This window comes from Herpailurus yagouaroundi, unplaced genomic scaffold (assembly GCF_014898765.1).
Source record: "Herpailurus yagouaroundi ecotype Mexico unplaced genomic scaffold, PumYag 199, whole genome shotgun sequence".
Classification (NCBI taxonomy): Eukaryota; Metazoa; Chordata; class Mammalia; order Carnivora; family Felidae; genus Herpailurus; species Herpailurus yagouaroundi.
In genome coordinates, this window is record NW_024412430.1 from 8,076,808 (window position 1) to 8,303,850 (window position 227,043).

Below are 227,043 nucleotides of genomic sequence, written 5' to 3' on the forward strand. Positions count from 1 at the left end.
CGGGGCAGCTGGAAGAATGAATGTCCTCAGTGTAAATTAGCATATTTATGCCCTCCTACAAAGAACTTCTGCCTGGGTTCCCATGTAGAAAGTAAAAACAAGTGAGTATTTTGTGTGCACATATATTCTAAAAGGCTCTTCGTTCAGCAACCTAAAATGTTCAGATTAACATTTTTTTCAGATTCAGATTTTATAAAAATAATTATTTATCGGGGCGCCTGGGTGGCGCAGTCGGTTGAGCGTCCGACTTCAGCCAGGTCACGATCTCGCGGTCCGTGAGTTCGAGCCCCGCGTCAGGCTCTGGGCTGATGGCTCAGAGCCTGGAGCCTGTTTCTGATTCTGTGTCTCCCTCTCTCTCTGCCCCTCCCCCGTTCATGCTCTGTCTCTCTCTGTCCCAAAAATAAATAAACGTTGGAAAAAAAAATTTTTTTTTAAATAATTATTTATCGTCTTACATCAACAGATACCTCAGTAACACTGTTGTTAGGACATGTAACAGCTGCCACAATGTATGAACAAACGCAATTCTTTGGCTTCTCAGACCCGAAATAATCCGAACTCCAACTGCAAGAATTTCTTGGGATTCTGTGAGCCTATAAGATTTGCAATCTGGACCACCTCGTAGTATTTGGGACCTCATTTTACTTTGAAATCCGGAGAAGTCAAAGGCATAGGGAGAACTAAAAGATCTTTGGGCGTTGAGAAGAAAAAAATATCCAAATACGGAGGAGAATCGCATTTCCCCAAAACCAGACAATGTCTACATTTTTAAAAGATGTGTTTAAAACTACGCACAAATAAATTAATAGGCGGACAAGTTAATATTGTAATGGCAACCCACCAGAACATTTTAAAATGTAAAACAAAGAGGGCCGATCCCAGAGCAAGATAAAAGCCAGAAGCAAGTTTAAATATTTGAAAATTAAATCTTCATTGTATAAATAAGACATTACAGGATTAAACAGAAAATATCTGTTTTATATTGGCTTGCCCTGAGCCTCTAGACACTATTTGTATTTCTTTTCTTCCGATTTATAAAGCTATGCTGGCAATAATTCTTAAAACCTTGAAAAGTTAGAGGGTATTTTCTTAGCCTATGCGCTACAGAAAATATAAGGAATTTTATCATGAAGAATTCAGTTCTGCGATCATTAATGTGCTATCATTGTCCCCAGTATCCACGTGGTAGAAAGTGTTTTCTGTTCCAGGAATGCCAAATGATGTCACAGACGTTGGAACCACTGTTCCGGTAGAGACAGGGTCAGGGATACGATACAAATGTCCGAATGTCTGCCCACCTCCTTTCCTCCCCGCACCCCGCCCCTGCCCATTTTCTATGATCCATGCTTCTGGATTCCAGTATAATAGCCAAGGGGAAATGGGGGAAAGTATTTTTTCTTAATTTTTTTGTGGCCAATTGAAAATAGAACCAACTCAAAGTAGGGAATTTTAGCCTCACATACTCGGAGGCAGTGATGAATTAGAAGACCCCCTTCCCTGGGTAATGCATGATTTTTTTGAGTCACATTTCACTTGGACCTTTAGAAGTGTACACATACCATCTACTGAAAGCTTTTTTTTCCTGTTTCTTTTCTTTTCTTCTTTCTTTCTTTCTTGCTCTCTTTCTTGCTTGCTTGCTTTCTAGTGTATCAAATAACCAGGTTATATTTTGACATGAAGCAGAAGTTCCCAACTGGAATTTCACTCGTTGATTTATCTTGGGATTTTTTTTTTTTAAATTTATTTTATATATTCTCTGGAGATGCATTTGAGCCTTATCATTTTGATGGTAAAAGAATATACTGGAACGAATTGGAGATGGTGGCTGTTCTCCCTCGATATCAAAATGCGGTGACTGCTGGAAGGGCAGGGAAGCTTATTCTTACAGCACGCGGGGACTGTGGTATTCTGGAAGATGCTATCCTGAGTCAAGACACAAATGAGAGAGAAACAGCTCAATTATCACTCTGGCATTCTGTGGAAGGGTAAAGACGGCCACAAACTTCTTAGTTGGGCTTAAGATTGCAACACAGAATGGGGTGCCTGGATGGCTCAGTTGGTTAAGGGTCTGAATCTTGATCTCGGCTCAGGTCATGATCTCACAGTTCCCGAGTTCGAGCTCTGCACTGATAGTGCGGAGCCTTCTTGGGATTGTCTCTCCTCCTTCTCCTTCTTTCTCTCTCTCTCTCTCTCTCTCTCTCTGCCCCTCCCCCACTTACTCTCTCTGGCAAAATAAATACAGTTAAAAATAAAAAAAGAGATTGCCCTACATTATGTCTCTAAATGGGCCCTTGGATTCTGAGCAGTGGGTTTATCCCAGGGAAAAATAGTCACATCTGTCAACACTTATTTTGGCATTATCCTAATTCCAAAATCCCTAGAAAGTTAACTTTCTTTCCAAATGAAATATCTACGGCAAAGGTATAGCAATGCTTTTCACATGTTTATTTTAGTGCCATGTGCTCCCTAGCCTTTTGTTTTATTTAGAAAAATGGAAATCTCTGGGGGGCACCTGGGCAGTGCAGTTGGTTAAGAGTTGGAGTCTTGATCTCGACTCAGGTCCTGATCTCACCGTTCATGAGTCGGAGCCCCCCATCGGGCTCTGCACTGATGGCACAGGGCCCACCTGGGTTTCTGTCTCTCCTTCTCTCTGCCCCTCTGCCGCTTGTGCTCTCTCCCTTTCAAAATAAATGAATAAAATGTTTTAAAAAAGATAGAAAATGGACATCTCTGAGTTTTATAGAAATGTTCACAGGAGGCTGACATAGTGTTTTCCAGGAGTGGATTTCACCGGATTTTAAAAGTTTAGTTTGTTTGTTTTTTGTCAAGTCACTTATTTAAAGATTCATCAAGCCTAGGGGTGCCTGGGTGGCTCAGTCAGTTAAGCTCCCGACTCTTGGTTTCAACTCAGGTCATGATCTCATGGCTCATGGGTTCAAGTCCCATATCGGGTTTCATGCTGACAGGGCGGAGCCTGCTTGGAATTCTTTCTCCCTCTCCTTCTCTCTGCCCCTCCCCTACTTGCTCATCTCTCAAAATAAATAAATAAATAAGACTTTAAAAAATAATAAATATTCATCATGCCTAGAGAAATATTACCAAATATAAGAACACAAAACAGTTTCCTTCAACTTATTATTTTAAAATAACCTCACTTTTGGAAGTGTTGCTATAGCAGTTCAAAGAACTCTCATGTATCTTTTATTCGCTGATTTCTAATATTTTCCCTCATTCACTTTATCATTCCAATTCTCTGGATAGATTCACTTTTTTCTTGAGGGAAGCATTGGAGAATAACTCTTGGATATCAGGTCCTTTTGCCCCCAAATGCTTCAATATCTTTTTCTAGGAACAAGCTCATTCACAAAAGCCACGGAGTAATGACCTAATTCAGGACATTTAACATTGACAAAATATTAGTATCCAATATACAATCCACATACTATTTTCTCAAGTTGCCCCTATTGTCCTTGATGGCATTTTTTTTCTGCCTGTGGTCCAAAACTTGATCCAGGACCACGAATTGCATTTGGTTTTCATGCTTTTCTTTCGTCTTACTCTTCCTTACTGATGGTGGTGTAACATGTAAACACATCTGATATTCTGCCAGGTTGGCTAATGTCTTGGCCTGGAGAGAAACCTAGGAAACACACAAAACTCACAGAGTTAGCTAAATTAAGAGAAGCCAGAAAAGAGCATTAAATAGTTTTAAAGAATAAATACTTCATTTCTAGATTGATTATTGATTGCCATCCTTCATGATAAAACTGAGAAGGATTCTATACATACAGGCTGACAAACAGGCTGACAATTCTGAAGAAAAGTTGTGTTCCCTTGAGGACGCTAGTCCCTACTTCTTACATGCATTATTGCAATACTGCCCGTTTTCATTTCATTCCCTAGATTATTTGAATATTTTCCCATAATAACAGGTTGTCTGCGTTCTGATGACATCTAGGGAGGCACCATAATTGTACTTGGTTACAAATCCCTTGGTGACTTAGAAACATCTTAAATGACTTTACTCTCAAAGTACGGTTGTGGTAGGAAGATCTTGATCTTTGGAGTCAAAGAGACGCTAAATTCTGGTTCTACCACTCACGAGTGGTATTAGTTTAGGTCAATTATTAAGCCCTTCCCATTTAGCCATCATTCAACAGGTAATGGTGGCTGTTGATATTTAGGAAGCAATATAATATTGTACATAAGCCCATGGGCGCCTGGAGTCCAGCAATCTGGTTTCCAATGCCTGTTCAGCACCCACTGGCCTTGGGATTTGGAAAAAAATAACCAACCTTTCTAAATTTCAGGTTTTTGTTTTTGCTTTTTAATCTGTAAGGAGGAATTAATACTGTACTTATCTAACTGAGTTATTCTATTAAAAGAAATAATGTTTGTAAAATGCTTAGTAAGCTTCGTAACATATAACAAATAATACATGTTACTGATCTACTGATGAAGATTCTGGAATTAACAATAACAATATCGGGGCACCTTGGTGGCTCAGTCGGTTGGGCATCCAGCTTCGGTTGAGGTCATGATCTCACGACCAGTGAGATCGAGCCCCGCGTTGGGCTCTGTGCTGTCAGTTCAGAGCCTGGAGCCTGCTTCAGATTCTGTGTCTCCCTCTTGCTCTGCCTTTCTCCTGCTCATGCTCTGTATCTATTTCTCAAGAATAAACATTTTAAAAATTTAAAAAGTTAATAACAATATCAACAAAGATAATAAAGTTTCTTTAGACACTATAGGAAGTATCTTTCTCTTGACCTTCACTCTGGTCTCTTGACTCTGGTTTCCTGTGTCCTAGCTATTAGGCTACCTTCAGTTAGGGCCATATAATTATGATTTGCCCATCCCTCCCCACCATCTTTTTTAAAAAATATCATTCCTTCAGACACAGGTGAAAATTATCAAAGAAAGAGCAGAGTGGAGGACAATGTGAGCAAAAAACTTGGCTTAGAATCGAAGTTAGAAACTTAAATACATTTAGTACCAAAGTGGGGCTAGTTCTAATTAAATGAACCCAACTGCCTTTCACCCCTGAGTTGCCAGTCATAATGATTAATCCGTAAGCTAATAGTCAGGGACAGCGGGACTAAGAGAACAACAAACTGAAGAGGCTGGTTTCAAATGCAGCACAGGAGCCTACAATGACATTGGTCATCCGGTGATTGATTCAGAGACTCAGCCCACATGCATTCAGTGAGGATTAGTGGACTTAAAAGCACATGGCTTAGCATTTGTGTTCAATGTTCAGTCACCTTGCATTCATGCGACCACAAAATGTCAGAGCTAGAAAAGAACTTAGCGTCCTTCTAACCCAATAGCTTCATTTCACAGAGGCATGCAGAAATCAAGTGATGCTTGAAGCATCACTAAATTACCAGTGGCAGGGTTTAGCTAATAACCCCTATATTCTAACTCCTAGTTCTATGCCACTGCCTGTGTCCCATGCGGTATCGTAGATGCTTACATTGATACTTAATTAAATATGTAACATGCAGTGCTGTATTTTATTTATTATTTTTATTCCTTTTGTCTAAAAAAAGTAATGCTGCATTTTGTTTGCATGTATTTTATTTATTGGAATTTACTCCTTTTGTCTACAAAGGGAAAAACCTCCAAGTGATAGTTTTTTTTTTTTTAATAAGCCCTCAACCACTTGCAAAGCAGAGTGTCTTGATAGAGTTACAAAGATTAAAATCCATTAAATGCGCTAACTTCGTAACTTATCAGAAGTCTACTGTGTACAAAATATTGTGTATTGAAAAAAAAAAGGATGAATATCAAGTCCTTGTCCTGTGCAAACACAATTTTAGGTGCCTTAAACAGGTTATTTGTTTCATATAAAAATGAAAAATCCTGCTCGTACAGTGCTTCCATCTAGTAGAGGAGATGAGAAATATACACGAAATCATGAAAAGAAAAGATCAAATGTACGAAGTGCCGTAAGATGGGTAGCAACAAAATCTGCAATTGTTTGCGGGAAGGAAAATGGTCAGTTTCTGGAGTGACTTTCACGAAGTAGGCAGCACGTGGCCCAACCCGACACAGAGCAGCAGACCCTGAACACGAGCAAATAAAGCAAGGAGCATGTTCTATCCTGGAAATGAAAAGTAATAGTGGAAAAGCCCCACTTTATATGGTGAACGGTGAACTTACATGGCCCTGGTGGGTGGAGAAGAAAAGCTGGACAGGCAGTTTGGGGCAAGATCATGGAAAACTTGAATTCCAAGTTAAGCCATAAAAATTTAACAAGGAGAACTCTTAAAATCAACAGCAAATACATTGCTGTGGGATTTTTCTTTTTTTTTAAGTGGATTTTTTTCAATTAAGCTCTTAATTTTTTAATCATTATAGATTCACATGTAGTTGTAAGAAATAATAAAAAGAGATGCGGGGGCGCCTGGGTGGCTCAGTCAGTTGAGCATCCGACTTCAAGATCTCACAGTTTTGTGGGTTCGAGCCCCACATCGGGTTCACTGCTGTCAGGGCAGAGCCTGCTTCAGATCTTCTGTTCCCTTCTCTCTTTGCCCCTCCCCTGCTTATGCTCGCCCTCTCTGAAAAATAAATAAACATTTTAAAAAATGGAGATCCTATGTGCCCTTTATCCAGTTTCCCCCAATGGTAACATCTTGCAAAACTATAGTACAATATCACAACAGAACATTGATGTCTTCGCAGACAAGATACGGAACCTTTCCATCATCACATGGATTCCTCAAGTTGCTCTTTTATGGTCATACCCTGTCTCTGCCACCTTTCTCCTTCTTTAACACCTGGCCATCTGTCCTCCATTTTTATAATTTTGTCATTTCATGAATCACACAGTATGTAACCTTTTTTCTCAGTATAATTCTATGGAGATTCATCCAAGTTATTGTGTGTGGTAAATTATAATATATGGCTGCATTTTTACCACTTGTTTGTTTGTTTTTTTTAAGTTTATTTATTTATTTTGAGACAGGATGAGGGGCAGAGAGACAGAGAGAGAATCCCTAGCAGGCTCCACACCCCTACGCAATCTCACAACAGTGAGATCATGACCTGAGCCAAAACCAAGAGTTGGAGGCTCAACTGACTGAGCCACGCAGGTGCCCCTGCATTTTACTACTTGTAATGAGAAGCGTCTTGCCAGATCCTAAGATAGATACCTCTAGAGAGACATTCACTATTTTTTTCTTTAATAACTTCTCAACTGAGTGGAATTGTCTTATCATATTCCAACCAAGTATGAGTGTAGGATAACAATGAAAGGGTAGGTAAGTAGGAGGAGGATCTGTTGGCAGAAACAGAGAATGTTCCATTTCCTCACTTCCAGAAAGTGTAACCGAATCTCCTCTGAAGTTCTGAGTTAGATTTGAGAAAATAGAAGAAACAATCCTTTCAGCATCAGTGTTAGATGCTCAACAAAGGCTTGAGGGTACGGTGCAGGGCACCATGGGAGAAAGGGTGCTTCATAGTCTTAGACAACCAGGTCAGTAGATTTTCTACACTATGTGTCTTCTTCATTCATTTCCATTCGTGAGTACTCCCCAGAAAGCTCGAGGTAGAAAGCATGTAATTTCTCCCTCAGGAGCTTTTGACATACTGCCAAACAGACTGGTTTCCTCCTGCTTCTCCCCCCCTCCAGAAGTTAGATTGTCTCCACATGAACCTGGATTGTTCCCTACTCTTCCAACTGCTAAATCCGGCTATGACTACGGTGACACTCAGAAGTACTTGTGACCCTCCCTGCAGAGTGGAAGGTGCAGCCGCCCCAGAATACCATGAAATACCATGGGATATCACCCAACACCAGAGAACAGCACACAGACCAGCAGCACCCCTCTCTGACCACTTAGTTCACTCCAGCCACTATTGTAGGCGCACTCAATGAGTCATCTCATCACCTCTTCTCAACAACTACATTAGACCAGAACTACTTTCCTGAACTTGTGGGCGAAGAAACTGAGGCGCAGAAAATTCAGATTACATGTCGAGTAAGTAGCAGCATGAGAATTCAAAGCCAGGCAGTCTAACTACATAGCCCTCCTCATTCTTAACCAATAAACTGTAATAACTGGGCATCAACGCACAGTCAGGCAAAACCAAACTATAGAGTATAATTAGCAAAACTTAATTTTTTTTCCTTTTGCCTTAAATGTTGCATGAAAAGTCATTGAGACTTTTCAGATTTCAAGTATATTTTATTTTTCCTCCTCTTTTTGACCTTTAAGTCCAGATGTCCCAGACTTCTCTGTTAGATTCTTCTTGACTTCTGCTGTCAAAAAGATCCATAGGCTGGGAGGTCTTGGTGGCAGTTAACCCCCAAAGACACAGCTGCTGGAGAAGTCCCTCCATGTCTCTTTCATGCTCATTTTCACGAAGGAGCACACAAGGGAAGCCGTCATCTCAGGCATTAAAATGTTCCCCAGCTCCATGATGCTCAAAACACTGGCATCCACAACTCCAGTGCCCAAGGTCTTCTTCAGCCAAGGGAATTGATTGTCATACTTCTGTAACATCTCAAGACCTTTAAGCTGCTCTCAGCCGATGTTCAAAGATAGAAGGATTTTATTAGGGCTCATCCCCTCCAGTAACCAAGGGAGTGCTAGTTTTCGGTCAAATCAAGTCTGAAGGGAAAGGATGGAGGAAGATGTATTTACTTTTAAGAATTTTTAAAGAGCAAAGTGAGGGTTCAGGGGAAAATCAGGGTAAGATTTGTAGAAGTAAGGAATGAAAGTACAAGGGGATTGGAGTCACAGGTGCTGAAGGGGAAAGAACAACTGTATTTTCTTATAGCGTTGACTTTGGCGATGCTTTTTCATGGCTTCAGTCAATGGTCACCTTAACCCAGAAGCCTCCCTACTGCACGCTTGTCTCCCACTCGTCTAGTTATTTGGCTCTCCTATGTACTCCCCAAGATGCTCGGTCGATCTCTCACCTGGAAGTTATTGGTCCAAACTGTCACCCTCTGCTTACCTGTTTGCTTTACTCACCGGATGGAAAAGTTGCAACCTGAGATTGGATGCTTTGCTTTTATTTTACATTTTGAGATCCAGTATCGTGCTTTACCATGTATTAGAAGTTCAAATAAAAGTAACAGAGTGAATTTGTGCTCCAATACCCTGGTCCTTTGCAAGCTCTGTTTACACTTCCAAAAAATGGTCTCATATATAAATCATATATGTTGGATTTGCCACGACCCTCGTTTTGGCCATTGGCTCTTCCCACTCCTCTATGTCTGGGAATGATGGAAAGGGTATGGAACCCAGTGATGAAGAAAAAGAGACTAAGAGAGAGAGCCAGAGCTGCCCGCCATTGCATGGTCTGCAGCTAGAGAAGAACAAGCTAAGAAGATCAGAAATCTGCCCTTCTTCACCCAGGCAGGCACAGCGATCCTTACAAGAAATGCTATAGAGATCTTGCACAAGAGAGGGAACTCGAACATCACACAGACTTGCTTCAAAAGAGCCAGCTCCCGACTCTGATGTGAGTAACTGAGCCCCTTTGGGTGGAATAACCGTTCTAGGTTTTACTCTCTTCATCTCCTCAGTGAAACGGGGACATAACAGTGAAAACTCTGGAGGGTTGGAAGAATCCACGTAAGTAACTAACTTAGCCTGATTCTCGGCTCACAGCCCCTGGTTCGTAAAGGTTAGCTGGGAAATCATTAACTATGAAATTATTCACGACAGCTGACATTTTTACTGCATTTTATATGGTAATTGCCCACACTTTATTCTATTTGATCCTTGTGGTGTCTCGTGAAGTGATCTGGGAAGGTACGGTTATCCCACTGGATATATAAGAAATCCCAGCTTCTAAGAGATTTACCGACTTGCTCGGGTTCACACAGGTAAGGCATAATGGCACAAAGATTATGCTGAGATCTTCTGATTTCATTACTCCAGGCTCCTAGACAGTGCCCTTACGTCAATAATTGTTCTTTCTCTCACCATACTTTTAAACTCAGAGCCTGCTGGAGAAGCAGCTATGGCAAAGGACAGTAGCTCAGTACTGGGGAAAGAGTCAAAGGGAGGAAGGAAGGTGGCGCATGGAGGCAGTGTGGCATTTCTCCTTCACTTTGCCAATGAATGTCTAAAGAGAGCTGCATGTGGTTAGCTCTGCATAGGGAAGGGATGCATGTATGGGATACAGCGCTCAGTGTTCCTGGGATGACGACACCGTAACATGACTTCCTCAGGGATGCTCTGTTTCCTTCCAAAACTCTGACCTCCTAACTCTTACTTGTTTCCTTACCATTTCTAAATAGTAAGTAGAGCATAGGGCAGGGTGGGTGGGGACAGTGTAAGAATAGAGGCTGTCTGTACCTCCATCCAGAAGAGATCCCTCTCTATTTGGGGCTTGAGAATTTGATCACCAATCCCTTCGTGTCTAAAAGACGGACAAAAGCTTCAAAAGAAGGTCTGAATGGTGATGGAGGTGGAGCAATATGGAAATTTCTGGATCTGTCATCCAAGTAAATATTAGAAGCAAAATGGCCATTATTAAAGAGCCAAAAAACCTCCCCCAAACAGGACTTGCAACATCAAGCATTCTAAAAGGCAAAAGCCCTGAACCTTGCCAATCCTGGACCTTTGCATAACTGAAACTGAGAAGTCTGTCACAGCCTCTCCTCGGACAGAAAGGGTTGAGGGTAGATGAAAATGTTTAGCTACAACCTGCCCTTGGGATAATTGCACGTTCCAAACGACATCGAACAAAAAGGCAGTCTCGACTTTATTGGCATGAAGGGCTATTAGGTTGTCAAGAATCCTGTGATCTCAAACTGCAAGAATAGGCAGAAAATGACTATGCAGAGGATATTAAAGGATTGCAGGATATTCTCTCCACTGTTGCATTATCATTTTTTTTCTCTCCAATCATTTTGAGTTACTTTCTGGAGAGGAAAAACCAGGTAGGATTTTCCCATAAGGCAGACGATGCAATTTGAAGAAAAAGAATGGCTTTGCTAGGCTTATAAATATCCCATCTGATCTTCTCCTGGTTTATACGCTTTTTTAGAATCAAGGAAATGGGGGCAGCTCTGACATGATTATACCCAGCAGGTAAAAGAGAAGCACTGAAATTCCATTTCTGTAAGTCATCCACATTGCAATGAACTTTCCAGGGTTCTTCTAGCTGTGACAGATTGTTCGCTGTAGATTTGAGGAGGAAGTCAGCATCGAACGACTGCAAAGTCAAAATCAGCCCTCTAGAAACAGACAAAATCATTCTATACCTGCCACGGGGCTATAAGGGAGAAGGAATCACGTATACATTTAGCCCAGACCTATCATTATATAGATGAAGATACTGAGGGTCCTAGAGGTAAAGTGAGATGGTCACTATCACACAGCTACTTAGTGGCAGCTTTACAACTAGAATCTAGGATTGCTGATTTGTCGCCTGGGATCTTTCCCAGCAGCTCGCAACTTACAATTTTCTAAACAAAAAAATGTTTGCTATTTGCACCTTGAGTTGGGAAGTGACTTGAGAGTTGCTGCCATACATATTGGTGGTGGTTGTTTTGTTGTACCAACTTAGTACGTGTTTGGGGAGCCAGCTTTACTCCATTCTCACTTCATATGGTTTGGGAAAGTTGGAACCCGTGCATGTTCTCTAACTGCTGGGATGGGCATTAATTCCCATCCGGTTGACTCTGAGTGAATTCTGATCTTCCTGGGTTTGTAGTCCCATCCCAGTGACCTGCTTAATTTGCATTCTATTGAGGGTGACAGCCTACCATATGTGGAACGGTCTTGCTCTTTTAGTATAATAGCCTCGCAGTTCAGTTTTGATAAGAGGTTATCATTCTGGGGCTCAACAGGATGGAGGTTTGTTTTAAAGTGACAGCCTGCTTCTCGCGCATTCGTTCTGGTTTGTGCAAACTGTGCCACGTGGCCTGCTTGATGGAACGGGGCAGAGGTGTTTTGCAGCAAGGCAAAGGGTGAATGGCCAGCTTTGGGGAGCTCTGCCTGCTCCTTCCAGCTCTGACCAGAACATCTCCTGTATTAGTTACAGACTCTGCTTCAACAACAGATTTTTAGTTGAAAATGGGATACAGAGGGTCCCCTGTGTGGCTCAGTCAGTTGAGTGTCTGACTCTTGATTTCCACTCTGGTCATGATCCCGTGGGGGATCGCGGGGTGGAGCCCCACGTCAGGACCTGGTCATCCCAGGGTTCCAGAGGCACATTGAACATGTTGGACTCTGAAAAGCTGTCAGGGTCACTAAAAGCAACTTGTGGCATTATTTAGTGACTGTAACGCCAAGCCGGTGTTTCTCACATCCACCAATAGATTATGGTGTTTTAAAATTTCCCATTTCTTGCAAAAAAATAAACAAAAAAAGGATAGGTCCCGTAAGAAAGGTAACAAATGGTTTCATACCACTGCAAAATTAGGAGGGAGAAAGAAAGAAAGAAAGAAAGAAAGAAAGAAAGAAAGAAAGAAAGAATCCAGAGGAGAGGTACCTGTAATCAATAATGCCTAACCCCCTGGGCCCCTGATGAATTCCAATCTCCCGCTGGGAGGAAAACAATATTCCATCCTCTTCCTTGAGATGTACCCAAGTATGACATAAAATTCCCAAATGGAGTCCATCCTAAGGCACGGGCCAGTGAGCCAATAAAGCTTCCTTTTAACTTGTATCTTTGCCCTTGAAAACAAGACAAAAGCTGGCTAATTCTCATTCTGTCTCTTTTTCTTTCCCTGTCTCTTCCCCCATCCCCCCCCCATACTCATAACCAAATGAGATATTCCCATATTATATACCTACCATTTCCTCTCTCTTGAGCTGCCACCATACTTTTGATAGAAACCATTTTTCAATGTTTGGGAAGCTTCAACTCTGCATTAAAAAAGAGACAGGGCAGAAGGTGACAGCAATGACCACAATTTATTTTTTGTTGTTGCATGTCCTAGAAAAGAAACTCATCATTCTGGGATAATTCAATACTTTGAAGAACAGCCCGGAAACACAAGTAAGAGGCCTCAGTGCTCTTCTAGGCAATGTAGCTACAAAAACTATGGGGTCCAACTCTACTTTGGAAGAGAGCTCTAAATGCATCTCACTATTTTGGAATATGTGCAAAGGATCTTAAAATGTCTCTTCCTGGATTCCATGTTCTGTTCTGTTTTGTTTCCTTCCTGTTGTTCTTGGGGAGTATGGATACGGGAGACGGCATCAGCAAAAAGGGCAAGGCAGAGAATTATTTCTTTTCTTGAGTTTTCTTTTTGCCACTGAAATAAAAATATAATAACCATGATAGTTATTGTGTATTAAATTCTGCTATGCACATCATGGTTTCATTTAAGCCTTGAAGTTCATGCCAAGAAACAGTTGTCTCTATTGTATTGATGAAGGCTGTAGCTGGGGAGGTAGGGATGAGAATTTGCCCAAAGTCATAGGATGTCCTCGTTGCTAAGAACCTGTGTCCTGAACGAAGCATTTCGCACAGACTATTTTGTGAAATCTTCACAAGACCCCTGGAATAAATGTATGATTATCAACAGTTTTGTAACTTGTCAAAGTAACAGGCTAAGTGGTAAGTTCAGAGCAAAATTAAAACCTGGATCTTTCTAACTCTAAAACAAATGTGCTCTGACTATACCATAAACATTCTCATATCTCGTCAAAACAAATGGCCTGAGTTTTAGTTATACATGGTTATACATGGTGACCATGCATAGCCAACGATAATAGATTTAGCTTTTTATGGACTTCCTGAAAAGCATTTTTTCCAACATCCTTCAGCAAGCATTTGTTGAGGCGTCTGGGCCAGGCGTTGGGCTGGATGATGGAAGCATGGCCATGATAGACTTGCCCCAACACTTGCCCCCAAGGAGTTCGGAGTCTAAGAGAGTGGGGAATGAAGATGGGGGAAGAAGAAGAAGAGAGTGAATTAGAGCACACCACACAAAGTCACACCCTTATACAACACAAACTCAGTGAAACGGAGACCCAGTAAACTCTAAAGTACAGTTTTCAGCCATGGCACCATTGCCATTTGGGGCTGGATAGGTCTTTCCTGTAGGGAGTGCCCTGTGCGTTGTGGGATGTTTAGCGGCACCTCTGAATTCTACCCACTAAATGCCAGTAACACTTTCCTTCCTCAGATTTGACAACCAAAAATGCTTCCTGGGGATGGGAGGTAGGGTAGCCCCCAGTTCAGAATCATGGACCTGGAGGTACACCATGGCAGAGATAAGCAATGAAACAAAATTGCAGGTTGTTAATAATGCTGTCTGATTTTTTTAATTTTTCTTAATTTTTTTTAGCATTTCATTTTTTGATGAGACAGACAGAGAGAAAGAGAGAGAGAGAGAGCATGAGCAGGGGAGGGGCAGAGACAGAGGGAGACACAGCATCTAAAGCAGGCTCCAGGCTCTGAGTGGTCAGCACAGAGCCCTATGCGGGGCTCGAACCCACGAACATGAGATCATGACCTGAGCCGGACCCTCAACCAACTGAGCCACCCAGGTGGCCCTGTCTGATTTTTAAGTAAGGGCTTGTTACATGCCAAGTACTTTAGAAACCTGCTATCATCCCACCCTGACAATAACCTTTTGATGTGTATAAATCATATTGATGACCCTTTTATAGGACTAAGGCACCAAGAACTCAAGTAACTGACCCTATCAGCTATGCAGTAGTTTCAGGTAGAGCTAAGATTTGAGTCCTGGCCTGTCATCTTAATCCATGCACTGACATATGAACAACATTTTTAAGTCTTGCTGGTTCTCTCATGTTCTTTACATGTCCACAGACTAAACCTAAAACTGTCAACATAAGAGAATGCATATTTATAGGTTTACCCACTTCTTTTGTGGGTATTCTATCTTGTCCACCTCGGACCTAATTAATCTAGTTAATTCTAGATGATTCAGTTATGGGAATAATGCCCATAGGCCATATATCTAGGAAAAATATGGGCTTTAATTCTGAAGAGTGGAATAAGTTTCATATCTTGGTTTATCTTTTGGCCATCCAACCACTAACTGTGGAAATAATCAAATACTATTGGCTGAGGCTAAATGTTTCTAGATATTTTCATTGGAATGAGTTAACAGAAGGCAAAAAAAAAAAAAAAAAAAGACCTGGATACCTTCTCTCCCTTAAATAAATACCTACAAAGGATCTCCTGGATTACTAGAAAGTTTTCATTTAAATTTCCAATTCTATCATTCCAGCAATACAAGTAAATTTGCATTAGTTATGTTTTCTAGGTATTTCTCGGAGAATTCTAAGTGGAATATTTCCTTTATGGACAGAGTTTTCTTTTTTTTTTTTTTAATGTTTATTTATTTTTGAGAGAGAAACAGAGTGTGACCAGGGGAGGGGCAGAGAGAGAGGGAGACACAGAGTCTGAAGCAGGCTCCAGGCTCTGAGCTGTCAGCACAGAGTCCGACCCGGGGCTCAAACCCACACAACGTGAGATCATGACCTGAGCTGAAGTTGGTCACCCAACGGACTGAGCCACCCAGGCGCCCCTAGAGTTTTCAAATAGTCCATTTGCTAGGCTTACATAGCTAAGCGAGAACAGTGATCATTTTATACTCATTCATTTACTCCAGTAGACTTTTAGGATCTGCTTCCTGTTCTTCAATTTTTTGTGTGTGCATCTGTGGTCTATTAATATGTATCCCAAATCCAGTAACTATAAGAACATCAACACAGGCATCAGAATTGTTACTGGAGCTTTATTAAATCAGTGCACTAATTGTGGACTGTTATCTGTGAAATCAGGACCTGGGGACAATAAGGCCACCGGTAACATTGTGACCCAGGGTGGCTAAAGCGCTGATTCACAATTAGCTGCTGCACTGTGGCTAAGGATTAGGGAGAATTAGAACTGTATGTCAGATCTCTGACACTCAAGTCTACACCCTGGACACAGTGGCACCAGATGCGTGTCAGGCAGTGTGTGGGGACGTTCGACGACTTGATTTAAAAGAAAAATCATCTGTAGATAGGACGTTGTTTATTTGCCCGGCTCAGATTTGACTTTGTGCCGTTTTGGTGGAAAGAAAGAGAACCAGATCTGCTAGTGTATGTAATAAATCTCCCCCAAGAGGCAGGGAGTTTGGCCAACTGAAAATGTGAAGCGAGTTATTTGCATACACTTTAAGATTACTTTAGGAACAAGCATTGGAAAACCTTGTGTCCATCACAAATTGATGATTTCTACCTTCAGGTACTACATAAAACAAGTATAAAATAAAAAAAACAGTCTGAGTAGAATAGCACTGTGTATATTTCAAAGGTTTTCACAACAAAGGTTTTTCACTAATTTTGACAAGATTTCCACCACTCACCACAAATATGTATGCCCCTTATTAAAATAATAAGGTACTTAAGTAATAAGACTTCTGCCTATGTATATACATAGAAAATAATTGGATTCTCATTCACACACTTGTAACTGAGCAAATTTGCTTCTTCACTCTAATTGGGCCGTGAGTCATCTTTTTAAGTGCATACTTAAATGCCACTTAAAGAATTTTTTCCCATAACCTCATAACTGTAATTAAGTCCCCATGTTACACTGTCTCTTAAAAGCCACACATTTTATGCGGAGCATTTATAGTGATTTACAATTTTATATGCATGTTTGTTTAATATCTCTCTTCCCTATTAATGTCTTATCTACCCCTGTATCTCAAGTCCCTAGCACCATAGCAGAGACTTTGCATATTCATGAATGAATAATGAATAAATGAGAAGCAGACATAAGAGTGAGTATGTGTTCCCTTAAAGAAGCAAAGAGCAGCCCCCGGTAAGCCTTTGCTCTATTTTGTTTCTCTTCCAGAAATGTCTGTGATATTTCTTCTTGTATATTTATAATAAAATTCTCTTTTCTTGAGCCAGCTGGAATGAGTCTCCATTCCTTGGAACGGAAGAGTCCTAAGTCATAGCTAGAGAATGGGGCACATTGACAGAATTGTCAAAGTGACTATAATAATAACAAGGTAACGTTCTAGCAGGAAACATCAGAGGAAAGCAAGAGTCCCCTTGGTATTGTTTATCCTTGCTTGGTCCAATCTGAAACTGAAACTCCCAACCAATTTGCTTCTTAAATTTAACCCTTTAAAACTGGCCTCTGACTCCACCTGGTGGAGATTCAGAAACCTGTGGAAATAAACCAATCCAAATGAGAATAAAAAGGCACCAGACTTTTTTCATTTCTCAAAGAAGAAAAGACACATACTGAAAAAGTAAAATAGATGACCTTCTGGAACGTTTTCACCCATTCAGAGTCCCTGACAACAAGTAGGCTTGCTGTTCTCGGCTCAGTTCAGAGGGTCTAGGGATCTGCATGTTCCATTTTCACAGATTCTTGCCCCAAGCTTCTGGGATCCTTTCTACCAATGGGAAGTACAGGCAGGAGTCTTGCAGGCTGGAGTGGGGAGACGGGATTTGCTTCCTGTTCTGGATTCTGTTGGCACTTTCCAGCAGCAAGAGAGCAGCCAACACTCCATCATCATCCGATGGAACTTCTCGCATCCGCAGCAATGGTAGGTACCATCGCATGCTGGCCAGTAGCCCCTCAGCTGCCTCAGTATGGGTTTGGGTGGTGCTTTATTTCTGGTTTCAGCACTGGCCCAGACAGACCCCTTCTCCAGGATCTTGGACTTTGATGGCCCATAGCCTCCAAATATTCCTTCAGGTAGAGGGTTTGTTGCCACAGAGCTATCTGAGTATAACCAATTCCCTGTATTTGATTCCTCTGTTTGAAAACCTAGAGTGGATTTTGACCCACTTCTGCCTCGAGGCCTGAATATCCTGATTCAGATCAATTTCACAAAATGAATTAAAAATTAAAAGTTGGGGCACCTGGGTGGCTCAGTTGGTTTAGTGTCTGACTTCGGCTCAGGTCATGATCTCACAGTTCATGGATTCGAGCCCTGCGTGCGGCTCTGTGCTGAGAGCTCAGAGCCTAGATCCTGCTTCAGATTCTGTGTCTCCCTCTCTCTCTGGCCCTCCGCTGCTTATGCTCTGTCTCTCTCTCCCAAAAGTGAATGAACACTTTAAAAAATGATGTAATTAGACAAGAAAAATAAATAAAAGACATCCAAATTGGAAAGGAAGAAGTGAAATTATCTCTGTTCACAGACAACTTGATCTTATATGACTCATAAAACTTTATACAGCTTTAGTTCATAGTAAAGAACTGATGATTCCATAGACACACACACACACACACACACACACACACACACACACACACCTGTTAGAAGTAATAAATGAATCGAGCAAAGTAGCAGTATACAAAATCAACACACAAAAATGAGTTGAACTTCTATACATTAACAATGAACAATCTCCATAGAAAATTAAGAAAGCAATTCCATTTACAGTAGCATCAAGAAGGATAAACTCGGGGCGCCTGGGTGGCGCAGTCGGTTGAGCGTCCGACTTCAGCCAGGTCACGATCTCACGGTCCGTGAGTTCGAGCCCCGCGTCGGGCTCTGGGCTGATGGCTCAGAGCCTGGAGCCTGTTTCCGATTCTGTGTCTCCCTCTCTCTCTGCCCCTCCCCCGTTCATGCTCTGTCTCTCTCTGTCCCAAAAATAAATAAAAAACATTGAAAAAAGAAGGATAAACTCCTTCAGGAGGTTAATTTAATGTGCTTTTCTACTCCCACCACTGAGCTGTATCCAGCATCTAACTTTTGGTCTTTAATACTCTGGTGGACTGAAGGGACACAGGATCCTTTGGAGGAGAGCTCTATCCAAGCCCTAGAGAAAAAAAGACAAAAGTCTATGTGGATCTGGATTATACTGTTTTTGCCAAACATCTACTCCTTATAATAAATCTACTCCTTACAATAAATTTAAAATTCCTGCTGTTAAAAAACGTGTTTCTCACCATTTCTATACTTGAAATTTGGTTCCTTCCACACTCCCTCATTAATTTCATTCCAGAAGTTTACACCCCTGATGATTTTCCCAGTAATCATGACACCCTCATCAAAATATATGTAAATTTCCAGTGATGCCAAAAAACCCTCAAAATGAGAGGACTATCAATCAGTATTTGTCCATTTTCAAGCATACATTATTCTTGCAAAAGTATCAAGTTTCAAAAACAGATAATTTCATAAAATATATGGTCTCAAGGTCTCATGATCTAACAAGGGAGATTGATCATTAGAAAGGACTTATCCTAAGCGTTGCATCACTTTGAATGCAACTTTGGGTCCTGCAACTCAACAAAGAATCAACTGCTCTAGAATGTAAACCCTGGACCTTGGCAAGTCAGAGAGAGTATTCATTTGCTTTAGGGTTTGAAAATATTATCACCACCTCCCGGTAAAATTACTGCAAATTTTGGAAAAGTAAACACATAAGAGCAAAAATAAGAATGTAAATATGTAATGAAACCATTAATTAATGCAGATAAATGCTTTCATTGTTTTCTTTACAGCTCCAGTTGACCTTTGAACAAAGGCAGAGGTTAGAGGCTCCAATCCTCCCCTCCACCCTTATAGCACAGTAAAAAATTCTGGTATAACTTTGAGTCCTGAAAAACTTAACTACTACTATCCTGTTAACTGGAAGGCTTACTGATAACATACAGCCAAGTAACTCATATTTTGTATGTTGTATGTATTATATACTGTATTCCTATAATAAAGTCAGCTACAGGAAAGAAAATCATAAGGGAGAGAAAAATACATTTATACTATAAAAAATCCACGTATAAATGGACCTGCACAGTTCAAACGCATGTTATTCAAGGGTCAGCTATATTTGAATTTTACTCTAGTATTTGTAACTGGTGTGATATTATGTCCACGTTTTAACTGCTCCTTAAGTTGCTAAAGGCATTTAAGAGATTTTCATGTCTTATGTTTTGATTTTAATTAAACATTTAGAAGAGTAAAGTGAAATAGGTTCCTAATTGTTTAAATATTTGAGATACTCTAACTTTAACTTTAAAAGTTTTGATGGATTTGCTTTATAAGTAGTACAGAAATATTTAGAAAGTTTGTGGTCACTCAATGTTTAAGTGAGTGTTAATAACAGAGAGGTTTTGAGTTTAGTGAATTAAGCATTAAACAAAGTAAAAAAAGTATGTGTTTTCCATTGTGGAATTAAAGGATCTATCAATGTATTTGACATTCTGTGTAAATTGCCACACACTGATAGAGGTATGTATTATTCGTTGGGGTCGGGGGAGGGATCTGTCAAGTCACTGGTCTCTTCCTCCTCCAACGCCACAGATACCAGAACCAGGAGCCCAGCAGGCCATAGCTTCAGCTTTATTTGGCTTTTAATATAGCCATGTCTTTTAAACTGTATACTTTTTGTCCTTTACCCATCACTGGCGTATATTTGAAGCCGACTGCAGTCATGATGATCTAGGGCCATCTTAACTGAAAATCTCTCCTAATGGGTTTTTAAAATTGAACTGGAAATACATTTTTCAGATATCTGTATCTCCTATTTAGTTACAAACTTCTTTAGGCTTTATTCTTCTTTGTATCTGTAGACACATAGAAAAACATTCAATAAATATATTTGAAGAAATTACGAAAATAGTAATATTTTGTGAATACTAGAAATGCTGGAGAGGACAGATAATATGGCTCATATATTATTGATGGGCAAGTAAATCAGTCCACCTCTCTGGAACTGATGTCTGCAATGTCTTATAAACATGTTCATAGGTTTTGACTACACTTATAGGAATCTGGCCTTAGGTAATAATGAAAAGGAGGCAAAACAATACAAAAAATATTTGGAAACAAAGTGTATATCCACCCATAGGGACTTGGTTAAATGAATTACAGTTCACTCACTGGATGGAAAATTAACCCTCCCTTAAAATATGTGTTGAGTATCATATAGTAATATGAAAGATTATTTGTGGCATAAGCTTATTTTAAAGGCAGCATTTAAAGCAATTATGACAACATTATGAAACATATGGATTAAAAACTGGACGAAAATAACATCAAAATTGTAACAGTGTTAATTCCATCTCTCTTCCATTTCTCAAATTATGTAAAACGTGGTTTTGTAAATTGCCTTGCCTTCTGTCCTTAAATTTGCATCAGAATTAGATGCAGTTTTAAAATTGTTACTTCCTCCAACTATATATTTAGTTGCAAGAATCAAACAGAATATGCATTTTGGAAAATGTGATGTTTCATCCAGGAACAAATTCTACTTTCAACTTTTAGCTTAGAGTAAGCATGAATTTAATTTCAGGGACCCTATTACTTTTAATATATCATATCTCTACAAGTTTTGTGTACACGGTTAATGTAAGTAAATGTTGCAACAGCTTTTGGAAAAATGAGGAGGAAGGGAAAAGAAACATGGAGTTGAGATTACAACAAAATAAGGCTCAGACAGATTTAAAAATGATGGTAAACATCCCAGTCTATGACCGCCACCCACACGAGAGTGAGGCCATCTTGAATCTTCCACCCCACTTAGCTTCCGATCTTTCAGATCATCACTACATTTGAAATCATGCAGGAGTTTCTCTCTGGAGGAGAGTACTTGTCGTATGCCATAGTGTTGAATGTTCTTTTATGATCTTGATAATGGAGATCATCTGGCACAGAGTCAACAGTCCTGGCAGCTCTGAGATTCTCCCCAATGAGCTCAGCAATCCAGGAAACTTCATACCCCCTGGAGCTCCATGCCTTCTTCGGTTGGAGGTGGTGGGGAACACATCTCCAGAGACTTAATTTCCTCCAGGATTCCTGTTGCTTTAAATAGACAGGGCAATTGAATGTTATCCTGCATAAATACACCAAGGGAGTCTGTTAAAAATGTAGAGTTCAGGGTCCACTCAGCAGGGACGAAGATTGAAAAGATAAAAAAGATAGAGATTAGAAATTTGTATATTTAACGAGCATTTAATAACCACTCCCATCCTTACCAGTGAATCCACTGAAGATGGTATGTATGTCCTATTTATTGGTAAATAGTGTCTTACACATTTCTCAGAGTAGTCTCATGCTATACATTGGTTATGAAACTGTTTCCAATTCAGAGGCCTTCCCTAAACTCATCCAGAGATGGTCAGACTGGGTTGGCTTCCCTCAGCCTTCCCTGACCTTCAGCAGCTTCTGAATCCACGTAAGCCGCATCCTATTGACTTGGTCACGAAAGCTTTGGGAATTTGTGCTGGGCTCTCTCGTGGTCTGTGTGAAAAATTTTAGTTCCTCTTTTTGAGAAATATATGATAACGAATCTGTTGACCAATATACCAAACATCTCTTCAAATTCACACTAGTGGAGTGATGAGTCATGGGTCAGGATACGCTTGACATCTCAACTTAAGAATGGGTTCATTTGAATCTCGGGCTTCATTTCTAAGCGGAGGCCCTGTTGCCTTGGAAGAAGAAAAGATGGCAGCTCAAGATATGACACCACTGTTTACACTTCCATTCCTTTTTTTTTTTTTTTTTAACCTTTATATCCCCTGAGTGCTAAATCAATGCTCACTCACCTGAAATAAATCTGGCTACTGGTAACCGGTACTGGTATCCTGGTACTGTTGTTTCAGATTCCCAGAAGTTCTTCTTCTCACCACCTACTTTTCTGGCTCATATTCACCCCTATCACTGGATTATCCCTGAAAAAAAAAAAACCAAACTCACCACATGTCATCATCAGCCTCATCGTCGTCGTCGTGGTCATCGTCGCCATCAACATCAAATGTTTATTAAACACATACTAAGTGACAGGTATTTTTCTGAGCACTGTAGCTTTCATTGAGTTACATTTCAGTTTCCCATTCTTATGAGGTCTGTATATTACCCCTAATCTGTAGGTAAGGAACTTCCATAGTGGCTTTTTCCCTTTCATTCCTACTTCTACAATCTACAGTGAAAACCCCCTCAAAGGAATCCCATATAGTTGCAGCCTGGGGCCTTTTGGTTAGTCCTTTTTCTGAAATAGAGTCAATCTTCTGCTTGTTCATGTCACACATCCTTGAAAAATGTGTAAGACTGTTGAGTGCGTATGTTGTAAGGAAGATTCTCCTCTCCGAAAAATAAAATATGCTAAAAGTATTCAGTCAAGATACACACACACACACACACACACACACAGTATTTTTCCCCTCAGTGGGTTTCCAATGGGTAGCATGTCTTTGTGCATCACGCATGTGAGAGTCAAAGAAAGTTTCTGACTGGCTGAGCCTAAGTCACATGCAGGCTCTGTGGCTGTATCAGAATAGAGATAGATGTGGCCCCTTTGGCTTCCACAGGGGAGACATTACTCCAAACAGAAGTTAACCTCCCCAGTGGCACTGCAATGGCTCATTTTATGTGTCAACCTGACTGGATATTCTGGGTATATCTATGAGGATTTTTTGGGTGAGGTTGTGTTTAAATGTTAGACTGAGGAAAGCAGATTTCCCTCCTTGAGGTGGGTGGGACTCATCCAATCAAGTGAAGGCTTGAACAGAACAAGCCTTCTATTTGAACGTACTATTTGAACGTAATGGGAACTAATGACTGCCTTGAGCTGGAATGTTGGTAACTCTGGCTCTGCCTGGATTCCTAGCCTACCAGCTTCTGGACAGGATCTATACCAACAGATCTTCTGGTGCGCAAGCCCGACTCAGATCGTAAAGGCATCATGGCCTTTCCTGGGTCCCCAGCTTGCTGACAGCAGATCCTGGGGCTTATCAGCCTCCATCATCATGTGAGCCAATTCACACACACACACACACACACACACACACACACGCACACAACTTATCGGTCCTTTTCTGTTTCCCCGGAGAACCTGATTAATACAGGAAGTCAGCCAAAAAGTGTCAAATCTTCACTACAACAGAGTCTTCCACCATTTTGAACATGTTCTTAAATCTATTCTTTTCTTTCTCATCTACACACCTCATCGAAGTGCTAGACGTAGATCGGGGTTTATCATTTAAGTATCTTTTAGAGAAGTCCGTTTTTATTTCCGTGGTATTGTTGCTTGTTCCTCTTTCATTTTCCCATTTGTCACTTTTTAGTAAAATAAGATTTGAAAATGTCATCGTTTTTATCCAATTGTCTGATACCAGCATTGCCTGAGTTAAACTAAAATGCTGGGTTGCAGACGGCAGTACAAATTGATAGCTTGCGGTGCTCATTTTTCAACCGTATGAAATTTCACTGGGAACATGCTAGTCAAGGACTTCTGGTGCCCCGTGTCCCTTCCCATGAGGGATTTAATTCATTCCTCCTTCCCCTCCGCTACGAAGCAAGACTGATGGAAAATGCTTTGGTGGGGGAGGGTCTTAGAGGGAGACTTTTCTCATTCTCACTCATTCTGCTCCTTTACCTGTAAAGTGTTCACTATACAAATTAAAGCAGAATAAGAAAGAAACGGGCATTCTAGAAAGCATTAGGATTGAAGCCACATTGACTATTCTAACCCTCACATGGTCCTGGGGAGGGCAGCTGTGAGCAGTGAACAGATTTGAAGCCAGATCTGCTCATGACGTGAAAGTTGTCTCTAATCACGCAGCCAGTCATTTCAACGGCACGGTATAATGAAATATGGCATTTAGTCAGAAAGTACTGATTAATCTATCAAAGCAGTTATTGCAATGAGAACGGTTCGTTTTAATAAAGATTAAAAAAATAGAATCAAACCACTGCTCCTCAAATTACTTAGTGCCCAGGCACAGGTTATAGGAACAGCTCAATATAGCACCATTTTTCCCTAAAGCAGGGGGGACTCCCACATCTCCTTCATTTCCAATACCACATTTACAAAGAGCATCTACTTATCTCTTTACTGAAGGAGTCAGTTTAGAAATGGCATTGCTAAACTGTCATTTCAAGACATTGTAATGGTTGCACTTTCTCACATCAAACCCACAGAGATGACAGAAAACACATTTTAAAGGATATTCAGCCACGCTGAAAAAATAAAAAGGAGACATCTCTTATAATAGATAAGAAATTGTGAGAAATTCTGGAAATACAAGAGCCCAACAGGTTGGATTTATAAGGAAACTCATAGCGCAAGAAAAGTGTGAGAAATTTCCCGCGGAAAAGGCGGGAACAGCACCCAGAGTATCTTGCACTGCAGTGTCAGTGTGGACATTCTTGCCCAGGATGTCATCGGAAGTCATGTTTTTCAGAATCTCAAGAAAGCTCAGTTGAGGAATTAAGGTGGTGGGGGGGGGGGACTCTAATTCTTCTGCAAGCTAATAATCAACGTGGAGGAATTACTGGTTGTAAGGAATTCACTGGTATCTAGTAGAAAGCAAGACATCTGAAGGACTGAAGTTTGGGACTAACCTTTCCAGAAACCTGAACGGGAATACGGAGGAGAGAAGCAGGAATGATTTAATCCAGTATTGCCGTAGCTCTTGTCATGTATAAACGAGTGTTCATGGTCCAGTCTGCTAACAGTTATTCTTGTCAATGAAATAGGTACCGATAAGTTTATCTCATGGCATATTTTAAACAAATCCAATGAGTGGTGTGTCAAAAAATAAAAAGTTTGGAAAACAGAAGATGTCCTGAAATTAGCAACTTCAATCAGTGATTCTGAACAGTCCTGTGAACTTCCTAGGAGATCTTACTGTCATGCATTCATATACTGCCCAATGACATTTTCTGGCATTTTGAGGGTCTGAATAGTTGCTCTAGGCTACAGTTCTTTGTAAATGCCTTAAAAGAGGAAATGCAAGGAAAAGAAGATGTAAATATTATTGAAGGATTATCCCTTGGGAAATCAGAAATTGACCTAATATCTGAATGAGCAAAAGCATATTGATTTCAACAAAAACTCGACATTGTTTAAAAAGGAAATAAACTTATATGAAGCAATGTGTATCCTAATACCCAACTTAAAGATGCCTACGGGGTACTTGGGTGGCTCAGCTGGCTGAACATCCAGCTCTTGATTTCAGCCCAGGTCATATTCTCATGGTTTGTGGGATCGAGCCCCACATCAGGCTCGTGCTGACAGTATGGAGACTGCATGGGATTCTCTGTCTCCCAATCTCTCTGTCCCTCCCCCACTCATGTTTGCTCTCTGTCTCTCTCAAAATAAATAAACTTTAAAAAGAAAAAAAAATTCTTTTGGATGAGTGAACAAACACCGATGCAGAATAAAAGCGATCTTCGTTGCAAAACAGATCACGGTTATCAACGTGTTTTTTTTTTTAATTCAAGGATGTTAACTTTTAAACATTAAATACATGTAGTATGTGGTAATCTTTACATTTTAAATAATTTTTATTTGACATTTGTTTCGGTTTCATGTTCCAGTCTCCCAATGCTAGTCATTAATTCGTAAACTTTCTTCATGCTAAAGATCATGGAAAGTAAAATATTAGCAATCTAGCTAGAATTTTCTTTCAAAAAGCTTAAAAAACTGCCTTGAAAGCTGTGAGCTGTGTCACAGTTTGAATTGTAGGAATGTCAACTCAGCAAGGTTCATCCACATCAAATGTCTGTTGCAACTCCTAGCCGGTCTGAAGTTCCACGTGCCAGACCCTGCATGGAGTGCTTCGTGGACTTTAATTCAACTTCTCGCAAAGCCTCATGGGGGAAGTGTTGTTATTCTCCAGGCTTTACAGGGAAGGACAATAAGGCTAAAGGACAGTATGTCTTTCCCCAGGCCGCTCACCTGGTTAACAAGGGGGCAGATGCCACCCGAACGTTGGACCCTGGAGCTCACGCTCTTCACCAAGGCTCCATGGCCCCCCTCCTCCACGTGGCATGGGCACCCTCGAGCTGGGACAGTGACAAGATTTGGCCTCTAGCCTTCAAAAGCCAGACTCTAATGGGGTAAATAGATGCATAAATAAGTAGCTGTAATGATGAGGAGAAGGAAGAGGAGGAAGTAAGGGAAAGGAAAGGGAAAGAGAAGGAGGAGAAGAAGGAGAAAAGGAAGTTATAGATGCTAAGATGAAGCCATGAAACCTGTGCTGTACCAACCTGTCTAACCTAGCAGGGGGAGACTCGCCCGGTTCCAATGCCATTAACCCTGCTGGCACAGCCTCTCCCTCTCCACTGCCTCAACTGCACGACGAGGAGAACTTTCACACAACCTCCCGGTCTAGTGTGAGGCCTGCCCGAGTGAACCCCTGTGTGGTGCTCAGAGCCTGTGTTAGAACTTCTTACCCTCAGGGAAGACGAGGTTAGTAAAGCGGACCGAGAAGGTCTGGAGAGATTTCTCAGAGAGCTTTCGATTCCAACTAAGCCTGGAAACAAGAGGCATTTGCAAAAACAAAAACACAAAATGGCCGCGGTCTAGGTGGGCCAACAAAGCACCTTCCGGACAGCAGGAACAACCAGGAGACAAAACCACACACAGGCTACATCTCAGCTCAGGGTGTGGTGTGCGAATGGACGTGTCAGGAGAGGGAGCTTGACAGAGATGCCGAGAAGCCTGAAGGGACTGAAGCCGGAAACCTAGGAAACAGCTAGATTCTAAGCTGGAGAGGTGTCTTTATGTACCTCAGCCTAGAGGGACTAAATGTAAGTTTTCCTTTGCCTAAATGAAAACCTATTTCTGGTCTCTCAGAGAATCCTGGGTTGTTGTTTGTTTGTTTTTAATTTAAAATTTGAATTATGAGCCGATAGGCCCCCAAAGCTCTGTACCCTTCCTGCTCCTTTACCTCTGCCTGGAGCACATAGCGTCGCTCAAAAAGGAAAAAAAAAACCAAACAAACCCTGAATTAATTTGGAAAACAAAAACTATACAGCGTAAAATAAAAATAAAAATAAAAATAGATCGATAACGCTGTCAGGCTGGCTCTTAGCGGAGTTTGTTTGCTGCCTGATTTTACAGTTATTGAAACAATTCTTAACAAAACCAAGCCGCATAAACAATCTCAGCAGGAAGAGGTAGCCGGAGACGTCACAGGATGAAAATTTCTGCCACTGCATTAATTAGCGTTACCTTCCAGTGAAACTTTAAAAAAAAAAAAAAAAGTTTGAGCTCCCCCTTGTGGTGGTACATTTTGAGAGCTGAACCCAAATCCTGGGGGTTTTTTGACCCTGAGGGCCCTTGGACAGCATCCTGCTGACAGATGGAGTGTGCCTGTGTGTGTGTCTATATTGTTTTGTGCTAATTGTTAACATTTAAACTATTTTGGTTCTCTCTCTCTCCCCCTCCCCCTGCTCTATCGCTCTCAAAATAAATAAATAAACATTTAAAAATGTGTTTCTATTTTTTTTTTAAAGGGAGCGCCTGAGTGGCTCAGTCGGTTAAGTGTCCTACACTTGGTCGGCTCAGGTCATGATCTCATGGTATGTGAGTTCAAGCCCCACACTGTGCTCCAAGCCGAGGGCCCCGCGCGGAGCTTGCTTGCGATTCGCTCTCTCCTCTCTTTCTGCCCCGCCTCTCTCAAAATAAATAAATAAACATTAAAAAAAATGATTTTAAAATAATTTGGTATGTGACATAAAAATTCAAGTTTCTGGCTTCTCTTTAAATATCAAACGATCTGGGGGCACCCGGGTGGCTCAGTTGGTTAAGCATCCGACTTTGGCTCAGGTCATGAGTTGGAGCCCCACATTGGGCTCATTGCTGACAGCCCAGAGCCTGGAGCCTGCTTCACATTTTGTGTCTCCTCTCTCTGTCCCTCCCCTGCTTGCAATATGTCTCTCTCTCTCTCTCACAAAAAGAAATAAACATTTAAAATTTTTTTTAAAAAATCAGAAAATCTGAGAGCCCTGGTTCTGCAATAATTAGCTAAACTGAGTAGTGAAGGCTCCCTAAAGATAGGACAGTTCTTTACATTTTCTCATATACCACTAGACAAGCTCATTCATTGTGTTATTTTCTTGGCCTCTGTCGGCGGCTGGGTTTGTGGTCCCTGATAAAGCTGGAAGTGCGAAACAAAAAGGCGCCAATGTCCTTGGAAGAGCACAAAACACGGACTAAAGGGTTCTTCTATTTCTCAGCTTTGTCACTTCCTGGCTGGGTGACTTTGGGGAAAAACAGTCCCTATCTTTAAACCTCTGCATTCTCACGGTTTCTTGTACTCATCCAATCCTGCTGGGCTTTCTTTTTTAACTAAAGAGAATAAAACTTACAGTATGTAACCGAGGTATGGCTTATACCCTGCAACACTATTTTTTTTTAATTTTTTTTTCAACGTTTTTTTAAATTTATTTTTGGGACAGAGAGAGACAGAGCATGAACGGGCGAGGGGCAGAGAGAGAGGGAGACACAGAATCGGAAACAGGCTCCAGGCTCTGAGCCATCAGCCCAGAGCCTGACGCGGGGCTCGAACTCACAGACCGCGAGATCGTGACCTGGCTGAAGTCGGACGCTTAACCGACTGCGCCACCCAGGCGCCCCTGCAACACTATTTTTTAAAGAAATATTTATTTCTCTAAAACAAACAAACGATGGTTAAGCCTCCAACTGTCTAGTTCTCTGTAATTTAAACTCTTTTTGTGACATCCCTCCCACTCCCCAAGAGGGAGTAAGTAATCAAAACAGACAAGGAAGTGCCCTCTGGGTGTCCTTTCTTATCAGCTTTCTCTAACTATGGTGTCACCGTCCCTGACATGCTTCCCCAATGACCTTGCTAAAGCGGCCCTCCGTCTCCTCCATCACAGTGACCTCTTTTTACCTTTCTCTTGGTCATTATCAGGGGCAGAAGTTGCTTTTTTTTTTTTTTTTTATTTTCAGTTTACTCATGTGTTTATTCAGCGTGTTTATTTGTTTTTGTAATGGTTATTGTCTGTATTGTCTTCATGGAAACATCTCTTGTGTTCACTGATGGGTTCTGGAGCCTCCTACAGTGCCTGACGCTAATTGTCCCGCAAATATTTATGCAATTTATATGGCAGTTTTACAACCTATACTGAAGGCTCGTTGGTTCTGTATATCCTCACGGAGGATAGATTAGAAAGGAGGGAGATTAGAAAAGGGGGAAGGAGGGCCATGGAAGTCCAGATGATGTTATTAAGGAAGACAGAGAGCAATCAAGGAGGTAACGATTCACTTTGCTGGGTTGTGTGCTAGCAGGGGGGAAGCAGTTCTCAGAAGTCAGTATGACCCTGAACGTGAACCCCATGAACCCAAAAGCCAAAAGGATTCATTGGATTCATCAAGGAATAGTTGGTGTCACTTATGAGTCACAGATTTGTGACATTTATGTTTCATAATTTCTAACTATAAAGTAGGTTTAAGAATAAAATAATTAGGAACACTGGGAAGAAAACTGACATCTTGATCCTTCTGTCCTTGATCTCTTTTATTAATTTTTCAGTTTATCACAGATCCACATGCATATTAACAACAGTAAGAAGACAGTCAACACCCATGTGAAAAACGTGGTTAAGAAAAGTTAACCACAAAAGCTATTGTAAAGTAATAATTTGATTTTTTTTTTTAATTCATAGGCTCAGGAAATAGTACGAATACGAGTTAGTATTCAATCTCATCATTGCCTCAAGAATATTATCCCTGGGTCAAAGAGAAGGGAGCTCTGGGATCCCATTTATATGCCACTGGTTTTTAAGCCACAGAAAAGGCGATACAAAATTGTCAAGGTGCATGTCTGTCAACACTTTCTTCCTCCGTCTTCACAGACCCCTGCACCTCCAGACAATCTAGGCAATAACACCGTGAACCAGCTGCCTTCTCTTTGACCTGGCATGTCATTGCTTTCAAGAAACTCTGATTTTTATTCTATATTATTTTATTTTAGTAATTTCTACACCCAACACGGGGCTCAAACTCACGACTCTGAGATCAAGAGTCGCACGTTCTTCTGACTGAGCCAGCCAGACGCCCCAGGAAACTTTGATTTTTAAAAGATTATTATCGCTGCTTAACTAAAAAACTTCCCTGAGCGTTACCAGCCTTAAGTCCAAAGGAGGTATTTATTAACATTAAGATCCCAAATGTATTGCACCCATGTCTCAGTACCTACGCACTGGTACCCTGCAAAGTGCCACCTGTTTATGTGTGTTGGTCCACAGTTTATGAATTGATCTCTCAGGCTCATTCATTATGAAGCTTGCGTTGTACTCTCATTTTGCACCTCCAGTCCCTCAAACGAATATCTGAGAAGTGCCTGTCATGGATGTCTGTCGTGGGGACACCAGAACCCTTTCAAGAGGGCCATCTCCCGTGCTCCCCAAGCTGTCAGTTGATGGCAGAACCACAGTGGTGTCATGCTCCATTCATAGGGGCGCAGAATGTCTCTCTTCCCTTCTCTGTGTTAGATTTTATTCCCTGGCCACAAGTAAGCATCACATGTAGCCCACTGTCCAGAGTCCCCCTCCACCAAGGTACTCCATCAGGCTCTGTGTCCAGTGGACTCTAATCCATTCCTATTCCCCTTCCCCACTTCCTCAAAGGCAGCATCCCCCACCCCCAGTGCAAATCAGCTGCTGAAATTAGATGGGCGGAAGCCACCAGCCCTAACAGTTTATCGTCAATTTCCTAGCACATCTGAAACCCAGCTCTGCGAACGATGCACTGGAAACCTTCACAAAGTCTTATTTCATAAACACAGTTTGGAGAGCAGCGCTCAACTGTCCAACAGAAAGGGAAAGCAGCCACAAATGTAAGCCACGTGTCACTTAAAACGTCTTAGCAGCCACACTAAAGAAAGGACAAAGAAACAAGTGCAAGTAATTTTAGTAATTCAGTTCACTTAGTCGAAAATACACAAAATGGTATCTTTCCCACTCTCAAAGTGAAAAAGCAATATTAATGAGATATTTTTACAGTAGCTTTTTCATACAGCCTTCCAAATCAGGGTGAATTTTATGTCGCTAACACATTTCAAGTGCCAAACATGTTGCAAGGGCTCCGTAGTCCCACGTGGCTGGTGCCTACCTGACACAGCGGGTCTGGTTTAGAGCACAGGAAGGAATCTGAGAAATCACGCGTGCAACCCCCTTATCTTGCCAATGAGACCGGGGGGGGCTGCACCCTTCCCAACAAGTCAGGCAGCTAATCAGTAGCAGAGGCAGGACTAGAACACAGGGCCCCTAATGCTCAGTCACATGCATGTTTATTCATTGAATGCTGCTTACATTTGTTAAGCCACTCTGCTACTACCACACACCCTTCTAAAAAATACTAAGGATGTTCCAAAAAAACTGAGCTTTTTTTTTTTTTCTTTTTTCTGTTTTTTCAAAGTAGCCTCAATGCCCAAGGTGGAGCTTGAACTCAAGACCCTAAGACTCAGTTGCATGCTCTACTGACTGAGCCAACCAGGCACCCCCAGACAGTCGTTCTTTCTTATTGGGTCTGTGAAAGATTAGGTTTTCCCGACCAAGCAAAACCTTCTTTGCAATTGGTTTCTGACTAATAGCTCTCTGAAGCAGATCAATTTAAAATCATCCTAATTTTTTAAACTAAAACATGACTGATGTCTTCAAAGCAAAATATTTGATTGACAAGAAATGGAGACTTATGGGTGATATTTATCCAGTTGTTCACTGCGTGCTCCATGCCAAACGGTGCCAGGCGGCTTTCAGCATCATCACCATCTCATGCAATCCCGATAGCAATTTGAATGGAGACAATTATAATCCACTTTAAAGGTGACATAAATGAAAGTTAGTGACAGTCAGTAGTTAGCCTGGGTCAAAAAGCTAATAATGAACATCAGAAAATCACATGGCCGGTGAACAGTGCTTTTCATCGGAAACAGAACTTGAACTCAAACCTTGGCCTCAACTCTCAGGTCAGCACTGTTTACCAGTCATCCCACTCCTGCCCACTGCACTCCATTCAGCCCCCAGTTAGTAGCCTGTTGAGTTGACATATATGGAGCCTTTTCTGTGATACAAAGGTTGAGTATTTCCACTGGATCTTATTACTTCACTAGGGATAAGCATTTCCCATGAAATCGACTCATTCCATGTTCCATTGAAGTCAGTTGTTCCAACCAATGAATGGTTCCTTCTGCAGCAGGGTAATTTTCATCTGCTGATGGGCCATGCCATCGTCATTTATGCAACTTTGAACTCCACTGCAAATGTATTTGTCAATTCCGAGGTCTATGTCCTAAGCACCTTGCCCTTCAGACCTTCTAATCTATCTCTTTTCCAGAGGTATCTTCACATCATGCATAACAATACTGCATTCACAAAATTTCTTTTAATTAATGTTGTTCAGTTTGACCTGCCTTAGCACACACAGGATTATTTCTCAAAACGTGTATTGAAGCCATTTCCCCACTTACTCCTATTATCAAATCTGTGCTATATTCACACGGGAAAAAAGTTTGATCCCCAAAAGAAAAAAAAAGCATTTTAAGATTTTAACATTCAACTCAGTCACGCTCTCTGTTCGTGTTGACTCACGGTCCTTATTTAAACCATTTATATAATCCTTGCAAAATGCTAACCATGCCCATAGGGCCTTACACTCTAAATTATAAGCACATCAGATTGCTAATTCCATGGCTGGATTATATGATACAGCAAGTAAGCAGGTGTTTAGAGAATCAGCAAAGCAGGATTTTTTTTTTCTTTTTCTTTTTTTTAGAAAGGAGCATCTGACTTCAGCATCCATGTAGTTTAGTATTTTAAGACTAATCTTGTTTTTGTTTAAAATTAGATGTTGGGGATCACCATAATATTTTCAGTGTTCCACCCCTATAAGAACTATGATCAGGCTCTGGATAAATCTTATTTCAGTAGTGTTCTCGATTACTTCACAGAGCTGATATGTATAGTCAAGCAGAAAAAGTAGTTGTAGGATAACTACAAATATTTAGAATTCCACGATAACAAGCATGACAACCGTGTCTATTCCTGAAGGCTAGCTGCAGGCCAGGCCCAGTGCTATATTCTATAAAGGTTCTATCTCTTTTAACCCCAAATAGACACTTTATGGAGCAGGGCTCTTATTAGCTCAATTTTTATTTTTTTTTTTATTTAAAACCAAAATTTTTTAATGTTTGTTTATTTTTGAGAGAGAGAGAGAGAGAGAGAGAGAGACACCAAGCAGGGGAGGGGCAGAGACAGAGGGAGACAGAATTCAAATCAGGCTCCAGGCTCTGAGCTGTCAGCAGGCTCGAACTCACGAACTGTGAGATCATGACCTGCGCCAAAGTTGGCTCAGCTTAACTGACTGAGCCACCCAGGCACCCCAGCCCCATTTTTAGAAATGAGAAACATGAGGTTTTGAACAATTTCCTTAAGGTCACGTGACATATTTTATAGCCATTAAAAAAGGTCTCGAAGTTATTTCATGGCATGGGAAAATGTTAAATCAGGAAGTAAGATAAAACTAAATATATCTCATGATCCAAAATCTTTTATTAAGCCTGTGTGTCTGTGTGTGCGAATTTGAGGGAAGGAAAGTACACCAAAATATTAAACAGCAATTTTGCTGGGTGGTAGAATTACAGGGTTCTTTCACTTGTTTTATTTTATTCAAACTGTTTAAATTTGCTGTAGCGAATATGTACCTCTATTGTAAGTTTTTAAATAACCATAAGGATTGATATGAAAACTTCCTGGTATGTGTGAAAAAGATGTGTGTTGTACAATATCTAAGTTCCCAGAAAAGGTCAAGTCTTCCTTATATATGTTTTTCCATTACTCATAGTTACCAAGTAACCAAGACTGATCCTGGAAAAGACAGCTGGACCATCCAAGGCCAAGTATCAAAGCAATCCATTACAAGAGAAGTCAGAAAAATAAATCTAATAAAAGGGCTTGAGAACTGTCACCACCATACAATGGTATTTCCTTCTTGCAGGAAGTAAACACAAAAAGAGGCCATGACTATAGTTCATTTAAAAAAATACATGGTTGGGGCGCCTGGGTGGCTCAGTCGGTTGGGCGGCCGACTTCGGCTCAGGTCATGATCTCGCGGTCTGTGAGTTCGAGCCCCGCGTCGGGCTCTGTGCTGACAGCTCGGAGCCTGGAGCCTGTTTCAGATTCTGTATCTCCCTCTCTCTGACCCTCCCCCGTTCATGCTCTGTCTCTCTCTATCTCAAAAATAAGTAAAAGTTAAAAAATTAAAAAAAAAATACATGGTTAAGTCTCAGTGTCTCTCTCTTCCAAAAAACGAAGTGCATACCTGCATTGAGAACTGGGAACATTTGCCAAACCCATTCTTAAGTCTCTTGTTTTTGAGGCCTGCTTACATCTTCTTTTGGGATATATTTCTTCATGAATAAATTGTGGAGATGCTTTTACCCTTGTATACCAAACAAGGCAAAAGAAAGTTATAACTGGGCATTATATTTTTTGACTCAAGGAAGGAAATAAAAGTCATCAGACACCTATCTCCTTGGTTTCCCTCTTTTGAAACACTCTCTTGGTTTTCCCCCAAAGAACAAAGCCTAAACTGTTTTTTTTGCCTTCCACTCACTAAGCATGTGATGCCAATTCTGCATTCCAGGGTTATTTGTCCATCAAAAAATCCTAGTTGTGGATGAAGGCTGGAAAAGGTGAGAATAACATCTGGATTTTGCTCGGCATTGCACTTGACAGAGAATAAGAGAGAGTAAAACTCTTTTCCAATTTCTGATAGTGTATTGTAATAGCTGCCTCACTGTGAAGAAAGGGACACTATTGCCTTGAATGGAAAGGTATCATTGATTTTCCTCAATCTTAAAACAGTTTCATAAGTTCTAGTATCATTCTAGAAGATTCTGGAAGCCAAGAAGATCAATATGGCAGGTGGTACAAAACAGTGGGAGAAAATATAGAGAGTAGGTGATACTTGGGGTACATTACGTTTAATAAACATTTGACACACAGTATGTGATAAATGTTTATCAAGTGGATGAAGATGTGCTGGCTTCATCGTGGTTCCTAACGATCACACGCCCGGTGTGGTCCCAGCATGTATGATAAGCCCACTTCCCCACAATCTACCCATACTCTTTTAGGAAGGGGCTGGTAAAGCAAAGTGGAATATTTCAAGTTCCAGTAAAGTCTACTAGGTTAAAGGCAGGGCTCCAGCCCTGAAGTGTTAAACAGAGAAGTTGACCCGAAACCTCTTCCTGTTAACTCATCCACTGAGGAGTGAAGATAGCAAAGGCTGACCCCCTGTGGCAACGAGGGGAACTATACCCCGCCATAGAACATTTTGAGTCACCAAATAATATTTGCAAACCCTGGCTAGCTCTGGCTCTGGTACTTGTAGGGATCCATCAGAATAAGAAAACATAGTTCAGGTCAAAGTATTGTTAACACGAGCCCCTAGGTATGGTTTACACTATGTGCTACTCTCAGAAGCCAAAGGAGATAAGTCAAAGAATGTGTCGAAATGCAGTTTTTCAGTTTTCAAATGAATGGCGAAGCTCTGCAGAAAAGCAAATTTAGTTTTCACATACATTGGTCAGAATTTGTTCTTTATTCCTCTTAGAAAAAAAATAAAAGGTGCAGTCTGGTTGGTTGGTTGGTTAGGTTTGCCTTCTCAAATTTTTCCTATAGTTTTGATCATTATATAGAGAAACAATGATAGAGAACTAAATCATAGCAATCAGAACCTTCCCAGTACAAGGCTAGTCTCCAAATTGTCCTCAAACAGCTTTGGAAATGGCACTCACCGTTTCAGATGCTTGTTCATGTAGTAAGTACTATGGAAATATTTTTGCCAGCTCTCTGGAGACGAAAAGGGTTAAATTTTCTAAAAATGCTTAGCTTAAATCAGAGGAGTATTTAGGTGCAATCAAAATCCAACTTAATTTTCAATGTATACAAAGATTGGAATTTAGAATGTCATGTCTGAATTCTTTCTTATACCCTGAGCGTTTGTCCCCAAAGCACATTGTTTGAAGAGGTACAAACTTTCCGTTATAAAATATGTAAGTGATGGAGATACAATACACAGCATAGGGAATATAGTCAATAATATTGTAATAACTTTGTATGGGGACAGATGGCAACTCGAGTAAAAAAAAAAAAGTGCATTGCCTACCTTGCCTTTAGGACATGAAGTCCTTGGGTGACAGTTTGTCAGCTTTCATCACTTCTCTTATGAAGTAGATCAAGAAAAAGGGAGTGTCATCCACATTGTAAATTTGGCAACACATGTACACCAATTCTCTAATCTTATTACTACACAGTACAAAATGATCCAAGTAGAAATAAGCACTAACTTTATTTACTCATCTGCATTATAATCGAATGAGGCAAGAAACCCTGCATCGCAACAGATAATTCCATTTCTTCCATCATAATAACACTTTTCATGCAGATAACACAAGTTTTTGCTTCACAGTGTGACTGCTGCAAGTTAAATTGATTCAATTTAATTAATAAGCATATGCTCAGTGCCTACCTGTGCACAGCACTATCCTAGGCATACAAAAGAGTTAAAAGATATGATCCCTGCTCATAGGGAGCTTACAATCTGGATAGGAAAGACGATGCATGCATACAGGAGACAGTAAAGTACTGTTAAAAAAGCACAGGAAAACCTATATAAATAATAGACTCTGAAATAAAGCCAGTAGGGTCCAAGGAAACCTCTCAAGTTTGGGAATGGAGGCTAATCGGGAAAAGTGGACCAGAGGAAGGAAATCTTGAATTTGTGTCATGGCAGTGATGGGCACACGGATTGGCAGAGGAACAGGGCATCCTTTTATGGCCAGAAGAGTGAAAAGAAGGAAGAACTCACGGACAGGGTAATAAAAACCAGCAAGTCAATTGCAGAGAATGACAGGCAAATTGGCTCAGCTCTGGAAAAGGACATTGTGGGTTCGCATATGTAACTGAAGTCACACAACAAGGCTGGCTGAGGGCATTGATTGGTGCTATTCAAAGTTTAATCAGATGATAACGCTTAAACACATCTATAAACTAAAGCCCCCTGTGGAAGTGTGTGTTTTCCTAACCTTAACAAGAAAGCAAAGACAAATTATGGAATATTAGAATCTAAACTCAGGAAATGTGATCCTTGGAGGTCATGATTAAGCTGTGATGGAGTTGTAATCATGTAGAATGCCTTTTTTTTTTTTTTTTTTAAACTCATAAAGAGGTGGGTTGTCTAAGATGAGAGACTTTCAATCCAATGCTAATCAGGCCCCTACTTCCCTTAGGATTTTTCTTTTAAAAAGCCCATTCCTTTTCCTACTGAATCCAGCAGCTAATAAAAAATCTTGGGTGTATAGTCATGGGGGCCCTAGATGGGGAGATGGAAAAAAAAATGGAAAAACAAGATGTTGGTTTCAAAATGCGAGTTAATGAATAATTACAGTGACTACTTGATAAAGATATTTCTTAACTTTGAGGGTAAAAAGAGGTGAAGTATTTCTGTTCCCAGGCAAAGAAAACTAAGGCAGAAGGAGGGTATAAGATGAAAGTCCATATACCCAAAATTTTTCTTTAATTAACCCAACAGGTAAACCAGTAACCTGTATTGTTGAATCACATCCACTTTTAAATTCCATTAGTTAGAAGAAAAGCCAGGGAAATAAGTCAGGGGAAAAGTTGGTGGTGGGGGAACAAATCCCCGAGTTTGGAACAAGGTGGAGATCCTTCTTGCTGAACTGAGACTGGTGACGCCTTGATTGACCAGCATGACCTTGACAATACATCAGGGTTAGAAGAGGGGAACGGCAACTTCACAATGCTTGTGTTCTTGCCCTTTTCAGAAGTGGCTGGTTTTGAACAGCAAGGTGAAGAGTCCTTCTGGGCCCCCAGCATACCTGGGAACGCTACTGGCCACCAGCAGCTGCAGCTGTTCAAAAGAGAGAGAGAGAGAGAAAAGATGAAGGAGCAACAAATCAAAATTTAACTTTCAGGGGCACCTGGGTTGCTTAGTCAGTTGGGCATTAGTTCAACTTTGGCTCAGCTCATGATCTCGGGTTTCGTGAGTTCAAGCCCCACATAGGACTCTCTGCGGTCAGTATGGAGTCTGCTTCAGATCCTCTGTCCCTCTCTCTCTCTGCCCCTTTCCTGCACATGCTTTCTTTCTCAAACATAAATAAACATTTTCTAAAAAATTAGCTTTCAGTGTGCTTAATGTTCCGAATGAGGTGGTCTGAAATCTGTATCTTCCAAATGTGCTCCAGGTCGCCATAATATTTAGCATTTTTACCTACAAAATATTTCTATATTTCTTACTCTACAAGGGAGTGAAAGTTCTGCTCTTTTTATATTTAGCACTGTTTTTATAATTAATATAAAAATTTATTCTTTTTAAATTTTTCAAATAAAAGAGTTCCTTATTGGCCAGTAGAAATTTGGTAGGCCTTTCCTCAATGACTGTTATATAATAAAGTTCTGTATTAAGTTCTGAGAAAACAACTATGAATAAGATAGTCTCTGCTTTTGCAAAGGTTGTATATGTTTTTAAGTAAAAATTATGGGAAAATATCAAATAAATAGCATGCTATACTATTATATCTTTAAAGCAATGAAGATAAAAACTAGCCTTACCTAGAATTCAGATCTTAAAAGTCAGAACTTTTGGCTCACCATTCTTTTTTTGTAAGATACTTAAAAAAAAAAATGTTTCTTTATTTTTGAGAGAGAGAGATAGAGCATGTGAGAGTCAGGGGTGGGGAGCAGAGAAGGTGGGGGCAAAGGATCCAAAGTAGGCCCTGCGCTCACAGCAGCAAGCCCAACATGGGGCTCAAACTCACAAACCATGAGATCGTGACCTGAGCTGAAGTCGGATGCTTAACCAACTGAGCCACCCAGGTGCCCCTTCATTCACCATTCTAAACACGAATTTGATAATGTTAAGTTATAGTCACAATCTATAGCAAACACAAGAACAGCACAGATATGTGTGACATACGTGCTTCAAACTAAAAGATGCCCAGAAGGTCTCACGTCAGCTTTAAGAACACACGTAAACTGATAGCGAGAGAATGGAAAGAGATATTCTGTGCAAGTGGAAACCAGAAGGAGGCACAGCTATACTTATTTCAGACAAAATACATTTTAAGCCAACGCAGTAGTAACAAGAGACAAAGAAGGTCATTATATAATGATTAAAGAAGACACAAATAAATGGAGAGAAATTTCATGTTAATGGATTAGAATTGATTTTGTGAAAATGTCCCTACCACCCAAAGCAATCTACAGGCTCAGTGCAATCCTTCTCAAAGTTCCAAAGACATTTTCAAAGAAATAGACAAAAAAAAAAAAAAAAAAAAAAAAAAAAAAAAAAAAAAAAAAAAAAATTCTTATATTCGATGGAACCACAAAAAGATCCCTAGTGGCCAAAGCAATCTTGAGAAAGAACAAGGCTGGGACATCATGCATCCTGATTTCAAACTATATTACAAAGTTGTAGTAATTAAACAGTATGGCATTGGCACTAAAATAGACAACAAGATCACTAGAACAGAGTAACAAGAAATAAACACATGCATATGTGGTCAGTTAGTTTTTCACCAAGTACCAAGGATATACAATGAAGAATGAATATTCTTTTCAATAAATGGTGCTGGGAAAACTGGATATCCACATGCAAAAGAATGAAACTGAACCCCTATCTTACAACACACACAAAAGTTAATGCATGATGATTAAAGACTTGAATGTAAGACCCTAAACCATAAAACTCCTAGAAGGAAACCTAGGAAAAAGCCTCCTTGCCCTTGGTCTTGGCAATGATTTTTGTACTTGACACCAAAAACAAAGGCAGCAAATGCAAAAATAAACATTAAACTAAAAAGCTTCCGCACAGCAAAGGAAATCATCAATAAAACGAACAGACAACCTATGGAATGGGAGAACGTATCTGCAAACCACATATTTGAGAAGGGGTTAAAATCCAAAATAGACAAGGAAGTCATACCATTGAACAACATCAAAACCAAATAACCTAATTTAAAATGAGCAAAGGATCTGAATAGACATTTATTCAAAGAAGACTTATCAATGACCAGTATCTGTATAGTACATGAAAAGATGCTCGACATCACTCCCAGGAAAATGCAAAACCAAACCACGATGATTAGGGTATCTACTATCAAAAAGGCAAAGGACAGCCAATGCTGGTGAGGATGCGGAGAGAAGGGAACCCTTGTGCACTGCTGGTGGGAATGTAAACTGGTACAGCCAGCATGGAAAACAGTATGAAAGTTCCTCAAGAGATTAAAAATAGAACTATCATATGATCCAGCAATCCCACTTCTGGATATATCCAAAAGAAATGAAATCATTAATTTGTATTCCCATGTTCATTGCAGCATGGAAGGATGGAAACCACATGAGTCTATCTATAGAGGAATGGATAAAGAAAACGTGATATAGATATATATAGATAGATTGATAGAGATATAGAATTATAAAATATTTTTCAACCTATAAAAGAAGGAAATCTTGCCGTTTACAACAATGTGGATAAACCTGAAAGGCATTATGCTAAGTGAAATAAACTAGACAGAGGAAGGCAAACAGTACATGGTGTCACTTACATGTGGAATAAAAAAAAAAAAAGGCAAACTCATGAAAACAGAGAGCAGAATGGTAACCCAGGAGCTTCGGGGTGGGGGAAATAGAGTTTGGTAATAGAGTACAAATTTTCAGTTTAAGATGAAGAAGTCTGAGGATGTAATGCATCACATGTTGAACTATAGTTGATGATACCGCATTGTATACATCGCAATTTGCTGAGACAGTAGAACTTAAGGGCTCACACACACACACATACACACACACAAAGGTAAATATGTGAGGTCATGGATGTGTTAATGAACTCAGTGGTGGGAGCTCTTCATAATGTATGTGCATGTCAAATCGTCGCATCGTACACTTTAAAGGTTTTACAATTTGTCACAGCTGAAAAAAAATGCTAATGCAATAAAAAAAAACCAAGTAGCTTTACGGTGGAAAAACCATCTAAGACAAATGTAATTTAAGGACATAGCACTGGAAATTGTTACATCCTCTCCTGTTGCCATAAAGGTCAGCTGACACGGAGGGAGAGCAGTGTTGAAAGAACCATAAAGAAATGGGGCTCAGCCCTGCTCACTTCTAAACTTGGGATAAAACGTGGTCTCAGGCCATCCACACCACTCTCCTATTCATTTGTGTGGACTAATGAAGTTTTTTTCTACTTAAACCAATTCGGACTGACTTATAGTACTTACAAGGGGGGAAAGCCCTAGTAATATAAAGACTTTTAAAGTTAAGAATGAGGGAAAAGTTTGAAAAAATGTTCCCTGAGGTTCTTAGACATTACTTTCCCATGTGGAATGCAGAACGTATTGGGAATTTTGGCAAATAAGGGTATGCCTTATTTTAATGGTTTACAACTTAAGAAGGTTATAAAAAAGAGAGATTAATGAATTAGAAAAGGCTCCGGGAAATCAACACTGGTGAGCTCAGAAGAGCCTAGTGATATCTTCCTGGTGTATCCATCTATGTATAAAAACGGCCCCAGGGGGCAGAACTTCTGCATTTGTGTCTGCTATTTGTACATGACTATGTGGATGTTGTCTTTTTCTTCTGTCAATTTGCAAAGTCACCTGTCTATTACTATCGCTAAGTTTCCATTTTTCAAGTTTTCTTTCTCTTGCCTTTCCTCCACTGGAAAAGCTGAGAGGGTCTCAAAAGGTGAACAGTAAAAATTGTGGAATGACTCACTCAGGGCAGTAATGGTATACTACATCAAATGCCCACTTGGAAAGAAAAAAAAGGAGGAACACTTTATCCATAGCGGGGAGATTTTGCAATCACAAACATTTCTCCAACCTGCTCGGGCAGCCGCCATTTTCTTGTTGCGCATTTTGTTCTCCAAAGCTTGCTACACAATACAAAAAGGAGAGAAGGACGTGAGACTTCCCGGTGTTTCCTACTACTTGACATTAATAAAGATGATACTTTTATAAAATAAATTGTATCCTACCTGTTTCATCTTCTTCTTTAGATCCAGATTTGCTGCCTTCTGGCCCTTGGCAGTAGCATTGAGATAATAGATGGTCAAACTACATTTTAAAAAATAGTAAAATATATGGTAGTTTTCAGTTCGAGATTCTTCTGAAATTTACATTCACTAAATCATAGAATGTAGATAAAAGACTGAAGTACACAGAAGTAAAAAAAAAAAAAAATGCACTCGGAACATGGTTAGTAGAGCTGGACCTGGGAAGGTGGGACTCAAGGGTTCTCTTCCACAGCATCACTCTGCCTACCATACCTCGCTGCCTAATTGTATCTTCTTGGAAATGTATTAACATCAGTTTAAACTATAATTAAAAGTAACATTTCAAATTGATGCCAAGGGCATCCAAGAGAATGGAAAATCTACGGAAGCTTAGGGAATATGTGGAATAAAAAAGAAATTGACTTTCTGCCTTAAATTCCCTTCTTTGGCTTTCACAACAAAGAATATAATCCTCATAAGTCATAGTCAATTAACATAGACATTTTTTCCATAGGATGTATTGTTTGCATTTCTCCCTTCTTTGAAACGAAAATGTTTTATAAAGGAATATCCTTGGCTTTTAACCGACATTTACATTTCTAGAAAGAGCAAATTCCAGCCAAACATTTGTGTAAAAATAAATATGTTCATCTTCACTTAAAGCAAAATAAACAAACAAAATGCATTAAAAAAAAGGTAACTGGCATTGCTCTTTGTTGCAAATAACTGGATACTAAACACATTTCCTCTACTCCCCAACCATGCCAGATTATACCCTTTATGAGCCATCTGGTGCTAGCAACACAATTATTGATATTGTTTAGCTGGGTTTGTTTATCTTTTATATGAGTGATGGGAATTTGAATGAAATTACATACACGAAAGCATTTGGCATATACTATTTGATATGAAGTAGGTGCTCAATATGTGTGTGTGTGTGTGTGTGTGTGTGTGTGTGTGTGTGTGATAAAGAGTTTTTTAGAAAAGTGCCTGGATTTGGAGGGGGAACGCAAAAGACCTCACAAGTCATTTGCAGTTCTGGAATTCTCTCTTTATATGCCACTTTTTCTGTCTTGTGATGCACCTTAAATAAATACTCTTCATAAATCATTTTCTGGTCTCCAAAAGGAATGAACCTGGCTGCAGAGAACCTGAATTCTACTCAGTTATCCCAAAATCACCCAAGCTGATTTACTATGAGCCACTGGGGAAATTCAAAATGTTTGTAACATGTAACATTCTCTAATTAAAGGTAATAAAGAGCCAGGCCAATTGTGTGAGCCCCATAAACTAGAAGATGACATCTCAGGATTTGAAAAATCAAATCAGCAATAAACTGAAATTGGGTTTTAAATCAGAACCTCAGAACTACAATCAACCTTGCAGGACATCTATTTGACCTTGTATCCTGCCAACTTTCTTCTGCACAGTCTGTATGAGGGGTTGGCAAACCATAATCTCCAGGGTAAAACGGACTCCCAGCCTGTTTTGCATGGCCCATGAACTAAGACGGCTTTTACATTTTTAAATGGTTAGGTAAGTGCTTCCAGAATATCCTCAATTTTTCCTTTTGACCCATACAACCTAACATATCTACTATTTTGCCCTTTTAGAAAAAATGTGCTGACCCTGAGTGTAGACCATCCCTGACAAGTGGCTTCTAGCCTTTCTGTCTATTCCCACTCATTCCAAACTCACTGTTTGGTGCTTCAAATGGTTAGGGGAAATAATAGATGGAAAATAAGACATGAGCTTGCATTGACTTATCAGCCACTTGATTTGGGGCATATCTTCCATGTGATAGCAATAATATGATTAATGAGGCTAACCTTTTAAGATTATCGTGGAAATGCAATGATTAATATACGGGTAGTGCCTGGACATGGGCCATACTAGTTCCTCTTCCACACTCTTGGGACAACTTAGTCAACCTTCAACCACTGGCATCAGAACAATGTTGCTCCTCAGTTTAGAAATAAATCTGTCTCTTACTAAGGTAAGACTATACTCATAAAATCTGACATGAACTTTGATCTGTTTTTTTTTTTTTTTTTTAATACAAGATCTCATTTATACCACTAAGGGGCTTTGACTTTTAAAAACCACTTAATAACTTAACATCGTCCCACAAGCCACTGTATTACGAAAACTTGGAAAATAAAAATCACTTCAAGGGCCATCTGTTGAAACAGGTGGCTTCCAGCAGGTCATTTTCTTTCTTTTTTTTTAATGTTTATTTATTTTTGAGAGAAAGAGACACAGAGAGAGAGAGACAGAGTGTGAGCAGAGGAGGGGAAGAAAAAGAGGGAGACACAGAATCCGAAGCAGGTTCCAACCTCTTGAGCAGTTAGCACAGAGCTTGATATGGGGCTTGAACCCACAAATGCGAGATCATGACCTGAGCCAAAGTCGGATGCTTAACCGACTGAGCCACCCAGGTGCCCCCAACCAGATCATTTTCTAACATATCTGCACCAGAGATTCACCATCAGATTCTGAATGCCACCAAATGATCAAGGTTCTCTAATATACAAAAGTAATCTGTTTTACTGTTTAATTATTCCCATGGGCTTTCCTTCAAAAAAGGTGTCATAGTATAAAACGGGAGGTAAAGGTTGGATTTACTGTCAGAGTCTTACTATTACCATTTTGCTATAGTCCTACCAGGTGAAAATCATCTTGTCCCTCTAAATTGGTGCCTTAATAAAATTGAAGATGAAACCTGTCTTCTCTGACATGACTCATGACCATGATCATCACAAAGTAGATGGTAACAACTTGGCCCAGAACCCAGCTCATTTATTTCAAATCATTGGGATTTCTCTCCCTGAGCTTTCTTAGTTTTACCTTTTAAGAAACAAATCCTGTGCATCAGCTTTATTTCTAAAGTGTTTCTGAGGGTGGTTTCATACTTGCCCTCCTCGACTGCGAGCAGTGACAGTACCAGACTTTCTATTTAGGAGGGCCTCAGGGGTTGAAAGGAAGGACCAGGGTGCTTTTCCTGGCTCTTCAATAGCAAATATATTTTTTTTTCCTTAGAATGTAAGTTTATCTCTGTGCTGGTCAAGAGTCAGAAGCCAATGAAAGTTACAAGGGAACAAAACCCCCCTCCCAAATTCTCCTTTGGATATCACCTCTGACTTTTGAAGGGACAGACTAAGCGACCTTTCCAAGACCCTTCTGGGCCTCTGATTTTATTATCATGGACCCACACTTACTGATAGCCTTTGAGGAACAAGGACATGATGGTTTTTAAGACCCCTTAAACCTTTAGCCCTAAAATGCAGCCTATAGGGTCCCCAAAGGGAATGTTAACTTAGAGACTCATCATTTCTGTGTGTTCACAGCCATCTGCTTTATGGGACAAGAGCTGGGGGCCAGGAGATCGGGGGAGCTCCATGTGCTGATTAGATTTAGCATTTCGCATTTATGTTTCCCTTGCTTTAGCTGTTTACTGATAATTATTTTGGTTACTTGGGAACAAATCTTATAATCCTAGGCAGGCAAAGACAGATGCAGATGGCTGGGAATTACATTCAATGGGATCAGAATATGGCTCATGAATTTCAGACTCTCACCACCATGTAATCAGCACTGAATTTGCTGAGGTTACAGCACAACCCTTAGAGAGCATGAGAAAGCTAAGAAAGCTGGAAATTAAAAGGAGCCAGGAAAGACATCACAGAGTCTCTTCCTATGAGAGGGGAAGCACCTACGCCATAACCAAAACGACAGCGATAACCAGTCCGGGGTTAGAGAGCTGTCTCAAGATCTTTGCCATCCAGCTTGGGAAATCGTGCTCCAGTGTTTCTCCAATGACTTCGAACATCCTATTTTTGCCACTGAAAAACAAAAAGGGGGGGAGAGGGTGGAGGAGAGAAGCTCATTTATAACATATGTAAAAGCCATGGTTAGAGCAAGAAAACTAGACATCTTTCTCAAACACCACTTAAGTACTCTTTCAGATTGGGAACCTAATGTTTAGCTACAACTCCTGGCACTTCGACCTGTTACTATCAACATATGGGTCAGACATGAGAACTGGTATGCCAACGTAAACACGCAGTCGAGCAGTTAGGAAATTAACCACAGCATTGGGAGAAGTCTGGTTTTGTTTTGTTTTTTTCTTAAGCTGTATCCCTAAGATTTTGATTGAAATATATTTTATAAACAACTCGCAAGTCTACCCCTTAGCCAGCTGTCCTTGTTGGAGAACATTCCCTTTGGGCTGCATAAAGAGTGCACTTAATTGTTGAATTAGCCTTGGAAATAAACATACAGAATAGCTTAACAGAATCAAGTCCACAAATAATCCGGTATCTCTCCCCATGCAAGAGCTGCTATCTCATTTTCCACAGAGCTCTTTCATCAGAGTTATTAACAGGTAATCACACTGAAGGGTGAGTCCTTTCTCTCATTGTCTTTCTTGTGGACAGGCCCTAATGACCGCCAGCTCAGTCTTACGGCTAAGAACAGACCATGCGAAGAGAAGGAAAGAAGCCTAAAGGGCCAAAGTCCTTAATGGATTTGTTCTCAACCCATTGAGGTAAGAATCAGCCCCTACAAACTAGAGAAATGAAGGCAGGATGTCTGTCTTATCTTAATATGTAATAGAATTATTAAGTAATACCCATCATGTCAAGTTATTTTTTCTGTATACGCATATTGATTCTACCATGAAAAGCTGTAATTTTCAGAGCAGAGATTAGGTTATTTACCACCAAGTTCTTCATATCATCAGAATAAAGGCTGGTATAACACTTAATATTTTTGTTTCACTATCGTTTATTGATCTTCATACACTCTCAACTACTAAACAAACATGACTCACAAGTTCCAGATGAGATTTTTTTTTTTTTTTTTTTTTTTGCCTCTGGCCTCACTATAATAAAGTCTTTCAAAACACTGAGAGTAATTCCAGATATGTGGTCAAGGGGTTGCTGGACTGCCGAGGTGTTAAGTTTTGCTTCACAAATTACAGATCTGCACCCGGCAAGACCTGTGATATATTAAGGGGGAATGGAGTTTAGAGATAATTCAAGATTATATTGATTTATTTCTCTAGGGTTTCTTTGTCGCCATCCATTCTACCTGGCCATACTTTCTTCCCAGCCATAGGGGATACAGCGAGAGTAAGAAGGTAAGCAAAGATGAGAGAAGGCAAGACATTCTGCTCCCCAGCTTCTTGGTCTGAAGCTGATGGACGTGGTTAGAATAGGGGAACTGGAATTTTACCAAATGTTCCCCTCCCATAAAGGTCTTCTCTGCATTCAGTGTGTCCCAAAGTCGAAGTCATTGGCATCTCTGGGGATTCTCCTCTTTCCAGGTCTGGTGTTCTTACTAAGAGTCCAGATCTCTTATGTACAAGCTAAAGAAGCTTCTACTAATCCCTGGTAATCCTTTTATCTGACAGTTAGCCAAAGCGTGCCATGTTTTTTCTGGTCTGCTGTGACTCTACAGTCAAATGAAATGATAATGAACTTAAGCTTCTATGGGTGTGGCCCCACCCACCCTGGCTTAGAATAGTCTATAAGCAGACCTGTCTTCCCAGTGGACTGAAAGCTTCCCAGGACCAGAATCAGTGTCCAATTTGCTCCCACATCTCCTCTAATGCTTAGTGTCCAAAAAATAGCCATTATTCATTCATTACTTCAAGTTACTGGCCAACACTCTACTGTGCTTAGACTCACAGACATAAAAATACCTTTTTTTTTAAAAAATATTTTTAAAAGTTCATTTATTTTGAGAGAGATAGAAAGTGAGTGGGGGAGGGGACAGAGAGAGAGAGAGAGAGAGAGAGAGAGAGAGAAAACCCCAAGCAAGCTCTGCACTGTTAGTGCGGAGCCCAATGTGGGGCTCGAACTCACGAACCATGAGATCATGACATGAGCTGAATTTGGACACTTAACTGACTGAGCCACCCAGGTGCCCCCAGACATGAAAATATTCTATCCCCAACCTCTGAAAGTCAGCCACACTATTAAAAAAATAAACACATAAGGTATAATGGCAAATAAGTAACACAACGGCAGTGTCGCAATTTAAAACAAAAAAATATATATAAAAGTGTCACAATATAATATAAATCTGCACTTACTGTTTGATCTCAGTTATTTTAAAAAACTGCATAAAAAGAAAACCAGAATACAAAATTCCAAAATGTTGAAATGTGGAGGGTTGTTATTTCAGGTCTTTGGAGCCTTTGAAAAGTGTTTATTTTCAAGGAGAAACATTTTTATAATTTCCAGGTTTTCTGGGAGAAACACATAATAAGGCCTTTTCAGTGAGATGAAAATACATAAAAATATAATTACCATAATGCTAGCAGGGAGGTATGTGAGAACCCAGAGAATTATAAATTGTTCAGAATTATTAGCGAGAGGTTGGGGGAGACGCATCATGTCAGCAAATGTGGTGGAAGAAATTAGAATTTTCTTCATCTGGGTACAAAATAAATGGTTTTAAAATTGTTGAACTGTTTAAGGTGAATCCACTTAATAGCCTATTGGAATAATTTTCTGACAAATTCACCCTCCCAAATCAGGTCAAGCAAGAATACCTCATCAAATTCCTTACAGAATTCCTTTTTTTTTTCTTTTTTTAAGTTTTATGAGAGAGAGAGAGAGAGAGAGAGAGAGGGCAAGAGCAGGGAGAGGTGGAGAAAGAGAGAATCTTAAACCAGATGCAGATGACCAATCAGGAGTTGGACACTCAATGGACTGAGCCATCCATGCGCCCCACAGAATGGGTCTTCTAAGGTATTGTAGCCACTTTACCTGCGAACATACCTGTCCCTGGGAGTGATTAACCATCACTGTGCTATTGGGTGGGTGTGGCCATCCATTAACCTACCGCAAATGCAAGTTCGCTGCCCACCCAGGTGCCAAGTAGAGTCAGACACTCTTCCGGAGGCAGGCTGACAAAACCATCCCAAACTCAGGATCCTTGAGAATGCCAAGCCATGAAGATCCTAATTCATGCTTTCTCACCTCATTTTTAGGGCAGAGCAACCCTTTCAAACTTCTAAATCTAAACAAATAAATGAAGTATACATTCTTTTGCTCCAAAATGAGTAAACTGACAGGAGAAATAGACTAGTTAAATAAGATAGAGACACCCCTTTCCTGACATGCTACTGAAAATTATTTAAATTTTCTTGATCTCAAAACAGTGATATATGTACGGTAATTTTGCCTAAGTCTGCCAATCAGAGAACACTTGGTTAAAATCAGCTACTATGCCTTAGATACAGGCTCTTCTTTTTTTTTTTTTTTTTAATTAAAATCATAGCAACTCTATGTGATATAAAGAGAGGCAGAAGAATTAGGCTCAAAAAGCTAAAACTGTGTGGCCATTGTGCCTGTCTAGCTCAATGATATTTTTCACAGGAACGCCCCCTGTGTAACCACCATCCAGCTCCATGTGGACATTGGGTTTCCCTCCCGTTGATACATTTTTTGAGAAGCATCGACTTCCAGTTAGAAAGTCAAAAGCACATCTAAAACCCATCCCAGATATTTAGTTGTGTGGGTAATTTGCAATTAAGTAAAGTCTTTGAATGGCTTAACTGTTGAACTTTGTACCCAGAGATTCATTAGGGATTTACGAAGACCAAGCTCTTCTTCAAGACTGCAATTTCATATTTAGTCTCCAGATGTCACTGTCTGCATTATTTATTTCAGCCCAGAGTTTGGGGGGGGGGGGGGGTGGGGGGTTGGATTTTGTCAGCATCAGCTTCCTGAGTATGACAGAACTCCAGTGGTTTTTGCCCTATCAGCTGGCTTAACATTTTCTTTCTTTTGTTTTGTTATTTTTTTCCCCCCAGGAAAGCAATAATAATAACTCAGCCTATTATTAGAGTGAAATGCCTCTTTCATACTTAGGTCTGTGGGCAACGAAACTTTTGACTTTAATTTAATAACTTGCGTCTGACAGCACGACGGGGATATTACATGTGGCCATTGTTGCCTCACGCTCGTCATTCACGTGGCTTTTCACATTCACATTTCTTTCATTTGAAAAGGAGAAATAACTCAAATGCATGCTGAGCAGTGACTCAACAGGCAGAGATTCTTGCGGTTGCAGAGAGGAACTTGTGGTAGATTCATTTTTAGGGCCCCATTTAGGGAATGAAATCTCAATTCCCCTGATCCCGGCGACTGGCTTTCTTGATAAGTGTCACCATCAGAACTCTGTCATAGAGAACTGGCGAAAAGGACGTTTCAGCTTGGATCAGAGAGACCTCTTGACTCTTTATTACTGACTTGAGCGATCTGTCCATGTTTGGGGAGAATATATAGGAGCGAATGTCACCCTCAATTGTTTTGCCACCAGGTAGCATTTTGGATTGTGAATTGTGTGACCCACTTTATAGTCACAGTTATCGAATGATGATCCCATTTCCTAGGTAGCTCGTGGAATAATCTATTTTTAATTAATTATTATCTATTTGACGTGACGTAGCACGTCAAAATTCCTTCCGACTTTTGGACACGCTGGCCCGGCACCAAGAAAACTGACACATCCCAACTATCGTAATCTGAACACGCTCTTTGCCATCCCCTTTGAGCTCAGATTTATCATCCATATTTACCCAGGTAGAGCCTGGCGCACTCAAATCCTTTTCCCTTTTGTGATTCTCAAATAAGAAACCAATGCAACTTGCCTAAGAATCTCCATGTTACCTAATGAGCCTGGATGCTCAAAGAATCTCATTTCTACAGGCCAAAATGCCATTGTTTGGAGAAAAAAAAAAAAGCTTGTTAAGAGTGACCATTCCTATCTCCACGCCTGGAATAAAACGACACCCGGATGGAATTTCAAAGGCAAGAACCTGAAGGGGCCACAATCAAAAGATGGCGGGAGGGATACGATCATGTACAGGACAGGCATGGTGGACAGGAAGAGAATGAGCAATAGCATGCCCAGGTAGAAATTATTCGATCTGGAAGCTTTGAAGACCCTGGCCTCGGGAACGTTGCAACACATCACGGCCCAGCACTGGAAGTACATGGATGTGTGGAGTCGAAGGATATTGATGCCTGGGAGGCTGGGGGCGAAGAAGGAGCCCATCCTGGAAAGAAAAAACATGGCTCTGCTCACTTCAAGTCGTCTCTTCGTAACAAAGTCACACGGCACCTTGCTTATCTCACTTCATGTTTATTTGCCAAAGGGAGAAAATGCAGTGCCGCTTTCAAGCACACAAACTCTTTTCATAAATAAACTTGCCTAGTCAATTTCCGTCTTTGATGCACATTTTACCATCTTTCCCTTTACCACAGGGATTGCACACATGATTCTCTCACGGCAATTATGCTGTCCGTTAACTATATCTGTTAGCATTAATCAATTCAAACTACACCAGAGAATATGTTACATATATTTACTTCTCTCTTCTACTTCTAAAATAAACTTGATTTCCCTTAACACTCAAATCATCAATTAATAAATCTAAAAATCTAACCTCTTTCTACTGTTACCCTTAAAACCACTCATTCTATTCAAATAAACTACACATCTGGATTAATTACCTTTCTTGTGGGCTAATTAATTTTTGCTTAATGGAAGAGAAAAAATAAAATGAATTTTTCTTTTGCTGATGGTTTTCTCTATTAGCTATGTAGCTACTATGGTGCTTTAGAGCAGATGTATGTATGCCCAGTAATAGACTGTGTTTTGTTGATAATCTATAGGAAGCTTTATGTGTTTGAGATGAAAATGCAACACATCCATTTAATTTAATTTAATTTCATTTAATTTAATTTAATTTAACTTAATCTGTTTACTTCCTTACACTTCTGTTTGTCCTGGAAATCCACCACTTTGTATATCTGGCTTTTAAAAACTATTTTTAAATGCCACTTTTAAAAAGGAAGTAGTTAGGTGAGGTCACTTTTACTTGATGGCTTAGTTGGTTATTTTCAACAAAATAAATTTCAGTTTTCTTTGATGAGAAAATCCATTAGCATCATCAAACAGTATTAATAGCAATGTATTGGTCCAAAACCAAAAAGAGGATACATGTGCACTTATTTCAGAAGTATAACCAGAGTCACATCTTTTCAACTGTCCCAGCTATGATAAAGCCCTCAGTAGCTCTAGTTAGGGCCAGCAGTTTAGATTTCCTACGTATGTAGAGAGGCTGTTTCAACCAATCCAATGTGAATTTGGTATATTATGTTGGAGGGGGGCAAGGGGTGAGTTAGATGAAGAAATTCATTTCTGCTATTTCTATAATTGAAATGCTGCAAACCAGCGTGAAGCTATTTCATTTAAAAGTGGAATCTTCCCCAAATCTGGATTTTCTTGTTGATAGGATTTGATACCACAGATCTGAATGACATTTGAACATAACGAGTGGACCAGACATTCTGAAGAAAGATAAACTATTTTTTTTTTAATGGTACGGGCTTCAGGCAATGATCTACCCATGCAGGTTCATCAATCGTAACCCATGTGCCACTGCGGTGTGGGATGTCAATAGTGGGTGTGCCTGTGGGGGCCTGGGGGTACGAATTAAAAAGAGTAAGAAGATAGACTTTGGAACAACATGGGGTATCTTTGTTACAGGATAGCCAGAGAGAACCCGGAGCCTCAAAAATGTGAGCAAGTGAGTGACAGTCTCAGGTAAGGGGCAACAATTACATAGCAGGGCACTGTATTCTCAAATGCCAACATTAGTCATGTTAGATGCTTGTGAATGATTATGTGTCTTCCCTTCTAAAGCCGGGCTTGGCCATACGATTTGTTTTGCCCAAGGAAATGGAAATCAAAATGAGGTGTCTCACTACTGGATAGAAACGTTGAAAGCCCTGTGTGGATTTTTTTCTCATCTCTCTGCTACCCTATCTAGTGTTGTTCCAGATGGACTCAATTTGGCCGGTCTAGGACTCTAGAGTGAGAGTAACTCAAAAGAGCAGATCCCTCTACCAACCCACATTGAACATGCAGAGTACATAAGAAGAAAACTTTTCCCTTTGTAAACCACTAAGCTTTGGGGGGGGAGGGGGTGGTGTTTAGCTGCTATACAACCTAGTTTACCCTCAGACACAATTCTGTATATAATTTAATACCTAGACTTACCTAAAGCCACACATATTTGTACATATATATATACATATATATATATGCATCATTCGTCTGTATACGTATATATGCACACACCTAGGTACATGCACCTATAAACCTCAGATTTTCAAAATAAATATCAAATGGGCACTCTGAACAAACAGGTTCAAGAACCATAACCTAGAAAAACAGATCCTGGCACAGTGATAGCTGAACCCTAATGCTCAAACTGTCTTTGCCGGTGACTCACTAATCAGCTCGGCTCACTAAGTCCCTTACCCACACTTGATCCTGTCATCTGTCAGTTCAAGATCCTTGTAATACCTTAGCCTTATAAAGTGCTTTTCTTCCAAGAAGATCAAAGCGAATGAAAGCTTCTTTCATTGAGCTCTCCTTATTACTCCAGTGACATGGTACATGTCAGGTAAATTATTCACATCTGATCAACCAAGAAAATGAGGTAGCAGACAGGCACAAAGGTAGAAGAGGTACACAAAGAGACAGTGTTGGAGCCATGTCCACACCCATCTTCTGTCTCACTGTTTTCTGCTGCCCCTACACCCTGTTCTGATAGAGATATGACGTGTGTTTGTCGTTTTAAAATACGATGACGAAACCCTGTGCTATCCATTTTAAAATGAAGTGCGTGATATAAAAGTGTACTGATCATGTCAGCCAATTACATGCCAAAATGGATTTTACCTTTAAAGTTGGACTTTAATAACATCCACTAATTAGAAACCCCTAAAGCTGTACCTGAATGTCTACAGTCACAAACCAACAGACGTGAGTGCAAACGTCCCATAGTCTTTTGTTTCTGTGTGACCAAGCTCCAGTATCAGTTCCTTGTGCCTCATAAGATGGTAGCTTACCATGTGTGAGTCCCCTTGTGTGGGGGAGCCTACCACACTTGGAATACACACTCCTCACCCCTTGCCCACCAACCACATCCTCCCTCCTTTACCAACTTTCTGGGAGTTAGGAAAAAGACCATCTGTCCAAAGGGTTGACCTGAAAGTAAGCAATAGCTCTTTTGCTTCTGTGACTCCGGGGTGTAATTATCTCTGTACGCTCAAAAAAACACCATCACATTCTAATGTCCTCTTCAGACCAACAAGAAGCAAGGCTTGACCACTATCTAAAGGAGGAATACACAGAAAGGGATAGTGGAGAGATTTTGGTAATGGGTCTGCCCATGAGAGAATGGGGGAAGGGTTTTGGATATTTAAGAACTTCAACATGAACCATAGTGGACTAAATAGTTGCAAAATTATAAGCGAAACGAATCAGGACAGCCATTTCAACGGCTTTTCTGATCATGAAAATGAATTTCTAGGCCAGTCTGTTGTCTTTGCTACGAAAGAACAAGAAACAGACATGTAGCATGTGTCTGCACAAATGGCATCCACCAGGCCTGAGGGATTTGTGGCACTCTGTGTAGAAGCCAGGGAGTTTTAAAACTGATACAAGGTGATGGTTTCTCATTGTTCCAGTAGCGAAGTTAGCTATTTTCTGCTGTGACAGCAGAATCCCCTCCAGAAAATGAAAGATCCAGAACTGCTAGAAGCTTTTCCCTTTACCCTCCCTGTTGGTGGTCATATGTTGGACCAACTTGACTTTCCTCCTTGCTTAGAGAATGAAAGATGCGTTTCACTCTTTAATGACTCTCTGGGCACATGAGCCATAACTTGCAAAATTTAGAAAGCGAGAGGGCAGGAATTAGATTTTTAAACATACCTGATAATGGAAAAGATCATCTTTTTATAGCCTTTTCTTCATATGTATTGACCTAGTGAGGCACAGGAATTAGACAGACCCCAGGGCAGGATGATGGGGTCCTTGATTATGGTCTTTATATCACTAAAGCAAGATAATTTTAACATTTGCAGAGAGGTGCAGTCTTGCAAAGGTTTAACAGCTCAATGCAGCTATGGTTGAAGGATTTAAGTGCTATATAAAGCTTGTGCAAAATTTGAGCCAAGTTACTAGGACTAGTACATAGGACAATGGCGTGGTCAGTGGCACGGTGTTATATTAAACAAGTGTCATAAGATAAAGATGCTCAATTGTAGCTTGTGGGTTGGGTGTTCTTAGTTAAAAGTGACAGATTTCCAAGACACATGGTCCCTAGATGAATCGCATGCCATGAACCAATTTTTAAACTCAAAAACAGTTTCTACTATATCGGCTCATCTTAACCTGTCAAGGTTTACAGTGAGAATGCTTTCATTTAATAAAAGATATGACAATCCTTTGTACATCAAAAGACATAATTCTGATGTGTAAATGGCCTGTGAAACAAGTTACGAAACAGTGATTGTATTTTTAGCTTGAACTTCCTAAAACAGAAGTTACATCTCCAGTAGTCCAGTTACCTAAAACTACTGGATTTGGTAAGATATTTTTTTCAAAAGCAACAACAAGTTGTATTCTAAACATACTCGATAATGACAGAATAAAATCAGTTTTTCAGAAGGGCCTGACATTAATTTATTTCATACTTAACATGTGGCTATGGGACCATTAATGTTTCACCGGTAGACCCTAGTGTCACAGGATATAAAAGTATAAAAAAGCTTTCAAAGAAGCTACAAAGCGGAAATACACTCCCAGTATTTGATAAAGGAATGCTCTGCAAAACAGGCAGATGTCTTTGAGGATGAAGAGTTAAGATATAAACATAAATATAAATAAATAGAAATATAATATAAATGTAATATAAATATAAATATGAATATAAATACAAATATAAGTATAATATAAATGTAAATGTAAGTATAATACAAATATAAATATGAATATAAATACAAATATAAATATAATATTAATATAATATAAAATAAACATAATATAATATAAATATAATGTAAATATAATGTAAATATAAATACAAATATAAACAAGATTTTCCTATCCACTTTGCAAAGGCAACAGTTGAGTTAGACCCAGACTGGGGACCTCTCTGACACCAGGCTACAATGCATTATGCAATAATGTTCTTTGCGGCTTTTCTGTAAGTTGTAAACAGTCCAATAGCAGACCTACCAGATCATGCCTTGGTTGAAGATCAGAGCAAGGACATTGCCGCTGATGTCAAATTCAGTGTATGAAGGCTACAGAAGACACAGACATTTGCTGGATTAACATATCAAATGGTGCAAACTGAAAAACCCGAGTGGTACATGTTTCTGCATAGGTATGCTTCCATGCAGCAATAATCACGGAATAATCAATCTAATAAACGAGTAGTGCTAAATAAAATAATGCAGCACCCTTTTTAACAAAGTAAGGCTCATTTTCTAAAGCAGTCATTCAAAATGTTGTGAAAGTGTGGACCACTGGGCTCTCACGCATGGCCCGCTGTAAAAATTGGAGCAACCTTCTGGGAAAAGTTTGACAATGTGTATTAAAAACTTGAGAAAATCTCAGTCTCTTTGGCCCTGTGAGTATACCTCTGGGAATGTGAGTTAACAAATCGAGCTTAAATGCTGACAAAGTGTAACAAGCAGAGATAACACCATCTAAATATCCAATAATGACTCTCTGGGCACATGAGCCAGAACTTGGAAAATTTAGAAAGTGAGAGGGCAGGAATTAAATTTTTAAACATACCTCATAATGGAAAAGATAACCTTTTTATAGCCTTTTCTTCATATGTATTGGTTAAGTAAATACAGTATATCTATACTGTGATATACAGTGCACATAATCAAGGTCACCGTTTGAAGAATGCTTACTTACGCAAAAGAAAACTAGGATTTGATGTTAAGCAACAAATATATAAAATTATGCATTCATTATTTTTACCAACTGAATATGAAATTATGCATAAGGAAAAGACTTGAAAATGCCCAACAAATTACCAGGTGTTATATAGGTGGGGGATGTATCATGACTTTCATTTTCTTCCTTAAGTTTGCATACTTTAAAACACCGTAAAACCTTGGTTTGCGAGCATAATTTGTTCTGGAAACGTGCTTGTAATCCAAAGGACTCATATATCAAAGCGAGTTTCAAGAACCATTGGCTCACTTGTGATCATGTGACATTCAGCATCACTTACTACTTGCATTGCAAGGCATCCTTGACTATCAAGTAAAGATTTATTAGAAATGCTTGCTCGTCTTGTGGGACACTTGCAGAATAAGCTACTCGCAATCCAATGTTTCACTGTATTTTTCAAAAAAATGTGGATTTCCTTTACAATAAAATGAATATAGAGAGACACAATTAAAGTTTAAGAAGTTGTTCAACTCAATATCCAGTGTTTGTCTCCTAGATGCCACCCTGCTTAGGGTACAGCATCAGGCTGTTTTTTTTGTGCAGAAGGCCCACCAATAGGAACTGAGGTGGGCATCTGTCCTAGGGTGGCCTGTCGAAAGGCTTTCTGGTAACACATCAGGCATCCTAGAAAGAAAGCGTCTATCAATGGGAGTAATGCTAATTAGCAACAGCAATGAAACTGGCTCCTACTTGAGCTGGGCTAGAGAACAATCAGTCAGGAAACTAACCAGTGACAAGAGAAAGAAAAGCGAAATTGTGAACTGAGAGCACCAAGAAGACCATGAAAGAGAGACCAAATGGGAAGCAGGTCCTTAATCCTGTCCCAGATCCTGGCATCTGCAGAGGTGGCTTCAGACCCCCTGTATCTTCATCAAAACTCCCTGCCGACACACATACACACGCAGCCCACACACACGCATGCTCACGCCCACACACATGCACACGCAAGCGTCACTCTTCTTTTCAAACCCAAGAACCCCTCCTAAAAATATCTGTAAGAAGACGGGAGAGTTGTCTGGTTTGGAACCCCAACAGAACGATCACAGCTTTTGAATGCCTTGCCTCGAGAGTTCTTGAATCCAGGCCCCAATTTCATCAGGAGCGCTTTGCTCTGGACCACCTTTCCCTTTGCCTGAAGCCTTGTGAGCTCACAGAACACATTTGACAAATGCTCAGCTGGGTGGCCTGTGCCATCTGTGGCCTTGGAACGGCTCTTGTCCATGTCAGTTTAAGAACCAAACCTTCATCTTTGACCTCTTTAGAATAATGCCATGATTTAGCCCACCAAGCTATGTAAAATTTAAAAAATTCAACCCTTTAGAAGTGTATTTTCTTTACTCTCACAAATATATAAGCCTCTTAAAGCCCATTTGAGATATTTTTACAACTAGGTAACTATAAAAACATAAAGGACACATTGGGAGCCTTTGTTCGCATACTGTGTGTGCAGCAGGGTCAGCCAGAGGAATACAACCTTTGATGCACAAATTGACCTGATGCGAAAGATGGGTAGAGGGCGTCCCTACTGTACCAAGGGTTTGGGGTCCACACACTTGTCTGAGTATTAGACCTTGCCCTGCCACTTCCTAGCTGCATGAGCTGGGCCCATTGCGTATCTCGTCAGGCCTCAGTTTCCTCACAGATAAACTGGTGCGAAAAACTAGGTCAGTGGTTGTCACACTGTGGACCAGAAGCCCAATCTGGACCACTGTCTGTTTTTGTAAACAGATAGTTATTAGAAGACAGCGGCCTTCGTTCGTTTATGTATTGCCTGTGGCTGCTGGACACGAAAACAGGAGAGCTCAACAGTCCCCACCGAGACCATATCGCCTGCTGAAAGCAAAAGTGTTTTCTACGCTCCACGCACAGTACTTGCTAAACAGTGCCCCAATTCTCTACGGACATAAGCCGGATGCTTTAGCATTTAACTCAGTTCTGACACTGACTGTCCCGAGCTAGTGCTGACCCCACAGGTTAAGGGCACAGTCCCACAAGAATGCCCCACTGCAGACACCAATCACAAGTTCACATTGTCGCCTATGCCGAGTGACTGGCTCTAAGTCAGAGGATCCTACATCTCCCTCCTCAAGTTTGATAATTTGCTAGAACGGCTCACAGAACTACAGAAAACAGTTGATTTGCTCGGCTACTGTTTATTATTAAATATGGCAGGAATAGACAGATGGAGGAGGTGCACATGCATAGGGCAAGGTATGAGGAAAAGGGCACGAATGTCCTTTCCAAGCACACCACCCTCCCAGCACCTCAACGTGTTCAGCGACCTGCTAGCTCTCTGAACCCCACAGGTCAGGGAGTTTTATGGAGACTTCATCAGTAAGCATGATCAATCATTAACTCACTCACCAGTCCCTCTCCCCTCCCTGGAGGAAGGGGGAGATAGGGCTGAAAGTTTCAAGCTTCTAATCGTGGTTCGGCCTTTCTGTTGACCAGTCCCCATCCTGAAGCTATCTAGGAGCCACCAAGCATTGTCTCATTGGAACAAGCAATGTTCTCGTCACCCAGGTAATCCCAAAGAATTTGGGATTCTGTATCAGGAACCAGCGTCAAAGACCAAATATTGGAATAAAAGATGATCCTAGCACCTGTACCGCTTAGGAAATTACAAAGGTTTTAGGAGCTCTGCCTGGGAGCTGGAGCTGGAGACCAAAATATATATTTCTTATTTTATCACAATATCACACCTGCAGAAGTGAGAACACTTACCATCCAGCCCTTTACTTTACAGGGAAAGTCTGCCAACTTCTGAACTAGATCATTTCTAAGATCCTTTTCTAATCTAAAATCTGTAATGGGTTGAAAAATTAGATGCAGTTATTAAAGAATTGCTTCTCTGTAAACATCTTAGAAATGCACTTGAATACTATATGAGTTCAACTCAGAAAATCTCACTCCAAAAAAAAAAACCAAGACAAAAGTAAGGAGGCAAACACACATGTGCGTACACACACACACACACACACACACACACTCACACGCTATAAAATTCAATGCTCATTCTTTTAGAAATGGATTTAATGAAAACCTGAGATGATATTGTATTTTAAAGTTTTAAAAGCAATACTTTAATAACACAAGCATAAATCAGTTTGCAATACGTTTGCTTAATCGCCTCTAAAACATAAATAGCTTGAAGGTAAATGATGCTTGGGAAAAAATAGGTTTTCCTGAAAACTGAGAAATGAACTGATTCAAATGGGATGCATATAACAAAATCACTAAGGGCTGCTCATCCCTGATAAGACTTTTAGGGGCCAGCAAAAGCAGATCCCATTTGGATTTAGGCTGAGGTCTGTAACAGTCAAGGGATTGGAAATTATCTTGTTTTATTTCTGGACCTTTGTGGCAGGCGGGAGTCCGTCATCTGCCCACAACGAAGACAGATGGTTGTCACTGGACTGAAAAGCCATGAAAACTCATCCTCTGTCTGCAAGCTTAGTTATTTGAGACAGATCATTAACCTATGGATATTGTGGAATATCTCAGAGAGAATTCTGTCATTGCAATGTCCTGTCTGACATACAAATCTCACTTGCCCACAGCTGAAATCACTCTGGGTCAATGGTTCTCAAAACTATTGTGGTCCCCAGACCAGAAGCAGCAGTATTACCTGGGAGTTTGTTAGAAAAGTAAATTTTGGGAGTGCCTGCGTGGTTCAGTCAGTTAGGCGTCGAACTTCGGCTCAGGTCATGATCTCACAGTGTGTGGGTTCAAGTCTCGTGTTGGGCTTTATGCTGACAGCTCAGAGCCTGAAGCCTGTTTCAGGCTCCCTCTCTCTGCCCCTCCCCCACTTGCGTGAGTGCTCTCTCAATAAATAAATAAATAAATAAATAAATAAATAAACAAACAAACAAATAAATAAATAAATTTTAAAAAAGAAAATGAAAACTAAATTCTCCGGGACCTGTCCCAGATCAGAAATGCTGTGTTTTCACCTGCCTTCGGGGGATTCTGGTGTCTCCTCAAATATAAGAACCACTGATGTAGGACAAATCCTAGCCTCGTCTACTAGGGTGACTCAGAAAACTCGGGGCTTTGTAGTTCAACCCTCATTGTCTGCACAAATACTGTCCAATGTTCAAGTGGAACTTCACATCCAGAATGTACTGTCCCTTTTCCCATGTTGTCAACCCTTCATGGGATACTCAAGACTTCTTACTGACTCCTTAGCATGGCATCTTCCTGGACTGTTAAATAATACCTCATTCCCAGCTGGAGAACATCAGTTTATTTCTAATCGGAGCCTGACACAGAGCTCGACACAGGGCTTGATCTCACAACAGTGAAATCGTGACCTGAGCTGAAATCAAGAGTTAGATGCTTAACCAACCGAGCCACCCAGATGCCCCTCTTTCTAATTGTACATCACAGGCTTTCTTGTTAACTCCGTTCTATTGCAGGTGAACTGTCTAATCTTGGGAGTGCTTTGAGTTACCCATGTCATAGATTGGCTCATGAATTCATCATGACTTGACAGAGTCCTTGAAATTTCTAGGGTTGAGCGTTACAGTGAAAATTTAACATGACAGAAATCTGGTTGATGGCTTTGACGCTGATTCAACTGAGTTTGAGTCCTAGTTCCACCAATGATTAGGGATATGTCTTTGAGCAAATTATTAAACATCCTCTAAGGCTTATTTACTGTAAAGTCGGGGAAAAAAGGAGCTACCTCATAGCATTGCTGGTATGAATACATGCAATAATATGTGTAAAGTATTTTCTAGAAGTTCTGACATATAATAAGAACTACATAAGATATACTATACTATGGAGTCCACTTTTATGATCTGTCAAACATATGCCTCTCATTTATTAATAATCTTGAACCCCTTCATCAGATCTCAGGGAAACCTCTTATATTTTCCATTTATGTAAATTTAACAAGGACCACCTCAAAAATGTAACTTGAAACAAGATGCTGACATTTCATTTGATTGACCATGTTCTAATACCACGCTGTGTATTCAGTTCTATTTCTTCTTGCATACCTGTTACCTTTTTTATTGATGAATAGCAAAGGTAATGTCAACACAAGCTAAACTGAAAGTAAAGGGATTCTGTGTTGAACTGTTGCAGGAAACCCAAAGAGTTTACGTGAGGCTTTAGGGCAGTTGTGCCGAACCTGGGGGGCTAAAATCCCTCCTGGGAGAAACCATTCCACGTCCTATGAGTCAGTGAACACTTCAGAACATTGAAAATGGCCTGCTCTGCTTGGAGAAGCCTTGGAAAACATTAACTTACATTACGTGCTCTAACAGCCTACCATTAGCCAGTAATTTTCGCAGCTCAGCTCATCTTTATAGGTTTGTTGTGATAATACTTCGGCCATAAATTTATAACTGGAGAACCATATAGGGTTGCCTTTCATTCAAGTTACTCTGATAAGACCAGTATATACCATTCAGCATATTTAACATAATGGCTGTGTCCTGCCCTCGTTTATTCCCTGGCGGCCACACAAGCCTAGGCAACTCACTTCGATTCATAAGCTCTCAATTTTCAGGTGTGAAATAAAGGATGTATGACTGATTGTGTCAACATTCCACCAGACATTAACATTCTGTGGCTCTCTGGAGCTGAGGCGGAAGTCCACAGAGTTTAGTCGTTACAGAAGCTGTTGTAATAAAAGTGACCGAAAGTTTGTGCTGAGAATGGAGCCTGTTTAAGATTCTCTTTCTCTCCCTCTGCCCCTCTCCCCAGCTCGGATGCTGTCTCTCTCGCTCTCTCTCAAATTAAAAAAAAAAAAAAAAAAACGATAATAATTTTTTTTTAAATAGAATAAATAAAAGTGAATGAATTTTTTAAATTCTACATTCTCTAGGACTGGGTAATTCAACGTAGAGAAATTTCTCTTAAGGAAACAATCTGTGCCTACCATTATAATTTATCTGTGAGCATATTTATCTACATGCCTATAAATAAACGTAACCATAATATTTATTTTATTTTTTTTTAATTTTTTTTTTCAACGTTTTTATTTATTTTTGGGACAGAGAGAGACAGAGCATGAACAGGGGAGGGGCAGAGAGAGAGGGAGACACAGAATCAGAAACAGGCTCCAGGCTCCGAGCCATCAGCCCAGAGCCCGACGCAGGGCTCGAACTCACGGTCCACGAGATCGTGACCTGGCTGAAGCCGGACGCTTAACCGACTGCGCCACCCAGGCGCCCCCATAATATTTATTACCATAACTAAAAATTAGATAAAGTTTAACTGACACCCAATAAAAATTTAATCAATGTTGGGCCCTGTCTTACGTTGGTCCCTCCACTGAGAACCCTTGCTTCCACTGGACCTTTGAAATTCTGAGGCTTTCTCAAGACCAGCTCAAGGCCCTCTTTCTACAACACGCCTTTGCATTTCTGATCTCTCTCTGTCCCTCTTCCTCTCTTTTTCTTCTTTCTCCCTCTCTTTCTGTTTCTCTCTTTCCTTTCCTCCCTCTCTCCCTTTCTCCCTCCCTCCATCCACCCCCCAAAGTCATGCAACCATTGGTTTCTTCTGTGGAATTTATATTTTCTGCTCTGTACTAATAACAAGAACTTGTGGGATCAAAGGGCAGTAAAGAGTGTGCGGGCCGGGGGATGCAAATTCCATCTGCCGCCAGGCAGTGGCTTCTCACTGCAGCCAATTTCTGCCGTGTGGGAATGTGGATCTAATGTTGCCAGCCCTCCCAATATGTCACGAAAAGCAAGAAATCCATATTTTTTTAAATATAAAACTTCCAGTTGTAAAACATGAGCTCATTAAAAAATAAATAAATAAATAAAAACCAAACCAACAAACAAAAACACTCTGTAGACAAGAGAAAAATACATATATCGGAAAGCTGAATCGAGGCATCTAGCCCAAGTGTGCAACCTCTCCTTAAGCTTACATCTTCTACATCTCTGTACCCCATCACCCAGCACAGAGGTTTGCTCATACCGATTTGCACCTGGTAAGCACTCAACCGTGTACCCTCTCTACGTGATGGGCCAATGATAGTAGGATCCACATCGAAGATCCACCATCCACCCTTTACTGTTTAAAACTTGTTTTGATATTGGGCTTCTTTCTAAAGAGCCTTCCAAAAGTAACAGGGGAACAAAGTCTCTGTGACCTAAGACAGGAACTCGTCTTTTTTCCTGTACTTTGTACTAACCCAAGAGCACCATCAGCACTCAATAAATAATAAATTACAGTCATTTAATTACAGCTTTTATGCATCCAGGTCATGTTTTATTGACTTCATATTTGAAGCAAAATTTTCTAGCACTTAAGAAGAAAGCAGTAAGGGATAAAAGGCAAGCATAAGCCAAGCAATGGCCTAAGAAAAGAATGGCAATTTTTACGTCAGCCTCAGAAGAGCTGAATCAGACAGGGAAAATAGAAATGAAACCAAGCCAGCTGAATACCTCATAGCAGGGAATGGGAAAACAATACAACAGCATCCTGGATCCATAGCATTACCTCACTGGAGTTCACCAAAGAGCATTACCTAACCACTTCTGGCCCGTCCCAGAGGCACTTTCAGTGAGGGTGGCAGAGATGACCTAATCCTCAAAGGTACAATCTCAAAGTCAGAGAGCCACGCTGAGGATCCAGGCTGGTGTCTTGGAAACCGTTCTGAGGATAGGATTGGTCCGGAGACTAGAGGGCATGGGACTGAGGAGAGGGCGGCAGAAAAGGAGACCCCTCCTCCAGCAAGGGGAGAAACAGCATTGGCTCCGCAATACGAAGCCAGAACTGACCCCATGGGCACGTCCCTGGAAGCAGGCAGAATTCTGTCAATTGGTGGCGTTGCCTTGATGGTGTTAGAAAGCAGAGGTTCGACACTGAAGCAGACGGTCAACATATAATGCCTGCCATGCGACAAGCATGGTTCTAAGCCGAGAGGTCAAAGCTTCTGTTTTTACAGGGCTTTCATTCAAACTGTGAGAGATAGATTATAAGGTTGTTTTTAAAAGGAAATGTCAGATAGTTATACATCCTATGAAGAAAATTAAGCAGGGTGTTGAGACAGAGTGCCTGGTAAGCTCTGTTAGATGGGAAGGTCAGAGAACAGCTCAAAGGAGGTGACATAGTAGCTGAGTCCTTAATGACAAGAAGGCATCAACCGCACCAAATTCTAGGAATCTGCACCCTACAGGGAAAAACAGCTAGAGCAAATGCGAGGATCATCTTGTGTTTGAGCATAAGAGAGAATTCCAAAGTGTACGGACTTTGTAAAGCAAGAACAAAATTGGTAGAAGACGAGCTCAGAGAGAAATAAGAAACAGATCCCATAAGGTATCGAAGGCCTTGGAAAGGGATTTGGAATCCATTTTAAGTACTTATAAGCCATTGGAGGATTTAAAGCAAGTGATTACAGTCAACCCTTCAGGTCACTTCCCAAGATGACTGTTACACTTGCAAAAGAGGGACAGCGGTCACCTGACAAGGTGGTAGACCAAGAGTGATGTGTGCCCTGCTGCTGCCCTTGAACTTTGCGGGGGGCACCTGGGGCTTAGCGTAGAGGGTGAGCTGGGGAGGGAGTCAGAGAAACTTGCACTGTTGTTGTGGGGCAGGAAATCATCTTGCCAGAGTTCAGAGCTCAAGTTCACCACTCGCCAAAGCTCTATCAGCACCCTGGGCCTTCCTTGAAACTTCCACATCTCCTTGCTCGTGTCTCTGCTGAGCTCTCATTACCCTGCGAGCTTTATGAAATTAGCACCATATTTGCTGAATTCTTTTATCCCTCAATACACTGCACAGTAACTGTCCAGGACTCTGTTTCGTAGAAACAAAGGAATTAACAGAATGTGCAGTTGATACGCCCATCTTGCCCTGCTTCTAGAAATGTCGGCAAGCTTCAAGGGGAGGGGGCTGCCTATGGGTCCCAGATCGATTGAGTTCACCACATTCACGGAAAGGTTGAGCTCCGCTGCTTTAGCCATCCCGGGCTAATTTTACCAGAATGTCCAAAATCATGACACTCCTGTCTGAAACCCTTCTGAATCAGAACTGTATTCCCTGGTCTTCATTATTAATGTCTTACAGGTGGCCCCACCTTCTAAAGTCTTTTTCTTGCATTGTGTGTGCAAATGATAATCCACAAAGGAATAATCTGATAAGAGAAAAGTGAATATCATACTTACATATCCATATTCCAAATCCCAGCACCAACAGTAATTGCAAAACCTCACAAAACATGCCCTGAGAAAGTCCCCAACGAGGATTGTGACATAAGTGGTCAGAACATCAGAAACGGTCAGCCGCACAAATTCCTGTTGGGATATTAGCCAGATTAAAACAAGCATTTCTCCTTTCAAATGGCCCTAGTGTCGACATCAGGTTTGTTCTGCTTCTGCATAGTATTAGCTTAGAAACCACAATGAATAGTTAAAAAAAAAAAAAAAAAAAAAAAAAAGGCCTATCTAGCAAGTGAAGACTATTTCACCCTTATTTTCTTAGTCTAAAAATAATTGTCTCAACATTCCAAAGCCACAGTATCAAAAGTCTTCTTACTGGGAAACTTTTATAGGTATGACATAAGAAATAAAACCAGGAATATATTGACCACATGTTAGTTTAAGACTTTAATCTAGCAAACAGCAATATTTATCGAGTTAAAAAGACACACTGGGAAAAGTACTGGCAGCAAATGTGACACAGAATTAGTTTGTCTAATGTGTTAAAAATGTTTATAAGTCAGGGGCACCTGGGTGGCTGAGTTAAGCATCCAAACTCCCGGTCTCTCGATCTCTGCTCAGGTCATGATCTCACAGTTTGTGGGATGGAACCCCGCGTCAGGCTCTGCACTGACAATGAGGAGCCTGCTTGGGATTCTCTCTCCCCGCCCCCCGCCCCTGTCGCTTGTCTGCTAGCTTTCTCTTTCTCTCAAAATAAATAAATAAACATTTGAAAGATAAGATAATTAGTGAGAAAGAATTTTCTCGTGGGGCAAAGGACCATTTGAAAAGCAGTCATTAGGTGAATTTCCAGCCTCACACGTCAGAGCTATGCTTCCCGAAAATTGTGTACCACCTCCAGGATTCTTGGTATGTCCAAGTACCATGCAGAATAGAATTTATCTCCTATTTCTTTTAACTTTAATATCCCTTGTTCTTAAAAGATAACTACTACTCTTTTAAACATAATCTGCCGTGGGGCGCCTGGTGGCGCAGTCGGTTAAGCGTCCGACTTCAGTCAGGTCACGATCTTGCGGTCCGTGAGTTCGAGCCCCGCGTCGGGCTCTGGGCTGATGGCTCAGAGCCTGGAACCTGTTTCCGATTCTGTGTCTCCCTCTCTCTCTGTCCCTCCCCCGCTCATGCTCTGTCTCTCTCTGTCCCAAAAATAAATAAACGTTGAAAAAAAAAATTTTTTTTTAAACATAATCTGCCATAAGTAGTAGTTAACTACAATACGGATGGAACAAAAGCAAAAACTATGATATTAAACACGTTAAAATACAAACTTTAAAACTTAGCGTTAGTTTTCACCACCAGCAATGCCTGTGACAAGGGCCTGGAGGCCAGCAGTATATTTTGGGAAGTGTTGTGAGAGAACAGGAGTGGAGGTTGGGAAGAATGAAACAGAAGGAAGGAGAGCTTTGGCCCAAGAGCATGTTAAAATCTATCACGTGAGTCTTACCCTGGTGGGCACCCACCTGGAAGCCTTGAAAGCCATATAGAATAAGCCTCCGAATTGTCCGTGCCAGAGACAGAAGGGAGACATATTGAACCGGCACCCCCCCCCCGCTAGTCAAGGGTGGCCCCACGTGGAATGATCACCCCACCCCGTGACAGCACAGAAACTTGGAGGGTGATGCAGACGGCTGAGTTGAAATGCTACCAGGTAACCGGGATGCGCAGCTGTTTGGGGCAGCAAGAGCCGGAGTAAAAAGTGGACCAAGAGAGTGTGGGGTTCCTGCACGCTCTGGAAGTTTCTGTATAATCCGACTGCTGTGTAGCTCCCCATATGCTTCTGGTATTGCTTTTCGCCTCTTCTTCACTCCAGCCCCACTGGCTTTCCTTGAGAGCCTCAGTCTCCATACTTCTTCAGACCACAGGGCCTTCGCATGTGGTCCTCACTCCACTCAGTCATTCTCACTTCACTTCTTGACTCAGTTTACACACCAACTCATACACATCACTACAGCATCCCTGAGTGGGGAGAGTTTCACTCCCCTCGGTGACAAGGGCAAGCCTCTCTGTACAAAGTTCTCAGATTCCTTGCATTTCATCACCCTTGTAAATTCCTTGCATTTCATCACCCTTGTAAATTTGCAAGTTTGGCAAAATTATTCAAGAACATAGTTTTCACAAGGGCAAGGAACCAGCCCACCTTTATGCCCAATGTACCCCTAGTATCCAGCACGATGCCTGCTTCTCAGCGGCTGCTCGATAAATACAGAATGAATGATTGGGTGAAAATAAATTCCTGCAGTTATTTCCGGCCACAACTTTTCCCTTCCCTGTTCTGATTCTCCTTTTCATTCCCCAACCAATTTGAGTTCAGGCTCCAATGACTAGTATCAATCAGAGGTAGGCGATGAGGGATATTTTTTTGGCTTGCACTGCCAGCTCAGGAGGGCCTCCTCAGGTAAGAGAAAATTTGAGAGCGGTTTTGAAGTTCCTACATGTTCCTAAACATCCTCACCCAATAACTGAAATCCTACTGTTCCTGAGCAGCGTTCTGTCACCTAAAATACTGGAAGTGCCCGGGTGGCTCAGTCAGTTAAGTGTCCAACTCTTGATTTTGGCTCAGGTCATGATCTTACAGTTCGTGGGTTCAGCCCTGCATTGGGCTCTGCGCTGACAGGGTGGAGGCTGCTTGGGATTCTCTCTCTTCCTTTCTCTGCCCCTTCTTTCTCTCTCTCTCTCTTTCTCTCTCAAAAATAAATAAATAAACATTAAAAAATGTACCAGAAGAAGATCCAAACACTATACCGAGACATAAGAATATTTATTCACCAACCATTAGAAGAAAACAATGCTTGGGGCGCCTGGGCAGCTCAGCCAGTTAAGAGTCTGACTTCGGTTCGGGTCATGATCTCACGGTCCGTGAGTTCCGTGAGTTCGAGCCCGTGTCGGGCTCTGTGCTGACAGCTCAGGGCCTGGAGCCTGCTTCAGATTCTGTGTCTCCCTCTCTCTCTGCCCCACCCCTGCTTGCGATTTGTCTCTCTCTGTCTCTCAAAACTGAATAAACATTAAAAAAAAAAAACAAACCCAAACAATGCTTTATAAGAGAATCCCCCAAACAGTGGCTCAGCTCACCTCAGGGGCACATCCAATCCCAGTTCTAGCGTGTTAGTCAGGATGGGAGCACACTCTCCACACAGGGGCCCCGTTGAGCACCACACCTCACACCTCACAACTTAACACTCAGTTAGTTAAAATATCTAGGCAGCTTTGATTAGTAAACCTAAGAGTCATGAGTAGATAACAGGAACACCATAGACAAGGGGCATCACAGAGGACCACAGATTCTAGAACTCTAGACGTCCCATAGTAGGACCTTGGAGAGTATGTGATGTGTTGATGTTAATTATGTTCCTAGGGACAATTCAGCACTATGGGTAAGGATGCAAACTCTACCCAGACTATATGGGTTAAACGTGGGCTCCCGTCATTGACGTCGTTTAAGAGCTTGAGCAAATTATTTTACAAAGAGCAGTCTCCCAAGGAGGGCTTTGCTGCCTACCCATCAAATACTATTGGAAATGGGACTAAGTGGCTACATCTTGAGATTCCCTGGAGGGATAAAGGAGCCACCAAATCATCTCATATCCAAACTCAAAGAGAGGTTTGAGTCTTACATCATCCTTAAGGAAACAAAGCAGAGGGGATCCATGGAAGAGAAGAGGAAACATCTGGAATGTTCTGACGGAACAAAGAATGAGCCTTTGGGGTGTGTCCCCAACATTACATGCAAAGTAGATGCCTCTACTATTTCCCCTGGAGTCACTATTTTTAAGTAGTTAAAAGAAGTGTTTCTAGGTGCATGGATAGAGATATTGATCTCGTAAAGACCAGACTTTCCAGACTTTTCAGTTTTTATGTTCCCTGTGTTCTCTTTGTCCCCATGGACTCTACCTCCCTCATCAATAGTCTGTTCAGAACCACAACCTCATGGGCCAGCTCCTGCAGACTTTCCCTCAAGTGCTGAAGGTCCTTCTTAGAGAAAGGAAGGTGAATGAGAAGGGGGCAGTAAGGCAATATAATTAAGCATGAAGATGGGATTTAAAAAAAAATTTTTTTTTGAGCAGGGGAGGGACAGAGAGAGAGGGAGACACAGAATCAGAAGCAGGCTCCAGGCTCTGAGCTGTCAGCACAGAGCCCGACGCGGGGCTCGAACTCACAAACCGTGAGATCATGACCTGAGCCGAAGTCGGTCGCTCAACCGACTGAGCCACCCAGGCACCCCAAGATGGCATTTTTTTTTTAAAAAGATCAAGACAAGTAGCATGGTCCCCAAAAGAGTGAGACAAGTGACTTTTCCTTTATTTCAAGTCAGTCTGTGAGGAACTATTGCAGTATCTTCTGCATAATCAGAGACATAAGTAGCCTCCTAGATTGCATTGGCATTCCTACCTAATTAATCACTTTCTCTTCCCCAGAAGTGAGAAGCCTCAATCATATTCTTTTTTTAATGTTTATTTACTTAATTTTGAGAGAGGGAGAGAGCGCGCGTGTGTTCATGCACAAGAGGCACAAAAGCGGGGGGGAAGAGAGAGAGAGAGAGAGAGAGAGAGAGAGAATCCAGAATAGGCTCCAGGCTGTCAGCACAGAGCCCATGCTGGACTCCATCTCATGGGAACCATGAGATCATGACCTGAGCTGAAATCAACAGTCAGATGCTTAACCAACTGAGCTATGCAGGCGCCCCGCCTCAATTTTATTCTTTACGGTTCGTTCTATCAAGACTGTTAAAGGGTAAATTTCTTAGTCCACATGCCAGTCTGCGTTCTGGGATATATAAAAGAAAACATTTCCAGCTCTTTGAGTTTGTGCAAGAAACTTATTTTCCCAAGTTTTTCATTTCTTTCAACTTTAGCTGCAGAGTCAAGGAGCAGTGTCCATGTGATAAGATTTGTGTTAAACGCCGTGACCAGACTTCGCTTCAAGACCCTTGGAATCCAGAAACCTGTGTACTGCTGTGTATTCATTTCCCATTGCTGCCATGACAAATTAACCACAAACTTAGTGGCCTAAGAGAACACAGATTTATTTTCTTACAGTTCTGGAGGTCAGAGGTCTAAAATCAAGGTGTGGGCAGCAGGAAGGTGTCTGTTTCCCCTCCTTGTTCAGCTTCTGGAGGCTGCCTGCATTCTTGGGCTCAGAGCCCCCTCTGTCCATCATTAAAGTACATCTCTCCAAACTCTTCCATGGTCACATCTGGTTTTTCTGACTTTGACCCTTTTGTCTCCACTTGCGATTTCATCAGGTCCATCCACATAATCCAGGATAATTTTCTTATTCCAAAGCTCATCACTTAATCACATCAGCAAAGTCCATTTTACCGTGTAAGGTAACATAGTCATAAAGACTCCAGTGATTAAGACACAGACGTCTTTGAAGGTCCATGATCCCATCTACCCACACCTCGGATCACCACGCCTCTCTACTAAGTAAAGGCAACCTTCACTTCACTCCGTTTCATTTCATTTCATTCCATACATAATATGTGCTATAAACATGTATGGAATGTGCATGTCTAAGAATTGAGTATTTAATAAAATGTAACTGGAAAGGGAGTTTATCTGGCCCCCTGAAACCTTAAAAATAAAATAAAATAAAATCCTTAATCATGCCATACTTTTTGGACACAGTCTTCGAGGATGTGTGTCTAGCATCATACACATTTTTCTTAATTTTTCTTCCCCCACAATTGAAATCACAGTTGATTGGCTTAAGTCTGATGAGCATCTAATTGAGCATGAAGGTATCTAATGATATCCACTTTTGTTTATTTTTTAATTAATTACTTATTTATTTTTAATGTTTTATTTATTTTTGAGACAGAGACAGAGTGCGAGTGATGGAGGGGCAGAAAGAAAGGGAGACGCAGAATCCGAAGCAGGCTCCAGGCTCTGAGCTGTCAGCAGACCCCCACGCGGGGCTCGAACCCACGAACCACGAGATCACCACCTGAGCCAAAATCAGAGGCTAAACCGAAAGAGCCACCCAGAAGCCCCTACCCACATATGTTTAAATTATAATAGCTTTATAAGATTAACACTAACTTTTAATTTTTCCTTTTATATTTCCAAAAATAAGTACACAGCAAAAAAAGGGCTCAAATAATTCCACAAGACCATGTTACTGCTGAAACTGAACTCTGGTCCAACAGGCAGGCAGACTCGTGATGACATACTTAAAAATACCTCTTCATCATCCATGAACCAAAGCCCAAAATCGGTTTATGAAATTCACATTAAAATTAAAGGCTTTTCAAAGTAAAAAATGGATCTGTATAGAAGTAAGACATGTGCAATAGTTTATCGCTGTTGCTTTTGCTTCGTATGGTTTCCTCTATTGGACAGAAAGCCATGTGATGCCTTAATTCTTTTCTCTGGTAAAATAACAGTAGTGTTGGACTGGGGCCATTTACATAATTATCATGAAAGCAACTAGCCTAAAATAGCATTTCCTTAAATACTTAAGGGACAAGTATCCGACAAAAGTGGACATTCCTGAAATGAGTATTAGTGTGTGCTCCCAAAAGAATCTTTTTTCATGGAAAACTGGTAATGATAGGTAGAGTTCCATTTAAATATTCACTTGAGCCTGTATCCAAATCTAGGTGCTTTATTATGACACAAATGGAACATAAACATCTCCTCACACCACTTAAAAATATCCTTTCTTTATACACAACTGTAAAAAAAGGTGTAAAAGTAGTACTTACCTCAAAAATGGCTGTGAGGACTGCATGAGCTAATAGATATGAAACTCACAACCAGCACATGGTAAGCATTCGATAAAGCTTAGGTATTTTTTTTTATTAAGCAATGAAAATGATAGGCCACACTTATGAAAAGGAATAATTGATTCTGCTCTTTTTTTAAGCCATTAATTGTCATCCACTTGTGTTTGTGACATTACCTGTCCCACCATTGTTTCCCAGCAGGGTCCTCGAGGTACATCTGCAGGGTGCACGAAAAAAGGTGGTCCAGTGCTATTTCCAGAAAGTGATGCATTATAGGCCTTGATCATGTTGGCTTCCCAGAGGGTAATATTGGCCTTTACCAGCTTCTCTTCTTCAATCTTGGGAGCAAAGTGATGCACACAAAAATGGAGACAACACAGATTTCAAAGGCATTTGTAGCAATCCGGAGACAGGCAATTGTAATAACACTCTGATGCCAAGAACAATCCAGAAACAAGACTCACCTTGTTGTTAATCTCATCCATCAAGGCAAGAATAAATACGTACAAGTTGCCTAAGAGTAGAGCAAAAATGCGTCCCAGTAGCCATTTCAGAGCAATTAGAGGATGGTAGTCTTCCAGTTCAGCAAATAAGTCAAACAGGGCTGGACAGAACATCCCCAGGAGGGACATGACCATGTTCATCTACAATGAGACACAATGAATCAACTAAGTTAATGGTATTTTTAAAAATATTATTGCTTTCCTCCAGAATTTTGCAAGATTTCAGCTAGGTTTCCTTTATCTTGTATAAGATTAAAGAAGATTATCTTATGCATCTTTAAATTTTGATCTTCATAAAACAACAAAGACATTATTCAGCCCCCATTCTCGAGATGTACTTGTGTATGAGCTTGTGTATGTGCCAGTAATAATAGTCTGTTTCCTGGTATAATGAGGGAAGTAATTTACATCACGCTCTATCCAAAGAACACAAATTGTTCTGCCTGAGAACTGATTCTGACATGGTCATACACTTTGCAACAAGATTTCCAAAGGAAATGGAAAATGGTCTGATTGAGGAATGAGGTCCAAACTGGAACTACTCATTTGACAATTACCAGTTTATGGGCTGGTTCAATCAGTTAGAATAAATGAGCTCCCTGAGATGGGCTCAAGACTAAATACTGAATTCTGGGGAATACATACTATTAGGAGCAAAAAAAAAAAAAAAAAAAGGTAATGGGTTTATCTAAGAAAACAGGACATTCAGAGAAACAAAAGGAGAACACACAACACGATGTTATCACAGCCAAGGTAGGAAAGTTGCAGAACTGGTTTATAATCCCAGTGTGTGCGCGGCGGGCCCCGCCCCAGTGTATGAGAAAGAGAGAGAGAAAATATATGAAAAGTAGCAAATGTCTGACACCCTTACAATTGCCATATGAGGCTAAATTAAATCAGGGAAAAGAATCCAGTGCATGTACCACTTTTTTGATGGGGAAGAAGCCTCCTTAAATGAAAAAAAGATTTCTGGTAAACCTTGGCAATGGTCTTTCCCAAATACCTGCTTCAGGACTGTCACCACTAAACATTTCCTATTTTCCACTTCTTGACTCTATGTTTTGAAAGATTGTAACTACCAGACTGTATTTATAGTATTTTTAAAAAATATTTATTTATTTTTGAGGCAGGGAGGGGCAGAGAGAGAAGAAGACACAGAATCTGAAGCAGGCTCCAGGCTCTGAGCTGTCAGCACAGAGCCTGACAGGGGGCTCGAACTCATGAACCATGCGATCCTGACCTGGGCTGAAGTCAGACGCTTAACTGACTGAGCCACCCAGGTGCCCCACTACCAGACTGTATTTAGAAAATAATTGTCAATGTGGTTTTTCCCATTTGTATTAAGAACATTATAGGAGCATGACCATGAGGAGCATGATATCATTTCAGCCTAAAGTAAAAACTTGGTAGACCTCGTGCTACCTGTTACAAGGTCAATTTAAATCCTGTTTCAGCAAATCAATCCCCATTACTACCTTGGCTGGCCCTGAGGACTTTAGGGGTAAAATGGCTGTTAAACAGACTCTTACACAAAGTGACCCTTCTAATGAAGGTCATTGGCTACGACCTTTACTGTGGTTCATTTATACAAAAATATGATAAAATATGAACCATGCACCAAAGTGGCATGATAATTTTGCCTGTGATAGCAACTATCACAACCGTAAGAAGAAACTTTGACAGCAAGCTTAATAAATGCTTTGAGGGTCTCCTCTGTTTTAAATAAATAAAATCACTCTACCTAAAGAAGTCTGTACAGTTATAGTCTCTTAAATGTATGGTCTCCCGTCTCTAGTGCTACCAGTTCTGAAATACCTGGAACGTTTTGGAAACTTTTTTTGTAAAGAGGTTATTATATATCTTGTCCAAGTATTTCTTTCTAGGAAATACTATGCTTATAAAGGCTTTCTTAATCTTTTTGGTCTCCCAGGCTTTGTAGAAGTTTGGGTGTGGGAAGTCTACACTTCCAACAGCCTAAATCTATACATGTTTTGAAAATGCCCAAGTTTCAAATGATGCCGCATCATATTCCAGAACATTTTATGAAAGGGAACAGGCCTTAGCAGCAACACATAACCAATGATTTCCTTATTCTCAACATCTAAATTTCCTTATTCTAAATGTCTGACCTCCTTCCTGTGGCCCGCTAAATGGCTAGATATCCTGAAGATAAATCACAGGCATATTTAATTCCAGGCACAGAGCTGGCCTTCCTTATTTTAATATCTTTTGAAGGGGGAGGAAATAAGGTAAGGGGAGGAGAAGGTGGTAAATGTGAGGTTAGGCTGCTAGGGAAAACCAGAGAGAATTCCAGACTTGCCCAAGGTGCGGGAGGCAATCTGAATGTTTCCAATGAGCTAAACCTAGGAACCACGGGCTCTATCATTGCTGCTTCAAAGAATTCAAGCAATAATTGGATCTTTCAGAGACAGGTGCAGAGTCAACAGAGAAAGAAACATGGAGTCATGGAGGACGTTGGCCTTGAAATAAAGATTCCTAAGTTTTAGGTCACTCTTCTCCATGGTTCTGTGACCTTGAACACATCTCCTCCTCTCCTGACACTCATTAACGGCATCTGTAAAATGTACTGGTGGGAATGTATGTGTTCTAATATCTCTCCCAACTCTAACTTTCCACAAAGTCACAAAACGCAAAAAAGATAGCAGACCGTAGACAGATTTGGAAATAAGGCTGGAATAGAGTGAAAATGTGTGACAGGGCTATTTAACTGTCAGGGCAGTGTGGAGAAGAGAGGTAAACGATAGCCTTATTTAATGTTCCACCATAGAAACATAACCCACACAATCTCAAATGTCAGGTTCTAAGCACAGAAAAAGCATGCAGAGACGAACTTCATTCTTTTCCCACCACCCAAGGGTGTCAGGATCTTGCTGTGCAAATTCCTGGGATCGCTTCACAGCCCAAAAGATGAGGTATCCACTCCCTCCGAGTGTTAGAAACACGAAGAAGTTAGCAAGAAACCTCAGGAATCTGATCAAGTGGACGTTTTCTTCTACTTGGGCTGCTCTCTCCTCTATGATAGCTTCCTGTACCCAAGCAAAACAGAAAAAGAAAGATGTGTCCGAGTTACAAAAAAGTATCATAATCTCAGAAAATATTCTGCAAACATCAAAACATGAGAAATGAAAATCTTTGCTCTACCTGGGATTCCACAAACCAGGTGAATATCGCCAGCAAGTGAGGACAAGTGAGAGAATGAACGACGAATTCTTACAAACTCTGATTGGTCTAATGCTGAAATAACCTTGTTTCTAAATTATTTTCCAATAACGTGCTTTTAAAGCTACAAAAATGATACTTCAGAGTCATTTTAAATATCGAGCTAACCTATTCCTGTAAATAATTATGAGCATCGTCTATTATTTAAACTATCTGATTCTGATTACTAACGGTCTCCTGTTTCAAGTCAATGGCATTATTTTTATTACCAAATTTAGAGAAGAAATCATGCCATCGTGGATCATCAGATATTTTCCAATCCCAATCAGAACAATGCCCGGATCCTGCTAGGCTGAAATAATGAGTTGCTCTTTCTTTTAATTGTCAGGATATTTCGTTCACTTTATAAACCATACAGAGTGGCTCCAGTTTTACTCTTAGAAATACAGAGGAGTGGCTCTTGAAGTTGATGTGTTTACCTTAAAGTTCATGGTGATGGAATTGAATTTGTTGTCTGCTGTTTCTGGATTGCCAATCAGGTAGTCCCAGCTGGTGAATACCTTCCAGCTGAAGTTGAAGGTGTTGTCATCACCACCCCCATCGTCCCCGATATTTTTGGTCATCCTGTAAAAACAGGGAGTTTAATCCAGCCCCCAAAATACACACAGAAAGGGAGAGGGTGGGCAGTGGTAAAATACTAGTTATAGGGAAACTGGAGAAGCAATATCCCAAAAGCATGTATTTTCAAATGAAGTTTGCTCATATCACCAGAAAATCAGTTTATTTTTAAATTTTGGTTTTGTTTTACTTTTCAAAACTGTTCATTTTCCAGGACTTTCAGGATCAAAAGACTATGAAGCATTGATGATTTTAACAATTAAGCAGGTTTTATAAAAATATATATATTTCTCTTGTTTTCCTCCACTGTTTTCATAGCATCTTATACTTGGTTCTTAATCCTCTGTGGGATAAAGATCTCTTTAGAAATCTGATGAAAATCAATGGGTCCCTCCCCCGGTGGGGGGGGGGCAAGGGGCAGGTGGAGGTGGGAATATGTGTAGACTCAAACTGCTCTACCCAGTTTTAACTTATTTCCAGATCCCCCTGAAGCTAGGGATGAGCTAACCCAAGGCACAGCAGATCCTGCATGGATCCAATTCCCCCCCAGAATGTCTTCCCAAAGAACAGATGGAATGCATGAAATTTCTCCATACTATACAACTCTTGAACAAAAATCAAAATTCTTATACACACACACACATACACACAATTCTTACACAACCTTAGTGCCAACTTGTTACGTATATTCTAATCTATGTATTCTAGTATATATAAATCACTGATTGGAATATATATATATATATATATTTTTTTTCTTTGTGTGGTTTTTGTTTTGTTGTGTTTTGTTTTGTTTTTTCTTGGGGAACTTTATTTTTTTTTTTAATTTTTTTTTTCAACGTTTATTTATTTTTGGGACAGAGAGAGACAGGGCATGAACGGGCGAGGGGCAGAGAGAGAGGGAGACACAGAATCGGAAACAGGCTCCAGGCTCTGAGCCATCAGCCCAGAGCCCGACGCGGGGCTCGAACTCACGGACCGCGAGATCGTGACCTGGCTGAAGTCGGACGCTTAACCGACTGCGCCACCCAGGCGCCCCTTCTTGGGGAACTTTAAATGCATTTACTTACAGTTTATTTCAGTGGTTAGAGATCTATATTCCACTCACTCCACTTCCTTTTTTCCCCTTATTACTATAAATAGCAAAATTAAAATTTCATATGATACATATTATAAAATGATCCCAGAAGGTTTTGGTTTTGTGAATGTTATAGTGATATAGAACCAAAAAGGAAAGAAACACAATGACATAAAGCTGACACGATAGGAAGACAGGCATCTCTGAGGTCACCCACATTCAGCTTTCCTTCTTTTTAAAAAAATTTTTAATGTTTATTTATTTTTGAGAGAGAGACAGTGAGAGTCAGGGAGGGCAGAGAGAGAGAGAGAGAGAGGGAGACACACAATCCAAAACAGGCTCCAGGCTGTCAGCACAGAGACCGACCTGGGGCTCAAACCCATGAACTATGGGATCATGATCTGAGCCGAAGATGAACACCCAACTGACTGAGCTACCCAGGCGCCCCTCAGCTACCTTTCTTAGAGAGGTTTATATATTTTAAATGAGTTAATGTGTTATGAAAAAAAACCTGAAAACAATTATCCTTTTCATCAGTCTATCACTTTATCCTTTAAAACTGTGTTTTGCACATTACCATATTTGTCCATTCTCAAAAACTGGGCAAAAGGTCAAGGTAGTTAGTATTATTCTTTTTTCACAGATGGGGAAGCTAAGGGTTTACATTATGAAGTGATTTGCTGGACGTTATTCAGCAGTTAACCACAGAGGGAGGTCAAAGGCTTAGGTTCTCTGATGTCCCTCTGGTGCCCAAGCTAGGACTCCAAGAGATCCGTCGAATCGCATAAAATGCTTTTTTGAAGGTCAAAAGGTGTTGAAATCAAAGATTCCCAATGGTTTAACCTAGAGAGAAAATTATTTGTTTGATTAATATGCCACTATCCATTTCTGTGCTGTCGCTGAGGAAAGGGCAGGGCCTCAGGTGAACATCTAAGTTTTGAATGGAGCTTCACTGGCAAAATTGTGTAGCTGAGACAGCCTTCCAGATAAGGGAGCGTGAGCTGCACCAACAAATCGGGAACACCTAGTGTGCGGGAATCGACAAGAAAGGGAGTGGGATGCTGAAAGGAGTAAGGAAAGATCCCAAAGACAAACTGCTTATAGCATATTTTTGTTGAGAGGCAACCCAGATATCTATAAAACGTTCCATGGACAGCTCTATCCCTTGCCCGTAGAGGGAAAAAGTGTACATACCTATGAAAATTCTTCCCTTTTCAAGAAAGCTATAGTTTTGAACTACTGTTTCTATGAGAAGCAACCTTAACCTATCATTGGCTTTTCTGAGAGGTTGTATCTTTTTGTTTTTTTTTTTTTCTTGAGAGAGAGGGAGGGAGGGCACAAGTGAGTGAGGGGCAGAGAGAGAGAGAAAGAGAGAGAGAGAGAGAAACCCAGGAAGGACAAAGAGAGAAGCAGGTTCACCTGAAGTGGGGCTCAAGCTCATCCAATGTGGGACTTGAACTCACAAGCCATGAGACCATGACCTGAGCCAAAGTCAAATGTTTAATGACTGAACTCCCCAGGTGCCCCTTTGTGAGGCACCCCCTTTGTGAGAGGTTGTAGTAAGTAACTGTTGCTGTAATGCCTTTGTCCAGGGTTTTATACTGGACTTCCTGCATTGGACAAGTTTATATCTCTGTTTACATGCTGAGGTTACTTGGTCATTTTGTGGATGTATATAAAGGTTTTTAATAAATCAAATAAATGCTTCCCTAAATCCTTAGCCAACAGGGTCACTACAATGTAGCCTCTGCTAAAATTAAAAGTCAGGAAGGGAAAGGGGATTGAAAGGCAGGTAGGAAGCAACTCTCTAGAAGCTCACAGGATAAGCCCATTACAGATGGGGGGGGGGGGGGAATTATAGTAAGCACTATACTATACTATACTAAAAAGCATGGATTACATTCTTGAGAAAGAAGAAATTGAGGCAAATATTTGACTGCAAAGGATAACATATATATTATATCCATATATATAATATATATGTTAACTGTATATTGGCCACAACCTCTGTTTTTCCTTAGTTTACAGACTGTTACTTCAACTGAGCATCATGAGAGCAAGAACTTTATTTTGCTCACCATTAAATCCTCAGGCACTGAGTAGCTCCCTCTACCCAGATTGCCCGTAACAATTGCTCAATTTTTAAATAACTGAATAAATACATGAATTGTGATTTGGGAAATCAAGTTAGCAATTGACTGAAGGACCAACATAGAAACAATACTCCTGAGATCTCTGGAATGTAACTGGCGCCCCTGATTTTAATTTTTCCAAATCAGAATGGTTAAAAGACCAGAAATAGCATAGATTTTGGAATGTGGTAATACTTTATTAGGTAGACAGACACCTTACACTTAGGATCTCTGATTGCATTTGGACAGGTAGATCAATATTTGGAAGTGAGGTCTACATTAAGGCTTTCTTCAAGTCCTCTCAGGACTTGAAAACTAAATAGGAATGGTGTTCTCCAGTGGAACCAGTAAGTTTGACAGACAAGGCACAAAGCGTGTCACGGACCGTTCCAGAGAGCTCCTGCACCGGGTGACATGGACCCTCAGGCAGAGGTCCTTTCCTGCAATGAAACAAAAGGCCAGTTCACCTTGTTCGTGGTCAAATAAAAGGGCCGGGACATTAATTGAGATGTCTTGAGACTTCTAAGCTAGCTCAGAGAATTAGTCGGAGGGTTACATAGATGGCTCAAAGCCCCAGATGGCTGTAGTCGGTTTCTGCAATGTCTTTGAACAGGGTGTTACACATATATTGCAGGCAGGGGGGAAAATGAATGGCATCATTATCACTTCTCCAATGAAAGTCTTCTCCATGCTCTAATAAATGTTCTTCCAAGATAAACCATGATTCTGCAGTTCATCATGATGGTCGCATTGGGCCCCTTCGTTTTTGCTGTCTTACACAACTGATATTTTTTGGTTGAATGACTATTCTGTTTTTGTTTCGTTTTGTTTTGCTTAATGAACAGAGAACAACGATTTCTGCCTATTGAGCTGATTCTGCAACGTGCAAACTTCTCTGCACACAAAAACAGGGGCCAGCAGCTGTTTCCCTGTCTTGCTTGCAACATTTATCCATACCTTGAAATCCAAAGAGGCAATCTCTTCAAAAGATGCTTAAACGCAGGGTAGGTGTGCAACCCCGTGAGGTGATCCAAAGGCCTGTACTTGAGTTCACCCCTTTTGTTCTGGGGATGTCATAGTCTAACAGTAGCGTCGATATTAAAACTACATTTTATCTCTTACCGACTCAATATCCTCTAGGTATAAAACAGAATAAGAATTATATCCAATTCTGAAATTAATTCTTCCCTTTGATGCTAGACATCATTGCTTGCTTCCCAAGAGACCAATAAAACTTACGCTTTAAGGACAACCAGAAAGCTGTATCCAATGCTCATGATCCCCACCAGAAAATAGGAGAGCGGCAGCCTGAAATTCATCCATCCAATTGTTCGTTTATTGTCATAATAGCCATAAAAGAGGATGGAATATTGCGCCAAGCCCTAAAATCCAACAACAAAGCCACTTAGCAGATGTGATGAAGAACAACTCAAAGAAAAAAAGATCGACTTTTAAGAGAAACAGCAAAATGGCATGAATTTTCCAACTTGGGAGTTGAGCCCTGTTGTTTTTGCCTCGTAGAGCAAATGTCTCCACTGCCACGTTGATTGGCAAGGCTCTTGATTTACTCGAGGTTCAGGGACTTCTAAATAGGCCAAATTGTTAACTGAATACAGGCTTGCTCAGCTGTGGAGCCATTACCGTGAAATGCCCATTGATTGAAACATCAAAACACACTTCATGGTGTCATTAGATTTCCAACGTGAGGAGCCTGCTGCACATTTGGGGAGGATCTGAGATGTGCTTCCTCAAAGTGTGGTGGCAGGTGTCCACTTCCAGTCACCTGAGCCACAGTTAGATTGCTTCTTCTTGAGCTACAGAGGCGGTGAGTGGCTCAGCTCACACTGAGCAAACCTGTAGAGCAGGTGAGATGTCATGGGAACCGATCTGCATAGCCTTGTACGCATCAAGACCATGAGAGCATTCTTCCATAGCAAGCATGTTCAGTCACGCCAAGCCATGCTCTCTCCTTATGATTATCTGCCAGATAATTGGAATCGCCATCTCCCAAGGCTACCTGAGTGACCCTCTTTCTACTCAGAACATTGGCATATTCTGATGCTCTTTCTTTTATCATGGTGTTCATCTTTCTCTCCTCGAATTCACTGTGTTTTTCACTCCCAGCTTTGAAGCGTGTTTCTGTATCACTGCATATACACTTCCCCAGCTTCCTTCTAACTTCTGTGGCAAGAAGTTAAAATTACTATGTTTTGTGAAGTGAGACAGTAATCACTTGCCAGAGGCTTCCTCTGGAGATCAAGTGAGTCACCCTTGAACCTTGGAAAGTCCAACTGGCTACCTTTAACATCATTTATCCGCAGCCAGGGACTTGAAAGCCCATTACTGAAGAAGACAGGAGAAGTGGGGAACAAGGGTGGAAGAGGAGGAGGAGGAAATCCCCTGGATGCCAATTCCCAGAGGAAGATTGAAGAGAAGCCATTTAGAAAATTGCCTTAAACGAAGATTGTGCCTGGCTCAAAACAGAGGCCAACAAAGATCTGGAATAATGATTGCTTTCAAAATTTGCAGCAAGTCTATGTCCCAATACTGTGTAAGAATTAGCAGGAAAAAAAAATAGGAAAAAATAAAAATAGGAAAAAAAATAGCCAAAAAATCTCAGAGGAGCTCATGAGTTTCCAAGAGGGTCAGCATGGAATGAGAGAGACGTAGGTAAAAACTGAAGGACTTCCCTGCACCACCCCTGCCTGTTGTCTGCATTTTTTCAGCTCAAGAAAAAAGAAATCTGACCCAAAAGAAAATCTGAGACTAAAGAACTAGTAGAAACCTAGGGGAGCCTGGGTGGCTCCGTCGGTTAAGCATCCAACTGTGGCTCAGGTCATGATCTCATGGTTCATGAGTTCAAGCCCTGCATTGGGCTCTATGTTGACACTCGGAACCTGGAGCTTGCTTCGGATTCTGTGTCTCCCTCTCTGCTCTTCCCCCGCTCGCGCTGTGTCTCTCTCAAAAATAAATAAACATTAAAAAAAATTGTTTGAATAAAAAAAAAAAAAAGAACCAGTAGAAACCTCAAATTGAGGAAGCAAATGGGCTAATCTCTGCCCAAGATAAGAAACCACATAGAGAGGGACTGATCAACTGCCCAAGACCCAGAAATAAGGCCAGGAAAATAATCACTGGCAGGATCTCTGCACCTAGTTCAATGATATCTTTTTGTTTCATACCCATCTAGTTCAGGGCTCTGCTTCTCAACTATTTGAGTTTTAAGTTTATTCACTTATTTTGGGAGAGAGAGCATGAGCAGGGAAGGGGCAGAGAGAGAGGGAGACAGAGAATCCAAGCAGGCTCTGTGCTGTCAGCACAGAGCCCAATGTGGGGCTCAGTATCAGGAATTGTGAGATCACGACCTGAGCCAAAATCAAGAGTTGGATGCTTAGCTGACTGAGTCCCCCGGGCACTCCCAGTCAATAACTTTTGCTGAGCATTTAGTATTTGACAAACGCATTTCCTCATCTCACAGAATGCTCGAAAGAACCCTCTGGCGTTGTTATGGTTAGGGCCAATGGTTTTCCTCCACTCTTGGTGTTGCCTTCCATGTGGGGAAGATCCGTAAATGTAACACTCCCAGATCCCCCTTACTTCCTTCTCCTCCCCGGGAGAGGAGAAACCAGTCTGATAACAGAGCATAGATGAAGAAATGGGGATGATGCAGGCCACCTCTCTTCCCCATCCAGAGACAGCACACGTGGCGCTCTACCCCGGGAGGGGGCGTCCTGTGGTGCTCTGGAGCTGCTGGGCAGAAAGTTCTGGCTATGAAGTACACTTGCCCATAAACAGATGTCACCATCTTTAAAATCAGCCTTAGCAATAATAAAGCTGACATGTTGACCTCCACCCATCTAAGGCTTTGTCTTATTTCTGGTTATCTCACAACCTGGTTAAAGAAGGTAGGGGGTGTTATTTACCATGACTCTCCCACCCAGCAAAGACTCAATAGCCCTATTGCTACTTTGGGGACGAAGAAACTGAGCTTTATTTTTTTTAATGTTTATTTATTTTTGAGAGACAGAGTGTGAGTGGGGGAGGGGCAGAGAGAAGGGGGGAGGGACGGAGGATCTGAAGCGGGCTCCGCACTGGTAGCAGCGAGCCTGATGTGGGTCTCGAAATCAGAAACCATGAGACCTTGACTTGAGCCAAAGTTGGACACTCATCTGACTAAGCCACCCAGGTGCCCCAAGAAACTGAGCTACAAAGAGGTGAAGTAGCTTGTGCGCACTTACATAACCAGTAAGTGACCATCTGAACTTGAACTGGGTCTGATTCAAATCCATATACTTAATGACTGCTGTGCTGTACTGCTTCTCCCACACTTCGCTTTCCACCCCTTGTGTCACGCTAGGGCCATATCTTTCCAGCAATGCAAAGAAACAAGAAACCCTACCAACTTAGCCGGGCCTTTTGACCTACACCCTTGGATGGATCCATGTTGGTGCCAGGACCTCTGGAGAAGGACCTGAACACCCCTTCTGAAGATTTCAAAGGGCCTCATCTTCACGTCCTTAACCATCACAACCTGACATCTTTTTCTAGTTCATAATGACAGTACTGGGATTAAAAAACACCTCCAAAACAACATGAAAGGCGAAAGTGGATACATAACAAACATCTGGTGAAGCCTGTTAGGTTAGCACGATAGCTACCGGGGCAGCTGGCTCCTCTGGTGTATGTACCATTCAATGGCTGGCACTTCATAAATATTAGATGGCAAGCAAAAGGCATAAGGTTTGTAGTTGGTTTTTTTTTTCTTCTTCTTTGGAATCCTGATTATTTCACAAAGGTTTCTTCCATTTGCCTATCACTACCTAAGCAGCCAAGCATGTAAATGAAAGAGGTACTATTGAAGAACAAAATTTAAAAAGCTTTTTCCAAGTCATCTTAGTGGCATATTGAAGGGTGACTTTAAACAACCCTCCCCTTCCACCCCGTGGGCCCCCCACACTCCACACATCTTTCCTTTTCCCTTCAAACTCCAACGGCAGACATCTGGAAGTGACTAAAATAGCAATGACTCCTAGCCTAGCCAAAGTTCTATTCAGTTTCCATGTCAGCGCGCATGGCTTTCCCTGTGGGAGCACTCTCCCACCCCAAAATCTGTGACAGAGAAGCCACAGTCAGAGCCAAGTTTCAAATGAGCACGAACCATTCCCATCCAACTCTGGGTTCTATGCTTGCACATCGTCTATTAAGCTTCTAATTTCTGTTTGAATGCTGCAGCTGGTCTAGGAATCAACTCATGTGTTTGTTTATCTAACTAACTCTGAGAATTTACTATTTCCCCAATACTATACATTGATGGAGTAACCTATCCCTAAAGGGGATGGCGGATGCCCCCAACAACATTCTGCATGCAAAATATCCCCTTCGTAAAGATCTGTCACCTGAAATTACATTAGAGCTCCACCCCTTTGGCGTTTCTCATGACTACAAATAAATACCCACTGGGAAACATGACATTGCATCCCTGGGATGGGAAATGAATTTAACTGGCCTTAGCAACTCTTTATAGTTGGTAGTAACCGTCAGACCACTATTTTGTAAAAACAAACAAACAAACAAACAAAAAAAACAAACCAAAAAAAAAAAAAAACAGAAAGAAGAAAAAAGAAAAGAAAAGAAAAAGAAAAAAAAATTCTTAAAGTCAAAACTAGTGGAAGGGAAGATATGATTTCTGACCATGCCTGCTGAAGACATGTGAAGGGAGAGTGGCACCAGGTGTGTGTGTGGGGGGGGGGGGGTGGAGGGGGGGTATTTCTACCATTCCCTGTATTGTTACCAGTCATTTATACTTTTGTGTTAAAGCAAGTTGCAAGTATGGGGGTGCCTGTGTGGCTCAGTTGGTTGAGCATCCGACTCTTGGTTTCAGCTCAGGTCATGATCTCATGGTTTCGTGGGTTCGAGCCCCACATTGGGCTCCATGCTGAGAGTGCCAAGCCGGCTTGGGATTCCCTCTCTCTCTCTCTCTCTCTCTCTCCCCCCCTGTGCCTTCCATGCTCGTGCTCTCTCTCAAAAATAAATACATAAATAAACATTTCAAAAAAGTTGCAAGCATGGCATCACTTGATTATCTGATAAAGTGGACAGAAGCAAGGAGAATGCTAACAACACCCAAAACAAAACAAAACACTAATTTCACAAAGATGGCGGCCAGCCCGGCACCTAGGTGAGATCCGGCCCATGACCTGGCTCTTTCTCTCTACCCAGACTCACCAAGCTTCTGCCTCATGCTCTGCTTGCCACTGAGTTTCCTTTCTTTTTGCTACAACCCTGATGTAGAGAGACAAAATTGACACTCCAGCGCTCTTAGCTAGGGCGCATGTAGATTACAAAGAGGAAATTGGGCTGAGCCTTAGCAGAACTTCTAGTTTTCAGTATTTGGAATTAACTACCTGTCCCAGGACTGTAGTCCATGAACTCGGGTCCTCAAAAGTCCAGGAAGCAGACAGTTGATTTTAGTGCCCGTTCATGTATCAGTGCCTTGTGCCTCTGCCTCCTTCCCAGACAGCTGACTTTACCGGTACCCCGAGTCCCTTTCTGGCTTATGAATACCATGCTGTCCCTGTCCGGGCTCCCTCTTCTTCTTTCATTGTCCCTTTAAGAAATGGGCATTTTCATGAGTTAAGTACCCTGAATAGGCATTTAAGGAAAGACACGCTTATTAAACATCTACCACGTGCTGGGCATTGTGCTAGCACTTTACACACATGACCTCATTTATTTTTTCACACCAGCCTGCTAGTTAGACATTAATCCCACTTTCTGACATACGACAATTAAGAGGCTCAGAGAGGTTGTCTAATGTCTCTCAGGTAGTAAGTAGCAGGATTCAAACTCAAATCTGTCAAAATCCCATGATGGAGTTCTTTTCATGATTCTACACTGCAATAAAAAAAATTTTTTTAAGGTTTATTTTTGAGGGAGAAACAGAGACAGCGTGAGCAGAGAGGGAAGATAGAGAGACGGAGACACAGAATTCAAAGTAGGGTCCAGGCTCCGAGCTGTCTGCACATAGCCTGACACGGGGCTCAAACCCATGAACCGCAAGATCATAACCTGACCCGGTTAAACCAGACTCTTAACCGACTGAGCCACCCAGGTGCCCCTGCATTTTTAGCTTTGCTGGCTTCCATAAAGAGCATTCCCATTTGTCTTTTCTGTGTCATTGTCCACAACTGACACTAATATTGGGAATTCTAGACATTGTGCCCAGTGCCCAATACACATCTTATTTCACTTGGATATCCCACAGACACCTTGGACTCAAAAGTTCCCCCAAACTGGCGTCTTCCTCCTATCCCAGGTAATGACACCACCAGTCCATCTGTTACCTCAGTCAGAAACTTGGATGTTTCCATTATCTTCCCACTTTACCCATAAGTCACATGCAGTGACTAGCAAAGTCCTGTAGTTTCAGCTTCATGACCCTATGTGATATGGATGCCGTCTCCATACGTCACTGCCATTCACCGGCCTCTCCACCTCCATCTTACGTCAAGTCCAACCCAGTCCATCCTACATTCAAAAGGAACCTTTTTTTTTTAATTAAAAATATTTTGTATGTTTTTATTTATTTTTGAGACAGAGAAAGACAGAGCATGAGCAGGGGAGGGGCAGAGAGAGAGCGAGACACAGAATCTGAAGCAGGCTCCAGGCTCTGAGCCGTCAGCACAGAGCCCGATGTGGGGCTCAAACTCACACACCACGAGATCATGACCTGAGCCGAAGTCAGACGCTCAACCGACTGAGCCACCCAGGCGCCCCTCACAAGGAATCTTCTAAAGGGTAACTGACCACATTTCCATCCTATTTCAAAATTCTTTGTGTTCTCCACCACCTACAGAATCAAGTCTGACTCCTTCGCCTAATGACACCGTCCTCCTTGATTGGATCCCTTTTTTGTATGACGCGCTCGTCTTTAAGTATGCTACTCTTACTCCCTGAATACCAGCTTTGCTGAATCGCTCCTTGGTATTGAGTGCAGAGCACTATTTACTGCCTCCATGCCATTGTGCACGTGGGTTCCTCTCTTGGAATGCTGTTCCCACTTATCCTTCCCATTTCAGAGCCTACTTCATTCTTATTATTTATTTAAAACCTGTTTAAACTACCCCTGTAAAGCTTTTACTGACCTCTAGACCAGAGCAACTTGTTATGGGGAAAATGGTCATTTCCTCCAGGTGCACAGAGCTTTGCTAGATGAAATACTTGCCAGGGCCCCCACCCCCTCTACTCACTTTGTCCCAGGGGAGGTGTTGTCACTTCCCCAATCGATACTTTTGGAATGAATTAGCTGTACTTGCTTAGCCCAAATATAACTTTATTCCAGTAGGAAATAAGCTTTCCTGGGGTAAGATGGATTTGGAGTCCCATATTAGCAAGACCATTTGGCTAAGAGTCCCAGATTAGCCCTCCAACTTGGTCCCTATTAGTAATGAATGTGAAATTTTGGTGCCCATCTGCCTCCCCTCTCAGACAAATCATTCAGAACTCAGAGGAAAAATAGAGTTATTGCTTTCTGGGGCTTCGCAAGTCTCTAGTAAACTGAACTCCAGTGAAATGTAACACAGAATTCTCCCTCCATTATGCCTCCCTGTGCCTAGGACATGTGTCTGTTGGCTTGAGGTTGTCTCAGTGTATGACAATTGTTTGCACATCCAACTAAACCAAAAGATCCCCGTGGGCAGGGAAAATATATTAGTTATCTATGTATTTCCAGCATCTCACATTCAACTTATGTTTGTGGAATGACCGACTGAATAGAAAAATTGCTTCCGGTGGTCATTAACAGTCCTCAGTGAGATGAAGCTGTTTCAATAAAATAGGGTCAATCATTCAAGACAGTAGCATGATGATAACAATGAATCAAAACACCAAGAAAGTGTCTGAGAGACACTCACATTGGCAAAACTCCTTAATTTTCTCTACTAATTGTCTAAAACTCTTGTAAAATAAGAAATTCTCAGTGCTATAAAATGAGCTTCTACATATATTTTCATCCCAAATGAGAAAAATGGTCTTTTGTTTCACAAGATGGAGATTAAAAGCATTATATTATGGGGTTTTGTTGTTCAGTTGACTTCCAGTCTTCTAAATCTGCCTACTAATTCTTTCAAGTAATGAAAAATGAAGCATCATAAATTCATATATGAAGAGAGATATGTCTGATTATACAGACACAGCCTATAGTGGGAATTACCTTACTATTATCTATTTTTTAAGCTTATTTATTTATTTTGGGGGGAGGGGAAGGGCAGAAAGAGAGGAAGAGAGAGAGAGAGAGAGAGAGAGACAGAGAGAGAGAGAGAGAGAATCCCAAGCAGGGTGCATGCTGCCAGCACAGAGCCCGATGCAGGGCCTGAACTCACAAACCATGAGATCATAACTTGAGCCAAAATCAGGAGTCTGATGCTTAACTGACTGAGCCACCCAGACACCTCACTATTATCTATTTTAAAAGAAGTTTTGAACAAATGAAAATACAAAAATAAAAGCAGAGAAAATAAGAAACTACTTGAAAAAAAAATGAAGTTTAGAAAATTTCAATCCTATGTGAGCAGCATATATTTTATTTCAAACATTTAAGATCAATGGATGTAGGGGCGCCTGGATGGCTCAGCCCAGCTCTTGATTTCGGCTCAGGTTATGATCTCATGGTTTGTGAATTCAGGCCCACATTGGGCTCTCTGCTGACAGTGCAGAGCCTGCTTGGGATTCTCTCTCTTTCTCTCTGCCCCTCCAAACTTAATAACTCAAAACTAAATAAATAAACTTAAAAACTGAACAAAACAAAATCAATGAATGTAATTAATTTCAAGTACAATTCATAAGCGAATAATATTTATTGGAGATACATGATGCTGGAACATAGGATGGAGTTTTTACTGAATTGTTTTCAAATGTGACTTTAAGTAATCTATTTTCACAGCAGACGTATCAGACTCAAAATGTGATGCCATTCGGTTGTGTTATGGAATATAATTTAATGGATTGTGAAGTTCTAATCTGGCTCAATGGCTCAGCCTTTAATCTATTAGGTTGACAGCCAATATTCAGAGGTCAACAAATTCCTACCAGGCAAACTGAGCTCTTTCAAACAATCTTAGTCTCTCACTTACTGATATTTATCGACACATGATATGCTCACATATCGTTAGACTCTTTTTGGTCTCCTCATATTCAATTTCCTCCACTCTGATCTGTTCACCTTTTTAAGTTCCAAGATAATGCCACTACTCATCCACCACTCCTAAAACTACTTTCAACTGCTCTGAGAAAAACACAGTATCATGACCTAGATTCTAAAGAGTTCCACACATCTTGATACCCCTTCTATCTCTGTAAGGCCAACCCCCCCACCCTGACGCCCTTTCACAGTCTAGTTTCACTAACCTCCAGTCAGTCTCTTGAGTGAGGCAATCTTCTCCCACCATAGGTCCTTTGACTTGCTGTCCTCATTTTCTAGAATGCCTCTCCGCTCTCTCAAACTGGGAGCTCGTACTGACTCTTCAGAGCCCAATTCAAGGGTTTTTTTCTCAGAAAAATTCTGCCATCCTCTACTTCCCTCTCTTAAGCTGTGAACTAGGTCAGGATCCCTGCTTCATGTTCGCTTAATACTGTTTACCTTTCTTACTTGGCACAGTTGCAATTACATTTATTTTTGTGATTACCTCACTACTTGACTAGACTTTAAGTTTCCAAGGGCAGAGACCTTGTTGGGTTTTGCTCACCTTTGCTTAGCACCTGGCACATTATCTGGCATCTGGCAAATACTAAATAAATGTTCACTAAATTAATGAAAAGAAGACTTGTTCTGGGACCACATCCAAAGAACAGATGCTATTTTCATGTTGTAAGTATGACATCAGGATCATAAGCATCCCAAATTTTTGCAAAAAGAAAGGTCAGCTTTGCTTTGGCCAGGTGCAACCTGAGATGTTGAAAACTGGAAGTTGTTGTTGAATTAAAAAAAACACTGAGAGAAGTGAAGACCCGAAGGAATCAGTTTTCCAAGTCTACACAACAAAAGGATCCCAAGAAAGCCAAAAGCAGACCCTGGGATCTCTTCTACTGCAAGCTATAAATGTGTATCAAGAAGTCCAGGAGTAGCAGATTAAGAGGCCTATGAAGCAAGAGAAACTATGAGTGAGAGCAGAATTTGACATGGCTTTTCTGTTAATGGAACCTAATGAGCCTATTGAGAGGGACCTGGGCTGGACACTGAGGAAATGAAGCAAATATGGCGGCCAGGGATGGACAACTTTTGGATGCTGCCAACCCCGGCATCCCTTGGCTAAGCTGCACCCACCCTGTTCAGTGAAGTCTTCTGAGGAGTCTCACTATGGGTACAGAGGAGAGAATCCTGGCCCCTTCCATTCTTAAGATTTCCATTGCAGGGGAGAACTATCCTCTGTCTTGATGAGCATGGTAATCTACAAACCTAGTTTTGTCCCAAGAGGCTTAGCAGTCTGCCTCGGGGTCCTACTTTTGCCCTCGGTGAGGGCACTAGATGTTTATCATCTGGGGGTCTGGTCTTTGCTGAGCCAGCTCTGGGTGAGGCTGAGACAAGGGCTGAAGCAAAGAGGTTATATTGGTGTACTTGAAGCTTGTTGCAACTAAGTAAGAGCAGCAGGAGAAACAACAACAACACTTCTGACCTAAAGTAGAGGAACCAAGTCACACATTCAAGCCCACAGACCCCGACAGCAGCCATGCAGGTGTGCTACTCAGAGAGCCTTTGGGAGATGGCCTCCAGATGCCACCACTTTGAATCAACCAGAATGGAATATCGCGTGCTCGTCCTGAGACTACATCCTCCCAGGTGGCCCCCAGCCCATGACCGAGAATAGTGAGAAATAGTAGAGCCAGTGATATGGGGTTCCTCCAATGGACAGACTTTGCTTGGAGATTCACCATTAGCCTCGTCAAGACTTTTTTCCCAGAGCTGTACTGCAATCTTGAGATTCTTCCTACTCAGTGTCCCCTCCCTCTCTCCCTTCTCAGGAGTCAGGCTGGCTCTGCCACCTGGACACTTTCCCCACCTACTCATGCTTCCTCTCTCCTTTCTTGTTTGTAGGTATTCCCACCCTGCCTCCAGGTATCTCCTGCATCTAATATTGTTTTTGTGTGTGTTTCTTGGGAAGCCAAAAATGACTTGCTCCTTCAAAAGGGCTCCCTAAAAAAACCCTTGTGCACTGTTTGTGGGAATGTAACTTGGTGCAGCCACTATGGAAACCAGTATGGAGGTTCCTCAAGAAATTAAAAATAGAAATGCCATATGATCCAGTAATCCACTGCTTGGGATTTATCTGAAGAAAATGAAAACGCTAACTTGAAAAGACAAAAGACACCTGCACCTCCATGTCACCGCAGCATTATTTACAATAGCCAAGACACGGAAACAACCTGTGTGTCTGTCAGGAATGGAGGAATGGATAAAGAAGATGTGGTGTGTATATATACAGACATATACATGCTGGCATATATTATTCAGCCATAAAAATGAGGAAATCTTGCCATCTGCAACAACATGGATAGACGTTGGGCATTATGCTAAGTGAAATACATCAGATGGAAAAAGACAAAGAACATCGAATCTCACTTGTATGTGGAATCTTAAACAAAAAAACAAGCTCATAGACACAGAGAATAAACCAGTGGTTGCCCGTAGCAAGAGTTGGGGATGGGAACGATGGGTGAAGGAAGTGACAATGTACAGATTTCCAGTTATAAAACAAACAAGTCGTGGGGGGTGCAACGTACAACTCGCAGACCATAGTTTGTAGTACTGCATTTCATATTTGAAAGTTGCTAAGACAGTGAATCTTAAAGGTTCTCATCTCAAAAAATAAAAAAGAATTCTGTAGCTATGTATGTTGCCAGATGTGAACCAGTCTTATTGTGGTGATCGTTTCACAGTGTCTCCAAATATTGAATCGTTATGCTGTACACCTGAAACCAAGGTAATGTTGTATGTCAATTATACCTCAATAAAAAAGGGGGCACTCTCTGAAAGTAAAGATGTATTTGAACTACTAAAACATCCCTTAAAAAAAGATGAGTTATTCCATATGTATATCGCAAAAATATCTCTTGTAAATGTGGTCAGTACCATAAGACATGAAGGAACTTAAGAGAACTGAGGGGAGATGCCGTCGCTCTGGAAGATTATTATTTAAAAAAAACCTGTTGATACTCATAAAATAAGGAGTGGACCTGCTGTTTGAGAACATTCAGAACGTCTGTGACAGTTTCCTTTGAGGACAGACTTCAAGGGTGAGATGTGGCACAGGTGGGCAGGGCAGAAGGAGTCGGCTTGGGGTGTGTTAGAAGTAAACTGACGATTTGACATTAAAGTCAGCCACATTTTACTTTGAATTTCAGCACCTCCTCTAATTACCTTTGTCGTCTTTGGCAAACTGACCGACCTCTCCGAGTCCCAATTCCCTCAACTATAAAAAGATGATTGATCTTCATCCTGAAGGGTTGTTACGAAGATGAAACTTAATGTAGGTGCCTGCTTAACACATACAGGTGCTAAATGTCCTCTCTAGGGTCCCTTTTAGAGCCTCGCCCCACCAACAGCTACGACGACCAGCTGAAAAGGGGGACGCAAAGTTGACTCGCGTTTATCCACACGCAAGGTACAAGACGTTCACAAGCTGGAGAACTGAGTGCCTTTCCCTTTATCCACAACTCAAATGATCTCACCCTCTGATATCATTCTTGTGTCTCCGAGTATTTTGACAACAAAGACGTCCTCTTCTTCTTGACCTAAACTCATTCTTCCAATTCTGTTGCTTCAAATCATATCATTTCTGCTGATTCGATCCATAACACGCATATTAGACAATCTCCCTATTTCTTACTATTTTAAAAAAATATATTTCCCTCTAGGTTGGTAAGACCCGCCACTAGGTACTCAATACAAGGCTCGAAAATATGGTGCTTTGTAAAGCACGGCTTTGAAAAGCTGTCAGACTGGCCGACCTTTGCAAATACCAAATGGCATTTGTCCCCTATTAAAGTGAATGTGGATGAGTTATGACATGTGTTTACAAACGACAGAGCACTGAGCTCCAGGGAGATACTTCAGTGGGGAGGGTCCGGAGGGAAGTTCCAAGGTTCCACCCTGAAACTCCACTGCCCCACCTCCACCCCACTTCCCATCCTATAAGCTCCTCTACCACTAGAGGTCATGCTTGCATCTCTGTCCCAGCATTCTATCAATCTTTTTCTGTTTCTCTTCACCTGCATCTATATGGAATTGTTTAGCTAAGCTGTCACACTAAGCTTCTTAGATGCAACAAACCCATGGCTTAATCAGACCGTTCGGGCATTTGTTAACTCTGCCTTAGTCCTGAAACACGTCTTTTTTCCTCCTTGTGTCTCTGGGCTCTTTGGAAGTGCAGAATTCTGAGTTTTCAGGGAATCTCAAGGATGTTTCGTTGATGGTTTCCTCCATGGTGCCATGACAGATGGAACACTGTGCTGTCCAGGAAGATCATCTTATAATACAGAGAGGGCACCTCTATTGTTCAGAGGACCAAGTAAAGAATTCGGGCAAGAGTAAATATTGAACCTACTATTCTGCTTAGGAAGCTAATTTGGGAATTATGTATTTATTATGAAAAGTGAAAATGGGATCCAACTGTTTCAACTCCTCCCCAGTAAGATAGCTATGGCACTGAAAGGAGTCGATCTGTGTTCTAGAAACAGTAAGTGAGAATGCTGTTGGAAATCAATGCAGGAAAATTAGTTTTTTGGAACCACTCAATAGCTATAAGACCCTGAGTAGGCTTCTATAACTCAAAGTTTCCCTAACTTTATAATGTGAAACATGGGACTGAAGAGGTCTAAAAGCACTTGTATCTCTAAAAATCTCTTATGTGGGGAGTGCCTGGGTGGCTCATTCGGTTAAGGGGGTCCAACTTCAGTTCAGGTCATGATCCTACGGTTCGTGAGTATAAGCCCCACATGGGCTCTCTGCTGTCATCATGGAGCCCACTTCAGATCCTCTCTCTCCCTCTCTCTCTGCCCCTCCCCTGCCCTCTCTCTCTCTCAAACATAAATAAACATTAAACAAAGTAAGAAAAATTTTTAATCCCTTATTTTATGATACATGCCAAATAACTGAGTGGTTACCATACGCAGAAAAATTAAGAAAAGCTGCAAATGAATAACGCCACTTTAATGGCTTTTCATATTTTTTCTTGGCCATTTATATTCTCTTTTTTAAATCTATTCTCTTATTGCTTTAGAACTGTTTTCAGGCAGGCCTAGATTATAAAGGAAAATGAGTATCATAGGATACTCTGGTTTCTGTCTTCCTCTATCCGTTGCTAAATTGCATTTCACCAAACTGAAAATGAGACAGCTGTCAAGGGCAGTAAGAAAATCTTGGCGAGCCTATGTGTTGCCCAAACCCTCTCCCCTGGCCTTTTCCTGTATTCACCTGTTAGAGCTTCTGGTTTGACCCTCAGAACCACCTTCCTCTTTGTCTTCCAATCAGCTGATCGATCTCTTTCACGTCGCTAATGGACTTTTTCCCCCAACTTTTTTTGTTTCAGTTACTTGACAAATTTAAAAGTGCTTCAACTTCATTGAATATTTATTCACAAACAAAACCCGCTTTTGTTCAGACTTTCAGTTCTTCTTTTCTCTGGTTTGATTAAAACATCAGAACATGCCAATGATATTATTAGTTTGGGCTCTTACTAACCAGACAGGAAGTTTATTATCTTGCTAATCAGAAGATGAGAATGGGAAGGAAAAACAGATTCAGGAGAACACAATAAGAAACGATTTGAGGGGCGCCTGGGTGGTGCAGTCGGTTAAGTGTCTGACTTCAGCCAGGTCACGATCTCGCACTCCGTGAGTTCGAGCCCCGCGTCGGGCTCTGGGCTGATGGCTCAGAGCCTGGAGCCTGTTTCCGATTCTGTGTCTCCCTCTCTCTCTGCCCCTCCCCCGTTCATGCTCTGTCTCTCTCTGTCCCAAAAATAAATAAAAAACGTTGGAAAAAAAAAAAAGAAACGATTTGAAATCTAGAGAGAGAGAGGAAGAGAGGCGGAGGGTAACAGAAAGGAGAAATACACAAGAAGTAAAATCTGACTCAGACGCCATATCCTTCATAAATCCTAGACCTTCCCAAGCAAAACTAGCAATCACTTCCTTGGGGCCCCCCCCCCATTGTCTTTTTCTTTTTTCCATTTTGCTAACTTAACACACAACACGTGGTATACTAGTTGACCAACTATCTTCTACTATCGTGAGTACCCTGAGGCCGAGAAGCATGTCACATTTATCTTTGTAAAACCAGTGCATGTTTATATTCCAGAAATGAGCGCTGAATTGAAAATGAAAAGTCCAACTGACAAGGATGATCGGAGATTCCAAATGCCACAAAGTTGGGCCTGCTGATGCTTATAAGCCTTATGCTTATAAGCCTTATGCTTATAAGCCTCAGAGACTGGGAACCTTTCTTAAAGTTTACATTTTCTGGTAATGCTCATGTAATTAATTTCTATGGTTCCAGGGCTGTACAGATCATCCCTCTACTTGGGGTTGTCAGTCAAGAAGATTCACAAAGACTTTATTGGTTGAGTATCATATTAAGGGTTTCAAAGAAGGTGTAATAGATAGGATCCCCTCTTTAGGAAGCTCATAATTTAGGGAGTTTGAGGACAGAATTCAAAATATCTGTGAAATATACCTATCAGCACTATGAACATGAAGAGTGTTCATTGTTTTTCTCTCCTTCTTTGACTCCCCAGGTTACATAAGAGCTTGTCCTCATTTGCCACTGTCCAAAAATTCCTTGAATTATCAATTCCCCAATCTCCACCTTGCTACTTTCTTATCTTCTACACTTCCAACCATCTCCAATCTGGTCACTATTTAGAAAAGAAATGTGTGAAATTTAATAGTTGCCACAGACTTGAATCAGACTCTTGACATGATTTTTTCAATGGGTAAAAATGAATCTGTGCCGTGACAATAACCCTCACCCAGGGCAGCTGAAAGAGTGAAACTTACTCCCATACTATAGTGGAGTCATGCTCATACAGGTACCACAATCGTGTGGTACTCATTTTAGTATTATTTATCAGTTAATATTTAGTACTGTTTAGTATTTAATATTTAGCTGTGTCTGGAATTGACTATTGAATAATACTAAATAGACTTGTTTAGGAAGCAAAGCTCTAATTCCCTAAGAATCCTATGAGATTTTTCAAAAAGCACATTTGCAAATTCTTCCTTTGTTCTTTTCCAAAGCCAGAGATAAAGATATTTGTTTCAAGTCTTTGAACTCTGAGCTCACCTTCATTCAGTCATCTATATTCCCATTTAATCATATTATCATATTATTAAACCTATTCTTTTTTTTCTTTCCTCTCATTCCTCCCACCCCCCTCCCTCCCTTTCCTCCTTTCTCTTTTCCCCCTTCCTTCCTTCCATCCTTCCTTCTTTCTTTCTTTCCTTCCTTCCTTCCTTCCTTCCTTCCTTCCTTCCTTCCTTTATTATTTTTTTTAATAAGGGGCAGGGACATATCTCTTAAGACCTCCGTCTACCCCAGAAGAGGAGGCCATGGGGCTTCAGAGAGTAAGGACAAATCCATCCTCCTACCAACACAGCTATGTGGAGACACTTACGTTGAAGTCGTACAACACACCGAAGTTTGCCGCAGATGCCTCTTCAGCTCTGGGAACTGTTTTCCTAGGTAAACTGCCATATGGCAAACCCCAGAGGTACTGTATAGAGAAGCAGAGAAAGCAGTTAATAATTGGAAACAAAGTCTGAGCCACACATGTGATCACAAATGGTTTTGTTTAAAAGCACTTCTGAAACTTTTTCATGGAGACTCTGTGGGTCTCCACGTGGGGTCCCATTTTCTGGGAATTGACTACTAAATCCAGAGTTAAGAACAAAGGGAGTGCTAGGAACCCTTCCTTCTAAGTTCAGTGGACCACCAGCAGTCGGGCCAACCACAATGCCCAGAAGGTTTGCTGAGAAGCCCTACGACCCACCACCACCTCCAAACTGGTCTCCTTTAGGGGAGGTCTGGAGAGGAGAAAAGAGGCCTTTGGGGGAACTATAGTGTTCAAACAAACCATACTACCCACATCTTCATGTGGGGCTGCTTCTTAGGGTTGGGGGTGGTGGGAGATTCTCTCCTTCATGTTAAGAAAGAGAAGACTCAAGGGAATCACCTATACAATTTGAGAGGGTCAAATGGGAGGAAAGATGGGTACTCTGATTATATTTGCTTTACCACTAATTCAGGTTTGCTCCCCTGATCTTATGCTACCAGATTCAAAGAGGAATTTTTAGGGGCCAAGGGGACAAGAATAGGGTCCTGGCAGATTTCTTGGTGAGAACTGGTAAAAGCACCCCGCTAGGGCAGGCACAAGGCTTGCCAAGCAGATGCTGCTTCTTATGGGATATGAAAATTTCTTCCCTGGGGCTGGGGGTGGAGGATGCATGTGACTGGACGCCTGAGTGTGCAGCTTTATGGAAGTCAGCCCCTACTCCTACCCTCCACATAGGCTGCACAGCTTCCATGGAAGCTTCTTGGTTTCCTAGGACTGAATAGAGCAGAAGGTGGGTCCTACCTTGTCTCACTCCAAAGTTGAGGGCCACAGAGAACAAAGGAGATTAAGGTCTCAGGCTTGGCCCTTTGGGCGAAAGGGCATTTGAATCAAAGGAAGGCTGAATGAGTCTGTGGGCTGGAGGCTGCTGAAAAATGGAGCCTCATTGCCAGGAGGGGACCAGTCTTGGCCTCTGGCGGTTCTGTAAAGCTAGCACACGAGGTTTCTATCCTCTTTTGTTCTTTTGCTGGAGCTGGTAACCAATGCCCAGAAAACAGGATGCCCCTCACAGCATCTAACACAAACCTATAAGAAAGCATCCAAAGACAATATGCTTCTTAGTTCTAGGAATACATCCAATCAAACACGTATTAACTCCCTCCACTATACACCAGGCATTCTGTAATTTCATATAGTTGGAACAAATCAGCCACAACCTGTCATTTCCACGGAGGCTGTGCGCTGTAGGGGAAAGAGTAAGTGCCGTTGATAAAACTCCATGTATGCCCCGAGTCTGACACTAAGGAGTGTCATAATAGCCAGTGATGGAGTTTCAAGTTTCCTTAGAGACATGAGCAGAAATAAAGCTGGGGTTAATCTGAAATAGATGAAATACATACATTCTGCTCTATCGCCTGAAAGTTTTCATTTGAGAAATGGACTCGCCAGACTTCTGATCTATGTCTACTGACTTCTAAGAGCCACATAGCCGTAGAATGCTCCGAATTATCTCAGGGATTATAAAAGTAGTGGATTGGGAGGCAAAATCTTGGGACAAAAAATAGAATCATGATCCCAGTCCCGGAACGACTTGAAAAAAAACCCCTCACTCTCAGATATCGGTTAAGCCCAATAAGCAACCCGTGACTCTGTTTCCACATTTTTAAAGGGGAAAGAAAATGCTTCTGTAGTCTACTTCTTACATTTGTTGTGAGGCTTAGCAAGTAAAAGAAATGAAAGTGTTTTGCACTGTTAAAAGCAAAATTCTTCATGCATGTAAAGCACTATTGGGATTGTTATGCCCACGGGGAGGCTCAATGCAGAAGCTGGCCCTGATTTAAAACCATGGGGATTCGAGACCAGTGCTCTAACCTAACAATCTGAGGGTTGATTGGGGGTGGGAGGGAGGGCAGGGTGGGTGATGGGTATTGAGGAGGGTACCTGTTGGGATGAGCACTGGGTGTTGTATAGAAACCAATATGACAATAAATTTCATATTAAAAAAACACATGGAAATAAAAAAATCACTCAAAATGCTTAGTTTTGGCTGTCGGCAATACTGTTCTGAACAAGCTGGCTTTGAAATAATGGCACCTAAAAGACCCTCTGTAGCCCGAATAAAGCCTAAACTGACTTCTGTGTGATAAGTAAGCATCCAAAGATCAGAGCCATCTAACCTCTTATGACTAAAGACTCCCACCTCAGTCTTGTTTGTTGGCCTTAGCTGATTGACTCTTCCCCGCATCAGCTCACGGCTTTGCCTCCTTCTTCACTCTGGACCCACTATCTGCTTTACTCTCCTCTCTGACTTTGATCCTAAAAGACCCCACCCCACTGTGTATGTGTGCGTGCGTGTGTGTGCCTGGGTTATCTTACTTTACATGTGGAAAAAACCTGCTCATGTTGTGTTTCTTCAAATAGAAAAGACAGATGCATTAAGGAGTATTTCTTTCCAAGCAAACTTGGCAAAATAAATAAATACAATTCACAAGGTGTCAAAGCTTTCCTTTTGAGCAATTAACATTTGAGCACAGGGACCACCTTGGGAATCTGATAGAAGCCATGAACGCTTCCATATAAAAATGTACATTTAAACAGACACACCACATTTTATATATGATTTCAGGAAGCTCATGTACCCTTTGGAGCAATGAGTAGGATCTTCGGCCCACGGGCACCATTTTGAAGATTAACCTTGTTACCTGGGCTACGGCTTTCAGAGTGGATACGGCCAGTTAATCATTCTATTTTTCAGAAGAGGAAAGAAATTTTCTAGGACAGGAGAAACTTATTCCAGCTATTTTTTTGTAACCCGGAAGTCAGAATCTTACCTCTGGCAACATGATGAGGCTGAATGTCAAGATAAAGAGAACCATATTTACTCCATACATCCATCTTAAGAAGAGGAAGTATGAGGCCACCGATGAGCCAAACTGACCTACCAAAAAGAAAAGTTAAAAGATTGAGAGACAGGTCAGAATCAAAAGGAAACAAAAGCCACTGTCTTGGTGCTTTCCATAAGAGATCTGCTCCTGGCGACACTTGGGTTCTTTTCACGTGGATATCATAGTCGACAGTGTCTGGCGTCCTCCTGTTTCTATCCTGGAAGAGGGAAAGTTAATGGCGATGGAAGTGCTCTCTACTGTGTAGTTGCCGTTGTGTAGAATGACTGTGACCTAAGCCTTTAGAAAGCTGCCTTGTGCTTAGCAGCTAGAAGTGCTCCTTGAAGAGCCCATTTCATGCCTGGAGTTAGTACAGTTGTGTGAGCAAATACCTGTAAGGTGGTTGCTGCAGTACCTGGCCAGCAGTTTTCCGCCATTATCATGATCATTACTGCCTTTCTGCCTCCTTCCTGTCAGCCAACAAGGCTCTTCTCAAAAATGTTTACCACATCCTTTCTGGACAGCTGTCCTAACAGACCGCCCCGTGCTATTTGTCTGACTTAACTGGCATTTTTTAGGTACAGCACAGAAGCTGAAGTTCATTCACTCACTCCTCACATATTTAAAGTATCTTCTGAGGCGCCTGGGGTGGCTCAGTTGGTTAAGCATCTGAGTCGGTTGCAGCTCAGGTCATGATCTCACGGATCCTGAGATGGAACCCCACATTGGGCTCTGTGCTCACAACATGGAGATGGCTCGGGACTTTCTCTCTCCCCTCTCTCTCTCTGCCCCTTCCCTGCTCGTGTGCTCTCTGTCTTTCTCAAAATAAATAAATAAACTTTAAAAAAAATAAACAAAATAAAGCATCTTCTGCCAGGAATCACTTTAGATGTGAAGCACAATGTCACAGATAGGGTTGCTGCCCTAATACAACTTACATTTTAGTGAGGTATGGAAACAACAAAAATGCAGGAATTTAAAAACTAAATAAATTAATTAAATATATGTATTTATCATAATATATTACATATCATATTATACATCATATCATGTGTGAATAGCATGTATATTATATATCATATATATTATATGTATATTCGCTTTATACATTGATTAATGCATATATATTATGTGTGATGCAGCATGTATACATGCATCATTTATATGATATGTATGTATTATATATGATATATAAGATTACATATGATTATATATTTGTAACAATTACATGTATGTAATTATTATAACCAGATAGGTCCTGATTATAAAACATCAAGAGGGTTGCTTTCAATAAGTTCATTGAGGAAGGTATATCAAAGAGGGTAGCATTCGAGCCTCGGTCTGAAGTTGGAGGAAGAGGCACGATGCCCAGGCTGGGGAAGAGCCGCTCAAGCAGAGGAACGAGCCAGAACAAATATCTGGAGGCAGGCAAGAGCTCGGGACAATTGAGGAACAAAGCAGAGGACTGTGTAGTTGGAGCCCAATGAACAAGGGAAATTGGTGACAGATGAGGACGGAGAGACAAGCCAACCCACACTGCATAGGACCTCTTAAGGCAAGGTAGAAAGTGAGGCTTTTATTTTAAATGTGATGAGAAGTCACCAACAGGTGTTAAGCAGCTGGAGTGGGGCGGCGGTGGGGGGACCGTGACCTTTAAGAAGTCTTCTCCACTTTGGGAAATGAATTGGGAAGGGACAGGCAAGAATGTGCCATCGACACTCGTGCGCCACCGTGGATAGTGATCTGTCCAAATTGTATTTGCTGGGAAAAAAATAAAAAACATGATCTTACGACAAAGAATGGAAGAGGAAGAAAGAACAGGAATTTGAGTTCTCACGTTGAGATTTCACCAATTAACAAAAGCCAGACTTTTCTTTACCACTTAAGGTTCAACGTTAAGTTACTAGTTTCCTTAATCTTCCCAATTCCCATTTTCGGTTGCCCAAGAAGAAACGATGAACACTGGCAGTCACCCCCACTGCATCAGGCCCTTTTTCCTGACTCATTCAGCAAAATACCTCCAGTGACCAAAGCTTTTCTTGGCCCTCTGGCTTTGCAACATTACTGGTGGGGAAACATTATTGCAGAAGGGAGGAGGCTGCTATGAAGCCAATTCCAGCCTCTGCTTAGTAACACGAGGCTGAGATCATATGAGAGTCATGCTGCTATTTCTGGAACTTAGAATATTCTTTAGGTGCCACCTTGCCTATTCCCACAACACAGAGGCAATTTTTATAGAAACTTTAAAAAAGTCAATGGTTAAATGGACGTTTTTAAAAAAACACAATGATTTTGAAATCTGAATCTTTGGATTCATTTCGCTTTGTAGAGGGATACAGAGTTCTACAGGATTTCTGAAAGCATGTGGTTTTGCTAAACACGCCCGCAGGTGCTGTAACCAGATGCGCTGGTCCATCTGCAGAAAGGCTAAGCAGATCTGCCCCTCCCAGGACATCTGATCATCCACCTGGCTCCCAGTGATTTCATATCATTTCATGGCTGTTATCTATGTTCTCTGGTAACAATTGCCCAAGGACTGCCTCAGCCAGGTTCACTTGTCATGTTTTATTGAAGGCAGTAGACTTCCAGCTTGCTAGTCGTTATAGTTACTCATTAATTGGAGAAGAAACTTTGTCTCTAGGTACCCAGAGTAAGCTTTTCCCTGAAACACACATGAGATCTTCTGGTGTAGAATCCCAAGCACGGGATGCTGACTCATGCTTTCCTCCTTCTCTCCCTCCCTCCCTCCCTCGTGGCCTTCTTCCCTTCCTCCTTCCCTTCCTTCTTTCCTCCCCTTCTTCCTTTCCTACCTCCCTTCTTACAGTTTTGCTGTACTCATTAGCACCCACAGCTAATGGTCCCCTGATTGGGACTAAATCTGGCATTTACTAAAGAGAGAAACCTGACTATAGTGTAGCTAAAAGATAATTGGAAAGAACATCCATTCCCGTGTGCTTAGTCTCTTAGATAAAACTGTAAAGAACAAGAAGAGGTAGTAGTAGTGGTAATGATAACAACAACAACAACAACAACAATAACAACAACAACAACAACAGCTGGCATATCTCGCTGGTCAGTTATGCATACTGAAAACTTTGGCATCAACTCGTTTAACTACCTCTAGAACCCAATAAGGTTAAGTGTTATTAGGCCCACTGTGTGGATGGAGAACGCCAAAATTAAACGTAAGCATTGGACTGAACCAAAACTTGACTAATAATAGTAACAGCTGATATGTAATGAATGTTTCAGACATCTGTCTTGATCTTGTGTATTAATTCATTTAGTCATCGAATTCCTGCAAGAGGAGAAATACTGTACTCTCACCTTACAGAGACTTAAGCCCGTGGGTTACACAGCTAGGAAATGATGAAACTGGGGTCATGTGGGTAGTTCTGTAGGTAGTAAATGATGGAGCCAGAGTTCTAAACCAGGCAGCCTTGATTCCTAGGTGTTTGACTCTAAATCTAGATCTCTTTTAACCACAGTGCTATATTGCTCGTCAGGTAGAATCATAATCAAATTATCTTTTTAAAACTATAATATATGGAATAATTATGCCATGTGCATGTATGTCTGAAAGAATATAGGCAATATCCATGAATCAGCCAAGGCCATGCACATTCATAAATTTGGATTGTGCCCAGAAATGACCTGTTCTTTTTTTCCTTAATCTAACTAATAAATCCTGTTTCCATAATGAATTATTCATGTATTAAAACAGAGTCCTTGGTATGTATTCAAGTGAGACCTTTTAAGCTTATGCAATATTCTGGTTGCTGAATTTTCTTGCATTTCTTTTAAATTCAGGTTAAAGTTTCACCTCTCCCTCTGGTTATTTATTATTAAGGCAAAGCAATTTGTAGTCTGTCATCATGGATAATTTCCTCTTGAACAGTTGGGTAATAAGACAGGCAGACAAATATGAGCATTTCTAAATGGGAAAAGACCAATTAAATCACCTGCTGCATGAGTACAATATACATATCATCTTGTTGGGCTAGGACAAAAAGCATAGTTTCTTTCAAATTGGTCTAGGAAAATTAAATGTGGCAAATTTGATTTGCATTATCTGGAGCCAGTAAGGGGCAAAAGGACCTCAACCTTTAGAAAAGGTTGGAACATGATTGCCTTTCCCATCCCTTTTCCAATTTCCATTTAGTTAAGTTTCAAAGACCATCACAGATACATGCTTCCCCATCTTTGGTAGGGTACTTTCTATGGGATGGTTACTATGACCCAAGGACTTTGCTAGTACAGTCTTAGAGAGGTTTCATACTTTTCAACTAACATAATAGCCCCAGAGTCTATGGTGTATTTATGATTATCATTATGATCATAATGCATTAAGCATCTTATAGAAGATGAAGTATAGGGGCGCCTGGGTGGCGCAGTCGGTTAAGCGTCCGACTTCAGCCAGGTCACGATCTCGCGGTCTGTGAGTTCGAGCCCCCCGTCAGGCTCTGGGCTGACGGCTCAGAGCCTGGAGCCTGTTTCCGATTCTGTGTCTCCCTCTCTCTCTGCCCCTCCCCCGTTCATGCTCTGTCTCTCTCTGTCCCAAAAATAAATTAAAAAACGTTGAGAAAAAAAAAAATTAAAAAAAAAAAAAGAAGATGAAGTATATAATTAAATAAATAGCTCATTCAAAACTAAATGCATGAGAAAATGGAAAATAATTCCCCAAGTAGGATAATGATCAAGAAATTCTATAACTACCCATCCTGCCATTGCCCTGGTAGAATCCACTCTGGGAACTGTTGCCAAAGAAAAAGTTTATAAAATGTTCTGTAAAGTGATAAATGAGCAAGCCACATTGAGGAAACCACAAGCTTTGGACCCAGACAGGCTTCACCTTGCATTTCAGCTCCTCTAGTGACTAATTCTGGTACAGTTAGGTTAATGTGCACATTGCATGCATGGTAAAGAGTATATGAAATGTCTGCGGAGTATCTGAGTGATGCTCAAAGGGCAGTGGTTGTGGCGATTGTTGATAGACTAGGAAATGAGGGTCAGTTCTTCACAGGGAGGCATAGCACCATGAAAGGTGAAGAAATCAGGGCAACCTAATCAAATCATAAATTGCATAAGGAAGAGAAAGTAATGTGCTTGACATCATCCAGCTGACTGTTCCAAATTTTCTGGAGGAAGAAGAGAGGAAGGAAAATAACTAAGAGTATAACTGAGTGGCCCTCAATCTGCCTTCCCCACAGTAACACACATGATAGATGGTGGCCATATATGTAACTCATTCTTGTGTGAAATTTTGGCAATAAAAATAATCCCATCTGTTTCTGGCCTCCTCAAGATAGGCTGCTGCAATGCAAGCGGGCATGACATTGTTATTGAGACAAGTTAGAACTGCTCTAGTGTACCTTCGAAATAAAAAATGTGCAAATGTACATATTTTAATGATCATTCTTACAAATGTATGGGGATACATCTCAAAACTGGTCAAGATTCAACCCTATCATCTCACAGGTGAATGGGACTGAGGCCCAGAGAGATTACATGACCACCCAGGAGCAGAACAGCTAATCTGTAGCCAAGCAAGAGCAGAACCCAGAGTTCTTTCCACACAAATTGTATCAAGATCTTAATGCTCCAAATGTCTTTCTGTTCCTCCATACCTCTCGGGGGAGCGTATTTCAGCTGCACACTTGAAACCTAAGGATTCCGTGATGTCTGTTCTTTTCTGACGTGGCTAAATTCCTTTTTCCACTTCCTAGAATGGTAGACATGTGAGGAATGTCTACTCTTTCGTTTTATTCAACACGTATTTATTACAGTCAAATTCTAGGTCTGGCAATCCAGGAGGAAGAGAACCAAACCTCTTCTCTCATGTCTATTTGAAGAAATAAGCACGGAATGAAATGAAATGAAATGAAAGGAAATGACAGTTAAAAATTAAATTTAAGGCGTGCCTGGGTGGCTCAGTCAGTTGAGCGTCTGACTTCGGCTCAGGTCATGATTTTACCGTATGTGAGTTCAAGCCCCCCATCGGGCTCTGTGCTGACAGCTCGGAGCCTGGAACCTGCTTCAGCTTCTGTGTCTCCCTCTCTCTCTGCCCCTCCCCCACTCACACTCTGTCTCTGTCTCTCTCTCTCTCTCTCTCTCTATCAAAAATAAACATTAAAAAAATTAAACTTAAAATACAGTATTTAAAAAAAAATTTTTAACATTTATTTATTTTTGAGAAACAGATTGAGACGAAGCGTGAGCTGGGGAGGGGCAGAGAGAGGGAGACAGAGAATCCGAAGCAGGCTCTGGGCTCCGAGCTGTCAGCACAGAGCCTGATGTGGGGCTCGATCCCACGAACTGTGAGATCATGACCTGAGCTGAAGTCGGAGGTTCAACCGACTGAGTCACCCAGGTGCCCCTGTTAAGATGTATTTAAAAAGAAATCACATTCATAGTTTTTTAGAGCCTTTTTTAAAATGTTTATTTATTTTTGAGATGGAGAGAGACAGAGTGTGAGCAGGGCAGGGGCAGAGAAAGAAGGAGACACAGAATCCAAAGCAGGCTCCAAGGCCTGAGCCATCAGCACAGAGCCTGATGTGGGGCTCGAACCCACAAACTGTGAGATCATGACCTGAGCCAAAGTCAGATGCTCAACCGACTGAGCCACCCAGGCACCCCTAAAATACAGTATTTTAGATAGTAAGTGTTAAGGAAGAAAATAAAGTAATAATGTGATCATACAGGAATATGTGGGAGGAAGTGTGATTAATTAGCTGATGTGTTTTTAATTCATTGCCACTTGATAATGAGAGACAGAGGACTGAGGACAGGCACTCCTAAAACATGCCCAATCATGTCCATGAACTATCCATCAACTGTGTTATCTCCCTGTGGAGCCTCCATTTTAATTATGCAAGGCCAAGTTTAACCAGCAGGAAAATCTGCTTCTCAGTCTGAAAACTCAGGGAGGAAATTCAGATCCTAGTCGAAACTCTTAGAAACCAAAACATGGCAAGATTATGCTCACCCTCGTTTTAAATATGACCCTTTTTCTTTATATTCTGTATTATATTCTTTCTTATTTAAAAACATTATTTATTACATTTACAATATTTTAAATTTTTATTGGCTTTATTCCAAGTCTAGAGCACTGTTCTAAATAGGCTTTTGATCAAGTATATTCTCCTGACCTCTCTGTACCCTGTGAATACTGTATAAAATGAAGGCACAATAACGTAATGGTATTCACATAACAAATTCCTGGATGGTGATGTGATTAACTTATTCTACTTCAGATGTGAAAATGAGGCTTTAAGATTTCTTCAGTCTTTGTAGACATTGTTCAATTTGATTATTGTCTAAATCTCATAAGAGTATATATTTTCGATGTCATGTTCATTGCCAAAATAAAATCACTGCCTTCCCAATGATATATATGACTCAGTGTCATTGTGCACAATATTGACTTCCCTGTATAGAAGAGAACACAAGGTCAGAATGAGAATATTTTGGTCTAATATACAAAGGGAGAGTGGAGTCTCCAGGGCTGTGACTGGTGAGTACTAACAAATTTTCACAGTAAACAAAAAGAATGTTAAAAATGATAACTTTTGTTTGTTTGTTTTCTTTTTTTAAATCTTTCCAATAGTACAGAAACCGAGAAATACATCTGATAAGCTTATGAAACAACCTTCCCATCTAATGAGATCTCATGAGCACTTACTTTCAATTGCTTTGATTTTGTTTTCCCACGGGACACAAGCAGCTTTGAAGTTTTCAAAATCACGAAGAAATTTCACCCATTTCTGAAAAGAAAGCCAAATAGAACAATAAAGCCCAGCCTCTTGTTTGTCAAGATGTTTTATCCTCCACCCCATCCCCAAATATCACAAGACAATGAACTTGGAAAGATCTCTCTGGTGCCACATAACGCTTTTTGTAAAAAGAAATAAAAACCAGTAGGATTCACTTGCTTCTCTGTTCCCCACCCACCTTCACACCAATTCAATTAAAAAAACTTTTACGGATCCCCTATTTTATAAAAAATATGCTGAGAAAGATCTGTTTATTCTTCCAGACAATAAGGGAGCAGGGACTAGGGTAGCACCTACTAAGTTGACTGGCAAATTGTATATGTTTAATTGAATACTTGTTGCATGAAGAAATTAATGAACTATGAATAAGACATCGTTCCTTCCTTGAAGGGCTTCTGGGACTATTAGAGTAAGCTGTACCTAAACAAGTAATTTCGATACAGGATGGGAAGTGTTATGACATGGGACACTTTTTATTCTGGGAGAGGTAGAGCAACTAACCAAATGGAAAGTCATGGTATCATAGGAAAGGGAGGAAGAAAAAGAATCATACATTAGCTTTTTTAAAAGCTTATTTGTTTTGAGAGAGAAAGAGAGAGAGTGCAGGGGAGGGGGAGAGAGAGAGGAAGAGAGAAAATCCCAAGCAGACTCCACACTGTCAATGCAGAGCCCGATGTGGGGCTAGGTTCCACGAACCATGAGATCATGACGTGAGCCGAAATCAAGAGTCAGATGCTTAACCGACTGAGCCACCCAGGCCTCCCCTACGTTAGTTTTATAAAAGACCTTCCTTCCATTTTACTCCACAATGTTGGGCCATCCATGTTCAAGAGGACCACAAGGAAGAAGGGGAACAGGGAAGCTAACTTCGCATATGTGCACACAACGCTGGGATAATGTGTGAGATGGACAGGTGCAATAGAGCCCAAATAACAGTATGAGACAAGTCTGAAGTTCAAAAGGTTACCCAACCTAGAAAGAGCCCAAATATCCATCTACAATAGAATGGATGAGTAAATAGTGGTACCTTCATACAATGGAATACAACACATCGATAAAAATGAACAACTACCACAACACAGATGTGTCTCATGAATATAATATTGCGTCAAAGAAGCCAGAAACAAAAGCGTAAATATTATGATTCCATTCATTTAAATTATTTGGGGCGCCTGGGTGGCGCAGTCGGTTAAGCGTCCGACTTCAGCCAGGTCACGATCTCGCGGTCCGTGAGTTTGAGCCCCGCGTCGGGCTCTGGGCTGATGGCTCAGAGCCTGGAGCCTGTTTCCGATTCTGTGTCTCCCTCTCTCTCTGCCCCTCGCCCGTTCATGCTCTGTCTCTCTCTGTCCCAAAAATAAATTATAAAGACAGACTTATTACTCCCTGATATATATCATAAATCTATATTTCATATTTAAGGTGTGAATTTTATTCACAAAACCCCATCTTTATGGAAATGAATTTAGCTTACAAGTGGTATAACAATTATAAAGAGGGGATAATAATACCTACATACCTATTTTGCTTTGAGAATTAAATATGGTACCTTCATAGAGGGATTCGATTCAGTGCTTGGCATAAGTAAATACTAATGAAATGTTAGTTTCTCTTCTATCTTTTCCAAGGATCTATGTTTATATTACTGTGTCATTTGGGGCTTTTTTCATATTCTATTCAATTTATAGTTAATGTTCCTGGTAGCTGTATGGCCCTGAAACTTGTAGATAACAACTTGTAGAGCAACAAACTTTGACCCAGAACCCCTTAACTACCAGGGAATGGAAGTGAAAGGGGCACAATCTTTGCCATTTCAGAGTGATAAAATCACACAAGTAAGTCTTTTTGCCATAAATCACCATTTCATTTGAGAGGCCGCCATCGAGAATATACAACATCGACCAAACTGAGTTGTGAAATTGCTTACCTTAGCCATCATCATCTTAAACGCAAACCACCGCTTTCCTTTTCCTTTCCCAAGGGCTCCTTCATTTTCACTCACAAATTTTTTTGCTTCCCTGAGAAAAGAAAACAAAATAAGGGGTAAGAGGGAATGGGGTATAGGTTGAGATGCATAGAATAGAGGTAGTGGACATTTCATTTTATCAGGTTTGTAGCCTTAGTTCTTCCAGACACTTAGCACATGAATTTAAGCTCTATTTCAAGCTCCGGACTCGTAATAGATGTTTAAGCTTTTTAATTCCGGCCAGGAAGAATAAGATATTTTAGTCTCACTTATTAATCAGCTGGAGTCATCAAAAAGCAAGGAATTTATGCTAAGTGTCAAAATCGAGAACTCTAGCTCTTTTCATTTCCACCACATATAAAATTGAATCCAAAGTTGACTTCAACTTCTGGCAGTCAGAATGTTTATTTTAAAATATTTTCTCTTCTTCTTTTTTAAGGGTTCCTTTTGTAAAATAAGGCAAAGAGTTTAGGACAAACTGACATGGAGCACAGTTACTGACCTGGTATTTAATCTCGTAAAACCAATTATGAGTTGAAACAAAAATGTTATGTACAGCAAATTGGGTTAAGGGAAGGAGTACTTTTGGCCTCACATTCAGAAAGGACCTCAAGGATAAAGTTTAATATTATTCCCAAATAGTTATACCTTTCAGTAGTCACACTCAGGTCTCTCTGTATGTGTGTGTGCGTGTGTGCGTGTAGAAAAAAAAATCAGTTCATGAAAATGGAGAATGTTAAATATACTATAATTTTATAAACTTGGTTGGCCAATTTTGCTATTGCTGTTTGTTTGATATACGAAAAACTTTTAAAAATAGAGGTGGCCCAGGTTTGTCTTGACTTTTCGGGACAGCAGAGGGCATAACCCAGGAGAACCCAAACCTGAACTATGGTTCAATAGCTGCAACATCGTCCTTCGGTTGGAAGGCCGCTGGACCGTGAGATTTTACAGAATATTATTAACACAAAAAAGCAAACTAAAAAAAAAATGAAAAGTCAGTGAAGGATTTTTTTTTTTGGTAAGGTGTTCCTGAGTAACAGTTCTAAACTCAAGATTTTATAATACCCAGGGATCGAAACACAACATGCACCTGCTGACTTACCCAATAACTATACAGTGGTGCCTCCTGAATTGCCTGGGCATGTGAACCCACCCATATTCTGCCATAAAAACACAAGTGCAACGGAGAAGATTCACTTTAGGCATCAAAGAGAGCTCCCAAATTAGTTCCTTGATGGCAGAGGTGAAATCCTGTCCTTGTGTATCTCCCACAGCACCGACCACTACTTTGACCAGAAGAGGATGCTTAATAAAACTAGACCTTCTGGAAGTGGAGATGAGAGGCATAACTTGGGATAGTTACCAGATTGGGGAGAATCTGGTAATTGTATTTTCCATATTAATTAATGCTCAAATACAAGGTCATTCCCAAATGCTGGGATTGTACCCTTCTTCAGGAGTCTACTCAGAAACTATGACAGTCTTCTGGAAATGACAACGGTTACTAGACTGGCCTTGTCAAACGGCCTGACCATTTGACATGACCTCAGAGCTATGAAGATTAATTTGATAATGGTTTCTAAAACACTCTACAGATCCTAAAATGTTTAATGCAGCCACATCACAAAGTATAAACTGAGCTCTCACGGCTGGGTTTCTACATCCACGCAATCAGAAAGTGCATCACATTTAAGCCTTAACTATGTGTTCTAGAGAAGACAGGGCAGGAGTATGGCACCTCGATGACATTTATAAAATGTTGAAGTGACCTAAACTAAACTTGACTCTGACTTGAGTTCTCAACCAGCCTCTGATTGGTCTCTGTGAGCAGGGGAGGGGCAGAGAGAGAGGGAGACACAGAATCTGAAGCAGGCTCCAGGCTCTGAGTTGTCAGCACAGAGCCCGACGTGGGGCTCGAACTCACAGAGTGCAAGATCATGACCTGAGCCGAAGTCGGGTGTTCAACCGACTGAGCCACTCAGGTGCCCCTCAACATGCATATTCTGACACTGGTTTTCAGATACCAGCCTGGACCGCACTCAACTCCATGTAATCTCGGGTATACATTTCTTCTCTTCCTTAATGCCTTACCCCCTCCTCCATTCTCCAAAAGGCCTGTCTCTAGTTTCATTCCTGAAGGATCCCTGAAGAGCCATTCTAGCTCCTTCTGCTCCCCACTGCCCACCCTTGCCAAAATAAATACTAGACTCAACACATCAGAAGTCTTGTGGGGGTGTGGGGTGATGTTAAGACAAAGCCAGGGGTAATGGAGTAGCCAGAGAATAATTTTTTTTAGCAAGTACAGATTCTTGAAATTCCTAATAGGATGCTCTTCGGATATAAGGAAAAACTCTTGCAGCTTGCTGGTCTAGAAGAAGGGACATCAGATGGGAAGACGTAGGCGACTCTGAGAGAACATCCTTTCACACTATTTTCAAGGCTAACCTTTGTAGTGAGCTGCATGACCTCGGGATGAAAAACAAACAAAAAAAAAGTAGTACGGCCCAATCCCATCGTCTCCAACAACAGATTTCTTACCCAGAAGACAGCATCTTTCATTGTGCTATTAGAAACAAGATACAAAAAGAAAATATCCAATATGGAGAGGAGCACTGACTGATACTTATCACACTCAAGTGCCCGTTACGGATAGCAGAATCCAAGTAAATAAAGAGCAGAGCCTTTGAAAACTGTAAAGCAAGACAACTTCTTCATGGTTTTCTTACAGGTAATCCGTTTTCCTACCCATTTGTATTCATCTGGATAATTTAAAGGGATTTTTTTTGGACACGGATAACATGAATAAGATTGTGTGGATAAACTTGGAATATCTATTGGCTTCGAACCATCCAAATGTCTGACTGAAAAATGTGTGTCATTCCCTTGAACTGCATTCAAAAAAAGCTGCCTGCCAAGACCGTAATCCGGTCCCCAGGTCTCGGAGCTCCAGCCGGCCCTGGTACAATATGCACAGGTCCATGAGCTGTAACCCCAGACCCAGGGATAAATAATTGAGTGAGATCTATTTAATGACAATGATACCTGGCCTCATCATTCATTTATAAACCCCTTGTGTTGGTAATTAGAATAATAAGGTTTCATGGGCTTTCAAGAATGCTTTCACAGTTAGTTGGAGGAAGACACTTTGGTCCAACTTACAAAATAGATAATTTACCCATAACACATGATACAACCCTGATCGCCCAGGGGAGTCAGGACATGCAAGGTTGCCTTTGACACATTCTCATCCCAGGAAACATGTTCTCTATTTGGGTTAGGTTAAGTTGACTTTTCTTCCCTCTTGTTTTCAGTTTGATAGTACGATTGGGCAACCAACTTCTTGCTCAAGTAAATGAAAAAAGACATTTCAAAACTAGTCTTCAAGACCACTGTAATCAAAACTTGTACTCAGGAACACTTCCCAGTAAAGGGATCCAGGGATGAGAAGCCTTTTCCTATTAAACAAAACACTAAAAAAAAAAAAAAAAAAAAAAAAAGACCAAAAGACCAATGTAAACTGACCCAAAGTCAGAACTCTGACTTTTCCTAAAACAGTACTGAGTAAATTGAAGGAAAGGAGCAGAGGTTGGAAGCTATTCTAAGCACAGAGATTGGAAATAAAGACTATAGGCTACTAGACTACTAAGTAATGTAATTCCATAAGGAGACTGGCGGCATTATTTAAAATCATCCTAATCCTGGGGCACCTGGGTGGCGCAGTCGGTTGAGCGTCCGACTTCAGCCAGGTCACGATCTCGCGGTCCGGGAGTTCGAGCCCCGCGTCAGGCTCTGGGCTGATGGCTCAGAGCCTGGAGCCTGTTTCCGATTCTGTGTCTCCCTCTCTCTCTGCCCCTCGCCCGTTCATGCTCTGTCTCTCTCTGTCCCAAAAATAAATAAACGTTGAAAAAAAAAAATTAAAATCATCCTAATCCTGGAAGCGACGATTCCAACACCTGTGTTTTGTTTTGTTTTGTTTTTTATAAAGGAGACACTGGTGGAAGTGGGTGCAATGATTTGAGGCTGAGTTGCTACAGCTATGAAGTAAGATCATAATAGCTCCGTCATGGGGCTGTCCTGTGTTTTACAGGAGATAATGCATACAACATGTTTAGCAATAGCACATGTAATGGGACCATGGCAAATCATAAGAACTCTATAAACAGGAACTATTATTCATAGCCTTAGTACTGGTAGTGCTGACTTCGATTTTTGTGCCTGAGTCTCCAAATTACAAAGTTGAGAAACGACTAGATATTTCCAGGCAAAACCCCCTCAGAAAGCCAACCCGTTTCCCTTCACATGATGAGACGTGGGAAGAGCGGGAATAGTTCTTGCCACTAAATGAGCAAGAGAGGAACCAGCCCCGCATTTAAGACGCAACGTGAGGGCCCTGGTGTCGGGCTTCCGAAACCCCGCTTATGACTCAGCCTGAGAGGAGGCAGCAGTGAATTCCAGCCTGAGTCCTGCTCCCCCCGGGGCTGTGCTGCCTCTGAGAGCTCAGGTCAGCCGGGGAGTCTCTGTGCTCAGGGGCAAAAAGAGATCTCTCTCTCTCTCTCTTGAATAGGACTATACCCCGTTCAATTCTGTGATCTGTGTCTTACCCGCGAGACACGGGTTTGGATCCTGGCTCCGCCATAGACTAGCTGTGTGCTCTTGGGAGAAGATTACTAGACTTTATGGATCCTGAGCGTTCTCACCTGTAAAATGGGATCAGCAACAGCAATGGCAGTGTCAGCTAACAAACACTGAGTGCTTGCCGCGTACCAGGCATGATGGATGCCCATCGACTCATTTTCTCCCCCACAAAATCCAGCAAGGCGGGAACTATCTCAGAGATGAGAAACTGAGGGTTGGATTAATGGAATAAAGGTCCAAGCTTACCCAAAGAGTAAGCGTCCCAGCTTGGCTGGGATTTGAGCTCAGTGCCCCCCGCCCCACGCCAGTTTTCCCCTGATAACAGCATCATCTACCTCGTGCGACTGGTATATGGACACATATGAGACGACATAAGCAAAGCACTGGTTGGTACACTTAGCCATTTTTTCTAAGCATGTGTTGAGCGTGTTTGTTCTTAGCAGTGCGTTCAGTGCTTTGAAAGAAATAAAAGAAACATTGATTCTTTTCTGAAGTTCAAGCTCTGTTAAGAAAAATGAGATACAGACCCATAAAATTGTTCTATAACAGTGCTAGACAGCTTTAAGTGAAAAGGGAGAGGGAAAGGGAGGCCTGAGAACATGTTGAAGATGTAGATAAGGGAAGAATTACACTGGACATCAAAGGGCTGATAGAATTCAAGTAGGCAGAGAAAGGCATTCTAGGCATTGGTTAGCAGGAATTTTTCTAACAAAGGAGATATTTCCACCATGGATCACATATACAAACTCATAGTCTCATATAGACTAACAGCCTTTCACGAGGCCATTTACAGGGCTTGGTATTCACACTGAACTGATTTTGCTCGGTTCGGGTGCATTTGAATCAAATGCATGTGAGACATTCTCACTGCTGTAAACAGACGGATTTACAAGGTGTTGCCTCAGAGTGAGATAGGTGTTCTGCTTTGGAAGGTTGAGTAGAATGATCCTGCACCATATCTGTGTGTTCCTGTTTCTACCCTATGCTAAACATTTCTAAGTACTATGGAATATTTTTCCAAAATGTTGTGTTGTGATAATTAGGAGTGCAAAAAAGTCTTAGTTTTCTGGTGGAGCAGTGTGCTCTGCCTTTTGATCCTTCCTTGAGTGGGCAAGACATTTCAAATGATGGCAGTTCAGTGAGCTCTGAAAATAATTAAGACCACCTAGTAAACTTGACTGCTTGCCACATGGCAAACTTAGCTCTCGAGGTCTGTCCTAAGCACTTGGCAACACAACTTAGGTGAGGTCACCCACAGAGAATTCTACACTCCTCTGTGAACTAGACTTTCTACTGAGTTGACGTATCTCTTACAATTTCACTGTTCTTTTGCATAGCCTCCCTTCTAAGCTTCCCTGATCCTTCTGTCCAAGCACTGGTCAAGAACACTATAATAGGATATACATAAAATAAACAATTTGTCCAGAGTCATGTGTCTTTATGTAGATATCCCAGTATGTATGTATATGTCTATATGCAAGAACATAGACATATATATACATAGATATGCAAATTCATGCATGTATACCATAAACACATAATTAGCAACTATTTGAAATAAGTGGTTTAGAATATTTAAAAATTTCTAATTTTCAGGACTGTAGAAAGAAATTTTAGACACAAACTGAATATATGAAACTACCCCCCTCTCTTCTTCCCGTCTAATTTGTCATCATATTCTAACACAATGTTTTCCAAACGTTTACTTTAGTATATGCATTTTAATAAGGCATTTTAATAACCACTTTTATTCTACAACAACAGGCTTACCTAAATCCCCCAAAGTAGTATTCCATTTGCCATTCTTTTATCCTATACATAAAAACATCCTCAAAAATGCCTTGGCCACTCTCTTATTATAATCCTGATAAAGTAAAGGGTTATCTTCAAAATTCATACCTTACCCAAGATCTGGATGACACTCCCCCAAACCAAAAAAACCACATTCCTCAAATTAATGGTATTCTGTGCTTATCATCTACACATTTGCTTTCCTTTTACTGTTAATGTATTATGTCAAACACACTTAAGAGCATTTCTAGATAATTGCAAGTGGTAATTAATGCATTTCTCTTCGTAATCACCTTTCAAAGATAATATATTTATGGAGAGTCTAATAGCAAGTTGTGAAAATTAGCTGTCACCAGCAGCTGACATCCTAAAGAATGCGAGTTAGGTGAAATGGTTGGAGAGTAGGACACCCTGGCAGCCTGGGAAACCAATTCAGTTTGCTTTACCACACCTAATATATTGACTGATAACACTCTAGGGAAGTCATAGACAACGAAATGCAATTACGAAGATAGTAACTACACTTTACCTACCTAGAAGAAAACTTTAGAACTTTCTTTTGTCTCATATTTACTTTTTGTTGTAAGTATTATTATCTGATAATGCACTCTAAAAATCCGTCTATTTGAAATTTGAGGTTATCTGAATTCTGGATAAGCAGATATTTCTGGAAGGTAGTGAATAATATTGATTGACAAGATGAATAGTAGCATATGTTAGACCCATTTTCCAATGACCATTACCCTTCTATCAACCATCTGGGCACAATCTCAGGCTGATTTAATGAGGCTGGGAGCCTGAGATCTTGACACAGGTACAAGAGCTATAAATGCCTTTACAACTGTCCAAAAGAGATAGGACCTGTGGCCCATGGGCCATCTAAAAACCATGCCAAACCAAGGTGAAGAATAGGACATCTCCAAGTATCTCTGGTAAAATGATGCAGTATAGATAGGAAAGATGAAATAAATCAGGAAATAAACAGAGAAGAAGAAAAGAATTTTTGGTAGGCAAAAGTATATTTATCCCCAATGCTTCAGAGCTGACTTCCTTTTTCAAGTCTCAAGAAAAAAAAAGAAATATGATTTTGTCATGTGGTTCCTACCAGCATCCTTTCAGGGAGAATTTCAAAATATTATGTGAAAAGCATTATTAAAATTACCCAGTGATTTTCTAAGCATTATTAAAAGTACCCATAGTGATTTTCTAAGCACTTACTATAGCACAGAAAATATTAACAGGCTAAATCTGAAAGAGAAAGAATTATAAAGAACATTGTGTTTTATTTAATAAAGAAAGATTACCTTTAATTCAGTGACAATGATAAGATAGTTAGGACAAGTGAACGCAAATGTGAATGATAATGGGAATGCAAACTGGTGCAGCCACTCTGGAAAACAGTATGGAAGTTCCTCAAAAAACTAAAGATAGTACTACCCTACGACCCAGCAATTGCACTACGAGGCATTTATCCACGGGATACAAGTATGCGGTTTCGAAGGGGCCCATGCACTCCCATGTTGATAGCACTATCAACAATAACCAAAGTATGGAAAGAGCCCAAATGTCCATCGATGGGTGAATGGATAAAGAAGAGGTGGTATATCTCTACAATGGAGTATTACTCGGCAATCAAAAAGAATGAAATCTTGCCATTTGCAACTATGTGCATGGAACTGGAGGGTATTATGCTAAGTGAAATTAGTCAGTCAGAGAAAGACAAATATCATATGACTTTACTCATATGAGGACTTTAAGAGACAAAACAGATGAACATAAGGGAAGGGAAGCAAAAATAATATAAAAACAGGGAGGGGGGCAAAACAGAAGAGACTCATAAATATGGAGAACAAACTGAGGGTTACTGGAGGGGTTGTAGGGGGGGATGGGCTAAATGGGTGAGGGGCACTAAGGAATCTACTCCTGAAATCATTGTTGCACTATATACTAACTAAATTAAATTAGTTGGATGTAAATTAAAAAAAAAAATTAAATTAAAAAAATGTGAGTAAGTCAGAAGAGATGTCTTATCCTAATCAAGACTTGTTTATTCTTAAAAAAAATTCTCTTTAAGATGAATTTTAAAAGGAGAGAAAAGAAAAAAAAGAGATAAAATCAGACTCTTAAATACAGAGAACAAACTGGTGGTTGCCAGAGGGGCAGTGGGTGGGGGATGGGTGAAATAGGTGATGGGGATTAAGAGCACAGTTAAACATGTTGAGCACCGAGAGATATACAGAAGTGTTGAATCATATTGTACACCTGAAACTAATGTAACACTGTATGTTAACTATACTTCAATAACAGAGAGTGAGAGAAGAGCAGAATCGGAGAAGGTAAAGGGAGAAAGATTGAAACTCTTGGTCATGCTCACAGATTTGGGAAGAAATTCTAGAATACAAAATGAAAGACATTTAGCAGGGTGTTGAAATAGAAACTAGAATAAGAGGTTATCAGTGCACTTTGGACCTTTATCTGGAGTTCTGAAGTTAAGCCCTTAATGCCTGCTTTTCTCACAGGCAGCTCTAATTCAAGCATTTCATTGCTGGTTACCAATTAAATAAAGGAAATATGTTATATCATAACAAACAGTTCTTTCTTTAGCCTCTGCTTTCTGTTGTTCCAGATTGAGATTCCTCTAACACAAACTTAATCAAAGGGCATTCTTAGATTCCCCTACGAGGTGCTGGAATTGACTTGGCTACTGATTGTTACATTTTCAGGGATTCTGTAAACTGGTTCTTAAACTGTTAGTTGAAATGGATCGTAATGGGAGTGTTTATACCATGGAAATTGGCAAAAGGTACAAATCAAGGCTTTTTACCAGCACATTCTTGCCTTTTATTCACACATTCATACAGACCTTAAAAGGCTCCATCATGTTAATGATTCTCTTGCCTTGAGAATGAGTGTCCAACAACTAAAGAAATGACCGTTAATACCGTCACCCACACAGGAGACAGTAATTCAATGTTTCTGACGTACAGAGCGTTATGCTAGACTCTGCAGAACTAAAGAGCTCACAGTCTGTTTTGAAGAGAAGGAGACTTTTGTACAATTTTTAAACTGTAATGCAACACAGCCTAACAGCAGAGTCAAATGAATAATAGAGTCTTCCTGAGTTCTACTTCTGTAGCAGTGGACAGAGAAAGGACCTCAGAGGAGAGATGATAATTCACAAAGGAGGTATAACTGGAAGAAGCATAGGAAGAAGAATAGCAGAGAAGTGGACAGGAGACTCGAGTACAGTGGGAAAATGTACCCAGAATGTCTACAGAAAATTAAAGTCATCTTCCTGGAAAACATGGTTCAAATGAGAAGTGATGTGGCACAATAGAGAACGCATGAGGTTTTGGGGATGGAGAAATCTGGATTTAATTTTCACCTTGACAGTTACTAGCTGTGTGAGGCTACTTTACCTTTGTCAATCTTAGCTTGCCTGTCTGTAAAATGGGTATAACATTCTGTTTTCAAAGTGCTCATGAGGATTAAAAGAATTAATGTGTGCAGCATCTCCTAGCACAGAATCTGATATGTAGTTGACAAAAAAAAAAAAAAAAAAATTAAAGATAGTATTGTCCACCTTCAAACCCTAATGGTCATTGTCATCAGTACCTAATGATTTGGAAGAGAAGCTGGACTTCAGAGTGTGAATCCAGATTGTAGAGCTCACTGATTTGCTAAGCAAAAGCTTGTAAACTTTGTTAATTACTGGGGGGATACGGAAGGCCTTGAACGTGGGGATAACATGTTCCAAGTGGTGTTTCAAAAGAACACCCCAGGGGCGCCTGGGTGGCTCAGTCGGTTGAACGTCCGACTCCGGTTCAGGTCATGGTCTCGCGGTTCGTGAGCTCGAGCCCCGCGTCGGGCTCTGTGCTAACAAACAGCTCAGAGCCTAGAGCCTGCTTCGGATTCTGTGTCTTCCTCTCTCTCTCTCTCTCTCTCTCCCCCTCCCCTGTTCATGCTCTGTCTCTCTGTCTCTCAAAAATAAATAAATGTGAAAAAACAAAATTTAAAAAGAACACCCTGGCAATAATGCATGAACACTGTCTTTGGAGTAATATAGACTTGGGTTCTGTTACATGAGTTTGCTGTGTTTTTTGAGAGCATTGAATTATGCTATTATAATGAATGGAACTCATCAGAAATATTAAGCATAGGTCACAAGAAAGCTCTTGGCTCATAATATTCAGGTGAAACTCACGGGCAGAGTAAATTTGGTGTACCTGTGACTGCCCTGATGCAGAGCACCACTGATGAGCCCAGTGCCTGCTTTAATGCTCTGCCATAGGTGTCTTGAAATTCTTTTTTTGTCATGTTTATTTATTTATTTTGAGAGAGAGAGAGAGAGTAAGCAGGGGAAGAGCAGAGATGGAAGGAGAGAGAGAATCCTAACTAGGCTCTGCGCTGTCAGCACAGAGCCCGACGTGGGGCTCAATTCCACAAACCATGAGGTCATGACCTGAGCTGAAACCAAAAGTCAGATGCTGAAACCGAGAGTCGGATGCTTAACCGGAGCCGCCCGGTTGCCCCTTGAAATTCTTAATAATTGACCTTCTTAATTATTTTTTTAACAAAAGGCCTTACATTTTCATTTTGCACCAGATCCTGCAAATGACGTACCTGGCTAGGCACATAAGAGGTGTTAAGTGTAGCTAATAAATACACTTTAAATAAACTTGTAGCATGTGACACACAGGCATAATTTATACGATGCCTGTTATATCTGTTTGGAATATCTGTTATTCCAAAACAGATAGCAAGTAAGTTAGGAACGTGTAATACCTGACAAGGAAAGACAAAACAGCTGAACAAATAAGAATATTAAAGTTAGAAGTGGATGGAAAGACCAAGTTATGATCCTGTCGCTTTGGGACTGATATCTGTCACCACTAAATCGACCACCCATTGGTGTCGTCCAATATGTTTCCGTTCTCCTCGTGTGTGTTCCGCTCAAGAAAAGCAGCTACCACTTGTGGCACGTCAACAGGCTAATTGACAAGGTACTACTATCGTTGAGTGTACTTGCTCTGTGTCATTCTGATAGAGCAAATGCCTATCATTGACCCGAGTCATCTTCATTCTGTGGGGGCCTTTGGGACCTCAGCCTTCTTAATGACACTGCCAGCAGGATGGTGAATATCAGTAGGGCATGTGAGCATCGTGAACCCCAAGATTCAAGAAATGTGATCCTGTGGCCTCCACCACTCTATTGCCATTCCTTGCTTGGCATGTCCATTTATGCCACCTCTTTGCTCTTGCTTATCACTATACTTTAACTTGACTTAATAGACCATGTGAGTTGAGCATGTTAGTTTGGTCTTTCAGTCCCATGGCCAGTGGTCAAGCTTGTGTAGCAGTATAAAGACTTCCATCTCATGAAAGTAAGTTTCTACACAAGTCCGAATCATAGTTCTACCACTTAACAGTTGTCTGAACATAAACAGTTACTTATCTCTCAGAGCGCTGGTTTCCTTATACACAAAACCAAAGTAATGATACACGGTTGAGAGAGATAAATGGAATTATGACAGTAAAATAACAATAGCTAACACATATAAAACAATTCCTACATGCCAGGCACCACTCTAAGTGCTTTAGATCTTAACTGATTTAATCCTCCCAATAATTCTATGAAGTAGTATTACTTTTTATCCCCATTTATAAGTGAGAAAACACTAAGTTCCAGAAGTTAAGAAAATTGCCCAAAGTCACAGCACAGCGCTTGATACCGACTAGGCCCTGATTAAATAATAGAAAAATTGAATGTCAGTGTTACATTTTGATCAACAAAATTCAGCCATACTGACTTCCAATAGTCTCCATTCTTTGGATGAGAAAATCAATATACTTCAGATACCTGTAATGTACAAGAACTGAAAGTTGATGCTTTGGTTGAGCTATTGACTAAAAAGAATCCCAAATGGCTGAAGGGTGTGTTAGTAGGTGTGTACACGTGATTAAAGGTCCTCTTGTGTGGAATCCCTCATTCCTTCTCAATGACAGATGAAGGAAAGGCCTTTGTGAACTGAAGGAGAAATCATGGTTCTTACCTATAAAAATCTCAAGCTCCAAGGAAACTTGAGAGAAAGGGATGAAAGCCAGGGGGCTATTTTCCCAGATAGTTCCAGCAGAGAAAATCAACCCCAGTCTATTCTTACTGCCCTAGAAATATATTAGTTCCCTCAACCAAGAAAATTCAATAAAATCAAAAACGATACAAACAAAAAAGAATACAGGATTGTGAAGGAAGATTGAGTAAGGAAGAATGTTACCTTAATGACAATCTGCCAGTTTCAAGCACATGTTTAAATGCAAATGAAATAGTAAGAATTCCTTTCAGCTTTATTGAATGTTTCACTAATAAATCACTAGGCCAAGTCGGCTGATGGACAACTCCCAGAAACACTGGATCAGGGTGCCACACAGCTAAGAAATTAGAACAGTCAGTATAAGAGCTAAATAAACATGCTTGTTATCAAAATAAGTGCATTTGAAATGGCTTCTACCCAAGAACCATTTCCTTGCAAAAGTATATTGGAGTACTCCCATATCTTACTTGGTAGACTCATGAAATGTTAGAACTGCTCCGTCCCCAAAATAAGCTCCTTTAAATATCCAGCTAAGTGAGGGTTTTTAATGATTTCTTATGTTAATAGGCACAGAAGCATTTTTTCTTCAAATGGGTGCTTTAGACACAAGTACATTCTGAAGAAGAAAGAAGTCATAGGTCTCTGCTGGAAGCTGGTGCTGTTGGCCAAGCAGCCCCCCTTCTTACCTCTGCCTCCCTTGCCCTGAAGGGATTTCACCAAACCGCCTTAACTTAACATTAATTTGCAAACCATGGGCCACAATCCAATCCCTTCATTTTACAAATAAATACAGGAGACTCAGAGAGATTAAGTCAGAGGTAGAGCTCAGCTCGGAGTCCGTGTCTCTTACTTTTCAATCCCAAAACTACCCTACTATAACAAAATAAAGTGATTGCTTCATCAGGATTAGTCATGCAAGCTTTAAATCTACCATGTAGAAAGTTGTGGTACAGTTAGGTTTTAGGTTTCAGGATGAGTAATAAGTAGATGGTTATTTTCCACCCAAGTGTTTTATTTCACCTATGATGGTTGCTCTCAGATCAGTGTAGCCACCTATAACAAGGAGGAAAGATCTAGTTAACCCACTTCTTTTATTTTTTATTTTTTATTTTTTTTTAATCTTTATTTATTTTTGAGAGAGAGACAGAGTGTACGCAGGGGAGGAGCAGAGAGAGAGGGAGACACAGACTCCGAAGCAGGCTCCAGGCCCTGAGATGTCAGCACAGAGCCTGACACGGGGCTCGAACCCACGAACCATGAGATCATGACTTGAGCCAAAGTCGGATGCTCAACCGACCGAGCCACCCAGGCGCCCCTAGTTACCCAACTTCTAAGTGAAACCCATTAATAACTTCAAAATAGATATGCCTAAAATCCTATGTTTTTAGTTCATTAATAAGAATAGGAACTGATGGGAATGCAAGCTGGTGCAGCCACTCTGGAAAATAGTATGGAGGTTTCTAAAAATACTAAAAATAGAACTACCCTACGACCCAGCAATTGCACTACTAGGCATTTATCCACAGGATACAGGTGTGCTGTTTCGAAGGGAGACATGCACCCCAATGTTGACTGCAACACTATCCACAATAGCCAAAGTATGGAAAGAGCCCAAATGTCCATCGATGGATGAATGGATAAAGAAGATGTGGTATATACGTATATATACAGTGGAGTATTACTCGGCAATCAAAAAGAATGAAATCTTGCCATTTGCAACTACGTGCATGGAACTGGAGGGTATTATGCTAAGTGAAGAGAAAGACAGAGAAAGACAAATATCATATGACTTTACTCATATGAGGACTTTAAGAGACAAACCAGATGAACATAAGGGAAGGGAAGCAAAAATAATATAAAAACATTGAGGGGGACAAAACAGAAGAGACTCATAAATATGGAGAACAAACGGAGGGTTACTGGAGCGATTGTGGGAGGGGGGATGGGCTAAACGGGTAAGAGGCACTAAGGAATCTACTCCTGAAATTACTGTTGCACTATATGCTAACTAATTTGGATGTAAATTCTAAAAAAATAAAAAATTAAATTAAAAAAAATAGGAACTGACTTTCAAATGGTTGGAAAACATACCACTATTTCCCCTTCCCTGTCTGCCAACATATTCTCACCCATTCAATAAATAGTTTAGAGTAAGGTAAGATGTTCTGCTTCTGAGGTTTTCTGTTTCTCAGAATCGAAAGACAGTGGCCCTCAATCCTTGACTTTCAGAGTAGAAAATTAAAACACACATAGCCTGGTCTGGGCCAGACACACCTGTCCCCTCCACCTAGAGATTATTATTTGATAGGTTTAAGGCTACCTGACTGTGTGAAACAGATTGAAACCACATTGCAAAACACTGTTCCACAGTGACGGTGGAAAGGATGTGACCTCTCTTCAGTCCTAAAAAGCCAATACTGCTGCCTTCAAAATGCTGAGCTCCAATTCCTGAGCCATGTTTGAGAGTCATTAGGGATTAACAACCCATTTTTAGAGCTTCTTGCCTATGTATTAACTGCTTCTTTTAACTGTAGTTGGGTCCTCAGCTCTGAGGATGCTTACCTTGCTAGCGATAGATATTCTTTCAGAATGTGGGACTCCCCGAGCGCCACCTCCCAAGGCATCCTCAGAACAGTAAGTTACCGTTCCTGAAGTTTACTCTAAAACACATCTTGAAAGCCTGATCCTCCATAGAATCTGTTTTAGAAGTTTCACAAGCTCATCAGAGTCCAGAGCCAGATGGAAAGCCTTGGAATCCCGACATAAATCCAAACCTGTGATCAAAATATCTGCTCCAGTTATACTGAGACTAGTATCTTGGTCTCCATGTAGTTAGCAAGGATTGATGACTGGAGGCAAATTGTGGGAATAACACGGTCCTCAGAAATGCATTCTCAGAGTCAGAAGTCCCTGAAAGAAATAAAGGGTGCGAGAAAAGCTCCCTGACCGCCATGTTTCAGTGGCATTGGGGCAGAGAAACCTTTATCTCTCCACACTATCAAGTATTCACCGCTTGTCCTAATAATGCGATTGAGATCCATGCGGGAGAAGCTCAATACAACATTCAAAAACCCACAAAGGGAGACAGGCTGGCCACAGTAGTGCCAACAGCTTCATCCCAGAGGCTGAAACCAAGAGGATCAGGCTGACCATGACCACTGGTACCAGCTGTGCAGAGCCAAGCTACAAAGCAGGACTGACTTCTGGCCATGGAGAATCGTTGTAAGACAGTGAGCGTTACTGACAGGTGAGAAGCCATAGTTTCTTCTTCTCTGGGCCTAAATCTGTGCTTGCATTCTGCAAGCTGGCTTTGAACTTGATGTTCTGAATCACTGCCTTGGTAACATGCCTAACTCGCTCCCTGGCTGCACGGGTAGGAGGCAGCAGACTGGAATGCATAGAGGGTTTAACCAAATAGCGTGACCAACTGATGTGGATCGAGAATTGTGTGCACTGAAGACTGAATTCCCTGTTCCTAAGTGCAACTATCACTGAGCCCCAGCTGCTATTTTCATGTAAGAATGTGGGACCAGATGCTCCACTTGTCCAGCAGGAGCTGGACATGTGGATTTTTTTAGTGTGAAATCTCCTACTTTTTAACATTTGACAACAAAGAAAAATGTTGTTAAAAAATACACCCCAGGGGCGCCTGGGTGGCGCAGTCGGTTAGGCGTCCGACTTCAGCCAGGTCACGATCTCGCGGTCCGGGAGTTCGAGCCCCGCGTCGGGCTCTGGGCTGATGGCTCAGAGCCTGGAGCCTGTTTCCAATTCTGTGTCTCTCTCTCTCTCTGCCCCTCCCCCGTTCATGCTCTGTCTCTCTCTGTCCCAAAAATAAATAAAACGTTGAAAAAAAAAAAATACACCCCAGGGGCGCCTGGGTGGCTCAGTCGGTTGAGCGTCCGACTTCAGCTCGGGTCATGATCTCACGGTTTGTGAGTTCGAGCACCACGTCATGCTCTGTGCTGACAGCTCAGAGCCTGGAGCCTGCTTAGGATTCTGTGTCTCCCTCTCTCTGCCCCTCCCCTGCTCACGCTCTGTCTCTCTCTCTCTCAAAAACAAATAAACATTTAAAAAATAATTTAAAACAAAATACACCCCAAAATGGTTAAAATGGTCAATTTTATGTTATAGATATATGAATAAAAAGAACAAAAAAAAAAAAGAATAAAAAGAAAAAAAAAGCATGTGGGCCAAATAAAAACCTAACACTCAGATCTAAAACCTAAGATCTAGACTGAGCTGCAGACTCATTTTCAACCTCTGCCCTAGCATTAGGGCCATCCCAAGCCCCATCTCTCCACTTCGCAAAATGGGTTAATTCCTGGACTCAGTTCAAGGCCCCAGGTCCTAAAATCTGCCACAGGATTACCCTGGGTCCGTTTGGAAGATCTGAAAGTGGCCTGGCCCTGGATTCTGCCAAATTGTCAAGAGGCTCTATTCTTCGCTGGAACGTCAAAATCAGTTACCCATCTAGACTGCTACCAATGTGTCACCATCCCCCAAGGTGGCTAAGGTTATCCCTGACCAGGTGTGCCTCCACCTAGCCCTGCCGTGTCTCACACTCACTCTGTCTCTCCTGACATGCTGCAGGGGACCAGACAACATTGACTCTGTCCTGAGGTGAAATAATAATTACAACTTGTGCTTCCCAGCTACGTGCTATGTTCTGGCAGCGTGCGAAGTGTTTTATGTAAATTATCCCACTTTATGATTCCACTAACCTGGTAAATTAGCATAATTTCATAAGGAACCTGAATGTCGGAGAGCTAAACAATTCATTCAAATTTGCACAGCTATGAAGTGAAGGTCTGAGATTCAAACTCAAATCAGAAGCCCATTCCTACTCCATTGCCCGGCATGGGAGAGACAGACCAGGGAGGGTGGGGGTATTTCTACACTTTCTGCAGGTGGAAAGGGAAGATACGCTCTTCGGCATTCTTACCCAATTTCACACCACGCTTTGAAAGTTCACAATATCACTGCTTTCCAATTTTACAACTTTCTACATACAGTTACTTGTGGTTTCCAGTTTTGGGCATTTTATGGCCAATCGTATTTCAAACGATATTTTGGAAGCAACGTAAAGTGGTTGCCAAACTCCTGTTTTGCCAAGCAAGGATATTTTTAAATCTATCATTTAGCGTCATTATCACCACGTCGAATGCGTGCGCGCACGCACACGTGTTACTAGCTCCAGGGAACCAGGAACCCTGCTTGCCTTTGCTTTCATTCAGGGCTGGTGGGTAGAAGCACATGCACATAGAGTTCCCAGCCTACGACTGTGCAGTGTTATAGAAGTTTGCTGGGAAAACCACTGTTTGGAACTTGGAAAACTTTATCCGCAAACAAAACAATGCCATTACAAACGATGGCTAGGTTCCCACTTCAAAGAATAGATGGAGAATTTCTTGTTTTATTTTGGATATGAGGCCCCAGAAGTCTAAGCAGTGTCCTCAAATAACACATGCTCGTTTACAAAGCTAAGATTAGAAGAGAATTATCCTGGTAGCTATTTCAATTCTTTCTCTCATCACCAGAGACAATAATATTCTCCTCTATAATATTTAACATTATTAGTTAAATAGCCTGGTGGAGAGACAGCTTTGGAAATTTACCACTACTTACAAAAATGGTTCTATGGAAAAATGCAATCGGTAGCACCACTGAAAGATATAAACATGGCTGTTATCACCGACACATTCCCTTTTATTCATGCCTCGTCTCCCCAACAACCGTGGCAAGGAAATATAGCGTGATCCTCAGAAGTGATCAGAAGCGAAGATGCTTCCATCCCCCAGAAAGAGATAATCATTTGCCTTTTCATATAGGAAGTTTGTAAATCCGGGTGCCCTGAGTGTGTTTGTTACCCCCGTCAACGTTCAACGTAAGAGTGAAATTGGGTCACTGACATGTTGCCATGGAATAGCTATTAGCATAATACTTAATTGGAATCCTATTTACTCTTCTGTTGGCTTAATATCTTCCCTGTGCTTTAAAGAGAGCTGTCACATGATTATGTCACCTGAGGCTGGGACCCTGCAGAGAAACAAGAATCTGCCAGTCACACAGACTTGTAAAATTCAAATATATTATCTCTTTCAGAGAGAAAGTAATGAATGCATTACATTAAAGAAATTCTCATGAACAAATGGCTAAAAGTGACCAGAGGTTATAAGACTCCAAACAATGAATTTGCTCATAATTTTTTTAAATTGATAATCATTAGCCCAGCCTCTCTAATGATGATATATATATACATATATATGCATAGATGCCCATGTATATGATATATGACATGTTTACATACATGACATGTAACATATATAATATGTTGTATATGTGTATATGACCATGAACGTTATATATAATAATGAGTATTTTATATATATGATATATTATATATAGCACCATGTACAAAACATAGGTAATAGAGGAGTTGGGAGATCAATAATCAAGGACAGTGTTTCTAATTATGAAAAGAGGCATCGTACTTGAGAACTTCAATTTTCTTCTCCATTTTCCAAGGCTTGCATTTGACAGTAGCAATCATTTGTCTTTTCTCATCTAACTCTGCCTTCAGTCTTTCCAATTCCTCCTCATCAATTTCTTCTTCTTCTTCCCTTTAAAAGATAGAAAAGAAAGAAACCTTAATAGAGTTAAGCTTTGCCTGACTACCAGACTTAAAGAAGAACGCTCTCGGATACTCAATGGATATCAACTCGGTTGTACATAGAGGAGGCTGAGATTTATAAGCCTTAGAGCTTGCAGATATCTGAACACTGATGCGGGATTTCTGGAATTATTGCAACTTTAAAATAATAGCGTTTACCTTCTGAAGTCCTGAAACAGTTTTACATCCATAGCGTCAGGACATAACTCTCAGGACTAGAAGAAGACCTGTGGAATATTAGTTGCAGATCTATCAAGATATTTTCCTCTCTACTTTGTTCCCTTGTATCCTTTCCCCAACCAATTCTACATTTCATTGAGAAACATTACTTTTTGATAAGGATGGTAAATGAGAGGGTAAGATGTCTTTGAAGTGCCCTTACAAATTTGTTAGCCATGTCTCAAGAGAAACAGAAAAATTGAAATAGGAAAAAATTAAAAAAATCCATTTCTCGAAGGTAACTTAATCTGCTAATTAAATTCAAAACTTCAGTTGATAAAATTCAGCTTGAAGTTTATTTGGTAGAAACGAAACCTTTGAAGGGACCTTCAAAGGAACTTGGCTTCTCACTGAGCAAATGAGGTGTTTCTTTTCTCTTCTGTGTTTCTTGGATTGCAAAAATGCCATAGGGTCCAGAACTAACGAAACAAATCAAAACAATCTAAACATGAGCAGCAGGATTTTAAGGTGAGGAATGTAATGCCCTATTTTGTAAAGATCAACTTTTTTTATAGATAGCTTTGTTGATTGAGCTATTGTCCTTCAGCTCCAGACTCCCCTTCTATACTGAATATTGAGATGCTGGGGCTGGGGCTCTGTAGGGCACATTTCTGCTTTGTCAGCTGCCTCAATAGTAGGCTGTCAATAAGAGATACCCAGAAGGGACTCGGGATTCCTGTTCGCTTCCTGGGGTGGTACTTCCTCCCTGGTAATGCTTCTTCACCCCGCTAGCTGAAGGGTCCTCCCACAGCTACAGGTGAATCCAGCTTGCCAATTTCCCCAACACTAACAGAACCAGCTTCCTCACCACCCCGGTAGAAAACCAGCACCGCTGGTGGATCACCCCCTTTGCAACGGTTTCAGCCCCATACGTCTTTCCTCTATGCTTCTTGGGTTTCTTTATTTTGGGAGAGAGGGGGAGGAGGGACAGAGAGAGAGAATCCCAAGCAGGCTCCTTGCTCAGCACAGAGCCCGACTCGGGGCTCGATCCCACAACCCTGGGATCATGGCCTGAGCCAGAATCAAAAGTCAGTCGCTTAGCCAACCGAGCCACTCGGCCACCCCTCTCCTCTATGCTTTTAAGTTTAAATTTCAACCTCTCTTCTCTGTTCCTGTAGCTCTTGGAGAGGTAGCTGCTTCATATACTTGTCATCACCATGATACCTGAGTGTTGTCTTTTCACCTTCCCAGTAACCTAGACAACAATTATTTATCCCTACTCAACAGTTCTCTTATCAAATACTTTCTGTTCAATTAACTGAAGAAGTTTCTTTCTCCTAACTAAACCCTGACAGAGAAATTGCAATCTGACTCAGTGTTAGTCAGAAACATACTTTGCTGTGGGGTACCTGGGTGGCTCAGTGGGTTAGGCATCCAGCTTTGACTCAGGTCACGATCTCGTGGTTTGTGGGTTTGAGCCCCGCATCAGGCTGTCTGCTGTCGGCACAGAGCCTGCTTGGGATCCTCTGTCACTCTCTCTCTTTGCTCCTCCCCTGCTTGCATTCTCTTTCTCTCTCTCTCTGTCTCTCTCTCTCAAAAAATAAATAAATAAATAAATAAACATTAAAAAAAAAAAAGTAACAGGGGCGCCTGTGTGGCTTAGTCGGTTAAGCATCCAACTTCAGCTCAGGTCATGATCTTGAGGTTTGTGAGTTCGAGCCCCCATCGGGCTCTGTGCAGACAGCTGAGAGCCTGGAGCCTGCTTGGGGTTCTGTGTCTCCCTTGCTCTCTGCCCCTCCCCCGCTCGTGCGCTGTCTCTCTCTTTCTTTCTCTCAAAAATAAACAAACATTAAAAAAAAATTGTAAAGAGAAACATACTTTTCTGTTGACTATACTCATCATGACTACACACAGTAAGACCATGGCAGAGCTGCTTTTGAAAGTTCCAGCTGAGGGAGAGGGGGACACAGCCATAGCGTTACAGGCCACCGTACAAAATGACTGTGCACACTGCTTTCTTTCCCACCAACCCAGTTTTTAATCATGTCATGATTACTGAAATAAAAACTCATATTAACTTTCTAAAATAACACTTCCTGTTTACAGTTGGGTTTCTTGACCAATTCAAATGTTTTGCTTAGAATAGTAATTTGGGGTGCCCGGGTGGTTCAGTCAGTTGAGTGTCTGACTCTTGATTGTCAGTCAGTTGAGTGTCTGACTCTTGATGACTCTGGTCATGGTCCCGGGGTCATGGGATCAAGCTCTGTGTCAGGCTCCGTGCTGAGCATAGAGTCTGCTGGAGGTTCCGTCTCTCTCCCTCTGCCCCTCCCCCGCACTCTCTCTCTCTCAAATATATTTTTTTTAACTTTAAAAAGAATAGTAAGAGACCAGTAAGAGTACACTCTAAAATACAACTCTGATTGCCAGTAGGTTGTTTTCGTTTTAATTATTTTTTTGATTATTATATAAAATTTCATGGTGGTTGCAACTCTGACATTTTTACTACATCTATATTGACAGTTTTTGTTTGCTTAATTTGCCAATCAGAATAACAATATGTGTGTTGATTTGTCACAGGAAGAAAATGTATGTTTTAGTAAAACTGATTGTTTTGCTTGTCACATCACTATGTTGAACACCTGAAACTAATGTGACATTGGCTGTCAATTATACTTCAATTGAAAAAAAGAGACTGTTTTGCTGAATATTACTCAAAAACTTGTTTCCATGTAGACATAGACCAAATCCAAATTTAATAAATATTCAAAATCCATGTAAGGCAAGAATGTGCAATGGGAAAAAGATAATCTCTTCAACAAACGACATTGGGAAAACCGGACAGCTTCATGCAAAAGAATGAAAATGGATGGTTTACTTATTTCATACACAAAAATAAACTCAAAATGGATTAAGGACTTGAATATGAGACCTAAAAGCATAAAAACCTAAAAGAGAGCACAGGTAGTAATTTCTCTGACATCAGCTGTAGCAACATTTTCTATATATGTCTCTGAGGCAAGGGAAACAAAAGCAGAAATCAACTATTGAGACTACATCAAAATAAAAAGTGTCTGCACAGCAAAGGAAACAATCAACAAAACTAAAAGACAACCTACCCAATGGGAGAAGATATTTGCAAATGACAGAATCTGATAAAGGGTGAGTATCCAAAATATTTAAAGAACTTATACAACTCAACACCAAAAAAACAAATAATCCAATTTAAAAATGGGCAGAAGACATGGAAAAGACGTTTCTCCAAAGAAGATAGATATACAGATGTCCAGCAGACATGTGAAAAGATGCTCAACATCACTATCATCATGGAAATGCAAATCACAACCACAATGAGATATCACCTCACACCTGTCAGAATGGCTAAAATCAACAGCACAAGAAACAACAAGTGTTGGTGAGGATGTGGAGAAAAAAGAACCGCCATGCACTGTTGGTAGAATTGCAAACTAGTGCAGCCACTGTGGGAAACAGTATGGAGGTTCCTCAAAAAATTAAAAATAGAATTACCATATGGCCCAGTAATCCCACTACTGGATATTTATCCAAGGAATATAAAAATACCAATTTGATGGGGTGCCTGGGTGGCGCAGTCGGTTAAGCGTCTGGCTTCAGCCAGGTCACGATCTCGCGGTCCGTGAGTTCGAGCCCCACATCAGGCTCTGGGCTGATGGCTCGAAGCCTGGAGCCTGTTTCCGATTCTGTGTCTCCCTCTCTCTCTGCCCCTCCCCTGTTCATGCTCTGTCTCTCTCTGTCCCAAAAATAAATAAAAACGTTGAAAAAAAAATTTTTTTTAAATAAAAAAAAATTAAAAAAAAATACCAATTTGAAAAGATGTATGCACCCCCATGTTTATCGCAGCACCGTTTGCAATAGCCGAATTATGGAAGCAGCCCAAGTGTCTATGGATAGATGAATGGATAAAGAAGAGGCAACACAATGGAATATTACTCAGCCATAAAAAAGAACGAAATCTTGCCATTCACAACAACACGGATGGATCTAAAGAGTATTATACTCAGTGAAATGTCAGAGACAGACGAATACCATAGGATTGCATTCATATGTGGATTTAAGAAACAAAACAAAACAAAAAACCCAGACTCTTAACTACAGAGAACAAACGGATGGTTACCAGTCTGGGGGATGGGTGAAATAGGTGATGGGGGTTAAGAGTAAACTTATCATGATGAGCACTGGGTGTTGAATCACTAAATTGTGTGCCTGAAACTAATGTAACACTGTATGTTAATGAAACTGCAATTAAAATCTTTTTAAAAAAAAGGAAAAAAAATCCATGCAATTCAAAACCATGTTGTTCAAGGGTCAACGGTATCTACATGTAAGTACCTTAAAGCTTTACATTAATGGATTCCGAATTAGGAATCATATCTGAAACAGTATCTTGCTTAATGTAGTATCATCAAAGAATTAAAAAAAAAAAGATCTATTAGGATGTGGATTTACCATGTAACTAAAGTTTATTTCTTTACATGCCAATTTTTAGAAACCACTTAATGGAAATCTTCCTAACACCAATTCTATCCTTTCCTGCTATCTTAAATCTAGTTCTTTATGCATTTAAATTCTATGATTCCTTAAAAACTTATGTCAAATCTCTTCAACCCTTTTCTGATTATCCATATATATTATCCCATATAATAAATAGATTTGTCCTTTCCAAAACTCCAAACAACCTTGTTCTTCTCCGACACATTTATACTGTCTTCACAATGATTTGGGTCCAAGTAACCCCTCCCTTACGCTATTATGAACTTCGGGAGAATACAGTCAATTGCATATTCATATCCATGTCTTCCAAAGAAATTAGCAAATTAGCCTCCACAGCAGTGGAGCTGGATAAATATTAATTAAATAAATGTTTATGTACAGAATTTTTCTGGATGACAGGGTTATCATCATAAATCCACTGCTCAAAGTCCACTAAAATTGAACAATGTCCTCCAAGATTAGTATGGTATGGAAAGATAGGAATAAATTCTTACACTAAATAACCCCAGACCGGTATATTTTTAAAGTCTTTTTTGTTAATTGTTGATTGCTCCAGACGGATTGTGTTGTGCTACCAGGAATGGTTCTTCAATAAGTTATCTTCAAACAGGCAGGTAATTATAATATTACTTTCACCAGCATATAAGGGAACTGTTTTCCTAAGAATCACTCAAAGAAAGTGCTAATCATATTAAAAGAATATCGCAGAGGTTTGCTTCATCTTCTAAACTGTAGGGCTAATCTGTGCAAGAATGGCTCTCTATCTTCAGTTTGATTTATTTAAACAACAGTTGTTAGGGGGAAAAAAGGCATAATGTGCTGAATTTCTCACTGCTATGAACATATTTCTTACACTTAAAACTGGGTCAGGAAAAGCCTGTCATATTATTAGAAATCCTCCAAAATGTCTAACGAGGCAGTATTTTTTCACTGTCTCCAAAGATAGTTAGCATTGCAACCTTGGTTTTAGTTGGCTTCAAATGTTTTGTTAGTGCAGGGGAAATTCCCTAAGGTGTTTCACTTGAACATTTAAATTTTAAAAGACCATAAATCAGTTAATCTAAATAAACATGCCCTGATTTGCCTACAAATCTTTCTCGCAATATATTTGCCTACAAATCTTTCTCACAATATATTTGCTAATATATTTTCTTTAGAAATAAAACAAATGCTTGGTGGGGAGCCTAGATGGCTCAGTCGGTTGAGCATCTGACTTAGGCTCAGGTCATGATCTTGCAGTCTGTGAGCTCAAGCCCCGCATCAGACTCTGTGCTGACAGCTCAGAGCCTGGAGCCTGCTTCGGATTCTGTGTCTCCCTCTCTCTCTGCCCCTCCCTCACTCATGCTTGCTTTCTCTCTCTCTCTCTCTGTCAAAAACAAATAAACATTAAAAAGAAAATTTTTTTTTAATGTCTTCAAAATGAACAACAGAAAATGAACCTTCATATTGGGATTGGAACCATCAATCACCAGAAATAATTTATGATACTATTTAGACGAGTTGCCCAAATTATGGAAGTAATCATGTAATTTGAAAAATCTTTGGAGACAAAGCTCACTGTAGCCAGGTTTGGCTGTTTGGAGGAGTGAGGAGAAAGGGGGGCAGGGCTACCCTTGGGCCTCTGAGAATCAGGGTGAGACTGGTACCAGCTAAGGACAGACACTGTCACAGGGACAACTTTCCTTCAGGCAATAGGGGCCAAGACCCACTGATTTATATGGTCCGATTTCTAGGAGTTGAGCAGTTAGCATGTGGGCCTTAAGCAGACCGAGAGAGCACAGAACTTTTCTTTTTCTTTTTTATTTTTTTAACGTTTATTTATTTTTGAGAGAGAGAGAGAGAGAGAGTGTGTGTGTGTGTGTGTGTGTGTGTGTTCAGGGGAGGGGCACAGAGAGAGAGACAGAAGGAGAGAGCGAGAATCCCAAGCAAGCTCTGAACTGTCAGCACAGAGCCCAACGCGGGGCTCAAACTCACAAACCACGAGATCATGACCTGAGCCGAAGTCGGACACTTAACTGACTGAGCCACCAAGGCGCAACCTCCAGCCCCCAATTCACCTTTTTGAAAGGACCTCTCTGAGGCACAAGTGGAGAAGAATAGCAAATTCTAGAACACAGCCTATATCATGCATGCATCTATTGTTGAAATCTCACTATCAGAAAACGCAAGCTTTGCTAATAGGAAATATTACTGCATCATAGTAGTGATGACAATAAGGACATAGAGCTTAAATGTATGAGATGAGGTGGCTCATTTAGGTTAAGTGACCAAGTCTTGATTTGGGCTCAGGTCATAATCACATGCTAACAACATGGAACCTGCTTGGGATTCTCTCTCTTTGCCCTTCACATGCTTGTAAGTGTTCTCTCTCTCTCTCTCTCTCAAAATAAATAAATAAACTTTACAAAAATTTTAATTAAAAAAAAACAGGAGATATTTTGTTTTCGAAAGTAAAAAGCATAAAAAGCATAAAAAGAAAATAGAAAAAAGAATACCAGAGGCAAAATTTTTAAAAAGGTGATGTCTTGGGGCGCCTGGGTGGCGCAGTCGGTTAAGCGTCCCACTTCAGCCAGGTCACGATCTCGCGGTCCGTGAGTTCGAGCCCCGCGTCGGGCTCTGGGCTGATGGCTCAGAGCCTGGAGCCTGTTTCCGATTCTGTGTCTCCCTCTCTCTCTGCCCCTCGCCCGTTCATGCTCTGTCTCTCTCTGTCCCAAAAAAATAAATAAACGTTGAAAAAAAAAAAAAACATTAAAAAGGTGATGTCTTGATATTCAAAGATGGAAGAAAGGAGTTTGGGGAGGAGGAGAAAAAGAAAGAAGGGGAGGGAGATTTCAAAACTGAAATCAACAAAAATATGATGAAGAAGTAGGTGGGGTTAGTCTTTCGTTTTAAAAGGAACCATCAGCTATCAATGCTAAGCTTCTTTACCTGCCAAAATTTCCATACAATTGTATTTAATTACAATTATTTACGAAAAGGAAAGTAATAGCTAGTTGTTGAACACTGGAATGTATCATTTGGGGAGGACATCTTAGAAAATTCCTCTTCATCTAAAGTCCTAAGAGTGTTTTGGAGGAAATCGTATCACCTTGTAGTGGTTCCCATGACCCTACTACCTGAGAGGGGCAGAGTAGCTGCTCTCTTACAGCCTTTCCAAAGGGTCAAGGTTTTCTATTATTAGATGTGTATTACACACACGCTTTTCCTACCAGCCCGCCATCTGCAAATTTCCAGAAGGCAAAGACTCGAAAACCATTTCATTAGATTTTTCCTAACTAGCATTTCACAAACTATTCTAGATAAAGTCAGTGCTCAGTGAAATGTTCGCCTGGTGGAAATGGTAGGTGCAGGGTTGTGTTAAAAAGGAAATGACAGCCCCAATGCTCTTCTGTAAAAGAAGAGATGCTTAGTATTTTACGCTTTGAGGGTTACATACAGTTCTGTCCCATATTCGTCTTTGGTTTTGCTTGTTTGTTTGTTAATCAACAACCCTTTAAAACTCTAAGAACCACTCTTAGCTCTTGGGCTGGAATTAGCCATATTTTGTCAACCCCGGCTCCCTAAGCTAAAGTGATTCGGGCTCACTGTTTAGGAGTTTTCCACTTAACTTTGATAACAATATATGTCATTAATGGGATAACTTCAAAATACCTAAATGAACTATTAATATTAATTAATAGCAATATCAATATTAATTAATGAACTATATTAATAACCATGACAATTTAGATGTCTCATTAGGAAATTTCTCTTAGCCCATTCTTTTTTTTTTTTTTAATTTTTTTTCAACGTTTTTATTTATTTTTGGGACAGAGAGAGACAGAGCATGAACGGGGGAGGGGCAGAGAGAGAGGGAGACACAGAATCGGAAACAGGCTCCAGGCTCCGAGCCATCAGCCCAGAGCCTGACGCGGGGCTCGAACTCCTGGACCGCGAGATCGTGACCTGGCTGAAGTCGGACGCTTAACCGACTGCGCCACCCAGGCGCCCCAGCCCATTCTTAATACATATATTCGTTTTTAAATTCTATTTAAATTGTAAAATACATTTAACTAAGTGGAGTAAAAAATGGCAGCATTGGATTAAGTCTGTGTTTATTGTTTTTAAGTTTATTTATTTTTTAGAGAGAGACAGAGGCAGTGCGAGTGGGAGAGGGGCAGATAGAGAGGGAGGGCTCCGTGCTGCCAGTGCAGAGCCAGACGTGGGGTTCGAACTTATAAAACCACAAGATCATGACCTGAGCCAAAACCAAGAGTCAGTCACTTGAGGGACTGAGCCATGTAGGGGCCGCCAAGCTGTCTTTCTAAAAGTAGTTTTTAATTACCAGTTTTAAGGCCACAGAGAGCCTAAAGGGTGGGGGAGTGGGGGGGGTCCTCTTTCAGAGTCAAGTACTTTTGAAGGAGTCACAGTTTCAGTTACAGATCAGAGTGAACTTACGCCCCCCTCTTCAGCCTCCTCCTTCTCTCCTTCTCTCTGGCCTTCCTTGTTTCTTCATCCTCTGGTTCAGGTTCTGGGTCATCCTCATGGATAACATCTCTTTTTCGTTTCCTCTTTGGTCTCAAGCTCTCTCTTCGAGGTAATTTATCTTCCTCCTCCTCTTCCTCTTCGCCTAAACATAGCCATGAATGCTTCAGTGAACAATATCAAAAAGCTCTCTCTCCCACTACCAAATGTATGCTTACCATTGTCACACGTGAGATCATAATTCAGCAAGTCTCCACACCATAAGATGCACTGTGCCATTTATGTATTCCATAACTTGTTTTTCAAATACACTCATCTAGATTTTCATTCCTTTTGTGGTTCATCTACTCACATATGTGAATGTGGATCCCCAAATTGTAATAATCCTTAGAATTCCAATCTTCATTTAATGTCATAAATGTCATACCATGACCTCTCAGACAAGTATAGAGGTTACTGATATAACACATAAGGGTTAAGTGATTAACCACTATATGTTTACTACTACTTCTGTTTTGGAACAAAGGACCGGAAGAACAAGGAAATGCAATAAGCTAGAATAATTTTGAAGAAACTAATTTGGTCCCTGAGATGTCTCCTAACTCAGATTCTCTTTATTCCTGATTCCAAATTTTTTCTTCTTTTTCCTAAATATTTTTCCCTTTCTTAAATGAAATTGATACTAAATATATTTATTTACATAAATAGTTGCTTGACCATAGTATCTTTATGAATAGAAATAACTTATAATTTTAATGTAAAACTGAGAGAAATGACATTCTTTTATTTTATTTTATTTTATTTTATTTTATTTTATTTTATTTTATTTCATTTTATTATTTTACTTTATTCATCAACTAACAATGCTTCCTATGTCCATAGCTTCACTGGAATCTTCCAGGTAAAGAGTAAAGAATCCAGTTCCTTCCTTCACAGTTTATAACACACAATCTTCTCTTTCATTTTTGTCACTTCTTAACTTCTTATATTTAGATTCAACCATCAAAAAAGTCAAATATTACTCATAGTTATCACCATCCTCTTTAAATTTTTTTAATGTTTATTTATCATTGAGAGACAAAGAGAGACAGAGCATGAGCATGGGAGGGGCAGAGAGAGGGGGGAGACACAGAATCAGAAGCAGGCTCCAGGCTCTGAGCTGTCAGCACAGAGCCCGATGTGGGGCTCAAACTCACAAACCGTGAGATCATGACCTGAGCCGGAGTTGGACGCTTAACCGACTGAGCCACCCAGGTGCCCCTTTATCACCATCCTCTTAAATATAAGTACTATAAAGAAAAAGTTGTCTTCAATGGAAAACTATAAATTGTCTGCAGTGTATCCTTTTGTGTTATTTGATTCTGATTCCATGGGAGCAATTTTGTACTTTTGAAAGTTCTAGATCACTGCATAGTGATATAAATATGTGATATATAGCAAAATAATAGCATAGTGATATATAGCAAAATAATCCTTGTCCATAAACATGTACATGAACTCTGTTCAGTGGAGACACAATCCTTCCTCACCAGAAAAAAAAAGAAAAACTCCCACAAAACAGTGATGCCTCTGTATGCAAATCATTTCAATAAACCTGACCTATAAATGTATCTGTTCTTTAAATTTTCCTTTGAACTGGTCATAACAGCTCACTAGAGTTCTGATTCGTTAATGAAATACGTTCATTATGCCAATTATCTTTTAACATTACTTGCCAAAACTTTTTTTATTGATATTTCAAATATGAGGCCTAAATATTACCTTTATTACTAAAGTTTGGCTAGCAGAGAAAAACAGGAGGTTAACTGTTCTAACTAAGCTTTGAGACCTATACACTGTCATCAAAACCAAGAATGGTTTTTCCATTTGTTAAGTATGCAGCAGATGTTGTATGTTACTTGAATCCCATTCTGACATTCTGAAAATCTGCCCAGTCTTGATTAGTCACATTAGTCACTAATTATAGAAAGGACAAGACCTTGATAGGGATTGAGAAACAATTTTCCCACAAATAACTCAAGAAGTCAAGCAGCCACTTAGTACTCTGCATGATAGTATATTTTGTATTAAGATTACCATATTAAACTCGCAGTTTTACCATGGACAAAAAGTGTTTTACTGGAATTCTCTTGTACCATGTCAGAACAGAAAGACTGCCTCTGGTGCCTTAACTTGTTTCCAAATATTCCAATTCTAAGAAAAAAAAATCAATATTTTATAGTTGCCTCCTAACTATAGATTTGCCTACAATCTTACCATTTGAAATGGGCTCCACTCAGGACGGAAGCAGAGCAGAATATACTACCTACTACCTCAAAATATGACTGTAGGAGTTAAGGATACGCCACTCCAAACTATGCCACTTTGGTATATTGATTGTTTTGGGCTGTAGACACTTGAAAAACAGCAAATTCAGTGAGAGGTTTTTTTGTTTTGTGGTTTGTTTGTTTGTTTGTTTGTTTTTCTGAACTCCCCTCATCTGCCCAAACACAGACACTTCAAAAGGAACTCATTGTCATAAATCCCCTCACCAAGAATTTCACCCTTAGGGAAGATTGACTCTTCCCACAAAGGAAGATGCGAGAAGTCAATACCACACCCAGACAAACTTGGTCACAAACTATCAAACTTCCCATCTTTTTCTAAAGGCCCACTCATCTTTCTTTCAAATTATTCTCTCCTGAAAGGCTTATATCTCTATCTTTTTTTTTTTTTTTCCTTATTAGGGTATTTGAGTCTAAATTCTAAGCCACCTCAGAATGTTACATATTACCTGAGTATCTCTCATGTACACATGAGGCATACATACTAATGAATTTCTGTATGTTTTTTCTCTTGTTAAACTGTCTTCTAGGGGTCTCAGCTAAGAACTCAGAAGGCTAGAGGGAAAATTCTTTTTCCTCCGCTACAGTACGAACGCCATGACTTGCAGGATCTGTATGAGACTGAGCTGTTTGCATGTAGAATGCACTGACTGACTCAAAACACCTGGCATCGTGAACATGCCCTGGCTGCCATATTGCATTCAGGTTATTAACTTGATTGTATTGATGAATCCCCTAATTGAACTTTTCTTGAGCTACGGCTCTTTCTTTCAGTTTGAGTACATTCAAAGCTTTTGCTTATATAATGATCTTTCTCATGCTCCAGTCCATGAGGGGTCTGCCTGCAAGGGATCACAACCCAAACTCTTGAGCTGAACCTACACAGGTTAAAAACGGAGCAATTCTGATGAAATATCCATGAATTCAGTACAAAATAATGTGCTTATTCGTTTTAATTCAACCACCTGATCAATTCAGTCAAAATGGCCAATCTATTCTATTATAATAGACTCAGCCCTAGAGAAGAGCTTTTAGGACAAATGCCTTAATAGAGAAAACAGTAGAGAAATTTTAAAAAGCAAATTTTGGAAGCACCTGGGTGGCTTAGTCGGTTGGGCATCTGATTCTTGATTTCAGCTCAAGTCATGATCCCAGCCAGGATCGTGGGATCAAGCCCCCCGTCTGGCTCAAGGATGAGTGTGGATCCTGCTTGGGATTTTCTCTCTCTCTCTCTCTCTCTCTCTCTCTCTCTCTCTCTCTTTCTGTCCCTCTGCCCCTCTCCCTCCTTTGTGCTCTGTCTCCAAAATTAAAAAAAAAAAAAGGGGGGATGGGGATAAAAAAGCAAATTTTTATAGACTATCATCTATTGGATCATGAGTAACTTACACATTTGGTAAAATGTGTGTGGGCCAATTAAATGGAATCTAGAGTGGAGATCCTATTTGCTGGACTTGATCTCTTTTGTGAGACCATCAAAAATCACCCACATAGGTGGTAGCCTGTGCTCACATGCGGCAGCATGATCCCACAAGATAAGACGACAAGTCCTCTGAATTCACTGCCATTCCCCAGGAAACACATTCCATGCGGGTCCATTCTCACTTACTTGAGCTTTCCTCGGTGTCATCTTCTTTTTCCTCCACTTGAATTTGTACTGTTGAAGAAACGAAAAATACGGCAATTCTTTAAATGACAGTACAACCGTTAGTAATGGGCTTTTATGATTATTTTCATCATAAGGTTTTCTGTGCAGTTAATAAAAGCATTTTTCAATGAGCTTGTCAAAAAGAGCATTGTTCATTAAAGATATACCGCTACCGTATCTTACACAGTGTTGTGCAAAGACTTCTCTGCTTCACTGTCTTCGAAGATTTGCAAAACACATCAATTATAAGCCTGTCAGCTCCATTGAAAATAACTGCTACCAAAATAAATTCTGCACTGCGGTGAGTAGTCTTGGGGTTTGGTGGATTATTTCATTCTATGATAAACTGACTTGTTAATAAAGCTATATCCGTATGCACAAACACTTTGGTTATTGGAACCAAAGGAATTTATTAAAACCAAGAACAGTTCATTCTGAGCAGCTACCAGTGTCCAAGAGCCTTTCAAAAAATGTCACAAGGCTGATATTTCCTATTTCAATTATTTCTGTAGGTTGTATACGGACACAGCCTAAATTTTCCAATGTATGATTTACCTTGACAGTGTGGGGACAGGTAATTTTCCAGTTCTTTCCAAGACAAAGAACATCTCTTCTGTGTATTCCTCACCTTATACTCAGAAAGCACCTTGCTTTCAGTTTTGCTCTATTTTTGTAAAGACATGTAGAGCTTTCATAAGAATTTTAATTGACCAATAACATGTGAAAATATATTCATTGGCAGATGTTTTTCCACTTGTCATCTACGGTCCATTCATCACAGATTTCAGCAGACGCAAAGCTCTGCAACTTGCCCAGGTAAAAATTAGAGTTGACTATTTTTTTTAAAGCCGTAGCCTCGTAACTTGTTTATCAAATATTAATTGTATCATATTTTCATTTAAGTTGGATGAGCATCAGTCTGAAAAAGCAAAGATGACAAAACGACATTGCTGTGAACAGAGGAAACAACCTTCGTTTTGTTTCTGCTCGCACACTGTCAAAGGTTATTTTTCAGAACTTGACAGGCATACTGAAAACGGAACAGTTGCCAAGAGTTTCAATCCCATTCACAAAGAAGATTATTGTGAAAGCCCATTTTGCCTTTAAACAGCATCTGCATAAAAATTTTTAGGATATGCAAAAACGTTATCACTCAATGTCAGCCGCGGAATGTGAAAATAAGTCTGCTTTTGTTCAGAGTGGACATATGCCTTCTGTTACTGGTTGTAACTGGATCTTCACGGAACAAAGATCTTTATGTCACCACTGAGAGTCCGCCAATAGTGAAGGCAGACACTTCTAAGAAGATATTTTACGTTTAACAATCGGTCTTGGTCTTTTGTTTGTAATTAATGCTGCCATCAAGCTTCTCCGGTCAAGGAAGAATTCCCCAGGAAGGAATTTGAATGATATAAGCTTAGCTTTGGAGCAGAGTCAGCTCCGTGTGTATATAAAAACTGCTAAGGATAAATAGCAAAGACGGATATACAGCCTGTTCTGCAACCTTATAGCCAAAGCGAAATTCACACAAAATATTACACTGATTTGTAATAATCAACTCACTAGCCGTGATTAAATGAAACAGAAGAAACACCAAATGGACAAAAATATAAGCAAATCTTTAGGAAGGATCATATATTAAATAAAAACTGCAGAATGAAATGTCCCACGCCAAGGAGATGAGCAATGAATCAATCTCCTCTGATAACCAGGGGAAGGGAAAAAACAGGGCTGGAGTCACGGATCATCTTCTCAAGTACAGGAAGGATAGTAACAAATGGCTATTAAATAAAACCTAAGAAGCCATCAGAGGAGACATCCCTGTGGTTTCAAGTAAAGAACTAAAAAAAGAGCTATGGTTTCTAAGTGACGTAATGGAGAGTACGGCAGAAATAGCCCTGTCCCTCCTCATGAGGTGACTCTCCAACAGTAATATCATCTGTGTGTAATCATCTGCACCTTCTCATCAGGTGCCTTCTTTGCTCAACAGCGTTTCTTTGGCAGTTGAGTCCGGGACAATGAAACAGTTGTTTGTATAGTTGTTCTGATAATAATTGATGGGTTCTGGATTTGAACCAACAGCAAAAGCATCATCAGCATCAAGAACTAAACAACAGCACCGTGACCAAATTTAAGACTCCTTCCAGGGCCTCAGACCGAGCTTGATTTTAGTGGGACATTATTTGGTCTGAAAAACAACTGTCAATGGTGGTCTGCATCTCCTGCAACTCCAACCAAGGCTGAAGAAGCAAGACAAGAAACCCCTCCAAGACAAAAAGCTTGTGCAAAAGAATTACTCAGAACACTTAAATGGGAGCTACAGAATGTCTTTCTCTCCTCAGACAATTTTTGGCATGGCCTGTTGCCATACCTTCTCTCAGCAATCACCAGTAGCTTATTCCCAATCATACGACCCCCCTCAGGCTTTGGCTGCTTCCCAAAGCCTATTGATTATGTACTTTAAAAATAACCTGTCTCCTGGGGAGTGATGGGAGGGCAGTGAAAGGAGGGGAGGGGGGGTCCTGTCAAAATGTTGAAGGCCAGGAAGGAAAATTTCCCTGAAGTATGCTATTTAAGAGAGGAATATGCATTCGGAGCAGATGAATGCCTAGGCAACCCAGATCTTCATTTCATGCAAATAGACCCAGTAATTAAAAACAGTAAAAGGAAACAACAGCAAAATGTCACATTTTAGAGGCATTGGAATCGTTCAGAGAAGTGGATGCCGTTCCAGACTTTCTTTTTTAATCTATAGCCCTGAAAGTAGTTTATGGTTCACAGTAACCAAGGGGCCAGAAAAGTTAAGTGGTATTACCTCTTGCTCGACGCCACATTTGGCTCTTGAAGGGATGTTTGTAGCACTAGGTTATTACTCTGGAAACTGAAAGCTTGTTTGTCCAATTAGCAGTTATCGTCCACTCACAAGGGAGTACAGAGCAAAATGCTCAGGGAGGGGGTCTGTAGAGCGCAGAAGAAAATACCACTGCCTTTAAGGAGTCTTGCTATTTTATGCAAAAGAATGACTTTCTAAAGGAGATCCAAGATTAGGTACCAGCATCTTATCCAGCTTACTTGCATGCAATGTATTTGTTATGTTTCTTAGGCTTTTTGTGTGTGTTACTTTTCAGGGTTCTTTTTTTGTGTGTGAGGAAATGTCAACATCGGCCATTCCTGTATAAGTGCGGTACATGTCTCACCTCAGACTAAACAGCATTGGAAGGGATATTCGCCTATGTTGTAATAAGTATTTTGCCAAATCTTAGCGGAAGAACCCATACCATCAGTATGAGGTGTGATGTGGAATGTGAAAGGAAGAGAAGAATCAAGGACAGCCAGAAGGCTTTTGTCCTTGGCAGAAAGGACAAGGACAGATAGATTCGGAAGAAAAGGAAATGAAAAGGACATAGGAAGAATAGCTTAGGTGGGAGGAGTTGAAGATCAGAAGTTTAATATGACATGTTGGTGTCGGGATGCCTATAAGACACCCATACATGAGTTGAGTAGGCAGTTGGGTATTTGAGTCTAGAGTTCAGAAGACAAGTCTGGGCTGGAAATAGACATTTAGGAATTATTAGCATATTGATACTATTAAAAGCCATAGGACCAAGTGAGATCACCAGGTAAATGGATATAAACGAAAGAGAAAAAGAGGGCTCCAAAGTTGAGAGGACAGGGAGAAGAAAAATCAACCAAAGACACTGAAAATGAACAATCAGTGACATAGAAGGAAAATAAGAAACGTGTCGTAGGCTTGTAACTCAAGTATAATGAGGACTAAAGATCGACCTTTGGATTTTGCCATATGGATGTCGATGATGACTTTGACAAGAATAGATTTAGTGAAATGGTATAAGGAAAAGCCTGAATTTCAGTGGCTTTACAAGAGAATAGGCAGTGAGGAATAGAGGACAGCTAGTTATGTTGGCCAAACTGTTCTTACATGTTGATGGCAAAGATCTAGTAAGACTGAGCATTCGATGTAGGTTATGAAAAGATAATGTTACTCAAACGACACATATTAGATTCCGAATTCTTTTATTTCATTGATGTTTTTTGTGGCTTTGTTACTGGGCTGTGTGTCTCTGACTGAGACTTTGTTAAGAGACTGGCAACTTACTAATACAGCCCTTGCTTACCTATATAGTGCCGACTGTTTAGCAATTCAAAAGTATGGGACTAAAGAATGGTGAGGGAAGAAGAGAGAAAGAAAAAGAGAAATGGGGAAGGGGAAGAAGGGAAGAAGGTAGCAAAGAAAGGGAGTTAAAAGGGCAAAATGAGGTGACATGGCAGTAAATGAGAGGTGGAAAAATATACATGTAAAGCAAAACATTTGTCTTTGCTACATATTATAAATAAACATACCTGTATTTATAGTCATATAAATAAGTATTCTAAACAGAAAATGTTATCAGTTCTAAATTTACATACTTAATATTATTTCATATTTTAGAAATACCTTGGGTTAACAAAGTCTGGACCATCTTCAACTGGTTCTCCTATCAATACTTTTTCCTGACAAGAATTTGAAGGTGAAAAGGCTAGACAATGTGAACAAAATAAAAATATCTCTTTTTCTTAAAAGACAATATATTCCAAAGTAAAGTTTGCCTTGTTCTGTAAGGAAGACAAGTTAGGATTCCCTTACCCAAAACATGAAATCTCTTTTTTTTTTTTTCAAGGGAAAAAAAAGAAGAGAGAAAACTGACCAGTGAAACTATGAAAAATAAGCTATGATTTTAAAAAATCTCTTTTAAATGTAGCCTCTTTATGAGTAGACACTGTAAATTTTATGTTCTGAAATTTCTAGGTCTGATGCCTTCCAGTAGCTGCTCAAGTGGATGATTATTTATTTATTTATTTATTTATTTATTGTTGTGAGAGAGAGAGAGAGAGAGAGAGGGAAAGTGCAAGCAGGGGAGAGGGGCAAAGGAAGAGGGAGAGAAAGAATCTTATTTAAGGCTCCATGGGCAGCACGGAGCCCAATGCAAGACTTGATCTCAAGACTGTGAGATCATGACCTGAGCCGAAATCAAAAGTCAGTCGCTTAACTGACTGAGCCACCCAAGTGCCCCACTAAATTACTAAATTTGATTATAGTGATGATGATGGTGGTGATTCAATTATGATATGGACAAAATTATATGTATGCATATGTATGTATTTATAAGCTGTATATAAATTATGGCCGAGGATAGCATTTAGATATTTTGTTTTCTAAAAACCAAACAGAAGGTAAACCAACCAAAATCTCAAAAGGAATGAGTAACATTAACCATAAAGAAGAATTTCCCGTCAGTGGGAAACTTGGGTGCTAGATCAAGTCACCAAACCATAATGAGGTATCATCTCTTCTGCAAAGAACGCCCCAGCATCCTGCTTTCATTCAATTATTGATGGGCGCTAAGTAGGGAACAGGAGGCACTGTCTGCAAAACGGAATTAAAATGTTGGGATGTGGGGCGCCTGGGTGGCTCAGTCAGTTGAGCGTTCGGCTCTTGATTTTGGCACAGGTCATGATCTCGCAGTTCCTGGGATTGAGCCCCACATCGCGCTGGGCTCTGTGCTGTTGCACGGAGGCTGCTTGGGATTCTCTGTCCCTCTCTCTCTGCCCTTCTCTCTCTCTCTCAGAATAAATAAATAAACATTAAAAACAATGATGAGGGGCGCCTGGGTGGCGCAGTCGGTTAAGCGTCCGACTTCAGCCAGGTCACGATCTCGCGGTCCGGGAGTTCGAGCCCCGCGTCGGGCTCTGGGCTGATGGCTCAGAGCCTGGAGCCTGTTTCCGATTCTGTGTCTCCCTCTCTCTCTGCCCCTTCCCCGTTCATGCTCTGTCTCTCTCTGTCCCAAAAATAAATAAACGTTGAAAAAAAAAAAAAAAAAACAATGATGAAATGTGATTCTTCTTCCTCAAGAATAGTATGTGCCCAAGACATGAAATCTGATTCAGTTTAAATCAGCAGCTCCCTTTACTTTTATTACTTCTAGGGAAGGACAAAAAGATGCCCGTGACATTTGTGTATAACAATCCCAAGTCCTTCAAATGGTGGAATTAAGCATAATATTTGGAAGCCATTGAGTAAAGAGGAAACTTACTTAGTTCTTATATCATTCAAATGCCTTAATAAACCCGTAAACTATAAGACATTTACAAAATCCTTGGGGTGGGAAAAAACAAAATGAGATCATTACATTTGAATATCATGAAGGTGTCTGGGGAAAAGGTTTAATTTGACAGGTTGGGGCTGCTATTCTGTCTGCAGGTGCTAGCTTCCTTCTTATCTGCCCTAGACCATAGAGAAAATGAACCACGGAGCACATGCGTTCAAAAACACCCTAATGAAAACTTTCAAAACAATGCCAAAAGGCTGCTCACATTTTCAATCATTATAATATCTTGGAGATGCTAAGCACTTTAAATTGCTGTGCTTATAAAACTACAACAATAATAATGTTGATGTTGACTTTGGGTAAGACGAAGCCGACCAGAAGAAACGAGTGGGCGAGAGATTCAGCTGCTATAGTAGCTGTCACTCTCCAATATTTTTCCTTCTAGATTATATTTATTTTTTGAGTCTGTGAAACCCTTAAGAAGCAGAGAATAAATAGCCGCTGATGTCTGCTTTATTAAAAACACAATATAAGATACTGCAGTTGCCAAATCGAACAGGATGGATTCTGGAGAGAAACGTGTTGTACGATGAGGTCCTGGAGAGACAATAGCTAACCCCAGGAAGAACAGAGAGGAAAAAAAAAAAAAGAAGATCCACTCAAAAGAAAAATCCCCCTTCTATCTTTTCACAATGATAATAATCTTTTTTTATAGACATAAGAAGGAGGGGCAGGAGATGCACACCAATTTTTCTTTTTTTGCACTTTTTCCTTCTGTTTTTATGGTACACGAAATTAAAATGAAACACAGGCTGAGGGAAGTGGGTAGCTGATACATTTCCAAATTCTACCACCCTTGAGCTCGAAGAGCAAATATGAAATGCTAAAGCATAGTTCTTCAAATAGTGAATTATATGCTAGAGTATTTGGGAGAAGCTGTAATTAGATAGTTTATGACACCATCGGTCTACAGAAAAACAAAAACAGTTCTTATTCTCAACTGGTTTGGGGGGTTGGCTTATTTTTTTTTTAAGGCTACATATTCAATAAACAAATAGCTATTAAGAAAGGCATTTGGAGCTCCCCGTGGTTACGAAAAACTAAGTGGTGAGTCTTGGCTTTTTCTTTGCATTTAGAATATTCTGGAGGAGGGCACATTTCTTATTTAACCATACTGTCACAATATATATTCAGAGTGTGTGCTCTCACATTTCAGTTACCACCATAAAGAGCAACCCGTGTAAATAAGTGTGCTGAAATGAAAATATATTCTCTTGTGTGAGTTTTTGTGGCTCAGATCTTTTCTAGTAATAGGATACCAAAATAACAACCAGATGAAAATAATGTGTTGTAAGCCCTTGGCATCCTTATATCCTTGGATAGCCTAGAACAAAAAAGGAATGTGTCTGTCCCCCAAAGCATTTCTGCAACATTCCAAGTCATGAAGGAGAATGCTTGTCAAGATTCATGGTTAAACAAAGCGAAACAAACAAACAAAAGGCAGTAAATAATTGCGTCACAACTGAAAGCAGACAATTCCTCCAGCGTAAAGAAGCAGGAAGCAAGGCTGACTGAACTCGGTGGGCCTTCATCCTTCCTTCCCAGCAACGCACTGAAGATGCTAATTACTTCTCATTAGCATACATTAGCAAATGTTAATGAGTGTCTTCTACAGAACAAAGGCACTGTGGGGAAGCACTGAGGCTGGAGGATGGCTGAGCTGTAAGTTAAGGGCTGCAACCGAAGACAGAGACGGAGAACAAGAAAAGGAGAGTGGCTTCGGGATTGGAATTGGTAGTTCCCGAAAATGTGGAACAACTGGCTTCCTAACAAAATAGTAATAGCACCAAAATGGAGGAAAGGATTTTGTTCACTTTTGTTTCTAAAGGAAATTTAAAAGAAGGAGAAGGGGAAGAAAAAGAAAAGAAAAAGCAAGTCATTGACTAGAATGAATCACTCTTTCTTTCTACTCTTTAGCTGTTGGGGGAAAATCATACTTTGTAGGATTTGCTACCCAACTTTTAATTAGGGATATTAATTAGCATCATCACCCATTAAGGGAAAGGAACTCTGAATTCTAGGTGTCCTCATGAGTTTATAAAAATTGTTGGGGCGCCTGGGTGGCGCAGTCGGTTGAGCGTCCGACTTCAGCCAGGTCACGATCTCGCGGTCCGCGAGTTCGAGCCCCGCGTCGGGCTCTGGGCTGATGGCTCGGAACCTGGAGCCTGTTTCCGATTCTGTGTCTCCCTCTCTCTCTGCCCCTCCCCCGTTCATGCTCTGTCTCTCTCTGTCCCAAAAATAAATAAACATTGAAAAAAAAAATTTAAAAATTGTGACCACCCACCTATCCATTCCAGTCTTTTGCCCTACAGGCTCAATTTATGATATTCAACAAAACAAAACTTGCAAGTAATTTGCATGTGGTATATAATTTTATCAAAATAGTTCACATGGAATGTATTCATTTATACCCTAAAGGCAGCTGAATCATTACGATACATATTATATGCATATATACTATGTATAATTTCTTATAATAAATAAGAAAATACTTTTGGGGCACCTGGTTGGCTCAGTCAGTTAAGCGTCTGACTCTTGATTTCGGCTCAGGTGATGATCTCAAGGTTCCTGGGATTAAGCCATGTGTCAGGCTCTGCACTGAGTGTGGACCCTGCTTGGGATTCTCTCTCCCTCTGTCTCTGCCCCTCTCCTGCTCACACACACACACTCTCAAAATAAACAAATAAACATTAAAAAATACTTAAAAAAAAAAGAAAGTAGTTTTTAAAATAATAAATAGAAAATATATAAAGCAACTCTAAAATAATAAATAAACTAAATTCTTTATAATAAATCTCTTGATAGATGACAAATGATAGAAAGAGAGTGGTAGATAACCTACTGGTCTGTTTCTCTGGAGAACCCTAATCCAAAGCCTTCTCTTTAAGATGACCATGATGGAATCAGACGAATACTAGAAACTAGAAGCAATAACACAAGACATAATTTGACAAGTTTCACCAGAAAATACAAGCAGAAGGTCTGTTAGAGTTCATAAGAGAGAGGGGGGAAATCATGTTCACTAGGGAATTTCAGGATATTGCTTTTTGTTACATTTCTTCAAATTTTTCTGGGAACAGGCAAAAGACTCATCAGGATAAATAAATGTATGTTTCACTACCTGATTTCCTTTGGATTAATCCCAATTCCTTCAGGACCATGGCCATGAAGAGGAAAGTTTACTTCCATGACTAGCCAAATACTGAGAAATATGAACAAGAAAGAAGTTTTGTTCATCTGGCTCCCCAAAACTATTGCACTCATGCCGTAGAACTAGAAAAGACAACTCAGAGCTTTCAAGTAAGCAACCGATTTAGTAGAAAGATCCTGAGTTTTTGAGTTAGACGCATGAATATCTGTGTTTTGGCTCTGTTACAATTTTATGCTATCTTACAACTTCGGATAGTTTATTTAAATTCTCTACGTTGTAGTTACGGGAAGGAGCACTAACCACTATACACAGGTGCTGTGAAACTAAATGTAATAATAAATGCATGTGATGTATATAATATAGAGTACCTGGCATATAGCAAACGTTAAAATAACCTACAAGAGCTGTTCAAATGCTTTACCACACACCTGCACCCAAAATTTCACCTAAAATTCTAGGAAGACAAGGAAGACACATCTACTCTGACCTTCACCTTAGTATCTTAGACTCTGCAAGTAGAAAATTGCCATAATTTCAGTCTGTGATCACATTAAAGGCAATTTAACCAAAAGATGAAGACAAGGAAAAAGATATTTCCCTAAACTCTCTGTCCCCTAAAATTGATAACTTTTAACTGAAAATAAGACATCACTTAGTGGGCACCTGAGTGTCTCAGTCAGTTGAGCATCGGGCTCTTGATTTCAGCTCCGGTCATGAGCCTGCTTAAGAATCTCTATCTCTCCCTCTGTCCCTCTCCCCTGCTCGTGTGTGCTCTCTCTCTCTGTCTAAAATAACAAAATTTTAAAGTTATCAATTTTATCTTGATTAAATACCGAGAGGTTGGGACTGTAACTTTAACTATTGTATGCCACAGGGAAGGGCAATGGTTAAAAACTAAGATCTAGGGGTGACTGGGTGGCCCAGTCAGTTAAGCATCTGACTCTTGATTTTGGCTCAGGTCATGATCTCATAATTCACGGGTTCAAGCCCCATTTCAGGCTCTGTGCTGACAGTGTGGAGCCTGCTTGGAATTCTCTCTTTCCCCCTCTCTCTGCCCCTCCCTTTCTCTAATAAATAAATAAACATTAAAAAAATAAATAAATAAACATTAAAAAAAATAACCAACCTAAGACCTAGATCTAGTTCTATGACATCCAGGTAGAAGGTGCTTTTATATTTATAATTACACACTATCCTTTCCTTTCCTTTCCATAAGATGAAATTACTTTGGTTTATTAAGACCTTCTCTAATTTCTTTCAGCAGTGTTTTGTAGTTTTCAGTGCTTAGATCTTAGAGTACTTTGGTCAGATTTGTTTCTAAGTGCTTTGTAATTTTTTATTCTGATATTGAAATGATAGTTTCAGAAGTTCAATCTCTGACTGTTGTTTTTATACAATGGCCTGTAGTTTTGTTTTCTTGGAATGTTTTTGTTTGGTTTTGGTATCAAAGTAATGCTAGTGTCTGAGAAAGTTGGAGAATATTCTCTCCTCTTTGTTCTTCTAAAAAAAAAAAAATGTGCCGAATCAGAATTACTTCATCCTTGAATATTTGGTAGAATTATCCACAGAGGGGCACCTGGGTGGCTCAGTCGGTTGAGTGTCCAGCTTCAGCTCAGGTCTTGATCTGGTGGTTAGGTTCATGAGTTTGAGCCCTGCATCAGGCTTTCGGTTTGCAGCCCGCTTTGGATCCTCTGTCTCCCTTTCTCTCTGCACTTCCCCCACTCATGTTGTCTCTCTCTCTCTCTCAAAAAATAAAATAAAGGAAGAAAGAAAAGAATTATCCATGAAAGTAATCAAAGCTTGCTATATTATTTGTAAGACAATGTTTTTAATGTTTACTTATTTTGAGAGAGAGACAAAACGAGCAGGGAAGGGGCAGAGAGGGAGGGAGAGAGAGAGCTCCACGCTCATCCCAGAGTCCAACGTGGGGTTGGATCTCATGATTGTGAGATCATGACCTGATCCGAAATCAAGAGTCAGATCCTTAACCAATTGAGCCACCCAGGTGCCCCTGTAAGACAATTTTTAACTATAATTTCAATTTCCTTAATACATGTAAGGCTATTAAGTTCATTGATTCTTTTCTTGAGTGAGCTTTAGCAGCTTGTCATACAAGTAATTTGTACGATGTATCTAAGTCACCAAATTTATTGGCCTGAGTCGTTTCTAACAGTGCCTTATTATCCTTTAAGTATCTATAGAATTTGTAGTGATGCCACATTTTTCATTTCTGTCTTAAAATTGTTACTTCCTCTTGATAAATTTCTAATCAGTCTGACCAGTGGTTTACTAGTTTTACTGATCTCAAAGAACATATTTTGGTATCATTTTCTATACTGTTTTCCTGTTTTCTATTTGTTTCAGTTCTGGTCTTTGTCACCTACTTGCTTCTGTTTATTTTGCATTTTATTTATTCTTTTTCTTTTGTTTCTTAAGGCAGAAACTGAGATCTTTTTTTTCTAAAATAGGTATATCATACTATAAATTTTACTCTAAATACTATCTTAGCTGCATCTCAAAATTTTGAAGCTTGTGTGTTTATTTAAATTCAGTTCAAAACACTTTCTAATTTCTCTGTTGATTTTTTATTTGGCCCATGGGTCATTTAGAAGGGTGATATTTAGTTTCCAAATATTTTGGGATTTTTCAAATATCTTTTGATTTCCAATTTAATTCCATTGTAGTTAGAGAATAGAATTTATATAACTTGAATCCTATTAAATGTGTTGAGATTTACACCTTACAATATGATATATCTTGCTAAATTTTCTGTATGCACTTGAAGAGTGTGTATTCTGCTGTTCTTAGGTGGAGTTATATAAATGTCAATTAGTTCAAAATGGTTGATAGTGTTGTAGAGGCCTTTCATATGTTTACTGATTTCTTTTTGCTTTTTCTATCAATTATTGTGAAAAAGGTGTGAAATCCAACTGTAACAGAGGATTTGTCTATTTTTTCCTTGCAGCTCTATCAGTATTTGTTTTATGTATTTTGGAGTTCTGTTATTAGGTGTATAAATGTTTACATTTGTTATTTCCTGTTGATCAATTTACCTCTATCATTATGAAATAACATTATTTATTCCTGATAATATTCTTTTTTCTAAAATAAAACTCATCCAACATGAACATGGCCACTTTAGCTTTCTTTTTACTATTTTTTATGGTTTATTTATTTTTGAGACACAGAGTATGAGTAAGGGAGGGGCAGAGAGAGAGAGAGGGAGAGACACAGAATCTAAAGCAGGCTCTAGGTTCTGAGCTGTCAGCACAGAACCCGATGTGGGGCTTGAACTCAGGAACCGCGAGATCATGACCCTTGCCAAAGTCAGACGCATAACCGACCGAGCTGTCTAGGTGCCCCTCTTTTTACTATTTTAATACAGTATGTCTTTTGCCATCCTTTTACCTTTACCTTGTTTGTATCTTTATACTGAAAGTGGGCTTGCTATAGATGACATTTAGTTGGATATTGAAATTTTTATCTAATCTGATTATTTCTAACTTTTAATTTGGGTACTTAGACCATTAATATTTAACATTCATACCCACATGGTCGAATGATGAAAGCTCTCCTCTTGCTATTTAATTTTTATTTGTCTCGTCTCTAGCTTCTGCTTTGCTCTTTTGCAGCCTCCTTTTGGATTCTCTTTTCCAGTGATTCTCTTTTATTGCCTTTTATGGCCTATAATCTATAACTAGTTAAATACCACTTTGCTCTAAACCAGATACTTAATACAGTACCAGAGAAATTTATATAAATACAAGTGATATTATGCCATTTCATTGAGAGTATAAAACCTTACACCAGAATGTTTTCATTTCTTTTTTTCCAGACTTGGTGTTGTCGTCATACATTTTTTCAAGTTCAGTAATCTTTTCTTCAGCAATGTCTAATCTTACACTAAGCCCATAAAGCATTTGCTCCATCTCACATATTGTATTTCTCATCTGTAGTAGTTGAATTTTGTCTTTTTACTTTCATATGTGTCCCTATTTTTTTTCCATTAGCCTTTTGAATATGTACAATGCAGTTTCATAACTGTCTGCCAATTATACCAATTGTGTAATTTATGGGATGATTATGTTTAATTGATTTTTCTAATTACGGGTATTTTCATGTTTCTTTGTATTCATGGTAATATTTGATTGCATGGTAGACACTATTAATTTTTCCTTTCTTGGGTGCTGGGTATTTTTATATTCCCAGAAATATTCTTCAGCTTTGTTCTGGTATGCATTTACGTTATCTGGAATCAATTTTATCCTTCAGGGTCTCACTTTAAAGCTGCTGGTATGACCAGAACTATGTTTACTCTAGGACGAATGTTTTCCTACTGCTGAAGCAAAACCTTCGAGTACTTTACCTGGTGTCTCATGAATTAAAAGGTGCTAAACTCTTGTTGGCGGGAAGAGAAGCCACCCATACCTGTGTGAGCTCTAGGGATTGTTCCCTTTACTCCTACTGGGTGGTTCTTTCCTAGCTACATGTATACACTGATCATTATTCAGTTGAAGACTCAGAATGCTCTGCAGATCTCCAGAACACTCTCTCCGTTCAGGTTTCTCTTCTCTGGGACACTTCCCTGGGAATTCCAGCTGCTTTAATATCCCCAGACTCTCAGCTGTAGCTCCTTAGCACTGACAGCTCACTAGTCTCTATTTCCATTCCCTCTGGTTGCTTCCTATTCCTCTCTTTTTGTTTCATACCCAGTCATCTGCAGGTAATTCCACATGTAATCACCAATTTTGAGGGAATAATTACATCAACTAACTGTGCATCCGCTAAATAGAAGTAATGCTCATAAAGATTTTAATAACATGCAGAAATGTTTACAATCTCTATGGTGCAAAAATATTATTAAAATTCTATTTATCTGTATATCTGAAATAAATGCCTTATGCAAAAGAGGGGGGATGGGTAGGGGCTGAGATGAAATACGCCGAAATGTTAGCAGCCACGTCTGGAGGGTGACATTGTCAGATTTTCTTCTACTTTAGATTTTTTTCCATCTTTTCCAAATTATTATAATAGATGCGTATTATGTTTAAAAAGGCAAACTTGAGGGTTTTTTTTATTTTTTAGAATGAAATTTAGGGAGACAAAAAAAACGAGAGACAATTTCGGTAAAAACTACAGAAAGTCAAAGATTATTGCTTCGCCGTCTCCTAGGATCTCATGCACTATTTTTTGCGTGGCCTTGCAGTTATAAACATACCCCTACGTCCCTCTAATGAAAGCCTGGATTACAAAACATCATGAAAAAAATTGGAATCGAGCAGCCAGAATTTAGCAAACAACGTTTTATTCTCCTGGTGTCAGGAAGGAGCCAACTCATAAAATGTTAATAGTGCTTTCTTCAGTAATGGCTAAAATGTTCCACCTTGTAATGGAGCTCTGGAAAATGCTTCTGAAACATTCTGGAAGATTAAAGAAAATTGATGGGAGTGAGCTTTAGTTAATGAACTCTACTTTCTCTTGGTTGCCAAATTAAGAGACCTCAGTGGACTATTTGATTCTTAGGTCAGGTTCCTACCGTGATCATTTTACAGAGAACAGTAAGTAGTGAAAAGAGGTCCAGAGAATTCATCCACTAATTCACTCAGCCACCAAAAATATACTTAGTGTCTCTGGAGACAGGCACCTACCGAGGGCTGTACAGCTCTTTATAGCTGAAGGAGCACTGTCTCGTTCTTAGGATTAGACGGACCTAAATTCAAACCCTAGCACTGACACTTCAGAAAGTGTAACCACAGACGAAATTTTAACCCCTCTGAGTATCACATCTCATCTCAACACATCATGAAAACAAGTAATCTCACCGGAGTGAGGTGATCAGGAAGTGAAGGATATGTGGCACTTTCTAGCATAGGAAAGGCACTCAAATCTATATTAATCTAACAAAATCTGGGCAGCCATAAAGTGAATAAGATATTTTCTTTTCATTCCAGGAGGTCCCCACCTAGCTAGAAGACAAGATATGCACAAAAAAAGAGTTGTTGTAGGTGAAATATAATTGAGCATCCTGATATTTACTATCAAGGATAGAAGCTAAGAATGGGAAGACATCCCAGGGAGCTGAAATGGTCAGAGCACGTAGACTTAAATTGAGTCTCTACATGCAAGAAGATGTTTTTGAATATATGTACACAATTTTATATATAATGCAGCATCATGTAGGACATTTACTTTTCTTGTTTATATTCAGATACGTTCAAAATAGCTCTGAAGGCTACAAACAGAACATAGAAACACAAACAGGAATATATTCAATACTTTATAAAAAGTGATACGATCAAGCATATAAAGTACTATTTTCCTTTCAACACTTCAAAAGATATGTACACTTTTTTTGTACAAGTAACATCACAAATAATCACATCTTCACATGCTTTTAAGTATTATTTGGACTCAGTGTAAGGCTATTGTCGTTTTCATACATAAAATTTTTCTAGCACTGTAACAATGCAATTTTTCATCTGCGTAAGTCATCACTCTCATCCTATGAGAGAAAAGCTGAGCAGAGTAAAAAATCAACTCTTCTTAGATCTGTCAAAGAATGGAACTTCACAGGGAAAATCGTTACCCCTCAAACTGGAGAGACAGATAGGCAGATGCCAAGAACCCCAGTTTACCAGAGCAGAAACGCACAAGCAGAAACCTCTGTGGGAACCGTTGCCAGGGTAGGAAAACTTCAACTGTAATTGACAAACTACTGGAGGTTCTACATGGACAACTCTGAGAGTTAAAATGAACCTCTAAAAAAGAAGTAGTGGGGCCCTTGGGTGGCTCAGTCGGTTAAGCGTCCGACTTCGGCTCAGGTCACGATCTCACGGTCCGTGAGTTCGAGCCCCGTGTCGGGCTCTGTGCTGACGGCTCAGAGCCTGGAGCCCGTTTCCGATTCTGTGTCTCCCTCTCTCTGACCCTCCCCCGTTCATGCTCTGTCTCTCTCTGTCTCAAAAATAAATAAACGTTAAAAAAAATTTTTTTTTTTAAAGAAGTAGAATTGGCAAAGAGGAAGGACAGCCCACTGAGTGATGGCTGAGTTATCATCTCAGTTTTTTTTTTTTTCAACATTTATTTATTTTTGGGACAGAGAGAGACAGAGCATGAACGGGGGAGGGGCAGAGAGAGAGGGAGACACAGAATCGGAAACGGGCTCCAGGCTCCGAGCCGTCAGCCCAGAGCCTGACGCGGGGCTCGAACTCACGGACCGCGAGATCCTGACCTGACTGAAGTCGGACGCCTAACCGACTGCGCCACCCAGGCGCCCCTCATCTCAGTTTTAAACAGATTAAGTGGGTGGATCCATTTGGATGTGATAGACTGTATACATGTGCTGGTCTTTACCACTTCTCAAGATCCAACCACACAGAGTAGTAAAGGGAGTTTAAAAGGTATAGACCCACCACACGAAAGAAAAGAAGGAACGCCTGTCGATGAGGGACTTCTATAACACTGTGAATATGAGAAAAAGAGGAGAGGTTTCTGGTTTATCCAGGCCAAACAGGGTAGTGAGGCAGCAGGGAAGACAAAGGGAGCTATCTTCCACTGCAGATCTTAGAGACTGGAAGGAGAGGGTAGGGATGAGACGTGAGAGGAAAACTGCCCCAACCTAAAAGTCAACACTGCAAGTTTCCCTTGCCAATCGGACTCATGAGGGGGCAAGAGCATCCGGACAGATGGAGACACCAAAAACTACACGATCACTAGTTCTCCTGCCGTTCTTTGATTTTCTACGCAACACCATCACCCACCCAACATTCTGTTATCTAGTTATTTGTTCATTGATCCACTATTTACTTTCCCCACAAGCAAGTAAGCGCCAGGAAGACAGGACCTTGGTTGATCTTCAACATTTTGTCCTTAGCGCCTGGCAAATAGTAAGCACTCGGCCAATATTTATGACATGGGTGAGTGAATGAATGAATGAATGAACCAATCCATCTATGAACAAAAGGGATATTACACAGCGACTTCCTTCCAGCCTCAGGCTTACCACATTTCCTCCTGAGTCTTGGGGTCTTTGGATTAATATCGGAAAATTTTCTAAGAGGAGGGAAGATGTGGAGCAAAGTCACCTGGAAGAAGGAGGCACAGGCCATGGAGGGGAGAGAGATTTGCCAGACTAGATCGGGACAGCTTCTGCAGGGCTCTTTCATAATTTTCTTTTCTTTTTTCTTTTTTGTTTTTTTTTTAACGTTTATTCATTTTTGAGAGACAGAGAGAGACAGAGCGCAAACAGAGGAAGGGCAGAGAGAGAGGGAGACACAGAATCCAAAGCAGCCTCCAGGCTCTGAGCTGTCAGCATACAGCCTGATGTGGGGCTCAAACTCAGGAACCACGAGATCATGACCTGAGCCCAAGTCCAACACTTAACCGACTGAGTCACCCAGGTGCCCCTTTCATCATTGTCTGAAAAAAGATCCTCTCTTTCCTTAACTGTATCTCTCGTGGCTCTCCATATCAAAGGATGTTTTAATGTAGCCATTATAAATCATTCCCTTGAAATTTCTGATTTTTTTAATTTGCCATCTTCTCCCTACCACATTCGTGCAGGCCGCCAGCTCTGTCCCTCACACAACCCAAGCCTCGGCCATTCAGAGGAGACACAACTGCAGGGGATCAAGGTCATGGCAGGGAACTCGGGCTGTGTTCCCCATTTCTAAACATCGTTATACAGATCCTTTCTCTTCACAGAGAAAGCAAACGTCTGTCACTCGTGAGTGAGATAATTTTCCCTCCTCGCAACGGGTGCCGAGAGCCCACGAGGATCTGGCGTCCTCGCCTACATTTGAACATAGACCAAGAGAGATTTAGAGGGGGACAAAAATCCACACAGATTTGTTTTATTTTTTTTTTTAATTTTTTTTTCAACGTTTTTATTTATTTTTGGGACAGAGAGAGACAGAGCATGAACGGGGGAGGGGCAGAGAGAGAGGGAGACACAGAATCGGAAACAGGCTCCAGGCTCCGAGCCATCAGCCCAGAGCCTGACGCGGGCTCGAACTCACGGACCGCGAGATCGTGACCTGGCTGTAGTCGGACGCTTAACCGACTGCACCACCCAGGCGCCCCCACACAGATTTGTTTTAATGAAGTAAACTACCGAAGGGTTGCCAGATTAACCTCCAAGTCTGCACACTGAAGTGACGTCACGGTGCCAGACCTCACACCCAGGTCTCCTGACCCCACAGCCTGAGTCACCAGCTGCCAGACCGGTGGGCTCCAAAGAGTCGCTTGCATTGGCTTATTTCAGTTGACAGAGGCTTCCACCCGTCCCATCACAGGTCACTTGAATGCAGTGTTAAAGCACCCTGGATGTGATGTTCGACCTGTGAATTATCTTTGCACCACTTTCTATTGCAACCTATTTAACTACGTCACTGAGTCTAAAAACAGACTTACTTCCTTCAGTTCTGCCTTTGATTCCATGGAACCTACAGAGGAAAATGGTACCAGAGGCCACCCTCGTTTTCAAAGACCTCTTACAAGCATGAGCTAAGAATAGGCAGTGGGACCCCAAACTAGAATTACGTCCTCTTATACCCACCTGAAGGCTGGTCTCAGGAGGTGTCTTATAAAACCTAGTTTCACTCACTCATTATGCCTATACCTACTCTTATAGTGGGCTAGTCACTCAATAAAAATGTACGAAGTCTTAACTATTCTTGTTGCAGTAAGGGATATATGGTATGAAAGGCTTGCCATGTCTCCACTTTCCACAGATTTTCTAGGGCAATTCGTGATAGGATGATACATCCTAAATTTCCAGAAGAGTCCTGATTACAAATGTTTTGCAAGCTATGATATATTGCTGCAGAATTTTCTATTTGTCTTTATTAAAAAGGCAATAAAGTGTTGCATATACAGCTTCTTAAGTGAGCACACTTTCTCTAATCTCATTTAAAAAACACAAACAAACAAAGGGACGCCTGGGTGGTTCAGTTGCTTAAGCGTCCAACTTCAGCTCACGGATTGTGGGTTCAAGTCCTGTGTCTGGCTCTGTGCTGACAGCTCAGAGTCTGGAGCCCGCTTCAGATTCTGTGTCTCCCTCTCTCTCTCTCTGCCCCTCCCCTGCTTGCATTCTGTCTCTTTCTCTCTCAAAAAAAAATAAACATTTGGGGCACCTGGGTGGCTCAGACAGTTAAGCGCCAGACTTTAGCTCAGGTCATGATCTCACGGTTTGTGGGTTTGAGCCCCGCATGGCGCTCTGTGCTGACAGCTCAAAGCCTGGAGCCTGCTTCAGATTCTGTGTCTCCCTCTCTTTCTGCCCCTCCCCCACTCTCACTCTGTGTGTGTGTGTGTGTGTGTGTGTGTGTGTGTGTGTGTTGTGTCTCTCTCTCAAAAATAAATAAACACTACAAAAAATTAAAAATAAATAAAATTTTTTTTAAAAATTTAATTAAAAAAAAAAGAAAAAATCCAAAACTTTTATGTGTTATTAAACACCAGAACATAATGGATGAGATCTGTCATATGCAAAACCTTCCTAAAGAGACAATGGTTCCTAGAGCAGAACAAGTAGCCAAAATGACAATATTGATACACATGAAAAGCAAAGGAGTCAAAAGAGAGAAAGTGATCAGATAAAGAGGCACAGAAAATGGGAACCCAAAGAAGAAAAGTGCTTACTAAACATTATCCCGTTAAAGAGATCTAAATGTCCAGGAGAAGGCAAGCCATTCCAATGTGTTTGTTTGTTTGTTTTCCTGCTGGCGAAATTGGAATGTTCCATCAGACCCGGCTGAAATATCCCTCAACTCTATTCGTGGGTCCTTCCAGCAACATGTGCATTACAGTGTGGTTCCCCATGTAACTTTTCTCTAGGCAATATTGTGTTGGCCAGCAAACACAAACCACCAGTGAGTTGAGCAATTAGCCAACTGGCCACAACAAGCTCCTTTCATCTTGAAAATTTTCAAGTTCACCACCTAACAAAACAGAATTTAATTTTATAAGTATGTAAAGAAGTTATACAGAGAAACCCACAAACTGGAAAAAAAAAGGGGGTCTGGCTAAGTATGTCAATATTTGGTTTGGAAAAAGGGGTCACTAGCTGTATAAAGGACATAAACAACATCTCCACTCCAAAGCACTTGGAGAAGAGTAATAGGTAAGAGATGAATACTTAATGCCATAGGAAATATGAAGACAAAGAAATGATATTTTGCTGAGGAAACCCAGGAAAACATCACAGAGGAAATGGTAATCAACTGAACCTTGAATGATGGATAGGATAATGATGAGCAAAAATTGAGAGAGGTTAAGGTGATTACTCCAATAAAATAAAACACAGAGGTTGAAAAACATCTGCAGGAAGTGGAGAGTAAATCAAATAAGTTTGATATTGAACTTAAAATAAGACTAAGTTCGGGGCACCTGGGTGGCTCAGTCGGTTAAGCGTCTGACTTTGGCTCAGGTCATGATCTCACGGGTCGTGGATTCGAGCCCTACATCAGGCTCTGTGCTGACAGCTCAGAGTCTGGAGCCTGCTTCGGGTTCTGTGTCTCCCTCTCTCCCTGCTCGCCCTGACCCCGCTCACTCTCTGTCTTTCTCTGTCTCTCAAAAATGAATAAACATTTAAAAAAAATTTAAAAGATTAAGTTCAAATGGCAAAAGACCATGACATACCAGACTGGGGCATCTAAACATTACACGACAACGAGGTAAAACCATCTAAGCTTTCTAATGAAGGAAAGGACATGATGGAATGATACCATGGGAATTAGGCAAGGCTGAAAAATGAGCCAGCGCTGAAAACTGAAAAAGCACTCTTTTAGCTACCAATAATTTACGTTGTAGTGTAAAAATATTGCATTGATTTTTTTCTACCCAGGTACCTGCAAGAAAGCAAGCTAAAATGAAAAATGGAAGACCAAGGCTTTAGTGTACTGGATCCTAGATTACAGTGGTATTATAGTAATATGAGGAAGCCATGGGAGGACATGAATCCAGGCTTACTTCATAATTTTGACTGGAACTTGCAAGCTTTCACCTGCAGGGTCCAGGAGATGGTTTTGCAAGAAGAACCTTGCCATAGAGATATTAAAAACTAGAATACATTTATTCTGTAAGTATTCAGCAGAAGGTTAGTATTGCCACCACGTATGTATACGCAAAATCTTTTATGTGGAGTCAGAAAATCTGGAACTCTGAAAAACCGTGTATTTGGGAGTTGGAGCAAAAGGAGAAAGGCAGGAAAACTTTTCTTGAGACAAAGAAAATTTTAAGTCAGATAGAACTGGGGAAAGAGAGGTTATTGTATTGGTCACTGCTTCTCAAAAACCAGATGTTTAAGAACTTGAGAACTGACCTGAATGCAACTCAGTAAATTCAGTGAAAAGGAAGTATATTTGAAGTCGAGAATTCCATTTCACACAATCACCATATGTGAAGGCTTGAGCTTTGTAACGTTAACTTGCACACAATATTGACTATGGAGTGAAAAAAAAAAAAACAAACCCAAAACAGCAACTATTGTTGGGAAGGCTGTTTAATTCTTTATTACTCAGGAAGTGTCATGGTGTTGCATAAATGAGGGACCCATTTCCAGTTTAGACTTTAAGCAGAAAATAGCATTAACATCAAAGAGGGAGAAAGGCCTATTCAATCTACACAGTGTGTAGACAACCCTCCCCTTCAAGAAGAAAGGACAGACATGAGGAATAAGACAGAACATTAGCCCATAGGAGTAGAAAGGGACTTGTAGCATCACGAAGTCATTCTCAGAGTTAGAAAGCAAAGATTGTGAACTCTTGGTCATAGGTTATTAACGAGCAGGAGTCACAACTAGTGATCTCAGCTAAGATCAGGCCAGGAGCAGAATGAAACGAGAGAATGCTGGATGAGCCATACCACCCCCTAAGCAATTCCTTACCTGTGTTCCTTAAAGGTAAGTTGTTAGTTCCCTTAAGACAATGAACTGAGTATTTCTATCAAAATCTACTATGTGCCCTACTAACTATAACTATACTCATGTCAAGAAGTGTGGACCATTTACTTAAAGGGTAAATAAATGCCACCTTAATTCAGGCTCCATTGGATTTCATCTTCCCAGCCCTGGATAACATTTCAGGCAGATTCTGTAGCGTTCTGGTCTTTTCCAGTTGTAGGTACCACCTCACTTTGATAATTCATACCCATTTTATGGTAGTAAGGTATTAAATTACCCAATCCAGTTCAAATTAAAACTGAAATCCCACAGCCTATTCAAAGCTTCTCCCTTCTCCTTACTCGTGCCAACAATTAAGGCCTGGAGTCCTAGGTAGGGAAGGAAATGGAAGCATATCTTTGAAATATATCCTGACCATTTCTCCTACTCACTATGTACCTTCTGTTTCTTGCCTGGAATAGTAGAATGAGGATTAGAAGGGCGAAAAGTTAAGTATCTTTGCTCACATGGTGGCCACCATGCCTTGTTGTGACCATCCATGGCCATTGTATGAGAAGGTTTGTGAGTTTTTCAAAAACCATCCCTCTGCCCTAAGGGAACCCCTACACTATGGTTTCTTGACTTGGTTAATACATTTTCCTGAGGGTCTTTTGCAACACTCCCAAATGACACCCGAGTAGTTCACCCCACAGGCAGCTTCTGTATGTATACGATCCTCACCCCAGCAAATAACCTTCTTGGGTGAAGAATCTTCAAAACCACTCAATCTCTGTTACTTTCTACAGCATCGACTTGGCCCAGGAAGAATATATGAATCCCTACCTTGATAAATTATGGAAATATAAGTTGTTTTATAGAAACATATTCCTATTGGTGGGTAGTACATATCATGTACTCTTAACAGAAAATTGTTTAGGACAGAATGAAAATTGATTGGAAATGAATTAAGGGAGAAGAGAGTTAATATTTATGGAGGACCTCCTGTATATAAGTAAGTTAAACTGAAAGAGGTGAAATGATTAGTTTTTTTTTTAAGTTTTCATTTTATTTTATTTTATTTTATTTTTATTTTTAGTAATGTTTATTTATTTTTGAGAGAGAGAGAGAGCGCGCGCACACCAGCAGAAGAGGGACAGAGAGGGGGAGACACAGAATCCAAAGTAAGCTCCAGGTTCTGAGCTGTCAGCACAGAGCCTGACGCAAGGCTTGAACTGATGAACTGTGAGATCATGACCTGAGCCGAAGTCGGACGCTTAACATACTGAGCCACCCAGGCATCCTTATTTTATTTTTTTAATATAACTTATTGTCAAATTGGCTAACAGACAACGTGTACAGTGTGCTCTTGGTTTTGGGGGTAGATTCCCGTGGTCCATCACTTATATACAACACCCAGTGCTCATCCCAACAAGGGCCCTCCTCAATGCCCATCACTCATTGAAATGATTAGTTATAGTGAACAATCATCACTTGATTATCCCAGTTACTCTGATTTTATGGGAACCACCTCCCCAACATTTTCTGTGAACTGTACTCTGACATAAATATACATATATGCAGCCGCCCACACAGCTCTGGTCACTCTTAGCCTTGGCCATACCTGTCATGTCTACTATAGAAGGGGGTGTCTGTCTGCAGCCAGATAGAATGAAGCATATTTGCTATCGTGCTTCAGTCTCAGGTTCTATCTGAGCTTGAGAATCAATTTTATTCTTGCCTTTAGGTTCTGGGAGTCACCCCCTACGATCTTTTAGCTTAAGCCAGCTGAGCTGCAGTATATGGTCTTCAACCAAATTGCTCTTAACTAATATACACCCTCAAGATCTACAGGTTGCAAAAAGTCTAGCAAAGATTCAAACCCAGGTCTGCATGATTCCAACATTTGTTCTGCTACCCACATTGCCAAGAGATAATAATGTTATGCAGTGATAAGAACAAGTATAGTTCTGGGATGCATAAACAGAGCTGTAGCAGTCAGAACACTGATATAATGATTCAAACATACTCAGAAGTGATCATATTCTTATATTCTGAATACTTCAGCTACACAGCTAAGGAATGGTCTGGGTAAATTGAAGAATGTTCACTACAGAGCCATAAAAGAAGATTAAAGAGTTGGAAATGAGAAAAAGTACATAGCATGCATTTACCTCTACAAGTCTATTGACACTTCACATCCTGCATCCAAACATCTTTCTCATTACGGTCTTATAATGTTTTTTGTTTTTGTTTTTGTTTTTGTTTTTGTTTTTAACATTTTATATTGCTTTGTCTCACCTCCCCAAAAAGGCCATGATCTTCTTGATGTCAAGGAATAGCTACTATATTTTTGTTGCATTCAATAAATAATAAATATTGTGTTAAATGATCTAAAACTAAAGGTATACAGCTTGTTCAAACACAGGAAACTGAGAAAACAATTTAATAATTTGATATGAATGTCTACATTGATGGGAACTGACTTTTCTCAATACCACAAGCAGAATAAGAGGAAGAAATCTCACATACTAACATGAGATATTTAGTTAGTTTAGGGATATATGCCCAGATTGGAGCAATCATTGTGGGATGTGTCACAGAAGGAAAAGCCTTAGATATTCAGCTTCTTCATAGGGATATTTGTCATTGTCTCAGGCCATTTGGGTTTGGATCTTTTTAACTTTTCACTTCATAAAGAGTTATGGACTTTACGACTCTTCAAGTCTCTCCAAGACCTATAAAGGCATCAGAGAGGAGTGGAGTTTTATCTTTTATCCCCCTTTTAGAACACACCATATGGATATACCTAATATTTATGAATGTTGGCATATGAAACTCAGATACTAAAAGTTAATATCTTTAGTAAAGACCAGACCTGTGAAAGAAAGGAGAAAGATATGTTTTGAAGATGTTCCCAATTTTCTGCTTGCATCGTGTGAAAGTTTTGATAACAAAAGGAATCCTTGAGTAATGAAGTCAAAACATATTGTAAACTCAGTTTTGGCATTTTGCTTTCAGCTACAATTAAATACCTAGGAATGAATTAATTCTCTTACCTGAAGCAACTAGAAATCCAGACAAAATGCATGAAACATTTTCAGACATTGCTCAACAGATAGCCCAAGACAGTAATCCGTGAAAAAAGGGGAGTAAATGAAATGAGCCCTGACATTGCCTGATCACGTTGCCTAAGAAGTTTCTAGGCTGCAAATGGAGGTGGCGGGGGGGGGGGGGCAAGATAGGGAGGTTTGTGGTCTCACTGAGTTAAGGAGACATAGTTATGTTCTAAGGGAGTTTTCCAAAGCAGCTAAGAATTTGTGAGGTGAAATACCAGATAGGAAGGAGCAGGCAGAATAATTTCTGGCGCTCGCAAGAGTCAGGAATAGTTTGAGTTTTCCACCAGCCATAGGGAGACCTCCTAATTTGTGGAGGATTGGTTAACAACCCTCAGAGAGTTATTGCCTAGACCAAGTTATTCTGCTGTGAACTTACCCTAACAGAGCTTAAGATCAAGACTCCAAAACATCCAGCTAATTTGAACAGATTTAACTGCATCCCAGAATATAGTCCAAAAATAATTAAAGGAATAGCAAAAAATCCTGGACCCAAACATGTAAAATTCAACATTTCCAACAGCAACTGAAGTAATTACCAGGCAGACAAAGAAGTTGGAAAATTAATACCTCCCTCCCAACAGAAGACCAATCAAGTGAATCAGGTCCAGAAATGTCATAGATGGTAGAAGTAGACATTAATAGTAAACTAGCATAAATATACACCATGTGCTTAAGAACATAATGTGAAAAATTACAAAAATATATACCTTAAAAACACAAATCAAATTCTAGAGATGAAAAATAGAATATCTGAAGTGAGAAACACACTGGATGTGATAAACAGTAAACTTGACAATGATGAAGAAAAGCGCACCAAACTTGAAGATAGAGACTTTATCCAAAATGAAAGAAGCAAAATAGAAGATTTTTTTTTAATTTTTTTTTATTTTTTGGGACAGAGAGAGACAGAGCATGAACGGAGGAGGGGCAGAGAGAGAGGGAGACACAGAATCCAAAACAGGCTCCAGGCTCTGAGCCATCAGCCCAGAGCCTGACGCGGGGCTTGAACTCACGGACGGCGAGATCGTGACCTGGCTGAAGTCAGACGCTTAACCGACTGCGCCACCCAGGCGCCCCGCAAAATAGAAGATTTTAAAAAATGGAAGACTATCTCTGACCTGTGGGACGATATTAAACCATCTAAATACATGTCATTGAAGTCCCAGAAGGGGGAGTCAGAAAAAAAGTGAGGAAATAATGGCCAAAAATGTTTCAAAAATTTGACAGCTAAGGGAACTCCAAACAGAAAAAGAGATAAACAAAATTATACCAAGGCATAAACAAATTGCTAGAATGAACAGTAATAATGAGCACTTTAAAAGCAGGCAGACAAAAGTGACACAAGATAAAAATAATCACAGACATCTCATCAGAAACTAAGAAAGAGAAAAATTTTAAAGCACTGAAAGGAAAAACAAAGAAAAGGAAAACAAAGATTTTCAGCCCAAAATTATCTTCTCACCAAAAAACATCTTTCAAAATAAAGATACTTTCAAACATATAAATCTTGAGAATTAATTGCCCACAGACCTGTCCTACAAGACATAGTAAAGGCAATTCCTCAGGCAGAAGAAGAATGATACCAGAAAGAAAAAAATTTGCTTCTGAAATATGGAAGAAAAACACCCTGAATATGGTAAATGTATAGGGTAAATATAAAAAAGACTTTTTTTCCTTCTTTTTCCAAACTTCTTCGTAAAGATAATTGAATGTTTAAAACAAAAATAATAACGATAAACTGTGGGGATTATAATATACATGGAAATAAAATGTACAAAAACAATAACACAAGGTACAGGAGGAGAAAATGAAATTATACTATAGCAAATTTATTAAAATATTTGTAGAGTGATATACCATTATTTGAAAGTGCAATGTGTTAAAGATGCATGTTGTAAACTTACTAAAACAGAATAACAAAAAAAAAAGATAAAGCTAATACACCAATAATGGAGATAGAGTAGTTGAAAAAAAATACTAAATCCAAAATAAGGTAAGAAAAGAGAATAAAGAACGAAGAAGCGATAAGACAAAATAAAGAAAATAGCATAAAACACACTGAACATTGTTAGTAATTAGGGAAATGCAAATGAAATCATAATGATGTACATACTACAACACGCTTTCTCAAAAGGCTAAAATTAAAAAGGTTTACTTGCAATATCAACTTTTTGTGAAGATTCAGATCACTAGAACTCTCATATATTGCTGGTGAAAATACAAAATTTTATAGCCACTTTGGAAAGGAATTGGGCAGATTCTTATAGAATTAAACAATCACTCACCATACAACCAAGCAATTTAAATCCATACATTCACACAAAGACTTGTATTCAAATATTCGTATGCGTTTTAATCACAATAGCCCCAAATTGGAAACAATTACAATGTTCATCAATAGGTAAATGGATAAACGAACTGTGGTACACCCATACAAGGGAATACTACTCAACAACAAAAAGTAACAAACTCTTGGTATATCTAATTATGTGGGTAAATCTCAAAAGCATTAAGTTAAACCTAAGAAGCTAGATACAAGAGTACTTGCTGTATGTTTCCATCTACATGAAATTCTAGAAAATCCGGACTAATCCATGGCAAAAAGCAACATAGTGATTGCTTGGCTCCAGTGGTATGGGGGGTATGGGGTATGGGGTATGGGGTATGGGGGGTGGGGATAGAATGTATAGATTTATGCCAAAGAGGCCTAAGGAACATTTGAGAGGGGCAGAAGTCTTGATTGTGTTGGTCATTATAGTACTATGTAAATATTTGTCAAATCTTCTTAAATTGGACATTTTATTTATTTGTTTCTTTATTTTTAATGTTTATTTATTCCTCAGAGAGAGAGAGAGAGAGAGAGAGAGAGAGGGAGACAGAGTGCAAGCAGGGAAAGGGCAGAGAGAGGAGACACAGAATCTGAAGCAGGCTCTAGGTTCTGAGCTGTCAGCACAGAGCCCCACGTGGGGCTCGAACCCACAAAGCATGAGATCATGACCTGAGCTGAAACAAAGAGTTGGATGCTCAACCAACTGAGCCACTCAGGTGCCCCAAGTTGGACGTTTTAAATGTGTACAGTTTATTGGGCAGAAATTGTATCTCAACAAAGCTGGTTTTTAAAGCGGAATTAAAGAAATGGAAATAACATAGTGTTAATAGTTTATTGTTCAGATGAATGTCATCCCTTAGTCATCGCTGATGGGCATTTCAAACCCAACAAATGCTGTCTATTGCACAGAAATTCTGAAGGCACAGACCCCATGAGAAACAAAAACATCAGGTTTTTTTATTTTTAAATTTTTTAAGTTATTTATTTATTTATTTTGAGAGACAGCAAGCGTGAGTGGGGGAGAGGCTGAAAGAGAGGGAGAGAGAATCTCAAGCATGCTCCTCACTGTCAGCACAGAGCCTGACGCGGGGCTTGAACCCACAAACCATCTGAGCTGAAGTCGGATGCTTAACCAACTGAGCCATCCAGACACCCTAATGTAAAGCAATGTTTTGATTCTGGTTTTGTTTCAATAACTATTCAGTACTTCCACGAATTATATTAATCTATAAACTCTTTGAGAAGAAGGACAACTCTGTCAAGTCAAATTCTTCCCAGAGTACATAAAAAGAATCAAACGAATTGTTTGTTGAAGTGACCAAATAAATAAATGAATACAACGAATTTCTATGATAATCTATAATTCTAACACATCCCTATATATTATTTATCTCTTATAGGAAATGCTATCTATTCATCTTTAAAACATCATCCGTATGAGCATCACAGATTTAGAATCTTGAAGAATCTGGACAAGCAGAGCTGGGGTTATCTTTGCATTGTTGGGGGTAAAAAGCACAGGGCCAAACAATAGTATAGCAACATGGCAATGATTGCCATCCGCACTGTGCATGTCATTTCGGGGTTTACAAGTGTCCTTCACAAGCATTAATTCATTTAAGAGCACTATGTTAGCAATAGGCAATTTCTACCCGTAAATAACAGAACCTATTACGCACAGAACAAGAGTTTCTAAGGACTTTTCTAGTTAATACTTCGTTAATCTGTTTGAAACAAAGACACACAGAGAGAAAGATCAACATGATTACATTTTAAATTACAATTCAGAATTATCATCGTTTTTACAGATGGCTAGTCTGCATTGCAAGGTATTTCTTTGCAATATACTGATGTTCTTAACTATCAGCCTTCCTCCTGGAAACTCTCCATTCCCTTAGCTTCTGTTACTTTCTTCTCTCACCCCTCTGGCCCATCCTTTCTGTTTCTTCCATGGGCTTATCCTCCTCGACTCACCACTAAATGAGGAATCTGTCCAGGGTTCCATTACTGGGTCTCTGATTGTCTTGATATTTTATACACTCTTCCTGGGAAGTCATGTGATTCTAGAAACTTCATCTTTCAGATGTTGCCAGAATCTCTATCACCAACACCCACCCTCTTCCTGAGCTCCAGAAAATGCTTTGCAGATAAGCAAGTCATTCTCCCAACCAAACCTTTCTCCCCCCTCAGTCTTTTATTTGTTGGAATTTCCTTCTACTCAGTTGACCAAGCCGGAAACACAAGAGTTATTTTTGATACCCTCCTCTCCCTCATCTTCCCACACTCAATCTCACCAAGTACTAGTATTTCTATATTCCGAATGCTTTGGGAATCCTTCCTTTCTATGCCAGATGCAAATCTCACAGACCTCATAAAATTTCTTTCAAATGCTTCCTTCCTCCCTACAGCTCCAACAGCATCCCAGCCCCAACCAATCACCTGACCTTGGAGTGCCAAACACACAGCAGAGTCAACGACACGCAAGCCCAGAGTGTTAGGATCTCTGCCACTTCCAGGCCTGGATAGAACACCACACCACGGAAGGTGGGATCTGACATCTTACAGTGATGCCTTGTTGAAGGGGGCTAGGTAACCCAACTCAGCAATGTGTTGTGCTAACTATCCATGGGGTGAGAACAGGACAGGAGGGATCCAGGCCAATAAATTTGCCTTCCTTCATCTCTTCATGGGTTACCCCTTGGCACAGTTTTGCCTTGTGTGCTGTCTGGAGAAGTTTAACATACTGAGCAATGCACCTGCCAACTGACCTACTTTGTCCCTTCATAGCTTATTGAAAGTGGTAGCCATCACGTTAAGTTATCACTTGTCAACCCTTCACATCTAACCATCACGGTAATTCATCACTACATATTGAATAGAGTCTGACATGTAATATGCACTCAAAAATGGAAGCAATTAGTATACTACCATTATGCAACCAAAATAGGCAATGCTATTGTTCTTTTCATTTCTTATGAAGCCAGCACATTGCCTTAAAAACTACATTCATTGTGTTAATTAATTTGTATCTATTTTATTAAATATAAACCAAATATAACTTTCATAGAAAAAGTTTTTCATAGAAGAAAAGTTTTTCAGAGAAAAAGTTTTTCACAGAAAAAAAAAGCTTTTCAAAGAAACAATTTTTCATAGAAAAAAAAGCTTTTCAGAGAAAAAGTTTTTCATAGAAAAAAGTTTTTCAGAGAAAATGTTTTCGATAGCAATAAAGGCTTTCAGAGAAAAAGTTTTTCATAAAACAAAAGTTTTTCAGAGAAAAAGAACTTTTCCAGAGAAAAAGTTTTTCAGAAAAAAAGTTTTTCAGAGGAAACATTTTTCAGAGAAAACGTTTTTCAGAGAAAAAAAGGTTTTCATAGAAAAAAATTTTCATAGAAGAAAAGGTTTTCATAGAAAAAGTTTTTCATAGAACAAAAGCGTTTCTCATAGAAAACGTTTTTCATAGAAAAAAGTTTTTCATAGGCAGTTTCTCATAGAAAAAAAGTTTTTCACATAAAAAATGTTTTTCATAGAAAAAACGTTTTTCACAGAAAAAGCTTTTCGTAGAAAAAAACATTTTTCATAGAAAAAGTTTTTCGTAGAAAAGAAAGTTTTTCGGGGTGCCTGGGTGGCTTAGTCAGTTGAGTGTCCGACTTCGGCTCAGGTCATGATCTCACAGTCTGTGAGTTCGAGCCCCACGTCGGGCTCTGTGCTGACGGCTCAGAACCTGGAGCCTGCTTGGTATTCTGTGTCTCCCTCTCTCTCTCTGCCCCTCTCCCACTCATGCTCTGTCTCTCTCTCCGTCAAAAATAAATAAACATAAAAAAATTAAAAAAAAAGAAAAGAAAGTTTTTCATAGAAAAAGTTTTTCACAGAAAAAAAGTTTTTCAGAGAAAATTTTTTCATAGAAGAAAAGTTTTTCTGAGAAAGTTTTTCATAGAAAAAGTTTTTTGCAGAAAAACTTCTTTCATAGGAGAAGAAAACCAAATGTCTACAGCCATTTATTTGTGGTGGGATTCTTTGTTTTTGTTGTTTTTTTAATATATTACATTTTTCTAAAATGTATATATTTCCTGCAACAACATATATTCCATTCATAATCAAGATAAGATGATTAAACTTTAAAACATGTGTTGTTATGAAAGCAATAAGATGAACACAGAATAAATAATGGCCTGAATAAACAGCTGGGATCATCAATCCAATCTTGTTCAATGAAATGGTTGGCATTTAGGAGACCTTGGGCAACCTTATGTAAGAATCGTTAGATCTAAAGTGAGCCTGCAAACATCCTAACTACCAAACTCACCTGAGGAACTCAAGGACGGAAGGTACTAAAGAGGCTGAAATTAAACATCTTGATAAAATTTAAGCCCTGTCCTTATTAATGGAAAACCAACCCCACCTGATAAAAGCGAATATCCAGCTCTGGGCCATTTCCAACAGTTTCTTTAAGAAATTCATGCAGATCCTCAAAAGAAGTGGATGTTTTTGTTTTTGTTTTCTGAAAACATTGACCTACTTTGATAATGATATTCCTAAGACAGTCCAGATGTTTGAAGTCAATACAACAACTAAGCCTATTAAATAGGATCCTGCTCACATTATCAAGACACAAGCCTGAAGCCTGGTGACTTTTAACAGATTATCCCTAAGCGAGGTCTCTGTCTCCACTTTCCATTCTAAGATTCATTAAGTCAGCTGAAGAAATGACCAAGACCAAGGTCATCTGGATTAGAAGTTCTACGCCGAAAAGCAAACATGTATTTCCAGGTTTTTCCTTATTTGAAAATTCTACCAGCTTGTCTTTGGGGGACTGAAATGAGGCTGAAAACAGATCCCATGTAAACATGCCACACATTATCTCCAGGGTACTGAAAATGCACCCTTGTGACCAGTCACGGCAACCAAAACCGTGTTTCATCGCATGGCTGACCCTTTCACATGCATACCCCCTAGGAGGGGTTTATGTCTCTTTTCTGCATTTCCTCTGCCTTAATTCTCCTTCCTCTCCTTTTCGACTTTACTTAATTTGGAACTATGTTTATTCACAAACCGCAGCAGAAATGGTCTCCTTCACCAAGCTGCCCCCCACCCCAGTCTGACAAGAGGTCACTGCTGGGGAACAGAACCCCCAGTTTCAGTTATTGCTCTGGTTGTCACTGTATTTTGCTTTCCCCTATTGTCTCTCTGAATGAAATAAGTTCAAGCACTTACTAGTTGGTGAAAGCATTTGTCCATTAAAGAAATAATGAGCCCTTTCCAGTATCTTAAGACACAAGAGGACTCTAACCACAAAAATATAGAAAGGGAAAGTCCCAAAGAGGGAACAAAAATTATGGGGCATGGGGGGTGGGAAAGCAACTAAAGTTTCCAATGTCTAAGAAACGTAGAATATTCTAGAACCAGGTCTTTCTTTTGAAATACCTTTCTTGGGTGGCATCCTGGCGGCGTCCTGTCAGAATGTCTCAGCTGCCAGGTGACTTGAAGAAGGATGACAGGTTGAAGGGACAAATGATTCAGGTTTGGTCCAGCATATCCACACACTTCTGCCTGTCGCTGAAGGCGCTCTCTGGTGCCATTTCACAGTCTGAAACATAAGAAGGTACTAATTTCCTCGCCATTAAATTTTCATGAATGCTTAGTTTGCCATTTAAGGATGGAGGACTCAGGTCAAAAGGGCTGTATTTGGGGCTCATGTTTGAAATAAAACGAAACTAATCGTGTAAGTTGTATTCAAAGCAAATCTGGCTTTATCCCAGTATGTATCCGCTTGCCTGCCTTGTCTGGAAAGCCTTCGGTTCCAGGGCTTTATTGGAATTACAAATACAGAGGCCAGTGTGAGCGTACTCTTAGAAAGGTGAGAAATACTGACCACCAGCTGTACTTGTGAAATTAAATGAGTAAATAAACAAGATACGCCTACATCAGGAGTTCAGGTTTAAGTGCAAAGCTATAGAGCATTCAAGTTAGCAATCAATCTCCAGTGTGAGAAAACCTGGAGACATTGCATTTATTTTCTCAACTTTTCCCAAATAAAACTGACTGAAAGAAGAAGTGGCTACTTTCTGGGCACACTTTTAAAACTTTTCTCTTTACCAAAACTTCTCATCGAAGGGTGATCATCTCTGATTTAGAATGATAAACAAAAAAGATTTCCATCATTGAAAAGAAGGAAAGGGACAAAGAGTGCTGTAATTGAACGTTGCAAAACAGGCTGCCTTTTTGAGAGGGAAGACACTGGCATTCTCTGGTTACTTTGGCGATAGCCGCTGACCTTGGCAAGAGAAAGCGCTGTTCTGTAACGGATCCCAGTGGCCCATTTACACCAGAGTAGCTTGTGGCTTCGCAAGTGGATTTGTGCACAGAACTGACCCACTGAGAATCTAAGGAGTAGTACAAAGGCTCCAGCCAAAGTTGCATGTAGCACACTCAAAACTATGGCTTAAAACAAAGCTCCGTAAGGAGGATACTCACCTAGTTTTTCCCTATGCAGACACTGTATCGTCACTGCAACAGTCAGACAGGATAGAGCTGATACAAGCACTTGTATTTAAAGATGCCCTGAGGGGTTCTTCAACTTGCGAATGTCTAAAGACATTAAGAAATTTTATTGTAGGGACACCTGGGGGGCTCAGTCAGTTGGGCAACCGACTTCAGCTCAGATCATAATCTCAGAGTTTGTGAGTTCGAGCCCTGAGTCGGGCCCTGGGCTGACAGCTCGGAGCCTGGATCCTGCTTCGGATTCTGTGTCTCCCTGTCTCTCTGCCCCTCCCCTGCTCATGCTCTGTCTCTCTTTCTCACTCAAAAATAAATACACATTAAAAAAAAATTTTTTTTAGGGGCGCCTGGGTGGCGCAGTCGATTAAGCGTCCGACTTCAGCCAGGTCACGATCTCGCGGTCCGTGAGTTCGAGCCCACGTCAGGCTCTGGGCTGATGGCTCAGAGCCTGGAGCCTGTTTCGGATTCTGTGTCTCCCTCTCTGCCCCTCCCCCGTTCATGCTCTGTCTCTCTCTGTCCCCAAAAAAAATAAATAAAACGTTGAAAAAAAAAATTTTTTTAGAGGAGGAAGATGGTGGCATAGGAGGACGCTGGGCTCACCTGGTCCTGCTGATCACTGAGATTCCACCCGCATCTGCCTAAATAACGCAGAAAACCGCCAGAAGACTAGCAGAGCAGACTCTCCGGAGCCAAGTGTAGACGAGAGGCCCCCCGGAAGAGGCAGGAAGGGCGGAGAGGCGGTGCGCACGACAGGAACCGGCGGGAGGGAGCCGGGGCGGCGGAAGGGCGGCCCGCCAGGCAAGGCAGAGCCGCCGAGTCTGAAAGCAGAGGGGCCTGACTCCGTGAGTTCTGAAAGGCAGCGGGACTTAACATCTGGAAGGCTACAAGTCGACAGCTCTGCTCGGAGAGCGGGAGGGAGAGTTGTTGAGCCCCGGACAGCAGAGCTCAGCTTGGCGGGGAACAGAGGCGCCCGCCAGCGCCGTCTCCCTCGCCCATCCCCCAGCCGAAATCCCAAAGGGAACCGGTTCCCGGCATGGAACTTGCTGGCACCGCACAAATACCCAGCGCTGTGCTTCTGCGGATCCATCCCTCCGACGGGTCTGCCTCCCTCCCGGTGCCGCAGGGCCCCTCCCGCAGGGGACCAAAGACCTAAGCCTGCCCCTCCCGCCCCTGTGCACCTTGCGGATCCACCCTCGCTAATACGCCAGATCCAATCCAAGCCTGGCAGTGTGCAAGTAGCCCAGACAGGGGCCACACCACTCCACAGTGAGTCCCGCGCTTGGGAGAAGGGAAGATAAGGTACACACCGGTCTGACTGTGGCCCCAGCGGTGGCCTGGGGGCAGACATCAGGTCTGACTGTGGCCCCGCCCACCAACACAACTTACTCCAGACAGCACAGGGGAAGGGCCCTGAAGTTCTGTGCCACCCCAGGGACTATCCAAAATGATGAAACGGAAGAATTCTCAAAAGAAACTCCAGGAAGTAGTGACACCTAACAAATTGATCAAAAACGATTTAAGCAATATAGCAGAAAATGAATTTAAAATAATAGTCATAAAATTAATCACTGGGCTTGAAAAAAGTATAGAAAACAGCAGAGACTCTATTGCTACAGAGATCAAGGGACTAAGAAATAGTCATGAGGAGCTAAAAAATGCAAAATAAAATGCAGGCGACCACAGCTCAGATTGAAGAGGCAGAGGAGAGAATAGGTGAATTAGAAAATAAAATTATGGAAAAAGAGGAAGCTGAGAAAAAGAGAGATTAAAAAATCTAAGAGTGTGAGGGGAGAATTCGAGAACTAAGTGATGCAATCAAACAGAACAGTATCTATATAATAGGAATTCCAGAAGAGGAAGAGAGAGAGAAAGGGGCTGAAGGTGTACTTGAACAAATCATAGCTGAGAACTTCCCTGATCTGGGGAAGGAAAAAGGCATTGAAATCCAAGAGGCACAGAGAACTCTCTTTAGACATAACTTGAATCGATCTTCTGCACGACATATCATAGTGAAATTGGCAAAATACAAGGATAAAGAGAAAATTCTGAAAGCAGCTAGGGATAAACATGCTCTAACATATAAAGGGAGACCGATAAGACTTGTGATGATTTATCTACTGAAACTTGGCAGGCCAGAAGGGAATGGCAGGAGATCTTCAATGTGATGGACAGAAAAAATATGCAGTGGAGAATCCTTTATCCAGCAAGTCTGTCATTCAGAATAGAAGGAGAGATAAAGGTCTTCCCAAACAAACAAAAACTGAAGGAATTCATCACCACTAAACCAGCTCCACAAGAGATCCTAAGGGGGATCCTGTAAGACAAGGTACCAGAGACATCACTAGAAGCATGAAACCTACAGACATCACAATGACTCTAAACCCATATCTTTCTATAATAACACTGAGTGTAAATGGACTAAATGCTCAAACCAAAAGACATAGGGTATCAGAATGGATAAAAAACAAGACCTATCTATTTGCTGTCTACAAGAGACTCATTTTAGACCTGAGGACACCTTCAGATTGAAAGTGAGGGGATGGAGAACTATCTATCTTGCTACTGGAAGTCAAAAGAAAGCTGGAGTAGCCATACTTATATCGGACAAACTGACTTTAAATTAAAGGCTGTCACAAGAGATGAAGGGCATTATGTAATAATTACAGGGTCTATCCATCAGGAAGAGCTAACAATTATAAATGTCTATGCGCCGAATACAGGAGCCCCCAAATATATAAAACAATTAATCACAAACATAAGCAACCTTATTGATAAGAATGTGGTAATTGCAGGGGACTTTAATACTCCACTTACAACAATGGAGAGATCATCTAGACACAGGATCAATAAAGAAACAAGGGCCCTGAATGATACATTGGATCAGATGGACTTGACAGATATATTTAGAACTCTGCATCCCAAAGCAACAGAATATACTCTCTTCTCGAGTGCACATGGAACATTCTCCAAGATAGATCACATACTGGGACACAAAACAGCCCTTCATAAGTATACAAGAATTGAGATCATGCCATGCACACTTTCAGACCACAATGCTATGAAGCTTGAAATCAACCACAGGGAAAAGTCTGGAAAACCTCCAAAAGCCTGGAGGTTAAAGAACACCCTACTAAAGAATGAATGGGTCAACCAGGCAATTACAGAAGAAATTAAGAAATATATGGAAACAAATGAAAATGAAAATACAACAATCCAAATTCTTTGGGATGCAGCGAAGGCAGTCCTGAGAGGAAAATACATTGCAATCCAGGCTTATCTCAAGAAACAAGAAAAATCCCAAATACAAAATCTAACACCTAAAGGAAATAGAAGCAGAACAGCAAAGACACCCCAAACCCAGCAGAAGAAGAGAAATAATAAAGATCAGAGTAGAAATAAAAGTATAGAATCTAAAAAAACTGTAGAGCAGATCAATGAAACCAAGAGTTGTTTTTTTGAAAAAATAAACAAAATTGATAAACCTCTAGCCATGCTTCTCAAAAAGAAAAGGGAGATGACCCAAATAGATAAAATCATGAATGGAAATGGAATTATTACAACCAATCCCTCAGAAATGCAAGCAATTATCAGGGAATACTATGAAAAATTATATGCTAACAAACTGGACAACCTGAAAGAAATGGACAGATTCCTAAATACCCACACACTCCCAAAACTCAAACAGGAAGAAATAGAAAGCTTGAACAGACCCATAACCAGCAAAGAAATTGAATCCATTATCAAAAATTTCCCAACAATAAGAGTCCAGGACCAGATGGCTTCCCAGGGGAATTCTACCAGACATTTAAAGCAGAAATAATACCTATCCTTCTCAAGCTATTCCAAAAAATAGAAAGGGAAGGAAAACTTCCATACTCATTCTATGAAGCCAGCATTACTTTAATTCCTAAACCAGACAGAGACCCAGTAAAAAAAGAGAACTACAGGCCAATATCCCTGATGAGTATGGATGCAAAAATTCTCAACAAGATACTAGCAAATCGAATTCAACGGCATATAAAAAGAATTATTCACCATGATCAAGTGGGATTCATTCCTGGGCTTCAGGGCTGGTTCAACATTCACAAATCTATCAATGTGATACATCACATTAATAAAAGAAAAGATAAGAACCATATGATCCTGTCAATCAATGCAGAAAAAGCATTTGAGAAAATTCATCATCCTTTCTTAATAAAAACCCTCAAGAAAGTCGGGACAGAAGGAACATACTTAAACATCATAAAATCCATTTATGAAAAGCCCACACCTAATATCATCTTCAATGGGGAAAAACTGAGAGCTTTCTCCCTGAGATCAGGAACATGACAGGGATGTTCCCTCTCACCGCTGTTGTTTAACATCGTGTTGGAAGTTCTAGCATCAGCAATCAGACAACAAAAGTAAATCAAAGGCATCAAAATTGGCAAAGATGAAGTTAAGCTTTCACTTTTTGCAGATGACATGATATTATACATGGAAAACCCGATAGACTCCACCAAAAGTCTGCTAGAACTGATACATGAATTCAGCAAAGTCGCAGGATACAAAATCAATGTACAGAAATCAGTTGCATTCTTTTTTTTTTTTTTTTAAATTTTTTTTTTTTTAACGTTTATTTATTTTTTTGGGACAGAGAGAGACAGAGCATGAACGGGGGAGGGGCAGAGAGAGAGGGAGACACAGAATCAGAAACAGGGTCCAGGTCTGAGCCATCAGCCCAGAGCCCGACGCGGGGCTCGAACTCAGGGACCGCGAGATCGTGACCTGGCTGAAGTCGGACGCTTAACCGACTGCGCCACCCAGGCGCCCCAAAAATCAGTTGCATTCTTATACACTAACAATGAAGCAACAGAAAGACAAAAAAAGAAACTGATCCCATTCACAACTGCACCAAAAATCGTAAAATACCTAGGAATAAACCTAACCGAAGATGTAAAAGATCTGTAGTCTGAAAACTATAGAAACCTTATGAAGGAAATTGAAGAAGATATAAAGAAATGGAAAAGAAAATCCATGCTCATGGATTGGAAGAATAAATATTGTTAAAATGTCAATACTACCCAAAGCAATGTACACATTCAATGCATTCCCAACCAAAATTGCACCAGCATTCTTCTCGAAGCTAGAACAAGCAATCCTAAAATTTGTATGGAACCACAAAAGACCCCGAATAGCCAAAGTAATATTGAAGAAGAAGACCAAAGCGGGAGGCATCACAATCCCAGACTTTAGCCTCTACTACAAAGCTGTAATCATCAAGACAGCATGGTATTGGCACAAAAACAGACACATAAACCAATGGAATAGAATAAAGACTCCAGAATTGGACCCACAAATGTATGGTCAACTCATCTTTGACAAAGCAGGAAAGAATATCCAATGGAAAAAAGACAGTCTCTTTAATAAATGGTGCTGAGAGAACTGGACAGCAACATGCAGAAGAATGAAACTAAACCACTTTCTTACACCATACACAAAAATAAACTCAAAATGGATGAAGGATCTGAATGTGAGACAGGAAAGCATCAAAACCCTAGAGGAGAAAGCAGGAAAAAAACCTCTCTGACCTCAGCCACAGTAATTTCTTACTTGACACATCCCCAAGGGCAAGGGAATTAAAAGCAAAAATGAACTATTGGGACCTCATCAAGATAAAAACTTCTGCACTGCAAAGGAAACAATCAACAAAACTAAAAGGCAACCAACGGAATGGGAAAAGATATTTGCAAATGACATATCGGGCAAAGGGCTAGTACCCAAAATCTATAACAAGCTCACCAAACTCCACACCCAAAAAACAAATAATCCAGTGAAGAGATGGGCAGAAACATGAATAGACACTTCTCTAAAGAAGACCTCCAGATGGCCAACAGGCACATGAAAAGATGCTCAACGTCGCTCCTCATCAGGGAAACAGAAATCAAAACCACACAGATATCACCTCGCACCAGTCAGAGTGGCTAAAATGAACAGATCGGGAGACTATAGATGCTGGCGAGGATGTGGAAAAACGGGAACCCTCTTGCACTGTTGGTCGGAATGCAAACTGGTTCAGCCGCTCTGGAAAACAGTGTGGAGGCTCCTCAAAAAATTAAAAATAGACCTACCCTATGACCCAGCAATAGCACTGCTAGGAATTTACCCAAGGGATACAGGAGTGCTGATGCATAGGGGCACTTTTACCCCAATGTTTATAGCGGTACTCTCAACAATAGCCAAATTATGGAAAGAGCCTAAATGTCCATCAACTGACAAATGGATAAAGAAATTGTGGTTTATATACACAATGGAATACTACGTGGCAATGAGAAAGAATGAAATATGGCCCCTTGTAGCAACGTGGATGGAACTGGAGAGTGTTATGTTAAGTGAAATAAGTCATACAGAGAAAGACAGATACCATATGTTTTCACTCTTAGGTGGATCCTGAGAAACTTAACAGAAGTCTATGGGGGAGAGGAAGAAAAAAAAAAAGAGGTTAGAGAGGGAGAGAGCCAAAGCATAAGAGACTCTTAAAACCTGAAGACAAACTGAGGGTTGATGGGGGGTGAGTGATGGGTATTGAGGAGGGCACCTTTTGGGGTGAGCACTGGGTGTTGTATAGAAACCAATTTGACAATAAATTTCATATTTTAAAGAAATTTTTAAATAAATAAATAAACAAAAATTCTATTCATCAAAAGATGTTTCGAAGAAACTAGATTTACATTTCACACAAGACTTTATAAGAGTATAAAAAACAAAGAACTTCTACCTTTCAACAAAAAAACACGTACCCCAACAAAGGAAAAAAGAAAAAAAGACAAAAGATTTGAACAAATATTTCGTACATAAAGATATAAAATGGGCTGTAACCCAAGAGAAAAATGAACAAAAACATGAACAGTCATTTCACAAAAGAAGGAAACATAGCCAATTGACACATGAAGAAAGACCCAATCTCATCGTGGGAAACACAAATCAGGACCACTAACAGTATGGGCATGTTGGTCCAACACCTCAGAGTTCCCCTAGGGTGAACTTGAAACTGGCCTCCAACCCCACAAGGGCGGGAAGCATGGAAGAAAGAGGCAGGCCGCTGCAGTTTGGTAGGTGGCAGGTTTTTGTGTATTTTTTAAGATTTTTTTTTAAATTTATTAATTTTGAGAGACAGAGAGAGAGAGAGAATCCCAAACAGGCTCTGCCAGAAGCAAAGAGCCCCACACAGGGCCCGAACTCAGGAACCCTGAGATCATGACCTGAGCCGAAATCAAGAATCGGACACTTAACTGACTCAGCCACCCAGGCACCCCAGGTGGCAGTTTTAACAAACAAGGGAACATACTTACTTATCAGGTTTGTCTTCAGCAACCTCCAGACAACCTCTGCACAGACCCACTGGAATCTTCAGAGTTCATATGGAGGCCTGAATGCAGTTCAAATGGTCTCAACAATACATTGCTCTCTCAAGGCTGCGTCCTTGAAAATGGCTCCACCTATGAGGATGGCAGGCAGAGTGTAGTTTGCAAAGATGAGGTGGGGGGGGGGGGGGGCTCTGACTTCCTCAGGGCCAGCTGGAGGGTCAACTGGCAGTCATGTCCTCTACATGACCTCCTCCAGCCCTCCACTGCTGGTGACTGGCTCTTGCAATCTTACATACTTCCCCTCTTTCATAATGTGCCCTGAACAATTAGCCAGGGTTTCATTAGCTTGGAGGTGACTCGCTGATGGCTGACAATATTGGAGGCAGATACCACAGCCACAATATAGGCACCTGGGTGGCTCTGTCAGTTAAGTGTCCAACATTGGCTTAGGGCATGATCTCACAGCTCGTGGTTTTGAACCCTGCGTTAGGCTCTGTGCTGACAGCGTGGAGCCTGGAGCCTGCTTTGGATTCGGTGTCTCCCTCTCTCTCTGCCCAACCCCCACTTGCACTTTGTCTCTGTCAAAAATAAATCAACGTTATTTTTTTTTAATATAGGCACATGCAAGAGAAAACATAGATTAAGACAACAATTCCCAATTTTTTTTCATCAAGAGCCCCATGATTCAAACCACTGATTTATTAAGTCTCCTGGGCTGACCGTCAAATCATTCAGAATGTTCGTTTGTATCCTCACATGTTTTAATAAAGATAATACAGGGCTCCTGCCTCTCTCAGTCAGTTGAGTCTGACTCTTGATTTCAGCTCTGGTCATGATCTCATGGTTCTTCGGACAGCTCAGAGCCTGCTTGGGATTCTCTCTCTCTCCCTCCTTCTCGCCCCTCCCCTCCACGTGTTTGCATGCTCTCTCTCTCTCTCTTCTTCTCAAAATAAATAAACTTTAAAAACAAAAAAAGATGATACATTAGCAGACTCATCAGCTAAGACCACACAACGTTTTGCTTGGATAATAGCCCGGGGTCTCCTTGTAAGGCAGTATTAATGTCCAAGGCTGTCCTATTTCGGAGGACAGCTTTTCTCATTACAGACATTTCAGAGTTCAGCCAGCTATCATTTAAGGCTTGCTGGGTGAATTTATTAAGGGCTTCTATGTGTTTACCATGTCTTTCAGGTCAATGTAGGGAATAAAGATGGTGGCCAGATGACTATACCAGTGGAGAACTGAATATCTCCACCTGACCTTGAGGAGAGGGAAGTTGGCAACTTTTGTTATTGTCAGATGGATTGTCCCTTCTGTCCAGGGAAAATGCAGGGTGCAGCAGCCCAACCACCCAGTTGAGTGTCATGGTCGAAGATTTGTGCCACACAACGACTGGGACTGATCTGGAGCTACCCGGTAAATCCCTGAGCAGCGTGACCAATCAGTACCAAACCGGCCAATATCCTTTAATGTTACAGAATGACTGCATGGTTCTGGTGATATTCATCCTATATCCTGTATGTGTTGGCTCTGTTGAGAGTGGTTTTTCCATTCTCAGCATAACAGTGCGGGCGTGCTCAAATGTTCAATACCCAGGGTAAGCCACACGAACCCATCCCAAATTTGAGTGTGGCCACCATGGCTCTGATGGTGGTATTTTTAGCAATCCTCTGATGAGCAGTTTGATAGGCTCCCTGCATAGTCTGATTGACAGAAAAAGAATACCCATGCCCAAAGCTGTTAATAGTGTGTGCCACAAGCCAGGTTTGGGGGTCACTATGGGTAATATTATGAATTAAGTGTGCCTATCCTAGCTTGTTCTCCCTTAATGTATTGTGTTAGTGCCTTCCAATTCCGAGCCCAGAGCGGGGGATGTCCACCATAGCAGTCCTGAAGACCCAGAGAGGGACACCTGACCACATATCCAGCAGTTAGATTGATTCCTTTGTGGGGCACACAAGTGGACCCACTATAGAAACATATTTCCATCAGGTGCCCATGACTGGATACCACAGGAGCAGCAGAAGTTTAAGATCAAAAAGATAATGAGTACAAACTTGTATGGGACAGTCTTTCCCTTCTATAAGAATTAACACTTGTGGGGAGCATCAGGGTGGCTCAGTTGTTCAAGCATCTGACTCCCGATTTCGGCGCAAGTCATGATCTCATGGTTCATGAGTTTGAGCCCCCCATCAAGCTCTGCACTGACAGTGCGGAGCCTGCTCGGAATTCTCTTTCTCTCCCTCTCTCTGACCCTTCTTGGCTTGCACATGGGCTCTCTCTCATTCTCTATCTCTCTCTGTCTCTCTCAAAATAAATAAATACACATTAAAAAAAAAAAAAAAAAGAATTACACTTGAGGCCTGATCAGCAGAAGTCAATGTGGCTTGCAGCTTTAGGAACTTCACCTGGTTGCACACACCATACGTGTTGGCCACAGAAGGCAGCACTGTCAGGTATCAGGAGATGGGCTGGGGGTGGGATATGCCAGACTAGGCTCCCCTCCTTTTCCCCTCCTTCAATGCTGCAAGTTGCATTCCAGGTAACATGTGTTTCAATAAGTCCAGTTTGCAGCACGACAAAGGGATCCCAGTAGAGACTGAGTAATTGTTCCTCACCCAGAGGTACAGAGGAACTCACTTCTCCAGGTGGGATGTCCTACTGAAGATTCCAGCAGATAACATCTCTCCCTGGCATGGGGGGGCTTGGTGTTTTCAGCAGCACGGCATGTTGATTCACAGTGAGAGTCGGGGCAATGGCTGTCTCCTGCAACTTCCATACATTTCAAATATTGGCTGCCATACATTTCAAATATTGGCTGCTTAAAAATAAATAAATAAATAAATAAATAAATAAATAAATAAATAAATAAAATTGTTCGGTGTTTCAGCAGGTGTCCCCAGTGTGGTATACAGAACAATAGGACCTATTGATCATTCAAATGTAGCAAATCCTGGGATAGTACTTTAGTTTGCCTAGCCGAGGCAGTTTTACCTATTGGAAATTTAATCTGCTGCTTTACCATTACTTTTCCTTTCTACCAAACCTGCTACCTGCAAGTATAGGGGCAATGGGATCTTTGTTCAATGTCCTGTTCTTTTGTCCAGTCTCACACATCGTGACCCTTAGTATCTAACCCCTGATCACTGTTTATTCAGCGAGGGTATCCAAACATGGTATTCAGTTTCTCTCATCCCCTAATGGTGGTGGTCTGGTTTGCATGGCAACGGGGAAAGCTTGGGTTAGGCAAATAAGGTATCCTCACAAACGAAGGCCTCAGTGGGAGGCAGGGCACCAAAATAAAATCATCAGTTTACCAATCCCTCACTGGTTGAGAACTCCAGAGGATGACCCCCAGATTCCTTTGGTAGTTGCCTTGGGCATCGTTCAGAACACACAGGACGTGCTGTTACTGCATTGACCGAATCACGGTGCTTCAAGGGCAATCAAGCATCCTTGGCAATACGCCATCCCACCTGTGCACTGCAGTGGCTGATCCTTCTATGTACCCAATCTGCTGTATCTCCTGAAGGGTTATATGTTATGACTTTGCCTAGGCTAAGGCATCAACTGCCCCATTGCCAGAGTATGTCAGTGCCTTAAGAGCCTGAATATGGAAAACAGTAAGGACTGCCTCAGGCTCTTGCAGACAAACCCAAATGTCTTTCCACATATCCTGCCCCTAACAAGGGCTTGTTTATGATCATACGCCCCTTGGCTTCCCAGTGTTCAAGCCATAGGGTTAATCTTTTTTTAAATAGCCCAACTCCAAATGAAAAGGGTTAAGGGTCAGAGTGCATGCGTAATCAATCACCTGCCAAACTGCTCAAGGTCCAGCCTATTGGCAGCCATGCGTGATTCATTCCTGTTTCCATCCAGATGGTGTCAGTGTTGGGCTGAATAGCAACTGCAGTGCACGTGGGTGGTTTGCCCCCCTAGACCCATCTGTGTAACTGGCACCAGCGGGAATCTCCTTGTTGCCTCTCTGCAGGGGCCACAGGAACAGAGGCAGGAGCATTCGGAGGATCTACGCTCTCAACAGGGCCCAGTAGTGCCCCGATTTCTAGAGACAGTGGGCTGATAGAGAGGGTGGCCCTCTGCTGCAAATAGGTATGCCGCTTAATCAAAATAGGAGTTTGAGCAACAGCAGGGGTCAATGGAACATAGTCTCAACCCATCCCTTAACAGGAAGAAAGTTCTTCCCGTGACCTGCTGTTGCTCTGTGAGAGGCTTTAGCTGGAGGAGCGCTTGTACATGGCTAGGTGCTGTGCTCCATGAGAGGTTTCTGCCCCTTCCAACGTTGGGACCGAAATCCCAGGGGCATTCTCTCCTTCTGTTGTCTCCGTCACAGTGCCTTCTGTGGTCACAAATACAATGTTGGACCCTGTATTGACGGGGTCATCACCTTGTTCAATTCTGGGTAGTCCGCAGTCAATTGGCTTTTTTTTTTTACCGGCTATACTGGACTATTGAAAACACTGTGGGCAGGGCGTACAATGCCTATTCAGTGCAGTTCTCGGATACTTTCTCCTATTCCTTTATGCCCCCAGTTCATATCGCTTGACAGTTAACGCTCTCCGCTGGGGCTCCCAGTTGGTTTTCCCCTTCAGTACTGGTTTGATTACTCTTACCCAGAAGCAGAGTTCACTGATAGAAGTTCGCAGAGTATGATCTTGTAGTATGTCAATGCCCGATATGTTCTCCGGTATTGGAGAGACAAAAACCTTATATTCTCATGGGGGAGAAAACCCAACTTGCAGCGCCATAGGGACCTTCCTGACCATAACTTTTTACCCTGATTTTGAAGGCCCTGATTAGGCCACGCTCACTGCAGGAGTGAAAGCCAAGATGCCGCACTCCACCTCCAGTACCTGGCATGGGACACTGATACCTGTGCTGACCCCAGTCATAGGACAAGACATTTATGATGTCGGAAGTCCATTGCTGATCTGGGGGAACCGACAAATATCGGGAATGGGGAGAGGCTGTGGGAAAGACCGAGACAGAGAGGGAACTTGAGAAGCTGACAGCTTATCCCAGTCAGCTGGAACAGAAGAGAGAAATGAGAAATAGACCCACACATCTATGGGCAAAGGATTTTCAACAAAGGTGCAAAGACAATTTAGTGGAGAAACAATAATCTTTTCAATAAATTATGCTGGAACAATTAGATATGTGTACATTAAAAAAAGAATTTCAATCTGCATCTTACACCATATACAAAAACTAACTCAAAGCAGACGATAGACCTAGGGTAAAACCTGAAAATATAAAAAGTCCAGAGGAAAACACAGAAGGCTGTGGATTAAGCAGAGTTTTTTTGACATAACACCAAATGTCCAATCCATAAAGGAAGAGATTTATAAATGGGACTTTACTAAAATTATAAGTGTCTGCTCTTCAAAAGACCCTGTTAAGACCATGAAAAGATAATCACAGACTGAGAGAAAAATTTGCAAATTACATCTCTGAAAAAGGACTCATAATCAGAATACATAGCAGAATATTTATAACAACTCTCAAAAGTTAATAATAAGAAAACAACCCAATAAAAAAACTTGCAAAAGACTTAAATGGATATTTCATCAAAAAAAATAATGATGCCAAATAAGGACCAAAAGAGACACTCCACATCATTAGTCATTAGAGAAACGCTATTAAAACCAGTGAGATACCATTATGCAATTATTAAAATGGTTACAATTTTTAAACCTGGTTATACCAAGGGTTGGGGGAGGAAGAAACAGGATGCTCATACACAGCTGGTGGGAGTGTAAAATGGTACATACTTTGGAAAACAGTCTGGCAACGTCTTAACTCATAGCTATTCCACTCTAAGATATTTACCCAAGAGAAATGAAAGCCTATGTCCTTAGAAAGGCTTTTACATGGGGGCGCCTGGGTGGCGCGGTCGGTTAACCATCCGACTTCAGCCAGGTCACGATCTCACGGTCCGTGAGTTCGAGCCCCGTGTCAGGCTCTGGGCTGATGGCTCAGAACCTGGAGCCTGTTTCCGATTCTGTGTCTCCCTCTCTCTCTGCCCCCCCCCCCCCCGTTCATGCTCTGTCTCTCTCTGTCCCAAAAATAAATAAACGTTGAAAAAAAATTAAAAAAAAAAAAGAAAGGCTTTTACATGAAGGTTTACAGCAACCCAAACTGGAAATGACCCAAATGTCCATCAACAAGTGAATAGAGAAATTGCAACGGATCCTTATGACGGAAAGCTGCTAGACAATGATAAAGAATCAACTATTGACACACACAGCATGTATGAATCTCAAAATGATCACGCTGAGCGAAAGAAGCTAGACAGAAAAAGTGCAGCTGCTGTGCTATTTCGTTTACATGAAATTCTGGAAAATGCAGTGACAGTGGTAGGGATAGTGTTCATCCATCTAAGTTTTCAAGTTGTACAAGTATATGCAGTTTATTGTATATCGATTTCATCTTAATAAAGCTCTTAAACTAAAAGGCATGTGTAGGTCAATAATGGTGTATTATGAAACAAGTATCAAGATTAATCTACTTTTGTATAATTGTTATCCAAAAGGAGAGAGAGAAAGGAAGAAGGAAAGAGAGAAGGGAGAATAGAAGGAAGAAGGGAAGGAAGGAAGGAAAGAAGGAAAGAAGGAAGGAAAGAAAAGAAGGAAAGGAGGGAGGAAGGAAGGACAGGAGGAAGGAAGGGAGGGAGGAAGGAAGGAAAAATGCCTTTGAAAATTAGATAAAAATCACCCAAATACATAGAACGACATGGCTAAATCTCAAATGCTTTCTGCTAAGTGAAGAAGCCTGTCTCCAAAGTCTACATACTGAATGATTTCATTTATATGGCATTCTAGAAGAGGCAAAACTATAAAGACAGAATACATACCATGGGAACTGGAGAAACTGACCACAAGAAACACAGGGAACTTTTGGGGATGATGGAGTTGTCCTATATCTGGCTTGTGGTAGTTGTTACACAAATGTAGGTGTTTGTCAAAACTCAGAACTATACACATAAAAGAGTGAATTTAATTACAGATGAATTATATCTCAATAGATCTGACTAAAAAGAAAAATTAGAAACTGACATCTCTTGGGTTAACTTTTGGCTGCAGTTATTTTTTTCTGCCCATGTTGAGATTTTTTTAAAGAAGAAATTAATTGACAACAGAAAAAGAGCATTTCGTATAATTTTTTTAGATTTCTAACTTTTCTTTGAAAAGATCTGACCACACTGTGACCACACCTCACATGGCAATAACCCTCTGTAGTGAGTAGGCATCTTTTTTCTCTGCAGTCACGAGTCAATTCCTTTCTGGTGGTTTTACTTCTTACGGTATATGATCTGCCCAATCCCTGAAGGCAGCTGAGTTAGAACCCCTGCCTTAAACTCATTTCAACAACCACTTTGTTAACATGGTCTGTCACCCAGCCATGAATAAACTTCTCTGTAGAAATGGAACAGGCAAAGCATGGTTGGTAAGAGATCCGGGGAGACTGAGACTGCTGGGTTCCTACAGTTAATACATAGATCATAAGAACATGGAGGAGAGGATTTGCAACTTAAGACTGATGTCTAGAAAATCATAGCCGAGCATTTGATCTAAAGGAAAACAACATATAACCAAAATGTGTGTGTTATTTCATCTACCTTGTGGGGATGTTAACCACCAGAATCTAAAAGTAGGGATCTTGGAATCTAAAAGTAAGCATATTTTTATTTTCCAAAGTAAGCATAGTGCCTCATACATTATAAGTGGCTCGTAACTGTTAGTCGGAAGGGAAATGAAAGAGGCTAATAAATGGAAGACTCAAGCAAGGCCAACTGCACGGGTGCTTGATGTAATGTTCTAATCTTGCCATCTTGAAATTCTTAGGAATGTTTGAACGAAAAGAGGCCCTACACTGTCCATTCACTAAGCCCCCAAAATTATGTAGCCAGTACTAAATCCAAGAATTTTGGGGCCACACCAAGCTTTCTGTAAGACAGGACAGCAAAGAGGACTGTTTTTGACATGGTGCATCCATTTGACATTGTCATAAAGACCCAAGAGACAGAGTGAAACACAATTTCACGTTATAAGACTTCATCGAGGTGTGCTGACAAACCACAGCAACAACACACAGGCCAGACTGGAGGGTAATCACACTACATGGACAGTTTGGAGTTGACAGTCCCTGAAGCAGAAAGAAGGAAGGAAGGAAAGAAGGAAGGAAGGAAGGAAGGAAGGAAGGAAGGAAGGAAGGGAGTAGGGGAGGGGAGGGGAAAGGGGAGGGGAGGGGAAGGGAGGGGAAAGGGGAAGGGAGGGGAGGGGAAAGGAAAAGGAAAAGAAAAGAAAAGAAAAGAAAAGAAAAGAAAAAGAAAGAAAAAAGAAAAGAAAAGAAAGAAAAGAAAAGAAAAGAAAAAGAAAGAAAAAAGAAAAGAAAAGAAAGAAAAGAAAAGAAAAGAAAAAGGCAAGAATGGAAAGAGTGCCTACAACCTCAACATAAATCACAAATAGCAGGTATGGAAAAGATTGTCATTCAGGTGCCACTAGTTTGGGCCATATCTGGAAACAACTGTGATCACAATTCTTGTCCATCTTGTCTGCCAAATGAGAAGGCAGACAAAAAAGATAAATTTTTGTTCAAAACCAAAACCCAGCTAAAAAATACCCTGACCTGGGGCACCTGGGTGGCTCAGTTGGTTAAGCATCCCACTTCAGCTCGGGTCATGATCTCACAGTTGGTGAGTTCGAGCCCCACGTTGGGCTCTGTGCCGACAGTTTCAGAACTCGGAGCCTGCTTCAGATTCTGTGTCTCCCTTTCTCTGCCCACTCCCCCCTCGCTTTCTCAAAAAATGAATAAACATTTAAAATTTTTTTTAAATGATCTGGGTGCTCTTGAAAGGAGGTATATTCTCCAATTATTAAGTACAGAGTTATATCTTTATTCCTTAGATCAAGATTGTTCACTGCATTCCTCAAGTTTTCTTTGTCTACAGTGATTTCTCTTCCCCAGCTAGAACTCTGGCTCTCAAAAATAAACATTAAAAATTTTTTTAAAATACCCTGACCAGAAAGGTAAAGAGAGAGATAAATGCTGTGGTCTTCGTTTCTCAATTGTTGTCTGATTCTTCATCTACAAAGCGTAGAGGCGTGAGTATGTAAATTTGAAATATCCTTTCCCACACGTGGGAAGTTTACTGCTGTTCAGGTGGCTCACCCTCTCCCTCGGCCTGGAAGGTGTGGAGGCCAAATCAAGAGATGGGTGATGGTGCCTCAGGCCTTCTTATCACAGTTCCTTCTGCACTTTCATCGGTGACCAGATAAGGGACCACCCAAGTTAGGACCCTTTTGAGAGTGCTAAAATGTAAGGCTGGAGGAGACACGGGGACAATGAACATAAACCGTGATTCCCCCAGGCCAGCTCTGACATGTAGTGACCCTAAGGATAACATTATCATGCATGACACAGGCATCCCATTAACCTTTAGTAATACCAATATATGTCATCAGTAAACATGGCTGCCAAGAGACATAGTCATAGATATTATCAAGTGCTTTTACTGTGCCAAGCGCTATGCTAAACATTTTTTTAAATTTTATATTAAAAATGTCAGAAATGCCTTTTTTGGAAACAGGTGCATAATGCTTTTGAAAAATGGGCTATAAGGGGCACCTGGATGGCTCAGTCCTTTGGGTGCTCGACTTCGGCCCTGGTCGTGATCTCACGCTTGCGAGTTTGAGCCCATGTCAGGCTCTGCCCTGACAGGGTGGAGCCTGCTTTGGATTTGCTGTCTCCACTCACTCTACCCCTCTCCCGGTCATGCTTTCTCTGTCTCTCAACAATAAATAAACATTTGGAAAAAAAATTTTTTTAAGAAAATGGGCTATGAAAATAGTTCTTTGGCCTCTTACAAATTATTCTGGTGCAAATTGGGGTTCATTTGGGTTGTTAGAGTGGGCGGGGGTGGATAACCTAAAGAACTGAGAGATGAACAATGAGAAGACAATAGCCATTTCGAAATGTAGATAATGGAAGATTGAAATTACCTTCAAAGGCAGTTTGAGTATGATATGTAATTTTAAAGTAAATCGTCTTTTGGGGCACCTGATTGGCTCAGTTGGTGGAGCATGTGACTCTTGATCTCAGGGTTGTGAGTTCAAGCCCCACGTTGGGTATAGAGATCCCTTTAAAAATCAAATCTATGGGTTTCTGGGTGACTCATTTGGTTGAGTGCCTGGCTCTTAGTTTCAGCTCTGGTCATGAACCCAGGATCCTGGGATTGAGCCCCATGGGGTTTCATGCTGAGTTGGAGCCTACTTAAGATTCTCTCTCTCCCTCTGCCACTCTCCTCACCCCTCACTGTTCATACTCTCTCTCTCTCAAATAAAAATACATACATACATACATACATACATACATACATAAATATCTTTTTTAATTAAGTAAAAAGTAAAATAAATATCATCTTTCTTATTTAATTAAGAAAGGATAACTTTGATGTTCAAATTTCTTTAATTTATTCCTCTACATATTAGGTAAGTGCTTATTTTAATAACAAATGTAATAGCAACTATACACATTTCAAGCATATATTTCATAGGAGTGACTGCCTATATGTGGAGACCAGTGATGAAATTTATAAATAACTTCAGTACTTTATACATATATCCAAAAACAACCTGCAAAGAAAGTCTTTGGGAAAATGCAACTATTTTATATACATTAATGTGGCTTCTAAAGATAGATATAGATGCATAGGTAGAGTTATGTTATTGCTACGTTACCTAATAAAAAAAGCTGTAAAGTTTTTTTTCCCCTTTCTCAAAAGATTTTTCTAAGAAATAATTAGGTTTCTACAGCAGTGAACATTTTGCAGTTCTTATAACCAATTGTTATAAAAATTCAGAGGATTGGGAGTCATATGCAAATTTCTTACATTTATTAATTGTAATGGACCGTGTTTAAAATTATGAAGTCTACTTTCCTAAACTTACAGTTAGCATTCTCTAAAATGTCTTTCCACACATTATGGAAATTCATATCATACAAATTGTAAGCAAATACACTAAATATTAGAATAAATTCCATTAAAATATCACCAGCCATTATTTCCCAAGAATGAAATTCTTTACACAGTCACATAACTCTCTATATTTCCTGATTATAAACATAAAGGCTTACATATGGGAAAGAATAATAATTAGGGAGAAAAGTGTACAGATGAAAGTAAAAGTTACATGCACGGGAGGTTTATGAATTGCTCCTTAATTCCTTCATGTTCTCCAGCAATGTAATAATTTTTACAGCAAAACAGTATCAATTTTCCAATCAAGATGAACAATGTGCATGAAAGTAAAATAAAATGCTTCATATTTGTGGAGAATCAGAAATAATGAGGAGATATGGCAATGTATTCTCTATAAATAAGCCCTTGACCATTCTTAGAAAAATTGGGTTTTAGTCCTAAATCTGACACGTGCTAGTTCTGTGACCTTAACCAAGTGGCGTAAGGTAAGCCAGAGGAAGGCTGTCAATCCATTCTCTCTGCTTATCTATTCCTGTCTATTCATTCATGCGGCCAATACTATTGAGATCCCATCTATGACAGGCTCTGTTCTAGCAAGACAGCAAACACGCAGTCGTTATTTTTATTAACCCTTTCCAGTTCCTCTGGGCTGATGGGTTATAAAGGGGTATGGTGAAGTGGGGCAGCAGGCAGAGGCTCCTTGTGCGCACCCCGTGCTGATGGCCTTGGACTAGGGCGAAGTCAGTGGAGACTGAGAGAGGCAGACAAGTTCAAGACACGTTTGAAATTAGAGCAGTCGTGACTAGCCAATGAAACAGAAGAATTGTAGGAAAGAATGAAGAAAAGAAGGACTTAAAAATAACTCCCAGTCTTGGGGTGCCTGAGTGGCTCAGTCGGTTAATTGACCGACTCTTGACTTCAGCTCAGGTCACGATCTCATGGTTTGTGAGTTCGAGCCCCACGTGGTGGGGCTGCTCACTGACAGCGTAGAGCCTGCTTGGGATTCTCTCCCTCTTTCTCTGCCCCTCCTCTGCTCATGTTCTCTCTTTCTCTCTCTCTCCAAATAAATAAATACACTTAAAAAAATAAATAAATAAAATGAAAAAAAAAAAAAAAAGAACTCCCAGGTTCCTGGTCTTCAGTTACTTATAGAATGAGAGCAACCATTGTAGTGTATAAGGAATGGTGGATGATTAATGTATAAGCAAGTAAATAAGAGCCTCTTAGATAGAAAATCAGAGTCACGGGATAGAAAGGGGTTAGGATAGTACAGAAAGGTGATGGGGGAGGAGAGAAGGTATGTTTTGTTTTGTTTTTAATTTCTTTTGTTTATTTAGTTTTCGGAGAGAAAGCGAGTTGGGGGAGGGGCATAGAACGAGGGAGATAGAGAATTCCAAGCAGGTCCCATTTGTCAGTGCAGAGCCTGATGTGAGGCTCGATCCCACAAACTGTGAGATCATGGCCTGAGCCAAAATTGAGAGTCGGACACTTAACCAACTGAGCCACCCAGGTGCCCTGAGAAGGTATGCTTTAATCAGGATGCCAGGAATGGACTTCCTGAGAAGTTGCATTTAAGCTGAGACCTAAATGAAGGCTCTAGAATGGGGGACATGAGCATCTACACTACTTCAGGACCAAACCCTGAAAATTACAGAAATTCAGAAAATTTCTGTCTGATTCTACATCAAAATGTACATGGTGGCTATTCCCGCACTAGACTATCTTTATTTAAAAAAAAAAAAAAATTCAAAAAACTAATGAACTAAGTAAATAAATAAATAAAAATTCAGGGATTCCATATTACTGTAATACTCATTCTCTTATAACTTTCCAGTTATAAAGATATTTATACAATGCCCTTTACATCCAAGAACATGGTCTGGACTACTTAGAATCAAGGGATTTTGCCAGTGACTTCCCAGGATTCTCTAGTAAAACTGCTTGCCAACTTGGTTTTCAGGACAATTTTCAAGCGATGTATCTGACCCTACTGCATATTGGATAGAAAACAGACTATGATTATTACGGTCAGATACCCATGAGTCTCTCTTGGTGCTCTTTGGGAAATAAGTCTTCTAATATTGTAATAATTCAGTCCTCTATACTGACTTACAAGAATGACTCAGAGTTGAATACTTAGGACTTACCACAGAAAGATTAGTGTTAAGAAGTAAACAGCTCAGAAGAGTAGGGTGTTCTAATTACGAAATTGTTAAGAGCTGCTATATCCCAAGTACATGGAAGAGCTTGTAGAAAACCTGCCAACTGGGGATGGAAGCAGACAGAACTATGGGGAGGATTCAGACTTCTTGGATTATCGGCGTGAAGGATGGATTAACTAGGAATGTCTTAAGTGAAAACGGTTCAGCTCTCAGATTAAAAGGGATCTCTATCTTAGACATCTCCACCCTAGGCGATTAAAATAGGCTTTTGAAAAGAGAAAATGGGGCGCCTGGGTGGCTCAGTGGGTTAAGCATCTAACTGGCTCAGTCATGACCTCACACAGTTTGTGGGTTCGAGCCCCACATCAGGCTCTGCACAGCCTGTGTGGAGCCTGCTTGGGATTCTTTTCTCCCTCTCTCTCTGCCCCTCCCCAACTCATGCTTACTCTCTCTCTCTCAAAACAAATAAATAAACTTAAAAAAAAAAAAAAAAAGAGGGGCGCCTGGGTGGCTCAGTTGGTTAAGCATCGACTTTGCTCAGGTCATGATCTCATGACCTGTGAGTTCAAGCCCCACATCAGGCTCGGTGCTGACAGCTCAGAGCCTGGAGCCTGCCTATGATTCTGTGTCTCCCTCTCTCTCTCTGCCCCTCCCTCACCTGCTCTTTCTCTCAAAAATAAACATTAAAAATTGAAAAAATAAATAAATAAATAAATAAACATAAAAAAATTTAAAAGAACAAAGAAAATAACAAGGATGTAAATAATAGGTCTCGGTGAAATCTCTAAACTTCACAAAGTAGAAGCAAACTGCTGACACTGATGAACAGCAAATGTCTGAAGCGATCCAGACCTGAGGGGTCCTGGACACCGTGGAGGACTGCTAATACTTTTGCCTATTTTCCCCATAAGTTTTCTCATTCCTGGATTAAACAAAAAAAATCGATAGAAGTTGTAGGCTGGAGAAAATCTAGGGCAGCTTTCTCAATCTTGTCCCTGTTGACATATTGGACCAAATAATTCTTTTTGCGGGTGGCTGGGCCTCTGTCCTGTAGGATATTTAGCAACAACTCTGGCCTCTGCACACCAGATGCCAGTTGCAACAGCCCCCTAGTTGTGACAACCAGAATTGTCTCCAGACATTGTTGAATTTCCCCTAGGGGACAAGATCATCCCTGGTGGAGAAACACGGCTCTGGGGGAACGCAACACTGTATACCACAGAATCAAAGAGCCGCACATCGCTGGACTCTTTATTAGCGACAGAATTAAAAGCACAGGAAAGATCTGGGGCAAAAAGATACAAGGGCACCAACCCACAAACCTCGTGTCTTCTCATCTTGGCTCATTCTCTCTTAGTGACTTTGTGCCCCCGTTTCACGATGCTTATGTTTTCTCGCAACCCGTGTTCATCTGTACAGGCTTCACTGATGTCTTTTGTATTTATTCGTCCCTGACAAGGAGATGCGATGTGTTCAGATTTGATGTTCTGAAATAGGCGGGGTGTGTGGAAGGCTGACGTTTTCGGAGTCACCGGATTGCCGTCTCTGCTTCCCTGAACACCTTAATGTCTAAAGAGACAGCATCTTAGACAAAACAACAGTTCAAGAAGGGTGTATTTGGTGGAGACGAGCTGTGAGGCATTATATCCTGGGAGGTATAGTTCACAAAATAAAGAGTCATACTGTTTAATAGATCCTGCAGCACATAGTAATTTATAGATGGTAGATTGTAATTTTTCATGAATTCTGTTTCTAGAAAGTCTAAAAGGCAAGCGGCTTGGGGGAGAAGAGCTCATTCAAGCCCACCAGAGTTATGCCTAGAGAAAGTTTGCCAATACTGGGAATTTTATTTATTTATTTATTTATTCGCTTATTTATTTATTTTGAGAGAGGGAGAGCCCAGGAGAGACAGAAGGAGAAGGAGAGAGAATCCCAATCAGACTCTATGCTGCCAGTCCAGAGCCCGAAGTGGGGCTTGAACCCACAAACTGTGAGATCGTGACCTGAGCTGAAACCATGAGCTGGATGCTTCCCTGACTGAGCCACCCAGGTGCCAATACGGGGAATTTTAAAAAATAATTATCCACCTGCTGGCCAGCTATAGATATAAGAAGTTTATCAGACATCAGGAAACATAAAGTAAAATTGGACTGTATAATACATTTTTCTTGTTCATCAACAAAGAATATAAAGTAATACTTCTTTCATAAAAGTTACAAAAAGTCATTTAAAAATATGGAAAATGCATCAAAGTACAAAGAAAAAAATTATCCATAGTACTGCTATCCAAACCCAAATACCATCACTAACGTTCTGTGGATTTCTTTCCAGTTTCTTTTTTTAACGTACAGTTTTAGAGAGTGTAGAACAGTAGGGAAGAGGAGATAGAAATATACATACATAAATATATATATGTATATATATTCAGTACCCTACTTTTTAAGCTGGAATTATATTAAATGCACTTAAGTATTATTCATAAACATAATTTTTAATGGTACATTAAGTTGCATCAAAATGATGTACCATGGTTACTTAGGCTGATTCTAATGATGCGCCATTAAAGAATCTTGGAATACATATTTGTCATAATTTAGTTATTACAGAGTTCCAAAGCTAATGCTATTGAATCACAGGGCATAAACATTACAAACATCTTAATATGTATTGTGTGTAGCTTTATAAAAATTTGAATCAATTTATAGACCAATCAGCAAAACACAAATATGCCTACCTCATCTTGTCCTTGCCAATATCGATATTTTTATTAGTTTTATTCTTTGGTTGGACTAATTTTTTTCTTTGCTTTCATAGCCAGCGACACTGTTTTCCCCAGACATTTGTGTACTAATTGTATTTCCTCTTTGGGAAAATACTATGACTATCGCCGTGTGTCTTCAAAAGAGACAAATCAAAAGCGGAAGGAAAATATCTATGTTACCGAGACAATGTGGAAAAGTTTATGGTCATTGTAAAAAGTAGAATTCCTGATTTCACCATTCTCAGGTCCTTTTGTTCTCATTTCTCATCATCCTGCCACCCATAAGTACTATTTTCCAGTTAAAGCAAACAAATTGCCGCTTCTCACATAAGCTCATATAAGTTGACATTGCACTCTCTAGTGCTCTCCACTCCTTGACTTTGCACATGCTCTTCCCTTGTCTGGAATGTCCTTTGACTTACCCCAAACACACACACTACACATGCACACAGAGCCTGTGACCTTTCCCAGGCCCCAATCAGAGCTTGTTGTTACCTTTCTCATAGCCCCTAACATCCTGCATTCCAATCATTAACACTCTTTTCAGACTTCCCCTCAGGCCCATGGGTTCCACCAAGGCAGGGACCCCTCATCTTTGATCTCTAGATTCCACATCATCTATCATCATTCCCAGAAGAAAGTAAAAACTTAGTAAATGGTTCTTTGAATGTGGACATTATTTTTTTTTTAATTTTTTTTTTAACGTTTTTATTTATTTTGGAGACAGAGAGAGACAGAGCATGAACGGGGGAGGGGCAGAGAGAGAGGGAGACACAGAATCAGAAGCAGGCTCCAGGCTCTGAGCCATCAGCCCAGAGCCCGACGCAGGGCTCGAACTCACAGACTGCGAGATCGTGACCTGAGCCGAAGTCGGACGCTCAACCGACTGAGCCACCCAGGCGCCCCTGGACATTATTGAATAATAAACATAGCTGCCTTCCTCATAATACAAATCCTGTCATTCCCAGTAATTGCTTCGATTTTGAGGGATAGACTGATTGGGAGGAAAGAGCACCAGCCTCAGCGTCAGCCAAACCTAGATTCAAACTTCCCGTTCTGCCACTAACCAGTGCAGTGTCCTTGGAAAGTTACTTGGTATCTTTGACACTCCATTGGAACAGATAGCGATCATAACACGTACTTTATAGGATTAATTGAATATAAATGGGGTATTGAATATATGTAAAGAATCTGGTATGTAGAAGTGTCTCAATGGTAAACATTTTTCTAGGTATTGGTGTATATTCCAGCATGTGTGTATTTCCATTCTATATATACTTCCTGTACAATAAATATTACCTAATTCATAGCATCTGATACCTATGTATGTATTTTTCTTAGAATCACAAAGGCCAAGACACAAGGTCAATTGTACTGACCATCTTCTTGCTGCCCATGCAAGAATATTCCAGTTAAGTAAATCTTAGAAAAGAATTAGTTCTAACCACAGTTGAGAAAAGTAGGTCTATATTTTCCAAAGGCAAGAGAAATAAAGTTCTCCGTGAAATAACACGTGATCTAATCATCTACTGCTTAATTTTTTTCGATTTGCCCCGTTAATATTGCTGAAGGTATTTGGGGACCTCAAATCACTATAAATAAAGACTTGTTATGGCAGAAGAAAAGAACTTTTGGAACATGCTCTACTTTTCATTTCTAAAAATATATTCACTTGGGCCACGCTAAAGGAGCACGTGAAATCTTCCCAGTTGAAAATCTGCCCTTCCACTGGTGGTAGGTTCAGCACGAGCGTGTGCACACACACACTAGAAATACTCTGAAGCTCTTTTTTTTTTTTTTTAATTTCTCGAACAGCCATATTCATACGTGCCTTCGGGGTGGCTTCCTTAGGGCTGAAAGACATTTGCATCCATCTGCCAACCAGATGAACCCGGAGAAAAAGTCACAAAGACCACATCAATGAGGATAACACAAGTATTTGTGCAGGATAAATGTGCCAAGATCTTTTTCCTCCACCCTTAGCCCAACCCCATCACAAGCTGGTTTTATGTCCCACATGTTACAGTTTCCCTTCTGATGACAGCTCACACCATCCCTCCCAGGACCTCGTGCTCTCCCGCATCATTCTACACATGATTAAATGTAGAATGCAAAGCCCCCGGTACAGTGCTAAGCATAAAAACATGCTCAGTACATGAGTGTTTTCTTTCTACCTTTTCAAATCCTTCTGAGCATTCACGAGATCCTCCACACCCCAGAACTCCTCCCACAGAGAGTCAAAGTTATTGCCCCAAGCAGGCTTTCTCAGATGCTGAGAAATGTCCAGGAATTTCCCATTGTAGAGGCTTCTGGAGTTCTAAAATATGAAGAAATGCCAAAAGGGGGACTTTCAGGGGCACCTGGGTGGCTCAGTCAGTTAAGCGTCTTGAAGCTCAGGTCATGATTTCATGGTTCGTGAGATCGAGCCCCTCATTGGGCTCTGTGCTGACAGCACGAAGCCTCGTTTGGGATTCTCTCTCTCTCTCTCTCTCTCTCTGCCCCTCCTCCACTCGTTCTCTCTCTCTCTCTCTCTCTCTCTCTCTCTCTCAAAATAAGTAAATAAACATTTGGGGAAAAAATGACTTTCAAAAACAATAGTATACTTTAAACTTTACATCTAACAAAAGAATGTTTTTAAGTACAACAGTATACTGTATGATGATATTTACAAGGTTACCATAGGATTTATAAAAAGACTACAGCAAGGGTAGCTCGAGAATGCAACAGGAATTTATTTTTTTTAATGTTTATTTCTGAGACAGAGAGAGACAGAGCATGAGTGGCGGAGGGGCAGAGAGAGGGGAAGACACAGAATCAGAAGCAGGCTCCAGGCTCTGAGCTGTCAGCACAGAGCCGGACGCGGGGCTTGAACTCACAAACCATGAGATCACAGACGCAGGGCTTGAACTCACAAACCGTGAGATCACAACCTGAGCTGAAGTCAGTCGCTCAACCGACTGAGCTACCCAGGCGCCCCTGCAATAGGAATTTAAAATGCACACTCTATGTCATCTTCCAAATCTGTTCATTGTGTTTTGTCCACGTGTGAAGCTTCATTTGGAAGTGACATTTGAAATATAAATTTTAAGCGCTTTGAACGGTAAACTCTTCATTTAAAGGCCTTACTCGCATCTATGAAAATAAAACCATGAGCAAATAATAAAAAAAGATGGGGTAAGATTCCCCCTGAAAAGGTGGGGAAAGAAGCTTAGAGAAGCCAAAAGAAGCCATTGCAGCAACATCAACTTACAAGTTGAACTGAGAAGAATTTCTCTCCAAAACCCCCCTGGCAACTCACACACTGTCACCGAGGGGGCCTTGACCCCCACTTGGATAAGCAGGGTCCCAAGGTGGGTGAACTGGAGCAGAAGATGTGACAATCAGGCCATGAATTAGCAGGCTAGGACTAGAGTAATTTTCCCCAGGCTTCTCTGGCAAAAGTAAGCTATTCTTCCCGCAGAGATGCCTCAGGAGTTTATAACTATTTTTTTTAAGTTTGTTTATTTATTTTGAGAGACGAAAACACTGTGAGTAGGGGAGGGGCAGAGAGAGATATAAGAGAGAATCCCAACCAAACTCCGCACTCTGTCCCCATCACTGCCTCATCTTGCCACTCCCCCACCACGACTTCCCTGAAACTACTTTTGCCAACAATGTAAACTTGTTGTTGCTAAATTCAAAGACACTTTTCATCCTTGTCTTACTTGATCTCCCTCCAAGGCATTTGACTCTGTGGCAAATGCCCTTCTTTCTGTGCGCGCTGGACCGTGACTTCCTTGACTTCATCTCTTTGGATGTCATCTGATCACCTTACCCACTCTTCTCAGTCTCCTGGTAATTGCTTCTTTCTTTTTGATCCCTTCAGGATAAGGTCTTTTTTCCCCTTTCTCGTATACTTTATCTCCCTGGTGATTTCATCCATTCCAATGACTTCAAGTGCTTTCTCCTTGCTAAAGGCCAAGTCCCTCTCATGCCTATAGTCTCATGCCTATAGAGCTAACTGCTTGCAGGACAACTGGATCAGTTATCTATTACTGCACAACACCCCCCCCCCCCCCCAGAAGAGTGGCTCAAATCCATGACAATTATCTTCATCATGAATCTAGAGGTCAACCGGGCTCAGTTGACCTTGCACGCAGCCCTCAGGCCGTTGTGGCCAGATAATGGCTGGGGTTGAGATCATCTCAAAATCTTGATTCGAATGTCTGTCATCCAGGTTTGAAGACTTGAATAGTTGGAAACATCAACTCTGGGCCATTTCTCTCTATGTGTATGTATGTGGTCACCCCGTGTGGTGGCCTCCAGGTGGCCAGACTTCTTACCTGACAGTTGAAATCTCTGAAAAAGAACTCACGTTCCGACGTGATGTTCTCATGTTCAGAACTGATCTGACATTCACACGTTGGACATGTTATTCTCCTGTTGGACACAGACAATCTCATAGAATACTGGCCTCAGACAAGGTTAGTCTGGAGCCGTGACCAGATAAAATAAAGCAAGACCACTTCAAAATTTTGTGCACGCACAGATAAAATGTCACTGTGACACCCATAAAATATCTGTAGAAGTAATCCCACTTTGTGACAGCATCCAATCTGGACCTAATCTACGCTTTCTTAAGCCTTCTCCCAATCACCAAACCAAATCCCAAATCGTATGATAGGTTCTTTCTAACACCTTCTTACTGAAACACCCCACAGTTCCTGATGAACTTTGATCGGAGAGTACTCACAGTTCCCGGAACATGTCTCCGGAGAAACCAGCACAGCCTTTTCTAAACTAGACTTGTACCTCACGGGGCCTCATCTCTGCGCATTCTAAGGAGAAAAGATATCATAGATCAGAGAGAAGGAAGCCTGGAAAAGAGGGATGCGGATGAGCCTATGGGGACGAGCACAAAGCAGATCTCACATTAACACCCGCCAAAGAGTGTCCTCTACAGAGAAGATTCTCAATGACCACATGCACAGGATGATCTGTCCTGTGACTCTTAGGTAGTCCCCCCTTCAGACTTCCCGATGCCTATGCCAGAAGCCTGTAAATAGTGCTCATAGTGTGGCAGTAGAAGCCATGCACCACTGACTGCACCATCCACTGCTGAATTACCAGCCCGTCAGCTGCAGAGTCTGACGCCAAGCCCTTGACAGAGCACCATTCTCCAGGGAAACTAGCTAAGCTCCCTGATAGAATATTAATTATCTCGGAGCCAACGACCTCAGAGCAGATAGCAAGTGATGGAAGTCACTAATCTTCACCATTCACCTTGTAGCCCAGAAGCTTCTAGAATGGTGGGCTTGTCTGTTAAAGGCTCAGTTAAGGCACTAGCTTGGGGACAAGACCTCGTGGGGTTGGGCATTGTCTTCCAGGATTTGCTATATGCGCAAAGCCAATAGCTGATACATGGTTTTCTCTCCAGTAGCTAGAATGCATGCGTTCAGGATGCATATCTAAGAGGTAGATATAGGATGGACTCCCCATACGGGGTGATATTTCTACCAAGGAACACATTCATGTTCCCACTGAACTTGAAGCTGCCATGATCAACTGGTTACTTTGGGTTCCACGAGCCAGTGGACCAGCAAAGACAAGAATTGATGCATTGGAAAAGGTCATAGATCACGATCTCCTTGAGGAGCCGGGATTGATGTACAAAGCGACAAGGAAGAACATGTCTAAAACCCAGGGGATTCACTGAGGCTCCTCTTGGTACTTCTCTGACCAGTGATACTAGGACATGGGCAATCACAGCAAGTGTAGGCCAACGAAGGCAGAAAAGACCCTTTCAAACCAGGCTCTGCGTCACCTCATCAAGCAACCAACTGATAATCAAAAACAGTATTAGTCCATCCTATGGATACATGCTCATTTATTTAACTAGTCCCATATGGTTGCATTTCTAACTTATGTATCAGTCAAGGTCCAGTTGGGAAACAGAAACTATGGCAGTTATTTGAACAGGGTAAACTGAACACCCAAAAATGAACTACTAAAAGAGGCAAAAATGGACTCTAAGAGATCCAGAATCACAAATTCAAAGAGCAGGTACCCGGAGGCTGAGGAAGAGGGACAATAAAGGAACTAAGGGTAGAAGCCCTCCTGGCCCCACTCCACATCTGAGATTCAAATCTCTTCAAAAAGGGAATGGGTATGACAGGCAGCCTGCTGTGGCAGAGGGACAGGCTGGCACTTGTCTGTAAAAGCTGCTGGTGAGCGTGGTTGAGTAGGAGCTGGTTGGCCTTTGCTGCTCTGTGTGGGTGGGCCACAATCGCTCTGGAGAAGCCACCCAACTATTGCTGGTGGGTACAGAGGGCTGGAAATGCTCTGAAGAGGTTGCTTACAGGAAGCGATGGCCTGAGGGTGCAGGTCAAGTTCCTCCTTAATCCTGCGGGGCTCTTATCGCGTCTATATGGAGGACCGTCTATATGGAGGACGGAAACCTGGAGTCATCTTCTTGCCACTACCTCGCTGCAGCGCCCTCTCTTGATGCAGCTCCATATCCAACCAACAGGTAAAAGAAATGTTTCCAGGGCTTCGCCAGACAAAGAAGGATGAACTTGGAGCTCAGCGACAATACACTGATAACGGGCCTTCGCAAGTTTTAACTAAACTATTGTTACAACTAACCTATTGTTATAACTAAAACTATTATCAGCCTTCACATGTTTTTTTGTGGATACCTGGCGATCACATTCCTCAGGATAGATTCTGAGAAGGAGAATTACCGAGTCCAAAGATCCAAACTTTTAAAAACTTTGGATATAGAATAATAAAACTTCCTTACGATGCTGCGTAAATTTGCATTCACTCCAGGAGAATCTGAATATGTAAAGAATAGTCACACTCTGGACAGTTCTAGAAGGCTGACATACCGGAACGTGTGCTTACACAGTGAATGATCCTAGTTATCTGTCCAGCTTAACCAGCTCCTGTTCTCTACTCATGTTCTTTGGAATCTTTCACTAAGGAAATTTTGATTTGTTTGTTTATTAAAATGGCTATCAAAGCAGGGGTAAAGCTAAAATTCTAATAGGGGAAAGACGTGTGTTTTAAATGGAACATGAGAATATCCGCATGTCTTATCTGATTCTTAAAATAAATGTGATTCAAGAAAGTCAAAAAGGCATGTCTGCATTTTGGAATTGAAAACGGGAGATATTGAAGGTGTCCTCCCTAACGTCAACACTCTCCTCTGATACACTAACTTGCTAGGTAATAACATATGTAAAGCACACAGGAGGACTCAATAAATAGTAGCTTTATTTCCTGAGAGTATTGCTGTTATAGTGCTAAAAATCCAAGTGTACATATTTTTCATTCTGCCCAAGTTGTTTTCATTAAGGATGAAATACGTTCCTTGTGCCCAGGCTAAAAGTGTGTTATGATAAAATGTTAAACCCCAATGACGATTAGTTACAGATTTGATAGTATTTCTTCCTAGCTTCTTAACAAACACCATTTGTCTTCTTTAACCACTTTTGCTGAAGTAGAAATCTCCATGTAATGGGAAGTGGAAGGAAATCAGATATGACAAGATCTTTGTGTTTATCTTTGTTCCCAGTATCCTTAACTTGCATTACCATTTGGGCACTTATTCTGCCCACGGCGTAATAAGCCATTTGCATTGTGCCTTCATCCTGATACTCCATGAAACAAGAGCTCATTTTAGTGAACTGTAGCTAACATTGTGCTTTGCATGTACGATTTCCTTAAAAAATCATGTGTTGCAAACACAAACATTTTCACGTGCCAGGCATGTATCATAAATTAATGAACCGGGGGCACCTGAGTGGCTCAGTCGGTTAGGCATCCGACTTCAACTCAGGTCATGATCTCACGGTTCGTGGGTTCAAGCCCCGTGTCAGGCTCTGTACTGACAGCTCAGAACCTGAAGCCTGCTTCGAATTCTGTGCCTCCCTCTCTCTCTGCCCCGCCTCTTCTCGCACTCTGTCTCTCTCTCTCTCTCTCTTTCAAAAATAAACATTAAAAAAATGTTTTTTTTAATAAATTAATGAACCAGGAATAATATAAAATAATAGGGATCCATGGGTACATATGAAATTGGAGAGAGAATACCCACCTAAAAGCATTTATATAAAATGAAGTAATTAAAATAGAATAAAATAAAATAGAATAGAATAAAACATACTGCTAGGGAAAAAAAACAATATGCCACATTAGACTGTAAGACAGCCCACTTATGACTTCTGTATAAATCTTGGGTGAATTGAATTAGAAGCCGAAGTAGTGCTAAGAAAGAACTGAAAATGGATTAGCCAAAGAAAATTGGAACTCGGGTCTGAGCCAGAAGTGCCACTGATTCCAGCCGGGTCTCTATTACCCTCAGTCTCCATCCATCTCCCTTCAGCATCCATGATGCCAGCACCACCCCCCCAACACACATCATTCTCCCCAGTGCACTACATTTAAGGTTTGTATTTTTTTTTTTTTTATGGTAGAACTCACATAACATAAAATACATCTTTTTCACATTTTAAAGTGTAAAATCCACTGGCCACTGGTACATGCACAATGTTTTGCAACCATAACCACTGTCTAGCTCCAGAACATTGTCATCACCCCAAAAGGAGACCCTATCCATTAAGCAGTCACTCCTCATCCTCCTTTTCCCAGCCCCTGGCAATGGTTAGCTGGATTTTTGTGAGAACTTTATTTTTGTTTTCCCTTGCATTCTCAGTTCAGCCAACATCCAAAGAAAATCAGAGTAGAATTCAGGTCTGATAAGGTGAGAAAACAAATACAGAGTTAGGGCAGAATAAAGCCCTCTGGATGCAAAGTTAGGTAAGCCTCATGCGATAATTTCCCTGTTGAGGATTCTTTTCTGTTCTCCATTGGGTGATTGATTCTCTTCTTTGTGCCTGAAATTAAGGCTAACTACAATACTTTTGGTGTATGTTTTGAGTCAGCTGGAAATGAGTTCAAAATGCCTGGTGTAAATACTCACACATTCCATCCTGTGCCAAAGCACTTTCCTTGGCTGACACAGGATTGTTGACTGATGGTGTCAGGCTCCTTGGAAATCACTTGGGGCATTTGGAGAAAGATTTCCCTGCAAGGCTGAATTTTTCTAAAATGGTGAATTGCCAGCTAGTTGCACCAATGCATTGAAAATGCCTCTTGAGATGCAACACAATCTCTCTAGACCAGACCTTGAGATTCCTGAAGGTCAACCTTCAGTCACTTATTCGTCAGACCATGGAAAATTCACTTGTACCAAGTCTAGCCAGTTTCCTCTAGCTTTAGGAGAAAATTACAAGGCTTTGTGCGCACAAATAGAGACTACAGGTTAACTTCGAAGTAATGTAAATGTAATTTTAAAACTACAACTACAGGGGCGCCTGGGTGGCGCAGTCGGTTAAGCGTCCGACCTCAGCCAGGTCACGATCTCGCGGTCCGTGTGTTCGAGCCCCGCGTCAGGCTCTGGGCTGATGGCTCGGAGCCTGGAACCTGTTTCCGATTCTGTGTCTCCCTCTCTCTCTGCCCCTCCCCCATTCATGCTCTGTCTCTCTCTGTCCCAAAAATAAATAAAAACGTTGAAAAAAAAAAAACAACTACAACTACATTTTCTAATTTTGATTCTTTTCTTTTCTTTTTTTGATTCTTTTCTTTTTTTGGTAAAAATGTTCTTGGACAAGTCATCTCAATTTTGGGAGGTCTTCTTTCTCCTTTATTCATTTGTAAAATTAAAAAAGTTGAACTAGATCAGTAGTTTCTTACTCCAAGCATCAAAATCTGAACATAAGTGTTATCATCTATACTCTGAAAAATAATATATCTTTCCATTCATATGCTGTCATTTGAAACAGTATTTGGGTGTTTTGTTTTGTTCAACAGCAGCTTTTAATTCAAGAAACACAAAATTATGCATGCTAACTATAGAAAATTGAAAATAAAGGGAAGAGAAAATAAAATCACCTGCAATCCTGTCACACAACGATAGTGACTATTCACATTTCACTGGGTGTTCATCCAGTTTTTCTTTCTGTGCATATTTATACATATATTATTTTTACCAAACTGAAATATGCTATAAGCATAATATTTTATAATTTGTGACTTTACTTAATAATATATCTTAAATATTTTCCTAAATTGTAAACTATTTTTCTGCAAGGTTTAAATGACATTCCTACACGGAGAAAGAGGATCTCTTTGGCACTGCTGGTGGTAATGCAAACTGGTGCAGCCACTCTGGAAAACAGTATGGAGGTTTTTCAAAAATTTAAAAATAGAACTACCCTACGACCCAGCAATTGCACCACTAGGTATTTATCCAAGGGATACAGGTGTGCTGTTTCAAAGGGGCACATGCACCCCCATGTTTATAGCAGCACTATCAACCATAGCCAATGTATGGAAAGAGCCCCAAATGTCCATCGATGGATGAATGGATAAAGAAAATGTGGTATATATATATATATATATATATATATACAATGGAGTATTACTCGGCAATCAAAAAGAATGAAATCTTGCCAGTTGCAACTACGCAGATGGAACTGGAAGGTATTTATGCTAAGCGAAATCAGTCAGTCAGAGAAAGATAAATATCATAGGACTTCACTCATATGAGGAATTTAAGATACAAAACAGATGAACATAAGGGAAGGGAAGCAAAAATAATGTAAAAACAGGGAGGGAGACAAAGCATAAGAGAGACTCTTAAATATGGAGAACAAACAGAGAGGTTGCTGAGGCGTTTGGGGGGAGGATGGGCTAAGTGGGCAAGGGGCACTAAGGAGGACACTTGCTGGGATGAGCACTGGGTGTTATCCATAGGGGATGAACCACTGGAATCTACTCCTGAAATCTTTGTTGCACTATATGCTAACTAACTAGGATGTAAATTACACACACACACACATACACACACACAGGGAAAAAAATAAAAAATAAATAAATGACATTCCTATATATAAGTATATACTGCTATTTTTTTTTAATGTTTACTTTTGAGAGAGATAGAGAGATAGAGGGAGCAGTGAGAGGAGGATGGAGAGCCTGATGTGGGCTCTGTGCTGACAGCAGTGAGCCCTATGTGGGGCTCAGACTCAAGAACCGTGAGATCATGGTCTGAGCCAAAGACAGACACTCTACTGACTGAGCCACCCAGGTGCCCCGTATGGTTACTGTTTCATATTTAGATTGTTTCCAATATCTGATTATTTTTAACAATACACTATGAACATCTATGACGTGATTACATTCATATGACTGAATAAAGAATGCTTATTTTTATTCATGTTCAGATTATTGCAGCTCGGGATGATCGGTGCCCCTTTTTGATGGCTCCTGAGTTCTTTTGATACATCCTTAGAGTCTTTCAAAGCTTCCCTGTTTTCTAGTGTGATCAGTGTCCCAGGCACCTTTTATATGTAGTCTTCCCTGTATTGAGAGTCAGTTTTCCAAGGAACCCTCATTCCTTGTAGTGGAAATAGTATTTAGAGAGCACCAGCTGGGCACTGGGAGCAAGGAAGCTCGCTGCTCCTGCTACTGGCTTGGTAACTGTTGCTAGGTCTTTTCAAGGACTTGAACTAGAAAATAATTTTTTAAAAGGAAAAGCGTAAGTTTACAGCGATGTTTCAAATCCCGACTTATGATAAAGTTATTACTGATTTTTTATAATAAAGTTATTACTTATTTTTTTAATTTTACATTTTTATCTCTTTTTCCTTACTCATACTGGACAATCAAGCACTTTGCATGCCCGGGCAGGGTGACGGGTGGGGGGGGAAATGCATGAATCGTTCTTGAAAAATACCCTCTATCTCTTTCATTTTTATTTAATTTTATATATGATAGTAATGTTATTTAAATATGTAATACTAAATGAGATATAAGCCACTTACAATTATAGTTCTTAAATTTTTTTTATGTTTATTTTATTTTTTAGAGAGAGAGAGACACAGAATACAAGCAGGCTCCAGGCTCTGAGCTGTCAGCACACAGCCTGATGTGGGGCTTGAACTCAACGAACAGTGAGATCATGACCTGAGCCGAAGTCAGAGCTTAACCAACTGAGCCACCCAGTCGCCCCTGTAGTTCTTAAATAATAATAAGACCAAAAAACTTGGCAAACTCAAAGCAAACAGGCCTACAATGCTAATAACTTTGAATTCAACAGCACTCATTTAACTTGACAGATAATAATGGCTTCCATAAAGTGGAGCCATTGCCTTCATTGTATGACCATTATACTGAGTCAGGAGGAAGGGAGCAGGTTCTTTAGAATTTGGACCACCCATCCTCCTGTGTCCTCCTGCAGGCTTGATTCTCACCACTTAACTCTATTCAACTGACTGAAAACCACAACAGACCAGCTTCATTCCATCATTGGCCTCAATCACAAATTAGGTTGACCTCTGTTCCCATATGTTCTTACTGAACAATTGCAGATTTATTGCTCAGAACTAACACGGTCCCCATTGTATGTCAGTACCAGGCTCTGAGGTTCAGTCTGATGATCCTGAACATTACATATAAATCCTGGGCATTATGTATAAATACATATACTAACACACACACACACACACACACACACACACACACACACACACACAGGTTTTCATTTTAACTTTCCCCAGTGTTTCACATCTAGTAAGGAGTAGAGCTGAGATTCAGATCTTTCTGTTCCACTAAACTACCCAGGCTAAAATAGGCCAGTGGTTTTTCATGACTTGGGAAAATAAAGCCAGAGGGGGTTGTGTTGTACTGGGAGAGCCCTGGGATCTGGATCCCGATCATTGTAGCCCAGCTCTACCACAAACTAGCCTTGTGAATTTGGACATGCCCCTGAACCTCTCTGGATATCAGCGTCCTCATCTGTGGTGTGAATGGGTTAGATCGTGGCCCTTTTCGGTTCTGGATTTCTCTAAGTTTTCTCCACTAGCAAAACATCACTTTTATGAAGAGGAATGACTTATGCAGTATTCTCCATCTAAGCATCAACCAATGAGGTCAGAGAAGAACCGAGAAATTATTCTGCAAATTTGGGAAGTGTTTATTCCAAATGACTTAATACTAAAAAGCTGACTCAGGCACCTAGGTGGCCCAGTCATTCAAGCAGCAGACTCTTGATTTTGGCTCAGGTCATGATCTCAGGGTTCGTGGGATCGAGCCCCACATCAGGCTCTGCACTGACACCTCAGATCCTGCTTGGGATTGTCTCTCTCTCTCTCTCTCTCTCTCTCTCTGCCCTCCCCTGATTGTGCACTTGCTCTCTCTCTCTCAAAGTAAATAAATAAACATTTTTTAAAAAACGATGGCCATTTGATTGAAGGTTATGGTTAAAAAACATCTATACTCTATCTTGCTAAAAGTAGAGAAGACACTTCAGAAATCACTCAGTACACACCCTCATTTTACTGATGAAAGTTTGTGTGATTTCCCCAAGACCAAATAGCTTGTTTGTATTATAGACAGATGACTAATTACCTGGGTTATTAATATCTAACATACCATAATGCCCTTAAAATTATCTTCTCATATTCACCACCAAAAATATACAAAAAGGAAAGCAGTATAAAAAAAGTGATCAAGTACAGGCTGTGAAATAAAATTGCCTGCTTGCAAATTCCAACAGCAACACTTACTGTGCGATGTTGAGACAATTAGGTAATGTCTTCATGCCTCAGTTTTCTCCAACTATAAAATAAGGGTGACAATACCTGTACATACCCCTGCTTAATCAGAATTAAAATAGTAATCCATATGAACTGCTTAATATATTGTCTGGCACATAGGAAATAACCAATATCAGCCAGGATTTAGATTAAATTGTATATTTAATACAGTGGCTCAATTTGGTTTAGTGTTTCCATTGCATTTCTTTTACTAGTATTCAGGGTCAGAATTAGTAAAAAATGACCTTACAAGAATTGTCAATCTACAAATTAGACTATGATAAAAATGCCCACTAGAAAAAAAAGGAGCTTTAAAATTAATTTTAAGAAGGATGGACCCTGATATAGAGCTGTTTCTCACTGTGGTACACTAAGGTCAAATTGTTCCCTTGCAAACCTTGCAAAAAAGAAAACCTCTAAAATCACACATAAGTAACATCTCATCCACTGTTCTCCAGATTTTTGTCCCCCATCAAGCAGTCGATGATTTGATTTTTGCCAGTGTATGGACGTTGCTTTAACATCACCATATTTAGGGGACAGTGATTAAATCATTTAACACACTGTGTATGAATTTCAAAGGCCTTTATGATTATTTATCTCATCTTTATGGACCTTTAAACTTAATAGCTTTGGTTACAATAAAGAAGTGATTTCCAAAAGTTAAGCATCTCTTCAAGGCCACAGCCAGGCTGTTCAGCTGATCAAAATTATGATGTCACCCAGACACAGAACTCCATGTGTCCTTGTCTCCAAATTGTCCACTAATTAACAATATGTGTGTGGGGGTGGGGGAAGGAGGCGGAATATGTTTTCTCCTGTCATTAAACAAGGACATTAGTCAAAAGAAATATCAGCTCAGTTCAGGGAATACAAATGTTGCAATTTTTCTCTGGTTTAGTAGTTTTAGGATAGTATATAGGCTTATTTAAAACTGACAGTACATGGGAATGCAAGCTGGTGCAGCCACTCTGGAAAACAGTATGGAGGTTTTTCGAAAAACTAAAAATAGAACTATCCTACAACTCAGCAATTGCACTACTAGGCATTTATCCACAGGATACAGGTGTGCTGTTTCGAAGGGACACATGCACCCCATGTTTATAGCAGCACTATCAACAATAGCCAAAGTATGGAAAGAGCCCAAATGCCCATCGATGGATGAATGGATTAGAAGGTGTGGTATATATATATACAATGGAGTATTACTTGGCAAGCAAAAAGAATGAAATCTTGCCATTTGCAACTACGTGGATGGAACTGGAGGGTATTATGCTAAAATTAGTCAGTCAGAGAAAGACAAATAAAATATGACTTCACTCATATGAGGACTTTAAGAGACAAAACAGATAAGGGAAGGGAAACAAAAAATATATAAAAACAGGGAGGGGGACAAAACAGAAGAGACTCGTAAATATGGAGAACATGGGAGGGGTTGTGAGAGGGGGGATGGGCTAAATGTGTAAGGGGCACTAAGGAATCTACTCCTGAAATCATTGTTGCACTATATGCTAACTAATTTGGATGTAAATTTTTAAAAATGAAAAATAAAATTAAAAAAATAAACTGACAGTACAGGGGTGCCTGGGTGGCTCAGTTGGTTAAGCGTCTGACTTCGACCAGGTCTTGATCTTGCCACTCCCTAGTTCGAGCCCCACGTCGGGCTCTGTGCTGACAGCTCAGACCTAGAGCTTGTTTCAAATTCTGAAACCCTTCTTTCTCTGCCCCTCCCCCACTCATTCTTTCTCTCTCTCTCTCTCTCTCTCAAAAATAAACAAGCATTAAAAAAATTTAAAAAAAAAAACAACCTCATAGTACAATAAGCCATATTAGAATTATTCATTCCTCTCCTTCTACTTCTGAAATGTTAAGGTGACCAGTCTGAAACAGAGCGCCGGAAGATTATAATCAAAAGACCTAGGAGGGAGCCAAGATGGCAGAACAGCATGGAAGTTTTTTGTGTGTCTTGTGTCCATGAAATACAGCCAGACCAAAACTAAACCATCCTGCACACCTAGAAAACTGATCTGAGGATTACCACAACAATCTGCACAACCTGAACCACAGAATTCAGCAGGTACATGGCGTGGAGAGCTGAACCTGGGGAGAGAGAAGCCGCAGAGGGCAGGGAGGAGCTTTTGTGTGCGGAGAGAGGACTGAGACAGTGGGGAGAATACGGGAAAAGCACCCCTCCCCAAGAGCAGCTGGAGAGAAAGTGGAAAATTGGAAACAGCCACAGGGACTGAACTAAAAAGGAAGAAAGGAGAAAGGAGAGGGTTTAAATTCCATTAAGACTGTAAACAGGAGGAGAGCAGAGTCTGCATCTCCGCAGCTCGATACCTGGTGGTGCTCGATATCTGCTCGATACCAGGAGCAGAGTGGGGTCCGGGAGGTTCTCAGGCCACACAGGGAAAAGTGGTTCCACTGCTAGAAGGACATTTGGTAGAGACTGTGAGGCCACCTGGGCCCAGCAGACCCCAGAAAACGGCCACATCCGCTGGTGCTGGGACAAGGTCGTTAAGGGTGAAGCCTGGTGCCAGACGTGTGTTGTGATTTTCCATAATCCCTGAAAGGCTGCTGCTACACTGTCTCACAAACTTTTTCTGGGGCCGGCTGGCACCTGGCTGCAGTGTCTGGACATTGGCAGCAGCACGTCCTCTGAACATTCCTGGGTGTGGCTGGCACCCAGCCATTGCTGGGTGAGACCCTCCCACAGAGCGGCGGAATGGGTCAAAGCCGCAGTACCTCAGAAGTAAGGGGCCGGGAAAACAGCCTCACAGGAGACAAAACTCGGGAGGGCTTTGGTCACAGACTGTGTAAAAGTGGGGAGTGAACAAAAGCTGAAGACAAAGGACAGGTGCGCGATTGCTGATCAGGGAGAACAGAGTTCTGATACTAGAGACTGGGTAGCTGGGTGACGCCATTTTCACCACTTCCATGTATGCGCTTACGCACCTACAAGCACCCCAACAACCCACCCCAGAAGGTTAGCAGCCCCATCTAGTGGAGAACAGAACCGTTACACTAAGCCCTGCCCAACTGGGTCAATCTCACTCCTCAAGAACAGAAGTCTCACTGCCTACTTAGTTTATGGACTATAAAGCACTTCATAGTCTGACTTCTAGGGGAAAACAAAGTGATTTCAGTTGTATTACAGTCTGTTAGCAGGTGCATCTATTCAATTTTCTTTCTTTTTTTTCTTCTTTTTTCTTTTTTTCTCTTTTTTATTTCTTTCTTAAATACAGAAAAAGAAAAATTCATTTTTATTTTCAATTTTTATTAAAAATGTTTTCTTTAATTTTTTTCTGCTATATTTTTTACTTTTGTATAAATTTTTTTCAAATTCTATTTTACTCCCATCATTTTATTTTAGTCTACTTCAGTGTATTCATTTTTTTAAATTTTCAAACAATTTCCTTTTATTTTCTTTTTTCTCTGTTCTGTTTCTTTTCTTTTTATTGAATATAGAAAGAAAAAATTCATTTTTATTTTTAATTCTTATCAAAAATATTTTTCTTTAACTTTTTTCTACTATGTTTTATACTTTTGTGTAAATTTTTTCAAATTCTAGTTTACTTCCATCATTTCATTTTAGTCTACTTCAGTGTATTCATTTTTTCAAATTTTCCAACGATTTCCTTTTTTTTTCTTCTTTCCCCTTTTTTTTCTCTAATCTATCTGGTCTTTCAACACCCAGACCAATACACACCTAGATCTAGCATCATTTATTCGATTTTGTGTGTGTGTGTTTTTAATTTTTTAATTTAATATTTTTTTAATTTTATTTTTTTAATTTTAATTTTTTCTACCTCATCAATTCCTTTTCTTCCTTCAAAATGATGAAATGAAGGAATTCACCTCAAAGGAAGAGCAGAAAGAAACGACAGCCAGGGACTTAACCAACAAAGATACAAGCAAGGTGTCTTGAACCAGCATGATAATAAGAATACTAACTGGAGTCAAAAAATAGATAAGAATCCCTTTCTGCGGAGATAAAAGAAGTAAAAACTAGTCAGGATGAAATAAAAATGTTGTAACTGAGCTGCAATCACAAATGGATGCCGCGGCGGCAAGGATGGATGAGGCAGAACAAAGAATCAGCAATATAGAGGACAAACTAATGGAGAATAATGAAACAGAAAAAGAGGGAGATTAAGGCAAAGGTCATGATTTAAGAATTAGAGAAATCAGTGACTCATTAAAAAGGAACAACATCAGCATCATAGGGGTCCCAGGAAAGGAAGAGAGAGAAATAGGGGTAGAAGGGTTATGTGAGCAAATCATAGTGGAAAACTTTCCTAACCTGGGGAAAGACACAGACATCAAAATCCAGGAAGCACAGAGGACTCCCATTAGTTTCAACAAAAACCAACCATCAACAAGGCATATCATAGTCAAATTCACAAAATACTCAGTCAAGGAGAGAATCATGAAAGCAGCAAGGGAAAAAAAAGTCCTTAACCTACAATGGAAGACAGATCAGGTTTGCAGCAGACCTATCCACAGAAACTTGGCAGGCCAGAAGGGAGTGGCAGGATATATTCAATGTGCTGAATCAGAAAAATATGCAGCCAAGAATTCTTTATCCAGCAAGGCTGTCATTCAAAATAGAAAGAGAGATAAAAAGTCTCCCAGACAAGCAAAAATTAAAGGAGTTTGTGACCACTAAACCAGCCCTGCAAGAAATTTTAAGGGGGACTCTCTGAAAGGAGAAAAGATGAAAATATAAATAAATAAGTAAATAAGTAAATAAATAAATAAATACCAAAAGCAACAAAGATTAGAAAAGACCAGAGAACACCACCAGAAACTCCAACACTACAAACAACATAATGGCAATAAATTCCTATCTTTTAGTACTCACTCTAAATGTCAATGGACTCTATGTTCCAATCAAAGGATATATGGTAACAGAATGGAAAAGAAAACAAGATCCATCTATATGTTGTTTACAAGAGACCCACTTTAGACCTAAAGACACCTTCAGGTTGAAAGTAAGGGGATGGAGAAACATATATCATGCTAATCATCAACAAAAGAAAGCCAGAGTAGCCATACTTATATCAGACAATCTAAAGTTTAAAATAAAAACTGTATCAAAAGATGAAGAAGGGCATTATATAATAATCAAGGGGTCTATCCACCAAGAAGACCTAACAATTGTAAACATTTATGCGCCAAATGTGGTAGCACCCAAATATATAAATCAATTAATCATAAACATAAAGAAACTCATTGATAGTAATACTATAATAGTAGGAGACTTCAACACCCCACTCACAGCAATGGACGGATCATCTAATCAAAAAATCAACAAGGAAACAATGGCTTTGCTGACACAGTAGGCCAGATGGACTGAACAGGTGTATTCAGAACATTTCATCCTAAAGCAGCAGAATATACATTCTTCTCCAGTGCACATGGAACGTTCTCCAGAATAGACCATATACTGGGACACAAATCAGCCCTCAGCAAGTACAAAAAGATCCAGATCATACTGTGCATATTTTCAGATCATAACGCTATGAAACTCGAAACCAACCACAAGAGAAAAGATCAGAAAGGTAACAAACACTTGGAGACTGAAGAACATCCTACTAAAGAATGAATGGGCTAACCGAGAAGTTAAAGAGGAAATTAAAAAGTATAGGGAAGCCAATGAAAATGATAACACCACAACCCAAAACTTCTGGGACGCAGCAAAGGCAGTCATAAAAAGAAAGTATATAGAAATCCAGGCCTTCCTAAAGAAGGAAGAAAGATCTCAGATACACAACCTAACCTTATGCCTTAAAGAGCTGGAAAAAGAACAGCAAATAAAACCCAAAACCAGCAGAAGACAGGAAATAATAAAGATTAGAGCAGAAATTAATGCTATCAAAACCAAAAAAACAGTAGAACAGATCAATGAAACCAGAAGCTGGTTCTTTGAAAGAATTAACAAAATTGATAAACCACTAGCCAGTTTGATCAAAAAGAAAAAGGAAAGGACCCAAATAAATAAAATCAAGAATGAAAGAGAAGACATCATAACCAACACAACAGAAACAAAAACAATAATAAGAGACTATTATGAACAATTATATGCCAGTAAAATTGGTAATCTGGAAGAAATGGACAAATTCCTAGAAACACATACACTACCAAAACAGAAACAGGAAGAAATAAAAAACTTGAACAGACCCATAACCAGTAAGGAAGTTGAATTAGTAATCAAAAATCTGCCAAAAAACAAGAGTCCAGGTCCAGATGTCTTTCCAGGGGAATTCTACCAAACATTTAAGGAACAGTTAACACCTATTCTCTTGAAGCTGTTCCAAAAAATAGAAATGGAAGGAAAACTTCCAAACTCATTCTATGAAGCCAGCATTACCTTGATTCCCAAACCAGACAAAGACCCCACTAAAAAGGAAAACTATAGACCAATTTCCCTGATGAACATGCATGCAAAAATCTTCCACAAGACATTAGCCACCCAGATCCAACAATACATTAAAAAAATTATTCACCACGACCAAGTGGAATTTATACCTGAAATGTAGGGCTGGTTCAATATCCGCAAAACAATTAACATGATTCATCACATCAATAAAAGAAAGAACAAGAACCATATGATCCTCTCAATAGATGCAGAGAAAGCATTTGACAAAATACAGCATCTTTTCTTGATAAAAACCCTCAAGAAAGTAGGGATAGAAGGATCATACCTCAAGATCATAAAAGCCATATATGAATGACCCAACACTAATATCATCCTTAATGGGGAAAAACTGAGAGCTTTCCCCCTAAGGTCAGGAACAAACCGGGATGTCCACTCTCACCACTGTTATTCAACATAGTATTGGAAGCCTTAGCCTCTGCAGTCAGACAACACAAAGAAATAAAAGGCATCTAAATCAGCCAGGAGGAGGTCAAACTTTCACTGTTCACAGACAGCATGATACTCTATATGGAAAGATTCCACCAAATAACTGCTAGAACTGATCCATGAATTCAGCAAAGTGGCAGGATATAAAACCAATGCACAGAAATCAGTTGCATTCCTATACACCAACAATGAAGCAACAGAAAGAGAAATCAAGAAATCGATCCCATTTACAGTTGCACCAAAAACCATAAAATACCTAGGCATAAATCTAACCAAAGAGGTGAAAAGTCTATACACTGAAAACCATACAAAGCTTATGAAAGAAATTGAAGAAGACACAAAGAAATTGGAAACAGATTCCATGCTTCTGTATAGGAAGAACAAATATTGTTAAAATGTCGATACTACCCAAAGCAATCTACATATTCAACGCAATCCCTATCAAAGTAACACCAGCATTCTTCACAGAGCTAGAACAAATAATCCTAAAATTTGTATGGAACCAGAAAAGACCCCGAATAGCCAAAGCAATCTCAAAAAAGAAAAACAAAGTAGGAGGCATCACAATCCCAGACTTCAAGCTATACTACAAAGCTGTAGTCATCAAGACCGTATGGTACTGGCACAAAAACAGACACTCAGATGAATGGAACAGAATAGAGAACCCAGAAATGGACCCACAAACCTAACTAATCTATGCCAACTAATCTTTGATGAAGCAGGAAAGAATATCCAATGGAATAAAGACAGTCTCTTTAGCAAGTGGTGTTGGGAAAACTGGACAGCGACATGCAGAAAAATGAACCTGGACCACTTTCTTACACCATACACAAAAATAAACTCAAAATGGATGAAAGACCTCAATGTAAGACAGGAAGCCATCAAAATCCTCAAGGAGAAAGCAGGTCAAAACTTCTTTAATCTTGGTTGCAGCAACTTCTTACTCAACACGTCTCCAGAGGCAAGGGAAACCAAAGCAAAAATGAACTACTGGGACCTCATCAAAATAAAAAGCTTCTGCACAGTGAAGGAAACAATCAGCAAAACTAAAAGGCAACTGAGAGAATGGGGAAGATATTTGCAAATGACGTATCAGATAAAGGGTTAGTATCCAAAATCGATAAAGAACTTAGCAAATTTAGCACCCAAAAAACAAATAACCCAGGGAAGAAATGGCCAAAAGACATGAATAGACCCTTCTCCAAAGAAGACATCCAGATGGCCAACCGACACATGAAAAAATTCTCAACACCACTCATTATCAGGGAAATACAAATCAAAACCACCATGAGATACCACCTCACACCTGTCAGCATGACTAACATTAACAACTCAGGCAAAAACAGATGTTGGCAAGGATGCCGAGAAAGAGGATCTCTTTTGCATTGTTGGTGGGAATGCAAGCTGGTGCAACCACTCTGGAAAACAATATGGAGGTTCCTCAAAAACCTAAAAATACAACTACCCTATGACCCAGCAATTGCACCACTAGGCATTTATCCATGGGATACAGGTGTGCTGTTTAGAAGGGACACATGTACCCCTATGTTTATAGTAGCACTATTGACAATAGCCAAAGTATGGAAAGAACCCAAATGTCCCTCGATGGATGAATGGATAAAGAAGATGTGGTGTATCTATCTATCTATCTATACCTTGTTCATATTTATTCCTTTGGGCAAATGTAATCCTTTTACCAGGTAGTCCTTAATTTTCACTAGCAAGTCAAGGAAATCCAACACACAGCTTCAGGAGGCTAGACAGATATAATTTTGCTAAAAGAGGCATGAACACTTTCACTATCTATCCGAAAAATACTTAGGGGCATAAGAGAAGGTTAAGGTGGATTAATATGCCTAATGATTTGAGTGATGAAAAAATTCATGAGGAAACCATCACTTTTCCTATAAATGGATCGTACCCCAGTCTTCTAAGAAGTACTGTAAAATAATGTTAAAATTGGAGCCAGGAAAAGACCATCTCTAACAGTCCTAATGGCTATAGAATTAAATCTGTGACTCTTTTCACCAAGTCACATTGACACAGTGAGTCAATTGACAAGCTACTTAAACTCTTCAAGAACAACATTTCTCAACCTCAACGATATTGGTATTTTCGGCAGGATAATTTTTTGTCGTGGGGAGCTGCTCTGTGCATTCTAGAAGAGTTAGTGGTCTCCCTGGCCTCTGCCCACTAGACGCCAGTATCCCCCTTCCTCCTGTTGTGATCATCAAAAATGTCCCCTGACATTGGCCAAACATCCCAAGGAGACAAAATCTTCCCAGAGTGAGAACTACTCTCATCGATTAAACAGAAGACTGTTTGTCCAACCTCAGGGGTCAGTAAAACTATAACCTACATAGGCCTGGTCTTTGTAAATAAAATTTTATTGAACCACAGTCACACTCATTTATTTACTTATCATCTATGGTTGCTTTCTCACTAAAGCAGCAAGGTCTAGGAGGGGTGACATTGTGTGATATTATATTACCTGTATAACCAAAAATATTTACTACCTGGTTCTTTAGAAAAAAAGGTTGTCAACTCCTGTTCTAGTCTACTGGTACCTAACATCTTTTTAGTGATGACAACTTTTTAGAATGAAATATTAGGTAAAACCTGTGTCAGACAAGCTCCAGATGCAGAACATTCAATGCAGGTAATTTGAGGAAGTAAAGTATATGCAGAATAACTTATACAGGCAATTTCAAAGGTGCGGCAGGGTATATAGAAATCACAAAGGGCTCAGAAAGTTGGGTGTTATTACCACCTCTAGACCTGAAGGAGTGAGAACAAGATGACTCTAGAGGAAGGGACCCGGGGCAATGAATATCCCCCTTACATTTTCCCTCCTATCTCATGAATGTGCTCTCTAATGGCCAAATCCAAACAGAAGCCGGAGGACAAGATAACTCATTGATGTGATCCTTACAGACCATCTCCCGGGTCACAGATGGAAAGTGGGCCTGAGGGGCAAATAGAAGATACCTAGCATAGAGCCCTAATATCTGCAACTGATCAAAGCAAAGCATCTGTGATGTTTAGTAGGGGAAGGTATTAAGATCAGCACAGATTGGCCTTATCTCTGACATACTGATCCAAGTTAAAACAGGGATCACTGCTTGAAAATCCTGTTCTGAATTCTCTTCTGGCCTTCTGACCTCATTTGTCTCCTTTCTGAAACAATATCCCATCGTCAGATAGTTCAATGCTGTGTTCTAACAAACTATAATCCTTCAACTCATGGCCAGCATTTAAACCTTCAAACCCAAGTGCCAGACACACACCTCCATCCCTCCCTACCCTCTCCCTTCTCCCCTCAGTGCTGAAGTTGCTAAACATTGACAGAAAAATTTAAATACCCAGATTACTGAATCTACCTCAATGTCATCGTATCAGGCAACAACAGAGGTCTGTTTGCTCAGCTTTCCATCACTTTCAGTCTTAACTAAAACTGTGCTGAAGGGGCACCTGGGTAGCTTGGTCAGTTAAGATCCAACTCTTGACCAGAGAGATCAGGTCATGAGCTCACAGTTCAGTTTGTGAGTTTGAGCCCCACGTTGGGCTCTACACTGAAGGCGATGTGAAGCCTGATTGGGATTCTGTCTTCCTCTCTCTCTCTCTCTCTCTCTCTCTCTGCGTCTCCCCACTCACTCTCTCTCTCAAAAATAAACAAACATGTAAAAAAAAAAAAAACTGGACTGAATATCTTAATTACCAAATTTGATAGCTTTTCCCAAAACCTCATCAACCCTAACCTCTCTGGAGAAAACAATCTTGCCATCAATCCCTTCTTGATTTATTTCTTCCTTTGGTGTCCATAGCACCATCTACTCCAGGATTTTTTTTTTTTTCCCTAGTAGTCTGACCACCTCCTCTTTGTATCCTTTGCAGGTACTTCTGATTGAAGGAAAGAATTTTCTCCAAAAAACCTACTAATAAATCATGACCCCAGCAATACAATTAAAACAAATAAAATGAGTAGTTTCGGAAGGCTGAGTCTTGTAGAACACCAATAACATTTCCTGGAGAATTAAATAATCTTGTGAATAAGTAGTTTCCCATGCAATTAATAAATAAAAAAATACTATTCCCTTCCAAAACCTTCTTACATTACTCATTTCTCTTAATGGTCCCACTCACTCAGACTTGAAACCTCAAATTGAGGAGAGAATGGACCTTTTAGACCCAGAAGTATCTTCAAAGTCACCAACTTCAGTTTCATCGTCGTATGGATGAGAATTAACTTCACGTCTCCTTGGCCTTGGTAAGGGTTCTAAAGAAACATTCCAGACCCTCCTTTTATTAGCCATTCCTGCTTGGCCTGCAAAATCTTATTTAGTTTTAACCCTCTCCTCTGTGAAGTGTTTCCAGTGCTCTGGTGAAACACAAGTAGGGGTATGTTTTTTTTGTTTTTGTTTTAACTTTTTTTAACCTTTATTTATTTTTGAGACAGAAAGAGACAGAGCATGAACAGGGGAGGGCCAGAGAGAGAAGGAGACACAGAATCCAAAGCAGGCTCCAGGCTCTGAGCTGTCAGCACAGAGCCTGACGCGGGGCTCGAACTCACGGAATTCGAGATCATGACCTGAGCCGAAGTCGGATGCTTAACCGATTGAGCCACTCAGGCACCCTCGTAGGGATATGTTTGACGGTGTTTCTAGTCTCTAAGGTTTTGAACCTGATAGACTTAGTAAAGCACTTGTCTTCCCTAATATGGGTGGGCCTCATCCCATCAGTTAAAAGTCTGAATAGAACAAAAGTGCTGAGTCAGAGAGAATTCCTTCCGCCTGGCTATCTTCAAGCTGGGACATGGGTTTTTTTTTTGCCACCTTCAGACTCCAATGGAAACATTGGCCCCTTCTGGGCCTTGAGCCTGCCAGCCTTCAGACTGGAACGACACCATCAGCTCCCTGGGGTCCCCAGCTTGCCAACTGCAGAGCTTGGGACACATCAGCCTCCATAATCATGTGAGCCAATTCCTTATAATAAATCATAACATCATATACAGATACATGTACATATATCATATATATATATATATATATATATATATATATATATATATATATATGATTTATATATAGGCAGTATAAACTGCCTAAATTTGAATATTGATTCTGGCATTTACAAGCTGTGAGAACTTGGGCAATGTATTCTGTCTCTGTTTTTCAGTTTTCTCATAATTAAAATGGGAGAAACAACATCTGCTTCACATGCTTGGGAAGATTAAATGGGTTAAGAGAAATAAAATGCTTAGACTAAGGCCTGGCACAAAGGGCATGTTGAAAAAATACTAGTTGTTTCTCTTCCCTGTCCTCATTATTTCCTTCCTTCCTTCCTTCCTTCCTTCCTTCCTTCCTTCCTTCCTTC

At 40.6% G+C, this 227,043-nt stretch overlaps 1 protein-coding gene across 1 annotated transcript; it reads right to left on the bottom strand.

Annotated features, from left to right (window-relative positions):
• Nucleotides 1-36,994: 36,994 nt before the first annotated feature.
• TMC1 (transmembrane channel like 1) lies at nt 36,995-205,908 on the bottom strand. Its single transcript, XM_040449256.1, has 22 exons — nt 205,895-205,908; nt 205,485-205,581; nt 203,337-203,479; nt 143,724-143,800; nt 139,767-139,938; nt 130,465-130,593; nt 111,414-111,504; nt 109,399-109,480; nt 101,667-101,773; nt 98,680-98,778; nt 82,256-82,398; nt 77,668-77,812; nt 76,861-77,055; nt 73,970-74,149; nt 73,682-73,843; nt 66,731-66,859; nt 56,859-56,926; nt 51,580-51,819; nt 46,463-46,588; nt 42,729-42,807; nt 42,575-42,626; nt 36,995-38,600 (listed from the first exon to the last, which is right to left on the bottom strand). The coding sequence occupies exons 1-22, from the start codon at nt 205,906-205,908 to the stop codon at nt 38,578-38,580; spliced, it is 2,553 nt and encodes an 850-aa protein (XP_040305190.1). The 3' UTR covers nt 36,995-38,577.
• Nucleotides 205,909-227,043: the final 21,135 nt, after the last annotated feature.

What these genes read in the sequence shown, in the direction of transcription:
- TMC1 (XM_040449256.1), bottom strand. An exon ending in TCAGAGATTTCAACTGTCAG is followed by an intron (nt 203,480 to 205,484) that starts GTAAGAAGTCTG and finishes TTCATATTTTAG; the next exon opens with AACTCCAGAAGCCTCTACAA. An exon ending in TTTGATTGTGGCCCCTTCAG is followed by an intron (nt 46,589 to 51,579) that starts GTTCTTGCCTTT and finishes TTTGTTTTTCAG; the next exon opens with TGGCAAAAATAGGATGTTCG.